Source organism: Miniopterus natalensis, chromosome 1 (assembly GCF_054644295.1).
Source record: "Miniopterus natalensis isolate mMinNat1 chromosome 1, mMinNat1.hap1, whole genome shotgun sequence".
Lineage (NCBI taxonomy): Eukaryota > Metazoa > Chordata > Mammalia > Chiroptera > Miniopteridae > Miniopterus > Miniopterus natalensis.
This window is the reverse complement of record NC_142081.1, coordinates 15,703,014-15,946,806: the sequence shown is the minus strand read 5'-3', so window position 1 is coordinate 15,946,806 and position 243,793 is coordinate 15,703,014. Positions and strand designations below refer to the sequence as shown.

Below are 243,793 nucleotides of genomic sequence, written 5' to 3'. Positions count from 1 at the left end.
GCTTCAAGGCCCTCTCCTGTCCTGCTGCAGCGAGCTGCTCTCCCGGCCCAACTCCCCTCCCAGGCTGCTTGCTTGCTTGCTTGTGACCAAATCTCTCACTGCCTCCTCTTAATCAGACCATGTTCTCTTTTGTTATTTTTGACCACTTAAATTTTTTTTTTCGGTTCCACGAGTCATTTTCAATTATGCAAATAGAATTAAGTGCTTAAGCATAGCAAAAACCATTCTAAGAGCTTCTCATGTACCTCACTTAATCCTCAAAACCATATACATTACTGACAGAAAAACTAAGGCCAAAAAGGTTTAGATCTTCAACGTAGGAGCCTGTATTAAACTGCAAAATTACAAGATTTTCTGGCAATAAAATATCTTTATTATGACTGTTTTAATGGTTAAAATTTGCATGTTTCCTAGATATAGTAGTCTGTAACAGGATAAAAAATTACAAAAAGACAAGCTTCTTAATGTTTCACTTGAATTAACTATAAAATTAAAATGCCTGCTAATTATTTAATACCATCAAATATAACACAAAATATATTCAATATGTAATATAGAGCTCAGAAATCTGATTCTATTATGCAATTATTTACAAACTGAACTAAGAGTAAAAAACTTAGCTAAACAGTGAAATTAAAAACAAGTATGCTCTCAAATAATTTTATCCTAAGTAATCTATTTTCGGAGAAGAAATACTCATTTAATACAGTATGTTAATTACATCATTTTCAAAGTTACACTTTGTTGGTGTGAATTTAGCCCAATTTAAATTCCTGTGTGCCTGGGAAGTATAACTATTCTTTGTTTAAATGATTAAGAATTTGTAACAAAGTTTAATAATTCAGACTGATACCTCACCCTACTTAAATTTAAAGGTATAGAATATGATACCTTTTTTTTGATAAATGGAACTTATTCTCATTAACAATGTAAAGCACTTTCCTTTCTAAACTGTATAATTTTATTCAGTTATCTATATAACAATATTATACACTAGTAAGCAAAGCAAGCAACATTACTTTTTTAAATAACATCTTTAATTAAAGTTTTTGCAAAGGTAAAATATTAAACTTAAAATAGGTCTTAGTACATCAAAATACTAAGTTCTCTAATTGTATTCCAAGATGGTCTTTAAAACATAATATCCCATATATCACAGAAGAGCAACCTTGATCTGCAATTGTACAGATGAATTATACAAACATAATAAATATATTTACGCCCTTACACATAACAGTATGTACAACAGCAGTTGACAATAGTAGCTCAGAACAGCAAAAAGGATTAGTCCCTCCCCCAAATTGTAGCCCTGACGCATACTGGACCGATTTAAGGAACCTCGACAGAAACAGTTACTAACTAGTAACTTACTACTAGTTAGTAGTTACTAACTCAGTGAGTTCTTCCCTTAAAAGAGAAGGGAAAGTTTCTCTTGTTCCTCAAAATAAACAAACATATTAAGTTTGGTGTGTTCTTTCTTAAACTATAAAAAATGACAAAAGATAGACTAAGGCAGGCTTAAAGGGGGAATATAAACTTCAGAATAATTTCCATAGCATAATAGATTAAAATGCAAAACTATTCAACATAAACTCATGAGGAACTATATATAGCAACTATTTTTTAACCAATGAATTCAAAATCTGAAATAGCTGACTCAGACAGGTGGAAGACAGACAAATGAAATAAAATGAAAATGTACAAAGATGGATCAATAAAATATTACATTGCACAAAATCTCAAAAAAGTTCAAGATGAAATAATCTGAAAAAAATAGCAATTTTCTAAGTGGAAGAAAATGTTAAGTTATAAAGAAAACTCCCAAGAGGAAATTATGTCTGTTTTCCTGTACAAGGCATATTTACCTTTGAAAAGAATGGTGGCATTATTGCTATAAGATAATCAAAAATTAGTCTTAGAGGAGACAACCCTTTTCATTCCTCCATAAAAAGCAGAAAAAAGTAAGAAAACCAAATCCTTGATTTTCACTATAGCAAAAGAAAACCTTTATACAAAAGCTATTATATTTTTATGTTCTTGATGTGTAAAACCAGTCTATTAGAATATGCTCTTCAAAAAACACATTTTAATTACTATACACTCCCCTCAAATCCTGATGTATTCCTAGAAGGACAACATCAAGGTAGCTTTGATTTTAAGAGGCAACAATATAAATGTGATATTAAGATGGCATTTAATTAACAGAAAGAAATGTGAACATTAAAAAAAATATAAAAGCCCAATATAAAGATCCCCCTCATATAACAGACATTTTACTCTAGAAACTAATTGCACATTAAAGAGTTGTTTTAGCCAAATGTGGCTCTCCACAGAAATTAAACGTGCTCTCAGGCATTCATGTGGTCTGATTATCCCACTGACCACCAAAAAAAAAAAAAAGAGTACATATAGTGAGAGGCACACATTTCCACACTTTATCAATTAATTTTGTGAAAATTTTCCTTTGCACTGTTGATTAAAGTCAATCTTTTCTTTAAATAAAAGGTGCCATCACCACTGTGCAAATCTAAACAATTCCTCTTCTGAAACCTTTACCTGTTTTCATAAAACCAAGTCTGAACTATTTCCCCTCTTTGAATAAACATTTTCATTTTAAAATTCTGAAGTGGGAATCCTTGCCTTTTCAAAGGAATGACATTTTTATAGAACTTAATGAAATGATTTGTTAAATACAATGTTAAAAGCATGATTAAGAATTCAAGTACAATAAAAGATAAGAAAGTGGCATTCTTATAGTAAGCCACCGTAATAAAACTAAAACATGCTATTCGATTAAAAAGGAACACAATGCAGTAATATATAAGAGCACAATTTGGTATGCAGTGTTGTTTGGACTGGCTTTCAGAATTTTCACAGGTAAATGAAAAGCATTTGCCAAGTACGCCATAATTAATATGCAATACACAGGTGCAAATACAAATAGGTATTAACCCTAGTGAATCACTCTGAAAGCAGTGGTTTCTTTCATGTTTGAAAATAACGTTATAAAAACAGGCCAGAATACAATTCTACTATGAATGCAAATGTTTGTCTACATAGAGGGCCCCAAACATGAGCTGAATATCCTTTAATAATACAAGGTTCAGTAGCGTAAGAACTACTAGACAGTCAAAAGGTTGAATCAACACTGCAGCACTGCTAAACTTCCATAGGTAGTTCAGGTCATCGACTCTTCACTGGGTAAATACCAACCTACCATCAACGATACTGAAGCACAACTGAACAAAAGGACTTCTGTGACTCACTCTCTCCCTTCTCTTCTCCCAGTCTCAATCAAAAACAGAAAAACCTGTGTGTGCTTGAGAGTAGTGGGGTAAACAAATAAATCTCCCCTCCAAAAAACTAAATTAACATAGTAAAAATAAAAACCGTATTACCAGTTATGGCATCTAATAAAATCTAACTACTAGCATGCTAGAAACCACCATTTATACCAATGTTCAGAACATAAGTTAAAGGGACCAAGTTGGTACATGGGGTGGCAAGTAGGCAGAAAAAAATTAGCCTTTTTGAGAATTTTAAAGATTTGTGTTAAAAAAAGAAAAAATATATAATAAGCTCACAGTTTTTCTTTGCAATGTACTTTAAAGTGTTTCTATGTTACTTCTGGAAACACAAAGGCAAATAAGACAAAAATGGAAGACTTTTAAAAAAATCATTATACAAAAGTAACTTAAACACATGTGAATTCTGTCAAGATAAACCATGAAAAGAATTAGCTGTAAGAACCAAGGTGAAGATCAGTGTTCCTACAGCTCTCCCGGGCAACTAGCGCACACTGAACATAGCACTGCCATGTTGTATTTTAGAGCCCCTTATAGAATACAGAGCTATGCATTCTTAATATACATATTAAGTTTCTATTATTTTTAATATAAGTCAAATTTATATGCTTTTTTCCCCGATGTGCAAACTAAAGCCCATGTTTAATATTATCAATGGCCGAGAAGGGCCACCAAATGAAAGAGGTAAATATGTACTTAGTGGCCCACCCCCCTCTATCCCCAAAATTGCCCTTCAAATTACAAAGTTGCATTTTAAAAAATTTGTTCAATTAAAATAATAGTTTTATAATTCTTTACTAGTAAACACAAGAAACTTGTATAATTACTAAATCGTTTAATAAAAATCCAGGTCCTCATCACCTGTGCAACGCTTCAATGAACAGAATGTTATATGAACGTGTGTTTGGCTTAAAGACTAAACACGTATATAAGCATACACTTCAGCCCAACAGGAAAAAAATCTGTATCCATTCATGTGTATATAATTTCAGCTTAATGGTACCTTTGTGAAATAAAACCGTATTTCTAAGGAGCCACTTTAGGGTTTCTTTTAAGGTGTGGGGCTAAAAGAAACAATTACAACTTTTCTGCAAGGAAACTGAAGTTGTCATTTGAATTCTGCTTAGATAAGACCCTAGTTTAATGAGTACGAAAACCTAATTAAAATAAGTATCAATTCCTGGGTCAAATTCTGTCTCCAAACTGTGGTCACTGATTACTCCCTTTAACTTTTAAATAGATGTTTCATAAAGCAGGGAAGGAAGAGGTATATATTACTGAGGGGAACAGCAAGTAAAAACATTTAAGACCTATTATGAGAGTTCTAATTGTTTCCTTACACAAGTGAATTAAAATTCAACACCATAATTCTTGCCCTTTTGTAAAAAGCTCACACGCAATTTTTACCAAATATAACCACATACAGTAAGGAGTTTCATTTCAATCTATGAAAAGGGAAGTTCCTTCAGTTCATTCTAACCAGTATTTTCTGATTGAACCCAAGTTGGAGGAAGGAATATAGACAAAGCTTTACATGCTAATTACCAGTGGCAGGTACCTGTATTTAAAATTGACAATTAGGGTTTTCCTACACAAAATGCCAACCACCCTTTCCCCCAACAACCCCAGGTGCTACAGTTCCATGGCTTGCCAGTTAGAAGTAGTGTCTATGTTGTCAAGATCTCTTTGTTCCAGTAGCTTTGCTTCTACTGCGCTTTTTCTGACATGCAGAAGTTAAGTTTTGGTTGGATTATGTCCCAAGTTTCAAACTGTCCACTTTAATTTTTTTTTTAAGTTTCTTTCGTTTTATTTATAAAAGAAATGAACCAACTCTTCACCATTCTGCATCTCCAATGGCTTTGGAAAATATATAATCTCTTCCATTAAGATTCATAATGCCATCCTTGAGATGAAATTTCCATTTGTTTTTACTTCTGTGTATCTAAGTAAACAAATAAAAAAGAATGTAAGAGATACAATAAAAGAGGAAACAAACACAAAAAACCCCACTCATACACCAAAAATACCTGTCTTGTACATTACTGCATTTGCAAACTTGTTTTTTTTTTAATTGATATGTAATTGACATGTGACATTCTATTAGTTTCAAACATAATGATTCATTATTTTTATATATGGAGAAATAATCACCACAGTAAGTCTAGTTAACATTCATCACCAGTTACAACTTTTTTTTCTTTTGATGAGAACTTTCAAGATTTACTCTCCTAGCAACTTTCAAATATACATCACAGTATTATTAACTACAGTCACCATGCTGTACATTATGATCCCTTGACTTATTTACTTTATAACTGGAGCTTTGCACCTTCTGACCACCTTCGCCCATTTCACCCCTCCCTTCTGGCAATCACCATTCTGTCCTCTGTAGCTATGCGTTGTTTGTTTCAGATTCTGCATATAAATGAGACCCTATGGTATTTGTCTTTCTCTGACTTACTTCAGTTAGCATGATGCCCTCCAGGTCCATTCATGTCACAAATGGCAAGATTTCATTCTCTTTTTCTGGCTGACTGTTATTCCATTTTATGCATCACCATTACATATATATATCACTATTTCTTTATTCATTCCTCCATCGATGGACACTTACGTTGTTTCCATATCTTGCATATTGCAATGAACATGAGGGTTATACATATTTTCCAGTTAGTGTTTTTGTTTCCTTTGAATAAATACCCAGAAGTGGAACAGTGGAACTACATGATAGTTCTATTTTAAATTTTTTGAGGAACATACATACTGTTTACCATAGTGGCTGTACCAATTTACATTCCCACCAACAGTGCACAAGGGTTCTCTTTTCTCCACATCCTTGCCAAAACTTGTTACTTCTTGCGGGGTTTTTGTGTTGGTTTTTGAAAATAGGATTTATTGATTTCAGAGAGAGAAAGGGAGAGGGGGAGAAAGAAACATCAATGATGAGTCGTCCTGGATCAGATGCCTCCTGCACGCCCCAACTAGGGACAGAGTCCACAACCAGGGCATGTGTCCTGACCAGGAACCGAACCACCATCTCCTGGATCCTACGTTGATGCTCAACCTCTGAGCCGTGTCTGTTGGGCTTTTTTTTTTATACATATGTAACAGCCATTCCAACAGGTAATATTAATGAGGTAATAGCTCACTGTGGTTTTGGTTTGTATTTCCCTGGTGATTAGTCATATCAGCATCTTTTCAGGTATGGATTGGCCATTTGCATTTCTTCTTTGGAAAACTATCTATTTAGATCTTCTGCCCATTTTTAAACCAGGCTGTATTTTTCCTATTGAGTTGTTTGAGCTCTTTATATATTTTGGATACCAAACTCCTTATCAGATAAGTGATTTGCAAATACTTCCTCCCATTCAGTAGGCTGCCTTTTCACTTCGTTGATAGTTTCCTTTGCTGTGAAGAAGCTTTTTAGTTTGATGTAGTCCAACTTTCTTAGTTTTGTTTTTGGTATCAAAAATCCAGACCGATGTTAAAGAGCTTACCACCTAGGCAGTTTCAGATCTTTTTTTTTTTTTAAATATAGATTGATTTCAAAGAGAGGAAGGGAGAGGGAGAGAGACAGAAACACCAATGATGAGAGAGTCGTCATTGATAGGCTGCCTCCTGCACGCCCCCGAATGGGGATCAAGCCCACAACCTGGGCATGTGCCCTGACGGGGCACCGAACTGCGATCTCCTGGATCCTAGGTCCATGCTCAACCACTGAGCCACGCCTGGCTCAGCGGCGGTTTCAGGTCTTAACAGCCAAGTCTTTCATTCATTTTTTGAATTGATTTTTGTGTACGGTGTGACAGTGGTCTAGTTTTCCCAGTACCATTTATTGAAGAGATGGTCCTTCACCCATTTTGTATTCTTGGCTATTTTGTCCTAACACATATGCATGGGTTTATTTCTGGGCTCTCTTTTCTGTTCCATTTATCTATGTGTCTGTTTTTATGCAAATACCATATTGTTTTGATTACTATAGCTGTGTAATATAGTTTGACAGGGAGTATGGTGACTGAACTTATGTTGTTCTTTCTCAAGATTGCTTTGGCTGAAGGGTCTTTTGTGGTTCATACAAATTTTAGGTTTCTTTGTTCTGTAGCTGTGAAAACTGTCATTGGAATTTGGGTGGGGACTATACTGAATCTGTAGACTGGTAGGATAGACATTTTAACACTTAATTCTTCTAATCCATGAGCACAAAATATCTTTCCATTTTTTTGTGTCTTCTTCAATTTCTTTCATCATGTCTTTATAGTTTTTGGTGTACAGGTCTTTCACCTCTTTGGTTAAATTTATTCCTGGGTATTTTATTCTTTCTGATGCAATTGTAAGTGGGATTGTTTTTCTTAATTCCTCTTTATGACAGTTCATTATTAATGTATAGAAATGCAACAGATTCTTGCATTTTGATTTTGTATCCTGAAACTTTACTGAGTTTAATAGTTCCAAGTTTTTTGGTGGGGTCTTCAGGATTTTCTATATATATCATGTCATCTGCAATAGTGACAGTTTTACTTCTTCCTTTCAAATTTAAATTTCATTTCTTTTTCTTGCCTAACTGCTCTGGCTAGGGCTTCCAATAGTATGTTAAATAAAAGTGGTGAAAGCAGGTATTCTTGTCTTGTTCCTGATCTTACCAGAAAAGCTTTCAGCTTTTCACCAATGAGTATGATATAAGTGGGGTATATATGTCCGTTATTAAGTTGAGGTTATGTTCCCTCTATACCCACTTCATTGAGTTTTTATCATAAATGGACACTGAATTTTGTCAAATGCTTTTTCTGCCTCTGTTGAGTTTATATGACTTTTCTCCTTCATTTTGTTAACGTGTTGTATTACATTTATTTACTTGAGGATGTTGAACCATCCTTGTATCCCTGGAGTAAATCCCACTTGGTCGTGGCATGTGATCCTTCTGTATTATTGAATTCAGTCTGCCAACATTTTGTTAAGGATCTGTGATCACCAGGGACGTTGGCATGTACTTTTCCTTTCCTGTGGTGTCCTTGTCTGGTTTTGGTAAAATGAGTTTTGAAGTATTCCCTTTTATTTTTTGGAAGACTTTGAGAAAAACTGGTATTAATTCCTTTTTGGATGCTTGGTAGAATTCACCAGTGAAGCTAATACTGGACTTTTGCTTGTTGGGAAGTTTCTAATTACTGATTCAATCTCCTTAAGGAGATCAATCTGTTCAGATTTTCTATTTCTTCATGATTCAGTTTCGAAAGGTTATATATTTCTAGGAATTTAATCTATTTCTTCTAGGTTGCCTAATATATCAGCATTTAATGGTTCAAAGTAGTCTCTTATGATCCTTTGTATTCTGTGGTATGAGTTGTAACATTTCATTTCTGATTTTGAGTCCTCTCTTTTCTTGGTGAGTCCAGCTAAAGGTTAATCAATGTTTTCTTTTTAAAGAACCAGCTCTTAGTTTTACTGATTTTTTCTATTGTCTTTTAATTTACAGTTCATTTACTTCCACTCTGATCTTTATTATTTCCTTCCTTCTAATTTGGGGCTTTGTTTGTTCCTTTTCTAATTCCTGGAGATGTAAAGTTAGGTTGTGTTTGAGATCTTTCTTTTTCTTAAAGAATAGCTTATTGATTTTGAGAGAGAGAGGAAGGAACAGAGAAACATTGATGTGAAAGCACAACATTGATCAGCCGCCTCCTGCATGCCCCCCGCCATGGATCAAGTCTGCAATCCGGGCATGTGCCCCAACCAGGACTCGAACCAGCAACCTTTCAATGCACAGGATGACGCCCAGTCAACTGAGCCACACCAACCAGGGCAAGATGTTTCTTATTTCTTAATGTAGGCACTTATCTTTATGAACTTCTCTCTTAGAACTGCTCTTGCTGCATCCATACATTTTAGCATGCTATACTACAATTTTCATTTGTCTCAAGGTATATATTTTAATTTCTCATTAGACTTCTTCATTGACCCATTGGGTTGTCCAGTAGCATGTTGTTTAATCTACAAATACTTGTGAATTTTCCAGTTTTCTTCTTGTAGCCAATTTCTAGTTTCATGCCATTGTGGTCAGACAAATTGGTTTTTAAATAAAGTTTAATTTAAACAAAACAAACAAACCATTGATTCACTAGATGGATTTTTAAAAAAATAAATCATAATTAGTATTTCTTACAGCTCTTAGTACTTTTCATTAAAGCAGTTAATGATATTTCTCAGCAAAACCTGTATATGCAAAACAGGTTTGCATATACATGTGTCCTTTTTTCACAGGAAATTTTATACTGGCAAACATTTAAACAGGAATAACCCTTCTTCTCCCTGGTACTTCTAGATCACACTTTTGCCTTTGCTCTAATAACTCCTTTTATATCTATACCACTTACTTAACCTTAGGGTTTTCTTCACTCCTCTTATCTACTGACCACCAGGACACTGTCTTTTCTCGATACTAGTATCATGTTTACAACCATTCTTTTCCTTTTCCTCACATGTAGTAACAACTTCCACATTGCTGACCCTTCTAATACTATAACCTTGTGGTATTAATATTCATACTAATATTAGTATATTTAAAAGATTTTTTTTATTGACTTTTAGAGAGAGAAGGGGGAAAGAAAGAAACCAACGTGAGAGCTAAACATTGACTGGCTGCCTCCTGCACACCCCCTACTGGGGATCAAGCCTTTAACCAGAGCATGTTCCCTAAACTAGGACTCGAACTAGCAACCTTTCAGGGCATGGGACGACGCCCAACCAACTGAGCCATACCAACCAGGGCTAATATTAGTAGTTTGAACCTCTATTTACATTATCTCTAATTCTACTTTAGTTGCCTTGAGGACACTTGGCAACTGTTTTCTCCCAGGCCACCAATAATCTTCTAGTTACCACATCAATAGCCTCCTGACATCTGATTTATCACAATAACCTTCTGAATTCCATGCCTTTATTCTCCTCTTCCTTCCAATCATCTTATTAACATTGCCGCCGGAAGCACAATTCTAACCAATCACCTCTACTTAACTATTTCTATTTCTAAATGACCTGACAATAACTCACCTTTCCAAGCTTATTTCTACCTCCACATTACTCAAAGACTTTATTTCAATCAAAGGAATAATCATCCCTTGTTCCTACTTTTACAAATTCAATTCTTATTTCAAGTTCCACCTCAAAACACTATCCTCCACAAAGCTTTCCCTAATCTCATCAGCTAAAAGTACTCCTTTCCTGCTGATTAATTACCAATGGCCCTCTCAAAGACATTTCTAAAGTATATGCAAGCATGGGCTACTTTCTTCTACGAAAATAAAACTTGTTATAGTTTCATTTTCTCAAGACTTAAACACATAGCAGCATTTATCAAATACATTTGAAAGAATGCTAATAATCTAGTCACTCACAGAAGATTTCAAAAACTATGTACAGCCCAGCCAGGGTGGCTCAGCAGTTGAATGTCAATCTATGATCCAAAAGATTGAGGTTTGATTTCCGGTCAGGGCACATGCCTGGGTTGCAGGCTCGATTCCCAATGGGGGATGTGCAGGAGGCAGCTGATCAATGACTCTCTCATCACTGATGTTTCCATCTCTCTCTCCCTTCCTCTCTTTGGGGAAAAAAAAAACTATGTACATCTACAGTTAAGCCAAACAGAGAAGGACAGAGTTCAAATTGGGCCAGGCCCTGGGCACTCCCATCTTTGCCATCATTTATAGTTTTTAGTTATTTGTAACGCCATGGATTTGGGGGGAAAAGGAATTGTAAAACTTAAATCAACTAAAATGACCTTTTTTCCCTCTCCTGCCAAGTCCCACTCATTATTCAATGTTCAGTTCAAGCTCCACATCCTCCTCAAAGGACCCATGGTTCTCCCTCCTCTCTAACCTAAAGGGGCCACAAATCAAGTAGTTCAGAATTTCATTTTCAAAAGAGGAAATTACAGCCTACAGAAGTTATAGGACTTGACTACATTGCTATTAAGTGACAAAGACGATTCTCGAGTCCAGGTCCAGTATACTTTCTACTCAATCAGGCTGTTTCATGTGATAATGCAGAAATGCTCATGATGTATAGATATTTTCTGAGGTCCCATTCCTAAAATTCCAGTCCAACCTCCCAGTGCAAACATCCTCCATGGCATATTCTTGGCAAACTGTTTTCACTGTCTGCATAAATTAATTAAAAGTGAGGGACAACCCGGCCCGGCCGGGCGGTTGAGGGTCGACCTAGGATCCAGGCGATTGGGGTTGGATTCCCGGTCAGGGCACATGCCAGGGTTGCGGGCTCGATCAATGACTCTCTCATCATTGATGTTTCTATCTCTCTCTCTCCCTCTCCTTTCCTCTCTCTGAAATCAATAAAGATATTAAAAAAAAAAAAATTAAAAAAAATAAAATAAAAAATAAAAGTGAGGGACAAAGAATTACAAATTATGTTATTCCTTTTTGAGATGGATCTTTTATAAGTCTTCATAATTTACCCCTTACTGAAATTTGCTTCCTCCAAATGTCTACTTATTAATCTTAGCTCTGCCTTTTGGGACTTAAAATAAAAAAAATCAAAGAACTCTTCATATATTTGAAAAGCACTCTCACGCTCTTCCTCTAGATCACTGACTTAAACTATGTACACATTTAGCATTTATTCAATTTTTCTTACCTATTAAAAACAGAACACAAAAAAGTTAAAACAGTAGTCAGGGCAGAGAGTCTTGCATTAATTGGCCTTCTAGCTCTGGTCTAAATACACTATGTAGATATTTAACTTAACATCTTAAGATGAATCATCTGAACGTCTAACAGACATTCCAAACTTAACATGTCCAAAACTGATCACTCTTGTCTCCTAAACCTTCTCCATCTGCAGACTTTCCCATCTTAGTAGATGGCATTCCCATTCTTCTTTCTGGTTACTCATCTAAAAATCTTGGGAGTCATTCTTGTTTCCTCTTTTTCTTTTCTATCACACATCTAAAAAGAGTCAGGAGCCCTACCCGGTTTTGCTCAGTGGTTAGAGCGTCAGCCCAGGTTCAATTCTGGCCAAGGGCACGTACCTCAGTTGCAAGCTCAGTCAGAGTACGTGGGGAGGCAATCAATCAATATGTCTCTCTCACACTGATGTTTCTCCCCTACCCCCCCCAAAAAGCAATGGAAAAAATATCCTTGAGTGAGGATTTAAAAAAAAGTCAGGAATTACTGTTAAGTCTTCCTTCAAAACATATCCAAGATCCAACTGCTTTTCACCTCTTCCAATACCATCACCCTAGCCTGAGTCAGCACTCTCTCTCACTTGGATCACTACAATATCCTTCTATTAGTCTCCTTGTTTCAACCACTGCTTCCTCCACACACTCTGATCTCAACAAAGAAGGAAAAGTAACACTTTTAAAATTAAAGCATGATATCACATTTATCTCTCTGAAACCTTCCAATAGTTTCCCAATCCAGACAAAATAAGAGCCCCTGTCTTCACAAAGTCTCGCACCCTCTGCCCTCACTTACCTCTGGCTTAATCTACTACTATGCTATACCCCTCCCACCCCCCCACACCCCCCAAGTCCAGCCACAGCGGCCTTCCTGCAGATCCTCACACACAACAGGCAGGCTCTGCCACCAGATGGTGACAGGGCTAACCCTCTTTAAGTCTGTTTAAATGTCATCTTCTCAAAAGATCTAACGTGACTACCCTATTTAAAACTATAACCTGTCCCCTTTCTCTTTATTTTTCCATACCAATTATCAGCTTCTAACATGCCATATTAATTCATTTATTTATGTTTTAGCATCTGTCTCCCTTGACTACAGTGAGCTTCCCAACAGCAGGGATGGTTTTTTGTTCACTAGTGTATCTCAAGCTCCTAGAACAGTGCCCAGGACATTAGAGACATTCAATAATTATTTGTTGTATGAAACTATTGTTTGAAAGGACCTCTGCCTCCTCTTTTCTTTGGCACACTGTAGAGAAAGTATTAACTATCCTAAAAATAGGTATACAAATTTATTTCCAGCATGAACCGAGTGGATGCAACCTGAAAGATAATGACATTATATAAACAAGAAAATGGTAAGGAGCCAGGAAAAAGGAATTCCACAAATAAGTAAAACAATTGATTGCCTTCTGCTGTGAGACAACTTGCAAAAGGCAAATGTAGAAACGTTTCATGGATCAAATTATAGTCTATACACTAAAAATGAAGTCCTATTGGGTAATAAATGGTATTTTTATTTGAATAAAATCACAAAATACAACTTGAAAAACAATTATTGGCCCTAAGCCCTTCATGAAGGAATGTCCTGAATGCAGAAGGGCCTCTTAAATTTCCTAATGACAAACATATTAAGTAAAGTTACCTATAAATAAGGTGGAAGCCTCGACACCTAATACCATCAGTACTCATCTACCAATACTTAAGGGAGAACTCCGCTTCATTATTGGGTTGGCTAGGACTCCGATTTGATTAGCAACACAAACTTCGTTATCCTTTCTATGATTGCTTCCAATACTGGCTCACTATTGAAATTCTGAAGTTTAAGCTTCAAAAATAAACTCCTAAATTTCAAGCTGGCTCAAAACATATCCAACCCCATTTTAATAAGTCATAGAACACCACCATTCCTTATTGTTGACTAAAATAAAAATTAAAAACATTAAAAATAAAGCCCCCAAACCCCAATCTCCAGAACTCATTTAATTCTAAAAATTAGATCTCTGCAAACTTTAAAGTTGTTTATCATTCAGCACACTATTTAAAACTATTTTCAATTTCTTAGTTTGGAACATTAAAATAATGTCCTTGGGAGCAAACCAAACCAATTTTAACATTTAAAATATTATGTGTACAATTTGCAACAAAGGAGATTACAACCATTCTCTTATAATATGACAATAGTCGGAAGCATATTCTTCAGTCAGGTAAGGTAAAGGTCTTCTCTTGCCCAATAAATCTGACATCTTGTTACCATGAAATTGTATTCTGGATAATTTGGTTGCAAGAAGTTCCCTTGAGACTTCCTGACAATAAAAGTTTATTAGTATCTCCTGTATTAACCTAAATACTTTTCTCCTATACATGAATGTAATAAGAAATTACATTTACTGTATTACTGTAATGTGACTGGTACAAGGTATTAAGATGACTCATTCAAAAGTGACAGTCTACAAGAGTGAATGTTCTCATAACTCTGAATGAGTGACCTCATGGACCTTATTCTATAATTTCACTAGTATATAAGTGGCTTCACTTTTTCTTTAGAAAATGACAAGACTCATTGTCTTGACATTTTCCCTATAGATCTGTTTGCAATCAAGCATGATAATTGATAACATTCAGTCCTATAAAAGCAACACAAACTTAAGATTTTTATCATTTATGAAGAAAATTCATGCAGGGCACAAACTTTGTATGATCATGACTACTGCTCCAGAGCCTGGCAACTTCAGATACTTAATAAATATTCATTTACTAAATGAGTAGTGCTTGCAAATAAAACCCAACTATTTCTGTTAGAGAATCCAGTATTTGGTAAAGACCTCTGCTTAAATTAAATTATAAGTGCAATATAATTTGTAGACTTATAAATTTAATTATAGTCAGAAAAAAAATTTATTCTAAATTAAATGTTTCAATAAATAACAAATATCTCAACAATAATGCCAATAACTATAACAAAAATACTTGGAAAGTAGCACTTTTTTTAAGAATTAAGAAAACAAGTCAAGAGCCAATTCTCATAGAACTTAGTTTAAAAATCCCTTAATATCAAAATACAGCAAAGCTAGTAATTTTTAAAATAATTTTCAGTAAAAATGTGTCTGTTTGTTAGTTATCAGTCTAATTACCTTAGTTCTCTTCTTAGTAATAAAAGTTGCAGAGATTCAATTAAAGCCTTTCAGTTTTGAGGTAACTGAGGCTAAAGAAAAGGTAGGGATTATCTCACTGAGTTATTACTGATGTTAGAGGACAACTCAAAAGTAGTTCTGTTTACTTTGTTAACAAGTTAGGACTTAACAACTCTCCTCATGACTTCATCATAACTTATTTTTAAAATGTAAAGATACACAAATTAATTTCTCATTCTATTAAAATAATCTACTAAACTGTAACGATGTTTTCATTCACACTGTTTATATTGAATATAAAAGACATCAATCAGCTGCCCAAATATTTGAACAAGGCAAAAAGGATGGTTTAGGGAAGAAATTACAACAGAAAAGATGTCGGAAATGTGATGATAAAACCTTACCTTATCATATTGGCATACAACAACATTTTCTGTATCAAAGAGTTCCTGTCCTTCCTCATCACTCACATCATCTTCACTATTGAGGGGCTCCTACAAATAGAAAGGGAGAGTTTATTTTTTTCATACTTCATGCATTATTGGAAAAGGGCAGTTGGCATTTTACTGGAAAGTTGAAGACGTGCACGCCTTAGGACCCAGCAATTCAGTGTTTAGATATAACACCTAGATAAACCCCTGCGTATGTGCCCCCAGATGACACACACTAGAATATTTTATAACTGTAATAGTAAACAGGTAGACACAACCCTAATGCCATCACATCAGAAAAATAAATAGATTATGGTACATTCAACAATGAAAATAATTACAGGTATATGAACCTCGGGAAAAACCCAAAAACTTCCTGACTAATAATCCTTCTTCCATTTATAAGTATGCAAAACTAAACAATATGCTCTTCAGGAATATAAAAGCATATGGTAAAATGTAAGGGAAGTTAATGATAAACGCACGGTTCATGGGCATGGTTATTACTCTGATGACAAAAGGAAGAGGACTGGGGAGAGGGGACTTTAAGTAATGGGATTTTTTTAACTGGATGTGGACACTGGGTGTTTATATTTTAAAATATTTTTAACTCATTTGTATCTATTCAATATTTAATAAAAATAGTATTTTAAAAAATATATTACTTAGTTTAGAAGAACTTTGTACTGAGATAAGCAAGAAGATTACATCTGAGGCTGAAAAAGGCAATTAACAATTAAAATTGTGCTAAGACAAATACCTTGAACACAAGTAAATAAGCTGGAACACTGAGAAAAACAAAGATTTATATGCTTCTAATGTATAACTAAAGACAAATAAGAGCCCTAGCTGTTTTTGCTCAGTGGTTAGAGCGTGCTGGCCCTCGAACTGAAGGGCCCCGGGTTCAATTGTGGCCAAGGGCACATACGTCGGTTGCAGGCTCGATCCCTGGCCCTGGTTGGGGCGCGTGCAAGAGACAACCAATCATGTGCCTCCCCCACCCTCCACTCTCAGAAAAGCAATGGAAAAAATACCCTCAGGTGAGGATTAAAAAAAAAAAGATAAAGAAGAAAGAATGTTCAACTGAGGACAGACACTAAGAGTAGATTAGGTTATCAATGGAAATGGTATGGCATATGGACCAAAAGGAGATTCTGAAAAATATCTGTCACATTTAGCTTTTTTCTCAAGTTTCATCTCTTCCCAAATGTTGCTGCCCCTTTAATTACTGAAGCAAAAGGTTAACCACATCTATCTGTTCTACCAATGTCTTATGTTTAAGCCTAATCATGACTGCATAAGCCAAAGAATTAGAATTACTTGCACTGTCTCCACCATCTTTATAAATACAACTTAATTTGGTATATACATTCATTTTTATTAACAGCTTTATGCACAATATTTTATGAAAATAAATGCAACCAGAACAATCGAATAACCTTATTAAGTTAGAACAATCTAACTCTATATTTAAAATCCTACATTGTATGGCACCCTGACAGCCTCTGAAAAAATAGGATATAATTCAAGTTTGGCACCAAGTAAAAAAAGAAATGACTAAGTAGCTTCTCATTTCAAGTCTTTTACTAGAAACTTACCTCTTCTACCTGCCCATCTTCAGCTCCATCTTTCTCTTTGTCTTCCTCCTCATCATCATCATAGTCTTCTTCTTCTTCTTCATCTTCTTCAGATGATGTATCCCCAGTTCCATCAACTTGTAACACCAACGGAGCCTGCTGCTGAGTAGGCTGGGCCTGTGGTTGCTGTTGGCCAGTTGCAGTTATCTGTGCTTGTGCTGGTGTAGGTGCCGCCACTGTTGTAGGTATAACTTGAGTCTTATTTCCTGTAAATAAGATTTGCTGAGGCTGGATAATGACACCTGTCTGTGGTGAAATCCCTCCAGGAAGAGGAGCTAGTACCTAAGGAAAAGAACGCCAAACATTAGGAGCTAGCTAAAAGGATTAAGGAGTTGTTTCATTACTTGATACACAAAAGTAGTCCCAAATGCTGAAGAAACACCCAAAATGGCCATATCCCATACACAGTTAAAACTAGAAAGCACAAAGAAATGTTTTAACTAGTGTACTGATCCACTAAATTTCCATTTTACGATTCAAATTTCTAAGAAAAGAAGATTTTTCTGAAGATAACTGCTTCACTTGTTAAGCACTTGCTATGAATATGCCAGATTCCAGACCAAAAGTTACACAAGTTAATATTTATTTTCTTGGTGAATGGAGAGGTTTAGTAACTTTCTAAGCTTATAGTCACCAAAAGACAAAATGTGAACCTAGGCTTTCTACTTCTGCTCTTATTATGATGCTACACTGCCTCTCTATGAAGAACCCTGCATGAAAATCTGAACTTCTGAGTACTTATAACTATAGTTAATAAATAAAAAGCAGCCAAGCCAGTGTGGCTCAGTGGTTGAGCATCGACCCCATGCACCAAGAGGTCACCGGGCCTGATTCCAGGTCAGAACACATGCCCAGGTTGCAGGCTCGATCCCCAGTAGGGGGCATGCAGGAGGCAGCTGATCGATGTTGATGTTTCTCTCTCTCCCTCTCCCTTCCTCTCTGAATTTAATAAAAACATATTTTTAAAAAAATAAAATAAAAAGCAGGTAACTCCTAGTGATAAATAAAAAAGCACTGAATGGCAACTACTTGCTATTAGGTTCAAAGAATGCAAAAGTAATGAGATAGTATTTCCCTTAAGAAATGTACAGATTAGTGGTGCAATAGACAAAAAATAACTAAAAAAGATAGAAGACATAACAGAAGTATGATACGGTGTTATGAGAACACCAGACAGGTTACTAAATTCAGCTTGGGGATCAAGGCATGGTCGGAGAAGCCTTCTTACTCGGTAATTCCTGAGTGTCTATTTGTGCTTTGGGAGATTAGCCAGGCTTGTCTGTTTGGTTTGTTTGGTGGGGGTAGAGGGCATTGCTAGAAGGCCAAAGGCAGCATTCTAAATAAAAGAACAACATCAAGTGAAACCCAAAAGGAACAGCAGGACAAAATTTGGAAAGCTGTAAATAGGCTGGATTAATGCTCCTCCTCTGATCTTACTGCTATCATTGTACTATTATGTTGATATTGTCTGTTTATTGTCTGTCTCTATTTTCAAAGTACCTAAATTCCTCAAGAAAATAACCACTTCTCTTTCATCTTTGTCCTCACAGTAATAACAGCAAACAAGTAGGTGATTTGTTAACTAATCTAAGCAGCAGCTGAAGCAGATAATAACTGGAAGTATGGCAAAAAATAAACCTGAAGACATCAAAAAAACAAGAGCCCCAAGAAATCTAATGAACCATGCTGAGGAGTGTGGACTTTTTCTAACAGGCAATGTTATTAAAAGATTCTCAGATTTTTTTAGAACAATGACTATAAATATAAAGTGGCATAGTCAGGTTAAGAGGACACAAAATTGGAAGCAGAGAAATTAAGAGGATATACAGTATTTTAAGTGAGAAATTATAAGAGCCTGAACTAAGAAAATAACAAGAGTCTGAGAAAATTAGTTTTAAGCATATTAAGGAACTGTAAATATGTTAAAATTGCAGTCTGAAAAGAAGGAAGTATAAAGAATTGGTAAAACTTCATGGTACTTTGGACATTGGAGGTAAGGGAAAGGGAGGATTCCACACACTTCCTTCCAGAAAATACCTAAGTATCATGAAACTAGACTCATGCCTGTCTTGTTCACCCCTAACTCTTCAGTCCCGTGCAGAAATCCTCCTATACAGCCACACAGTAAAGGCTGGTTGAATGAATGCTGAGTAACGAGCTTAGGGGCTGGACGGAGAGGGGTGAGTAGGGATTAACATCAATTTAGTCTTAAACACACCGAACATAAATTAAGCTGTGAGCTAGACAAGAATTTAGAATAACAAGGTGTATAGTACTCAAGAAGAATCTAACAATTTGTGTAAATAAAGCCATAAAAAAGGGAAGAAAACCACCCAGGGAATTCATACAGAAGAAGGAAAAAGAGTCCCACACTGATGACAACTTCAAACTCTTTTACCTGCTGAATAACAGGAGCCTGTACTCCACCAGGCTGCATCTGTGGTATCACCTGTTGCTGCAGAACCACGGACTGCTGAGGCTGAAAGATGTACTGAGCACCGTTGGCTGCTCTGACCACTTGAAGAAGCTGGCCTAAAGCAAAAAGTATATATTCCAAGTTACCATCTCAAATGAATGAATTCATAGTGAATGTCTAACCACCAAAGGCCCTAGAAATGGTCAAGTCAAAAGTCTAACAGTTTTAAGGGCTGTCATCTATACAGAGTAAACTGCAATCCTTAACTACTCTTGACTTCCATCCGTGTTCAAATACACTGCCTAAAATGTTTTATTTTCCTTATTTATCATTCTTACAAAGCTGTCTTACAACAAAGTTTTAACAACAGATTATGGGAGTTGATTAAAAGCTTACATTGTCTTTGCTAACATGTTAAGAATCATGAGAGAGCAATACGTCAGATCATACATTTCAGGGGCTGTTCATTTTTAAAGCTTTAAAAAAATAAAAGTATAATAATTGATTAATATTTTTAATCAAAGTACCATAGTACTTAGCGTCCAAATTTTTTAAAACAATAAAGGTTTGCTGAACCAATTATCACTGACACATAACATTAATTGTATGACCGGCTTATACATATAGAACTGTGTCGCGCTTATATGTTGTTTTAAACAACCCAGAATCTTGAATTAATTAAAAAGTGAACAATTATATTTTATTAAAATATGTACCAAGGTAAGCCCCTAGTTTGTTCTTCACAAATTTAGAAATTAGCAAAACAATGAGAAATTATATAATTAAAATTACAGAGAAAATACTTAAAATCCATGTAAATTTATCAAACATTAAAATGCCAAAATCCCAGTAAATTGTGTCAGTCTATACAGAGATACGATGTAAAACAGTACACAATAAACTTAATCTTAAGATACTATGAGGATTGTTGTTTGATATCACAAACTAGTTCTAATGACTCAAGTTTAACTTATTTGGCAGGTTAAATGTTTTTATCAAAAAATTAAGTATAGAAGCATTTCTAAACAATTATACTTCATTCAATAATAGAATTCTCATTCATAGATCAAAAGCTCAAGTGCAATTCTCATCTCTACTGAGTCTTCAGCAATAATTACAATTTATGTGCTATAGATAGCCCTTGAATAATCTTATTTTAATAACCTAAGCCAAATGGTAAAAGAAATATAAAGATTTTCTGTCTTCCAATGAAGACAAAACAAAGGCTAGATGGTACAATTTTCTTAGTTAGACATATACGATGGTTCCATTTTTTCTAATTACCTGAATTTGTTAATATCTGTTGAACAGGAGTCACACCTGCAGGGAGTGCCAAGGTAGCAGCTGTAGCAGCAGCACTCTGAAAAAACAAAGGGGGAAAAAATCAAAACCACCTATATGCATAACAGGACCTCAGTTTACCTCTCGTGTATTTTAACAGTATTTAAAATTTATCATTTAGTATTTATTAAAATGAAAAGTTCTAACAGTAAAACTAAATCCCATTTTATAAAATGGTACAATAAAGACAACCTAACCTAAATGCCCTACCTAATTATTTCAAGCAATTAAGTAAAATAATATAATGGTTTGTTTTTCCCCGAAAAATGTGCTCTAAAAAAATCTCATCCACACTAATAATGCCGTACAATATATGAAATATCCATTCCATTATTTCCTTTCCTACTGATTCCTTACCCCCAAAACCTTATTGCAATTTAACATACTTGAGGCAAAACAGTAAATATCTTTATTTTAGAAATTTTAATATTTTTAACTTGTACTAGAATCAACAGGTCTGCATAGAAAACCTTGTCAGAAGACTGCACTTTTGAGTATAGCTGGTAATTCTAAGATGCCATAAGGTGACAACGCCAGCATTGTATCTAGGTAAAACAAACTAATAGTTTTTATTCATATAAAAATACCTTACAATCTTAAAAAACTCACAAACCTTTTAACTTATACATTTTAAAACAGAGTTAGTATCTGACATTTAAGTTACAAAAATATACATGGGCCCTGTCCGGGTGGCTCAGTTGGTTTGGAGCGTTGTCCTATACACCAAAAGACTGCAGGTTCAATTCTTGGCCAGGGCTATACCTAGATTGCAGGTTCAGTCCCCAATTGGGGCACGTGTGCGAGGCAACCAATCAATGTTTCTCTCACATTGATGTTTCTCTCTTTCTCTCTCCGTCTTTCTCTCTTTAAAAAAAAAAAAATCCATAAAAACATATACTCTGAGTTTCCAGGATAAATCCTTGATTTACTTGCTCCTGGAGACATCTTCCCTTCCTTCAAAAGAATCACACCACAGTCTTACTGTTTTTTAATTCTATGCTCAAAGCATTTCTATGTATCTCACTATATACATAGGTAGTTTTCCCCTCCTCCCTCAATCTTTTTTAAGGTATCAAGCCTTTATATAACTCAATCTAATCTATACATTTTTCAGGAACACTTCTATTTGAATAAGCTTCAAGAAATAAACAGAACTGTGCTGAGGAGATGCTAACACGGAAGTCAACAAAATTTGGAAAATTACACTCAAATAGGTTAATGATACAACTACTATCTAGTCTAGGCTCTAGGTATAGTTTTCCAAGAAAATATGCTTGTTGTTGCCACTTGACAGGCCTAGGTAATTTTGACATCTTTTTCTTTAAATATATCTTTATTGATTTCAGAGAGAGGAAAGGAGAGGGAAAGAGAGAGACAGAAACATCAATGATGAGAGAGTCACTGATCGGCTGCCTCCTGCACGCCCCTGACTGGGGATCGAGCCCGCAACCTGGGCATGTGCCTTGACCAGGAATCGAACCCCAATCACCTGGATCCTGGAACCTCAACCGCTGAGCCATGCGCGGCTGGGCAATTTTGACATCTTAAACCTGAAATTCCCACTGGTTCCCCAGAATCCAGCAATAGCCCTCCAGGCTCTGTTTATGAAATACAGGACACCCAATTTCAAATAAATCTGGCCTGTAAAGGCAAACAAAAGGTAATCTACGTTTCAGGAGCTTAACCACTTGAGAAATATTACTTAGAAATATTAATTTCCTATAATTAATATTTTATAAGGATAATATATCTCCCTTTATGGGCAAACTGACATAGTGGTTTCTATATAGGACATGACAGAATCACCATCTGCACACACCTCTGCACATTCAAGTTGCTACTAATAAGTATCTGCTGAGTGAGGTACCATACAGATACTATCTTTTATCGATGTCTGCCAAAAATTTCTTCTTGCATTTTATGAAATAGCCCTACTACAATTAATGCATTAGAGTAATCATTTCATTAAGAAACTTACAAAACTGATTTGATATAAAGTACTATTTTCTAGTTCCTTGAAATTGGCCTCTACCTAATATCACTATCCTATATAATTATAAAAGTACATGATTTTTATTTATGTTCATTTTCAAAGCATAGAGAGCTATTAAAAAATCAAAACTGTTTTAATGGATATCTCTAAATCAGAAATAATAATGTATATAAAAACACATATGTTTTAGAACATGTGAAATACATGGAGCAAACTATGAAAACATCAAGTAAAATGCGGAAATACACATGAATACTAATACATTTTACTGATTGAAGTTTCTGACCTCTGATCTGTTAAATAAATATGCTCTTTAGAATCAAGGAGATGTAACAAATAAGTAAGAGATAGGCTACTGACTTTGCCTAGGTCTCTCTAAACACATTCTCTCCCACAACACTTAAAATTCTTCAAAACTGGATGGGCCTATACTATACTACAAGTGATTTTACCAAACTTGTTTTAAAATGACACAAGTTATTCTCTAGGAAACAGTCCCAACAGTACCAACTGCAATATGAATCCTACAGTGAGACATTTATTTTTAAGAGTGAAGGTTAAAAAGGAATGAGGAGCCTTAGATTCGAAATAAAAATTTTTGAATAATAAAACTTCTTGTGAGAAATACTAGGCATGGGTATTTGTGATTTTCATACAAAAGAACTGATTCCAGCAACTTGAACTGAAAACACAAATAGAGATCCCTGATTTTTTTGAGAATTTTAAAATTTCAATTTCTACTTCCATGTAAAATTTGCACTTCTGCCCAACTATGAATTTGTAAGGCTGGTATACATAAAGAAGTCATTTGTCTAGTAGGTGAGCCCTGCTTCTTGTCTGGCTATAAATCATGAATGAGTTCTGAGATTCACTGTTCATCACTCACCAAATATAAGTGATTTTTTAAAATATTGCTTTTTTTCTTTAAAAAACAAACTGTACCTGAAAAAAACCCTCATTGCTGGCACTAGGTTAAGAGATCTTTTTAAAAATAATGATTCTTACCTTTAAATAAAAGATTTGGCTGAAATGAAGAATAAAATGTCAGAGCTGATATACCACTAACAGTCTATAAATTTAAAATAGAACAAAGAAAAGCTATTTATGAGAAAGTGCTAGAACAAATATTATATACCCTAAGTAAAATTTGAAGACTTGACTATCTTTGAAGTTCAGTGGATATCCCTTAGAAATATCTAAAGTCTAATGTATAATAAATACAACTGGTTAAAATGCGTTTTAAATATATTTTTATTTATCTCAGGTAGAGAGGAAGGGAGAGGAAGAGAGAGATAGAAACATCAATGATTAGGGAGTCACTGATCAGCTGCCTCCTGCGCACCCCCTGCTGGGGATCGAGCCCACAATCCAGGCATGTGCCTTGACTGGGAATTGAACCTCGATCTCCTGGATCATAGGTCAATGCTCAACTGCTGAGCCGTGCCGGCTGGGCTAAAATGCATTTTAAAGTAGCAATTTATGTATTTTAATAAAACTTATTAGGCTATGCTATCATTAAATCTTGGCAAATTTTTTTAAGTGTTTGATCTTAAAAACAGTTAAACTGAAGTACTTGCACATTTTTTCAAAGTTGTTAATCCTTAGCATTCCTGACCTCTTGCAATTAATAGATCTTTTGCAAATGAACTATGCTTGGCAAAATATGTTTGGTAGGTCCCCTAAACCTCTTTTCCAAAAATAGCAGGGACTGAAATAGCTTCCACAAAGTGTCATTCTTTTTGGTATTTTCAACAGAAAATTGCATGATTTTTATGAACCTCAATGTCTTAGTATCAAGCTAAACTTTAGATTTGCTTCTAAATCCAACATTTAGGAAATCAAATAAAACAGTCATTTTGCTTAAGCCCTGAATAAACTTTGCTAATACACAATCTACCTAGCTATAATCACAATTTCAGTTAGAATAAATTGAGCCAAACACAGTGCTATGTTCTGAATCTTACCATGTTTGATGCATTCATATGCTGTATCAGCTTAGAATCAGGAACAATAACTTGGGGTGCTGCAGCTATTAAAAACAGAAGCACACATGCAAACAAGGAACCATGAGGCCAATTCATGATCGTAAAAATGCCAGACAAGGCTGAAAACTTTTTTCATGCTTGCCACACTTTCTTCATTCAATTATACTCAACCATCTGATCTTAGAATGTTATAAATTTCTATGGTGAAAAACAGCTATGAAAATACACACCTTCTACTGGGAAACATCAATTAAAAAAAAGATTTGAGTAACTATACCTAAGGACTCAAGGAAACCTGGGAACAAGAAGCAGTGAGATAGATACCTATTACCTAAACATTATATACATTTCTGTGCATTCTTAAACTGGAAATTGTCTTGCTAACTTAACATTAATAATTTTGTTGACATAATATTACTGTTGGCGTGAGTTATTAACCCATTAAAAGTGAGCTCAAAAAGTTAAAACTAGGTGTGTTTTTTAAATCTACACAGCCCTTTTCTCTCAATTTGACAGTGGCCAGACTCTTGCTTCCATCAACTTCTGAAAAATACAAATCAAAAATAATGGCAACATTACTTAAATGTAAAAGGAATTAAGTGTTTGATTCCGCAAATTTCAGAGAATAAACAGATAATCCCATTATCCTAATATTCTCTGAGTGAAGAAAATCAAATTTTAATTTATGATGACCTAAAATCCTAGTGCCAGGCCTGAAGGCAATAGGAGGAACAGTCATCAAAACAGATTAAAAGGATAACATTATTTGATGCAAGGTATAAAATAAAAACAAATATTAGAAGCCTTATTTGATATAAACAGCAAAATAACCAAAATAGACATTTCTACTGTGCATCACCAGCTATATACTCTCAAATGAGGCAAATAGGTAACTAAACAGCTACCCTTAAAATAATCTTTTCATCTACCTTCATTGCCCTCTCCAATAAGATTTACAAAACTCGAATGCCCAGGAAGTTCTGTAACTGAATACAGTAGTCCGCCCATATTTGCAGGGAGATACGATCTGGTAACCGAGAGGGCTACTACATATACAGATATACGACATGGATCACTGGACTAGGAATGATTCATGTCCAGACAGGCTGAAGCAGGACAGCTCGAGATTTCGTCATGCTTCTCAGATCGGCACACAATTTAAGACTTGTGAGCTATTTACTTCTGGAATTTTCCATTTAATATTTTCAAACCACAGCTGACCAGAGGTAACTGAAACTGCGAAAAGCAGCACTGCTTATAACGGAGGACTACTCTAGGTGTTTTGTCATGACATAAATACTTACTATATGTAACAAATCAAACTTCTTAGCCTTTTCAGGGCCCAGATATTCCTCAGCTTTGAAATGTTGTAGGAGCTACTTCATAAAGCCTTTGTAAGGCTTCAATGAAACAAAATCTATAAAACGACTTGCCGAGTACAAAGCAGTATGGACACTCTTTAAATACTTGTAATACAAATACAAGTAATGTAAATTAAGATGTGTTATATATCCACTCTTCACTTAAAAGAAATCTAATTCAATTTAGACTTACATAAATTACTAGGGAACTGCAATTTCAGATTGCCAAAGAATAGTTACAAAAATCCTCCAATGTTTAAGATATATTCATAAAGACTAAACTCAAATATGTCTTTGAAGGAACAAATCAATGTCATAAAGAAAGCAGACAGTGATTTTACTATATAAAACAATGAAACACTTACTAAATAAATCTTTATAGATCTGACTTATTTTAGGAAATCCACCATTATGTAGCCTTTTCAAAAGAAAGTATCAATACACTTATCTGAATATGTTAGGCTGTCAACTAGTGACTTACTTATTTATCATTACTATACAAACAGGATCCACATTTTATACAAATTTGTATGTTAATACAAACACATATACTCACCTTAACCAATAGAAAAAAGAAACCCAGAGTATTTCTCTTCTTTGAAAATGACAAATTTCATTTTGAAGTTGTAAGAAAACATATCCAGCCTCACCTTGCTGAGACGCAGGAATAAGGACCTGCTGAGTCTGCGCTTGCTGAGGTACCGTAGGCTGCGGCTGAGCTTGCTGGTGGTGGTGGTGATGGTGATGCTGCTGCTGCTGGGTTTGATGCTGCTGCTGAACTTGCAATAAAAGCTGCTGCTCTTCTGAATGAAATCCATCTACTGCCCTAGACTGCATTAGTTTATTCTCCCATAGCTAAGACAAAGAACATTAAAGATTTCTAAGTGAAAGTCAGGGAAGATAACTCCAGACATATGGACATAACATGATTTGTTTATTTATTAGTTTGTTTATAAAATCATTCCATCTTCAAAACTGATATAACCACAACAAGCAACCAATCTCTAATTCTTACCCAAGTGTATGCAATAATAAAAACTAATTTTTTAAGTATCTAACTTCATTTTGTTACGTTAGAGTACTAAAGAATTTTTTGTTTCATTTTGTATCTTCAATAAACTTTTACAGTAATTCCTTAGTTATTTACTATAGGCAGATTTTCATATAAGCAAATTTTTAGTAATCAAAGAAAACCCTTTTTTATACAAAATCTATTATTAACTATTTTTATGGAAATCTTTCCTTAATACAATGTTTTCTAACTTTTAAATAACATACAAAACATATACACATCCTCTCTTGATCTGATCAATGAAAAACATTACAGAGGCAATCCTCAAATTAGAAAAGCCCAAGTTTCCATCTGTCCAATCCTACGTAAGGGAAAAAACCCCAAAAATGCCTAATGCTTTTAGAGGTATTCTCAACCCTCCACACTTCAACTTCCCTCCCCCTTCCATTATGACAAGGACTGACAATCCTTTTCTGCTTAGCCACTTCTGTTTTTCTCATTGCACCCTAAGAGAATTTCTGTGACAAGGGGGAAAAATCAGAAGTGGGCAAAAGGAAGAAGGAGAAGAAAATATTTACAACTATTTCAACCTTCTCCCTAACACGTTCCTTCTCCACCAATGGGTGCTCAATCTAGGGCCTTAACCCTTATAAGAAATTGCCAAAGAAAGCCACAAACTAGCCCTGGCCAGGTAGCTCAGTTGGTCAGAGCACCGTACCAATATCCCAAGGTTGTGGGTTCAATCTCTGGTCAGGACACATACAAGAATTGACTAATGAATGCATAAATAAGTGGAACAACAAATCAATGTTTCTCTCTCTCAAATCAATAAATAAAAAAAGTCACAAACTGTTCCTTAAACATAAATAAAACTTAATTCATTTCTGTACACAAGGATCTATATATACTTTGTTTTCTCCCTCAGAATCTAATCTTGAGATTTACCTAAATCACCTGAGGCTTCTCTCAGGCCCTTCAAAAAGCTCCCTTTGCCATACTTACGGGGATGTTTATAATCTCTTGACACCTCCACCTGGTTCTAGATTTGTATCTACCTGCTACTAACAATTCCAGTATATCTCTAATGACTTAATAAAAAAGTAAACTAAAGGTCAATTTCCCAGAGCAACCATTCCCCTAGCAGGTTCAGTATTTAGCCTTGCCTGAAGACTAAATACATGAGAGGATAACACTATCTCATGAGTTGTTGTGAGGCCTAAATAAGATACCTATGTAAAACATTTATCACAGTCTAGCATAAAGTCAGTGATTAATAAATGTTAATTATTATAATTACAGTTATGGTAATATTATAGCATTACACCAGAAGTCGGGAACCCAGTTAGTTCTGGTTTGGCCACTAATTGGCTTTGTGGACAAATAATTGATCTTTCTTGGGCATTTTCCTCATCAAAAAGAGAACAAGTTGACTTAGATTATACTTCTAAACTCATTTCCAGCTAATAAATCTAAGTCTCTGCAAATCCCAGACTAAAAACAGCAAGGGTTGTTCCTAGGGTTATAAAGGACTACTTTTTGAGAGCCCATGTTGTGCCTGGTTCATCTCTGTAAAGCACACAGTACCAAACAGGCACTTAATGAGTTCCATAAAACCTAGGTTTTGTCCCACTGGTGTAGCTCAGTTGGTTCAATGTCGTCCTATGCACGGAAATGTTGCCAGTTTGATTCCTAGTCAAGGCACATGCCTCAATTGCAGGTTCAATACCTGGTCGGAGCACATACAGAAGGCAACCGATCAATGTTTCTCTCTTACACATCGATGTTTGTTTTCCTCCCCCCCGCCCCTGCTCCCCAAGCATGTCCTCAAGTGAGGATTAAAAAAAAACAACCCAAAAACAAAAAACCTGGCCTCTTGTGAGCCAAAAATTAAGGTGAAAAAAAATGTACTATTAATTGCTTTAAGAAACATTTTCTAAATTTAATGCTCAATTTTATCACCTCCAATTGGTCTACCACTGTAATATGACCCATCTCATGAAGCATCCATGGTAACGGCAAATTCTAAATGAATTACATATTATGTACTGCTAAGTGCTGGATACCACCACTCACCTGACCTTCCAAGTCAATGACCCATGAGTCAGAATCCACCCCAAACCCCCATGATTACTGTCAATTTCTCTTCCGAAGCACTGTTCCACTCTACCCCTGTAATTATGGCCCTGGTTCAAGTCCTTTCCTCCCGTGGCACTACTGCAAAGTAATGACTGAGCTCACTGAGCGCCCCACATCAAGTAACACATTCTAAAAGTTATTATTGAGTATGTCCTATATGCTAGACACTGTTAGTGGCATTGAGAACAGAGTGTGAACAAGTCTAACAAAAATCCTTGTTCTCGTGGAAATCTGTCCTTCCAATCAATCTTCTACAAATCAGTGGCCCTCAAATGCAATCCTGGGGCCAACAGCATCAGCATCACCTAAGAACTTGTTAGACATGCTAATTCTCAGGTATCACAGAGACCTACTGAATCAGCAACTCTAGGGGTGGAGTCAGTAATCTCTTTTAATAACCAGTCCAGGTTATTCTGATGCAAGCTAAAGTGAGAATCGCTGCTTTAAAATCTAAACCAATGCTTTCCAAACTGCAGATTACAACCCTTTAATGGATTATTAAAAGCGAATTTGGATATTTTTTTGCAAATGCAATCAAATAAAAATATCAGACTGTACGCTTATCAAGTCAGACTCTCTGGAACAGTAGTCCAAAAATCTGCCTATTAACTAGCACCCCAGATAATCCTTCTCGCTCTAAAGACCAAGCTTCACATGGTATATATCACCTGTCCAACGGCTACTATAACTTGCACTCTAATTCCTAATGGTGGCAAACTACTAGCAGTTCCCTGAATACAGCATACATATCACCTGTCTAAACCTTGGAAAACTACTCCTTATGATAGGCAGTCTTTCCTCATCATTCACAAAACAATGCAAATGTCAAAGCTACATAGTCTCAAAGAAATCTCTCACTGCCTCTATACCTTAGAAATATCTAATTTTTAAAAATACTGTTATACTTTTCAAGTTCTGGGCTGAGTAGCTCAGTTGGTTAGAGTGTTATCCCAATACTCCAAGGTTTCGGGTTTGATCCCCGGTGAGGGCACATACAACAATCAACCAATGAATGCATAAATAAGTGAAACAACAAATCAATGTTTCTCTCTCTCTAAAATCAATTTACAAAAAACTTCAAAAATAAAAATATTGTTATACTTTTCACACAAACTCTACCATCTCTATTAAAGAACTCCTTCAAGGCAGAGACTATGTCTTATTCAGGAGCAAAGAAAACGACCAAGAATTTACCAGACATTTAATATTAATTCAAAGTAGATAAAAGAAAATAAACTAATGTTTTCTAGAATAGTGTTTCTCTGTAAGATTCTACTGGCATTTGGGGCAGAACAATTCTTTATTGTACAGGGTGCTATCGCTGGGAAGTGTACAGAAAATGTAACATTCCTGGCTCTAACCTACTAAATGTCAAAGGTGTCCACTAGTCATTACGACAAGCAAACATGACCCCACCCACTTTCAACTGCTTTAAGGGGAGGTAACGGAAAGGGGTGTTGGAGCAGTCCACTGAGAATCGATATTTACTAAGTACCAAATACTGTTCTAAGTAATGTACAAAATACAAAAGTAGCACCATACAAATATTTAGCATTAAGCTTGTATTATCAAATAATGTAAAGTTCAAATTAGTTGAATGTTCAATTTCATTTTTTACATCATTTTATCAAAATATTCTATTCTTTAAATATTAGCTATTTAAAATAACAATGTAATACTATTTGGGTAATAGTAATCACATTAAAACTACTAAAGGCCACCAAGAATACGGAATTGTTATTTTGCTTAGAAAATAGGAAAAACCCCTTTTCCTCCTCATTTTTATAGTATTCCTTTCCCCAACACAGTAGCTATTGTTTTGGGCAGCCCTACTTCAGCAACTTTGTCAGTTCTCTGAAATTAGACATGGAGAAAATTCATTTTCCTTTACCCAAATGATTCAGATGTGCATCTGTATACCATAGTAACTAGACTAATACTAAAGTCTTACTTTGTAAATACTTTTACATACAGACTCATTTTTCAAAAAAAATCCTGTTAGATTATATTTTTACAGAAAAAAAGAACCTAAGGAACATGAAGTTATGTAACTTATCCAACATCGCCAATAGCACGCAAAACTGGAACACAATCCAGGCAGTCTGACTCCAGTGACGGCAGTCAGGGCTAGACCCTGAGAGTGAAGAAGGAAGGTCCTTTAAATTTCATATCCTGTGCATCTCACCTGTCTCACCCTAATCTGAACTTGGGTCCAAGTCTCTGATCTCTAAATTGTACTGCTGCTATCAGAACAGGTCTAGTCACAACTCCGGCACCTTCCTTTTTACTAATAAGTAATATGTATGTCATCTGGTGATAAAAGGCCCAAGTTCAAGTCTCTATCACTTGCTAAATGACCTTATCAAAACATATTCCCTCTGAGTCTATTTTCTGACCTATTAAAATGTGATTAGATCTACTGCTTCCTGGCAGTATGCTGGGCTAGAAATTCTGAAGGATTCTCCTAATTTCACAAAACATCTAGCTCCTGGATAAAATATAAGAGAACTGCATTTCTTGGCTCCGTAGAAATGACGTCTGGGAACAGAGCTTTCTGCAAAGGCAAATGAAGTGAAATAACAGATTATTCAACCTATGGTCCAAGTATTTATATATAACTAGAGTATATTTAGAATAGTAGTTCCCAATCACGGGTGGTTTTGACTCTCAGGAATATTGGGAAATGCCTGGAGACATTTCTGGTTTTCAGAACTGAGGGATGCTACTGGCATCTAGTGGGCAGAAGCCAGTTACGCTGCTAACGTCCTCCAATGAATAGGACAGCCCCCTCCAAAATAAAGAATTAACAGGTCCAAAATGTCAGCAGTGCTACGGTTTAGAAACCTGATCTAGAGGCAGATAAACTGAGTTTCAGACTTGTCTCCAAACTGAGGAAGGTCTTCTCACTTTGTTTTACTGAGAAGAAAGGCTATGTTTTATACCTCCCATAGCGCTTGCTGTTTGGATATGGGTAGGTCTGACGGTCTAGAAATCAGGATGATTTTATCATTCACTTTAAAGAGGATTTCTAGACTATCATTCTCACCTATAGTCACTCACCAATCTAAAACATAATTTACATTCAAAGATAGATTTACTGAAAATGAAGACTATGTTTTATGTCTTTTCTATCTCCCATAGTTCACACACTAAAGTAGGCTCATAGTGTTTCAAGAGATAACCTCAAGAACGAGGTTGAACTTTTTAATCACTTCTCTTCTTGCATTATCTAGATAAAATTCAAATTACATGCACTCTCACTACTCATTAATTCATAATACAATTCACCACTGAACCCTTATGAAACCATATGGAAGTTTTTGATGAGAGTTTGGTGAAATGGCCAAAAAGGAGGAAGGGGATGTGGCTAACGACAAAGTCCTTTATAAACCATAAAATATGAAATTAATGTTAGTTTTATTAGCAAGAATGTCTAAACTTGCAGGGTCCAGTAGAGTAGCCACTAACCACACATGGCAATTTAAACTGAAATCAATTATAATTAAATAAAAATTAATTTCTGTTCCACTAACCACATTTCAAGTACTTAAATAGCCACATGTGGCTAATGGCTACCGTAATGGAGAGCACAGATATAGAACATTTCCATCACCACAGTAAGTTCTATTAGAGAGTGCTGGCTGTCAAAATGTTAAAACTAGGACACATTCTGAAAATTCTAATGAGATCCTGAAGAAATCAGTGCAGAGAATTAAAATAACAAACTCATTTTAAACTAACAGGTTTATTTAATCCACTTACAACCCAGAATAGAAAAAACTATGCCCCATTTAAAATTTAAAAAAACAACAAAAATATTAAACTACTTTGTTCAGTTAGGTTCTAGAGTCACATATGTTATTAACCAGTTAAATCAAATGTTTACTGAATGCCAATCACATGCCAGGCATTATGTTAGAAGCTGGGGATTCAGAGTTGAGTAAGTCACAATTTGTGCTATTAGTAACTAACCATTAAACAAAAAAATCAATGCATAACCTATAAAACATATATAAATATATTTAAATATTCTATACTGTATATTATACATATGTGAGTGTATATATATGTGTGTGTGTGTATGTACGTATATGTGTACATACACATATATTTAAAAAGGCAAATGTAGTAAAAATGCAGGGGGAGCTATTTGGTCTCAAAGACAGCTCATTCTCTTTGGAGTGAATGCCTTGATTCCACTGGGACCAGTAGGAAAAATCAATTCTCCAGACTGTGAAAAGCAAGAGTAATTAACAAACAATCTGGATTGACCACTAGTTTTACCTGAGATAAATTTAAGTCTTTGGTATTGATTTTCTACACCTAAAAGTGTCATACCTTCTACATAAGGTCACAGAAGAAGGACAACTGAAAAAATTATAAGAGTGGAACATAAACTGTAAAATATTCACTCCTGTAACACAAAGGAATCAAATTAAGCTTATTCTCTTCTTACTCATTTCCCCGAGATACCTCATGCTGTTTGAGCAGTTTACACTGCTCTTCTTCCAACTCACGCCTCAAAGCTGGCATTCCTTCACTTGTATTTTTAGATCTCTACTCTTCAGCTTTAGTAACCATTATATTTCTCTCAAGATAAGTATCTCTATAAATTTGTTAAAATGTTCACAGAGACACCTTTGTAATTTGATCATCAGTTTTATTCTTTCGGTCAAGCATGTGCTGGAAGTATTTTTCTGGTCTTAAGTTTCTACCATTTCTATAGCTGAACTAGTTGTTATTTTGATTTATTGCACTCTTTCTTTCCCACCTAGAGCATGCTATTCCCTCACAGACTATCTAATCTCTCCATCTCCTTAATCAAAGTGTGAATGCCTACTGTGCAGAACACAAGAATGAATTTTTCACGGTCCTGTGGACGCAAAAGAAACCACCCTAGTATATAAAAACGCTGTTTCTCTTGATTCCCTTCACCCATTTTGCACCCTCCACTCTGGGTATTTCTTTTTTTTTAACTGAATTTAATGGGGTGACATTGGTTAATAAAATGGCTTCAGGTATACAATTCTATAACACATCATCCGTACATTGTATAATACTCTATTGCATATTTCAAAGTTGCTAAGAGTAAATCTTTAAAGTCCTTCATTACCACAGAAGAAAAAAATTTTGTAACTATGTGCGGTGACAAATTTCTATTTTTGTGGTGATGATTTCACAACCGCATACAAATATCAAATTACTATGTTGTACACCTGAAACTAATACAATGTTGTATGTCAATTAGTCAATTATACCTCAGTAAAAAGTAATAAAGAAAAAAAATTAATTAATAAAAAGAAGATAAATATATGCTCATTTCACTTAAACCTGCATATTTTTCCTTCCTCACAGGGGCAGATTCTTATTGAAAACTCTACAGAAGTTGCCAGAATAAATTGCCTAAACACCCTAAGATATATTTCATTACCATAATAAAGGTGAGATTTACTTTTAAGTTTCTAAATTACAGCCTCCACATTTCCATTGAATGGATAAATTAGACCACAACAAATGTTCCTTAGCATTCATTAACTGTGATTAACTTATTTGAACATAGCTCTAAATGAGCTCAGTGCCCAGTTTCTAAGCCAGAGTTTTAAAATGTTTTGGTCTCAGGATCCTATATCACTTTCAAAAATTACTGAGGACCTCAAAGAACTTTTATGAAATTATAACTAAGGTTTTTTAAAAAATGTTTACTAGCCCCAGCCTGGTGGCTCTGTTGGTTGGAGCAGGCTGCAGGTTCGATCCCCGGTCAGGGCATGTACGGGAGAAAACCAATCGGTATCTGTCTGTCTCTCTCTCTAAAAATCAATAAGTATATCCTCGGATAAGGATTTAAAAAAATTGTCTTAAATGTTTATTAATTCATTTAAAAATAATGTAACCATTACATGTTAACATAAATAACATATTTTTAATGAAAATAACTGTATGTGACATATAAAATTTAGTGAGGAATGGCTTAAAGAAAAATAGCTGGAGTCCTATATCTGCTTCTGTATTCACTTGTCTTCCCACAGCTAAGAAACAGGGAAAGGAAAAAGTATTTTAAGTGATGGTTTCTTAAAAGTTAGCTGCATTGTAAAATCTGTAGCCATATACCAATGAACCTGACATACTCTTTGATTAAAATCCATTAATTTTATCTTTCACTCTGAACCAATTCTGCAACATCATGCACTGGTCATTTGGAAACATGAGTTCAATGAATTGTGCAGATATTCCAAATGTTAACACATTTCATTATAGAATATCAAATACTTGCCATTTCTTAATATCAACACTGATCTCATCTTGACCTTAAGTAAACACCTTTTTAATATTCAACACACCAAATAAGGAACATGCATAAGTAACTTTTGCTGCATATGAAATAGTTATCTCAAGGAAAAGCACATGTGCATTTGAGTTGAGAGCTGAACTAAGCATTTTTCATGGAACACAACTTTTAACAAAAATGTGACAAACTATGATTATTTGGACTTGGGCATTTGGTCAACCTCATGGACCCCTGAAAGAGGCTGTGAGAAAACCCAAGGAGTCCACGGACCATACTTTGAGAATCACTGTCCTAAGCAATAAGGCAAAGATATTACACAATTTCACGAGTCATTACACTACCCAAAAAATACAAATGCTAAATTAAAGTATCTAAATATTTCTGCTTAAATCCAATGAAAGACAGAAAACCAACAACCAAAGTAAAATATATGATAAACCTCACATCTGACCAATATTATAAAGAATCAAACTCAAGAACATGAAATTCTTTTTTAAGCACTTACTCAGTCTCCACAATATAAGCATGTTTTGGAATACAGTACATTATAAAACCATAAAAAAAGAAAACTTTTAGATATGTCAAGTAATTAGACCATAAATATAGGTTATTAACAGCTAATGCTATTGCCAGGCACTGTGCTAAGCTTTATACGATTATTACATTTACTCCTCAAAACAAAACTGTATGATAAGTACTACTAATTCCCACCTCACATATAAGGAACTGAAATAGAAATAGTTTGCCTAAGGTAAGAAGAAGAATGATGGTAGAGTTGGGATTTAAAACCAGCACCCTTCACTTAACTATACTCCTGCAACAAAGTCAAATGTGCACCCTATGGAGAAATTATGGATTAGTCTCTGGCTAAAGAAAGTATTTTTTTTAAAAGGGGAAGAGTACAAACTCACAGTTTTTAGTTCCATCAGAACTTGTTCATCGACTCCATCATCCAAAAAGATGTCTCTCACATCATTAATAACATCTTCAATCACAGATCTGTATAATTTAGGCTTTAAAAAAAAACAAAAAAAAACAACTGTTGGAAAAGATCATTTTTCACATATTAAAATGTATAACACATTTTCGAAAATTCAATGTAACACAGTAGTACTTTTTCCAACTATCTACAACTTATTTTAGAAGATACAACTTTAAAGATATGGCAGTCCTAGAAAACGTCATTTGCCTTAAACTAGATTATTTGGTGAATGCATATTTTCATAAAAGTTTTAAGACTATTTAATACAATTCATACACAGAAAAGGTCCTTACACATACTAGGTCATACAATTTCCAGTTATAATTTTCTATGTTGTAGTCAAAACACCTAATGTGACCCAATGCTTTATGGGTTGCTATATCTAGTTCCTAATATTTTACTTCGTGTGACCCCTATTATATCTCATAACCTTGTCACTAAGTCTTAGGCTTTAGAGAACCTTATATGTACTAGAGTCATTTGCCTGGATATAATCTGAACCCAATGACTATTTAAATTTTAAAATCACCCAACTTCTGTTTTTGTTGCTCAGTCTGTACTTTTAAGGTTATCTGATTAAACTGTTCATATACCCATAATAATAGGCCTCAGAATCCCAGAGGAACAAGGCACATTGATCTCTTTCCCAAAATTTCTCTCATTCTACTACTGCGCAGTTGATGCTATGGAAGAGAATCATGAATAATCTTCAGGCTTAGTTTTTAAATTATTACTATTACTATTATTGGTATTTCTTGGGGGTGGAGGGAGAAGCTGGCTTCTGGAAGGTTGCCAGAAGGCCAGCATGAGAATACTGTGAAACACTTTCAAAAGTACAATATACAGTAGCACCCCGTATTCACAGGGATGTGGTCCCAGACCCTCAAGGAATGACTAAGCACATAGGCGATACTTACTCCTATATACACTACATTTTCTCCTATACATACATGCCTGATAAACTTCTAGTTTATAAATTAGGCACACTAAGAGATTAACAACTAATAATAAAACAATTACAACAATATACTGTAATAAAACTTATGTGATGTGGCCTCTCTCCCTTAAACTTAATTTTTGAAAAATTTCCCAAAAATTCCACACAAATTTGATGCCTTTTCCATCTTCAATAAGCAGTTATCACGCACTATGGCCATAACTTTTGTAGTTTGAGGTACAACAGCAAAACCAGCATGGATTTCTTTTTTCTTCCCCACATTTCAGGGACAGAAGATTCATTCTTATTGAAGATCTTCAGCATACAGGTGTTTTTTTTCTTTTCTTTCTCATTAAGTCAAGAACTTTCCCTTTTTCACTTAAAGGAAGCACTTGCAGATTCTCTTTGGCGTGTCCAGATTGCCAGCAGCACTACTCTTTTGCTTTGGGGCTGCTATTTAGTAAAATGAGTATTACTTGAACATAAGCACTGTGATACTGGGATAGTCAATAACGGAAGAGTAGCATAGACGACATGGATACTGGGCAAAAGGATGATTCATGTCTCCGGCAGTGCAGGGTTGGGGGAAGATTTCAAACTTATGAATTATTTCTGGAATTTTCTATTTAATATTTTCGAACCACAACTGACCACTAGTAACTGAAACTGCTGATGGGGGAGGGGAGCTGGACAGAGGAACTACTATATTTTTTTAAAAACCAAAAGTTGGACAACAGAACAATTTGCTTATATCCTAATTTTTACATGTTAGACAAAAGGAAGTCTGCATGTCAGTGATAAAACTTGAGTTGCCTCAATATAAATCCTATCCACTATCACACAAAGTTAAGGATAACAGCCCTTTGTTAATGCTTTGTCATTATTAGTGTTCTGTATCTTGCTTAAGGTAAAAGTTACTGGCTACCAATAAAACCAATGGTTTGCTCTCATAAACAAACCTGAAACAGAAATAAATGTTTCATTGGCATCACTATGAGCAACACCCTTATCACAGGGGAATCCTCTAATAATAATATGTGCCCCTGCCTAGCAAAAATACAAATAATGAGTTCCCCCATACAACTTACCTCAACCATTAGGAATTACTTGTTCCTTTATATTACAACAAGAAAAACAATTCATTTATCTGGGTTCTCGCCTTTAATGTTCCACCACAAACTTGCTTTTCTATTTTGCCAAATCTGCCTCTGTGAACTTTAACTTATTCATGTATAAACTGTGCATCTCTACAGTGCCTCATTTTAACATTCTGATTCTATATACAAGGAAGAGTACACCTATGAGTAGCACCTTACCTATAGTGATTTAACTACTAAATTACAAAAATTCATTTATAAAGTACTTACTCAAAAGGTTACCCACTAGTGGTTATCCTCAACTTGACCACTTAATGGATTCAAGAACACTATAGTTGAAGAGGAATGTGTATTCTTCATGAAGCATATGCATAAAGAATAATTCAGCAGAATTGTTCCCAAGCTGAAAAGCTCTCAAACTATGTTTTTTAAAGTATGAGAGTTTGTAGGCACTATTTGAAATAAGTAATTTCCAAATTATTTAAAATGCTAAACTTTACTTGAGCCAAAGTTTCTACCTTTTATGAAAAACAAACTAATTTAGGATGTTTGTCCTGGTTTCAATGCACAGGTATTCCAAGCACAAAGGGCCATAGTGCTTTTATCTAATGATTAATTAGAAGGTTCCTTTCCAAAGTGTTAGCCCCCTGGTGCAATATTAGAAAATAAATTGGACTAACTTCTATATTGCATATCATATTAATTTCCAATGCAATAAAAATACCACCTACTTAGAATTTTAATTTTTTTAAATCCAGTTTGCACCAAGCCACCTCCCATTCATCACTCACAATTTCCGTATACCTAAATGTATTGTGGACGTAAGATCCTACGTTGAAGCATTAGGCAGTTAATCCATTTCTCTGAAAAGCCATTTTTCTGTAATTGATATTACAGAAAAGCATAATGAAATACTAGGAGTTACATTTCTAACATATTCCCTGAATACTCAATGAACAAAATACTACAAAGTCCGGTCCTCCGCACTAACAGTTAACATAGAAGGCAGTTTTTAAAATTCCCGACAATAAGGCACCTATCTTCTCATGCAAACACCATTAGACATCTGAGCTAAAAGTCTCCTTAAAAAAAATAAAAATAAAACATAAAGGGGCAGCAATTTTATTTTCTCCTAACAAGGGCGGCAAATCCCAGCCGCAGCATCAGAACAAAAACTTGGAGCGGCGCGAGCGGCCCGGGCGGGGTGCGAGGTCCCGGCGCGGGGACAGGGTCGGGACGCGGCGAGCTCCGCACGCCCGCCGCTCGCCGGGAGCACGCACCTCCCAGCCCCGCTCGCAGCCGCTCTCACTATTTAAAGCCGGATCTGGTGTTTAAATGGAGAGGCGGTGACGTAGGCCTGAAAAGCACCTTCCCATCCTGGCAGAGTCTATATTAGAGAGCGGCAATGGCTCTATATAAACAGGGCAGCCAAAGGGAGGAGGACCACAAGGCGCGGGGACGGAAAGGCAGGGGAAGCGCCGCGGCCATGATGGATCGACCCGAGTCGCCAACGGTACGGAGTCGGGCGGCCGCGGCGTTCGGGACCGGGCGAGAGCGTGTTTGATTGTCACAAGAAAATTAAGAGTGGGGTGGACTAGTGATCGCACTGCGGTGGTGACTGAAAAGGTCATTTATGTGACTGCTTTTTGCAAACCTACGTGATCGCAAGTAACCAAAAAGGGACAAACGGGGAGAAGGAGGCAAATTTCAAGACGAAAGCGGGGGCACTTGGACCGCTGCAGGCTTTTTTTTGTTTGCTTTGGTGCTTTTGCTAGTCGGAGATACCGTGGGGGCTCTGCTTCCCCTTCGCCATTTTACCGATTCGGAAGGAACCGAGATAAGTGCTTTTCAACCTTCGTCCTCTTTTTTTTTTTTTTTTAAACATAAAATGGCCCCAGTGAAGGCTCCCTAAGCACGATCGCCAGAAACACCCAAAGGAACCCCCAGAGTAGCCATGAGCCTTGCACCGCGCTAAAGTGGACCGCGGTGGTCTCGGGAACTCGCCCAATTCCCCAGGCGCCGTTTTGGTGCCGGGGCTGCTCGCGGGGCCCTTCTCGAGCCGCGCGGCCGGGCCGGGCCGACTTCGGGGGGAAGCGGCGGCTCCCGCCCGCCCTCCCTCCCGGCGCCGGGGCCGGGGCCGCGCGTCCGCCCCTGCCCAACGGCCTCCGCGGCCCGGACCGCCCCGCGGCGGCCCCCGGTCCCGCGGGCGGGCGCCCCCCGCCTCCCGCCAGCCCTCGGCGCCCCCCCGCGCCCGCCGCCCGGCCCGCTGCGCCCGAGGCGGGAGGCGGGAAGCGGCGGCGGCCGCGCGGGCAGCCGGGGAGAGTCGAGGCCGGCAGTCGCCACCGTCCCCACCCCCGCCCGGTCCGGCCGTTGCTGCCGCCTGATCGAAGCCCCCGCCGGCCACCGAACCACGTCCTTACCACGGTGTTTGTATTTGCCGAGTTCGCCATTTCCACACACAACACAAACAAGAGGGGGGCAACCCCGAGGAAACAAGATCAAAACAAAATAAAAATTAAAAAAAAAAAAAACACAAAAAACAAAACACCGGAGGGTGACCCAAGCAAGCCACCGCAAGATTGGGGGGAAAAATTTTAAAACAAAACTGGATCCTCAAAGAGTAGAAGGGAGCGGTGAGAGGAGGAGGAGGAGGGGGGCAGTCCTCCCGGAGCTAAAATCCTCGGGAATCGCCCTTTAAAAAAAAAAAAAAAAAGCCAAGACCCTTAGGGGGTCCGGGGGGCGTTGCCCGCTCCCCACCCCGCGCCCAGGAGGGAAACCACCGCCGGTCGCCGCTCCCCACACCGCCGCTGCCGCCACCGGCTGCAGCCCCAGCCGTCCGGTCGGCCCGCGTCTTCCCTTTATATAGCGAGCCAACGAGCTGCGCGAGCCGCCGCCGCCGCCGCCGCCGAGAGACAGGGCGGAGGGGGAGGGAGGGGCGGAAAGGGCGGGGGCAGAGGTGGGCGGGGCCGGCGCGAGACACCGCGAGAGCCGCGGCCTCGCGCGCCGTGGAGGGTGCTGGGCGCGCGGACTCCGGGAACTGGAGTAGCGCAGGAGGACGGCGGCCTCCCTCGAGTCTCGCGATCACGTGGCTGTCACCGGGGCGGAAGTCGCCGGTAGCTCTTTTGGAACGAGGGGCTTGCAAAGCAGTGATGGGAAAGGCGTGAGCTCTGGTGACGCTCGAGTTCAGCGCAGCGGGGACCGCCTCCTGCCAGGCGTTTCTGCACCTTCCCCGCAACGGAGGAACTGGGACCGTGGAGGGGGTGGCGGCTGCCTCGGTAGGCATGGCGGCCGACCGCAGGTCACGTGGCGCGGCGTCCGGGCCCCCGCGCGCGCCGGCCGAGGGCGGGTTTTAAATGCGGAGTCATCGCCCGGGCGGTGAGCGAGGTTGGGCTGCGGGCTCGGGCGCTTTTGCGCCTCTCCGCCAGCTCGGGCCTTTCGCTTGCAAAACTGTGTCCATGTTCCTAACCACGATGAAAGCGGACGTGGGCCCACTTGCCAGAATGAAATACCCCGAAGTCGGCCGAGTCGTTTGTCTCCACCAGTGCAACTTAAAATCTCTCGGGGCTTAAGTGTCTCCAGGGTCTGGCCCCTACTCTTAAATGATTTCTCTGGGTGGTGGCAATGCCAAGAAAAACCAAGCACCCGCTCCCGGATCACGACAGCACGGTCACTTGCCCTCGTTTTTTAAAAATATCGCTGAAATACTGTGACTCCCCATGGCCCGCGCGTACTGACTAAGGTCTGAGATACTCGCCTCAAGCCGCGGGCTCGCGCGGCCTCCGCCGGGGAGGGCTGGCGGGAAGTGTCTATAAATTCGAGCTCATTTGACCTACTTCGCCCGAGCTACACCCGCCTTCACGTCAGCCTGTCACGCGGAACAAAGAACGCTCTGCTGAGAAGGCGCAGCTCACAGTCCCTAATTTTCGTGCCCTTAGGAATTGAGAGACGTGGAATGTAGTCTGGACAAGGGAAAGAATTCATCCTTAAAAGATAAGACAAAAAATATCAAAGCCCCGTGCTGCTGAAGCCAGATCTGAAGAAGACGGACGGACGTCCTCCTGGAGAGAGGAGCAGACGCAACCGCCAGGCCGCGAAGGACGAGGGCAGAGAGGGCAGAGCCGGAAGTAGTCAGACACGGGCAGTTGTGGACAGGTATAGAGAATATCTATTAACTTGAGATTTCTTTCAATGATCGTTCATTCAACTTTTTTTTTTGTTTCTTCTAATTGATTTCAGGGAGAGGGGGAGAGAGAAACATCGATGGGAGCCATTGCCTGGCTGCCTCCTGCACGCCCCCTGCTGGGCATGCAGCGGGCAACCCCGCGCCGCCCTGCGCCAGGATCGGAGGGAGATCTCCGGTGTCGCAGGTCAGGCGCAACCGCTGGGCCGTGCCCGGGCTCCAGTCAGCTCTTAGCACGCGTTTGCTTCTCAGTTCCCTGCAGAGCTGCCTGTTCCTGGGCACTTTTTCAAGGAGCGTTTCTACCAGCGACCTCCCCATGACAGCATCCCTCTTGCTAGGGATCTCCTTCACCCCTCTCCAGAAGAGAAAACACAAGAAGTGCCTGGTGCAGAGCCCCGATTCCTACTTCATGGATATGAAATGCCCAGGATGCTCTAAAATCGCTGCGGTCTGTAGCCCTGCACAAACGGTAGTTTTGTGTGTTGGTTGCTCCACTGTCCTCTGTCAGCCAACAAGAGGAAAGGCCAGGCTTGCAGAAGGATGCACCTTCAGAAGCAAGCAGCACTAAAAGCACCTCAATTCAAGATGAGTGGGGAACCATCCCAATAAATACATTTTGGATTTTTTTTTTTAAATGCACAGCAAATCATAGTGTTCTTAATATATAAAATTTTGATTCTGTCAACATTTGTAATTCAGTTAATATTCAGCTGACCATCAGCCTGGAAAGTTATACCATTCCTGGTCAATTTCACTGCAGTATTTTAAGAGGTCTTCATGTTACTTCCTTATATATAGGGAGGGTGTCCCCAAAAAATGTGTACACACAGTTTGAATAATTATAAAGGCAGTGTTTATTAAAATATATTTCATTTTTGAAATTGAGCTATCAGCTGTTAAAGTGCCTGTGCATTTTTGGAGGACATGGAATCCCTCACCTTCCACTTTGTTTTCTTCCCTACTGATACCATTGTAATTAGCTAGTTATTAGTAATAGGAAAGGAGCAAAGAGGGAAGGTGAGACATTATAGGCATGTCATTTGGACAGCTTCATCAGAAAGCTGCAACCTTGCACTCCTCAGGGAAACACCAGCATGTTCCCTGTTGATCTCTGGTGGAAGGGAGCCAACAAAGGGAAAACAGGCACATCCTAGTAAAGCTGGGGTAACACAGGGAAGGTACTTGTCTGTCAATCACACGTGGGAACAGAGATGGTTGGCCAGAATGGGTGTGGGCACTGCAAGCCTGCAAAAACTTGGAAATACATAATTACCTAAACAAAAGAATTCTCTCTCTTGTTGATCTTTTGCACTTGGCTTGTGACCCTTGGAACTCTTGGCTCCTTGCATTCTCCCATATCGCCCATGGCCGTGTGGACCCCACATGCGATTGGTTGTAGTGGAAAACAAGCTAAGCTGGCCCGATGCTGGACTGGACCTGGCTCCGGCTCCAACATGGAAAGGAACTCGGGACACTAGCCCTAATTTTAGCTCTCCTGAAGCCCCAGCTACACTTCTGTGACTGAAACAAGGAAAATGGGACTTTGGAAACTGGATTTTCAGTTTGTGAACTCATGCTTTGTAGCAGCCATATACTTAAACAGTAATAGTGCTCTCCTTCTTTGTGATGAATTCTTTTTTTTTAACTTAAAAATGTTTTCATTTAGCAGATTAAAAAGTTACTTTTTTCTCTTAATATTAATATTAATATTCTGCCTAAGCATGGAACAGACTGAGAGATATCAGAGGGAAGGCGGGAAGAGATTAACCAAAGAACTTATAAGCACATATGAACAGTCCATGTACACAGACAATGGACAGGCGGGGGCCTAGGGAGGGGTGGGAGATGGGTGGAGGGGGTAAGGGAGGGAAATGGGGGACATCTGTAATACTTTCAACAATAAAAAAAATACATATTCTGCCTAAACACGTGGTAACTGCCAAACAAAAGAAAAGAGAAAGTATCACTGCATAAATTTTAATATAATGTAAACAAAATAAACACCAACCCTTATATGTCCAAACATTTGAATGTTTACTGCCCAAATGACTTTAAGCAACAATGCTAAGAAAAAAGAAAATCTACCTCCAGCTATGAAGGCATTTCTCTATGTGAAGGATTAAGGTCTATTGAGGCAGCTGTGAGAATACTTTAGGATATTTTTTACCTAAAAGTTTCTCCACTTTTTTGTTTGTTTTTAATGAAAGAGGTGCTGAGTTTTGTATTTCTTTTTGAATCCCAATCCATGTTTGAGGGATAGTGTTCCCCAAGGGCTGCTTTGGAACCCTGGGTATAACCAACATTGAGGATTTGAGGGGTGTAGGGTATGAAAGAAGAGAGGATGTGGCCATCTAGTGATCCTTTTGTTACTAAATTTAACACACATACCCCCCCAAAAAAGCAAATCTAAAAACACTGCTCATGGAAATTGACTTAAACTAAAATCTCATTATACGAGTGCCCTTCAGCTTCCATATTCTTAAATAATAAATGAATGAGTAAATAAAGCTAATTATCTGGCATATTTAAGCATCTTGCAGTCTTTATATGTTCAGAAGTATTAAGCACTTTGGAAGATACAAAAGTAAAGAGGAAAGATCTTATGTCTCAAACTTACTTATCCTAGTGAAAGTTCCTATTGTAAAATGTAATGTACAATTACAACATTCATTCAAGATATTAAATACTAATGTATTTTAGTCCTACAAAAAATTACACTGCACCCAGATTTTACCTAATGTTTAGGTCTTTACCAAAAAAACCAACACAAACAAAAACAACAACCTTGACTTCCACATGCAACAATGTTTTTTGCAGTCTATAAGAAGAAATTGCTGACCACACAAATTACTTCTAAGATTTAAAAAATATATATATATTTTAATGTTCACTTCCTGCCTTCTAACATACTTTGAAATTGCTACTCCATGTCTTAAAATAGCAACAAACTTGCAGTTATTTTCTGTATGCCAAAATGTAAGCAGTTTCTGGTGGCTTAGTATATATAGAGTGCGGAGTCCTTGTGGAATAAGGCTTGACTCTACCATTACTTTGCTGTGTTACCTTCTGCAGTAACTAAACCTCTCTGTGTTGACAAGATGGAACTAAACCCACCACATATGATTGTTGGGAGGATCAAAGTTACCAGAAAGTGCTTTAATAAGTATTTGGTGGGTGTTTTTACTATTTATGGTAACCGTACAATAGCTACATCAACAACATCAAAGCAGGGGCAAGGTCTTTCAAATTCACTTTATAGAACACTACCATTACATTTTAATAATCATGCCAATGGCCAGTGATTTATTTATTCATAAGAAGTTTGGCTAAAGTTTGATACCTCTGGAACAGACTGATGAATCTCAGAGGGAAGGGGGAGGGGAGAGAGTAACATAAGAATTTCTTTGCATATATGCATAACCCATGGACACAGACAATAGTGGGGTAAAGGCCTGGGGGGATACACAACTTTTATATATAAATGTAATAATTATATGCTATCATGAGATAAGACTTCTTAAGCTGAATGCTGATTGATAGGTTGGAATTCAGCCATTTATCAAGCTGCTTAGTTACACATGTGCCCAATTATATTTAGCAAAATTCATATGAATTTGGCCATTGACCCAACAATACCAGTTTTAGGACTCTATCCAACACATATAGTGGGAAAATATGAACAGATTTATGTCCAGGACTTCATTGTGGAACTGATTGTAACACTAAAATAATAGAAATACCCTTCACATGTGCATATAAGGAGACTGGCTGAGTAAACTGTAATTCTTGCAAACAGTGGAGTACTGAGAAACTGTAACAAGGAATGAGGAATATCTATATACCACTAGTGAATGTCAATAGGATAGGACTTGCAGCAAGTTGAACCAGATCAAATATTTAAATCTATTAATTTATAATGCTGCTAAAAAACAAAACATGAAAATTCTAATTGGTCACTGTTGGAGGATGCTAAGGAAGCAACTCATTATTTTGAAGATTGGTAAATAAAAATTTAAAAAATCAAGCATTTATCCAGCCTTTCCTACATGAACTATACCACCAAGTACCAAATAGATGTGGTGAGTTGAATGATGGCCCATAAAAGATATATCCATGTCCTAATCCCCTGAACCTGTGAATATTACCTTATATGGAAAAAGGGTCTTTGATAGTGTAATTAAGTTAAGGATTTTGTGATGAGATCATCCTGGAATATACACTGGTAGGTCCTAAATCCATTGACAAGTTGTCCTTATAAGAGACACTCAGAGGTGAACAAGCAGAAGGGGAAGAGGAAATCTATCCAGAGGTAGAAATCGGAGTGATGCAGCCACAAGGAATGCCAACAGCCACCAGAAATTGAAAGAGGCAAAGAACAGATTCTCCCCTAGAGCCTCTGGAGGGAGTACAACCCTGCTGACACCTTTATTTTGGACCTCTGGCCTCCAGAACTGTGAGAGAATAAATTTCTGTTGTTTTTAAGTCCTGAAGTTTGTGGTTTTTTATTACAACAGCCTCAGAAAACTAAACAGTAGTTGAGAGGAAGTTTCTCTTTGAAAAAATATGGCAGCTAATAAGTAAATAAGGAATGAAAGAACATCACCATTTTGCAACGGCTAATGAATTAAGAGATGGAGGCGTTAAACACTGACATCTGCCAACATCACAGAAAGGGAAACAGATATTATGTGCTTCCTGATGAAGACTATGCTACCACCTATCAGCTAGTCTTACCCCCACCCCTACCACCCAAAAATATAAACCCTGAATATGATCAAACTTCTAGATCCAACTAACAACTTACAAAAAATACATAAGATGCAGGGACACGGTAAGCTACATATCAAGAATGCAATCAACAAAATCCAGACCCTGGGAAGCGGTAGGAAAAATGATCCAATTTCTTCAACAAATAAATTTAGGGAGAGAGAATCTGCAGATTAAAAGACACTTAATAGATTTATCAATCAATCACAACATGGGGAACTTATTTGGATCCTAATTCAAACAAACTATAAAACAAAGATGACAATTATGAGACAATTGGAATTTGGAATACTTACTGGATATTTGATGAAGTTAATTAAATTAATTAATAAATTCAGTAATTGAATTAAATAAAATTTTCCATTAAAACAGTTAAGAATAAACCCAATGAAGGCTTATTTTACAATCAGTATTAGTTCTTTATCCACAGAGCTTGTCTTCTAGTTGAAAGAGAGTTGGTATTCCAAGAAGGCCTGGTATTGTGTTATAAATGTAATTAATATTAAACACCGTGTTTAATTACATGGGTTTCCTCTTTCTCTGATTCTTGGCTCTCAGCCACATATGCCTTATCTTGATTCACAGTTGAACAGCTGTGATTTGGGACAGTTAAAATGGTGAAAATTAAAGTGCTGGCCCAGACTTGCTTGGGGTGTTATTAAAATATTCTTCTAGTGCTCGAATTATCTTTGATTTAACTGCCAACTTTATCTTCTTACTCATATTCCTTCAACTTGATAGAGGTTTCTGATATGACAGATAAGTCTACATAGACAACTTTCTAATAAAATACATCAGAGAAGGTCAATTATATCTGTGGTTAATCTACAAACTATATCTTAGAGAATTATTCCTGAAACTGGAACTAGATGGACCAATTTCATTTCTTTTCCAGAACCTACCTTCCTCTGGTAGTAGAAATAGTAGAGATTATACAAAGTGAGGTGGCAGAAACATTGTTATAGATTCCAGACCACAATGGAAGTAAGGAATCTGCATAAATACCAAAGGCTTGTCTTTGCTTAAACCAGGGTTTCTGTAAGAAAATCAAGGGATGCAGTTCAAATACCTTCTTGAGAAAAGGATCTGGATTAATATTGTAGGATGGTTCTTCAAAGTAATGAGAGCACCAGTAGCAAAAAGAATGGATATTTAAACAGGAAAAATGGAAATTTAAAAAAATGAGAAATTTGCCATTTTGTATTTTCCTGCCAAATTGAGAAACAACAACAGCAACAATAGATTTACAGTGGTCCCTCGGTTTTCTAATGCGATCTGTTCTGGAAGCCGTTCGAGTTCTGAAATGTTGGAAAACTGAGGGGTCCACAGCCGACAGCTGGGCCTCGGGATTTTGCCCTCAACGGAGGCCGTGTGGCATGTTCGACTCCCAAGGCCTGTTCGGAAACCGAAGCATTTCCTCCCGGGTTTAGGGCGCTCGTGAACCGAAATGTTCGTCAACGGAGACGTTTGAAAACCAAGGTGCAGCTGTGCTTTAAAGCGTTAATCACATGGCATCTCCTTTGAAGCTTGTAAAAGTCAAATGAGATAAGTAATATTATCCCCTTTGTATGAATAGAAAACTTGAGACTTAAGCAGTGACTTGCCCAAAGTCTTATTGCTATTTGTGAAATTTTAGAGTTACAAATTCAAGGGTCTTTCCATCTATCTTAGAAATAAGCTATCAATCGAAGAGAATGTGCAGGCTTTATTATTATTATTATTTTATTTTTTAAAAATATGTTTTTATTGCCCTAGGCGGTTTGGCTCGGTGGTTAGAGCATCGGCCCGTGGACTGAAGGGTCCTGGGTTTGATTTCGGTCAAGGGCACATACCCTGGTTGCAGGCTCCATCCCTGGCCCAGGTTGGCGAGTGAGCAGGAGGCACCCAATCGATGTGTCTCACATCGTTGTTTCTCTCTCTCTCTCTCTCTCTCTCCCCCTTCACTCTCTCTGAAAAGTAATGGGAAAAATTTCCTCGAGTGAGGATTTAAAAAATATATATATGTATGTTTTTATTGATGTTTAAAAAGAGACGAAGGGAGAGGGACAGAGAGATAGAAACATCAATGAGAAACATCATCGATCGGCTGCCTCCCGCACGCCCCCTCCTAGGGATCGAGCCTGCAGCCGGGGCACGTGCCCTGATCTGAACTGAACAGGTGACCTCTTGGTTCCTGGGTTGACGCTCAACCACTGAACCACACCAGATGGGCTGAAGGTTTTGAATCAAATTATGTTGTTCCTTAAGTTTGTCAAATATATATTAATTATATAAGGTGTTTAACTTCATTTGGGAGAAGAGAAGAAACTCTATAGCATGTACAAAACTGATTAAATATAACTGCCTTCATAAAAGCATCATCAAAAAGCATTTATTAAATCATTTAAGTAACTGATTTCTCTGTTTCGACATCAGTTGAAAATAATCTATTTCCCATTCCAAATAGCATTCACTCAATTATTGAATTTGGCAAGAACAGCCATTTTCTAGCAAGATTCTCTATAATCAAAACATTTCTGCCCAGCTTTATAATTATATTTCAAAAGCTTTCATAAAACAAGAAAATTAAGGATGACCATTTTTAATGGTAGAACATTGAGAAGGTACAACATTAATCTTTTTATTTTACCCAATGTGTCAGTGGCATAACTCCCGTCCTGTAAAGTGGCAGTTAGTCATATTACCTACTTTAGAGAGTTGTGTGAGAATTAAGAGATAATCCATGTACAGCCTCTTAGCACAGTGATTGACATAAAGTAGGTCCTCGGGATATAGTAGAGACAGTAACAACAATAATCACATTGATGGCCCAGAAAATGAAATGGGTTCTATTTTGTCTTTGTCTAGATCACGTGGAGCCTCGGAGTGGAACAAACATTAGGAATCAGAATGCACTTCTGAACTGAGTTCACCAATTAAGAAAACCCTCATCTGTCTTTTGGATGTGTAAGTTTTTTCCATCTGTGAAATTAGAATCAAAGGAAAGAGCAATTCCAAATTTGAGATAAAACACATACTACACTTAGATTAGTAAATTTTCCCCAATTTCTTTGAGGTTAAGTCATTTGAATAACTGATTGCTCTGTTTCTACACCAGTTGAATATCATCAGTTTCCTGAAATGATTCAGATTGTTTAAAACTAGAGGCTTTATATAAATCTCTAGTCAAGAGATAATTGTTCATTTGTCAAGTGTAGAAGGCATTACCATTCCCCGATAAATCTTAATTTAAAATGATCGATTTTCAGCCTTCAGATATGTTGTAGGGTGTGATAAAAATCTATACCATTATCTGGCCGCAGAATGGCAAAATGCCCCTGAGCCCAGAAAGAACACGGGGCTAGGAAACCACAGTCCCTAGAGTGGTGTTGGATTCCTTCTTCATCCAAGTCATACCCTCCTGAGTGATACTTACCACTAACAGTAGCTTTATTTTCAAAAGTTAGAATTCATCATATATCTGCTGCTTAATTCTAACTTTCCTGAACAATGCAATCAAATCCAATCCCTTCCTTCTAATTCGCTCCCTTCCCCCTTAATTTACCTTTCTTCCTCCCCATGCTTCTCTTCCCATTGTCTCCATTTCTTCCTTTTATTTTTCCTTCTAATACAGTATTTACAGAATACCAAACGTGGCCTCTTTTCAGTGACCTTAATGTATTTTCATCTTTTCAATACTGGCTTAAAAAACCAAATCAGAATTTCTGTCTGACTTTTTAAAAGTGCGGTTAGATAACGATTATCCAATACAGGCCGTTTTCAAAAGCTTAGTATGCTCTTAGCCCCATATTTAAGCCTGCTTAATTTTATCCTTAATTAACCATGACATTTAAAAAATATTTTATTTGGGGGACAACAAAATAAGAAAAGTTATGTTGCCAAAAGCCATCAAATAAAAATATATGAAATAAAAATGCAGCTCATGTATTCCTACTCTCCACTCACGCCTCCCAATCACACCTGTTTCTCCCACGCTTGCGACACGGCTCTAGATACATACGCAGGCAAACACAAGTATACACTGTTTTTTACAAAAATGGAATCATGCCTTAGATTTTATACACAACTTGCTCTTTTTGTAGGCCCCGTATATCACAGACCCCCTTTTAGACTAGCACATTTCCAGCTGTTTCAGGTGTTTTCAAGGGCTGCTTGGAATTTCATCGCGTTGCCAGGCAGGGACCGCCGAGCAGGGCTGCCTCAGGCGGCCTGCCGTGTGTGGGGTCTTGACCATGTAGGAAAGGTTTTGCATCACGAGTCCAGGTGGGTTTGGGAGTATGTTTATTAATGCTGGGGACAGTGAAACAGGGGAAGAAATTAGGGTAGGAGAAGCAACAGGGGAGAGCCTAGGGGGGCTCTGCATTGATCCCTAGAAATGTTATAGGAAAACAAGGAGCCGAGGCGGGGCTGCTTGAGCTCAGTGGGAAGTCAGAGAAAATGGGGCCTTGGAGCCTGGATCGGGGGTGAGCACGGGTTGAACTGCTGCTACCCACGGTTCCCCTGGCTGCAAGTCTCATGGGGACCCTTAGAAACTAGAAAGAAATCAAAAGTTCCTGTCTGGGATAGGGCAAGGGCATGCTCTAGAGTGAGCCCGTATCGAGTCTTTGTCCTGAGGGCTTTTTATCCATTTTTTCCTGTAGGTGAGAATCTTAGAGGAGGGTTTCAGTAGAATATTCATCAGCTTTTCAGGTGCATTTTTAAGATGCTGATGCATCAAATTGAGTGTAAAGGGGAGCTTTGTATAATTCTTCGGTCTGTTTTACTGTTTTACTTTTATCTTAGGTCTGTCTGGCTTTCATGGGGTTTTGTTATTTTTCCCTCAGGCTTCATCTGTCCTTGGATTTAGCTGGCACAAATGGCACTAACTGGGTCTTTGTTCTCTATTTTTCCAGGCCAGGGTGATTTAAGCTACGTATTCTCTGGTTAGGGAGGAGGGTATGAACCATTTGCTCTCAAGTGTCCTTGGTCAGAGAAGATAAGGTTTTGTGATTCACTAGCTGACTATAAGTAGCTCAAATTGTTTGGCCTTGTTTAATCACCTTGTCTCAGTTTCCCCACTCCACTTGCCCAGGGATTTTCCTAGCTTCTTACTATCCTGCCACAATAGTATGAATATACAACAGCTTATTTAACTCTTCCCCTGTAAATGCAGTTAGGCTGTTTTCTTTTTTGTTACTTTAAACATTGCTGTAACAATACCCTGTGCGTGCCCCTTTATATGCTTTTGCTGTTATCTTTGTATGATAGGTTCTTAGGAATGGAGTTGATGGGTCTTAGGAATCCCACATGTTAAATACTAATCGATAGTCACAAGCACCCAGTAGGTTGTCCGCTTTCTCTTTAACTTTAAAAAGGTCCCACATAGCTGTTCTATAAAGCTGAGATCAAGCTCCTATCTCATGCCTCCAGAAAAAGGAGTTCCTGGTCTTTTAAAACATTTCCGTATCTTTCTTCACACGACACACCTATAATGTCTTTCTCCACTCACCTTTATCTTTTCTCCCTTCCTGAAGAAATCCAGCTCTCGAACCTTTCATTCCTTCCACCATTTCCCCCGTCATCATTTCTTTATATTCTCTTTCAAACTCATTTGGAAAGTGATATAATTACTTGTGTATTTTTGTTTAAATGTACATTTTAAAGGGAAAATTAAGACAAACATTTCACCCGGCCGGCGTGGCTCAGCGGTTGAGCATCAGCCTAGGATCCAGGAGATCGAGGTTCAATTCCCCATCAGGGCACATGCCCAGGTTCTGGGCTCGATCCCCAGCAGGGGGCACGCAGGAGGCAGCCGATCAGTGACTCTCATCATTGATGTTTCTCTCCCTCTCCCTTTCCTCTCTCTAAATCAATAAAGATATATTTTAAAAAACTCAATAATGGTTGTGTGTTTTTTTAAAAAATGGACAAACATTTCACAATGTTCTTTCTCCTTGTACTTATTATTCTTTCATACCAAGAGGACTAAAACTGTCTTGAACTCCCAACGTCTTCCAAGGTCTAGAAATACTCTCTTTTCTAAATTTTGTACATATTCCCATCTTTGAAATGTGCTGTAATTATTTTTTGCATGTATGATTCCCACTAGACTTTTCTGCCATTCATTCAACAAATGTTTGTGAGGCATCAGGCTCTACTCTAGGCCGTGAGGGTAGGACACAGAAAAAAACCGACCAAATTCCATTCACTCATGAAGCTCGTGAGGCTGGCAAGACAGACAATAGACAAGATAAAAAAGTAAAATATTATGTAACGTGTTAGGCAACTGTAGAAATCCAGATGAGAGGAGTGGAGAGAGAAAGACAACAGATTCATCGTGTGTTTTGAAAAGAGTTCCGACAAGGCTTTCTTTGAATAGAACATGGGGTTTTAGAAAAAATGAGCAATCAAAGATGCCTCATAGGTTTCTTTTAAGTAACTGGGAGGGTGTCGGTGCCCTTTACCAAGGGGGGGGGGGGAATTGGGAGAAAGACAAGTCTGGGTGAGAAAAGTTACGCTTTGGTTAGGTTTAGATGTTTGTTAAACATTCAAGTGGAGACATCAAACAAACAGTTGAATACAAGGATAGAGCTCAGCATGCCGACCTGGCGATAAAGACCTGGGAGTCATTTAGTGACACAGGTATTTACAGCCGTGGAATGTATGCAGTCATGTGAGCCGTGTAGGGTCCTGTCAGCCGAGAGGGAGGTGTAAGGAGCAGGAAGCGACTGTTCAAGGTTCAGCAACAGAGAAGATATGTGTCATTGTCTTGTGAACACATCGAATGTAGTGTGTAAGATTGTTATGTAGAATCAATTGCTTTTTTGAGATTTAGGATGAGAATCATGGCCTGTGCTTCTCTCTGGTCTCAGTCAGCTACTTGTAAAAAGTCACAAAATAGGTAGGTAGTAGCATTAACTGATGTGACAAAGATCACTGTCTCCAAATATCCACATTGCCCTTTTCTTTTAGTAATAGAATGGCCCGGGTTTTAGCTGGTCTTGCCCAATAAGAGATTGCGTTTCTGAGCCTTCTTTGCAGCTGAGTGTCACCCAGTGGTTAAGTCTGACCTCATGGATGTGAGGTGTGATGTGCCCAACTCCTAGCACATCTTTCTAAAGAGAAAACCAGTGGCCTTGGACCTCAGTGAGTGGCTCTGATAACGGATGTGTCTGCAGGGGTAATGGATAGTGAAAAAAATGATAGACTTGGTGAATTGGAAGTTGTAATGGACTTTGAAAATTTTGATGTAAAGTATTTGACAAAGAGAACACTTGAAAGATAGGGATGGTGGTCAGAGAGCAGGGTGCTTGTTATTTGTAATTGTTGGGCAAGCATATGGCCATAGCAGTTGGCCTTGAAGTGAGATAAGGGGGAAAAATTGAGGAGTATAAAGAACTAAGAGGCCTCAGCACTGATTTGGTCAGACATCAAGAAAGGCACCAGGAGAGGGGATGAAGAAGGTGGACTGCCAGATGCTACAATCTTCAGTGAATGAGGGGAGACTTGGAGGTATGTGGGATAGCAATATTTGGGCTTGTGGTGTCTGATCGCGTGAACTTCAAAGGACCTAAATTTTGAAAAGGAAGAACAACTTTTGAAGCTGCAATAGGAAACAAGAAGGATGTTGCTTTTGTCTCTCATCTTCAAGTCCAAAGGTACATGGGATAGATGAAAAAGCTGCACCCTTTTGAGAGGACTGCAGGGCAGGGGAAGGGAATGTTCAGAGAGGATGTCATAAAGAGTACTATTGGTGACAGGTCGTGAGTCTCAGAGGGCTCAGGATGGGTTCAGGTTGTTATAGAGGAGTAATCTTGAGGGCCAGTTAGAGGAAGGTCAGGAATCGGCTTAGGGTAGGAAGAGTGGGCGACCCAGCACTCTTGTGGTCTGGCAGCTAAAGGGGTGAACAAAGGTGTCTTCTGAGAGTTTGGTCTGTTAGACCGTTTGATGAGAAGCTAAAGGAGCACCCAGCGGTCTCCCTGGAAGCCCCATGAACTCTGTTAACTCACATTATTTAAAGTCTCTGAGCCTCCGTTTGTCAATTAAATTATGAAATGGAGATGATGCTTAATTAATTGATAATTATGAAAATTAAATATGTAGTAGGTGGAATTAATGGCTCCAGTTCTTCCCCCGGCCCTCCGTGCACACCCTTTGCTTGCGACTTTGCAGTATGTTAGCAGGTGGAATCTGTTTTCCCGTCTCTTTAACCTGGGCCTGACCACGTGACTCGATCTGGCCAATAGAATTTGGTAGAAGTGACGGTGACCCCAAGAAGCCACATGTATTTCCATTCTTGTTCTTGTGCTGCTGCGTCTCCCTGAAAATGACATATCCAGGCAAGCCTGCTAGGCCAACAAGAGGACAAGACACACAGAATGGATCTGTCCCAGCTAAGTGGCCCCAGCCGAGCCCAGCCAGCCTAGGGCAGAGCTCCCAGCCAACACTCAGACACAGGAGAGCCCAGCCCAGGTCAGCCAGTCCTCAACAGACTCACACATGTGTGAGCTGCGATAGTAAACTATTGTTTTAAGTCACTGAGGTTTGGGGTGGTCGGTCACACAAATAGCTAAGCGATATAAAATATAAGGCATCACACACTGTACATGGAACCATGTAATCCCTCAACTAATGCCGGTGTTCCAGGTACCGGAGATATGCAACAAATTACCCCAGAAGTTACTGGCCTGAAACAATCATTTAGTGTGCTCAAGATCCTGAGGATCAGGAATTTGGACGTCGTACAGCAGGGACGGCTTATCTCTCCTCTGTGACATCTGCTGCCGCAGCTGGAAGGCTCAAAATCTGAGGGCTGGAATCACCTGAATCGTTTTGCAAGTATGTGTCTTGGTTGATTCCAGTTGTCACCTGGGACCCTAGCTGGGACTGCCGACTGGGACACCTACATGTGGCCTGGGCTCCCTCACAACGTGGTAGCCAGGGTCCAAAGGTGAGTGAACTGAGAGTCAGGTACAAACTGTATCCTTTTATGACCTAGCCTGGGCAGTCACAGACTATCACTTCCAGTGTGCTCTGTCGGTGGGAGCAGTCATAAGCCCACCATTCACACTGCACATTCTTGGGCTGCAGAAACAGATTCCACCATCTGATGGGGACTGGAAGTATCGCTATTCATTGCATTTATTTGGGGGAAACGTAGTCTGCCATAGCCATTTTTATTATTTCTACTGTTCCCATCAAACAGACTGATTGTGTCTAAATCCACCACTTACACTTTCTTCTGCCTATTTTACCTCCATAATGGTGTTCCCCCTACGTGGTACGCACTGGCCCTCCTTGTCATGCCCTGCTTTGCCTTTTGAAGTGGCACGCTTTCTTTCAAGAGCTCACTCTAAACACAGCCCTTCTCCAAATCTGTCTTCTGATTGTAATAGCTCATTGGATTTCCTGCCTCAATTTCTAAAATCCATCATGTCAGCACCACTTAGCCCTTGCTGTACATACCTTGCATTGTTCATGATCTTCCTATGTAGAATTCTTTTTTAGAGCAAGAATCACAATATTTTAAAGACTTAATGTACTTAGTAGCTAAAAAAAAACAATTATTTTTTGAATGCTAACAATTCCCTAAATAGGTCTTGTTTTGTTGTTGTTGATGATGATGATATCAGGGAGTGGGCAAGAATATTCTGGGGTCTGGGGTCTGTGGCAAATACAACTTACATGCAAGTGCGCTTGTGCTGCACAGCCTGGGTAAATGTGGCTCAGCCTCCCGAAGCCATTCTTAGGAACGTTTCTGCATGTGCATGCTTAAAATATTCATGTCACCTTTTCTTAAAGCTTCAAGATAAAGGATGTGCTCATTCTCTGTAGGCCCTTCAACCATCCCCTCTTCATTGGTTTTGGTTTTTCATTTGTTGCTCTTTTTCCCCCTTTAAATCCTTTACACATCTTTCTTTCTTTTTTAAAATTTTTATGTTGATTTTAGAGAGAGGAAGGGAGAGAGAGAGAGAGAGAGAGAGAAACCACATCAATTTATTGTTCCACTTTATGCATTCACTAGTTGCTGCTTGATGTACCCTGACCCGGATCGAACCCAAAACCTTGGCGTATGGGGACGACACCCTAACCAACTGAGCTGCCGGCCCAGAGCACACAGCTTTCTTGTTTCCTGCAGGCTCACTTCCTTTCCTACCTTTTACTGACACTGGGATTAGAATGAGATATTAAAACATTCAGTTACTACTCCTATATTTCCTTACATATGCATTTATGTTTTTGTAAATTCTAGGCTTCAAATAAGCTCATGTCTATCTTTAAACAGTGTATCTCCACAAGCTCATAATTTGGGCACCAACTATAGAACCGAGGACACACATTCTGTTGTGTAGTTTTTACACGGCATGACAGGACTCTTCTGAGAAGGCAGAGTGAAACCCAGTGTTTGATCTACTTGTGATACTCTCTACGCTCTGATGTGGGCCTTTGTCAGCCCAGAGGGCAGGGTGTCCTTTTGTGACTCAAATCAAATGGTCAAAGGCGTTGCCCTTGGCCCTGAGGGTGCATCTGCTATCAAAACCACCTTCTGAATTGAGTATTTCTGGAGGGCTAGACCACGCAATTACCTCTGCATCGTTTGAACCTAATAGAACACGGAGTGGGGGCTTCAAAATGCTTCTTGAATGACTACTATATGGATTTGCAATTATTCCTAAAGAAAATAGTTTGGTGACATGTCATTGCTGTCACCTGGAACTGAATGGACCCACTCACAACCTTCCTGTAGGTGGCAGAGTAGAACAGCATAGATAAGATCTTGGACTCTGGAGTTAGACATGTTCCACCACCTATGAGCTGTATGAATCTTGGACAGTTTAAATGGCCTCTTTGTGCTCTGCTTTCTTACCTGTAAAGTGAGGACAGTAATGAAGAGGACCAAAGTTTTGCCACCCCGAAGTTCACTTTTGGGGATACTGACTTTAAGCTGTTTATTAAGAATAAGACTCAGAATCTTTGACCCTCCTGCCTTCCCTGCCCAAGAAATTCAGACAGAAAAACCTGCTTCAGGAAGGAAACCTTAGGATGTCTGCCTTAGCCTAACTTGCATGAGGAATGGAATGTGAGAGGGTTTCGGGCGGGGGCCACACACCCGCTGCACCCCATTGCTTCTGAGCGTCTAGCGAGAATTCCCTTGTCCTGCGTGTTCCACTCTTCAGCTACTGGAAAATCGCCCACTCTCACTCCGAAATCCAACACCCTGTTCAGCCTGCCCCCTCCTTTGTGCAAAAAACGTCTTAGGCACCCAATGTTGCCTCGCTGTCTTTGGAATTTCATGCTTATGTGATTTCCCCGTGGGCATGTATTAAAAACTTGATTTCCTCCTGTCACTCTGTCTCTGCTAATTTGATCACTAGCCTAGCTAGGAAAACTTAGGCGGAAGGAAAAGTATTAAATTTCTTTTTAGACCCTCCGATATCTACTTTATAGAGTTGTTGTGAGTATTAAATGAAGAAACACATTTGAACCACATAGCAAAGTGCTAGCCATTGGTGTTACTGTTGGGTAACGCAGAGGGAAGCACACTGAGCTGGCAAAGGGATTTATAGGTTAAATGTTAAGCACGTGAAATGTACCTGGTAAGAGCCTGTGTAGTAGGAAATATGTATTTAGTTTCTTAGGTTTAGTTAGTAAAAATAAAAAGTGTTAAGAGGAGAGACCAGGTAACAGGGTCAAAAAATTGCTATGCTGATGATGTTTATTGTTCAAACAGGCCAACTTTTGGAGGAACTGTCTCCGCGTCTCCCAGGGCACATTCAAAACACTTGTAATCAGAAACAAGGACTTGAAAATAGTACCGCCAGGACCTGGAGGATGTGGGGTACATCAGTCCCCGCTGGACTTGGGTCTCTCTCCCCTGAGGTGGGATTCCGGAGAAGGGACAGGGTTGGGAAGGCGAATTGGCTTTGCCATTATTGAAGCATGAAATGGTTTATAAAGAGAAGTCTCGGAGCACGAAGAACTTAGTTCTGGGCTTGAGAGATAAGGAGCTCACTGGCTTCAAAGTTCCAGCCCCCACATGATCATGCCTTGCCAAAGGAAACACTCCCCAAACAGCAGCATTGCCTCCCTGCGAGTAGGAATCCCATCCCCGCAACTTTTGTGAGAAGGGGTCACAGACGTTGAGTGGAAACCAGGTCTATTCATTCACTTGGAAGTGAGTGTTCATGCGTGTGGACTGTTATTATGTTCTGCTCTTTTTCTTTGGTTATGCAGTTTTATTTCCTGCATATGTTTTTCTTGACAAATCACATCAACTTTCTTGTTAGCTTTTCCCCAACTGAGCCTGAACCTGATGTCTTGAGTACTCTTTAAATTCATAATTTAAAAATCTCAGGAGTATACATTGGCATTATAAGCTTGTTATTTGGTATTTTTGTAGCAAAACAAATAGCAAAAAAAATTTTTTTAACCATTGGGTTCCTGAGAGCCCACATGCAGGCCTGCAGGATAAACACCACCGGGTTCGGGATTTCTAAATTGTTGACCCTCTCTCCTTAGTCCCACCATTTAGTCTGGTTGCTGAGAGCCTGTGTCTTCCCCCTTTGCACTGAGCCTTTCTTTTTCATTGCAATTGCCACTCCTTTATTAAATGTGTATTAAGACAGTAAAAGAGGGTAGATTTTGTACAGTCTGGTGAGTCAGAATGAAATGTTCTTGAAGCATCTCTGGCAGCGATAACCTCTGAGTTGGAAGAAAAGTAGAGAGAAGATTTTCCAGGCTACAGAGGCTCAGAGGGAGAAGGGGAAATTGCAGTCAAGGGATTACAAGAACATGTCACTAAAATACAGATTGAATTTTGGTCACGTTCAATTGCACGATTTATGCTTGCTGACTCCTATTGCTTTGGGTGCACTTTTGCCACATACTGAGAAAGCCAGTTCTCTTAGTCACCTCTTGCTTTTTATGAGGACAAACCTAATAAATATAAAACACTGAAAGGCATCTCACAAGTGCTAAAGGCAGCAGGTGAGATATGCAATGGCGGTTTGTTCTAGAGTCCGACATGGGAAGAAATAATTGGAAACTGTTCAGTCTCTGAGACACGTCCCTTTCTCGGCCGCTGCCACCAGATCAGTCAAGGCTCTCAGGACCTCATGCCTGTTAGTGGAAAGACGAGAAGGGAGGCAAGGAAGACGGAGATGGAGGTGAGAGAAGAGACAAAATGTCCTAAGCCCTGGGGTTTGCTCTTGACCGGTGGAGACTAGACTTCATCCTGTTCCCTTCTGCTGACCAGACTGTTGGGAAAGTGAAGCAGAGGCATGTTGCCATCAGCTCCACCTGAAGATATTATCTGTAACTTTTGAGACCCCTAAAGAAAAACTGTGAGTTTATGCAAGTTCTTCTTGAAGATCTAAGACAGACTTCTTTTTGGTTTGGAAAGATGGGGTGAGGGCCCACGACAGGATGCAATGGAGTGGAACTAAAATTCGCTTTGCATAATCGTGTGAAGTGAAGACTCATCACGCTTCCATTCAAGTTATTTAATCTGCCCTCGCACTCAGTGGGTCCGCGAGGCAGATGAAGGATACGGTCACGCCTGGAACAGTCAGTTCACGCAGGGACAGCTCGGGAGAATCGTGGGGCGCATATGGCCACGAGCTGGAACCCATTACTCAGGTGGCTGGGATTCTGGGCGGTGATGACTCTGTCGGTATCCTCAGCGAAGAAATTGAAAAATTCATGTAGGGTCACAGGGAAACTTCTATTAAAGAAGACTTATGCCTTAGTCTACTTTATTTTATGGGCAATTTAAGTGATTTTCAAGAGTGTTGACTTTAGAACTTAATCCCCACTTAACATGGGATTTTGAGAAAAGCTTTCAGTTTCCTCTTGGCAGTCAGACAGATAGTACTTTGGGGACCTAAGGACTTGGCTCCATTACTCAGGGCAGAGCCAAGGGAGAAAGGTGCTTCATGAAGGTTCCCTCCATGGAGGATGGGGAATGAACTTTAGGAGCAAGGATGTCTGATATTCAGTTTTAGATTCTTTCCTGTTTGGGGCTGTAAATACTCCCCGATTGCTGACCCTCAGTAAACATCAGTTGTACCACCAGCCTTGAATTATTAGTGCCTTGTAGAAAAGTGAGAGGGGGCTGCCTTCATTAAATAATATAATGCATCTAAAATACTTAGAATAAGTGGTTGCCCAAAGTCGAAGCACGATATAAACTGATATTATTCTGATTTAGGGATACCTAAAGCTGCCCCGCATGGAGAAATAGAGCAGAGTTAGTGGGAGGTAATCAAGGAGAAGCTGGAGGCATTTAGAGACACTGAGGACATTTAAATTCTCATTTTCACCTCTTATCATTCTCAATTGCCCTCCCCCAGATCCTGAGGAACATTAGGGAGCAAGCTTGGCTCCCCACAGTTACTTAAGTTGTTCCACTTGGCTACCAAAGGGAAGGAGGACCTGAGAGGGCTAAAGCCTTGGGACAATGCGGGACCTAGGCAATTAGGTGTCAAAACTGTTCAAGAGGACTTTGGGCAGATAGGGATGGAAGAGTAGTGAGAAAGAGTAGACTCTTCTGCAGAATCCCCAACGTATAAAATGTTATGCTCTTATCTGGCTATCACCCTTTTTGTGCACCTGCTATCAGTCACTGATATCAGTTGATTTCATACTGACCAGACTATAAAATTGTATGTTCTGTTCAGGAGAGAGTTCTCTCCATGGCAAGGAGTCATGCAGAGAATTGGGCATGAAATAGGAATGTAATAAATATACTTGAACGGACTAAATTACATATGTGATGAACTTAACTAGGAACATTAAACAGGTCACTTGTAAATTTGTCAGCTTATGGTCACTAATCATATTAATTGGGTACGGTCCTTTTTTTAAATAAACATTTTTCATTACGCCTAACCTCATTAAATCTTGTACAGTGAAAGATGTTGCTTAAAAATTTTTATTAACAGCTCATTTTCATAGTTCAAATAAAGGTTTTACAGATGATAATCAGCAGAATACTTAAAAACAAAATCTTACCTCTACAGAGTTAGCCAGTGTGTAGACTTTATTACATAGGCACATTTTTTTTTTTAAAGTAAACCAGTTTTACATAAAATCAATCACGATAGTACAAAAAGTTTCATCAAGTAAGGATGGATGATGAATGAAGGAAAATACAAGCCTTGGATCAGCTGAGTCATTCAGTGGATCTTGGGTCCATCCATCTTGACACATTGAAATTCACTATGGACATTACAAAAATGCAGGGTGAGGAGGGTGCTCTCTTACCACTCCCTGGCTAACACACCGTCTGTTTAATTTCTGGAACACAGTGAAATTTTCTCCAGGCTCTCTTGGCAGCTGGGCACAAAGGTTGAATGAAAGCCGGCTTAGGGTCAGAGGAGTTCACAGTCTTCCGTCACCCGCACGCTTTAAAACCCTTGAACACTTTGATCCAACAGGTTGCTGTCAGAATCTGCACAAGTTTCCCCAGATCCAGGTGGGGTCGGCGATCCTGAAGCACATGGTACTGGTCACAGTGTGGCTAGATGGTGTCCCCAACTAGCACCGACAGTTTGATCAGAGGAAGAGGGGGCTGCAATTTCTTGCTCTGTCCAGTTCGAATGGAACCATTACATTTGACCAACGCTAAGTACAAGAAACTAAAATCATACTAACACATACCACAGAAGAGATGCTATTTTGTAGTTTGTACATGTTTGAAAAATTTTACAACTACATTTTTATGTTACTAAGAGACAGCGTGGACAGGGAGGACTGGCCCTTTCATCTCATTTCGCCACAACTGTGTGACGACAGTCCCAGCACGCTTACTCCCTCGATGTCTGCATCTTTTCTATAAGAGGACACACCTATGTGAACCCTTGACTGTCCTAACGTGCCTCAGTACCTTGGAGGGGCAGACCTCCTCGACTCTAAGTAGTGCCCAAATCCAACATCTGCTCTGGAGATCTCTCTGCTCTGCAAACTCACCCCCTGCTGTGCGGGGCGATTCCAGTTCAGAGCAGCATCCCAATCCACCTTCACCATCCTTTGGCTCTCCCATATTTATCTGTTTTTTTAAAGGCCACTACAAAACAAGGATTGCAGGGTTCCTGGGCAGATGTCTGAGCAGATGGTAGAGAGTTGAGACATGAAAAGGAAAAAGATGGGCCAGCTGATTTTCCCAATCTTCAAATTTTAAATTTCTTGGTTCTTAAGACTATATGAAGAGTCCTGTTGACATGAAGTATCACTGACAATGGCACCAAAGGGTATTTTGTAAAATAATCCGTAAAACTGGAAAGGACCTGAGGGAACGAGTCCAGCATCCTTACTTTCTTAGCTGAGGTTACTTAAGTCCAACTGGGAAAATCGCAAGTCACTGAACATGGTGATTGTCTCCACGACTATGTCCTTTAAGATTCACAGAAACTCCAATTTTAATCCTGCCAATGAGTTTACACCAAAATCCTCAGTGTCCTAGTGTCTGGCCGTAGCTCCCTTTAGGGGGGCTAAGCTGGCTCAGCACCTCGGCCAGGGTACACACGTGATAAATACTCGTTGAACTGAATTAATTCTACTGTTCATCCCTGCTATGCAGCCCATTAATTTTCCTAGAGCCCCTTACTTTTAAGGGCCAGCCTCCAGTTCAGGTATTTTGAGGTTTGAGGGCCAGCGCCGTATTTCTCATCTCTCTATTCCCACTCATGTTCAATAGCAGTATCTTTTCATATCGCAAGTCTGCTTTTTGGAGTCTGCTCTTTTATAGCTTTTCATTACATGCGATTGATATCTGCCTCTCTCCAGGCCCTACCAAACTTATTACTATGGATAGTTTCTTTACAGGCCAGGAATTGGAAATTCAGAGAGATCCCTTCCCCCCGCAATTGTCAAAACAAAAACCAAGGACTAGACTCTCAATCGGATTTGCTAAGGCACACCAGAAGAAATGCAAAAATTCCGCATTCCTGCTTTAGCTAATACATGGGAAAAGATTACTGACACACACAGCTATTTTCTATGTTTATGTCTGCCTTATACATCTCATTCACTTTTAATTCCTTAAACATATAAATATGAGTCACGATATCCAAAACAAGTTTTCATTTCCAAAGAGCATAATGAAGAAATGAAGGAATGGTGATATGTAGGGACTTGGCACTTAGTTCTTGCTGATGTTTAGAAAACGTCTTTCGAGCTCAGGGAAAATGCCGTGCCTGATTTATATAAAGCGCTGCCATGGTTTGGATGGGCCTTAGGAGTGAACTGTTAGAGATGATTTGTTTCCTAGAGGACAGTTGATGTGGATTTACTTTTTTTTGGGTCAGTTTCCCTTCAAGTTCCTGTTAAATTGCATTCTTCACATGTCCTAAACCCTCGGATGGTGCTAGAATTAACTTACACCATCCTTTGTAGAAGAGCTAAAGCTACCATTCCCAACAGAGAGAATTTCTAAGAGTAGGCTGGATGGCAGTGCTTCCGACTCAGATCAGTTTAATATTCCCAAGGCTGTAAGAAAACATTTCAGATCATTCTCTGCTTTCCTGCCACTAAACTTAGGATGAGACGTAAAGCAGCTCTGAAATCATGATCTCATTTCACAGGTTTCGGCCTTACTATCTCAGACCTCCACCTTACTACGGCGAAACAAATACACAGTAACCTTGGCCAGCGGCTACTGCTGGGGAAACACCTAGCACCCCACGGCTGGCTGTGTCATCTATCAGATGTCTTCTTCTCCCACTGACCATTCGGATGGGCGAGGCTCAGGCTCACAGATCTGTCTGACTCACGGGAACAAAGCTGAATCAGTAGTCTTGACCATGGGCTATATCTTTGAGCACAACAATGTTTTTTCAATATGATTAAGGTACATTGTAGTTTAAATTCAGCTGCACATTAAGTGTTTAAGTGCTGACAATGTTCATTAGCTGACAGTAGAGGCAGGAAAAGAAGGGAAGGAAAATTATTCAGTCCCCCGGGAAACAAAGCATGCTGGCTTGCTTTCATGTAAGTATTTGATAAGAGTTAAGTAGAGTCTCGGGGTCAGTGTTCATCCAGCAAACACTTTTTGAATACCTAATAACTTCCCTTTTTTCCATTAATATATGTTTGTCTCATCGGCAAGGATTTGAGGTGGCTGAAACTATTATATTTTGAGCTTTGTGCTAAGTACTGGAAACAAAGGTTAAGATACATTCCTTGGGAATGTAAATTTCTAGGGAAATAAACCCCTGCTTTCACCCACTCACTGGATTTGAGTAGAAATTACTCTCATTTCAAATAAGAAATATTTTACATAAAAAAAAATATTCTCAAGGGTTATGAGCCTGCCAATAATGCTGGAAGGTGGGGCGGGGGGAGGGGGGGGATAAAAATTATAACTGTCCAGATAACATAAGTGAAAGGCAAAATGTTGATAAGGAGTAGCTAGTACTATATTTATAAGAGTGGTGAGGGGATTAATGCCCCCCATGAAATACCTCACATTCTCTTGTCTGACATATCATGAGTACATTTCTACCCTCTTACTATAAGATCACAAAGCAACACACTAGACTCCAAAGAAAGCACAGCTCTTGGTATGTAGCATCTAATTTATGTCTAACAGTAACACTATGTATTGGTAAAATGAATTCACTTTTAATATTCTTACATTATTGATAACATAGACAGAATTATTTGGGACCACATCCACAAAATCCAGGTCCAGATGACAAATTTAGAGCCAGCATATCAAAAAGGTAATTTGCCCAACTGTGTTTTCTGTGTAGGCGATTAACAAAACACTTGGTCTGGAAATGTACAATATTATACTCCCCAACCCTCTAAATGCTACCCATCATCAGTTTCCCCCAAACAGTAGACAGAAAACAAATTTGATGAAATCAAGGTGGTAGGTTTTAAAAAATTAATAATAATTTGCTTGCTGAATCTAACTGTTAGAGGCGCCTCTCACAGACCCCAAAGAAGTGTTACTGGAGAGCCCGCCTGAGTCAGAGGGAGAGGGCTGTCCCCAACCTCGATTCCTGTCTTCTCATATAAATGGATTTAAATGAGAAAACTCCAGATGACTGCATTGTGATGAAGCCAACTTATTAAAGCAATTAAAGCCTGTGCATTTATCAAAGTGGCAAGCAAATCTAATCATCTGGCTTATGAAGCACAGACGGGCTCTCCCTAACCTGAAGAGGGAGTTGGGTGGGGGTCCGAGGCGTTATATACCTCCTGTCTATAGGGCTCAGAATTCCTCCGCCGAATATTTTGGTACAGATTAATTCTCAAGGTCCCTTTTTTACTCTGTTGTGGCCTTCCCAGAACTCATGAGAAGCACCTGGCAAGTTTATCTTGCCAAACCTTGAGACTGCCGGCCTCTCTGTTTAGGGAGTTTTCCCTTCCCCCTTCCCCCTCCGTCCCTGCATTCTCTCCCGGGGGAGGCTTTTAACCGTTTGCTCTCAAGTGTCCTTGGCTGGGGAGGACAATGGCTTGTTATTTGCAGGCGAGCTGCAAACTGCCCACAGTCTGGCCCTGCTTGAACTTTCCTGCCTCAGTTTCCCTAGTCCTCCTGCCCTGGGATTTCCTCGCTTCTTACTGTCCTGTAACATTGTGACAGCGCGGAAGGGACTTTCCCAGCCCTTGGTGCCCAGGTGAAAGCACGGAGGCGGCAATGAGAAATAACAAAGTGGGGACAAAGGCCCAGCAGGCGATACACACGCGATGCTAAGAGGGGAGGCAGAGACCTGAGAGGGTGTGTGGATGCTGGCCTTGGGCAGGGAAGGTGCCAGAATGACCTTCACTTTGCCAACTCTTCAACTCATCTGGATGTTTCCCTGGGGAGTCTCATGTGCCTTTCGTACGAAGAGGGGAAGGGAAATGCTAGGAGCCCTCGCTTGACAACGCTCTCTGGGGGACCCCACCATATTTCAGAGCATGAAAAACCACTCACCAAAGAAAAACAACTAGAGTTAGAGAGACTAAGACTACTGAGACTAAGCCTATACACAGAAGGGATCTTGGTAGTCTTCCAGCTCAAACCCAACGGAAGAGTCCCTTTCAGAGCATCTGGGATAGACCGTTATTTTAACCTTTGTTTGGGCCTTTGCAGCAACAGGAAATTTTACTACCCGAGTCCGTTTACTTTTTAAAACAACTCTTATTAGAAAACTCTACTTACATTGAAGCAAATATCTGCCATGTATAAAGTTCCCCTTTGTTCCTATGTTTGCCCTTTGAAGCTACATAAAGTAAGTCTAAGTCCACTCTCTTTTTATAGCTCAACAGAAATTTCAATGCAGCTACTATGTAATTTCCTCCTTTTCTTCACTCCCTTTCCAGCCTTCTGCTCTTCGGGGGACCTATCCCCCTGTTCCTTCTATAATCAGACCCTTCCCAGCCCTGACCACCTGCCTCTGGACACAATCCATTTATTAATGTGTCTCTTAAAATATGGTACCTAGAATTGAACCCAACCGTCCATCCAGATGTGGACCTACCAGTGAGTGCAGCATGCAGGGCTCCCTGGGCACCTGTTACCACAGGGTGAATGGCATAGCTTTGTGAATAGCTGCGATATACTCCTGATTCACAACTGAGCTCTTATTTCCATAGAAAACATTTCTACATGAACTGCTGTGAAACTAGGACTTTCCAACACCCTTCCCATCAACACACACACACACACACACACACACACACACACACACACACACACCATGCTATACTTAGAGGGCTGCATTTAAGAAAACTCAAAATATAGCTTCCCATTAATGCCTATTCAATTTCATCTTTTTAGTTTCAGTCTTATGCTCAGATATTTCAAAAAAGTATAATAGTTTCTATAGCTAGTGTCAGTACATAGTTAGAATTCAATGAGTACTCACTGAATAAATCAATCCTGAATCCGCCAGTCAGCAGACTGGACGTATGCCTATGTCTGTGTCATCTGCAAATCTGATAAGCATGCTCTCTGTCCCCCTATTCTGTTCTTCGTGGAGATGCAGAAAAGCAGACGGAAGCTGCCTTTCAATTGTCGAGCAGGTATCCCCTTTGGGATGGCTGATGTAGTTTCTTATGTGGTAAGAAAACTCCAATGTACAAATAAGAAGCAGAGGTACAGAATGTGAGCAGGGAATGGATGGAGGGAAAGAAGATTGAGTGTCCCAGATTCTTCTAATCAGGATTTAATAATTATCCCCATGTTAAAAAAATATGGCTCTCCCGCCATCTCTACCTTAGAGTCTCTGCCTGTTAGATCTATTACAATACTGTGATTATCAAACTCTGAATTTCTGGGAAAAGCTCATACAAGCTCAGTTTTGAAACAGCTTTTAAACGATTTTTTCAGCATACATTTCCTGAAAAGTCTGAGTTACAGAGACATGCGCTATGTATTGGCTACGAGGTATAAAAAGAGCTCCCAAGTGCCCCTACAAGTGCCTGAGGTATCATATATAGATCCATTTGTTTCAGGAATCAGGAATGGCCTGCATTTTTCAGTGTGAATTTGGGAATTCACAGAGCTTGAAGCTGTCTCCTGAATTGAATATAACTTTACAATGAATGTCCCTTTTCCCCAGAATGAAGAAAAATAAACTCAATTTTGCTTTCCCTTCAACAGCCACCCTCTGCAGAACGTGGGGCTAGTCACAGAATAAAGAAGTATCTGACTGTGCCTTTCTTCCCATTGTCTACGGTGACTCAGGGCGGTGAACCCTGTGACTGAAACCTTAGAGAGATGGAAAAAGCGTTTCCATCAAAACAGTCTAGAACCAGGCGGGAAACGTCTCGAAAACCTCTGTTGCATAGTGTTCATATTTAAAGAAAGGAGACACCTACAAAAGGACTGGGAAACCTAACGAGGAAATCTGTTTTGTACCTTTTCTAGGGGGACTGTCAGAGATGGGTCCTCAATGAACTAACTTCTCAATGCTGTGTTTTCCAGAAATGCAGGTAAATGACAGAAGAACATCGGAAGGAAATCATGCCGACACCCATGGGGAGGTTCTTCCCCGACTCTCCCAGTCACGACAGACCGCACCCAGGTGCCGGGAGACAAGCGGAGCCTGGAGGAGGCCCCATCCACAAGCTCCGAAAGTCAGGCGGCCCAGGTGCTTCGGGCAGTGCCAGAGCCCCTCCAAAGCCACCACCTCAGGGTTTCCCGTTCAGACATAGGCAACTACAGACAGGGGGGTCCAATCCACCTTTGCCCACAGGGAGTAGCCACAGTAGGTACTGACTTGAACTTGAGCTATTCAGGAAGATATCCTATGGGGACTCGGGTCAGGGCCCCCTCCGCAGGGCTTTATCACTGGACCCCACACTCCTTGGGGTTTTCTACTTCATCTCCTTCAAAGTCAGGCTTCAAACTCTTCTTCTGCTCAATCTCCACCTGCCAAGAATAGAAGTTGGGGAGAAATATCAGAAGAGGAAAACATCCCAAGAAATAAATCAACCAAAACAGAATATCTTCCTAGAATTAGGTTCTTTGGGATTCCTGGTAATTTTGTCACGCTTTGGGTTTCAGCCATGCCCGAGCCCCTGGCCCTGTGGTCTGGAGTTCCCTCTCCCCCACGGGGCACCTGGAAAATTCTTATTCTCTGCCTCGCACAGTTGCTCAAAGGCCATCTCTTCCGTGAAGCTATTCTTGACTCTAGGGAGCGAGGCGCTCCCCTGTGCATGCTCCCACTGTACCTGGCACATCACACCACGGGCTCCGCAGGGCTGGCCCCATTCACTGCTGTACCCCAGTAATGTAGGCATGCAGCAGGCAACCACAACGGTTTACAGATGAATGAATGCCTTTGCAACTGGCTGTTTACACTCTCATTTTATCTCTTTAAAAAAAAAAGTTTCCAAGCTGATAAACGTGCTTACAGTTCTACCCATATCGTCTGCAGAACACTGTGGCTGTAACTATCAAGGAATCGCAACTTAATCTTGCCTTGAAAGTGACACACTTTAGCTGGAGCCTTGATAAATCAGGCAGGGAATCCTTCAAGCTGGGGAGTTTCGTAGTTAAACCTGCTCCCCTCCACACCAATGTGGATTTATGACGAGGGGGGAAATTCAAGACAGAGCGGTTGACTAGAGCAGCGATGTTTCCATGGGTGAGCTGCAAGAACGTTTGCAACACCTGACTGTCTCATCAGGGGCACTGGCCTCTTTTCCCTTAGATTGTCAAATAAAATTAAAAAAGACAACAGCCACACAAAAAACACTGACTTTTGTCAGAGCAGCAAAAAATGTGTTTCCTGGTGTGCCGCAGGATTTTAGTAATTAGTTTACGTGTGCCACGAGACAAAACCAGGTTGAAAATCACTGAACGAGGGTCGTCTCAGGAAAGCGCTGTTTGTTCTCTGGCCACAAGATGGGGCTTTTGTTCTTTTTCGCAGACCACACAACTAAGGGAGCAATTACACTAAATCGCCATACACTCTAAGGATATTATTATGAATAGAGAATTATTAAGCCACTTTGCAAAACTGTCCTCCAGCAACCCCATTTCCCACCTTTGGCATTAATGCGCTGCTACGGGATCGCTGGCTCCTCGGGGTAGAATCAGACTCGTGTCAGAACACCCCCGCTTGGTTTCCCCCTGCACAACCCGGCCCCGTCACGACTCCAGAAGCCGGTGTGGCTTTTGAGTTCTGCCCCGTAACAGCCCAGTGACCAGGTCAAATAGGTCCTGACTTTACTCAGACGCGTCACCGGCTCCTGCCGCTGAGATGCACGCTTTGGGTCAGCACTTTCCTGACACTCCCAGCTCCAAACTCACTGCCCTGCGACGTAAGTTACATTATGAATGAGTGGTAACAATCCCGTTACCCCATTCTCTCCTTTATGTTGTGTATGGCGACCGAGGGACATCATTCCCCCCGTTCCCCTGCCCGGGAATAGAGGCTATTCCTTTACGCGGGCAGACTCGCGGCGAGCCGCCTCCCAGGCGGTGGGAGCACACTTCGCACCCAGGCAGGCACCGCTGCAAGGAGAGAGCGGGGAGGGCTCGGGGCTGAGCAAACGGACTTGGGGACACGGGCAGGGGCGCGCCAGGCTACCTGGTAGCTGTAGTGTGCGGAATAATTGACCCACTTCCTGACGCCGGTCTTGTCCTCCACAGAGATGGACCGCACAGCGGCTTTGGAGGCAGAAGTTGTGGGCATGCTGAACTCCACGTCCACGTGGCTGGCAAATCTGGAAGGCACTTCCCGGTCAGAGCCGAGCTCAAGGTGGCAGAAGAAGCAGTGCGGGTGACCAGAAGCTATGAAACAAAGACAGAAGAACCTACAGATCAGGCTCTCTGGGGAGGCGCTGGGAGAAGAGCCCCCTCGGGAACAAAGGAGAGCTGGAATCTTCCCGAGGGGCCAGCCTGAGCAGGGGGCTCCCTCTGCAGGAGCCACGCTGCACGTGCCTCGGACCCTTCGATACTGCACTGGTTACAGTAGCCCGGTATCCTGGCAAGGGAAACAGAGGTCACCCTGTCTGCTCAGGTCAGGGTGATATGCGAGCACAGCACAACACTAAGAAATAGGGGCTGTAGACTGGCAGAGAGGAATGAAAGGGGCCAGCGCTTAGCACCCAATAAAACATCAGTGACAGCCACCTGGAGCAAAATCATTGATTTCTTTAGAATGATACACTGAATTTTCTTAATAGCGTTCCATTTTTTTTTAAAAAATATTTTGGGCCTAGCTGGGGTGCCTCAGCGGTTGAGCATCGACCTATGTGATCCAGGAGATCACAGTTCGATTCCCAGTCAGGGCACATGCCAGGGTTTCGGGCTCGATCCCCAGCAGGGGGCATGCAGGAGGCAGCCGATCAATGACTGTCTCTCATCATTCATGTTTCTCTCTCTCTCTCTCCCTCTCCCTTCCTCTCTCCGAAATCAATAAAGACATATTTAGAAAAAAATGTTTTGGGCATGTTTTTGTGGGTGAATGGCATATGTAAATGGCGGAGTCTTTATAAGCACATTTATATTCTGGAAGCACCAGTACACACGGGAGAGCAGACAGACTAACAGTCAGCATCCCTGGGTCTGACTTCCAGCTCCCCTGCTAAGTAGCAGAGATCCTGCACCAAAGTCCTTAATTCTCTCCAGGCCTCAATTCATCTGTGAAGTGGGGGGTGGGGGGAGGGCACGCTGGACAATGCCAGGCATAGCCCCTTCCTGTTCTTCGAGTCTGTAAGTCTGTGGCTCGTTTTACTGTGCCCGGATGGCCACCTCGACCCACTGCTGAGTGCTCTGTGCCAGGGTCTGTGCTGAATGCTTTCGGTTCCACAGATTCTCTCCCCGCCTCTTTGTAACAGTCTCCGGTGGTCATACCATTACATTCTGCTACAAACTGACAGAGCTAAGGCCTGAGCCCAGCCATCTGACCCCAAATTGTTTTAACCACTTTGTCTGAGTCATAACTTCTTGGTTCCCAAACCTCAAGACCAGGTTTGCAGGGTGACAAGGTCTGCAGGGGAAGTCAGCTATAAGAACTCCCACATAGCAGCTGGCCACGGATAAACAATGTTACACAGCTTTGATTTCATTATGTAACTGAAACAGCCCTTAGTTATCTGAGTTTTCCCAAATAAACAATTCCAATTTCCTTTATTGGTCTGGGCAGGACTTTCTAATCTCAGTAAGTGAGGCCCTACACACCCTCTCTCCAAGGAAAACATTACAGAATGAAGTATTTGTTTTGCTCTGTTTCACAAGTGTGAGATGTTTCAGTGGTTATTTCTGAAGAGTAAAACTTTAGGAAATTAATTGCAAAATTTTGCACTGGTTTTAGGAAAGGAATTTACAATACATGTAAGAGTAAAAATTACATTATTTAAAAAGGAATCCATTCCATTTTTTAAAAAAACTGTGTACCACAGATGCAATTTTACAGCTATCATATATTGAGCCTTTATTACTGGCCAGAGACTGTGCTCAACACTTAAGAGCATTATCTAATTTCATTCTTAATGAGTTAGGCATTAATAACCCTATTTTATAGGTGAGGAAAATGAGATTTCTCTGAGAGGTTTAAATAAATTGCCTGAGGTCACAGCCATTAAGTTGTAATACTGGGAATAAAACTCATATCTGACCAACTCTAAATTATGCCTAAACTTCTCTCAATGCACGGCTATAGATTTAAATCACTACAAAGTATACAAAGTATACCAGCAGAGTTTCTGAATTTAATTCAATAGCAACTTGAAGAACAGTTGTATCTAATGACCCTTATTTACACATTTGGAACACTGAGAAATCATTACTTTCCACAAAACTGACCCCCTCCTATCACCCCACCAAGGTGTACGCACAGCCTACTATGAAATCGGCAGTCTGTCTTGATGCCCAGCACCAGCTGATGGGAGAGGGGCGCGGGTGGACAGAGGGCAGGGCAGTTTTGAGAGCTCGTAGAGTTTAATTTACGGTAATGAGCTAATGAGCCCACGCACCGTGTCATCTTCTTTGATGAGTTTGAGAAAACTGCACATTAAACTTCAGATTTCCATTTTCCCTAAAAGGGGAACCATACTGGAATTCTTTGCTCTTCACCGGGCCCAATGAGAACTGAGGAAGCTACCTGTGCAGGGCAGGATATTTTGCTTCCTGGCGGAGGATCGGGGGAAGCAGCAGGACTGGTGCTTTGTCCTGGTGCCTTCTAGGACTAAGAAAACCTCTTGGGATCAGGGCGGGAGGGGTCCTGGCAGAGTGCGGGGGGGCTGCACTCACGCATGGCCGGGCGGGGTGGGCCCTGCCGGCAGGAGCCGTGATGGAGTCCAATGCGGCTGGTTAGTCTTCCGATGGCTGGGATGGGACGCACCTGCTGTGGCTGCAGGCTTGGGTGCCAGCAAAGCCAGAGGGGCCGCCCTGCGGGCCCATGCCGCCCGTGGTCTGCCTGCCTTGCCTGCTGGGGACTAGGGGTGCAGGGCCACTGCAGGTGGGAAGGCACGCGGCAAGTCAGGCCTCCTTCACCGAGAATGGAACTGTGAGGATTATGGAAAATAATCTAGAAAAAGTACCTTCCCAAAGCTGTCTAAAGACCAAGACAGAAGAGCCCAAGATAGGGGACAATGACTAATAGATCATCATCCAGCCTCTGGTTTCTTGGCACCCGACGGGGAGGGCAGGGGCTGGGCACAGTAAGCACCAGCAGCGGTAGGAACCTGCTTGCTCCCTGGAATTCAGATCCTGCGCACCCCAAGGCTCCAGAAAAGGGTGCTGCCCATTTCCTGAACTGATGCAGAATTGGCCAGAAGTATTATAAGAGGCCCTTTGGGGGGGGGGGTCACTTCTAAATCTATATAACCATGCCAGCAAAAGCAGTAATTGGGGTGGGTGGGGGGAATTTAAGTGAGAAATATTCCTACATATCCTTATGCTTTCCAGTATTTCAAAAAAATCTTTCACAAATAAGGTTTCAGTCATCTGGAAATGCATATGTAATATATAAGCTGCACTTGCTTGGCCTTGAGCCTACTGAATACCACCCACTGGGAAGCATTAGGAGAGTGTTTGCTGAAGACCAGTGCTTTCCCCTGTCCTGCACCCACTCTCCTTTCTTCTGGTGCCAATCTCCCCCCGCCCTTTGGGACATAATCTTCCCCTGCACTGTGTGTCATCTTGGTGGTCACGTCAGTCAAAATGCACCGACCTCCTCGGCTCGAGCCAGGGGCACAAGGACAGAAACTGACTTGTGATTCGTCCCAGTGGCTGCAGCTGAGGAGGCATCATAGTCCCTCCTATCAAAAGCTGTCCTTCCTTCGGTTCTGAGCTGCCCATATCCTCCCATCAGCTTTCTTCAGTCAGCCTTTGCTGCTTATAACCAAACATCCCCCAGGTAATGCTTTTAAATATTTGAGAGGAAGAAGTCTGAAACGAGTGAGGTATGTGTGCACAGCCTGGGAGAACTGCACATCTCTGGCCCCACGTGGCACTTATTCCAGGTTTGGGTCTCTTTGGTGTCATCTACAAAGAGGCAGCTGTGGTACTGAAAAAAGGCCCCGGATGTGGCTTTGTGACTTCAGGTGAGTCTTGTCACCTCCCGGCCTTAATCTTTTCCTAAGTAGAAAGAATAGGTTGAAGGAAGTTATCCTCAAGGTCCCTTCCACCTTGAGAAAGCCAGTAGCTCCAAAATAAAGTTACCTGAATCCATGCTTCTCAGTACACTCGAGAGCTAGAACTCCCAATAAACATAAACCTGAAGTCTTGTTTTTCCCCCATGTCACGTGTCTAGCAAGTTGAACAGTAATTTTCTCTCTGTCACCTTGGTTTTCTTCCCAAGGCCAAAGAATCCAGGGTCCCCCCCCGCCCCGCCCTGCCAATTCAGAGGGGCCCCGTGGCTGAGGTAGAAACCACAGAGCTCTCGCCAGGAGAACACAGTGGTCCTTCAGGGGAAATGAATTAGGAGCACAGAGAGGAAGACTCTGTTTTAAAAATTCTGTCAGTTTAGAAACAGGGTGGCAAGCCCAGCCCCAGACACGGAGGTCCAACTGTCTCCCCGGTCTGCACTGCTACGCCCGGCGTCGGGCACAGGCGGCCCTGCTGGGCCCACGGCCTCGGGCGCCTGGAGAGCGGACCAGGCCGACAGCCTCTCCACACAGGACGGGGAGTGACGCTGAACACGCCGTTAGGATTCAACGGCGAGAATGGAAACAAGAATATCTGCACAGGAGAAAATGTTCCAGTCAAGAGTGTCCCCAAACCTCATTCTTCCTGCTGGGCTAGGAGAGCCACTTTTCTTAACAGACGAGCAAAGCTGATTATAAGCAAGAAGTGGTTTAACAGAGCAAAGGATCAGGGGCTTACTGCCTGCCACTGGGTCACCAGACGTATCCTAACAAATAAGGCCGTCAGAACTGGCTGGATGCTCACTAGTTCTGTTGTTTCGCTAACTCTCACGGGAACCGCGAGGAAAGTCATTGCCTTCTGGGCTCACGCAAGCACAGAACCGCCCCACTAGCTGCGAGCGGGCCAGCGAGGGCTGGCAGGCTTCAACTCTTTGTTTAAATCCAACATCCCTTCCTTAACTTTTTGTCTGATAGAATTTCAGCCCTTTTGGACCCTCCTATCCTGGCTGCATCCTCAGTCTGACCTGAGGCCATTTCTCCTCTTTTCTATCCCCAAACCCCACCCCTGAGCTCGAGATGTGATGACTGACAGGCCTTTCCCCCGGTGGCTGGGGTTGTAAACAGACTCCTCGCCTGTATTCTGTATAGGACGAGCCGTAATAAACCCACCCCTTTGCCTCCACCAGGGCACACTTACGAAGACACCTCTTCAGCCCTGGCCAGTGTGGCCCGGTTGGTTGGAGCACCATCCTGTGCACCAAAAGGTCGAGGGTTTGATTCCCGGTCAGGGCACATGCCCAGGTTTTGGGTTTGATCCCCAGCTGGGGTGGGAACCGACTGGTGTTTCTCTCTCACATGGCTGTTTCTGTCTCTCCCCCCAGCCCCCTCTAAAAAAAAAAAAATCAATAAAAAACATCCTTGGGTGAGGATTGGGAAAGAAAAAAAAAAGATCTCTCTTCAGAACCCAGAAGCCTTCTAGGATCTGGAAATGGATGGCTTCCAGCACCACAGATAATATTTTAATGAGCCAGGAAGGAATAGAAATTCATAAGCTTCCCTGGAAGGCTGCTTGGCAGCTCAGCTGAGAATAATGCACAGCGTTATGGAAGACGTGCGGCCACTCAGGAGGTGAGAGGACGGAGGGAAATGGGTCATCGTGTTTGTCGCTCACTTTGCTCAGATCTTTTTGCTTTCCTGGCCCCACTGCCCCTCCACCCCCCGCCCCGTCCCACGTCAAAGCTCAGCGCTTCGTCGGGAGACGGGGTGTGGAGCCCTGGTCCCGCCGCTCGGCAGCTGCGGTGGTTTCCACGGTCCACAAACCGCCACCTACCTGAGTTTTTGTCAGGCAGGCGGCTGATCCTCCACACGATGGAGCTGAAGGCGTGTTCGTACTTGGCAGTGCCCAGAGTCACCCTCATGACGGGCTCGGAGCCAGACGCGCTGGTGGAGCCGAAGCTGGCGCCCCGGTTCACTTTGGCTTTCAGGGACTTCTCCCCCAGCACGCTCTCCCTGCGGAAGTTCTTCACCCACTCACTGGGCACGGGGTAGCGAACCATCACGTTCTCGCAGGGAACCTGCGTGAGAGGGTCGCAGTTGGAGGAGAAGCCGGGGGACATCCTCAGCCAGCTCTGCACCTCCACCTCGGCCCCGGAGATGCTGGCCACCGTCCTGAGCGTGAAAGGCAAGGTCTTCTCGGCGAACACGGTGCGGAACCGCATCAGCTCGAAGCGGCACGCGTCCAACGGGTTGAACAGGATCACCCGGGAGCTGCTGAACACGTCCTGGTCCACGCACCCGTGGAAGCGGCACTCGTGGAGCCGGATCCACTTGGTGGTGGTGGTCGGCACGATGTCCTGCCGGGAGACGACTTCGTTCCCCTTGACCAGGACGTCGTTGAGGCCCAGGCGGCACTCCGCGAGCCCCGACAGGAAACTCAGGACGTGGACCCGAGTCAGGACGCGGTGCTGGAGGACCCGGTTGTCGCCTTTGCTCACCACGGCCGAGAACTCATCCCTGACATCCACCGTGATCTCCTCCTCCAGGTAGTTCAGGCCGACGGTGCTCAGGTCCGTGGACAGCACCGGCAGCTCCATCAGCCGGTCCTGAACGGCGCGGATGAAGCTCAGGAAGTCGTCGTAGCTGGTGGTGCCCAGCTTGATCACCTGCTCCCTCTCCGCCGTGTGGGCCACAGCAGGCTTCGGCTGGTATTTCTTCTTCTCCTTGTAGGTGACACGGTCTATCCGCAAGCTGTGGATCCTGCCATTCTCGTCGTAGTTCTGGAGCCGGGGCTCGGAAATCTCGTGGCAGATCTCCAGCTTGAGCTCGCGGAAGGGCTTCTCTAGGCCCTGCTCGTAGTACAGCTGCAGGTAACCGCTGTCTGTCAGTTTGATGTAGATGGGTCCCCAGTGCCGGGAGGACATGATGTTCTTCTTCTCAGGGATCCTCAGCATCATTGGCCACCCATCCCTGGGCTGGGACGGTGCTGAGCCGGGCGGGCGGCCATCCAGTTCGCACCAGGCTAGGGGGTCATCGTCGGGCAGGGTCGCGCTGCCCAAGTGGTCAGGGTCGTCGATCTGCAGCCCTTTGAGTTTCTCAACAGCATCAGAGTGTGACTGGGTTTTGCTCGAGTCGTCAAAACTGATGGCATCCTGGTAGATGACAATGAGGGAATCTCTTTGGCTTTTGCCTGTGGCGCTGGACGTGGAGTTGTTCTGGGAGCGCCTGGCCTGCTCCTCAAAGAAGGCGCTGAACGGGTTGATCGGGGACGGCTGTACATCCTGCAGCGTCTCATTCAGGAAAGGGTTGGTGGCCCTCCAAGGCGGGGCCTCCGCTATGGAAGGCGGGTGGTTTAAGGAGGAAACGTCCAGCTTCTGGACTTTGGAGAAGTTCATCAAAGTGCTCTTGGGACGCTCCCTCTTCTTAAATGAGCCAGTGGAGCTATGAGGTACGTCGGGGGTCACGGGCGCAACGGGTGGCGTGCTCGACTTCAGAGGAGAGGGGATGGGTGGCAAAGGGCAGCTGACTTCATTGTCATCAAAAGTGACCCAGCTGGGGAAACGAGCAGAGGTCACTGGAGTGGCTGGGTGGCCGTTCACGACGGGCCTGCTGGCCTGCTGGCCGACGGCCGCCATGTCTACCCCTTCGTCGTCCAGAAGTGAGGAGGAATTGTCTAAAATGGAAAGGAGAACACGTGAGGGCTGCTATCAGGGCGCCCGGAGGCAGGGAGCGGAGGCGTGGGAATGAGGGATGGCTAGACTTGCATCTGGAACCCAGTGGATTCCAAAGCAGCGCATCACCTGTCTCAGGCTTGGTCTGCGCGCAGATCTCAGAACTTTGTAATAAGCACTCAGAGGGGTGCATCCAACACAGCGGGAACACAAGTGAGTCTGCTGACAGAAGCCCCGGCAGGACCGAGGTCCCTTGCAACTGGATTCTTATACCTTCTCCCCTTTGCAGTACATAAATTTACAGAACAGATGTTTTCTTTGCTCTAAAGTGTGTATTCTTAATTTTTCTTTTTTGTATTCTTAATTTTTGAACATTGAAAACCACCTCCCGCATAAAATGATATGAAGCTGATCTCAAGTTATCTGCTCTACGTGATAATATGACTGCAAATAATATAATTGGAGGGATTTTTTGCCCAAATGGGATCAATAAATATTAAAGACAAAAATGTTAATATCCTTAAATATGAAAAAGTTCACACAAGTAAGTAAGAGAAGCACAAAATGTCCAATAGAAATACAGGTAAAGGACATATCCAGATAACTCAGGAAAGAGACACTAAAAATGTCTAATAAGCGTGTAAAAAATGTTCAACATCACTAGTAATAAGAAAAACACAAGTTAAAAAACCAGTGAAGATTTAAAGATTTTAGTACTGCATGAGGGTGAGGGGGCCATGACAGGAGCAGTAAACAGACCTTTAAGGAGACTGTAAGATGCTACAAACTCTCTGAAAGTGGTTTGGCAACTTGTCTGAAGGGCCTTACCAAAGTTCATAAATAATGCCTTACGGAAACAAACCCAAACTGGGACCCACGCTTTGGGTGAATGTTAGGAAATTGCGGCACACAATGAAATAATACCCAGCCATTAAAATGTTTAATAGTATGCAGTAACGTCAGAAAACGCTCACGATATCATCTCTTCTTTTTTCTCTAACATACTTTTCTATCTTAGGGTTTTATTTTAAAGGGGAGGGGGGGGGTTTACAAATAAAGCTCCTAACCCTAGCAGAGCATTCAAGGAAGGAGATACAGGACCTGAGTTTCCATGCGGGAAGGATCCAAACCTTTTCAGTAGGGTAAAAACCCTGTATGTCCACTGTGGGAAGGGGAGGGGGGGAGAAATGAGGCCTTCAGCAAGGAGGAGTGGATTCGGATGAAGGAATGACACAGAAAACAAATCTGAGTCTGGCATACAGTAGATACTCAGTTAAGGTTTGTTGACTGAATGAGTGAGAACAGAAACTCTGCCTTGGAGCCATTCTACTCTGTCTCTAGAGGAATGTGTATGGGGATCTCTGCCACTACTCCGCCCACTGTTTCTACTGCCAGGAATTGGGAATCAGAGAAAAACGGATACTCAGATGCTCAAGTCAAATAGTTTAGTCTAACTGCCTCGCCAAACCTTCATGAATATCATATCCAACCATAACAAATCAGCAATGCCACCCACGATTGCAATTGTAATTACACATGGATAGGAAGGCTGGCTTGTCATCTATCTCTCCAAGTATATTTATTCAAATAGCGATTCCCTCTACTGAAAATGTCAGTCTGAAAATGTAGGCTACAGACAAGAGCATGCATACGTGCATATCCGCAACTCACCCCCGAAATATAAAGAGCAGAAAGTATTTCCCACACCAAAAGGATTTCAAGGCATTTTAAAATTAAAGACAGCACTATCCTTCACATTAATCAGCAACCCACTTTTGTAGATGCCTATGTGACTTATTTTCTGGAAAACAGAGGGAAGGGAGTCAAGAAACAATCCAGGTTTTCGAATTTATATTTTATGTATTACTACTACTAAGGGAGCAATGTGGCCCTGAGTAAAATATAATCCCTTTCTTGGAGCTGTAACCAAGCCCCCCTAGAGAACTGGGGAAGGAGTGAACCTCGAAAGGCATCAATTTCTAATGAATCGGCTCTATGGAGTTTCTGTAATGCGGCGTTTCCACCCACCCAGTCTGGGACTGACTTACCCTTGGGCCAGGGACATCCTTTCTCCTTGCAGCTCAGCGCCACTCCCTGCTCTAAAGCAAGCGGGAGGCCTCTGGAGGCTGGCTTTCTGCCTACACTGCCGAAGGATGCCCGTCTGTTGGGAATCTTGTCCCCAAAATAGCATTTCTCATCTTGCTCTCCCAAGCCAACAAAGAAGAGGGGGAAAAGGCCTTTGTCTCCACTGAAGATACTTTTCTTACAATAAAATGTCTTTCAGTCAATAATAAATGAAGCAAAATTAAGGGCTTACAAATAGGGAAGTCAGTGTTAATAAAGGGTAATTTAAAACCAAGTTATAAACTAAGTTATTTAAAACCACACCAAGTCCTAGCTGGTTTTGAAGCATTAGACTCATAATACAATTTAAATGAAGTGTCTCTATATTTGGAGGGAAGTTTTTAAAATTAATTTCTAGACATTCTGTGTTCTCTTGGACAATCAATAAAAAAGCATCAAAAGACTGTTACAAACTGTCCCCTCCTTTGGCAGTTTCATCTCCCATGATTACAACCTGTTTCAAAAATCCGTCCTTTGGGATAGTAGTGGGTTATAGGGCAAAGCCCTGAAAATAAGAATGTTTTCCTACAAAATCCATACTTATAGAGAAAAAAATATCTTAATGAAGACACTTTATGGATAAAAAGCAAAAACAGTCCATAGTTCACATGGAAATAAAGCATTTGTTGAGGTGAACTCAAGAACTGCCAAATATTACTTTAAAAAATTACCCTTTATTAACACTGACTTCCCTATTTGTAAGCCCTTAATTTTGCTTCATTTATTATTGACTGCAAGACATTTTAAATAGCTTTTACAAAGGTTAGGCCACATTTTCTGAGCTTCTTTTTAGTAAAGGTTGTTTGGAACTTTCACCTATAAAAATAACTTACCTGTATGTGAATTTCCTGGGGGGAAATATTTGCATCGCACATGATAAGAACCTACGTCCTTAATATATAATGACGGTGTATCCTTAATAAAAGTGGATACATCCTCACAAAAAAACAGGATGAGAGCAGAAAACTCACTAATGAAGTTTTCCCATCTATAAATATAAGTTTCTAGTAACTACTTGGGAAAAAAAAAAAAGAGTTTAACCTCACAAAACAATAAATGCAGTTCTCCCCAGGTCACAAAGACAAAGACTTAGAAAAAAAGAATAACCATTATTGGTGACATGGGGAAATTTTACATTCTGATAGAAGTGTTCAGAAAAAAATCTTTCTGGAGGGCAATATGGAAATTTGTATAAAAGGCTCACAAAACATGATCTAAAATTCTGCTTAAAGGTGTTTATTCTAGGGAAAGAAAAAGACAGGCATGCGATGATGTCCAGAGTGTATGTTTATCAGAGCAATGTTTTATCACAGAAAAACTGGAAACCACCTAAATGCTCAGTAACGGGAAATTGGTCATATATAATCGTTATACCCATAAGATGGAATTCCATGAAGCCCTGAAGACGATGCCTTGATACACGTTTACTCACATGGCAGCTGACCAGGACAGACATTGTTAGTGAGTAATAAAAAGAGCCCACAATCTGGCGTCAGCTTGCCTGGGTTTCCATTCCATATCTGCAGCTTACAGCTACGTGACTTAGGGCAAGTTGTTTAATTTCTCTGTGTCTCAGTTTTCCCATCTATGAAATTAGAAAAATCCTAAATCCTACCTGACAGGGGTGTTGGGAAAATTTAATTCAGATGCCAGTAAAACTGTGCCTGGCAAATAATAAATGTTTAATAGTTGTTAGCTACCATTACTGCTACTGCTACTACTACTGCTAGAATGACTCATTTTCATGATATAAAGTATATAGGTGTTTAAAGCTTTGCAATATAATATTTCACAATGTTTAATGTGAAAAAATGTCTCATATGGGGTAAGAAGTGATTTTTAAAATTTTAAATCTGTATTCTTTCTTTCAAAAAATGTGATAATGCTTACAAAATAAGAAGGTAATAAAAAGTCAAAACATATCCTTATTACTCCTACTAATGAACTTTAGGGAAAGAACACAAACAGCTTAGCTGTGGTCCACGTGGATAAAGCAGCGGTTGGATCCTTCCTAAGACTCTAATATGACTGGTGCGGCTGATACTGGAAACAGCGTTGGGAGAGGCAAGCAAATGTCTCCAGTAAGACATCGGCAAAACCTAATCATATTCAGAACAGAATTAGCTGTCACCCACAATTCCATTTTATTAACTCATTAAAATAAAACCCAAACCAAGGCTTTAATTCCTATGTCTTCCTATTACTTTAAGTCCTATGTCTTCCACGTGCCACCTCCAAATTGTTTTTATTATGGGCTGGGCTGCTGCCAAACAAAAGCCATGGATGAAAATCAGGTTCTCCTTTTACACCTCAGGGAGACTTTCCAGGGCCTGAGAGCTCCCTGGTTGGTGTCTTTGCTGACGCAAACCAAAGAGAAATGGTGGATTCTTTTAATGTTAGACCGCACTCTATTTTCAGTTCCCAGAAGATTAAATTAAATGATTACAATGGTAATCAAAGCCACCAAACTGAAGAAAATGTAAAAACTATGGGGGGGAAATCCCGTTTCTAGGATATTTTAAACACAGCAGACACTCTGCCATCTTGTTCCCCTACTTGGGTAACATAACTTGTTAATGGAATGGCAAATGCAAAAATCTCACTGAGAGCTGTTCACTGGAATTCATTAGCAGTGGCAAGAAGAAATAATCTTAGATTATTGCCGTTTTCTCAACATGACAGCAGTCACTATTAGACAAGAGCATATACTTAAAACGGTACAACCAGCCTCAGATGCACTGAAGGCACTTAAATATTTGTGGAGTAACCTGTACAGTGAAATGCCAGCACGTGCCCTGACCGGAAATCAAACCTGTGACCTCTTGGTTCCTGAGTCGAAGCTCAACCGCTGAGCCACACCGGTCAGGCCCATTGCTCTTTATGTGGACTTTCCAGCAATAACAACAAAATAACCAAACTGTCCCAACATGCAACAAGCCACTTCTTTCCAATTGAATTTGGAGTCGGTAATTAGATTTCATTTCAGTACTTGTCCAGCTCCTGTTTAATTACCAAGACCAGAGAAGACATTCCTACAGCCTAACGGTAGATGCAATTTCATAAACTGTAAACATATTGAGTTAAAATAATCCCTTAGAAAAATAGGAAAACTAATTGCTAGCACGACAATAAATGTATTGTAGCAGGTGGAGATCTATTTGTACTCTCAAATCTCTCAAATTTTTCAGAAACCTCATAAAATAGGTAATCTACAGACAAACACAGTAAAAAGCTATTTCCAGAGGATTCATATACTCAGTACTTTTCCTGACTTGCTAGAGCATCCACAGCATCCAGCCTCTGTACACTAGTGTCTCCTGGGTGGACACAAGTCCTGTGAGGGAAAGGCTAGCTTACAAGTGGTTTGAGCTAATGCTAGATGGGATTCCTGCCCCATGCTGGTCTGTACCACCTGCTGTGTCACCATACACAGGCAGAGGGTAAAGCTTGGGCTCTGGAGTCAGGCTGACCTGGCCCGGCCATGAGAAAACTGTGAGATGTTGGGCACATCTTAACCCTCTCTAAACCTTAGTTATTTCTCAGTTTTTAAGGCAAATAGTAACAATACCCACTTCTAGGGTTGCAGTGAGGATAAATGAGATCATCAACGGACACTGAATTCAACTGGCTCACTGCTCAACAGCTATCACAAAAAAAGAGATAGGTAAATGTTATTATTTCAGAATTCTTGAGGAAGCAAAAGAGAGGAGAGAGGGGAAAAAAGGGGGAGAGAGAATGTCCTTGAAGTTATAGCGTCATCCATCCGATGGAGGGTGAAGAATGGAAGGAAGGGAAAGGAAGCTGGGGAAAGAGACAAATGTTTGTCCCAGGTTATAATTCCACGAGTCCAAATCTTTCCATAATTACTGCAGAGAGAAATCCCCAAAGGCTCAGGAATCACAAGGGATAGAGAGTCTGCACTGATAGAGAGTCTACATTCACAAAGCCACTGTGGCTATAGCAAAGCAGGACTAGATCTGTCACACAGGGGAAGAGGTAAGTCCTGAGAACACTTGGGTCAAGACAGAACCCCCAACTTTCTATTATCCCTCTGGTACTAAGAGCCGCCTTTATAATTGTTGGGCGGGTCTAAGATGTTTTAGTATTCCAGACAAGTACTTCCCGAAGTGGGGGGGGGGGGGTGCACCCAAGGAGGAATAGAGAGGTATTGCTCCTCTCTACTCTCTCTTGCTGTTTTCACTAGGAAATAGAACAGTATTCTTATTGCTTAAATAACACAAGACACATAGTCAAACTCTAGAAGTTTGGAGAGAAGAAATGCTGACTCTTATTTAAAAAACTGCCATCTTTGGCCTGGGTCACCCTGGGCATAACAGGTGGAAGTGGACAGGCCCTGCTGCACTGTCAAGCAGCCAAGAGCATGGACTGGGCCTCCAGGCTGGTTCGTATATCTGGCTACTTCTCATATTAGCTTTGTGACCTTGGGCAAGTTACTTACATGCACTAGGCCTCAGTTCCCTCAACTGTAAAATAGGTATAATAATAATAGGTATCCCTTATGTTGTGGCGAGGCCTGACTGAGCTAATGTATACAAAGCTGATATAGCAAATATTATATAAGTGTTAGGTATTACGATGATGATTCCTTAGAGTCCAGGTACCTTTGGGGAGCTCTTGGAAGGAGACATTGGGCACTGTGGAAGCTTTGCTAAAGCCCCGGAACAGAAGGTTTTATTTCTGGTCCTGGCTCTGCCACACATTTGCTGTGGCTTTGGGCAAGTCTCTTTCTGCCATTACCTCACTATGACATAGGATAACCAAAATTCCTGCTCTAGTTTGGAAGCAAACATGAAATCACACATGTGAACATGCTCCAAAACATTCAAAACTGCTCAACTGCTGTTTGGTAAGACCTGCAATTCCTTTTCAGGTTTTTAGATAGTTTAGGTCTCACATGAACACTGTAATTCCTCACGCTGTGTGAGTGGGTCCCAGGTGAGCAGTTGTTGCATTTTAGACATAGAAGAGCTTAAAAAATGCAGAAAGCTGCCTTGGAATAAAGACTTATTTACAGACATATTAAATCAACACTTGTGTGTTGAGTTACATACATTTCACATATTAGATCAAAGAGATTGTGGCCTTTTCAAAGGTTTCCCAGAGACCGTGTTTCTGAGAAAGGAAATGAAGTCAAGTAACCAGAGGGGAAAGTGTAAGGGCCTGCACACTCTCCCAGCTTTACACATCCTGAACTGACAGGTGCCACTTCACTGACCTGTTCCTTAACTATGTCTAGGACCAGGGCTGAGTGTTCACTGCCTCAGCTGGGACAACTCAGGATTTGAAGCCCACTGAACCTAATGCATTCACATGTGAATTCATTTTAAAGCACATTTAAAGTTTTACAAATGTTTCAGTCACCAAGTTGTAAAATAAATAACAATTTGTTTCTATAATGTAAAGATTAAGCTTTTTGATAATTTTTTTTTAATACTTACCCGAGGATATGTTTTTATTGATTTTGAGAGAGACGAAGGGAGAGAGAGAGGGAGAAACATCGGTGTGAGAGAGAAACATCGATCTGTTGCCTCCCGAACGTGCCCCAACTGGGGATCGAACCCACGTCCTAGGTATGTGCCCTGACCAGGAATCGAACCCATAACCTTTTGGTGTATGGGATGATACTCCAACCAACTGAACCACCTGGCCAGAGAAGACTTTTTGATAATTTTAAGGGAAAATTTGTATGTTAGAAAATTTGGAAGGTGCAGAAACACATGCAGACAATTAAAAGCACCTGAATCTTGCTGCCACCTGAAATGATTGATGTCACCATCACCGTGTGTTTCCTCCAAATGTCTCACCCTGCACATACACATTCATGAACACACTTATTTAGATAACAAAGTAGGGATTATTCTGCATATACAGTTTTGCAGCCTACATTTCTCCCCCCTAATATCCTTAGATGAGAATTTTCATGGGGCCACATTCATGGGGCAGCGTGGAAGACAGGAGGTGCCATTAGAGGCTGGCTGTGCCTGACCGAGCTGTTAGCTTGAGCTCCGTGCGTGCTAACAGCTTCTGGAGGGCAGAGCAAGAGCACACGTTCGTTTCCGTACATCTAAGCAATGTCTGGGCCCCGGTGGAGCTGTGCAGGACATGTGAAAAGCAGGAAGAGTGTGACACTGCATGAAGGACAGTCAGTGCTGATGCTGTTTCATTAAATAAATCTGACTCCTGCTGACATTCAGAGTCAGGGATTTCATTAGGCAGAGATAAGGTAATGGGATCAGAACATCTGTTTTCAAATCTCAAGTGTCTTGCTCGGCTGTGACACATCGTGAAATGTAGACAAGGCACTGTCTTCCGGTCTTTAAAGATAGTAACCTTTGCGTCCCACATCGAGGGCATTTCCTAGGGGCCAGCGTCTCCTCTGCAGCTGGACTCACGGCGCACTGGCCTGTGCGGTTACTTGTTGCTGTTAGGACCTCAGGGCGATAGAATCCTTAGTGGCCATTTGTAAGTTTCCCGCCACAGGAGAACTAAGAGCAGGAAGGACCCCGGGATGGCACCTCCGCGTTGCATCTGCGTCCCATGCCCGCGCACCCAGCCCCAAGGCCCGCTGCAAGAGCTTCCCGCAAGGACGGCTGGAAGGATGAGACCCGGGCTCCGGGGGCTGCCATCTCCGACCCAGTACCCCCTTGGCTCGGTGCTGTGCAGCCCTTCCCCTTGGCTATCCCATCCCCCATCCCCTTTCCTTAAATAAATTCCATTTTTCTTCAGCCACCGCCTGAGATGGCTATTTAGCCTGCCCTCGTGCCGCCGGGTTAACCTTCAGGTGCCTTTTCTTTGCATACATGAGAGAAGTCAAGCGAAGGACACAAAGGCGGGCTCGTGGGCCCACCTCTAAGCAAGAGCCTCAGTTACACTGCAGAGCAGCCTGCACGTGGCACACGGGTCAGCTTCCTCCCAGACTCTCGAGAGCACGCGCTGTAGGGCGCAGGAATTTCTCTCCCGTCTTCAAGAGCAGGCGGTGGCCAATCCACTGGTCAGCGTGAGTCAGATAAAGGTTGTGAGCCAATGAAGAATAAATAGTCCCAAAAACACTTCGAGAGGGAGAATGCAGCTACTCTACCTGAAACCTTAAGATTTCTGGTTCAGATTAAGAGGGGTAAGGGGAGCACAAGAGGCGACAGCCACACAGTCTTCAGAATCAGGGCAGAAAGCAGCGGGGAAAAGCTACCTGTATGGTGGTGGTGTTCTTTAAAGTCTTTAACTTGGGACTGGATTCTCTAAGCCCGCAGTGACTTCTGAAGTGTGTCTGGAGTACTCTGGTGACTTCAGGAGCAGACTTCAGGATTTAGGGCGGAAGAGGTGACTGGAGGAGGGATAACAACCCATCACCTCCTCCATCACCGCCTCCACCTCCACCTCCAAGACAACGGCCGTGGCCAGGCTGCTGCTCACCAGCCTGATCTTAGGCTGGGTGCTCCACCTAGAGCTGCTCCGAAACCATCTCATCCGATCCTGGAGATACCGACAGGCAGTATGTCCTACCATTATCCCTGTTCTATTGCTGGGGACACAGGTCAGGTGCCTTGGCCAAAGTCACAGACTAGTCAGTGGTGGAAATACAATGTGAACCCAGGGGTCACAATTCACAGCCCTCAGCTGGACCACTCTGAAATACGCGGCATTGAGACTGCAGCTCCATGTCTTTAGAACCATCTAATCTCGAGCAAATCACTCCACTTCTAAGCCTTGGTTTCCTCACTTTTGAAAAGCACAATAATATTCCGGTCTACCTACTGCAATATGGCTGTGAGGGCCAAATGAGACACGTGAATGCCATCTGTAAAATACACATGCTATCCAATTTAAATCATTTTAATTATTACTGATGAAGAGAAAAAGGGCACTTATTCATTTCGAAAGTTTGGGGTATTTTTGCTTAGCATTAAAGTTTTAATTTTTTAAAAAATTATATCTTTATTGATTTCAGAGAGAGGAAAGGAGAGGGAGAGAGAGAAATAGAAACATCAATGCTGAGAGAGTCACTGATCAGCTGCCTCCTGCACACTCCCAATTGGGGATCGAGCCCGCAAACCAAGCATTTGCCCTGACTGGGAATCAAACCCTGATGGCCTGGATCCTAGGTCAAAGCTCAACCGCTGAGCCACGCCCAGCCGAGCTAAAGTTTTAAATTTAATAGTCAACATAAGGAAATGAAAATAGCTGATATTCACTGGTAGACACATAAAGTATTGAGAGAAAGCAGAAAACTTTGCCTGCATCAGAAACCTGTGATTAGAAAGAAAAAAAAAATAGTGATTATTTTGACAAGACAGTGACTTTAAATGGCTCCTTGGGGGGCTCCATAGCTCCAGTGATAAAGCCACCTAACTGCTGGCAGGCAAGTGACACTTCCCTTTCCTGAAGTGTTAATGAACTCTCAAGGATCTGTGGCTCTCCAGATAATGACTTCCTGTTGCAGGAAAGCAAAGCACAGCAGCTGGAAATAACACCCAACCTCTGGCCCCTGTTCCACATCCTAGAGCTGCCATTCTCAGTCTAGCCTGAAGAAGGCTTCTTCAGCCATTTCAGGTGGACAAAAATGCCAGAAATTAAAAGCCAACATTAGAAAGAGTTACCTGGATTCAGACTCGGTCTATGGGAAGACATTTAACTCCCAAGCAGGGCTGAAGCCCCTCATCCATACCTCTAGCTCGGCACACACAGGAAGGATCTCTTTGTGTTTATTTTTTCACTCTGGACAGTAAGTTCCTGGAGAAGAGAAGCTATTTAAAAGCCTTTTGAACTGAACTGTGCTGGGAACTCCACTAGGAATCCAAAGTTGGGAGCGAGGGAAAAATAAGCATCTTCTGAAATTAAATAACAGGAGGATTATCAAAGAAGGGTTTAGTCAGACACCATTAAATGGTTTATGAGTGTGTTGTATTAAGACATTGCGGAAACACCCAAATTGAATCAAAGGTGACTTGGATATAATTTCAAAAAGATCTGATAGGAACGGGCCTAAAGTCTACTAATCTACAATGTGATTACTTATGTAGAAGTTAAAAACATTTTTTAACACAAGTAATACACTCACTGATGAAAATGTAGAACATATAAACAAGTGAAATAAATAATAAAAAGCACCCAAAGTCCTACCTTTGCCATCAAAACAAGAGATACCTGTGCTGTTATGAAGGTTGATGACGGAGAAACTGAAGAGAACAGTTGAAAGTATCCATGAGTTAACTGTAGGAATTCAATAGGTATCATGTGACACTAAACGGTATATGCAGTCAGGGTCTGGTAGTAACTTTAAAATACATGCCTGGACTTCTCTCTCTCAGGCAACTCCTCTGCACCTCCCAGGAATATTATGGAAGTCATCCAAATGTACAAAGCACAATGAGTTGTACAAAAATATACTGTGAGACCATCTCAATAGATGAAGAAAAGATATCTGGTAAAATCTAACACCTATCAGTGATAAAAACTCTCAGAATACTAGTGTAACCTGCCCCACCATTCTTTTGACGTTGTTTCTGTAAATGCTGACTCTAATATGTATCTTGTACATAAACAACGCAGTTTGTATAAGAATTCTAGGAACTAACTTTAAAAGATGCACACTCCACCCTTCAGGCATTCCAGCTCTGGGAAATTTGCTGACCTTCAAGCATAAAACCACAGTTGACGTAAAACCAGATGACCCACATCAGACCAGTTTCAAGGTCCTTATCAGAATAGACTGTGTTGGTCCTCACAATGCCCTCCCCTTGATCTCTTTGTTCTGCTTTCCCTCTCACTCCTTATAAAAACCTCTGCCTGCACTGAAATGTTAAGGTGGGCTTTGGGATGTGAGTCTGCCACTTTCTCAAGCTGCAGGTGCTTGAATAAACCTACTTTCCTCCCACCAGCCCCTGTCTCTTGATTATTGGCTTTCGAGAGGCAGGGAGCTAAATGTGGGTTTGGTATCACCAGGAATGGAAAAGAACTTCCTCAACCTGATAAAGGGAATGTATAAAAAAACTCAGCTAACATCACAATGGTGAAATACTGAACATTTTCCCCCAATCTGACCACTCTACTCAATATTATACTGGAGTCTTTAGGCACTGCACCAAGGTAAGGACAGAATATAAAAAGCAAAAGAAAGAGATAAAATTCTCCTTATTCACAGGGGGCATGATGGTGTACTCAACAAATCCAAACATATCAACAAAATTATAGTACCGATGAGTGAATGTGCAAGGTCTCAGGGTGCAAAGTCATTATTTGAAAACCTAGATACTTAAATGCTACTAACAAATAACTGGAAAATAAAAATATAAAAATTAGGATTTATAATAGCATAACAATATCAAATACATAGAAGTAAATTTAATAAAAATGTATAAGACTTCTGCACTGAAAACTGTACGGCACTGCTGAGAGAATTGAAGAAAGCCTAAACAATAGAGAGATTTCACATTCATGGATTTGAAAACTCAAAATGTTAAGATGAAAGATTTATGACATTGATTTGTAGAGTCAATGTAATTCCAATCAAAATTCCCAGACTTTTTGTATAAATTGATGAGTTGTCAATTTCTATCAAAGCTTGTCAATAGCCAAGACAATCTTGAAGAAGAAAAATGTTGTAGGGCATACATTGCTAAATTTCAAGATTTACTACACAGATTCAGTAATTAAGACAGAATAATAGGGGAGACAAATAGGTTAGTAGGACAGAATGGAGAGTCTAAAAGTAGACCCAAATGTGTACAGTCATTGCAGTTTTGACAAAGGTGCCATGGAATTCAATGGGAGAGGAAGTTCTTCTCAATAAAATGTGCAGGAGCAACTGGACGCACATAAAAAAGAAAAGACCTTAACCTCTTCCTCTCTCTCTTTATATACATATATATATGTGTGTGTATATATATATATATATACATATATATATGTGTGTATATATATATGTATGTGTGTGTGTATACATATATATGTGTGTGTGTGTGTGTATGAAAATTAACCTAAGAGGGATCATATGAAAGCCAAAATATAAAACTTCTAGAAGAAAACACAGAAAAATACCTTCATGATCTTGGGGTAGGCAATACTTTCTTAGGACACAAAAGGCACAATCATGATATAAAAAATATATAATAAATTGTACTTCATCCATCTATTTATCAGGACATCATTTAAAGAGTTAAAAGGCACACTACTGATAAAAGACTTGTGTCCAGGATATATAAAGAATTCCTATAAATCAATAAAAGTTAAAAAAAAGAACCCAATAAAAAAAACAAGCCATTCATAAAAGCAGCTATGTCAATGGTCATGTATCACATGAAAAGGTGCTCAATGTCATTAGACTCCAGGGAAGTGTAAATTAAGCTACAATGAGATACTACAGCCTCACTAGAAAGGCTACAATTAGAAAGCATAATAAAATATCAACTGTCACAGGATGTAGAACAACTGGAACTCTATATATTGTTGGTAAGAGTAGAAAGTGATAAAATCACTTTGATTCCCGGTCAAGGGTATGTACATTGGTTGCAGGTTCAATCCCCAGCCCTGGTCAGGGTACTCGGGGTGGAGGCAACCAATCAGTGTCTCTCTCACATCTGTTTCTCTTCCTCTCTCTCTCTCCCTTCCCCTCCCCCTCCTTCCCTTCCATTCTCTCTAAAAATCAATGGAAAAAATATTCTCTGGTGACGATTAGCAACAACAAAAAGTCACCATCTCACCATCGCTCACCCTGGTTTCATTTCATTCATTTAATTCCATACCAACCCTATAAAGTAGATGCTATTATCCTTCAATTTTAATACTGAGAAAGATTTGTAAAGAGGGAATAATACCTAAGATTGTTTTTATTCATTCATTAATTCACTCAATAGTTACTGAGCATATACTGTTTGCCGACGGGCAGCGTCCCACGTGTTGAGGATATAACGTCAGCAAAACTAGACACAAGATTCAAACCCAGTTCTTCCACCACACAACACTGCCAGGTACAGTGACAGAATCTAGCAGCAGAAACAGGCTGATAAAAGCCAACTATAATGCATAAAAGCAAAGATGATACACAGAAAGCGCTCTTGCAGGTATATACACAGTACTGTGTGAACCCCCAACACATAGCACTGTGTGAAAATTCTGGCTGAGCTGACTGAGGACAAAGTGGCAAAGGGGTTGACATCTCAGTTGGTAACGTAACAGCAGACAGGATGCCTTAAGCACTGAGGAAGAACAGAAGGCGTTCAAGATCTGAAACTAAAGACACCTGGCTGGGAGGCAGGCTCCGTACTCACATTTGTGGAATGTGAGTAATTAGCCAGCAACACGAAGGGCTGTGGTGAGAAATGGAAATAGTACCTGTAAAGACGGAAGCACATGCAGAAGAAACGCAGTTTACAGGAGCTATTAGTTTCTGAACAAATAACTGGCTTAGTCATATCGCCAACGTACATTTATTGTAAATCTGTGTCAGCCTCCAGAAACAAGAATATGACTAACTTTCTGGGGCCGGCAAGCTTAAGACTAGATCCTAAAGCCATGGTGATCTGCTGGATTTTGCCCTCCCTCCTCACTTGAACACGGCTTGAGCCCCAATATATACCATGAGACTGTGGATTAAGTAGAGTTGGCTGCCAGTCTGAGTGACTTAGAGAAGCTCAGAGGCCAGGGCCTGAAAACATTCGGACTAGTGGGAATCGCAGCCCCTCTACACTGAGCCTCCTTGTACAAAACCACAGAACGTGCACTCTCTCAGCTGCCTCCTCTGTGCCCAGCTCACAGCGTGGCTCACTTTAATCTGCATCGGATGCTCCTGGCGGTCTACACACTTCCAGAACAGAGGCTAGCAGTAAGTATTAAATTAATTCGAGAGAGACAGCCCAGTCAGGCAGGCCCAAATGGCAGAACTTTCCCGATATGCGCAGGCTCTTCCTGAGGCGCCTGCCTCCAAGATTTTAATATAGATAATGAAATAGGCTCAGTATCCCTTCTGATGGGACCAGTTACTGTGGCTAAATACCGAAGCATTTGCAAAACAAGAGCTCAGAAGCTTTGCAAGGCTGACCAGCTCTCCACTGAGATTTTCAGTCAAACTAGAATAATTATAGCAAGAGTGGCCATGGCGCCAACGTCTCCTAACCACAGAGGTTTCTACGTGCACAGTTGACTAATGAACTGATGCAGACGGGTGTTTACCTTAATGGGTGTTTACCTTATTAATCATCAGAGCAAACAGCTCTACAAGGATCACGGCACACAGAGAGGGCAGGCACGCTGCGGGTGACCTGGGCAAATGAAGGAAGCTCCCCAGGCCTCAGGCTTCCCGCCTATGAAATGGGATGATGGCCGCCTGCAGGATGTTGTGAGAGTTATACATAAGGTAGAGACAGTTGCCTGGCACGGAGCCTTGCATGTAACAGACACCTAATAAATGGTTATTTCTGTTACCGTAATTAACGTGAGGCACAGTCAGTTATAGTTTCGGGAGAGCCAAGGAGAAGATATATGCTATGAGTTGATTGCTTTTGTTGGATAGGGGCCATGATAAATGGCTTTTAGCCTGCTCACACGGAGTGGAGTTCAGTGAAGGGTGAGGGGTGGGAGAGGGAGGGAGTTAGAACGAGAATGAATATAAGAGGGTATGTGCTGGCTGAGTAGAAGATATCAGAAGAGGGAAAGGGGGGGAAGCAGATTTCAGAAAACACGCGGCCTTGTTGACTCTATGTATGCGAAGGCAAGGCCTGTGTTTTATTTTATTTTACTTCATACCCTGTTTTTAGTTGTTATTACAGGCTCCGTCAGAGTCTAACACAACACCTGGCCGGGCAGACACAGTAAACATGTCCCGAGTGCACACCTGGATCAGGCGCTGCACTCTGACTCGCAGGTGTGGCGGTGACTAAGCACAGGAAAAGGAAACCAACAGTGCTGCTGCGGGACAAGTGTCAAGCAGTGGCTCTGATAAGCAGAAGTGCCCTTTGTCCCAGGGGCTGAGTCACTGTGCCATCACACTGACTCGGTGTGACAGGTCCCATTCACACCAATCACGACGGGAGGTCACTCCCCCAACAAAGCAACCAACCCCAGATGGAGGCCCCACATCTTCACACAGGAAAGGCCTGTCCCAGTGTGTTACCTCCTGCCCCAGGGAGCATATCAGGAACATGAAGTGATTTAGTTTCTCATCCTAGACTAGTTGTTCTACATGCACGGCTCTCATTGATCCTTGTGACAATCCTATGGGAGACATCAGTTTTCTATAAATTAAGAAAATTAAATTCACAAAGGTTAAGTAACTTGCCTAAAGTCAAATATCAACCACGCTTCCAAACCAATGCCCCTTCCATCTAGCTGAAGTGTGATTCACACGCAGAGAAGCGCACATATCATAAGTGTGTAGCTCCACACATTTGCACAAACTGAGCACATTTCCCTAACCAGCACCCAGATCCGGGAACAAGTTCCCCGTGCTCCTCTCCCATCACTCCCCCGTCCGTGGGCAGCCACTATTCTGAGTTCTCACTACTCTATGGGTTTTGCCCAGGACACTCTAATCTATAGTACTCTCTCCTTCCATTGAAGTCATAGGTTTTTCTTATCTGTACCACCCATTTGGAATTTCCCAATACTCCCTTACAGGGTCAACTATTTGTGTGTGTGTTTTTTTATATCTTGTCTTTTAAATTAGGATTATAAGCTCCTCGGGGCCAAGGTTTTATAATTCTTTACATACCCCTAGTACATCAAGTATGGAGCAATTACTCTAAAACATATGTACCGAAACACTTATTTCCTACTTCCTGTGTGTCTGACACTGTTTTAAGCACTTTTCCTGGATTATCTTATTTAAACCTTCCAACAACCCAATGAGGTAGGTGCTGCTATTATCTCCCTTTACAGATAACAAAACTGAGGCACAGAGACGTTAAGTCGCTTGGCCAAGGTGACACAGTGAGGAAGGGATGGGATCAGAATTCAAAGCCAGGCATTGTTAGTCCAAGGCTTACAAGATCAGTCACACGTAAAGGCAAGAAACTCCATGTTCCTGAAACTCAGTCCTGTTCCTTTCATGATTTCAGGATAGTTTTTAAAAACTATGAGCTTCCCGACATCCCAGAGCTGGCTCTGCCTTGACACTTGTCACATTAGGAAAAACAAGGGCATTTTTAACTCATTGACTCTTAGGGGAATAAAGAAGGGGAAACCTAGCTAAAAGTGAACATTCTGCACTAAAGCAGACAATCAAAAGGTACAACAGGGCACGGGCCCCTTAACAAATTGTCAAGCGAAGGCAGCTCTGCAGCTGTGCCTAAGCGTGATAATTACTACCTTCTCCAGCTGGCAGCAAAAATAATGAGCACCCATAATTTAAATAGAGGAGTAAACAATATTTTGGCTAGAATATCATTTAAATAAGGAGTACCTCTAAAAATCAAATTTATCCTGAATAGTCAGCATGGGGGATGGGGGGGAGGTAACAATCTATAGAAACACTGAGTGTTATAACTGGAAAGGTATTTGGAGATTCATCTCAACAATCGCTCTCTCAGACTCTTCATGTTTCACAAAATATGAGCACAGGCCAACATTAACAAGGGAGACTTAAAAAACGACAATAGAAGTTACACCTCCAAAGGAGTCCAAGCTGGTGCGCCACTCATACTGCAGTGATGCGATTATGGAAAACATCAGGCATCTGGATGACACCTTTCGGAAGTGTTTTCAGAACCTGCAGTGTTGTCCTGACCCAAGTGGTGGCAAATCTTCTTTCCTTGAGGTCGACTGGGTTTGACTTTTCAAAACAGTCAAAACTCACTTGGAGTCAAAGCTGGTGAGTCAATTTCTATAAATTTATTTTCTTTTTTAAAAAAAAGGGGACAATACAACCCAGCTGTGCAGAGCAAGGACTCCGGAGTTAGAGAAATCTGGGTCCTAACTGACACAGGAGAGCAGATTTGAGCCTCATTTTCTTTATGCATAAGGAGGGACTAACAGTCCATCTGCTGGGAGTGGTTGGTAAATGTATCAGAAGCTTTCTATCTTTAGCTTTCATTACTATGACTAAGGAAGGAGAACCACTTTTGTCTGTGGAATGCAAATTGGTTCTGAAAGCACTTCCCAAACAGAAGTTTCTAAGTTTCAGGCACTGTCATAGTCATTAGTGAGTGTCACGACTTACACCACCTGGGGACTGATGCAATCCAGCTTAGAACCAGAAATTATTTTTCAAGGGACTCTCAGTACACACAACACAATCACAGAGCCCATGTACTAAGTCAGGGGGCATTTATTTACAGGTGTGCCTCTCGGTGCTGGACAAAGCCTAGCCAATTATGCTATTTGGACTCCATCCCTAGCAAGTTGTGGGAGGTGGAACGGGCCATGAAGAGGGGGTAGCTTTTGGTGTAAGGGAAAATGAAGGAACTGAAGGAGGAAAGATAAATTCTCAAGGGACCACCACATTCACCCCAAGGACATGTTCCACCCATGAATATACACCGAGGGACTGTGGCTGCTTCCATAGGCAAAATTTGGAATTTCAAAATTCAGAAGGGTGGTTTCTGGGGTAGTGCTGGCCAGGTACAACAGGCTGGGCTTCTGATAGGATAGCTTTATTTGGTTCAGCGATGGGATTAACAAACTTTCCTTGGTGTTTGCCTAAGACATGTCCTGCCCTGCTTCTGTGGGCACAGAAATGGGTCATCAAACACCCAAAAATCTGGTTATCTTGAATCCTGAGCCTCAGTGCCCTTATCAGTAAAATCAGCAAAATCACACCTGCCTCACAGTATTTATGCAAGTTAAATGAGATCTGATGAAAAGCATCTTTTATGGTGTCTGGCACACAGCAGTTGCTTGATAACTAAGTTATTATTAGTGGCTCCAGACAAAAAAAAAAAAGGAGATGCCAAATATGGGATCTGAACTATTAAGGAGGTAATTTATAGATTGAGAGAAAAATTTAGTCAAGTCTGATAATTCTAGAATTTGCTGAACCTTGAACAACTGTTATTACATCTTGTATGTATATTTTCTTGTAATACTTTCAGCATTGTTGTTTATCTACATATACCTCACAATTTTACTGCATTATGAGAATAAAAAATAATCAGTTAATCAATTATCCTTGAGGAAACCTATTCATCAATATCCAGCCACTCTGCAGACCCGACGTTTCTTGGTTGCTAGAGGATGTGGTTCCACTGTGACATATCCTTCCTATCAGTCCCTTGGACCGGGTGTCCTCAGGTTCTCCGTCTGTTTTGATCATGACTGTCTCTAAGGGCACAGAGTTAGTGGGGGGCTGCCCTGCAGAGCAGAAAAACAGGAACTGTTCACTCTGTCACCGTCGCCTCTCTCGCATAACAGACAGATGTGTATTTCCTACGGAGAGTCAGAGAGAGTGCCCAAAGGCCGGACGAGGCTGGGTCAAAGGTGTTCTCTGCTTTGAGAACCCTCCAGACAGATGACCGCCCTTACATTTCAGAACAATGACTCTCAAATTGTTTTACGACCATGGTCCCTCTGGAAGGTCAATAAACCAAAACACCACATATCCAGGGCCCTGAGCTAGGGCTGAATGACCTGTCCTTCTGCCACTTGGAGAATTCATTCAATACCCATGGGCCTCAATTTCCACATCTGGAAAGTCAGGGGTTAGATCAGATGATCTTGAATTTGTTCCGTCTTTAAAACCCTGTATTTCCTATCATTCTTCTGCTTTTTTATTCTGAAGGAAAACAATGTGACCCACCCCACTCTGACCAGAATGAAGAATATGACATCACTTTGATGGGACACAAATGAGAGAAATGGTAAAACATGAACTCATGTTAAAGATAAAGTTATGCACAGTACCATCCTGGAGTCATTCCCGGAGAGCTGCCTGCTCGTCCTGTGATGTGACTGCTTCTCATACGCGCTCTCTCTCTCACCATCTATAGCAATGATTGAAAAATATCTGTGAGCCCTCAAAATGGGTCATGTAATTCTAACTCGTGAACTGTCAAGACTAACCAGAGCTGCAGACAGACAGAGCACCTCGTCCCCACTCATCGTGGTCAACAGGTGAGCACTGGCAACATCAGGGGCAGTGCTCGAGCCTGAGTTATGGAGGACTGCCGGCCGCGGGGGCTCAGCCATTAAGGGTCCTCCATGCACCAAGAGGTCACCGGTTCGATTCCCAGTCAGGGCATATGCCTGGGTTGCAGGCTCAATCCCCCCCAGGGGAGGCAGGAGGTAACCCATCCATGTTTCTCTCTCATCAGTGGTTCTTTCTCTCTCCCTCTCCCTTCCTTTCTAAAAATCAATAAAAACATATTTGAAAAAAAATAAGTTACGTAGGACTGAGAAATCTAATTGGCCTCCAAATAGCTGAGTGTCCAGGTGCTATTCAGGAGCTAATCACAGGTAGTATTTATTGAGTACTTACTATACGCCAGGCTATAAAGCTATATGCTATGTAGACACATTGCTACATTTAATGTTCGATTATCACCCCTATTTGAAGGGTCAGGAAAGCAGGGCTACAGAAGCTCAGGGTCCTGGCCATGCTGCTCAGCCACACTGTGTTGACAGTTCTTCCACAGCGGAGATGGCCAGGAAATCTCCCGTTTCCTTCCCCTGCGCCTTCTTTCCAGGTCCAGTGATTCACATCCTTCCCTCTCAAGCCTGAAAATCCTGAGAGATTGGATGGCTCGGAAAGTTTGACACCTGACCTGCTCTTTGATTTTTTAAATGTTTTCTTCTAAGCGCTGTTATGTTTCAACCACTACCTCTGTCTCCCATGGTCAAGTTAACTGATATCCCCGGAGCCCTTGCTCTGGGTCAGGCATTAGTTAGCTCTGAGCTAGGATTTGAGCTGAACAGCAAGTGCACGCGAAGGACTTGGAGAACAGGGGAAAATGAGCCTGGAACTTCTATTTCCACCTCCTGGAAGATAGAGCTGAATGCGTACTCCCTTTGGGTAGCACCTAGTTTTGTATCCGGCCATCAACGGGTAAAGAAGTAGCATGGTGCATGGGCAAGAGGGATGGAAAAGGAGCCACAGGTCTCCATCACCTCACTCTTTCCCAACCACCTCTGCTCTGCCCTCCTCTCCTCACTGGCGGGACACTGAGAAGTACCAAATGTCGAGGGGTGTCTCAGGAGGCGGGAAGGAGACAAGAAACAGCTGAGAAACCTCCTTATTGTATTTAAAGCAACAATAACGCTTCAGTCTGTACTATGTGCCAGGCACCATGTAAAAACCTTTTCTTAGGCGATCTTGCTTCTCATAAGAATCCTACGAGCAACATGTTAGTAACTGTACGAACGGAGGGAGAAAATGAGGCACAGAGAGGTCAGATAGCAGGCCCGAGCTCGGAAGTGGTAGAGCTGAGATGTAAGAGGCTTTGCCAGTGGAAACAAAGGGATTTCCTTGGTAAAGAATTTTGTTAAAATGATATTTATTCCTGACAGGTCTAGAAAGAAGCACAGCCCTAGGAATCCAAGAGGCTGCGTAGAGGTGACTTTGGAACTAGCCAGGGGACAGGTAGGAAAGCACCATATTCCCGTATGTTATCTTTGCTGTATATCTATTTTCATAAATGAAGGAGTGACCAATTCCTATTGCCCAATGAGACACATGAGCCTTATGGCTACGCTGCTTGAAAACCCAACACAGTTCTTCCCTGGCCTTTGGCCAACATGGCATAGCATACGTCTCCGTCCGAGCAGGGGAGCGAGCAGAGTAGACGCGCGCGCGTGCGTGCGTGTGTGCGTGTGTGCGTGTGTGTGTGTGTGTGCTGGATTTGTGGCAGTGTAGACACAAAGCCCGCGGCACACCTTGCATTCCTGGCTAAAATTCCTTCCCCCTCGCGCAGAAAGGAGATTATGTGATTGTTTTAGTCATGCTCTTCCTGAAGTGGCTTTGAGTGGGATACAGTCCGGCTGGGGTTGAAGCTCCCAAACAAGACCAAGCACGAAGGCAGGCTCCTGACACCCTCTGTGTCCCCCGCCGGAGTTGGTGAGAAAGGGGAGCAGGCAACTGGCACAGCTGGCTTTTGCCGTTAAAGCTGAACTTTCTAGGGAGAGGGGTCAGAAGACAAACTTCACCTGTCTCACCTGCTCCCACCCTCTAGGCCTGTCCTCAAGATACACTGAGGCTGCGCTGGCTCCTTGAAGGTAGAGATTTCATACTTGCTACTGAAGCTGCCCCAGGCCTCTGGTACCTGGCTGATAAACACCCATCATACCTCCTACCTAAGGAATCCCTGCTGTTCCCCCCTGGTTTCTACACTGGGCTTGGTGTTTAAAATCAGATGGCCCCTCACAGTTTAAATGTGTAACACCTAGCTCAGGTCTCATGATGCATTTGCCTGTATTGATCCTACTATGCTGATTTACAGGAACCTGGCGACTGTTCTGAAAATCGGTGCTTTTCCTGCTTTTAAAGCAGAGAGGTTTCTGGAGTCCAGCCCGGCTAGCTTTCGGTGGGTATGTCATCAGTCATCCTTTGGGTGCAAGCGCTTTGTGCCATGACTCAACACGTCGGGTAAGAATGCTTTCCAAGAAACATGCCCTTGCTTGTAAAGCCTGGCAGCCAGAAAAGAAGGGCCCTTACAGGCAAATTAATTAAAAAGACAGAGCCCCATGCTTTCCCTACTGTCCTCCCCTCCCCCCTCTCTCCTGTTCTCTATTTTCTGCCCACCACTTCCATTCTGTAAACTACCTGCTGTCCTTCTATCCTTCCTGGGCCTTGCTTCAGTTCGTGGATTCTGTCACAAAAGGCTAATCCGCCCAGTCAAGGAAAATTAAGGCCTGGCTGCCCCGGCCGGTGTGGCTCGGCTGGCTGAGCGTCATCCTGTGCACCAAAAGGTCGCCGGTTCCATTCCCTGTCAAGGCACATGCCCAGCTTGCGGGTTCAGGGCATCGGGAGGCAACCGATCGATGTTTCCCTCTCACATCCACGTTTCTCTCTCTCTCTCTCCCCCTCTCCCTTCCTCTCTCTAAAGCCAATGAAAACATATATATTTTTTAAACCCGACAGAGGCCAAAGTTTTGCCACCCTGAAATATGACTTTTGGAATATTGATTTTTAAGCTAGTTATTAAGGAACCAAAGGCTCAGAAAAGACCTCTGACCCTCCCCCCTTACCTGCTGAAAGGAATTCAGATAGTAAAACCTGCTTAAAGGAAGGAAGCATCACCTTAGCATCAGAAAATAAAGTGGCAGACAGGGAGAAATCTAGCAGAGTCCCTGGGTCCCACTGTTTCTGGGTCACCCAGCAGGACTTCGTTTACCACATGTTTACTCTTTCTGGTCTCCCTGTAAATTACCTGCTCTCCCTTCGAAATCCAAGACCCCTGGCCCCCTCTCCTTTGTCCAAAATGGCACATAAACCTCAACTGCCCAATGTGTCTTCAGATCTCATATGCTTATGGCGCCCCTGTCTGTATATCTGTAGTAAATCTTGGATATTTTCTCATGTTAATTGGTCTCATGTTAATCTGATTATTAATCCAGCCAGAAGAACTTAGAAAGGTGGGAGAAAAGTTATTTTTTTGACCCCCACAAACCTAGCTAATGACCAGATCAGCCACCAGAATCCAGGGTTTTGGTTTTGTTTTCATTTCTTACAGCATATTTTGGGTGTGAGCTGGGATGGTAGAAGAAGAGAAAGGGAAAGGGAATCTTAAGATCCTTGTGAACAGATACTGTGATGTAGTCATCTCAGCCAAGGCTTACTGAGTGCCCCCTATATGTAGAATCCAAGGTGAGCAAACAGTTTGGGTGCTTGCCTCACAGAGTCTTCAGTGTCATGGGCATGAGAGAAAGTTGATTTAAGAAAACCCCAACAAACAGATAATTACAAGCTTGGATAACTGTGATGAAAGAAAGAACACACTTATCAGAAAACAGAGGCTGGGAGTCCTGATCTAGTCTAGGGGGTCACGGTAGGCTTCCTGGAGGAAGGGACACTGAAGTGAAGATCTGAAGTATGAGTAGGAGTTCAGGGAGTTACACTTATAAAACGTTCAACAAAGCAAAGTGTCTTCTGCTTGAAAACAACTGGAGTACCAATTTTTGTGTGTGTGGTAGAGGTGTAAAAGAAATCCTAGACATGTCATCCAAATCTTTCATTTTACAAGTAATGGGATTAAAATCCCCGCATGAGCTGCGCAAGGCCAATTCGGCTCCCAGCCCAGAGCTCTTGGCAGCACGCTTTGGACGACACCACAACTAGAACAGCAGTTTCTGTGGCTAAAACAGACTTAAAGGCAGTGATGACAGGACACTGGAGACATCAAGACTGAAGGGGACCAAAGTAGTATCGCCCTGAAACTGCCTTTGGGGATACTGAGTTTAAAATGGTTATTAAAAAAAAAAAAAAATGGTTATTAAGAAACAAGACTCAGAAAGAAACCTTGACCCTGCCCCCTTTCCTGCCCAAGAGATTCCGACTGAGAAACCTGCCTCAGGATGATCTTAGGATATCTGCCTTGGCCTAATGTGAATTAAGTCTGGCAAACAAGAGGGCCTGGGCAGATGCCCGGTAGCTAGATCCCCGTGTCCCACTGTTTCTGAGTTGCCTAGCAACAATTTGCCTGCATGTGTCCAGCTCTTCCTGAGCTACCTGTAAATCACCCATTCTCACTTCCGAAATCTCACAGTCTGTCCCCCACCCCCCAACCTTTCCTCCTTTGTCCAAAATGTCATATATACCCAAGGCTGCCTCACCGTCTCTCTCGTTTTCATGCATATGTGAATTCTCCATGTGCATGTATTATAATTTGATTTTCTCTTATTAACCTGTCTCTGTTAATATAACAGCCCAGTTATAAGAACTTAGAAGGTGGGAGGAAAAGTATTCATTTTTTTTTAGCCCCCACAAGATCAAGGGCTTATCCCATATGCAAATAGCATGTAGTGGGTTGGGAATAAAAGGTTTTTTAAATTAAACTTTTAATACAATGCTGCTTCTGAAGAATGGCTCAGTACGTTTAGGTATTTTTTTGACCAAAAGGTATCTGTAAACCAGGAACAAAGAGTGAACCAGGCAGATTTCCCTATCTGTGCACAAAATGAAAACACGATGGAGAATTGACAGCGCTAAGGTGGCCATGTGAAAAGTCAACCCAAAGTGACACTGAATGCCTACTGAGTTCATCCATGAGCCCAGCAAGAACTACAACGAGCCCTGAGCTCTGACCATCAGCACACCTGACACCACACCGGACAGCCCTGAGTAGTAACAGGCTGGGCATTTTTTAGGAGCCTGTGAAGCCTCCTGGGAAGTGAACACCTGAGCAACTTTCCCCAGCAGTGTCCTTCCTCATTTCCTTTCCTCTCTTTACGACACTGCTCTACCCAGTAAAAAACTAACACCCCATTGCACTCCCGGTGAGCTGTCCTTCCTTCTCAGTGAGCAACACAGGTACAGAGGTGATTAAAAGAGCTGGTGACTGCAGGGGCAAAACCTACGTCCTGCTCCATTCTGGCGTCTCCAAACTTAGAAGTGAACATGGGCAGTAATCCAGGCATCTCACTGTCACTCTATTCGTTAAGCAATGATAGTGAGAGAAAGTTTTCCAAGTGCTGCCAGGGGGAGTCTCCCAGAAGTGAGGCCTCATCAAGAAGGGAGGAAAAGATGCTATTGACCAGGGATTAAACCTCAATTCCTTCCCCACCTCACCCCACTTCAGGGGACAAAGGATTGGAAATGTCCCTCCAATCAAAACAAGATCTCTCTCTGCCTTTCCATGATTCTCAACCCCTGCTTTGTGCTGGCCTCTTTGTCTCTGCAAAGAGGCTGCTTCATTGAAACATCATAGAAAAAAGCAGTTGTCCCCCAGACAATGAAGTCGCCTGCACACAGGCATTTCCAACGTAGGCCGGCAAAATTCTCAACCTGTTGCTATAGTAGCAGAAAGAATGTGATTTGAGCGAGCAGCTCTGCGAGATCCATATCCAAATCCCTCCAGCTCCCAGAACATTAACCCTTCAGTGCCCTTTCTCAGGGGCACAAACACCTAGGGGGAAAATCCTTAATTTTGCTTAAGAGCTGGACGTTGTGGTCTTAGCATTCAGTCACTCATTCATTCATTCATCCAACAGCTATTAATTTAGACTCTGTGAGGTTCTCAGGGGTAAAGAATGCAGACCCGGCCCTTAGCATTGAGCAAGAGGCGGGGTAGGACATCAAGTAATTTCTAAAAGAACAATGCATTATGCAGCATCGGTGTTGTATGGGAGACACGTGAGGTTTTCAGCAAGGCCACCACCAGAATGGCAACAACCTATCCAAGATAACCAGCTTATACATTAAGCAGAGCAGACCCTATATATTCGGGGCCACTGCAATCATTTGCTTGTTTGCATGTGTTCATTTGACCCAAAAAAAAAAAAAATACCAATAGAAATGCCAGCTCCACTCATATCATGCCTCCTACAAAGCATTAGTTTAAACGAGTTGTTTAATCAAATCAGTTTCCCACGTAAAATAGAAATAGCACTGTTTGTCAGAGAACAGTTGCAACCCATTGCTGAATAGTCACCAGGCAACAGAAATGGCAGGTGAGGGCTCAGAAAACACTCGAAAGCAGAGTAACGAGGAGGTCTTCTAAATATCCCCATCCCCACTGATTTCTGTGGTCAAAATAGTAAACCTCAGGAAATACAACTTAGAAATTACCTTTAATCCAGCTTACTCCCCTTAACACTGTGGCGGGGTAATCTCATTATTATTGGCCACCTCCCTGCTAGCATCAGTAGTAGGAGGGCGACATTTCTTAGGGAATAAGCTCAGCTGGTAATGATATCCTCATAGGCTGTTTGTGAAACGAGGCGGCATCCATCAGACTGTGAAACACCAAGAGGACAGGCTGCTAATCTCGGTTGGCCAGTAGACGTGGTCTCAGGGAAGGTACAGAACCCTTTGTACCCCCGTTTCCTCGTAGGTACATCTGATACATCACATAGTTCAAAGGCACAGAATGATCGAGAGCAATGCTTATAAATCATGGCCTATAATAAATTTCTCCATTATTATTCTCAGTAAAATGCTGTGTAACATGGGTTTTGCCCTGGAGACTGAGAACTTCAATCATTGTTTAGAACACTGGTTTCTTATCTGAACCAGAGGCACAGGCTACAAGCCTTTCATAAAACAAATCAGGGAAAGATAGGCCAGCAGGGAGGGACATTCACCAAAATCTCTTTCAACCACAGCAACGCTGGGCTAGGGTTCTGGAAACTGTCCCAAATGTTTGGACGAGATGGAAACTGGTTTCTTTTCACCCTAGAGAGAAGTGATGATAGCAAAGGGATGTTATGTAATCTGAAGCAGAGATTATAATACTCATCCTGAAAGTGGGCAGTGGACAGCCAATGCCTTTGCATTGCAGAGGATGGGGTGAGAATGGAAACGGAGGCACTCTGTTGAGACTCCAGTGCCATCTCCATACTATCAGGTCTGAGTACTTGCAGGAATTCTTTTCCCTTTAAAATTCCGTTGGATAGACCACAGTAGCCAAGAGTCTGACACTTCTTGCACATGAGAAGGAACAGGCTGGTTCCATACGATGGACACTTTCCACCTCTTGGTTACTCTGGGATCCAGCTATGCCCTCACCAACTTTTCTGAACAGGAGAACATGAGGCTCCCTCGCATGCCCCTCTCCCGTCACGGAGGCTTACCTTCATGGTCCTGATTCTTCACCCCTCTCCATGTCCATGCCCTCTGCCCCATGACTTTATAGTTTCTCTCTGCAAATATAAATGTCCCTGCCCTTTAACAATGGACTTGGCTATGTGACTTGCTTTGACCGGAAGGATGTTAATAGATTTATGACATAACCAGAAGCTTGAAATGAACTTGCTCTTTGTGGCTTGTGCTCTTGTGTCTCTGCCACCACCTTGAGAAGAACATGCCCAGGCTGACAGCTGGCCCCAGAAAGAGCATGAGGAACATGTGGAGTAAAGCCACCCCAGCTAATCCCAGCCAAGATCAGTTGGCTCTCCCCACGCCAACGTGTAGACATGTAATGAAAGCCTATTGTTGTATTCAACTGAGATGTTGTGGTTGTTAGTAATGCAGCATTTTTGTAGCAACAACTGATACACCCACTAACAGAAAGATCTACCATAGTAAAAATTCACCTGCAGTTTAAGGGTTAAACACTGTTTGCTTTGTTTTCTTAATACATAGGTAATGGATCTCTGATTCCCCCTCATTAGACTATAAGGTCCTCAATGCTAGATCCTATTACATCCCCAATGCCCAAGATTTATTAATGGAGGCCATACCATGTTCTAACTCCCAGGGGATACAATGGTAAACCGTACACAGTGCCAGCGTCAGTCTGCACCTGTGAATTTTTTCCCATCTAGGATCAGGTCAATGTGCTTTCGCCCAAAGGTGATTACGAAGTTTATTTATGCAGCTGGAAGTGTACCAAGTCAGAAATGAACTCTGAACCCCCTGAGTGCTATCTGCCCAAGTAAAGATGAACTGGAATCATTGCAACTTTTAGTAATGGAAGGGACTGACAAGAACACTGGATTATTGGTTTTCAATCCTAGTGAATCACCAGAACTTTCTTTTTCCTTTTTAAAAAAAATGTTTTTATTGATTTTAGAGAGAGAGGAAGAGAGGAGGGGGGAGAGAGACAGAGAGAAGCATCGATCGGCTGCCTCCTGCATGCCCCTCCCTGGGGATCGGCATGTGCCCTGTCCGGGAACTGAACCAGTGACCTCTCAGCGCAAAGAATGATGCTCACCGACTGAGCCACACTGGCCAGGGACATCAGTCGCCAGAACCTCCTAAATGACAGATTCCTGGTCCCCATCTGTATTTAGTTGAATATTCTGGCACAAGGCCCAGGCCTTTCTGTGTTGTTAAGATGGCTCGAAGCACTGCTGATGACATAGGAGTTGCTCCTCCGCAGTAGAACCCCTCCGTCCCGGGGCTGAATCTCACCGAGTTGCACTAAGCATTTGTGATGACATTAACAGTCCCAAAGGTGAACACAGAGGGACCATCTCCAGGTGACCGCACGCATCCGTTAGTTATTGTTAGCATAACAAACTATTCCAAAACAAAGTAGCTTAAAGCAATAAGCACTGATTATGCTCATGGGTCTGTGGATCTGGATCAGTCTGTCTGATCTCTGCTGGGTGCACTCATGTCTGCGGTCAGGTGGCTGGTCTGGGACTGCCTCACTCACACACGTCTGGTGGAAGACAGATGTCACCTGGGGCGACAAAGGTCTCTGGGCCACAGCAAGTCCAGGAGTGTCCATGTGGTGCCTGAGCTGGATTCCAAGGGAACAAGCAGAATTGTGGGCAGCTTCTTAAGACCTAGGCCGGGGTTCAGTACAATGCGTACCTTTACTTCCACATTTTATTGGCCAAAGTAAGTTACAAGGCCAAGCTCAGGTTCCGGAGCCAGGGAAAGAGTCCACCTCTTCAGAGGAGGAGCTGCAAAGCCATCTCACAAGGGACTAGGCTCACAGAAGGGAACCACTGGGGCCATTTTGGCAGCCAGTTTATTACATACCTAATGCAATGGGAGCAAAATATCACCTGCAGCCAAACGTGATTTCTAAACACAGGCCAAAGTTTTCACCTGAATCTCAAAAACATATAAAATCCTCAGATTGACGTTTCACCAGCTAAGCCCCATTCTTTTTTTTTTTTTTTTTTTAATATGTTTTTATTGATTTCAGAGAGAGGAAAGGAGAGGGAGAGAGAGAGATAGAAACATCAATGATGAGTCATTGATCGGCTGCCTCCTACACGCCCCCTGCTGGGGATCGAGCCCGAAACCCAGGCATGTGCCCGGACCAGGAATCGAACCCCGATCTCCTGGATCCCAGGTCAATGCTCAACCGCCGAGCCATGCCCAGCCGGGAGACCGTCATTCTTAATCCTGCCTGCACACATACTCATCTTACTCAGACCTTAAGATCTCGGTCTCAAACTAAAGCAAAAGAAATCTATTTACTCTCAGTACTATTTTATATTAGCCTCCAGGGTTTTTTAAGGTGCTGATGATGACACGCCATCCTCATGAGGATCTGGTTCAGGGCAAGTGTCTCCGGGATGTCTCTTCCCGGCTTAGGATGTGCCTGCAAATGAAATGTGGCCCAATGATCATCAGGGCTACACATCCTCCAAAGGACCCCACAGCATCAGCATGAGGAGCACCAGCATGTCATAAAAAATATTACGGGGAAAATTAACACACGACACCAGCAGGAAACTGGAGCTCCCTGAAGACTGCAGGTTGAGGCTAATTATATTTTAGCCACCAGCTGCTGGCGAAGCCCTCTTCACTCCACATCCCTACTTCACTCACCCTTGGCCCAGCCAAGGACACTTGGGAAATGAATAAACCTACGGTGGCTGAATTCACGGCTATTTTCCCTGGCCCAGGCCCTATGTTGCAGCCTGGCTGTGGTGCAGCTGTAGTTACTACAGCATCCCTACAACTAAGGTGCTGCTTTCTGGGTGTTTTTTTTGTTTTTTGTTTTAAATCACCATGATCTTTTGGCTAGCTCCACTCAAATTCTCTAAACACCGACTTGTGAGGTCTGGGACAGCAGGGGGTGGTAGAGAAACGAATTCCAGAAACCAGAGAACACAGGATGGCAGAGAAGTGGCCGTGGCTGGGGAGTGCCTGACGGCTCTTTGGAAGGGATACAGAGAGTGGGAGGAGAAAGCATATGCTGCTCAGAGGCAAGGTTGTCCAAAGCACCCCGTTTGGTTCCCATTTGTAAGGCCCGTTTTCAATCTGCTTGGTAGGATCACTGCTTAAAAGACTAAACAAAAGGAGCGGATGAAAACACAATGAAATAAAAAGAAATGCTAAATTCACCATGGAGATGCCTCAGAAAAGCCAAATTGAAGAAGAAACTGCATTTAATTTAGTTTATGAAGAAACCCCAGGGAGTTCTGAGACTGTGCGGAACAGGCCATCAATAGCAGCTGTTGCCCACGTCCTCTGAACCCGATGCTGTTCCTGCCCCTATGCTGTTCCTGCCCCTATGCTGTTCCTGCGCCCAGGGTCTGGGTTTGGCAGGGACAACAATGCTTCTATACTGTTATGCATAGAAGCCAACGTGCAAACGCCTGTGAGGCCAGGCGGTTAGCAGTACTGTTACCCCCATGCGTGGCTTGGAGTGGCTTCCATTTGTTTTTCAATCATAACTGAAGAGTTTACAAATTTAAACCTAATGGCTCCCCACCCCCTTGCTCGCTTGGCAACAAGATAAGGGGTATTCTTAGATGGTCTCCTAAAGAGCTGGCGGACTGGGCTGCAGTCAATCTATGCTTTTGGTTTATTAGCCAAAGGGAAAGCTAAGCTATAAGGAAGCAGACTGCTGGTGTTGTCACCACAGGGCCATGTTAATGGCAGTGATGACGAACTGCTGATCTCAACAAGAAAACATACCGTACTTTCCTGAAGCTTAGAAGAGGGGTATGCCCCTCTAAGATGCGGATCTGCGCCCTGCCTGTGCCCTTTCATACCCTTTTCGGCACACCATTTTTTAGGGCCATTGTCTATTGCTGCTCTAAGAATCTAGATATGCTAAGTGTAGGTTGCTCCTTGTAGAGAATCCTTAAGTTGCCGGAGGTGCCAGGAAAGAAGCTGTGCTGCATTCGTAGAGATACTGGGCACAGGCCAACCTGCACATGTGTCATGGGAGTGCCTCTGGTTTGGGCAGTTTCCTGCGCCACCCTCCTGTGAAACCCCTTAGCTCAGCACCTTCACTCTCTGATGTCATCAGGACATAACTCCCCGTGTCTGTTAAAAGAACAGGGCTGTCTCAAATGGACTACGTCGTGTAGTATCGAATTAACATTACACGCAGCCTTATCTTTCCTACATTTTTCTTGCGCTCTCCCCAGGTATGAAAGTCTGGGCTCAGCCAGCAACCAGAGGCAGCAGTTGTATTCCTCCACATGCCTATGCAATCAGTAGCCTGTGTTTGGAAAAATATATACATATACTTTTTACTCCTCAATCGAGGATACTTTTTCCATTGCTTTTTAGAGAGAGTGGAAGGGGGAGAGAGAGAGAATCAATGTGAGAGAGACACATCAATTGGTTGCCTCCCACGTGAGCCCTGACTGGGGCTAGGGATCGAGCCTGCAGCCGAGGTACATGTCCTTGGCTGGAATCAAACCCAAGACCCTTCAGTCCACGGGCCAATGCTCTAACCACTGAGCCAAACTGGCCAGGGCTGGAATAAATATTGAAATCAGAAGCCTATTAACAATGCAGCGCTTGATAACTGTGAATTGCTCTCTCACCCACGGCAATTGAGGGAGAAGGTCTTGGCACCAGCACACGCAACGAACCTGCTCCCCAGCCTCTTCCATGCGCCTTCCAACCCGCCTCGCAAAGACTTCTCGGCACACTCTACAAAGATCCCTGTTTTCTCCCTTAAATACCGCACGAATCCCACACTGAGCATCTGACTGTTTTCTTCCCAGAGCACCACAGACTTAATTCAATACGTCCATGTTCATCTATATTTAATTAGACCAACTTATCTTTAAACTTTTACTCCAACCCCTCCACTGGCATCTTTTATTCAACGGGGAAATCTTTTAAACAGGGTTTTCTGTTTACTTGGCTTGTTTTGTTTTGAGACAAAAATGTCATCGTCTATTTTAAAGCGATGGCAACAATTTATGCTACTTTTCAATTAGTCATAGATGCCCAGAAAATGCCCACAATCCTCAGCACTTTTCCTTCTTCAAAGCCGATTTGATAAGCGATATAGTTTTAGATTGTTTCTCTCTACCTGCAGGGCCAAAAGGGTAAGTTGTACTAACCAGGGGCAATTAGTGCATTAAGTTTTGTTTCAAGGCCAGGCTATCAGGTTACGGGTTCTAATAAATCCTGCTGGGAAGAGACACTTCTTTGTCTTGGGGTGGCCGGGAAGGCGCCAATCAACCAAACAAAACACCTTCAATTCCATCAGAAACGCTCCCCTCTACACATAATAGAAAAGAAAGTCAACATCAAAGCACATACAGCGGGTGAGGTGGTCCCACGGCTGGCAGCCCTTACCACGGGGGAGGAGGTCCCCTCCGGACCCTCGCAGGGGCTCTGGCTCCTCCTGGAGGGGGTGAGGGTGGCGAGGGGTCCAGGGCGTGGGTACGAGTAGAGGTGTGCTCCCTGCAAGCCGGAGCAGGACTCACGGCCGCCCGCCTGCCCGCCTGCCACTCGGTCCTCTCGTCTGGGTGGGAAGGGCCAAGATGGAAAAAAAAATGTGCAGGTTACTCCCTGGCCCTCCCGGCGGGCCGGCGGCGGGCACACCCAGGAGGAGGGAGCGGCAGGCAGACGGGGAGATTCTCGGGGGCAGGCTCTGCTCCTGGGAACACTTCCTGAACTTTAAACCCGATCTGCACAGGCACGGGGACTTTGGGGAGGCAAATATCACTTGAGTAATGAGATTCCAGGGCTTACGCAAAGGTTACTTTGAAGAGGCAATGCTTTAGCACACGCACTTTAAAGTGTAACTCCCGAAATCGGTTTCCACTGTGTTTGAGCGTGAACCCGGGCCCAGGAGACAAGGGGAAGGGGCTACCTAGGTGCAGGGGCCTGGAATGGCCTGGAGCCGGCAGAGCCGGGTGTGATTCAGACAATGAATTTCTCTGTCTTTGGGGCTCTGCGTTGTAGAGAAACAGGATTCTTTGCCTTGCATAAGAGGCAGGTTCTTGAAAGAGGTATCTGGAAATCAAGATTTTAGAAATGGATTCACACCGTAGGTGCGAAGAAACCGGCTACCAGAGACAGCCTGGCCTTCGGTAAGCCCTAGGTGAAGGCTTTCACAGGTGCAGGGGTCCTTCGGTAGTTTGTTTTGGGAGGTGTGGATGCTCATAAGCAGAGGCATGGCAGCGTTACCGCAGAAAGAGATGGGCCAGTGGAGCTGAGGGCGAGACGGGGGAAACTAGCCCTATTAGTACCACTCAGGACCAGGTTCTTCTCTCATTTAACCCTGAAAATGCCCTTAGGAGGGAGGCATTATGGTTTCTCTTGCACAGGTGAGTGAGCACGCTGAGACCCAGAGGCTAGATAACCTGCCCAGGGCTCTAGGTTTGCCTGAATCTAAGACCCAGTGTGGAGGCCCTATGCTCCCAGACAAGTCTTCCAGCATTCCTGAGGAACAGTCACTTGCGTTTGGCCTAAGGCTAGGTCACCTTTTCTTAGCTATGTAAACTGTTTCCAAAACCCATATGCTAAAGAATATAATTCTACAGGATAATAGAAGACATAATAAAAGTAAGAAAAATGTACTGTACAGATTTCTTCACTGTAGCCTCTCACGATCTTTCATATGCTAATATCTTTTGTGAATTCCCCAGCTCAGGGCTTACAGAGTGGCAAGTTTCCTTCCCCAAAGCCTTTTTTGCTCAGGAGGAGGAAATCTTTTGTGTTTGGGAATCACTGTTATAAAGATGGGTTACTGTACTTTTCTCCCCCTCTGCTGTGGTCTGGGTGTTTGTGCCCTCCCAAAATTCACATGTTGGAATCCTAATACCCAATGTGATGGTGTCAAGAAGAGGGGCCTTTGGGAGGTGATTAGGTCTTGAGGGTGGAGCCCTTGTGAGTGGGATTAGTGCCCTTATAAAGAGATCCCACGGAGCTGCCTCGGTCTTTCCACCGTGTGAGGATACAGGAGTCTTCAACCAGGACCCCTACCTGACCATGCTCACACCCTGATCTCAGATTTCCGGCTTCCAGAACTATGAAAAATAAATTTCTGATGTTTATAAGCCGCTTAGGCTGTGTTATTTTTTTATATATATAGCAGCCTGAAAAAACTAAGACAGCTTCCTTTTCTGTGCTTTTTTAAAAAAAATTTTTATTTTCCGAACTTATAAGTCAAAGTCTACCTATTCTAACTACCAGTTCCATTCCCCAAAGGTAAGCACCATTAAAATTTCTTATGCATCTGCCTCAGAAATTTTTATGCATATAAAGCACATACGAATACCCTTTTAAAAATAACACAACTGGGATTGAAGCATAACCATGATTTTTAAAAAACAACACTTACTAATGTATTAGAGATTTTCCATATCAGCATATAGACTTGCCACCGGCAAATCAGAGTGAAGAAAAGTACAAGGTCAGTCTATAACAGGGGCTCGCTGCTTTGGAAAACGGGCCCTGCTTTGTGATTCTGTCAGAATGCCTGGCCTTCCTCTCCAGCTCTGTGAAACCGCCATACTGGGCACTCACGTATCGGACGGCGAGGGTCCTAAGACCTAAATCACATCACAGGTCGTTGCGAGGATCAGCAACAATGCCGATGACGACACCTCAGCACCACTTACTGAACATTTACTCTGCGCCAGGTACTTTCCTTAACACTTTATATGGACTGTTTCAATAAAGCCTTACTCTCAACAACCTTATGAAGCACCTTATTAGCGCCACTGTGAGATTAAGAGAGCCATCTCCGAGTGCAAGCCCAGCACACAGCGCACAATAAATGCTTGAAGTTGTACCAGCAAAGTAAGCAGCAAGTGGCAACCCTGACCTTTGCCACAACGTGCCCCTCACAGGGGCACTGGAACGGGTTCCATTTTCCCTTAGGAACAATGTTGCAATTGAGGGTTTTGTTTCAAAACCTCACCTGGGTTTCCCGTAAATTCCAGACATAATCAATAAGATCTTGTAAAAACAAAGATACAACAAATCTCATGATTTCACTTATATGTGGAATCTAAAAAAGTATAAAATAAAATAAAAATAACAGAAAAACCTCATCGATGCAGAGAACAGACTGGTGGTTGTCAGAGGGGAGAGGGGTTGGGGGTGGGTGAGAGGTGCAGGGATTAAGCAGCACAGATGGGCAGCGACAGGACAGTCACGGGGATGCAAAGTGCAGCACAGGGAACAGTCAATAATGCTGCGATAACTCTGCCTGGTGCCAGTTCGATGCTAGAAATATCAGGAGGACCGCTCTGTAAAGTATATGACTGTCTAACCATGACGCTGTGTGCCTGAAACTAATACAGAACAATACTGAATGTAAACTGTAATTGAAAATAATGTTTTTTCATTACTGAAAAAACACTTTTTTAGAAAAAAAAAATATCTTTATTGATTTCAGAGAGAGGAAAGGAGAGGGAGAGAGAGACAGAAACATCAATGATGAGAGAGCCATCGATGGGCCACCTCCTGCACGCCCCCGACTGGGGATCGAGCCCGCAACCCCGGCATGTGCCCTGACCTGCAATCGCACCTCGATCTCCTGGATCCTCGGTCGCTGCTCAACCGCTGAGTCACGCCGGCCGGGCAAAACACCTCTTAATTAGCTTCTTTTTTCAGAGCACTGACCAGGACCTCAAGTGCTGTGTCAAACAGTGTCAGTGACAACAAGCATCACCTAGCGCAGTGGGTTGAACCACGCCCCTCCCCCGAGTAGGCTGAAGTCCTCATGAGAACCTGGAATGTGACCTTTTGGAAACAGAGTCCTCGCAAATGTACTCGTCCTTCAGATGAGGTGACTGGATTAGGGTGGGCTCTAAATTAGGGTGAGGGTGGGCTCTACATCCAATCACTGGTGTCCTTATAAGGGACAGAGAGACGCAGACACACAGGGAAGCAGACAAACATGGGAGTTACGCTGCCGTAAGCCAAGAAATGCCAAGGATTGCCAGTCAGCGCCAGAAACTGGAAGAGGAAGGGACAGTTTCTAGCCTCCAGAGCTGCGATTCAGTTGCTCTTGTCTTAGGCCACCCGCTTTGCGGCAACTTGTTACCACAGCCCCAGGAAACTAACATATCCAGGGAACCCAGACGAAAGGTATGGACCAGCCAGCCTTCCTGTGGTTTCACTGTCCGGTGGGAAAGGGGAAAGGCGGAGGGAATCCCAGACGAGAAGCTGAATCAGTTTTCAGTTCGTCTGACATCAGCCAGGCCTGTGGCGAACTCTTCAAGCTGTGCAAGCACCAACAGGTGAGCCTGCTTTACCTGAAAAACAGGTAAGCAGAAGGCTGGGACTTGTCTGGCACGAGAACGCTTTGTGGAGTCTGGTGGGGAGGAGGCAGGAGGAGACAGGAACGTCCTCCTGCACACGTGCCAAGGGGAAACTGCCGCACACTCCGTCCTAGGCACCTGCCTCTCTGTCCTCATTGTGTCTCAGGAAGGCTCGGTGGTCTGCGGAGACAGATGCTTCTAGGCACTGCCCCAGCTGTCTAAGGGCGCTGAGCCTGCATCCCCTCCCACTGGGGGCAGTCCGTGCAGTAACGCAGGAGAGACCCTGGGGTGCAAGAGGTGCCGGTGTGGCGCCCTTTAGAAAGCGTCTGTCTGGGTATCTGTAGCAGTAACTGGTGGTGTTGGCCATTCACATCCTGGACACTGCAGAGCCTAAAAATGAGCTACACTCTTTGATAACTTAATTGTCTTAGGCATGTGGGATTAGACATGGGTTCTTTTATTTATTTTTTTCCTCTTAAAATGTCTTTTAATATTATAATGTTTTATAAGGAAATACTTAAAATTAAAATTCTGATACTTTTAAAAGATGTGGAAAAAGCTGGCACATTTATTCATTTATTTATTTCCCACTGGGTGCCTGTTTCAGTGCCTGCCACCTACGGGCAGAGGCCAGACAATGGTTCAAGGCCACAGCTTGCTCTGGCATGGGGCGCTATGAGAGACCCAGGGGGATGGCCTGCCATAGACAGAAGTTATTTTAATATAACAACATTGCTCAATCCTTCAGCAAGGCAGAGCACTAGGTACCAAGGGAGACTGTGCCGCCCTCTAATTTACCGTCACCCACACTGCACTCCAACACTGGGTCAGCACCACATGATTTAGCACTTAATTGGTGACTAATTATTTCAGGTGTGCTAGTTTTATTTTCCCAGAAATATATATAAGCTCCCCCAGGGCAGGAATTACCTCCTTCCACCCCATCTGTTAGCCCCTACCCAAAAACCCTCCCTGCCCCAAGATTGGCTGGCCTGCCAGACAGAACTATGCCATAGGCCTCTCTCTACCTTTCTGGAAAACGAGCCATAACAAGCTGCCTAATGGTTATGTTAGGGCAAGGAAGAAAGCAGGAGAGACTGCGACCAAGAGCCCTGCTCCCATTTAGGGTCTGCTTCATTGTTCCTATTGGTTCACCCTGACATGGCACCACCGAGACCGCAGGGCAAAGCATGCACGCAGGACTGAGATCCACGGGGGGCTGAGGCCCACGGGGGAGGCACCCGCGCCTGGAAACCGATGTGTGTGTGCTGTGCGCTGGCACGTGGACCCCACTTGAAGGCTGAAGCAAATGAAAGCCTCGGTCACTCCTAGAATGTTACTGTCCCTTCACGACCCCCACAGATGCTTTAAACACAATTATATTCTATAAGCAATGTATTTAGTCAGTATCATGGTTTTAGTTCAGTAAAATAAGGATGCCTTTGGTAACTTTGAACCAAAAATGATAGTAGTCTACCACAAAATGGAAGGCATTTGCAAAAGTGACACTAGGTTGGTTTGGATGGACTGCTTTGATTGTGAATAGATGCATCATTGTATGATATTTTAGACAATAAAGAGACATTAAGAGGAAAAAAGAAAACACCTGCAGGAGGCAACAAGGAGAATTCGGTCAGCCCCATCCGTCTTTGGAAACGTGGACGGACACTGTGTCAGACACTGTGCTAACTTCCTTACATCTGCTCTTCTATTTATTCCATTCAGAGGCTCTATCGGGTGGTACTAACCCTGTTTCGGTGGCTGGGAAACAGCCTCAAAAGGGCAGAGCTAGGGTGGGATCTTGTGTCTTGGTGACTCCAGCACGGAGTTTCTACATGACCACAGTTCAACACGACTGGGAAGGCAGAGAGAGAGAGCCAGCGAAACGGTTAGTTCCCAGCCATTTCTCTCCCATGCCTGCAGCCACGGCTCACCAGGTACATAAGCAATGGATTTTGATCAAAGACCCTCAAATGGCTCCCCAAAGCCGACCTCCACGCTTATGTCTAGCCTTGGACAGAAGAGAAAAGGAGAACTGCCTGGAGGCCATCAAACTAGGATTAAAAACTGCACCCTCCCTCTTCTCGGTGCAGAGCAGCTAATTGAGGTTCGAGCCCTAGAAACCAAACAAAAGGCTCCCAGGAGCCCACCTCCCAGCCTCACTGCTTCCAGACCCTGTGGGAAGGGGAAGGGAGCCCGGCCGGCCTCTGTTCCTCAACAGCTTAATGAAGATCTGGCCTGTCATCTTCCCAGGGAGCACACTCCACGGCTGTCGGAGAGATTGATTTTCCTTCTCAAACAACACAGCAGATCCCCCTTTGAAACCAAAAGTCAGCAATAAAATGGGTCATAAACATGTATACGGGGTGATAGCCCCCTTAGATTAGGCAGCGGGATTTCTCCCAGCCCACTGGCCAGTCAAAACCAAACCCCTGAGCAAGTTCCTGGTGTCACCACAAGGTGGGGGCAGGGGAGGTTGTGGTCACGCTCTCACTCTGGCTGCCACGGCGGCCCTCCTTAGGCCAGATGCTCCCAGGCCTCCAAGTTATAGGCTTATGTGCCTGATTATCATCTATTCGCAAAAGAGGATCTCCTGCTTGCTTTGCAGATTTGGGATGATTCTGAAAAAAGTTACATTCACACGCTCTAAGATGTCCGGTATATAAATGACCAAGCACAGTATTTGAAACTAGCAAAGAAAATTGAGCCATTTCCTTGTTAGACTTATTTATGCTTTTTTAAATCTCTCTTTTGGGGATAGAAATTCCAGGGAAGACATCATTATTCAGATATTAAAAATATTTTACTGTTGAGGTCTCCAAATGGGCTTGAGTTTATTAAACCGACTTCAGTGCCTTGACATTATTTTGTTGTTTTTTTGTTGTTTTTTTTTGTAGAACTAGCTGAACTGCAAACTGTTCAAGTAAAGAGTTTACAAGTAAACTCTCTTTTCGGACTGACGATGTTTAGCTCTTTTCAAACAGGCAAGAAATTGTCATATGGAAAAGAGATTAGATTTATTTTTTATGGATCCAAGACATGGTGATAATAATTATAATAATTATTATCATCTATAATATCAATCCATTTTCTAAGAGCAGTAAATATACTTTTATTCATCTTCACAACTCTATGAAATTATTACCATCTAATTTTGTAGATGAGGGTACTGAAGCTCAGGAAAGTTAAGTGTCTTGTGCAAGGTCAGACGGCTAACAAGTAGGGAAGCCACTGCTCAAACTGGGCAGCTGCCAAAGGACAGCGGGTAGAGAGTGAACTCCGCTGGCACGTGGAATGGCAGCCTCCCTAGAGGGCACCCTTCAAACTGCAGCGAGAGCCCCGGAAACATCAGGAAGGGGAAGACTTAGGGGCCACAGTCAGCAAGGCGACATGCTCGACCTGGGCAGAGGCAATGGAAGTGGACCCTGGAGGTTTGCTTAAAAACGCGGGAGGAGAGCAGCTCAACCGCGGCGTAAGAGTAACCAAGGGGAAAGGAGATTATGCCCGACTCTAAGGTTCAGGAAATCAGGGCCACAGGGAGAGGAGGAGATGGCAGACTATTTTAGGACAAGGAATTATAAGCAGCATAGCTATAGAGAAGGTGGGACTATGTTCTCGCCATCAACAAAGGTTTGAAAGATACAAGCTAGCTGGGGGCGGAGGGAGGGAGCGGGGCGAGGAGCTGTGCCCGCAGGTGGGTGGTCAGCAGCAGCAGCCGGGCTGAGGGAGACGTGGGTCGGGAGCGATGGGGCTGCATCGGTGACGGGAAAGGAGGTAGCTGTTGGAGAACATGGGGAATTTTCCCAAGGTTTCTCGTCCTAGTCCCACGGGTCTAACTGGAATATTGGTGCGAGAATGTGGAAGTCCCTGTGAGCTTGACACACTGTGCATAAAAGTATCTGATGGTGCCTGGCAGCTATAGATGCTCAGTAACCTTAGGATAAAACTGAAGTTGAGTCATGTGGACCTTGAGAAAGTTTCTCCTCACTGTTGACTTTTGTTTTTCAGCCAAATATTTACTATACACTATGGCAGGCAATGTGTTTGATGGTCTAATATAAACCAGACATTGACATGGCTTTTACCCTCAAGGCACATCCACAGATACAAAGTGTAACCTGGCGGGGAAGATTCACCGGCTCAGCAAATAATTATCGAGCATCTACTACACTATTGCCAGGCACCGAGTGATACACTAGTGACAACAGAAAGTCCCTGTGCACATGGATTTCATGTGGGCAATCAATGAACAAACACTCAGAAACAGACTGCTGTTATCACGCGGGGTTACATGCAACGGAGAAAAAGAAAGCAGGGTAGAGAGACAGAGTAAATTGGGCACGGGAGGCCCTGTGTTAGATGGGGTAATCTGGGAAGACCTCTGTGAGGAGGTGATAAATGGGCAGTCAGGGAGTGCCTTCTAGTCAGAAGGAAGAGCCCTGAGGCAAAGAACAGCAGGTAGGCTAGTTTGGTATGACCATGATAAAATAGAAAGTGGTAAGTGATACCATAGACCTGCTGTGATAAAGTTACTCCCACCTTGGGGGCGGGGAGGAGGGGGTTGGTATATTGAGTATGTGGGGAGGCATTGTGAGGAATCATGGAAGGCTTCCTGGAGGTGCTGGCATCTGAGCTGGACCTTGATAAAGGGACCGCATTTGGACCCATGGCAAATGAACACTACAAACCAAGGCCCAAAGGTATATAGGAGGAACAGAGAAGAGTTGGCTTGGATGGAGGGCACATTTGATAGCGGCAAATGGCTGAAAAGCAGGCGGGAAAGGTAAGTGAAGACCAGAATGTGGAGGGAAGGAGAAAGGCAGAAGGAAAGAAAATGTATAATCTTTGCAGAAGGATATGTTTGTTTATTTTAGAGAGAGAATGGGGGGAGGAGAAAAACATCGACAGGTTGTCTCTTATAAGCACCCCCACCAGGAATGAGCCCTGACCCGGAATCAAACCCACAACCTTTTGGTTTATGGAACAACGCTCCAGCCAACTGAGCCACACTGGCCAGGGCGAAATGTATAATATTTTAACGAACCATCCACCAGGCATTTACTTATCCACTACCTCACTTAATTATTATTTATCTCAATAAATAACCATTTCTTTCATTAAATAAACATTTCACTTAGTAACCAGTTCCCCGACACACACTGTAAACTCATGTTATAGAAGACAAGCCGAAGCTTAGACAGGTTAGGCTGCGAGTGAGTCACGGATGTCATCAGCAAAAGGAGGTCAGAGTTAAGGCAGGGGAAGCCATGGGGCTGTGCAAACACAGGAGGGACCCAGGCGGCACACAGCGTGGACTGCAGCTCCGGAGCGGGCCCAGCGGGCGATGGTGCGGAACTGGGATACTGGCTTCCAGCTGCTGCTTTTGCATTCCCCCAAGGCCACAGGGCACAATCCAGGTCTATCTCAGGTAGCCAGTGCCTGGTTAATAGTCTACCCAACTTGAAGTTCAGAAACAAGCAAAACACAGCACCTGCTCAATCTGGTCTTTCTTTTCTTGTGACCAGGGTTATGAATGAAAAACTCGGGCTGTTCTTCTTGACCTGTCTGAAGGTCGGCATTTTTAGCCTTTTCAGAACTGTAAGGCACAGTATCAAGTAAGAGTGGCTTACGGGTCCTCAAACATTGAAAAGTTGCATTTGTTTGTTTTTCTATAAAACAAAATAAAATAGCCAAGCTGGCATGGCTCAGTGGTTGAGTGTTGACCTATGAACCAGGAGGTCATGGTTCGATTCCCGGTCAGGGCACATGCCCGGGTTGCAGGCTCGATCTCCAGTAGGGGGTGTGCAGGAGGCAGCCAATCAATGACTCTCATCATTGATGTTTCTGTCTCTCTCCCTCTCTCTTCCTCCCTCTGAAATCAATAAAAACATTTAAAATAAATAAATAAAACAAATTGCTGTGTAATAATACAATGAACACTACTCATCAATAGAATGAATTATTGATACACGCAACATGGATGAGTCTGCAGATAATTATGCTGAAAGAAGCCAAATTAGAGAACCTACTATATGATTTCACTTCTACAAAATTCTTGAAAATACAAATGAATTTGTGTAGGTGGAGTAGTGGGAGCCTGGGACGTGCAGTCGGGCGGCGGGGTCAGAACAGTGAAAGTCAGCAATTACAAATGAGCACCAGGAACTGCTGGGCATGGCAGATATGTTCATTATTTTAATTATGCTGATGACTTCTCAGGTATATACACGTGTCAAAGCTCATCAGCTGTACACTTTAAATATGTGTAGCTTATTATATGCCTATTACACCTCAATAAAGCTGGGCAGGAACATAATAATCTACAGATCTTAAACAAAGCCCCTCTAATCAGGGGAGGTAAACACTGTAATTTCTATAACGTGTGTGGCACAGATTCCTGGTGTTCATGAATATGTGTGTTCTCCTCTTTTGGGGCACACAGCTAGGCCGCAGTTTTCAGCCTCTCTGGCAGTAAGGTGAGGCCAGGCCCAGGGTTCTGGCCAACGGAACGTGCACCTCCATTTCCCACCTGCCACCTGAATGGAGGACACTCTGAGGATGCAGAGTAGCTTGGGTCCCTGAACTCTGGAGCGCAGCACCCTGTCTCCACCCTGCGCTCACAGTGGTTGAATGAGAAACGAACCTGAGCTGTGCTGAGCCACTGGAATCGTGGAGCTGTTACAGCAGGAAGCCTCCCGGCTAAGGATATGACATAAATTATTCATATATAATTAACAGATATTAATATGCAATTAAAGTACATTATATGTTATATTAATCATTAATGTGTGTTATGCAATACATGTTAATATATGAATCGGTATATTAATATTCCTAATACCAACATTAATTTTGGTAGCAGAACAGAGGGCAGATCATTGAAACAAGCCTCCATTCCCTCCCCCGTGAAAAGGAAGGACATTTTTCTGCTTATGACACAAGCTATAATAAAAAATGAATAAAACTATGTAGTTGAAAGCTTTCCGAAAGCAAGTGTGTTTTTTACCTAAAATATGGTTTTCAAAACTGTATTATAAATGTCTGCATCTGATTTCCTTAGGCCAAGTTCATGGTTTTACTTCCAGTGAGGACCAGGTGACTGTTCTTTGTTCCCAATCAGAACGAAGCACCTGCATCATATTTGACATGATCTGAACAGGGAGGACCTGAAAAGCATCGGCTGGGACAGTTCTTTTTGGCGCAAGGTGGGAGATGGATAGGTGGTAGATACATTAAAACATAAATGCATAGAAAATGGATACATTGTTTAACATAAAGATGTAAGTTCTTTGTATTAAAGGCCTTTTGCTTTCCCATTTCATCTTTCTTTTCTCAAGGGGTGGCCTTGAATTCTATTTCCAGAGGGTCAAGGGACGTGAAGCCTGACGGATGTGTCAATGACCGAAGCCATCGCTACCAGAAAACGGGCCTGAAGTGTGCTGGATGCCGTCAGTGCAGGCGCGGCAACGAGAGACCGCGCGTAACAAGGCGCGGATGCGCCCACTCGCGGCTCCGGCCGGCTCCTGGGATTTCTTCCACGCTCCTCTGGGCAGCGCTAAAGCGCTCCCAGGAACAAACATTCCGCTGATACACGTCTAAAGTGGGTGAAGTCAGGATTTTCAATGAGCGGCCCTAATCTAAATAAATTCTGCCACAGTGACAGATAACCCAGCACCTCGGTAGCTGACAACGACAAAGATTTCTTTCTCCTATTATATCCACCAAGAACTAGCGGCAGCTCTGTCCGGTCACTCCAGGGCCCAGGCTGAAAGAGGGGCCCCTGTCCAGAACATCAGTCCCCAGCCTTCGTGGGCTCTGCCCTAAGCCTCCAGGTGCAGGCTCACGGAATGTATGTCTAAGTATTTAAAAGTATAGACGAAGCTGAAACTGTTAAATAAAGGCGTCCTACCCTGCTTGACCAATATCTGTTCATAACGCAGAAGGCAAGATGGAACTGCGGCCTCCTGGCTCGGCGGAGCCCTGCTCAGAAACATCACCACGCAGGGAGAAGCGGCCCGCCCGGGGCCCGCTCCCTTCCCTCTCGCCTCCCCACCCCACTCCATCCTGCGCCCTGCAGGCTGCGCTGTCCACGAGTGCCAGCCCCTGCAGGCCTCAGGGCACACGAGCAGGGTGGCTGCACGCAGGTGCCCAGGGGCCGGAGGGGCCGGAAGCAGGCCGCAGCTGTGTGCGCGGAGGGCTCTGCAGTCCTGGGTATGAGGACTGGGGACAAGTGGAGCCAGAGGAGCACGTGGACAGGGTCCAAGCGGGGGTCTGAGGGCAGCGTGGGGCCGTACGGGTGACTTTGACAAAGGGAAAAAGGAGTGCGGTGGAAACACGTGGAAACTGGTGCTGGGAATGTTCCTTCCACCTGCATTTCACCGGCCAGAAAGTGAGTCACGTGGCCAAGCCTGACGTCCAAGGGGCAGGAATGTCATCCTGCTGTCAGGGGGCCTACACCATAGGAAGGGACTGTGAAGGTTTTGACCAGTAATATAATCTTCTTTCCTTAGACACCAGTACTGAGGGTTGAAGGAGGGAGGGCAAAATCCAGGGCTGGCAAATACAGATACGAGCTCACAACTGGTGGCTTTCTAAATGCAGTAAAATGACACAGGGCCTTGCAAATAGCCGGCGCTCAGTGAAAGGAACAGGACTGAAATGTGACAACGTGGAAAATACCCCCACAGTCCCAGCATCCTCTGTGGGAAAAGGGCAGTCACCTGGCAAAGGGAGAACAGTGAGTCTCCCGGGATACATTCTGGCTCAAACTAATAATGCGTTGCTTGAGGCGACCAATTTGTCCAAGCAAACCAATCCTGGAGAGGAGGAGGGGGGAGGCGATTGTGAAAGTAAACCCAGCAGTTGCTCCCTGCCCCCACCAGCGCCCCCTCCCACCCCTTGGCAGGAAAGCTTTCTTCCTGACTCCAATTCTGCAGAAAGATACCGTAGACACAGAGGTTCCCCAAAGCGTGCTGAGTGAGCCCACCCTTGGCTCAGCGAAAACTGAAAGAATAAAAGAAACTGCCTTTCTGTAAAGGCGGTTGACAAAAACTAGCCAACGACATCAAGAACTTCTTTCGGGTTCGATGTAGCTGTTTTTCCACAACTTTAAGACATTTTCTTCCCACAGACTAAATCCTAGCTCTAAAATATGCGGCATTCTGAAAACTGTCATCCTCATGGCTACTCCTATTTACGTTCCAGCACTTCACGCATCTGGTCTCACAGAACCCTCAAAACAAACGTGCAAGCGCAGGATTACCCTTAGTATTTCCGTTCTACAGCTGAGGAAACTAAAGGGCACTGAGGTTAAATACTTTGCCGACTGTCAGAGCAGGGAGCAGCAGGGCGGGTGTCTGACCCTGGTCTGTCAAACTCAGATTACTGGAGCCTTCTGTTATAGCATACCCACTGCCTGCAAGAACGAGCAACTAGCGCTATGTGGTGCAAGGCCGAACACAAGCACGTGGGTCTTTCATGGAGAAAAGACAGCAATGCAGTTTTGAAATACTAGCCCCCTCAGCCCAAAGCAAACTGGCCAGCACCCACCCCTCAAATGGGCCAGCACCCAAGCAAACACATCTAGCATGATAGGATATTTTTTAAAAGCTCCAGTAACATTTAATTTTTTTTCTAAATAGAAATATTTTTGTTCTTACTTTTTTTCTGAGTTTCAGGGTGAGCCCATGATTACTGTAAATAATTCAGATCCTATAGAAATAAATGTGGTAAGTAATGAAAGTCCTCTATGTCAAGATGATCAATATAAGCAGTTTAGGATCTAGCCTATCAAACTTTTTTCTATATATTTAGAAACAGAAATGTATGTATATATGTCTGTCTGTTTCTTCACATGGTCTCCTTGCCTTTGTGTGTTTCTGTATCCTGATCACTTCTTCTTATAAGGACAGTCATACTGGGTTGGGCCCATCCTAATTACCTCGTTTTAACTTCCTTTTTAGAGATCCTGTCTCCAAATATAGTCACATACTGAGGCACTAGGGGTTGAGATTTCAACATGTGAATTTTGGGGGTACACAATTCGGCCCATCGCACTAGGCAAACACAACTTAGGGAGAAGTCCCTTCCTTCCCTGCACAAAATAGTCACAATGACACTGTAAACCGTCTGTATTGTCTTTCTGGAGGCATCATTAGCAGTGCCACTTGCTGTAGAAACTGGATTTTGGATCTGACACTCCACGGTGAGCCTAATTCCCACAGCTAGAGTTAGAAGAAAGGAGTTGCTCCTGCTGAATAACCCCCTTGGTCAGCCTGTTCACCTGCTTATCTGCAGAGTGGCTTGCCGGTTCACCAAGGGACTGCCTCATCCTGCCGGACTCACTGGCTCACATGACAGTTCAAAAGTCAGAAAGAAGAAATGCAAAGAAGTGATATGAAAAGGTGATTAATCCCCATATCAGCTGTGCAGGTTAAACAATTATGCATATTGGCTTAGTTACGTTTAAAGGAATTAGACTACCCGGTGTTGGGGTGGAGAGTTGGGAATTTGCATGCAAGGATGGTGGAAAGACCTTTCTGGAGGGCATTCTGGCCATCGGTGCCAGTTTAAATGTCCTTGGCTTAGACTGTTACCTTACCCCAAGGAAATAATTAGGCACATGCCTATGTGCACAATGCAGCACTGTTTATATTAGCAAAAGCAAACAAACAAAACCAAAACATCCAACTGAATATCAATTAAAATGGAACGCTATGCAGCCATGGCAAGTATCCCAGTTATACTGTGAATTGAAAAAGGTAGGTTGCAGAACAGGATGTATAATTGTTTTGCTATATTGGCTGACACACAGCACTCCACATAAGACTAAGGAAAAATCAATTGTCCATTTCACTGCAAAAGGGAGATGCCACTGGGAAGGGCTGACATCTGGTTGATGTTCACAACCTGTGTAGAGCACTGATTTGTGTTTGCAGATGAACCACAAGGTGGTAACATGAACTTGTCCTTGAGGCTCATGGTGGATGTGAATTCTACCAAAGACAGCTGCCCTTTTACAGTAATATGACCTGTTGCCTCACTTGACCCAAGGTTGTGAACTAATTCTCTCCCTTGAAACAAACATGAAAAACTAACTCCCATTTTTGAAGAAAGCTATATTAATGTAACATTAACCAGGAGCTTTTTATTTTAAGATTTTTAAAATTGATTCTTAGAGAGAGAGGAAGAGAGAGGGGGAGAGGGGGAGAGGGGGAGAGGGGGAGAGGGGGAGAGGGGGAGAGAGAGAGAGAAACATCAATGTGACATCGAAACATCAGTCGGGAATTGAACCGGCCACCTTTTGGTGCATTGAATGACATCCAACCAACTGTGGCACACTGGCCTGGGCAAGAAGCTTTTTAAAGCTCTAAGTATTTGTGCCCTGGCCGGTGTGGCTCGGTGGTTAGAGCATCAGCCCAGTCAAGTGCATGTACCTGGGTTGCAGGTTTGATCCCTGCTCCAGGTCGGGACACATGCAGGAAGCAACCAATTGATTCACAACAACAACGAAAAGCTCTAAGTATTTGAGAATGGAAGAAAGAGATCTCCTGAGGCAAAGTCAGGTGGGTGAGAACAGATCCCCAGGAAGACCGACCGCAGCTCACTGTAAAAGAGCCCCCACAGGGAATCCCAAAGAGCCAGACCTTGCCCCACAGGCTTCGGGGCCAGGAAAATAAATGTCTGATCTGAAATACATTAGCTTCGGTCAAGAGACTTTCTATGACCACATCTCATTAATGTGTCAAACTTACTATTAAGAGAAAAAAAAATGTTTTCTTGGCTCTGAAGGTTTCCATCTCCACTGGTTCCACTGCTTTTAACTTTTTCATAAATGACCTGAACCCTCAAGAAAGAGGCTCTGTTGTTTAATTTGGGGGGGACAGAGAAGGAAGGAGATGATTAAAAAGTTCAAAGAGGAATGAAATGAAAAATAACCAGTTGTGCCTGGCCAATCTCTCAGGTTTTTAAATGAGTCAGAGACTGGGAGTGGGACAAGGAATTACAAGGCATGGCTCTTTGGCTAAAACTCTCTAGGCCTCGGCTTCCTCACCTGGAAAACAGGAATCCTACTAAATAATCTCTCAAATTTATTCTAACTTTAAAGGTCTGTGATAGTTAAAGAATTCAAGCCAATCACTGTGATCCTAAACCAAAAGAGAAGGCAACTTTTTCCAGAGGCTTCAGGGACAATGACAGTAAATACTTGGGAGGGGACTCTGCCAGGCTTTATGGTGTGGGCACCTCTGTCAGTTGATATTTTGTTGAGTCAGAGTTAACAACTTATTATCGAGAAAAAGGCACAGCTCAGAATTCTTTCTGAAGTCTGAGTTTTCTGGGTGTTGAATGGTTTGCACAAGGGCTTCAGTGAGGAAACCCTAGTTTCATAGAAGCAGTGACGTTAGATAACTCACCTGGGAAGCTACTTAAAGTGGGAAACCCCACCCTTCACAGGGGAATTTGATGACCTACATTTAAAATACTCAGCAGAATAATTAAAAATTATGACCAAAGGATCTCATTTCTATATTTCTCAATTCCCTTTCCAGACGGGAGTCCTTGAGAACCAAGGTATTTTGAGGCAAGCTCTTCTTTTTTTCTGAGGTGGGAGGCAAGGGCATAATGCTGATGTAATGGGATCAGAAGAGGAAATATAAATACAAACATTTATTGGACACCTCCTCGGACCCAGGCATGGTGCTGGAGACCAGACTGTGGGGACAATGCAAACAGGAGAACCTGTTGCCCTGCAGGACTTGAGTTTGATGGGGAGATGACTTTCCTGCAAAGAACACGCCTCGCAAAGTTGGAACTGGTGGTACAGGGACCGTGACCTAGAGTAAAACTCAGGAGAGAACCTACTCAGGGGTGTAGCTGGGGAAAGAATTTTTTAAATAATTAACTTATTTTTGTCTCCCAAGCAAAATATAGTCAAAGGTAAAAATGATCATAAAATACAAATGTGCCTTAAGAACAACAAGAATCCCCTGTAACCCATCTTGCGTGTGATAACTACAGTTTACTGGGAATCTGGGCCCTGGAGTCTGGTCTAATGCTCTTGCAGCTGCTGTAGGATTATGACAGGACAGCAGATGCACATGTAACATGTGTTACACCTTGTAAAGAGGCGTGTAGCCGGCCGATACTCTCATATCATTACCCTTAACCAGCAATGACAGGGGAAACCATCTGAGCATCTAAAAAGTTCTTACAAAAATTGGGATCTCGAGTCCACAGCATAAACACTTGTTTCTGCGGGAAAAAATGAGTCCAAAACCCCTGGGCATATTCTACTGCTCTGGCAGAATTCCACTGTGACCAGTTAAATGCAAATGAATTGAGAACATCTGATCTATATTTGTTTTCAAGCCCCTGAGGGTTTAAATACAAAGAAAGTTTGGGAAAATGTAGTCTTAGTCCTGCTGAATCTAGAATTAAAAAAATAAAAGGCCAAAAGGTATAACAGAGCCTGAGACAAAGTAAGGCTAACTTTGTAAATCCAGGCGAGTGCGGCAAAATTTTTTTTTTGGTTTCCCAACACTTTAGCAATGGCCTGCCCTTCCAGGTGAACTCTGCCAATTGATGTGTGTTTGGGTTTCTGTACCAAGTGACCAGGTAGACAGTATGGGTTAAAGAAAGACTAAATTTACCTATATATGTATATATAGGTAAATTTACATATATACACATACATATATACACACATGAGTATAAATTATACATATACATACATATAATTTCAGGACTTTTCAAAGTCTTTAATAAGCTAATAGATGCTATGAATCTCCAACAGAGGGGACACACCAGGACCTAATGCACTGGCCCCAGCATCCTGGTTTCCCTTGGGCGGCTCCATAGGACACACTTGGGAAAAACGCTGGACTCTAAACCCAAACACAGATGTCTGCGATGCAGATGACTCACCACCTGCAGCTCCACTCTGCTCATTCATGGACCCATCCACCAGACACGATTACACCTGCTCTGTGCTTCACCCAGGCCTGTCGTTCCTCACCACTGCAGATACCCGAGCATTCTAGTCCCACACTGACATCTACACTCGTACTTAAAAAACCAAGCCAGAATGGAAGCTCCCACTTCACAGCAGCTTGTGCTACTGCAAACATTTCTGGGCTCTTTCCTGGCTGCAACGGGCTTCAAAGGCGGAAGGCTTGTTTCATTCCCTCGATCCTGTCTCTGTTTTTCCACTGTATGAAACTAGTGGCATTACAGAGCTACTCTGACTGTGAAGATGACAGGGAGTGCCTGTCATCTAGGGAAAGGGGACCCTGGGGAGGCAGGGGAGAGAGAGGAAGTGGGTGTTATCAGCAACCTTGCTTACTCCCAGACCTCCCGCCATTTGCTCCCAGCTCAGCCCCACATCCTGTGACTTAGCCAAGGTGCAAGGATTTGTTTGCCTTCCTCCTAATTACCCCCTTGGTGAGCAAATGAGAAAAAAGTGTGGGCTGATCACAGTCTTTCCCTCCACAATTATGCTGGGAATCGGGATGGCCGTGTGGGGCTGCCAACTCCCTGCAGATCTCCTGCCTCAATTTCAGGGAGGAGCTGCGGCTCCCAGGGCCCATGCCTTGCAATAGTGCAGAGCAAGGGCCCAAGGTAAACAGGCCGGTGCGGCCTCCGTAATCCCGCTCCGCACGGAGATGAATCTCGGGTCACCTGTCCCAGGGGCTCCCTCACACACATCACTGCCAGGGAAAGCCTGGGACAGCTGGGCTGAGGGAGCAACTCTGCACCCCCTACTTCCCTCCGCAAGGCATGGGGGTAGGGGCAGATAAATGAAAACAGTCTCCCCAAGGCAACTCCCCCATCGGCCCCCCAAGCTGTCAGCACAAAAACCAATCACACCAAAGCCCCTGCAGGCCTCTGCATTTACCTGTGGCTCTCAGCTGGGAACTGCAAAGCCCTTCTGGTACCCCATCCCACCATGTGTTTCCCTGACAGTGCTGGTTGGGGCAAAAAAGGAGTAGACAGCAACTATCTTCCTTTCCCATATCAGAGGGTAACGAAGCCCAGAGCTATTCAATTGGGAATTTTCTTTTAGTCCTACAGCACTTTGCACTGTATGAAGCACCTTCACACACTCATGTCACCCAACCTGGACAGGGACACCCAGCCCCATCTCCCAGAGGAGGAAGGGAAGCTCTGGGGAGATGATGTGCCTGGAGGAGACAGAGACAGATGAGAATCTGCTCCACAGCCCCACAGGGGTGCAGTGTACCCTGACCGAGCCCTCCCGCCTCGAAGGATGGCTCTCCCGGAGCCTGGCCACTGCCACAGGCCTGAAGCCGGGTTTCTCTGAAGCTCTCAGTACCTCAACTGAAAGCATTTATGAATCCCCTCCCCTGAGGTAGGTGAATAAATGCCAGAGGTTTAGAGGCACGAGGTCACTCTCCTAAACTGTGTTCTATCCTGGGACACAGGATGAGTTACAGGCTTTTCAAAGCCAGCGCTCCACCCTGATCGCACAGGTCAGGATGCTCAGGAAGAGCCTCACTGGGTTCCCACAGCTGGGGCTGCATCCAGACTGTCCACATGGCCCGGGAGGGCTCTCTCCGAGCCACGCACCTCATGGCCTCTCACTTTCCCAGGGCCCTGGAGCACACCACTGGCCACCCCTGGGCCTGGAAGAGCAGGCGGAAACGAGGTTCAAAGGATGACTGTTCCATCATGAGCAGATGGAGGCCTCCCTAGCACCTGGGCCCACCTGGACCCTTGCCTTACTGAAGAATTAGGGAATTTCATTCCATGACGCATGTCTAGAAACTTGTTTACATGACACAATACAGTGGGCACCGAGCAGTTATCTGTAAACACTCATATCTGATAAGGAAACATCAGCTTACTCCTCAAACTTTCCTGCTACTCATCTATTTAAAATCCCTTTGATCCTATTTAGGTTAAAAATAACCCCCAAGGCAACAACAATACACACACACACACACCCCCTCTATACCTATCTATGTGGAAGGTCTGGGAGTTAACACAGGAAACTGATAACCATGATGACTCTGGGGACACCACCAGGCTCGGGAACTTGGAGTGAAATCCAGGTTCGTCCATGTCTCAGTCGAGTTCTCTTAGGCAAGATTCTTAACCCTCCACAGACTCTCCCCACTTTGCCAAGCCTCCGGCGGCGGCTGTGTCCCTGCTACCACCGGAGCCTGTGGGGCAGCCCCTCTCCCGTGAGTCCAGCTCCCGCTGCCTCTGTGGGCCGTCCTCTCATTATGCTCTTTTCAGATAAACCCCTCGGAGGGTCCCACCTGCTTCCTGCCAGGACCCTCACTGAGACAGCAGGGAGGAGGCTTTCTCAGTGCCAACTGCAGCGCTGTTAGAAAAGAGACTAAAAGTAATGGGAGACAATTAAAGCTTTGGAGACAGAGTAACAATGTCCAGTCCAGGCTAGGGCCCTGACATTCATCACTGGCACCTCCAGGAATTAAGGCAATTTTCACCTAAGTAGAGAGGCCACTGAAAACAGAGCCTGAACCAAGACAGCCTGACTTTTCCTGCGGCGAGGAGCCCATCTGCCACCTCTCTAAAGTAGTAAGATCCCTGGGGCAGGCGGGGGAAGAAACTGCATCCTTGGTGATCACTCCAGAGCCTGCGTGCCCTTAACCAACCCATCGTCTGCGTGCTCCCCGGGAAGGCTTGGGAAGCGGGCTGAGAGCAAGGAGAGGTGAAGGAGACCAGCACAGCCTCAGCTCCTGACAGTGCCCTCCCACCCATGAAATGCCCCCCGGGTGGAGATGGGGGCGTGGGGAGCAAATTTCAGCCGCTGACAGGATCATCAGCCACAGGGATCAACCAGAATTGAGAGAGCATCTGTGAAAACAAAATGCCAGAAAGAACCGTAGCTTATGAAGACAGAGAAACTGTGATCAACTAGAACCCCCTGCAATATTATCAAATACCAAACCAAATCCTGTTTTAACACTTTCTCCTTGTAGAACCCCCACAGCACACAGCATGAGGGCGAATGATACCCAAGTCTGATAAATGATCCAGGGACAAATTCCTAAACAACATCTGAGAAGGAAAAACAAATATTATTGGACACACTGGGTAATTTCACGCACAGATAAACTACCAGTAACTCCAACACCTTCAGAGGAAAATAATCTCTTGGGCCCAACAACCAAAACACCAAGAACACAAGGCATCCTTCCAATGCCGTCCTAACCCTCACACACAGCACGGTGCTGCTGACAGGCGTGTATTCCGCCCAGAGCCAGCCGGCCGTCCACCCCACCCCTCCTGGAAATGTAATCAATGAGGCCGGGGGTGCTGCGCACTGATGCACGCAGCTCAGTTCAGGCGCCAGAGAACAAGCGCGACTGCAACGGACCCGTCTAGACACAGTGGCTGAGCCCCGATTCTCACTCTGCTTCACATGACGTGCACTTTTTCTCTACTTAAATCCACCTCCCTCTTGGGGAGGAGAGAAGATGTGTGGGTGGTCGGATGACAGAGTCAGCCTGGTGCATATAACATATAGTTGTTATCCAAGGAGAAGCGCAATTGGCAGGGAACGGTCTGTGTACCAAACCGTCAGAAAATAACACATTAAGACACAGTGTCAAATGGTTTCCCAATATTGACCATCTCCCAGCCAATCAGCCAATCTGTGTATGTTTTTTTCTTAACACAACTTTGAAGCACTCGGGAGTCTGGACAGCTAAATCTGAACTCATGCAAACAAAGCTGGCCTCAGAGATTTGAAGAGCGGCAACAGGTCACCAGGAGTGATCTGCAGAGCCCTCTGGCTTGGAGCTCCGTCTTACCCGTCGAGTCAGCCCCAGAAGCCCGGCCGCTCATCTGCTCCTCCGCGTTGATGAGCTGCAGGTCTGTGTACGAGGGGCCGCAACTAGGACTGCTGGTGTCTTCAGAGTGCGTGGTCCAGCTGCTCTCGGAGGTCAGAGGGCATCTCCCCAGCGAGTTGAAGGAAGGGCATGTCCAGCAGGGCATGGTCAATGGTAGGCCTGGGGGCAGACCACAAACCAAAAGCATACACTATAAATAGTTGTATTTTTGTTTACCTTCAGAGCTTGTCTTACTTTGACGTTGCTCAGACCCTATGAAATCTCAAGGGCAAGGAAGTATGTAGAACTACCCCTCATGATACACAACAGGGAAAAGCAGCCAACCGAGACCCCACCGTGAGTCAGCGTCAAAATCAGTACAGCTGAGGACTCATGACCCTCAAATCAAAACATAAAATCTTACTAAAGAATATTGATGACATTAGGGTCTACTTTTATTTCTAAACTTAGATTTCAGCTTCATTCAAACCCAAACTACACAAGTCTTACAGTTTCACCCTGACCCTCCATTTCCTCCACTGCTAGTGGCAGGCCAACAATCTCAAGAAAACTCACCAATTTACACTGTAAAAGTAGGTCTGCATCGGGTTAAGGGATAAGAGTGGATATGTGAATACAGATGTATTTGCACGTGCATGGGACATGCCTCTGCACACCTTGAGTTGCACCGTAACTGGAGGTGCTGCACAATGTTACATGTGCCGTTGGGCATTTACCAGGGCTGCTGACCTGTGATACAATGGAAAACATCTCTGAGGGGAAAATGCAAAGGGTTTGGCTTTAACTCCTTAACCCTGAGCACCAAATTCAGCCTTTCAAAATCACTTCAGAAAGTTTCTCTTTTTTAAGTCAAGTTTTCTAATGTTTGCAGTTTGTCCAGTTCATTGCCTTCCACAAGGTTTTTCCACGGCGCTGCATAAGAATCTTATTGCAAATTTACTGAAAACAAGTGCTGAAAAAGGAAGATTAAAAAAGAGAGAAACTAAGGTTTATCAGTAAATACCCATGAAATGTCAGATACCTTTACAAGTGTTACCTCACCCCACCCATTCATCCTGAGAGACAGGCAGTGGTCTTAGTTTACAGGGCAGGAAGGAGACTCAGAGGTGAACTCGCTGACCCAAGGAGACTGACTCAGTTCTCCTGGCTGGAGAAGGAAAACTATAGAGTTGGGTTAAGAAATAGGAAGAGAAAACTGAGATTTAAGAGGGGAGAAAGATTAAATAGTAATAGTTGTGGCACAACTATTACTCTGTAGTATAAAACTACAGAGAATTTTCATTCCATATTCTCTCGGGCATTTATAAGACACATAGGTCTTCCCTCTGTCATGGTCCAGCATCACTGTGGATGGAAAAAGGGGGTTCTATGGAAAGTAACCTCACAGGGTGTGAAATATTTTACAAGTCGTATAGCTAAATATGCTCATGACTTCAGGATAGGGAAAGATCTTCTTTACCAAGGCGCAGAAAGCACTAAGCATAAAAAATAAATAAATTTCATGTCATTGAAATTAAGAACTTCCTTTCGCCAAAAGGCACCATAAAGAGAGTGAAAAGACCATCCGCAGGGTAGAAGGTAATATCCACCATATATCAAATCCACAAGAAACTCCTAGAAATCAGCTAGAAGAAAGGGAGAGATCGCAACAAGAATAAACTTGAACAGGCATTTTATGAAAGGAAAACTCCAAATGAAAACAAAAAGAGATGCTTAACATCATTAGTAATGTAAGAAATGCAAATTAAAACCACATGAAATACCATTACTCTCTCCGTTTCCTGTTCTCCCTACCTCCACAGGACAAAGATAGAAATGGCAATTCCAAGTGTGCCGCAGCCTCTTTTATATATGTGGCTAATAAGAGAGCAAATTGGTGTTATCTGATAAAGATGAAGATAAACACATCCTACGGCACAGTAATTCCCCTCTGACTTTTTTATACAACAGAACCACTTATGCATGTTCACCAGGATTTATGTTTAGAATCTTTCCAGAAAAAAAACAAAAGGAATGCTCATAGAAGCACATTCTTAATTCCCAAAAAGTAGAAACAACTCAAATATCCATCAACAATATAATTGATAAATGAATTGTGGTATGTTAATATAATGCCATTCACAGCAATAAAAACTAAAGGAACTATCCTTACAAGTAAAAACATGGAAAAAAACCTCACAGAATGTTGTGTTAAAAGAGCAAGCCATGAAATAATACATACAGTATTATTCCATTTATATAAAGTTCAAAAACAGGTAAAATTCAGTCATATCATTCCAAATGCATGTGTAGATAGGATAGCTGTTAAGAATCTTAAGTAGTGCAATTACTATCACAAAACCCAAAAAAGTGGTGACTCCGAGGGAAGGAAGGGGATATCTGGAAGGAGTGATCAGTAGGGAAACCCAAGGGCTTCTGGGTTATGACAGAATCCTATTTATTAGGGTGGGTGATGGGTTGTGTTATTATTCTTTATAATTTAACATACATTTAAAATATGTTCCTTTTATTAAAAAATAAAAATTTTATACATTTAAAATATGTTCCTTAAAATAGTGAAGGCTTATTAAAACCACATATCAAAAGACCCCAATGACTTAGAAAGAAAGCTATTTTAATTATTTATATTTTCACATCAGCTCTTTACATTTCTTAGATAAAATTTTAATATTTCCCTTGAAAGAAAAACAAAGAATAATGCAGCTGGGAGAGGCGAAGTCCCTACATCTCACAAACTGTCTCATTTGGTCTAATATACTTTAATTACCCACTTAGAAATCTTGGATGAATCATTTTATTTAGGTTCTGAATTGAGTACCCTCAGGCCATGAAGTTAGTTGAAGCACTGAGCCTGAACCTTTCTCCCAGGGGCCAGGCCTCCGACAGCCGGGCCAGAGAGCGGCAGGTAGCCCTCATCCCAGTGCTTCCCAGCCCCATCCATCCCTCGAGGGAAAAAGTGAGGGAAGAGAGAAATCTGCCTCTGCCTCTCCTATGAGCAAGGATCCTGGATCCAGCCCTACAGCCTGGGGCAAGTTACTTAGTCCATTTGTTCTTCTGTTTTTTCACCTGTAAAATGGGGCTAAAATAGTACCCACCTCATAAGGGGATTAGGTTCATAATGACAAAAGACTTGGGAAAGTACTTGGCACAAAAGAAGTCCAAAAGAGTTAAGTGGCGGCTGTTATTATTTCCAGACGTATCCTCGTGTCCAAATCTACCTGAAATCTCCGCTTGGGCCTAACGTTACATGCCAGAAACTAAGTCCCGGCTGCCCCTCCACGCCAGCTCCTTCACCTGAGTCGTGTCACGTTTGGTGCATCACCACTTCTGCTAGTCCCACCTTCAGAAAGCGCCTGGAATCCCATCACTTCCCACCCTCCCCCAGCTACGCCCGGTGCCAGCCCACCCTCCCCTGGCTGGCTCAGCCTCCCACCCGGGCTTCCCGCTTCCCCGCTCAAGTCTGAATAGTGTTACCTGTTCAGACTTAAGTGGAACCTCAGCACAGCTCTGCTCAAAACCCTCCGGTGGTTTCCCCCCTCACCCATATCCTCACGGTGCCCTGAGTCCCCAGGACGATCCCACCCGTCTCCTTCTCGTCTCCCCAGTTCCCTGCCTCCGGTCACACCCCAGGAACACGAGGCCCCAGCGGCTGGTCACCTGCAGTGAGCTCCTTCCTCACTTGCAGGTTCTTCGGCCTGGCAGGCTCCTCCCTAGTTCCTGCAGGGTCACTCCTCCACTTCTCTAGCTTCACTCACAAGTTACAGCGCAGACTCCCTGACCCGTAAAATCTCACACTGTCCCTCGCCCTACCCCTCTTCGCGCCTCACTTTCCTCTCCTTCCCACTTACCACATCCTCTAACACACTTACATCGTGTCTCCCTCTTTACTGTGTTTCCGGAAAGGCCCCCAACAGAACGCACGCGCCATGGGCAGGACTACTCGGCCGCATGCCAGTGACTGGCGCTTAGTGGGGCTCAGAGCACCACTGGCTGAATGGAAAATAAGTGTGTAAATTGTCAGCTTACACAATTCAGCAAATACAATACTTCTCTTTCTTTTTATCCTTTGAGATCCTGGGTAGATTAACTTTTTTTTTTAAGTAACTAAGACATTTGGTTTCTTTTTTTGTTAATTTTTTTTTTTAATCATTATTGATTTTTTAGACAGAGAGGAAGGAAGAGGGAAAGAGACAGAAACATCGACTGGCTGCCTCCTGCGTGCCCCCCCTCCCCCCCCCGGGATTGAGCCTGTAGCCCCAGCATGTGCCCTGACCGGGAATCCAGTGACCTCTTGGTGCATAGGTCAATGCTCAACCACTGAGCAACACCGGCCAGGCCAGATTAACATTTTTAGTACTTACATACATTTTGATGTTGTGTCCTTTATTTACACTTTGATGTCAACTCACTAGGGCTATGTGATATATCCATGCCCATCCATGAATCCAAAAGAGATCGAATTCCGGGCTTCGTGCGTGGCTCCCCTGCGATTTCGGTCAGCAACGAGAAGCGGCTGTCCCAGGGCTGGCTCAGAGGAACTCCTTCCTCCGCACCCCAGGAGGCTTCGTGGGTAACAGCTTGCCCAACCATTAGGCAGCCTCAGCTTGGAGAGAGCAGGGACTGTGGCCAACTTTCTCATAATTGCTTTCCCAGCACCTAAATATTTGTTGCATGAATGAACTAGTTAATGAGTGCGTGCTTGGCTAGTTTACTGTGTTGTGTCCCACATGGGGGGTGAGAGGGGCCACAAGGCCCGCCTGGGTGAGCTAGCACATTCTCTGGGAAAGGATAATATTGTCATTCTAATAAAATATTATAAGGTCCCTGTTAGATAACTGTAAAAAGCCACCTTTGAGAGACTCCTTTTCCCTCATGGTGTGATGGTAGCTTCAAATGAAACAAAAATATAACGGACCGTTTTAAGTGTGTTTTTTAAGGCAGCCCCCAGGAAAATGTATGCATATGTTTGTATACCTACAGGGTGGGGCAAAAGTCGGTTTGCAGTTGTATGTGAAAGAGTTTATTCTTGTTATTATTTATTAATTACATACAAACTAACAAAGTAAACCTACTTTGCCCAACTCTCTATATATGTATATATGTGTGTACATATGTACATGTATGTTATTTTATGTGTATATGTTATGCCTGTGTATGTATCTGTGTATATGTATGTGGCATGTGATTGCATATGCATGTGTGTATATGCATTGTGTGTATAACAATGGGAAATCAAAAACTGATAATAAGCTCAGCCGGGCATGGCTCAGCGGTTGAGCATCGACCTAGGATCCAGGAGATGGCGGTTCGATTCCCAGTCAGAGCACATGCCCGGGTTGCGGGCTCGATCCCCAGTCGGGGGTGTGCAGGAGGCAGCCGATCAATGACTCTCATCATTGATGTTTGTATCTCTCTCTCTCCCTCTCCCTTCCTCTCTCTGAAATCAATAAAAATATATATTAAACAAAAACTGATGATAATAGTCAGCTGATAAGAAAAGGGCATGATGAGGAAGAGACTGGCTTGGTTTCCTTAGCTATTTTGTTAAAAAAAAAAATTCACTTTACTAAGGAAGCCATCCTTCAACCTAACAGCTCATTTGCCCCATAAACAGGAGTCACTTAGTCATTCCATAGTAGGTTTCATGTAGTACATGTTTTGACTTTTCATTCATTAATCCATCAAATGCTAAGTGAGCACCTACTAAGTTTCATGCACCATATTCTGGGATAAAGAGTGAACGAGGTAGGCAAAGTCCCTTCCCTCTACCGGGGAAGAGAGACAATAAACAAAGCAACAAATAAATACGTAACCTAATTTCAGGTAGAACATGGGGTGTACACATTTAAGGCAGGAAAAAGCTGGGAAGGAAATGCTTGAGCAGAGCTCTGAGTGAAATATGGAAGAGCTCTAGGGGCCCAGGGGACACAAGAACAGAAAAGATCTTGCTGGGAACGGCGAGAGAAGTGGCGATCAGAGCAGCGTGGAGCCCTGTGGAGACGTGCAGAGAGGCACTGGGCCCTAAGGAAGACGGGCTCTGTTAAAATTCATTCCTGCCTGGCCCGCGTGGCTCAATGGTTGAGTATCAACTTAGGATCCAGGAGATCGCGGTTCGATTCCTGGTCAGGGCACATGCCCAAGATGTGGGCTCGATCCCCAGTTGGGGGCGTGCAGGAGGCAGCCGATCAATGAAAACTCTTATCACTGATATTTCAACTCTCTCTCCCTTTCCCTCCCTCTCTCTGAAATCAATAAAGACATATTTAAAAAAAAAAAAAAATCATTCCTGAGGACATCACTGTCCAAGATGGATTCCAGAAGGGTCGTTAATTACATTTTAAAAAGCAGAAGAACAATTCAAGGTATTAAAGGAAATAAGACCTCCTCTGTTGAGGAGGGAAATACATATGCATGGCAAATGCAGTGGGCCTTGTCTACAGTCACCAAATATCTGGGATCTCATCCCACCCCCACCCACCACTCACCCCAGGAAGCCAGAATGAAAAACAGAATAGAAATTACCCTCTGGGCTGGGCTACTCTTCTTGGGGATTAAGTCTCTTGGCTGTCACCCCTGCCTCCCTCTTAAACAGCTGACATCATCTCTGGTCCTCCCCCAAACAAGTGGCTCTTTCTCTGGTCCGAGATAATTAGCTTCCCCAGACACAATGGGAAGGCCTCAGCCCAATTTTTTAGGGAAGACATTTGAAGGACAAGGGAATACGAGTGTATTGCTTGGGCTGTGGGACAAATGTTCCGGAAATAAAAGGGTTTTTTTATGTTTGTAATTATGCACATCCTGCAGTATCTGCATAATGGGTCCAATTCAGCCTTGGCCTTGCTGCCAAATGGCCATGTCCGCAGAGGAAGGTCAGTGCATAGCATGACCAGTGAACAGGAAGCCTCATGCTGATAATAATGCCTTAATTTTTTTAATTTTAAGGATGAACTTTGCTCTTCCAGTGAATTTGTCTGCATGCATTTGCAAACATATTCTAAGCGCACACACACACACTTGTAAAATGCACAAACCACAGAAATTCAGCCTTGGCTGAGAGAATCTTTGTAAAGAATGACCATGAAGCTCTTCCTAGTGCACAGTGGAGTTTTAAAGCCAGACAAGGCAAGATACTAAGCTAGGAAAACTTTTGTTTTGCAACTAAGAAAAATCTCAGAAACACTATTGCCAAAGGCCCCAATGTGAGTAAAACACTACCTGGGTTTAGGTTCATTTTCAAAATATTTTTAGAGAGCAATATAAAGATTCAATTTTGATTTGAACAGATTCACCAGAAGTTTATTTTTTTTAAATGCCTTCATTCTTCTCAGGGTTTAGCAGAATAGCTATGCATTTAGTTCAAGATTCAGCAAACGAGTTTTCAGTTAAATTTCTCCATATTTTCCACCATGTAACCAAGCAGGATCGTATGGCATCTTCAGACTGGAGATGTGCCTGATCTAAGCCTTAAGTATTTAAAACTCTAATAAAAATCTCCCTAACGATAATATTTATCAACACAGCCTGAGCCAAAGTGGCCTTGTTCAGTCAAAGAGATACAAATCTAACATTTGGCCTCCACCAAATTTCAGGAAACAGGGAACAATTTTTACCAAAGATTCAAGGGGAAAGATTTCATATGCGCTCTCACCCCAGTACCCTCAGGTTCAAGGAGTTGATGCCAGTTGTCTTTCCTATATGTGGCTACGGAAATTGCTTTTAATAATATTTTTCCTGAGGGAGATCTGCAGCTTCTTTTCCCCAGACCAACAACAATGGCACTTAATCCACTTCGAATCCTGCCCTAGTTGAAATCCAAAGGAAAGTTGTTCCCTTGATGGATTTAAGCATTTCTGGAGTTGTTTTCCCACCAGCTGTGGCTCCAGGTTACCCAATCAACCTTGATATGCTTCTGTGAACAATAAAATAAGTAGCCAGGTCACCAGGGTAGGGACTAACGACTCCCTGGCTTTCCTAAGCTCCCCAGCTCAGCTTCTGGCATTTAAATGCCACAAAAAATAAGAGATTTACCACTAATGACAGTCTCTTTGTCCCTGACTCTACCATGCCTACAGCCTCCTTGCATTCCAATTAGGGCCAATAGCACATCCCCATTCCAGGCTGAAATCCAGGGCTCCCCAGGCTTTATTCTTAGGTGGCACAGCTTAAAAGATAAATTCTTTTCCTTTTTTGCGCTTCATCTGCCTGAAAAACTGTGAACAGAGGAGGCATGGGAACTGGGGGGAGGAAGAGGAGCCCCCCAGATAAATACTGTTCCACCTGGCTACTCCTTGTGCGCGTGTGTGTGTGTGTGTGTGTGTGCGCACACGAGCTCACACACACTTTCCTAACTCCCCTTTGCAAGCCGGGACGTTAAGGCACCGAACAGCTGGCTAAGCAAGGCTCTACTTTCTGCTTCCAGAAAGTCAGACCAGGAACGGCACTAATTAGTCCCATTTCTTCTCTTTTTAGTTTCTCTTCCCACCTATTTCTCTTAGGCCACGATCACAACCTTGTCATAAAAGGATATTCACAGAGAAACTGCATGGGACGGGTCCAAGACATACATTTTCCCTTTCTCCTGACACAGTGACGTCTGATCAGAAGTGCTGGGCACTTAATACAGGCAAACAGGATACAAGGAATAAAATGGAAAGAAACTGGGAAATTGCAACTATATTATCAGAAAGGGTCAGTTTGTTCTGGTGACACTTACGTGACTGGGAAAATGGCTGAAGCCAAAAAGCAGCTCCCAGGGAGCCCTTTTTGTCTGGCTGAACTTCACTACCTGCTGTGCACAGAGGCACACCCACATACTCCACAATTCACAGCGGATTCCACAGTTTTGCATAATTAAGTACAACAGAGCAAATATGTTGCTTGCTCAATTTCATTTCATCCGTGTGTTATCCATACTAACAAAATGCTTACTTGATATACTGAATATATATATTCAATAAGAGAAGCATTTTTTTCAGAATGGATGGGAAACCACTAAACAGTTCATTTCTATATCGTCAGATTAGACTAAAAAGCACCAGAGAGTCACTCATTTTATATAAGCTGGCCACCTAATTTCCTCTAAGTGGGCACCACTATTCTAGGGCAAAACTCAGAAAGAGTTTTGGGAGAGACTTATAAGCAAATGAAGGGAGGCCTACAAAACAATGTTTTATTGCATCTAGGGCTGGGATTAGGATGAGATGTGTGTGGCAGTCATGCAAGTATTGGTGGGATCTTGTTTTTAAAATACTGATATTTTATTCAAGATTTTTTTTTGCATTATTTTCATTCTAAAAATTTAAAAATAATTTTGACTTTTTAAATTGATTTTTTTTATTAAAAAAAATTTAAATCCAATCATTTTTCTAGATAACCGTTTTTCTTCAAGACAACCATTATAGTTTGGTATGGAGCAGAAGTATTTTATGCTTATTTCCCAATCTGTCACAGAGAATATTAAAGAGATATACTGGAAAATTGAGATTTAATAAAATTCATAATTTGTACCACTTCATCAAGGATATTAAGTGAAACTGACTTTTTTTTAGCATAAAGACACAGTGCCAGAAGTTTCACTAGCCATTACTTTTGTACCATCGATGCAAACCCCAATGCAGTAAAAAAGGCAAATGACATCTTAGAGTCACTATAAAAATCATTCTGACCTCACAGACCCCTTGAAAGGGCCTTGGGAAACCCCATGGACCTATAGGACACTTTGAGAACTGCTGCCTTAAAAGATGTTTTCTTTTTAATCTTCACCTAAGGATATGTTTATTAATTTTAAAGAGAGGGGAAGAGAGAGAGAAAGAAACATTGATGTGAGGGGATAACATGGATTGGCTGCCTCCTGCATACCCCCTACTGGGGACTGAGCCCTCAACCAGGGGATCAGGCCCGCAACCCAGGCATGTGCCCTCACCGGGAATCGAACCTGGGGAGCTTTCAGGGCACAGGTCGATGCCCAACCAACTGAGCCACACTGGCCATGCCAGGGGCAATAAACTTTTAACACTGGGTCAAAACCATTATCCACAACAAGCTAGGATCCTCAGTCAATGGGAGCAACATAGTGATGGCTATCGCCAGTTAGTCTGGCAAAAATAAGTGCTGAAGAGTCGAAGCGAACTGACTCAGCTGTCATATAAATAGTTCTGAGCAATCCCTGAGGCCAAACGTAAGGTATGAGCATGATGTGAAAGAGTCTGAATGCCATGAGTAGAATCGGTGACCATTTTAGGGCAAATGAGTGGAGAAATACCACCCCACCCCTCCCTCACCTCCTGCCTCCCAGGAATGAGGGAGCAGAGGGAACTACAGCCGGGCAGAAGCATCCACGGAACATGTCCAGGCTGTTCCGAGATCCTGGGGCCGGCCTGCCTGGGGTCTCAGCTTTCCCCTGACACTTCCTGGCACAGCCTTAGGCAAACTCCCAAACCACTGCCTTATCAGTGTCCTCAGGGGTAACATGACTATAACATCCATACCTTAGTCATATGATTGCGGTAAGGGGAACCTGAGGTGATGTACAAAGCGCTGAGCAGGGTGCCCGAGAGGGTAAGCGTTCGGTAAACGTTACCTTACAAAAGAAGAAACATACTTGTGCAATGATTCACTGCCCAGCGTCCAGCGACTTTGGCCGCTCGTATAAACGCTCCTCAGCGCCCTGTCTTCCAGTGTCAGGCGTTCAGTAAAGGTTACTTCCTCCCTCCAGCTAGTCTGGGAGCCTGTCTGGACCTGTCACTGCATCCAGGCTGCTTTGAGTGCAGACACTTTCTCACCAACAAGAGAAATCTGATGCTTAAATATGAAAAAGCATACATCTGTGGGCAAATTAGCACGTAAACGTGGAAGCGTTTATTACAGGGGAGAATTATGCTTCATATCTTCCTAAAATTGTTTTTACTGACGTGAAAAACATGTTTGAAGAACAAAGGAATTGTTTTTGAAAAATTGAAACTAGCAAAATGTTTAACTCACCAACAGAAACACTTATCAACTTTGTTTTTTTTTGCTATTCTCTGTGGCAGATAAAATAATATCCCCCCCCCCCCCCCAAAGAAGTCTACAGCATAATGCCCAGAACCTGTGAACAGATAGAACACCTTATGTGGCAAAAGGGGCTTTGCAACAGTGATAAGTTAAGGACTCTGAGATGGGGAAATTATCCAGGATGATTCTGGGGAAGCCAATGTAATCACAGCGTCCTTAAAAGTGGAGAGGGGGGCCGAGGTCAGGGGAAGATGGGACCACAGAGCAAAGACACAGAGAGCTCCAGACACAGGCTGGGGCCACATGTCAAGGAACATGGGCGGCCGCTAGAAGCTGGAAAGTACAAGGAAACACATTCGCCCCTAGAGCATCCTCAAAGCAACGAAGCCCTGACCACACCTGGATTTGTAACCAAGTGACATCCACGTCGGTCTTCTGAACTACAGAATTGCAGAATAATGAAACTGTGCTGTTTCAGTCCCTAAATTGGTTGTAATTTGTTACAGCAGTGAACAGAAAACAAATACAGTCCCAAAGGTTATACAGTCGCCCCTGGTGTGCTTCCACGCATGATAAAGTAAGTAGCCAGGTCGCCAGAGGGAGGACTAGCAACTCCTCTGGCTTCGCCAACCTCTCCAACGCAGCTTTTGGCCATTTAAATCCCACAAAATAGGATACTTACCATTAAAGACAGTGCCCACCCTTAAAGATTTGGATTCCAGAGGTTTGAGACACAAGAATATCCGTATTTATCGGGTTATTGTATTAGAGATGGTTTCTATTAGCGGTGGCTGGTGGCCCACACTTTGAGAAGCATTCATTTCTACTCATAAGGAGTTGACAGTTTAAAAATATATCTTTATTGATTTCAGAGAGAGGAAAGGAGGGGGAGAGAGAGAGATAGAAACATCAATGATGAGAGAGTCATTGATCGAGCCCGCAACCCGGGCATGTGCCCTGACCAGGAATCGAACCCCGATTGCCTGGATCCTAGGTCGACACTCACCTGCTGAGCCACGCCCGGCCGGGCAGGAGTTGACAGTTTAGGTGCTGGGTAAATGTAAATTCAATCCGTAGTAGATAAATAAATATGTGTATTTCCCAGACAGGTCAACAACCAAGGACAAGGGGGAAAGGCTGGAGATGGACCAGAACACAGTAATCCTTCCATATACTTGTTTTTAACAAAAACTACTTGCAGAATTAAGCCAGATGAGATCTCTGCCCGCTCTCTCCCCTGTGGCCAGTGCTTCGGGCTCTGGAGCAGGTCAAGTAGAACCCTGGCAGCCCTGCACACCTCTCACGGAGAAGCATCCCCGATGAGCACAGACCTAAGCCAGAACCCTTCCCAGCCTCCCACCTGTCCCACCTGTTTCTCTGGGAGGTGGTGACGTGCTGGCCCAGGGCGTGTCATCTTCAAATTGAACCCAGCTGCTGATGGCCGAGGCCAGGTCAGGGGGGTGCGGCACGGGGCTCCCAGGAGGAGAGGCCGCTTCAGAGATGAGGCCCATCTTCTCAGAGGAGTCATCCTGCTCCGAGTGGGAAAGGTCCTGAGAGCCTCCATCGGCCACATGGTTCTCCCCAGAGGAGCTCTCGGACTGGTCTGAGGAAGATGACAGCCCCGGGAGGTGCTCTTCGGTGCCCCCTGAAACAGACACCAGACAGCACCATCACATCGTGTGCAGAGGGCCACTCTTCAGAACTGTCTCATGGTGGAAAAACAAAGGATGGGCAAGGCGTGATCACAGGACTCACCATTACAGCAAGTGGGGGTCAAGAAAGAGCCATGCCCATCTGCCTCTATGCCCAAGGAGTGTTTTCCTAACAGTGTGTGAAAACTAGAACCTCAGGGTGACCACAGCACTGCCCAGGCAAGGGGAGCCTGGGGTAGTCCTACTCAGCATTCTTATCCCAGCATCTACTCCAGCGCTTAGGGGTCACACACAAAAATGCCTACAGAGGCCACGCAAGAAATATAACTGAGTCAAAGGAGAAAAACAAAAGGCAATAGGGACTGGTGGAGAGTATGGCTAAACTGGAGAGCTTTTGTCTGGACTAAATTCATTTCAGTTCAGACTTCAACTCCATGTAGTCCTAATTACACACGCATGCAGGCTGCCAGGGACCAAACCTGCACCAACAATCAGCTGAATGTGGCAGAGGTGCTTCCCCTCGCTTTGTTTCACTTTATTGGTTCTGGAATATTTAACAAACTTCAAATAACTGTGTGTGTTTTTTTAAAAAAAAAAAAAAGAACTATATTCTGGTTGTGGTGGTGATTACACAAATCTATATATGGAAAGTTCATTAAAAGTGGTCCATTTTACTGTATAAAAACTTTAAAAAAAATTCAAACTAGCTAAAAAACTAATCAAAGCCTTTAGATTAGCACTGTCCAAAATATAAAAATAAAAAGGGAGCCACATGTAATTTTAAATGTTCTAGTAGACACATACAAAAAAGTAACAAGAAACAGGCAAAACTACTTTTAATAATATATATTTCAAAATATATAATTGGAAAATTTATAATTCCAACATGTAATTGATATAAAATTTGTTAATGAAATATTTAACTTTCCTAGGTCTTTGAAATTCAGTGTGGGTATCTTACACTTACAGCACAACTCAGTGCAGGATAGTCCCACTTCTAGGACTCGCACTGGAAGGACACTTGGGAACTCACACTTGCCAGGTGCTGTAAATGGAGCAGGTTGGTTTCGGTCTAGCCGAGGCAGCCGCAGTAGAACAGAACCAGTTGACATGGCTTTGCAAATATCCCCCATATCCTAGCTGGACCTTCGTCCCTCAGCACCAGTTCCCTAGAAGTCAGCTTAGCTGTCTTCATCATGATCATGGGTGACACTTACTGACCTCTTTTCAAGTGCCAGGCACATGTATTAATTCACTGACTCCTCACAACCACTATGAGGGAAGCACCGTGATGATCCCTACTGCACACACAGACAGACTGACACACAGAGATGTTCAATAAATAATCGATCCAAGGGCACATCACTCATCTCTGATGGAGCCGGGAGCTGAGCCCAAGCCATCTGGCCCTAGAGCCTGTCACTCTTAACAATTACACTTTAAAAATTGAGAAAGTCCACATTGCTGTTGGGAGTAACAACCAAAAGGGCTGAGCATTAAGTACATCGTAAATATCAAGTTGATGTTCCTTGGACAAAAGCAGCCAATACTTTTGCTGTTTCCAGGCCCTTCTTTGGGGCCCCAAGGTTCCTAAGATGCTACCTCCAGGTTTCTAAGTAGAAGAATCTGCATCTCAGGAGAATGACAGACTGGCTCTTTTTTCCATATGAAGATCCCACCCAAAGAATAATCCAGTGGAAGCAGTAACAAGCAGTGGGGTTCTTTGCCAATCTTTTTACTTAGGAAACGAGAGCCCTGCTTACCCTCAGAAGGGACAGGAAAGAGTGGATCCTCATTGAAAGAGATCCACTCTGACTGCTGGGTAGCGATCACATGGTCCAAGGTCGTCATGCTAGGAAGGTGCCAGTCATCTTCACACAGCTGGACTCAGGCAGAACCCAGAGCCATGTCTGGGGTAGGGTGAGGGGATGGCGGGGTGGACCTGGGCCTAAGGGTGGTCTTGCAGAAGGCAGCACTCAGAATGTAGACAGATTAGCTCTTCTTGCCTTTGGTTAATCTCCAACCAGAAATCTGTTTAAAAAATAATAATAATACTATTTAAAAAGGATACCATCACATAATACCCAATCCACACAGGTCTAGGGCTTTCAACACTACACAAGGAGGCCTGGGTGCTGTCCACTGCCCTTACTGTTCCGTGTCTGTCTTGTCTCCACCTTTCATAGGGAAACATTTGCCTTTAGCATCAAGACCTCTGTGTGTGCCTTCATATCAGACTTGTAAGTAATCTCATAAACTTAAGCAGTCAGATCCCCCAGTTCCCCCAGTATTATATTTTGGAAAGATATTGTTTTATATTTTAAACTATAATGTAATGTCATCACTGTAAAACAAATATAAAAACTGTCCAAAGTACCTTCCTGTTCTTTTACCAAGTGGTGAAATAAAAGCAAGCTCTTTCCTATTAAGTCAGTGCAGTTTCTTGCCTTGGGCAGGTAGCTCTTTGCAAGCCCGAGTTAAACCGCTGGCAGAAACCCAACAATCTCCAGATGGTATCTCCAACCACAGTTTGCCAATCAAGGAAAACAGAAGTAGAGTTATTTTGTTCATTTCGAGTAAGGGGGTAGGGCATATTTGCTTTAGTGACAAATGTGAGTTAAACACTTTTTTATTCTAGGCCGATGTGAATTAGTACATGAAAGTAGAGGCCTTACCTTTACTGCAATTATGTTCTATGTATGTAGAAGGATTCTTTACATATTTATAGTTTTGTTTGTAGTGTTAACGCCCTTTTACAACTTGAACCCAGCTCTTGTTCTTATAATGAATTAATAAAATCTGAATTAGTGCAAAATTAATGTGTTTCTGTAAAAGAGCTACTATCCACCTTGTACAATATTAGTTCTTACTAACTACTCACGATATTCATTTTAGTCTACAACAATTGAACTCATAGCCTTCCAACTGGTGCACAATTAAAAGAAAATGTTGAGGAAATTTTATTATAGGTTATTATCTGCAGTAAATAATCTATGCTGGTGGAAATCAGCATAGAAACATTAACAGCTTTTGTTCTTTTGTTTTTGGTAATTAAAACAATTTGTTTTGTTGTATGATGCTTCCTAAAAACAACTAATATTTTATAGAATTTATAATTTTTAGAAACATATTTTCATACCATAATTCATTTAGTGTAATAGTCATTTTAGTTGGGTAAGACAAAGATTAATATCATTCTTTTACAGATGATTTCGAAATCTAGGCCGGATGAGTGATTTATCCAACCCTTCTGTTATTTCCAGGTCCTTGTTTGGTTCCTAAGCTCCTAAGATGTTTCCTCCAGGCTTCTAAGTGAACTAATTCTCACATTCCAGCACACTGACAAATTAACTCCTTTTTTATCCCCATAGATCCCACCCGAAGAATGCTCAAGCAGAGGGCATAACAAGCAGGTCTGTTAGATGCAGCAAGCTAGGAAGTGATAGTTGCAACCCTTGAACCCAGGTCTTTTGATGCCAAAACACTCTAATCTTTAGGCCACAGCCACAAAAAAGTACTAGAGAATATATAAAAACTATCACCCAACTGAAGCACTTTACAAACATCAATTAAAATGGAACCATAATGAAATGATCTGTGAAGCTCCCCATGTGGAAACCCACCCGGGTACCCACGCTGTACAGAGAATGCAAAACCCAGAAATCTCTCTCCCAAGTCCCTCTCCTAAGATCCTTACCAGCCACAGACCAGAAATGTGCAAACCATCTGGAGAACGCGGTGCTCCAAACCAGATCTCCCAAAGAAGCACACAGAGCCCAGGCCCAAAGAGCTGATTCCACAGGCTTCTCCCAAAAAGCCTTTCTCACGCCCAAACGTTCGAGTCACTCAATGTGGTGATGGCCGCAGGCCAAGAGAAGACAGTAAAACTGAAGAGTCAGATGCCTCCCTTCCCAACAACAGCAACATGCAAACCAGGTCCAAGAACAACAAAAGGGCCACAACACATGTCCATGTGCTGACAACGCAGCGTCACAGCTCAGTGGGGAAAACATCCTGCAGATCCCGTGGCAATGAATCCACTGAAATTTGCAGGACTGGGGTGGGGGTGGGAGAGAATCTGGGGAAGAAAAGAAGGAAAAGAGTGAAGGTTATGGGGGAAATAGCTGGAAATTTTAGAGCTTGAAGGATGTAAAGACCAATAGTCCAGCTCTCAAGTTTTACAGGTGAGAAAACCGAGGCCTAAGGAAATACGGTGTAGCAATGGAGCTGGAGGGCATGGGCCCAGGACTTAGACCGTCCAGGTTTCAGTCCTCAGTTCAGCCCTGCACAGCAAGAATAACAAAACTCAGTAATTCTAAGGATTAAGTACAGTAATCTTCACTGGTGCTTAGTACTGGGAGTAACAAACCCTCGGTACCAGTGACAATGGTAACAGCAGGGGATCTCACCGAGGGCTTACTATGTGCCAGGCCCCATTCCAAGCTTTTCATTAATGTCAGCCACAGCCATCGCTGCTGTTGTTAAAGGACTCGCCCGTAGTCATTTGTGGAAGTCTTGGGACTAGAATGCAAATTTCACGAAACCACGCCATTCCTGTCATTTACACATTCTAGTTTCAGTGATTTCCCTTTTCAGGCATTTTTAGAGCATCTCTCCTAGATGCTAAGAGGAGTCAAGCATTCAGCCTCCTCTTTACAGACATAGGCGCCTGCTGGCTGAGGAACCAAGACTACAAACCAAAACGTATGAATGAAAGAAGGGCCCCAAAGATCTATCTACCCCCATACTCGTCCATCTCAGGTCCAGGCATGGGCTGGTTAGAGATGATGAGTAGTCCCAAGCCTGGTGGGACAAATTTATTATAGAAAACCCCCTATCATAACCCCTTGAAATGGATTCGGGGTATCTGCCATGAAACGGCCACATCATCCATTAAGACATCAGACGCCATACCTTGAGGAGTGCTGTGCCAGCTGCTGGCGACCACAGAGGGACCCAATAATTGTGAGGCTAGGTTCACACTGGAGTTGGTTTCTCTGTGGAAACCTCACCCCATTTTTAGAACGTGAATCACAAAGTGAGCCTTAGAAGCATCACCGCAAATGAACAGTGACTCAGTCCCAGCAGAATTGACTGAGAGACACTAAATGGTTCCCTGAAGTCTCCAGGTTGCCTTTTCAGAGAGTAGCTTCTTTCTCAGCATCCCTTACACACTAAAATTCAAGGGTGGAGAATGCAGTTGTCGGGTAGGAGTCACAGAAATAGATTGGTCTTCTGTCAATCCTGTCATAGGCATTCATGAGCCCTGCGTGTCCAGAAATGCGCCAGGCACCCTCTGAGATAGTGACCCTCAAGCAGTCTGCAATCTAGCTGGGGAGATGAAAATACACAGAAGAGCAAACACTAGAAATCCAGGAATAACTGCCTGTTGGCAGATACACCGGAAATCCTGTTGAGCCACAGAGAGATCTGCAAGGGCTGGACGCATAAGGGAGTGGGCAGGTTCCTTGGATTTGAAGGACATCCTTGGGACAGAGGATCAGCATAATTGACAATGAAGATTCAGACCTTTGCAGGGCTTGTTTCTTGTTTCTTGGTCAGTGAAAAGATCAGTCTGATGAGAGGTGAGATGTCTAGTGAGGAAATGTGGGGACAAAGGATTGATGGCCTTAATGGCCAACACAGTAGGCACTAGACACAAGTAACTACTGAAATGTGGCTAGTCCAAATTGAGTTGCTTTTTAAGTGTAAAAAAACACACCAGATTTTGAAGAGTACAAACATGTGTAAAATACCTATTTAATAATTTTTATACTGATTACATGTTGAAATTATACTTTGGATATATTAGGTTAAATAAAATATATTGTTAAAATTAATTTCATATGTTTCTTTTAACTCTTTCTTAATGAGGGCAACTCGATAGAAAATTTAAAATAATACATATGTGGCTCACACTATATTTCCATTGGACAGCATTCTTTATCTCATCCATGATGCTGAAGGATAATTTTCAATAAACAGAATTTGATGTTGACTTTTTTCCCTCCCTTAGTGTTCTGTCTTCTGGTCTCTATTGCTTCTGAAAAAAGAGTTGTTTGTAATTCTTATTTCCTCATTATTATGTTTCTTTTCTCTAACTGCATTTGAAATTTTATCTTTGGTTTTCAGCAATTAACTATGGTATGTCTATGTATGGTTTTCTTATAACTTATCCTACTTGAAGATTGTGCAGTATTTTGAATATGTCAATTTTTTTATTAAATTTGGAAAAATTTCCCCAAATGTTTTTCTCCCCCTTTCTCTCTTTTCCCATCTGTCTTGAAGAGCATTTATTCTACCTTCTATCATCTTCAGTCTGCTGTTAAGCTCATCCCATAAGTTTTCCTTCTGTTATTCAACTTTTCCATTCTAGAATTTTCTTTTCTTTTATACTCTCTATTTTTCTGTTGAAACGCCCTATATATTCACTCATTATGACAATATTTTCCTTTAGTTCTTTGAACATATTGATAATAGCTGCTTTAAAGGCTTTGTCTGCCAAGTCCAACATCTGAGCCATTTGAGAGTTAGTTTCTATTGATTCTTGTTTTTCTTTTTTACTATGAGTAATATTTCCCTATTTCTTTGTATATCTAATAATAGTTGAAGACTTTCTGCATTTGATCTTCCTCTGCAGAGACTTGGTTTTTGTCAGTAATCAGTCTGCCTGCTCACCTTGAACTTTTGTAGGCTTGGTCTTCTACTTTGTTGGATGGATTTGCGAAAAGCCAAAGATGTTTCCAAGCCCCTCTATTGCACGACTCAACTTCCAAACTCAATTTCCCCTGCAGATCTCAACGGCCGTTGGTTCTAGGCTTTGCTTTGGTGGGTTTAAAGTACGCCTTACTCTAGAGTAGGGGTTGGCAAACAAGAGCCACAATCTAAGCCTGGCCATCTGCCTTTTTTTGTAAATAAAGTTATATTGGAACAAAACTAAGCTCATGCCTTTCCATATTGTCTGCGGCTGCTTCTGCTCTACAACAGCAAGTTGTATAGTTGTAACAGATGCTCTGTGTCTCGCAGTACCTAAAATAATTATTATCTAGCCCTTTGTTTTAAAAAATTACCAAACTTGCTCAAAACACACAGACTTTCTGTGTGTTTTCTGGATGCTTGAGATGTTAATAAAGTGTTAAGGAGGTCTTCTGTTGTAGCTGGGCTAGATTCCCAGTGTCCCCCAGGACTGCTTGACCTGTGTCTCTGTCCCATTTTCAATCCTGAAGACACCAATTTTCGCAACTTTCATATGGTTTCAGTCTGTACACGGGCACTCCAGCCTAGCCAAGGATTCCCTGGGCACACCCAGACCCACTTCTGTTCCCCCTTCCCCATGTAGCTCTCTCCTTTCTAGGGCCCTGCTCTGCAGATTCCAGATGCTTCGATTGCCCCAGGCTCTGATCTCTGTTTCTTTATCTCAGCAGGAATGCTATGCTCTGAATAGACTCCAGCATACTGAGCTCTAGTCAGAAAACATCCCTGGAAGAGAGCCAAGGTTGTGACCATTGGGATCTCCTCATGAGTTTTCCTTCTCTCAGGATCAGAATAATGTGCTTTCTGTTGACCAGTACCTGGAAAGAGTTCCATCACACGTTTTATCCAGGTTTGTGATTGTTTACTGCAGAAGGACTGGTTTGTTGCCAGTTACAGCCAGAACTGCAAGTCCTCCCATGAAACATTCCTTTCTGACTTATGTTCATTTAAAGAAAAGAAAAAATCAGTTCAGATCGTCTAAATTAGGGTGATTTAATTTGAATATCCTGGAAATCTCAATGAGAAGTTTTATAGAACTTTCAGAAATTATATCATATGAGAAGGAAAGGAGGGTTTCATATAGCTATAAGAATTAATTCCATCCTTTCATAACTGGGACAAGGTTTTATTTTGTGTTATGCTACATAATACCATAACATAATTCTTGTTTGGTTAGTGATCCAAAGGGGGTTATTTAAATCTGAGAATTTAGCCATCTTTGCCTTATATCTCTTTGCCATATGTATTCAACTAGGCAGCTACTTTTAAAATTTCTGCACCCAATTATTGGGTTTTGAGGCTACTGGCAGACACTATCCAGTTGTCTGTTTGGGGTTTATGCAGAAACATCTTAAACTAGATCTAAAATTAGATCCCAGTGTCAATTCCAAACCCCAAAGCAAGGCCTCAGCTTTTTCCTGATCAAGAACAAGCATCTAAATGTCAAACGGAAAACTGGGAAGAAATGAAGAATGTTTGTAAAAAGGAGGCTGCATGGATTCTGTGTATTTCTTTGAGCTTTCTTCAAAACACGACATTCAACAAGCTTACTGAGCATCTACTATGCGCTCAGAATTGTGCATGGTACAATGACACAGAACATCAACCGTGGTTTTATATCCTGAGGCCTCTGTCACAGCAGGCTACAGAAATCATACAAGTTTAATCAGGAAGTTCAAATAACCATGTTACTTGCTTCATAAATTCTCAGAATAAACAGAAGCCTGGAAGGCGATCACCCAGGCCAAGGACCTAAGTCAGATTAAGGACTTGAAACACTGCTCCTCTACCTTCTTCTTCCAAATTATTTTCCCTTGTGAAAGAACAGCGTTCCTGTCTACAGAACCTGAACAAAGCTCACTGGAGGACAGATACACACTCACAGTGCACAAGCAGGCACATCCACCCGCGCGCGTGTGCACACACTTTAACTTACAGGGGCTTTGATGTTCCTGAAAGGGAAAAATTGAGTGGCCCTGGTTGTTTGCTTTTCCTATCTTTTTACAAATTTTTCATTTAAATATTTCTTTCTTTAAAAATAAAAAAAAGACTGACCACTCTTCTTCTACTGGAAATTGGTGAGTAGAATGAACACCTCAGCCTCAAATCAAAATATGTGATAAAGAACTACAAAAGAAACATGTGGCCCGGCCGGCAAAGCTCAGCAGCTGAGCATCACTTAGGATCCAGGAGATCGTGGTTTGATTCCCGGTCAGGGCACAGGCCCGGGTCGCGGGCTCAATCCCCAGTCGGGGGCGCGCAGGAGGCAGCCGATCAATGACTCTCATCATCGATGTTTCTATCTCTCTCTCCCTCTCCCTTCCTCTCTCTAAAATCAATAAAAACATATTTAAAAAAAGGAATGTATAGTATTTCAACTATAATCAGTATCTACCCATCATTCTCCATAAAGTAACTCTCCTATCTCTCTTTCAATCACACACAATCCCCTATCTCTAGATGTCTGTTCTTGCTCCCTCTAGTCACATCATTTGTGTGTGTACACATGCACACACATAAATACATACATGTATAAACACGCACATATATGTACATGCATACATAATATGTATATCCAAGGTTATAATTACAAATACTCTATCATGTGATTTTTCTCTTCAAAATAAACAGTTGTGATGGCTGTGCTATCCAACAACTCTACGGCTCCACATTCAGAGCCAAGGATCTGAGTCACACTTGGCTGGAAAAACAGGCTCTCTGATCTTTGGTGGATTCCTGAGGCAGTGACCCTGAATGACATCCCCAGCACCTGAACAGTGTGTCACATACAGTGAATGACCGTGGCAGGAGGTCAAGCTTTAAAATCTGCGGAACACAACACTTTCCAGTACCTTGAATTCTTAGAAGTTACCAGCTTATTCCATTTTTGCAAACCCATCTGGGCTGACTTCTGTTTCGCATCTGGAACAGGGATGCTAACCTTTTGCCTGTATGAAGGTAGAGAGTTGGTGTGGATAATTTCTTTTCATCTACATTTTAGAGTCATGAGAGTATCACTCTGAATGTTCCATCAGGAGACTGTCAGTTTCCTAGTAGATGATAGGAGGCTTATGGGTCCCAATGGTGGCCATATTTCCAGGGCATAACCCTAAGACTTTCCAAGAAGTTTAACAAAATGTTAATATTATATTTCATTCAAGTTAAAATGACATAGGTTATAAAATGCATCCAATTTCAGAGATTATAAAAAATTCAAAAATATGTATATACATACATATAATTCTTAGAATTAATGAAATACATTCTTATTTTTATACCAAATACTTAACAAAATTAAAATTAGCATATATTTCCAGAATACAAAAAAGTTCATGGATTTCAATTCATTTTTATAATAACCCTGAGATAAGTAAAGCAGACATTTCTCTCACTTGATAACTAAGGGAATTGGCTCGGAGAAGTTGCCTCACTAGACTAAGGTCACACAGCCAACCATGATAGATTTGGAACAGGATCACACGTCTCTATTCTATTATACCACATTCTGCCTTCCAGAAAACAGGTATAACAAATGTGTTAGCTGTGTCACCAACATTCATTTCCTGTCGTCATCTGGTACCAGGAGACCTATCATTATCGGTTGAGTCAGTCACCATAATTCCTATTCCTGCTTTCCCAGCCTCCGTTTTACCTCGGGGTAGGCACTTGGCAAAGTTCTGGCCAATAAGACATAAATAGAAGTACGATGAGAAATGAAGTTCTGAGAAATGTTTTTTGTCTTAGTTTTGTTTCACGCATATTGCTCATGCATCCCTAAGCCTCCTCACTTTCTCTTTTGTCCTGTCTTGAGAATGGTCATGATGGCTGGAGATACATTAATCATACTACAGCCATGAGGAAAGCCTAAGGGAATCAGAGTCGTGGGCCTTGATGTCACTGAGCCACTGAACAGGTAACAACAATCATGTATCTCTATATTTATTAAGTGAAAAAAATTTTTTGGTTAAGCTATTTTAATCAAGTTTTCTACATGCAGGTGAATGCAACTCTAATAAAATAGGAGAGAGAAATTGTGGCAAGCAGAATTCTACAATGACCCCCATGGTCTCCACACCCTGGTGTTACTACTGTGATTATATCATAATGCATGGCAAAAGGAAATCTGCAGATGCAATTAAGGTTAGTAATCAATTGACACTGCGATTACTATCCAGGCGACTATCCAGGTAAGCCTAACCTAATCAATGAGCCCTCGAAAAGCAGAGTTTTCTCCGCCTGGTAGCAGAGGAAGAAATCAGAGAAATTCAAAGTGTGAGAGGAAGGCTCTCCACTGTTGAAATGAAGGAGGCGAAAATGGAGGGCAAGGGTAGCCTCCAGGGGCTGAGAGTGGTAACCAACAGCCAGCAAGAAAAGGGGAACTACAATCCTACAACCACAAGGAACTGAATTCTGCCAACAACAGGCATAAACTTGGAGGAGACCCTGAGTTCCAGGTGAGGACACAGTGGCCAATCTTTAATTTCACCCTGTGATATTCTGGGCAGAACACTCATCCATGCTGTGCAAGGAGAGTACTATAGTTTTAAAATAATTACTCTAGAACTCAATATCTTGAGGCCTAGACACAGACTTCTTTGAATAATTTTTCCTATATATAGGACTGAATTTCAACTAAATCAACAATTACCCATAGTACTGAGTAAATTAAAAAATAATGAAAAACAGTAAAAAACACACAATTATACATGTAGCACTTTCGAACATATTGTATGTCATTCTCTCTCTGGAATTTTTTTTTTTCTGCCTCGTTTACTGCAAAATCAGCTTGCCTTTCCAGAGACATGGGGCGAGGCTGGAAGGGTGATCATTTTTAGTGCAAAAAATTGAAGAACAATTCTGGGTATCTTTCCTTTGAACACTAGGAGGCCAAAACAGTCAACCAGTTCTCTGGAGATGAATGGTGGTGATGGTTGCCCAACAATGTGAACGTATTTAATGCCACGGAACTGTGCACTTAAAAATGGTTAAGACGGTAAATTTTATATTATATGTATTTTAACACAATTTTAAAAAATCATTTTCTTAAACAACGACCATGCAAGCTGAAGTGTGCAAAGCATCTTCATAATCAAAGGGAAAAATATGACTGTTCTGTGACCTTTAAAACTTGTTGCCAAAACATTAAAAACTCTTACTGTTGATGTTATGGGTTGAGAAACAGATAAATTTTAAAAATCATAAAATATTATTTAGTACATTGTAATTTAAAATATTAGAAACATTAAAAATTAAAGTGGTTTTTTTCTTTCATCTAGAAATAAATGATAGTGTCTGGAATCAGGGTGGGGCAATGGAGACGGAGAGGAAGTGGTAGCTAAGATACATTCTGGAGGTACAATCTACAGGACTTACTGATGGGTGATGCCATATGGAGGGAGGGCAAAGGTGGGATGGTGACAACTGAGTAGACAATACTGTCACTGACTGGGGTGGAGGGAAGAGTCAACATTTAGGGGTAAAATAAGCATTTCTTTTTAACTTTTTTTTTTTTTAGCATTTCTTTTTAAATTAAAAGATGCATTTGGGATGCTTCTGAGACATCCAAGTGCGGTGTAAAGTAAACATCTGGGCATGGGAGTCTGGACTCAAGGCTGGAGATACGAATTGGGAAGTCATCATTCCACAGAATGGACCTGGTCATCTAGGGATATTGTAGCAAAAGAGGGAGTGGCCGATGCTCTCCCACAGGCGCCTGGTCCGTGCGCAGGCAGCACTCACTGAGGCGCCATTCAAGGATTCACCCCAGGACGCCAACTGGACGGGAAAGAGAAGAGATCCCCAGCTGGGGAGTGCTGCCGCGTTCCGCCCTTCAACCGAGAGGCACATGGGAGGCAGGGGTCTGAGCCAAGAAGGCCACTCTGGATCTGGCCACTTGGAAACAAGAAGAGTTTGAAATGGGGCTTTTCACCATGAGAGTCTTTGAATCCCAGTCTTGGAAAAAAATGAACACGTTGCTAAAGAACTCAGTATAAACAGGAGCAAATATCCTAGGTTATAACTGTCAGCAGGAGAGGGGAAGGTACAAGTCATGCCATAACAAGGGCAGGAATTTCCTGAAACTAGAGGCAATTTTACAATTCTGAGTAATTATTAAAGGAGAGAATGTGGTTGAGAGTGTTCTGTAGGCTGCAGAGCATCACTCAGGAAGCAAAGTCTGCACGCTGTTGTCAATCAAGTAGCAGAATGTGGAAAGGGATGGGGCCCTGAGAACAAAGTCGGGTGCTCTGGAGACTCTCCAGGGCTAGGAATCACTATCTCTGTGACTGGTCAGGGAGACAACGGCACATGAGGGGAAGCAGCTGGAGTGGCTCTTGCTTTATTAACAATGATGTCCACAGGCCTCCCTCCCTCCCGCCCCTGGCTCCCAGCCCTGTGCATGTGGAGGTGTGTTTTGTTTTTCTGTGGATGAGGCATGTCATCTCCTCTGCTCCTCCCATCAACCTTCTGAGTTAGGTGCTATTAGGAATGTCACCATTTTAAAGATTAAAAAAAGCTGAAGCCAGAGAGGTTAAGTAACTTGATCAAAGTCAGAAAACTAGTAAGTAGTAGTGCTAGGATTCCAACCAAAATTATTCTGACTTTGGAGACTGTTCTCAAACAATTCATTGACTCATTCGTTCAACCAACTAAGAGGATTAAGAGGCAACAATGGGCTAAACTCTGACTCTGCTAGATGTTAGAGACTGAGAGATAGATAATCCAGAATCCAGAAAGACCAATTAGCTTCACACTCATGAAGGATTTTAAATATTATTAAAAATGAAAGCACACATTTAGTCATAGGAATACACAAGAAGGATTGAAATATGTGCCTCTTATGAGCTTAAATTCTTGTCCCATTACCAAAGTGCTCTGCATAGAGTTCAATGAATATCATTTATAACTCCAATAGTTATCTTGTATGTAGCAAAATTACATTACATTGTGGGTTTCTATTTGTATGAGTATATGTTAAAGGTTTTGATTTGGTTAATTGCAAAGATACAAAAAAGTTCATAATATTTTTCTAATCCTGTCTTGGAAAAAAATCATATAATCATCTCAATAGATGCAGAAGAAGCATCTGACAAAATTCAACATCAATTTGTGATAAAAACCTCTCAACAAAGTGGGTATTGAGGGAATACAGCTCCATATAATAAAGGCTATCTATGACAAACCCACAGCTAATACCATACTCAATGGTGAAAAGCTGAACGCTTTCCCTTAAGGTAAAGACCAAGATAAGGACTATTTCAATTTCAATTGAAATAATTTGATCAATATAGTCTTAGTCACAGCAATCAGACAAGAAAAAGAAATAAAAGGCATCTAAACTGAAAAAAAATAAGTAAAACCATCACCATTTGCAGATGACATGATACCATATATAGAAAACCCTAAAGATTCCAGCAAAAAAAACTATTAGAACAAATGTATTCAATAAAGGTACCAGATAAAAAGTTAATATACTGAAATCCACTGCATTTCTATACACTAATAATGAATGATCAGAAGGAAATATTAAGAAAACGATCCCACTTAAAACTGCATCAAAAAGAACAAAATACCTAAGAATACATTTAACCAAGGAGGTAAGAAAAACTGTACTCTGAAAACTATAAGACATTGAAAAAAGAAATTGAACAGGACACAAATAAATGGAAAGATATACCATGCTCATGGATTGGAAGAATTAATATAATCGAAATGTCCATACTACCCAAAGCAATCTATAGATTCCATGCAATCCCTATAGAAATACCAATGTCATTCTTCTTAGAACAAATAGTCCTAAAATTTATATAAAACCACAAAAGACCCGAAATAGCCAAAGCAATCTTGAGAAAGGGTAACAAAGTTGGAGTTATCATGCTCCTTGATTTCAAACTATATTACAGAATTTCTTTAATCTTTACTATACTGGAAACCTCTGAAAAGGGAAGGAGCATCTCTCTTCACCACCTCTAAGAGGCCCTGAACTTGAATGACAACATAGGATACTATAAGGGATGACCAAAAGTCACAGGGGTGGGGTGGAGGAACCTAGGGAGGCTTCTTGGAAGAGGCTCTATATAACCTGGGTCTTAGGAAGATGAACAGCACACTGATTCAGAGCACCAATCTCTGCAGTCAGGCAGGCCAAGAGCCTCACTATTGTTAGCTATAATTATGGGAATATCTCTTAAACTCTCCAAACCTGAATGGCACCTAATAGTTTCAGAGATTCCTGTGAGAATGAGAAAAATGCTGCATGTGAGACTTTTAGCACTGTTACGAATAAGTGCTCCATTATTATTTCTAGAACTTGCTAATTTTATTCCTGTGGTCAAAGCATGCAGGAAGTGAAAGTGGAAGAAAAGGGGAGATCTCAGAAATTTGGGGGAAAAGGAAGTAGTAGTGTGAGTTTCAGTCTGAGGCAGGAAACAGCCTGGAGAGCTGGGTGCCAGCTGGCAGAGGGCTTGGAAATGCGTTGTGAGAGAAGGTACAGGAGGCAGGGACCCCATTTGTATGGTCATCTATGTGAGCAGTGTCCACTGCACAGCCAGTGCAGCTGAAGGCAGCAACCTGCCTGGCTGGGTGCTCTAAGGGTCCTTGAAGAGAGGATATAATGAAGGAGTCCGCCCGGCCAGGCGTGGCTCAGCAGTTGAGCATCGACCTGGGATCCAGGAGATTGCTGTTCGATTCCCGGTCAGGGCACATGCCCGGGTTGCGGGCTCGATCCCTAGTAGAGGGCGTGCAGGAGGCAGCCGATCAATGACGACTCTCTCATCATTGATATTTCTTTCTCTCTCTCGCTCTCCCTTCTTCTCTCTGAAATCAGTAATAAATATATATATATATATATATTTAAAAAACAAAACAGCCCAGCTGGGAGTAGCTCAGCGGTTGAGCATCGACCTAGGATCCAGGCGATCGGGGTTTGATTCCCGGTCAGGGCACATGCCCGGGTTGCAGGCTAGGCAGCCGATCAATGACTCTCTCATCATTGATGTTTCTATCTTTCTCTCTCCCTCTCCTTTCCTCTCTCTGAAATCAATAAAGATATATTTAAAAATAATAAAAAATAAATTAATTAAATAAATAAAAAACAAAACACAAAGGAGTCCCACTGCTGAGATATCCAAGTCATCTCTGCTGTTTCAGTAAAAGGTGGGCAGCAGTTATCACCAGCACTATCACGGATCCCTTTGGGCCATGTGGAAACCATATCTAAAGGACTCCAATTGTAACAAGAAAGTCTGGGACTGTCCAAATTTATCAGTACAGCTGCAGGAACATGAAAGCTCATTTTAGAAGCTCCTGCCAACACTCCCTATATCAAGAGTAGCAAGAAAAATAGAGCTCTAGGCCACAGATCTAAAGGTTGGTGGGTGGCTCTACTATAAAGTTAGCTTGATGTAGATTTGTCTAGAAAACACAGAGCTTTCTTCTCCCAGGCAGATGAGAAAGAGAAAAACTTTTCCTCCATCCTTCCTTCTTTCAAAGAAGTAAAACTTTCCTCCTGGGTTGAACCGCAGAGCTAGAAAAAGAATGTCTGTTTTGTATATGACCGAGAAGCCTGAAGTGTAATAGTTTTTGATAAAGCCCCATGCAAAACAGCTGTAACAAAATGAAATATGTTCACACAAAGACTAGTTGCTGAATAAAAGCACGTTGTGTTTTCGGAACTGTCGGTAATTCAGTTCCCCTGAAGCAATCAGCCAGAAGGGCAGTAGTAAGACAGGAGGCCGGGAAGGTTAGGAGTCAGGTCAGACCGGGCCTTGTAGACTTTGCCAGAAGGTTGAGTTTTGTCATAACGACCGCATTAAGGAGATCAATTAAACAATTTTAGATGAGGAAATAACATGTATTTTAGAAAATCATTCTGGAAGCTATGAGGAAGGGGACTGGAAGGTGGGAAGACCAGCTAGAAAATAGAGTGATCAGGCATCACAAGATGAGGGGTAAAGATGAGGGATTTTTTTTATGAGCCATTTAAGATGTAAGATCATTAAGACCGGGAATAAAGTCTAGTTGGGGCTCATTTAGATTGAGGGAGTAGCGATGTGGCGGGTGGATGAAAATGATCCTTGGAAAACAGGATAGATTTTGATGCTGTTCACCAAGATAAGGGCTTCAGTGGGGAGAATGGTGGAGGCATGGGAGGCATATAATGAGTTTGGTTTTAGACCCAGAGTGTTGGTGGGCCTAAGGGAGACTTCTATGGGGCCTGTTAGACAGGTAAAGAGCTCAGAAGAGAGACGAGTGCTGCCAATACAGATTGACAGGTTATCAGGAGCCATGAGTCTGGACTAGGTTACCCAGAGAGAATGTACAATATGAGGAGAAAGAAGAACTGAGTGTGCACACAGGCTAAACCGATGCTCAGAAGTTCAGCAGAAACGCCTGCTCTTGTCATCATCATGAGGCCTGGGCCAAACTCAGCCTTCCAGTGCAGGGAAAATCAACGGTTTGCTTGGAACCCAGAGGAAAAGCAGGTACAAGGGATACGAGGGTTCAGTTCAGCAGTGAACTCTTCAGGTAACGCAGAGTTGCAGGAGCTCTGCAGAGGCCCAAGGTCAAGGAGAGGACGGCGAATGGGAAGCGTCAGACGAAGTGCAGGGGTTGGTGCATTCCTGGGTTCCGGCACTTGCAGACATGAAACCTTCTTCATCTTTCTGCAGCATGGGATTCCCTGGGCACCCACAGATGTTTTACACAGTTACACAGACACTTCCACGGCACACAGGTCATCCATCAGGAGGCCCTCTCCTGCGAGGGCCAAGGCCAAGATACACAACTCCAACTTAAACACCTCCCCCTAGAACTGGGTCTTAATCTTATCTTAAAATGTATAAATCTCTGGATCCCTTTGAGATATAATTTAAGCCAGAGACCCTCATCTCTGGGAAAATACACATACAGGGAACATTATTTATAATCACTTGAGGTGCTCCACACATCTTTCTCAGTCTCTTCGCAAATCCCCTGGGGATCTCGGGGCTCCCTGTTGAAAGCTCCACCCTAGAACAATTTATCCAGCTCACATCACTTTCAGATCTTTCAAAACAAAACAGAATCATCCCAGAGGAGCAGAGCAGAAGGAAGCCAGGCCCTGTGACTCCTGCTGACCCTGAACTGATAATTCCTTGTTTCCGTTTTCAGGACTGTAGAGGCTATCTCCTTCCCTTTTCTAAGGATCCCTCCCCTCCCTCCTCCCCCAGCAAAACAGACACACAAGCATAAAACCAAAACAACCCAGCCAGACACTAAACCGCCACAGTGGGCCTCAGGGCTGCAGCTGTAGCAGGACCGGGCTGATCTGGACCTTATCCTCAGGAGGCAGGCCCCTCCCAAACAAGAAACATCCCAAGTTCATGTCTGCTGACCGAAGGCAGGGCGCGTGGGTGTCTCCAACTGCTAGGGACGGCGGCCAGGAACAGGGACAGACTGGGTGGGCTTGGCACAGTGTGAGAGTCGAATAAGTATGTGTTGACTGAGGGCTGGCTCTGCTTTCCTAGAACAGGGTCTTGGGTTTTGATGGGTGACAGGCGCTGTTGACACTGGGTATTTCTTTATAGATCGTAAATTTAGAGAGTAGTTATGTTAGGAAGTGTTACGACTTTAGGACAAAATAATCCTCACATTATAAAACAAAATAGTGACAATTCACCCATCTCCACACTCCTTGTATATTTCCTTCTTTTAAATTTATTTTTCTAATAGTATTTGCATATATATTTGAATTATAAAAGGTGTACGCTCTCACTAAGGAAAATTTGGAAAATATAGAACAGGACAACCACCAGTGTACTTTTGAAATGATTTGATTTCTAAAAATTCCCTTTGCCTGTACCTTTTCAGCTTCCCAGGGACACTTCTATTGTTTAAGGGTGACGTGTTCCTTTGGGGGGGCAGGCTGTCACTGCAGACAAAATGGGACAGGATCCTTTGACCTTGTGACTCCCCGGGCTCTGACCTTGTGGCTGAGTGTTATTTATTCTAGTTTTTCCCCAGTTGATGGAAATTTCCCACAGTTTGTGCCCATTCTCTTTACTTCCTCAACCTGAAAGACCAGAAAGAAAATCACTGGAAGTCCTTCCCTAGTCATTTGTCTGCTTGGGTGTATTTCTAATGTTTTCTTTCAGTCTTCCCACCTCCATCTGGAGAGGGCTGCTCCAAAAGTCTAGCAGGGATTGAGAAACCAACCGCACCGTTACACATATTTGGCCCTGCCACCACTAAGAGCAGTGTTTCTTTTGGTAGACGCCTCCCTGACAGTAACTCCTGCAAAACAGACAAGCCACAAATTCAAAGCACACGAACCATAAATGCAAACACGGCAGACATACTAATTAGAGAATTGAGACACCAGACGTCAGAATTTGAGTCTCCATATCTCTGGATTGGAGAGGGAGGCTTTTAGCTTGGAGAGGGAGACTTTTTACTAAAAGAAATAGATTCAGAAGCATATTATTTGCTGAGTGAAACCAACTCTCTTAGGTGCAGTTTCCAACCAAGTATAAAACTTGCATCTAAAGCAGTGGGGAGGATCAGTTAGTTTATTAGAAAAGTGAGGCCCCTCTGACCCGGCGCATCGTGGTGTATGTAATATGGAGACACGGTCATTGCCGGGGGTATCTGCTTTTTCTGGGTTTCAGCTTTCAGGTCTCTGAATGCTTGTCATGTCTCAACTGCCACATACACAGACCAGACTTGATCGCTGGATGTCGTGTGTCAACTGTAGAGGAAGCGTAAGTGGCTGGCGTATGTGTATGGAATTTATTACAGTACCTCCTTGACCTCTGTCCTTTATTTTTAATAAAAAGAAGGAAAATAGCAGCAGTGTGGGCTGAGTTAAAATGCGGTTTCCAGTTCAGGGAAAATCCAAAGGGCCTGAAAATGTGTGAGCTGTCACCACTCCTCGCTGCTCACACATTGGCATGAGCTGTGGGAATTTTACAGCAAGTAGATGGGGAACAGCGTCCTATGATTAACACAACTGCTCTCACCGAGCCCTCGAACCTCTGAAATGGGCATTTTTACTACCAGTTCCCATATCAAGATAAGGAAACTGAGTCTCAGAGAGTGAGTAGCTTGCCTAAGGTCACAGAGCTAGGAAGAGGTCGATTGGTATCTGACCCCAGTCTCCTGACTGAAGTCTAAACATCACAGAGCTCAAATGATCAACTATCCAAAGATCAGCACCAGCAGATCCACACTTCATTTTACATGAGAGAAGCAGAAAAAGAACAAACTAGAGCAACTTGACTTTTCCACGGGAGCTGGGATGCCCCTGGTCCAGCCCCAGGACCCCTACCCTTCTCCATCCACTCTCATGCCTTCATGGCTGTAGATCACATCTATAGGTAGAGTCACCACAAGGATGTTTCTAGCCCTGATTTCTCACCTGACTCCAAGGTTGCCCACTGAGCACCTTGTCTAACGCATCCAAACTTGACCTATAACTCTCCCTCCCCCAAGGATGACGCCACCAGAAGCCTTCCCCACCCAAGATGAGGGCAGCTCTCGTTCCAGTAGCCCTGGTCAAAAATAAAGTCATCCTAGACGTCCCTCTTCCTCGTAACTGTTTCTCTCATGTCCACTCTATAAAAGGAAATTTACAAACGTATTTCTCATATGATTCTTTAAAATGGCAAATTCCCCATATTGTAACAACTACGTGTGGTGCCAGCTGGGTACTAGACGTATTGGGGGGATTGCTTTGTAACTTATATAAATGTCTAACCACTATGCGGTACACTTGAAATATAATACTGAATGTCAACTGTAATTAGAAAATTGAAATAACTAAAATAAAATAAAATGGCAAAGTCCCCTAGTGGAGTTAGTGAGGTTGCATTTGCATGGCAGGCATCGTGAGCACCTTTACTGACGTTATGAGGAGATTCATCTGTCATAACCCTGTCTACCTAATATGAAGCTTACCCACCACTTTATTTTTACGGACTGTTTGAGGCACACCACACAGCACTTCTCCTTCCCACAATGGTCTCACAGTGCTTTACGTCTCGTTTCATTAAATACCTCACGTATCCTCATTAGATCCCTATGAACCAGGTGCTATCTTACCCCACTTATTCAGATAAAGAAACTGAGGCACAGAGAGGTTAAATAATGCCTAAGACCACACAATTCAAACCCAGGCGGTCTGGCTCCCGAGTCTGCACTCAGCCCTTTGGCAGCCTCCATCCGTGAGACAGACTTTCCCCCCGTAAGTGAATAAATGAACCGACAGTCTTATCTTCCTTTCTTATAGCCAGGACCCACTCCTGCCAAGTGCCAGCCAAGACTGGAAGCACATTCTCGGTCCTTGTCAAAGGAAAGGGGAACCAGATGACAGGTGATCGAAACCCCTGGCCCCATGAGCACTGTGCTGTGACCAAGTCACCCAGCTGAGTCTAATACGTGACAGCAAATGACTGATTCCCTGGAACTGCCTTCCCAAGGCCCGCTCAGGGACTGGGAACTGAACACCAACCAGCAGCAGAGCAGGTGAGCTCCGGGGCATGGGAGCGTGCCAGATGGCACAGCTGGACGGCACCGCTGGAGGGGCTGCTGCCGAGGGCACGGCCCCCATGTGCCAATTAGGCTGATGGTGAGTGACCGAGACATGCTGAGTTCACGCAAACAGATCCCCACTGCCCAACTCATCACTTTTTTAGATTCTTTATAACAAAAATATGAAGGAGGAAGAGACAGGGCACAGAAGAGAATGAAGTGTGAATTGACAGCCAAAACCAGGGCAGTTTCCCTCCCCCAGGGGACCCCTGTGGGTGTGGCCCGAGTGGACAGGAGCCTGTTAACTCTTCAGAGCACCTTTCCTTCTGTTCGCAGATACAGCTGCCAGAGCTGAGATTAGAAGAGGGGTTAAAGGCCCAGGTCTACTACAACCTTTGACAATTTACTTCAGTCCGGCCTCTGTAAAATGAGCCGCGGCTCTCCCTGACCTCACGGAGCGAGGTGGAAATTCAGTGAGATAATGTAGTACCTTACCCAGCAGAGGACCTGGAACACAGTAACGCTGGATGAATGGCAGCTCTGAACAGCGACTGTGATCATGTCAGTAATAAACATTTCACACCCTTCAACTCTTCAGAGTTTAAAGTCGAGGGAAATGTAGGGACAAGGAAAGATGCAAAAAAAATAATACTTTATGTTTGGCAAGAGCAGGAAAACACACAAGTGAAGCTGGCTGTTGATGGCTGCGGGCTGATCCAGTGGGCAACGTTTAAACAATCAATACGCTCGCCATCTGTGGGTCACCGCAGCCTCATTCACTTAACCGCGGCATTATAACGTTTCTCTTTTAAACGTGTAGGTCAGGAAAGACAGACAAATATATTCAGCTTCTAAAGCAGAGAAATAAAATTTTTTCATTTAAAACATCTCACTTTTTTGGAAAAGTAATTAGCTAACTTCCAAAGGAAGGCAACCAGTGGAGTGATCCTACCAAGCTGGCAGGGTCCAATGTCTCACTTCCAAGTTCAGGCAGATTGAAAGCCACCGATAGCCCTTCTGTGTTGGTCAGCATTTGGCATGAAAAGTGCTGACAATGCCATTCACTCGGATGGTTGTTTGCACAGACTCAAAGCACTAAAATGGTGCCTTCTTTCAAGGGGAGCCAGGGTTAAGCCTGAATGGGAAAGGTGTAATTATCTCACCCGCAAATTAAAAGTAAGGAGGACCTTTTGGAGTTAGAGTGGAGGGCCTTATGGAGTATGATGTCGGAGAAAAATCCTAACTGGAATTCAGGGGCCCCAGCTCTCAGCACCACCCTCCCTATGGACATCTATGAGGCAACTCAAGCTGGACACCACCAAGTGTCAGGAGAGGTGGGACTAGTGAATGCAGATGTGCCAGGGGATTCCTGCATGACTTTAAACAAGGTACTTGACCTACCTAGGTCCTTTTGCAAGTAGAAAGAGACCTACTGCCTGCCAGTTCAACAGAGCTTATGATGGGATTAGGTTTTATTTATAAAGAGGTCTGACATCCTTAGCTCCAAAGTGTGTTCCTATTAATAAAAGGCGCGTGTGAAGGTCAAATTAGAGTCCGGCATTACTCATCCACTGATGAACCCTCTGGCTTCACTGGTCAGGAGGTGATGCAAGCAGGTAGAGTATCCCAATGAGACAGTCAGATGGCAGGAAAGAAAGGAAGACTTTCAGGAGCTCAGACTTCCCTTCTCCTCTCCTACTTGACCCCTTCACTCCAGGTATCTCGTCACAGACCTGTAATAAATCTGTGATGACCACCAGAGCCGCAGGGAATTCAGGCCCATTCCCTAAAACCCTCTGCTCCACCTAAATTTTACTCTTCAACCCAGGGCAACTGCACCTCCATGAACCTTTCCAGCCCAGCACAGCCCAAGAAAGAGTCCCTGTCTGAATCCACAGCATACTGGTGTGCCCTTCGATCATCTGCCTCCTGTTGGCCATGTTGCTATTTAACTGCTACTAATTTTGCATAAACATAATGCCCGTTCTCTCTCAGATTAGAGGCTATATCAGGAGACTAAGCATCATACTTCTCTGAATTCCTCACAGCCTCTCTTCCTCAGAGCCTTGCACCCAGGTTTGCATGAAGCCACCTTCCAAAGATCTTGCTGGGCCATAGCGAGCTGCAGAGTAGCTTCACACTCCTCACTGTGACTGCAAAGAACAACGACCCTCTCTTGCCTGTTAGTGAGGCCACCTGAGAGCACAAGTCCAAGTTAATGAGGAGTCGTCAGCTGGGGCGACAGAGGTATACACAATGAACAAAAACTCCAAGGGACGTGGGGTTTCAATCCTGCCCTTCTATTATCTGTCTACACAGTTTTGGCCAACTGTTTCTAAATATAAGGAGACAGCAAGAGCACCAGAAACCTTCCTGCTGAAATGGCTAGAGATGGAAAAATATACATATGGTAACATTTAGCCAATATAAACATACTATTTATTTGGTGATTTGATATGTATATTTCTCACGTATCACATTGCTGGATAAATGCTACCCAACAGAAATTGTAATACTTTCTAATGAATACATTCAGCATTTTAAATCCCTCCTGGCTAGTGTCAGCCTTTCCCTCCCTGGCTCTCACGTCTGTCTTGGGTTTCATCTGCTGCATCTTTTAAAACTTTAGACCAAGTTTCCTGCAGATCTGAGATGGAGGGAACCATGGTAGTTCACTGCAGAACTGACCAAGAGAAGGTACCACTAAGGCCAAGCCTGCAGGAGGAGAGGAGACGTCATGCAAAATTACCCAGAGAGGGAAACAGACAGATCTGATCAACAGAGTTGGCCTCAGGCCTCCCGGACAGTGGGTATGGTTCCAAGCTTCCTCACCGACCTCTGATGGTACGCAGAATCCTAGGGAATTTTCCTTTCTCAGACAGCACACCTTTTAGGTGTCATTTTTCTGTCAAATCTCAATCAGGAAAGAGATCTTTTCAAATCTCACCGACTTCTTTTTACAGCTCGGGCCCACTAAGATATTTCTTATTTTATGCAAACTTAACATGTGTAGAATTTCTAGTATATTCTATCCGCACCCCAATGGACCAGTTTACAGTCATCCCACCTTGAAACAAATACTGTAACCCGCTAGCCAGCACTCGAAACAATGTTGACCCTGAAAGCATTTCATGCATTCACACGGTGCCCGCTGGGCAGGCATATCGCTATCTGGACCCTGGTGAAGTTCAAACTTCGGCCACATCCAGGACTGAGAAAAATACAGTAAGAAGAAAACAAACCCTCACTATGTTTTGTTTCTTGTGTCATGTACACACCAACATATTTTCTCCTTAACGTCTACTCTTGGAATGCTCTCTCATTACAGAAGTGGTGAGTCACAGTTAAGAGAATTGTTGGAACTTGCTCCACCCACTGCTGTAAGCCAAACCAAGGACGACTTGGTTTCTCTAGGGGGTGGGGGGTTGATCACAATTTGCATGATCACATGGTGCAGATGTTTATTCATGAAGGTGACCTCGAGTGAAGTGAGAAATTTCTTGGTCTGACTTTTTAAAAATTCAGTCAAATGTCCACCCAGTGGGCTAACCTGGCTCCAGATAGTAAAGCGAGGATGACCAGCAACGTGATGGGTCAGGATCGGAACACAATGACTGGCCCCAGTGAGGTCGGGAGACAGGCGAAGGGTGTGTGCTCAGTGACAGAGTGGGGAGTTGGGCAGACCGACAGAGGGAGGGGATAAAAGCAGCACTCGCCTCTTCCTGTACTCAAAGTCCACAAAGTCAAGCTCACGACTCTTCACTTTCCAGGCCCCACTGCTCGTGGGCAGAGCCAGCCTTCAGCAAATGTGCCCCATGGAGACTGCTGGGACCTTCCTGACTTTCCCCTTCCACGGGGTCCTTCTATTCAAGTCTTTCCCTCCGCCATGTCTCAATATATCCTTTCAGTTCTGTGATCTTCAAAGTGTGGCCCTGGAACCAGCAGTATGAGCATCACCTGAGCACTTTCCAGAAATGCTCGCTCCCAGGCCCACTCCAGACCTCCTGACTCAGGAACTCTGAGGGTGAGGCCCAGACACCTGTGTTTTCTCCAGGTGATTCTGATGAACACTGAAGCTTGAGAACTGCTCCTTCAGGTGATATTATCAAATAACGACTCTCAGATGAGAGAACATGTGCATTTTAGGAGAGGGCTCGTAAACCAGACGAACCACTGAAGTGCCAACCAAATCACTTTCCAGTACTGAAATCTCAAGTCATGGGGCAGACAGTGAGCGAGACTGCTGCTGGAGAGGCATATGGGGCCTTAAAATCTGATGTCAAACCCTAACTTCAAACCCTTCAGGGGCTGCTCCCTGGCCTCAGGATAGAGTCCCAACCCCTGGCACTGACCCCGGCCTTCCATCATCTGCCTCTGGGCCACTCCCATCCCCCATGTTTCCTTCTGCACTTTGCCTCCTGTGTGGCCACACCTCACTGCCTGCAGGAGGCTTATACTTTCCCAGGCCACTGACCGCAGGTTTGGCCATGTGACTTACTCTGACCAATAGCAGGAGAGATGTAGTGACATCTGCTTCTTCCGAGCAGACATGAAGTGCCCCATTTGCTGTCACGTTTTCTTTTTTCCCTTTCCCATAAGTGAAATCTGTATCGTCCCAGGAAGCTGTTTTTTAAGCCTCAGTAGGTCCCAGAATGAAAACAGACCAGCAACAGAACCACAATGATCTACACTGGACAATGCAGCATAAGAAACGAACATCAGCTGTTGTAAGCCACTGAGATTTGGGAGCTGTTATTTAGCCTCAGCTGACTACTAGAGTATTTTTGATCTCCCATATCCTCTCCGGCTGGAATATCTTTCTCTCCTTGGCTCTACCCTTCCTTCCAATCCCACCTCCCTCCTGTCTACACAAGAGATTGGCTCATGATTCTACACTCAGTTCAGGTGTTATCCCCTCAATCAAGTCTCTTTTTCTTTCCCAGGTATAAATGATCACTCCTACCTTCAGGACCTCCTCTGGATGCTACAGACCTGCAACTATGTCCCTGGACCTATGCTAGGGGCTTTCCATTCATTACAACAACCCCTCTCAAAAAAAAAAAAAAAAAAAGAGAGTCCTCATTTTACAGAATGGGAGACTTTGGCTCTTAAAAGCGAACTTGTGCAGGTATCATAGCTGTCAGCCACAGAGACACAGAGACAGAGCTCCCACCAGGTGCAGATCTGCTCTGAACTAAGCAGCCTTTCCTCTGCCCCCATCCCTCCCTCCCTCCTCCAGCAGCAAGCTTGCAGATCCGCCCACTCTAGTAGAAACAGTAAGTCTAGGCATCAACAACTGAAAGACTGTAGGATTAATTTGACACTTGAAAGATCTGCTTCTGGAAGTGGGCTTCCTACCCCCTGAGAAGATAATCACTTTCTCTAAGGGGATGTCTCCATTCCTAAGGCTCCTGGGAAAGGCCCTGGAGACCCTCCTGGGAGAACTGGGCCATTTTTGTCTGTGCCTTTCCCCAGGCTCCAAGCTATTATGGGCTCAGTGTGGTGTGACAAGACCTGAAGATTCCCACTTACATCACCCTAGGAAGCTTTGGGAAGGAAGGTCCTTTGGGTTTGTCACAGGGTAGGAAGTTAAGTAGCAGAAGGCTCAGAATTCCAATCCACTACATATTGATACTTCAGGTTTTAGAAAGAAAAATGAATGGCGCCAAATGTTTATCTGACTCTTCAGATTAAACAAGAAAAGGAAAGTGACACAGCGGCAAAGAACTGACCCAGACCACCCAGGTCAGACCTGTGAAAAACCGCCTAAAGTGGCCACGGGCCGACTGCAATTTACATTCCCAGGAGGCATTTTGTTGTGTGGTTGGGCTTTGTTTTCTCTCTCTGTCTGTGTCTCCTTTACTTGTTTGTTTAAGGGAGGAGTAGAAAGTATAAGAACCTTCTAATTTCCACCCCCCAAAATCAGCCATACTAGTGAAAGACAAGCATTAAGCAACATTGGTCTGGCTTCACGCAACAGTCATACCCATTTTTTCAAGGGTTTTCTAAGACACTAGCTGGAATCCACTTAACTCTCACCATTCCAATGGAGCAGCTTCTTACTCCCTCAAGGGATACATTACCTCTCGGTGATACCATCAGTAACATTAATAGCATGTTTCTCCCTCAAGTGCAGAAAGCTCTTCAGAGCTCCGAACGGTCGCTGGGCTAGTTTAGACACCTCTGACTTCTCTTTAAAAGACCATCCACTCCCTGCATAAACAGTAAGAGCCTGCAAGAGCTGAGCACTTAGGGCAGTGCCCAGGGTTTTTCAGGCTTTAATCCTTAAAACAAACGCTCTCGGGCGGGCGGGGGCAATCTTTACTGCACCTCTCAGATGCGGGGCGTGAGGCAGGAGAGCGTGAAGGGCCTGCGGGGGGGGGGGGGCAGGCGGGGCCAGTCAGCCGCCCCGGACCACAGTTAATGATTCACTCCCGCCCGCAGGCAGCTCCCTCCCGTGTGTGCACACGCACACACACACGCACACACACGCGCGCACACTGTACACTCGCTCGCTCGCTCACAAACACGCTCTCCTCTTCAGCTCCGCATCCCAGCCGGAGGAGGGCGGCCGGGCCATTGCTTGGCAACGCGCGGAGGAAACTCCATCCAAGCCCGGGGTCCGCCGGGTCCAGGAGGCCTCTGGGCGCTGTCCAGCGGGCAGTGCGCCTGGGAGTCCTGGCTGGGGTCCTGCCTCCGGACACCCCGAAGGCGGGGAGCGGCGCCAAAGCGGGTATTCAGAAGTGGAGGCGGGGAGCGGGGACACCTGTTGTCGCCTCCCCACTCGGGACCACGAGAGCGCCCCGGGGACCCAGACGCAGGGGCAGACCCGCGCCGGCAGGCAGGGTCAGAGCAGGACTGCAGGGTCGCCGGCGCCCTGCCCCGCACCCCGCCCTCCTCCCACGCCTGGCGGCCCGCGGCGTGTGGAACCGTCGCGCCTCCCCGGGACACCGGCTGAAGCGAGGCACCGGGCGCGAGCGGCCGGGCAGCACCCGCGGCGCTAGGACCGCGCGGCCGGCCCGCCCCCTGCCCGCTCCACCTGCGGAGCCCCTCGGTCGCCCGCTCGCTCCCCCTCCCTCGGCGGGCGCGGGCGCGGTTACCGGAGACGCCGCCCGCAGGTCCCGAGTGTCGGCGGGAAGGTGGCCGCGGCAGAGCCGGCGGGGCTGGCCCGGGGATCCCCTCGCGGCCGCACCGCTCTGGCCGAGCTCGCCCCGGATCGCGGCGCCGCGGCCGCCTCGGGAGTCCTGGCGCCGCTCCCGCCGCTCCTGATTGGCTGCGGCGCGCGCCCGAGCCGCGCCCCGATTGGGCGGCCGAGAGCCGGGGCGGAGCGACGCGCCCGCGCCGCCCGGACCTGCTCCCCGCGCGCTGGCGCCGCACCCCGGCTTCACCCCGAGCCCGGTCCAGGCGCGCAGCCCCGGCCCGGCCCCTCTGCGCCCAGGGGCCTGCGGCTCAGCCACGCGAGGCGCGGAAGGGCCGCTGCGAGTGGCCCGGGGTGGCGGGGAGCGGGGATCGCCCCGCGCCGGTGCCGGACCGTGGTCGTTGCTCCCCGCCGCGCTCCCACGCGGGGCGTTCACCTGTTCACTTGGACACCTGGACTGTGAAAAGGGCGGGGGACGCGCGGCGGCGGCTTGTCCACGGTGGGCACCACGTTGGGGCTGTGAACGCAGGTCGGACTCTTGCACACAACCTGTATGTGGTCCAACCGGGGCTCGCAAAGGGAGAGCGGCTTCTGCAAGGTCCGGACCACGTTAGCGATTTTTTTACAACGAGAAAGATGGTAATATCTTCATTTACAAGGAACTGACACCTAGCTGGGGAGATGAGGCTGAATAATAATAATGATAATAATAATAACGTTTCCATGGTGCATGAAATTTGCTGGGCACTTTTCCAAGCGCTTTCCATATATTAATTCAGAAATGCAGGAAACAGCTGTCACAAGGATGTCCACTTGTCCGGTGAAAAGTGTGGACAAGCGACCTCAGTTCTGCGTGTGGAGAGATTTTCATCTGGAAGACGCACTCCGTCACCCTGTACTGCAGTAAAGAGGTTCCGGTTAGAGTGGAGAGGGGTTATCAAGAATTAAAGTTGTTCACACCTCCCACAGTCTTCAGTCCCCCTGACATCTCCTCCCATCTGCACTGAACCTGTCTAAAGGATTAAAACAACCCCTGTAGGTGAGGGCGCCACCAGAACTCTGTCCCACCGCTCATAAAGGACCCCCACTGAACACCGAGGCAGACAGTGAGCAGTAACAAACAGCACAGTTTATATTTGACTTGGGTTGCACTCATGTCTTGAAAGCAAGTATGTAACCACTTTCCTATAGGTATTCCCCCCTAGTTTTAAAATTCTTGTGGTGCCCTGGCCAGGTGGCCCAGTTAGTTATGTCCCCATAGGCCAAGGCTGTGAGTTCCATCCCGGGTCAGGGCACATACAAGAAGCAAGCGATGAATGCATAAATAAGTGGAACAACAATCGATGTTTAGCTTGGTAAATAAGACCCCAGTGAAAACCAGCTTGACCCACTCTGAACCAACTGATGATTGCCCTAGGGCAGCGATTTTCAACCACTGTGCCTCAAGAGTTTTTAAAACACATAGTACCCAACTATTTAGTCAGGGGCACTGACTTCATTTCCCTTAGGCTGTCAAATAAAAAAAAACGACAACAGCCAACACAACAATAGCCATCGGTGTGAATGAATCCAAATTACACCTTTTTTTTGTCAGAGTGGCGAAATATACTTTTTGCTGTGCTGCAGAATTTTAGTAATTAGTTTATGTGTGCTGTGAGATGAAAAGGGTTGAAAATTGCTGCCCTAGAGCAAGCTTAAAGTCATTTATTTTGAGAAGCCCAAGACCCTAAAAGGAAATTACCTCAGTTTCCCCCAGTGTAAATCAATGGACAAGCAATCGATTTATTTCTTATTGAAAAGATGGACTGGGCGTAGGTGGAGCCTGACCTGGTGGGAACACCAGAGCACACAGGCTGTGTGAGGATGGTTCTTCCACTAGCATTCCTCTCCAAGCCTCAGAAGCACATGGAGACATCAGCCCCTCATTCCAGTTGCTCACCTTCCATAGCTGTGGCTTTTGCCAATACAGAAGTTCCATTAAGGCTGGTCACACCATCACTCCAAAGAAGAAAGGCTGTTTCAGCCAGAGAACTAGGTTGACCCAAGGTGATTTAAATTGCTCAGCCCTGGTCACATCACACTAAATTCAGCCCTCTGGAAGGGTGAGGAGTGAAAGAAGAACCTGGACCCCATAGCATCCACTCTGGAACCTTCCTGCAGGTGGGAACTGTTAACATATCCGTCTGCCTCCTCACCAGCAAGGCTTTGCTTCCTTCTGCCTCCTGAATCACATTTCCTCTCCGGCAACTCCTACTTATCACTCAAGACTCAACTAAAGTATCCCTTCCTCCACGAGGCCTTCACTAACTCTCCCAGGCAAAGGTAGTGATCCCCTTTCCCACATAGCACCCTCATTACGGCACTAACAACAGCATTCTAATGACCGGTTTACATGGCTGTCCCTCCGACTAATTCTCCCCCATGCCTGGCCTACTCATTGAAACACAGTAGGTACTCAGTTAAACTCAAAAGGATTGACTGAAATCCCTAACAGGCTAACAGGGTGCATTAAGCAGAGTGGGGCCAAACTCCTGTCCTGGTCAGCAGGGTATCCTGCAGTTCCAGGCTGGATGAATGTTTGCTGTCTGTCAAAGTGATTATCCGTCCTATCCAACAGTGAAGAAGTTGTTTCCATATGTCCGGCTCTGCCAGGTAAAGAGAAAATAAGCTCTGGTTAGAAGCTGTGTTATTCTACCTTGATAAGCTCTCTCTTAAGTACACACGAGATGAAATTGTGCAGCTGATTTAGAAAAGTTTGGCAGTTTCTCAAACAGTTAAACATGGAGATACCATATGACGCAATAATTCCTCTCTCAGGCATATGTTGAGCAGAATTAAAAACTTTTGCGTACACAAAAACTTATACGTGAATGTTCATAGCAGCATTATTCAGAATCGCTGAAAAATGCAAACAATCCAAAGGTCCATCCACTGATGGATAAATAAAATGTGGTTTGGCCATACGATGGAATATTATTCAGCCATAAAAAGGAGTGGATACTGATACATGCTACAACATGGATGAACCTTGGAAACATTGTGCTAAGTGAGAGAAACCAGACACAAAGGCCACGTACAGTAATTCCATCTAGATGAAATATCCAGAGCAGCTAAGTGCATAAAGACAGGAAGCAGACTGGTGGTTGCCAGGGGCTGGGCGAGGGGGAAACAGGCAGCGACTGGTTTAATGGATATGGGGTTTCCTTTTGGGGTGATGAAAATGTTCTGGAATTAGATTGCGGTTATGGTTACACAACTTTGTGAACTGTTAAAAAAACAAACCACTGACTCGTTTTTAAGAAATGCACACAGCCTGCACTCTGAGAGTGTGGAAACCTTCATTGAAGGACACGTCAGTTAAATCCTGAGCAGTAGCTAAAAGTATGAAAGTGTAGAGGGACAGAGAAACCTACAAAAAACAGTCGAAAGTTGCCTTGTCCCTCTCATGCTCCCACCTTCAGCAACCTAGAGGGGATGTGCTCCTTAGATGTGCACTGTCCCATTGAAGAGTCTATGGTGATGGGAATATTCTTTATCTGAGCTATTCAGTGTGGAAGCCCCTAGGCACCTGTGGCTATTACACACTCGAAATGCAATTAGTGCAACTGAAGAACTGAATTTTAAATTGTATTTAAATTTAAATAGTCACGTGTAGCTCTTGCTGGTTTAGAGGACTGGAGCCATCTTAACTGGCAGCTTGAAAAAAATACTGGAGGGCATGGGAATGGGACAGTCTCTGTCTTTGTGCCCCACAGCCCAGCTCAAACCTAAATCCACTAGAAATCCTTCAGTAAGACCTCACTGCTCCCACCCCTCTCCTTTCTATGAACTCTTTAAAAAAAAAGTATGTATATATATATATATATATATATATATATATATATATATATCTCATTATTGATTTCAGAGAGAGGAAGGGAGCGAGAGAGACAGAAGCATCAATGATGAGAGAGTCATTGATCAGCTGCCTCCTGCACGCCCCCGACTGGGGACCGAGCCCACAACCCGGCCTGTGCCCTGCCCGGGAATCGAACCCCGATCTCCTGGATCCTAGGTCGATGCTCAACTGCTGAGCCACGCCGGCCGCGCTCTCTGAACTCTTAATGAACTTTAGTCAACAGTACAGTGTTTGCTTTTGTCCTTATGGCGAGGTGCTCCCATTCCACACATATCTGTGCACCAAGCGCTCGGTGGAATTCTGGAAAGAGCCAGGATCGCAGACAGTGTCAGCCAAATTCCACAGGCCGGTCCTGACGAGGCTGGAAAGAGGGGAGAGGAATTCCTCGGGAGGACCTGGCCCCTTCCCTTGTCCCCCGCAGCACCCCTCGCACACATCGCATACGCTTCCAAGCGGGAAATTGCTGTTCAGATGCTGAAGTGATACTGAAGAATCTTTATTTAGATTTCCTGTTTCCAGCTCAGGCCTCTTCGCGTCCTTAACTCCTTCGGGACACCTTCCCGTTCATGTTGCCCCTTCCCTCCCGTGACCTTCCTTCGAGCTTGAAGTTGGTAGGCTGCAATGACTTTCTAAGTGTTCTCCTGTGATGGGGTGTCCCCAGAGCAAGATTCATTGGTTGTCTAGTGACTACTTTGTGCCAGGACATCGTGTGGGTAGAAACAAAAGCAGGGCCACAGAGCAGCTCAGAGCCTCGTGAGGAGGCTCAGGAATTGCTCCACGAGCGAGCCTTCGATGTGGAGAGGGCTCGGGGACAGCACAGAGCAAGGAGCCGCTGAGTGTACCGGGCGAGACCCTCTGCTCTGTGCAGTCACCCCAGCCCCCGTGGGGTGGTCACACCCGTGAACTCCCAGGGCTTCCCAGCCCTTCGCCGACGCGCTCTCCCGGGCCAGGCGTCAGCTGTGTAGACGAGGGATGGACACCCCTGTGTGAATGAGGCCCCTCTTCCCCTCCCTCCGGCCCTCCCCTCTGGTGGCGGAGTGTGGCAGGTGGGGTGCGGCATCGAGAGAGGCCACATTCTGGGGGTGCAGTGACGACAGCCCAGAGACGACCTGGTGGTAGGATGTGTTATTTTACCTTGACCAGGTTGCTGTGAGATTCCAATGAGATCATACGCCTGAGAATCCTTTGTAATCTACAGTTATACACAGAAATTGGTTATTTTTATTGGTCCCTTTTGACAGATAAGAAAACTAAAGAAGAGGAAAGTCAAAGGACATCCCAAGATGAAGAGGCCCCGTTGGAGTGTTAGTGGGAGGAGGGCTCTGACTCAGAGGGCCTGGGGCGACCCCCAGCTCTGCCAGCTCCGGCGGTGTGACCCTGGGTGGGCGGCTGAGCCCCTGGTCCATATTTATACACCTGGGGCTAATAATACACCCACCTCAGGGGCTTTGGTGAGCAATGAGTGAGGAGATGTCTGTGAAGAGCTTAGCGCTGCGCCTGGCACGCAGCAGGTACTTGATAACTAATATTCTCTATTGTTATTACTTTACTGCACATACATTAGTTTACAGGCCTCCTGGGTCTCAGCTATCTGTGCACTAGAAACAAGTGAGAAGACAACGTTTCAAAGTGAGGCTGCCGGAGGCTGCAGTGATGTTAGAGTTTCCGGCACTTCACAGGTGACGTAGCAGGTGGGTAAGAGCACAGACTCGGGAGCCGGGAGGCCTGGGTTTGAAGCCTGGTCCAGTCACTTAATTGTTGTAAGACCCTTGGCAAGTTACTTAGCCTCTCTGTGCCTCAGTTTCTTCCTCTCTAAAATGGGCTCACGTGGGGAGGGAATGAGTCCATGAACATCAGTGTGCAGGACAGTGCCTGGAGCAGTGTTAGGAATTGTTAAGTGCTATTGATGTGATTATTTTGGATTCATTTAAAATTAAAAAGAACGTTTTTCTTAAAAATCCCACTTGACTTTTATTTCAAGGGGCCTGCATCTTAGAGATTGGAAGAAAAAAGGGCATAGAGATACACGGCTTTGTGCTCTCGTCTGTGACGGTCCCTTCGCCTGAAATCCCTCTTTTTGACCCATAAAGCCGCCACTTGTTCTCCACTGCAGCTCCCGTCCTGCAAACAGGACTCTCGGCCCTTTACTATCGGCATATTCCCTGACGTCCTCAGTAGATGTGCCTTCCATGGAAAGGTGACAGAGAGTGACAGGGATGGTTTTAAACCCTCGTAGTTTGCAGACAAGTAGAGAACTATAGTTTCCCGTGGGACTGATGGTGGAGGATTTCGGAAGATGGGGCCCCTCAACACTAGGAGGGAAGAAACACCAAGAATAACAATCCATCTTTAACTAGAAAGAGCTGCAGCCCCATGGCCACATCCCCCGGGTTCGGAGAAGCGATGAGAGTGGGTTTGGACCCGGGACAGCCTCTGCCTGAATCCCAATTCCGTCATTCAACAGCTGCTTGGCCTTCGAACCAAATAACTGAGCCTATTTCATCACCTACAAAGGGAGAGTAATACCAGCGTCAAGGGGTGGTTTTGATGATTAAATGAGATAATAGTACAATGCCTGGCACTTAGAAAATGCTTACTGTTTAAGCGAATGAAAAGGGCTTTAAAAAACAACACAGTACCATTGTTGGAGGCGGCTGTGGATCCTTGAAAGCACAGCATTGCTTCAAGCTGTTGTCCATGGCTTGTCATTAGGCTCGTCCCATCCCCCGAACCCTCACGGAGGCCTTCCCTGGGCTCCCAGGCTCGCAGCCTGAGGCTCCTCACGACCCCGCCCCGCAGGCGGGTGGGGATCTGGCCCAGCCCTTCCCAAGCCCTTCTCTCTCCAGCTGGCACACACTCCACAGCGGCCGCTTCCCCGGCCATCACGAGAACCTACTCCCTTGTATTGTTTTTCCTTTCCTAACCATGGAGCAATCACATGGTTCCCACAGGAAAAACAACTCTGGAGTCGGAGACCGTCTGGACTGAGCCAGGACTCTCTGGTCCCCATGCCTGAGCCCCTGGAGAGAAAAGACATTCGATGCTGGCGGCTGGGGATGAGCGGGACGCGGAGCATGGCCAGCGTGGGCTGGTCCCAGGCTGGCCCCCAGGCGGGCTGTGTTTCAGGATCAAAGATGGGGCGAAGCTAACAGATCAGGAGCTCACGTTCGAGGACAAGGCACTTCAGGGTAATCATCACCGCAGCCTAAGAGGGGGTTTACCATCTTCATTATGTATATCGGTGAGGATGCTGAGACTCAGAGAGGTTCAGGGGTCTCTTGGGAGCACACAGCAGTTGGGGCTTTGCTAGCATTGCACCCCCTTTGCAAGCCCCCAGAGCCCCTGTGTTTATCTCCCAGCCCCTGGTACAGCCATGCTTCCAAACCCCGGGATCCTGTAGAAATGCAGATTCTGATTCCCTGGGCCTGGGGTGGGTCCTGACGCTGCATTTTTAACAAACTTCTAGGGGATGGTGCAGGTCCAGGGGCTTCAGTTGTAAGGGTGAGACCGGTGGTCTTGGCCTTGCCTGCACATTGGAATCCCCTGGAGGCTTTTAAAATGCTGACACCTGAGCCCCACCTAGAGAGTCCGATTTCGTGGATCTGGTTTGCGGCCCCCACCCTGTTCCTCTGCAGGAGCTTCTAAAGCTCCTGGGGACAGGGTGACTGAGTGACAGAGTGTGCCACCAGGGCTGAGGCCGCCTTCTGAAAGGAGGCAATGTCTGCAGGCTTCTGAGGACACAGGTCACCCTGCACTCCCCTTTCCCAACCACAGAGGCTTAGATGGCTGGGCTCTGAGGTCGCCCTGGACAGGCCAGAGCCACCACCTGTTTCCTTGAAATAGTTCGCAGCTGTGCCGGGTGACCTCACCGCTCTGGCTCTGCAGGGGCCAAGCTGCCATCATGAAAGTCCTCCTCCCAGGTCATTTAGTCACATGGGCGTCGGGCACCCTCGTGTGTCCTGTCCAGGCAGCGGAGGGAGAGCCGGGCTCAGCAGGGCCAGGGCAGAGCCCGCTGGGCTCCTGGGAAGGACCTGGTCCCACCCACAGGAACCCCATGGGCTAAGAGCAGCTGACGGCCCTTCAGTCCTTGCCTCCCTCTCTACACTTGGGAGCTGATGGAATCAGAAGTTCTCCTGCTCTTCCCTTTAAATGGTGTATGAACAAGCAGCCTTCGCACTGGCCCGTTGCTCCGTTGGTTGGGCCCCACCCCATGTACCATAGGCACTGCTGGTTTGATTCCCGGTCAGGGCACAGGCCCGGGCTGGGGGCTCGATCCCCAGTTGGGGGTGGATGGATGTTTTCCTCTCTCTCTTTAAAAATCAGTAAACTATTCTAAAGAATAGTTTATTCTTTAGAGACCTAAAGGTCTCTCCTCTTCCCTTACACTTCCCAGAGGCAACCAGAGCTAGCAGCTGGGCTCATATCATAGCCTTACAAGTCTTTTTCTATACATAACATGTATATTTATATTTGCTTTATAAACAAACATCATCACGTAATATTATTCTGAACACTATCTTGAGTACCTTTTCTATGTACTAGTTACACACACTTACACATTATTTGAGTGGGTCTCAACCTTGGCTGGAAATCAGAATCTCTTGGGGGCACTTTTTACACGTACTCACCCCAGACCTGACGAATCAGAATTTCTCAGAGAGAGGCCTGGGAAGATTTTATCAATTTGTATTTTTAATAACTCTCTCAGGTGGCTTTTACAAATTCTTTCTAATTAAAAAAATCTTGAGACAATTGATGTATTACATTGTGTTCCTTTTATGTGTTCAACAACTCATCCTAAATCTAAATTGTGCGCCCTTCCGTAGGCTCCTGGGTAAAAACATGCTCGCTAGTGTCCCCTGGCGGACAGCGAAGTTATTGCAAGCCGCTGGTGAATGCATCTGGGGCCTGCCTAGTTCATATACTCATTAACTGAGTATACAAAAATATGGCAACTATTACACAGAGGTCCTTGAAATTAAAAATAAAAAATTATTCCTCCTACTGAGAAAAGTTGTAAATTGCTGCAGTAGATTTTTCCATCTTTGACTATCAGAGGGACAGTCACAAACAGATCCTAGTGGCAGGTTCTGTTCTGTATCTGATATGTCTTTTTTTTTTTTAAATTGAGCTATAATTGACATATAACATTATACTAGTTTCGGGTGTACAATGCTGCAATGATCTGATATTTGTATATATTTCAAAACGATCATCACAATATGACTAGTTAACATCTGTCATCATATATAACTACAAAATTATTTTTTTCTTGTAATGAGAACTTTTAAGATTTATTCTATTAGCAACTTTCAAATGTGCAATACAGTTTTATTTTTTGTAATATATATTTTTTAATTATATGTATTTTTTTTATTGATTTCAGAGAGAGGAAGGGAAACGGAGAGGGAGGTAGAAACATCAATGGCAAGTCATTGATCAGCTGCCTCCTGCATGCCCGCTGCTGGAGATCAAGCCGGCAACCTGGGCGTGTGCCCTGACTGGGAATTGAACTGTGACCACCTGGTTTGTAGGCCAGTGCTCAACCATTGAGCCATGCCGGCTGGGCTGCAATACAGTTTTATTAACTATAGTCACCATGCTGTACATTATATCTCTCTGACTGATTTACATTATAACCAAAAACTTTTACCTTTTGACTCTTCACCCATTTCATTCCTACCCCCAACCCCTCACCTCTGGCAACCACCAATCTGTTTGTATCTATGAGCTCAGTTTTTTCATTTTTTGGTTTGTTTGTTTGTTTGTTTGTTTTAGACTCCACATATAAGTAAGAGCATGTTACAAGTTATTGCAAGCCGCTGGTAAATGCATTTGGGGCCTTCCTAGTTCATATACTCATTAATTGAGTATATAAAAATATGGCAACTATTACATAGAAGTCCTCTGGCTGACTTATTTCACTTAGGATAATGCCCTCAAGGTCTATCCAATGTTGTCACCAATGGCAAGATTTTATTCTTTTTTATGGCTGAATAATATTCCTCCGTGTGTGTGTGTGTGTGTGTGTGTGTGTGTGACATCTTCTTTATCTATTCATCCATCAATGGACACTTAGGGTATTTCCATGTCTTGACTATTGTAAATAATGCTGCAATGAATATCTCTTTTTTTCAGCATGTATAATTGTACTTGGTTATATCTCAGTTTCTAAGTTTACTTGTGGGTGTGTTAGTGCGTCTGTTGGGTTGTCAGCTGCTCCAGAAGGAAAGACTCGAACCCCTAAGTGAACCCCAGTATTTAACACACTGGGCCCTTGAATGAGTATTGCTGACTGCCTGGGGAAAAAAGTGGTTTAAGAGCATAAAATGAATATTGTGTTTGTAATGAAATCTATTGAGTTTGCCTGCTCAGAATCCTTTCTTTCTCCCCCAGCCCACACGGTTTTATGAGGCTGTTAACCAAGTCCGTGTCCCCCGCTCCCCCCCACCCCCCCGGCCGGCCTAGAGATCTGAATCTTTATGGAGTGACCGAAGCGCTACTTCTCTCCAGAAGCTGGGCTAACGATTCTAATTAGCTAGACTATTAGAGCTGTGTGGTTCTGAGACCAACCCCACACCCTAATGATAAATTCCTTTTTCATTATTTCCAGAATAAATCTAAAATATAAGGCATTACCTTTACACTGAATTCTGCTTCAATTTGTAAGTTTGATCAAGTTTTCTTAAGCATCAAAGGAACGGAAGACTTCCAATTGCTAAACGTAAAACTAGCTCCTTCTGCCCTGGCCGGTGTGGCTCTGTTGGGCATCATCTGGTGCACAAAACAGATGCAGGTTTGACTGCTGGTCAGGGCACATGCCCAGGTTGCGGGCTCTCCCTGGTGGGGCCCTTGCAGGCGGGTGGATGTTCCTCTCTCTCCCTCTCTGTCTAAAAGTCATTTTTTAAAAAATCTTAAAAACAAAACAAAAAAACTAGCTCCTTCTCTCTAGAGCAGAAAATGACAACCAACAGCTAATTTGATAAAAACTCTTTTAAAACTGTTATACTACAATTTGGTCATCTCGAAGGGTTTTGGGCACCAGCAAGAGTTGTTAGGCAAGGGCACAGAGAGGCCCTTTGTAAAGAAAGTGAACCGGCTTCCAAGTCTGCAGTCCTGGTGTGTGTTGGGGGGCACGCTCCCTCCAGAGGCTCTGGGGGATTCCTTCCTGCCCCGCAGGCCTTCGTTGGCTGTGGCTGAGTCACTCCAAGCCTGCCTCCGTCTTCACTGGGACTGGGACTCTCCCCCTCTTCTGTCTGTGTCAAATCTCCCTCTGCTTCAAAAAACATAAAAATGTCTTGTTGGGGCCACCGCTGCACCCAACCCACTACAAGGACTAAAATATTTCGGGTGGCAGAGGACATGTCACTTGTGTGACACAGGCAAGAAAGCCTGTGTACATCTCACGGCTCCGGGCCGGCCCAGTGCACTTAGGAAGCTCTGCGCTGCTTCCAGCCGCTGCAGCTGTGGGACGCCCTGAGGGGACCCCCCCCCCCCCCCCCCCCCGACCTTCCCGCCTGTGCAGCCCTTTGGTGCCATCTAGTGGAACTTACGGTGACACACAGTCCTAATTTTCAGAGGAAACCATTGAAATGTTTGGCTGTGTGACAGGGCAGGAGATAAACCAACAGCAAAAGGAGCTCGGAGCATCTCTGTTACCAACCAGTACAACTCACGGTCCACCCTCGAGAGAAGCAGTGCTGCTCAGAGTAAAAGGGGACCGCCTGGGAGCGAAAGGGGACCCCCTGGATGTAAAAGGGGACCCCCTGGGAGCGAAAGGGGACCGCCTGGGAGTGAAAGGGGACCCCCTGGGAGCGAAAGGGGACCGCCTGGGAGCGAAAGGGGACCCCCTGGGAGCGAAAGGGGACCCCCTGGGAGCGAAAGGGGACCACCTGGGTGTAAAAGGGGACCCCCTGGGTGTAAGAGGGGACCCCCTGGGAGTGAAAGGGGACCCCCTGGGAGTGAAAGGGGACCCCCTGGGAGCGAAAGGGGACCACCTGGGTGTAAAAGGGGACCCCCTGGGAGTGAAAGGGGACCACCTGGGTGTAAAAGGGGACCCCCTGGGTGTAAGAGGGGACCCCCTGGGAGTGAAAGGGGACCCCCTGGGAGTGAAAGGGGACCCCCTGGATGTAAAAGGGGATCCCCTGGGAGCGAAAGGGGACCCCCGGGAGTGAAAGGGGACCGCCTGGGAGCGAAAGGGGACCGCCTGGGTGTAAAAGGGGACCCCCTGGGAGTGAAAGGGGACCCCCTGGGTGTAAAAGGGGACCCCCTGGGTGTAAGAGGGGACCCCCTGGGTATGGATTTGCATTCTCCTCTGTGCTGCCCTCACCTTTAGAAAAACAAAACTAGTCCAGGGAGACCACCTGGGGGAGGGAAATGGAATAAAATAGTCACATGTCTCCCTGTCACAAAGTCCCAAGAAAGCAAGAGATGCTGAAAACGCCTCAGTTGTCCGCTTTGAATGGCAGCATTTACTAGGTAAGACCTTTGGGAAAACCTAAGCGAAGTCCCTGACTCTTCCTGGACGGTTTCTCATCACTGCTCCCACGACAGCTCAATCTACTGGATGAACAAAGACATGCGTGGGAAGGCCCATCTCAGGCAACTGCATACTCGCCGAGACGTCCAGCAGCCCTTCCAGGCCCATCTGCGCCCGGGAACCGCCACCTCCCTCAGTCCCCCCTTTCCTGGCACAGGGTCTCTCACGTAACAAGCCTCCAGGCACTAGAGCGGAGCTGCCGTGCAGAGGTTGTCTTGGTTACTTTTCAGCGGTGGCTCATGTACTAGTGTTTCCCGCTTTTTGGTTTGCAAAGGGCTTTGTCACTTCAAGGGGCCCCTCTTTCTGGGTTTCAGCCGTCCCTCTGTGGGGCGAGTCTTCATTCCTGAGCTCTCCATTGGCCATGAAAGCAGCTGCCGGCAGCACTCACTGGCCTCGCCCTCCCCTAAGAGCTGTTTTCTCACAGGGATTTCTCCTGGGGGGGAGGGTGATATCTTACCCTAGGTGGGAAGTCACACAATAGTAAACCCTGCCAGTATATCTGCATTTAAGCAGGATTTCTCAAGAGCTGACTCTGTGTCTTAACTGCCTTTTATAAATTTCTAAGTCCACCCGCGAATTCAAACATTAATCGAATTGATTTGTGTGTTGGGCCTCATGCCTAGCTCTGGGCACACACTGGTGACTAGCACAGAAATGTCTGTCCTCAAAGGATGTACCACCAGGGAGACCACGATGAAACAAATGTTGTGAATAATCAATGATAAGTGCTATCAAGGAAAAGTACACATAACACATGGACCTGCTCTGATGTGGGAGGGAGAGTGAGACTGGCCAAAGGGTGGGGTGGAGGTGGGGGACCCAGCGGGTTATAATTGACTCTGCATCTGCACAGATGCCTCCTGGAGCTCTACTAGCCTTTTCCACTACTTCAGCTACTTCAGGAAAACGGACATGGGATGTCTCGTGCTACATTTGTGGACAGGTTGGGTTGCTCGCATTTGGAGTTAAATGAGGAGCTCCTACACACTGAAACCAGGAAGAGCTCCTGGAGGCCACTGCTAACGGGAATCCTCGCGGCCGGGCTGGCGCTGGCTCGCGGGCACCCTCCTGGCCCACACTGAGCAGCAGGAGCTGTGCACAGTGAGAAGCCATCTAGAAGCAAAGCAAAGACTGAGGATGTCCACAACTAACATCCTTCAAAGGTGGACCCACTTCAAAGGCGGCTGACGCTGCGCGGATAAGCGAATCTGTGAGAGTGGCAGCCCGCGTCCCAGACAGTCACCATCAATTCCTTCCCTCCTGGTGGCCAGCGGATCCTCCTCTGGGAGGTGGGGTCCATTCCTCCACCAGCACCCCTGGAACCTGGGCTGGCCTAAGTGATGTCCTGCCCAGCCAGAGGCAGCGGGAATGATGTTTGGGGCGGCCAGGGCCAGGGCCCAAGGAGCCTGGCTGGAGCGCTCGCTGCGAGGGCTTGTGGCAGCCGCTGAGGCCTCCGCACCCGCAGAGGGCGCTGCTGGCCAGGCAGCTGGCGCCGGGGAGGGAGCGACTGCACGTTCGGAGCCTGGAAGGTGCCCGGCAGGCAAATGTCCAGGCTCCAGCCACCCAGCAGAGGCCCCAGGCGGGGTGGAGCAGGGAAGGGCCACCCTCGGTGTGCTCTGGTGCCTTTCCGGCCTCTGAAGTTGCAAAGCAGCAGCAGATGCCTGCGAGCACTGGTTTAGCGGCTCGTGCTGAAAACAGAACAGGGGTCAGGGGGCCAGAACAAGGTGGGCAGACGTGTACACCGGGCACGCGGTGCATTTTGTCGTCACTCTTTCCTGTTCCCCCACAGCACTGCGCTCACCCCTCCGTTATAAACCTCACTTCTGGCAATATACCCAAAGAAACCCAAAACACGACTTGTAAAGAATGTATGCATCCCTAGGTTCATTGCAGCATGATGGACAGTAGCCAAGGTTGGAAGCAACCCAAGCGTCCACCAACAGCCGAGTGAATAAAAAAGTGGTACATATAGAGGGTGTCCCCCAAAATGTATACACACACTTTGAATAATTATAAAGGCAGTGTTTATTAACATACATATCATTTTCAAAATTGAGCTATCAGCTGTTAAAGTGTGCATACATTTTTGGGGACCATATATATGTTATATATATAATATATATCTAATATCTATATTAGAATATTACTCAGGCATAAAAAAGAATGAACTCTTATCTTTTGTGACAGCATGCTAAGTGAATAAGTCAGAGAAAGACAAATACCATATGATTTCACTTATATGTGGAATCTAAAGAACAAAATAAACAAAACAGAAACAGACTCATAGATACAGAGAACAAACCGATGGTTGCCAGTGGGGAGGGGAAAGGAGGGTTGGTGAAAAATGTCAAAGGGGTTGAGAGGTACAAATTGGTAGTTACAGAACAGTCACAGGGATATAAAGTACAGCATAGGAAATATAGTCAATAATATTGTAATAACTAGGTGTGGGGCCAGGTGGGTACTTGAAATATTGAGGGGACCACTCTGTAAAGTACATGATTGTCTACTATGCTGTACACCTGAAACTAATACAGAATAATACTGAATGTCAACTGTGATTGAAAAATTTTAAAAATAAAAATAAACCTCACCATGTTGCATTAAGGAGACAGCATAGCATATTACTCAAGAACCTGGTTTTTACAGTCAAACAGTCTTTTATTTGAATTACAGTTTTATAACTTCTACTAGCTGAGTGACAGTGAGCAGGTTGCTTAGCCTCTCTAAGCCTTGGCCTGTTAAGTGAGAATAACATAAATAGTACGAACATCATGAAGCATTTAAGATTAAATTCATAATGCATGTAAAGCACTTAGTGCTTGTGGTCACATATTCACGTTGTGGTCAGTCAATCAAATGGTAATGATGAGCCCTGGAGGACAAGCACCTGATCTTACACATCTTTAAATTTATTGTACATTTCAGTGCCTGGAGCACAGTAGGTGATTAATAAAGGCTGTTGAGTGAATGACACAGTGGAACTCTGTTATAAACTTTAAAACGGACCTTTTTAACACAAAGGGCTGCTTTACCAGTAACTTATTTGGAGACAAGCATTTTAGGACAGTGGAGCGTGTCATCACCAGGAAGTCCTAAGTGAGAATAGCGTGTCAGTGAGAGAAAAAAAATCAATTCAATTGCTTTTGGCATTGAAGACCTCCAAGGGCTGCCCCACCGGTACAGCCAGTCTTGACACATGTGCAAAGTGACTTGCCCAAGGCCGTCCACTCACCTGAGGACCAGAGCCCCGTCCAGAACTCTTTACCCCCTTACTATGGCATCCTTCCCTTCTTCCTTTGCGTTTCAGGGTCAGTCAGTAGGGTCAGGACTGATCACTATTCTCGTACACAAAGGGATTGGGCAGCTCAGGAGAGGCAGTGGGAGAACCTGTGAAAATGCAAGACCCACCTGTAGGCCGCGGAGGTTGTGTGTAGACCTTTCCCTTAAGCACCTATCCCACGTGCCATCATGACTCTTGCACTGGGATGGTCACCCAGCTAAAAAGCCCCTTTCATTAGTGGTTTTAGGTCTAATATAACCTTTGCAATTTCACTTTTCTGTAGTTCAGGTTCATGGTTTTATCCCAGTTCACAGGCCTTTCTTGTTTCACTGGTCTACGGCATAAACGTGTCCTGTTCCTAACTAACTTGACTGTGTTGGGTGAGAAATAGTAGTTTCTTCTTTGGTTTAGTGAACATGGGGTACACAATGTCTCAATTAAGTAAGTTATGCAGTTTTAATTATTTTTAAGTCTCAAATGAGTGATGAAATATAGATACCAATCAAGCAAACTTCAGGCTTCTTCAATTCCTTCTTTTGTTTCCTTCGAAATAGTAAAGGCTGCCGTTCACAGCTCCAGTGTGGACAGTTCCACTTAGCAGCATTTCTCTCTTCTAGAATCAAAACAGGGTCCGCAGGAAAATAGTGCGTGGCTCTCACCTCTCTGTCCTGGCAGTACATTTCCATGCATTGCGTAAGATGTCATCAGCCAAAGAACGTCGTCCAAATAATATGCAAAAGACGACAGATGTGCAGGCTGGAAAAATTCAAGTACATTCTTTACTGGTGATAAGGGGAACAAGGCCAGCTGGGGCCTTCCCTCTTCCTCCCCCTCCTCCCTGTACAACCAGGACTCGTTTCTACTCATTTCAAAAGATTTCATTTAGAGCCAAAAAAGTCAATTCATCAAACTTCCCTAAGAAAAAACAAATGACAGGCAAGGGGGTGGGGGAGATTGGGGAAACCCAGATGTGCAAATTCTGAAACTCGCAGCTGTGCGTCCACACCTGGGTACAGCTGTTTCCAAGAATGGCGGTTTCTGTTGTTCATCTTTAAATCTGGAACCACGAAAAACTGTGACTCGGTCTTTATCTTCGAAGTTAGAATCCTTGCTTAGGATACCTGAATCTCATACCCAGTACTTACAAGATTTAGGAGAAATTCTTTTGAATCCTGACAGGCTAGTTAATGGAGTTCTATGGGAGGTAGAGAGAAGGTAGGAGGACACTGGATTGAGCAACAACTGAAAATATTTATATGAATTTCTGAGGTCAATGAACTCACCACATTCTACTCAACTTACATGAGAAAATAATTATGTGGGATTTAATACACAACTCAAGATTAACACTAGGTCATGTTAAAAAGAAGTTAATCCAGGCAAAAAGTATTTGGCCACCAGGAAAAGTCAGTTTTGCTCAGAATGTGATACTAACAAAACAAAACAAAAATTACAAGGCTGGTAGGACTTTTAGGATCCAGTCATAAGGTTGTTTAACCTGATGGCTTCCACAGTAGCGGCATAAATGATATGGGAGGAAACATACAAGACCCATCACAGCTGCACTTCCTGTTGAACTGGAAGATTCTAAAGCTTGTTTTATTTTTACTTGACTATTCAAGTATTTGGAAAATGTCCAGAAAGCAAAAAAATCTTTTTTCCTGTTCCCCCCCCACACCAGTTTCTACTACAGAAATTACTTCTAATTTTTTACTTGCATTTATCCATGTATTTGCTATAACATAGTATAAGCAAATTTCAAGGCTAGTAAAACCAATCAAAATTAGTGTCATAAAGGGTTTAAGGAGAGAGGCTGTTTCTCATCAAGTCACGTCCAATGAAGACAGAGGACTCATTTTAACGACTTGTCAGAAAGGGGCTCAGTGGTAAACAGGCATCACACGCAACGGCAGGTTGAAGAGCAAACTGCTGATGTGAAGGATCTGACTTCCCCACAGCTTTTATTTTAGTCAAGGTCAGTCGAGGACATCTGGGGTGTCCGGTTGTGCTCCCAGAAGTAAAATTTGAGATCTAATTTCTCGCTTGCCACAATCTGCATCATCAGACTTTATATCTAACAATCCGATGTTTCTAAGCTGGAACATTTTAGCTCAATTTCCTCTTGAGTTAGCTGCTGGGAAGTCAGGGCCAGATTTGCAAGCCTACTTCTAACATGCATTTTGTGTACAGAGTGCACTCCTGTTTTAATATTTTTTTGTTTCCCCTTTATTTAGACCACATGGCTTATTCTACATAAATTTTACCTTTGCATTACATGTGGCTCTGTAAACCCTCTTAAAACTTTCTGGGTCAAGGTAATGCATAAACCAACCTGAGATACATTTTGCTGTTATCGGGATTAAAGTGGATCACGCCTACTATGTACCATAGGCTGCTTCAAGTCAAAGATCTGAGATTTAAAAAATGGGAACATTTCTTAGCAAATTCATATTCTCCCTAGGGTAAGACTCAACTTACAGAAACCTGAACTGCAAGAATTAAAAGGAAAGATGGGTTCAAAGTTCCCCAAAAAAATGTTTCCAGAGGCTTCTGAAATTCCCAAGAGGTTCATTAAAAACAGAACCACTCATGTTTAGAGCACAGTCTGACTTGGCCGTGGTACAGTACAGCACACAGGGTAACCAGAGGTGGAGTCTTTATTTCACAAGGTTCAAGATACAGTACAAAACGAATCTGTACATCTCTCTATTAACAGGGTTTGTTTACACAATTATATTACACTTCACCAGCCTTTATACTGTATTTAATTAAATACAAAATAAATTTACAAAAAAGTCTACCATGGTGTTCCTCCCAATGTCAGCTTATGGTCTTTCAAAACTTTTCCTGAATATTGATAGTGGTTACACCTTGATCATATCGACACTGATTTCTTTGAATCAAAGAGAACAGTGCCAGCTTGCTCGTCGATCCAAGTAGGAAAACAGCACATGTGAGATGTCTCCTTGCACGTAATAACCAAGACGCCCTTCTCATGCAAACAACATCAGATTTTTACTTGTGCAAATAGTCACTTTAAAATACAAATCATTTTTATTTGGGACATTTTAAATTTTCTTGAAATATCAAGTGGAAGGAGAAATTTAGTTTCTTTTTGATGACTGCTACACATTAAAAATTAGGTAGTGCCTCAGATCACATGGTATTCAGAAATTTTTTATTTTCATTTATATTTGAGAGCAATGGCTGATAAAAAACATCTTCATGAAAATAGAAGTTTCTTTTGCTTTATTTCTTGCACACCTCTAGTCATAATATTGTGCAACATGTATTAAGTTCACTTTCAAAACAAATACGAGATGTCATTGGGGCAAATGTAGTCCACGTTGCCCTTCCTGGCAGGTAAAGGGTCTGCTCTACTGGAAGCATTTTATTTTCAAATGTGGATGTGAAATGTCAGTCCAAACCTCTGTACAGGAAGTGTTTTGCAGATGTAGCCAGACAATGATACACATGCTACACACAGAGGAGTTGTGGTCTTCATTTACAGGCCTGCATGCACACCTCCAACACACTGGCCCGAAGAACAAACATGAGGACCCAAGGAAGAAAAAAACAAAGCAAGGAAAAAATCCTGTACAGAATACTTGTTTCCTGGAGGTAACGGCAGCCCTTTAATTAAATAAAGCATCAGATCACTGCCAGATCACACATGAAAGCTTTTACAACTTCCCAATGGTACGGAGATAAAACAGCTCAGCAGTAAAACTCTCACAAATTAACCTTATGTGCACAAGGGTAACACACCGTCAAGAGTATTAAGATTAATACATGTTAATCTCATTTAAGTGTTAATAACAAACTTTGAAAAAGGAGTTTTGAATTACTTCTTCTGTGCCTTTGAATAATAACCAAGAATAAGATACACCTCACTCAGAAATTAGAAATGAAAACTTCAAACACAAAAAGAAAAAAGCAAACCCAAACACCAATGCTACCTTCGCACCACAAAATGGAAGCAAAACGGAGTCTCAAGACTCTGAAACAGTCGAGTGAACCACCACCAAACGCACGAGCGAGTGCGAGCTAAGCGGACAGACTAGAAACGGGACGGGAGAGAGGGGCTACCGCGGAGAAATGAAGCCTCGCTCCGTCTGCTAACTCTAAATGCTACCATTAGAACTCCTGAATCCTGGAGTTAGTTTCATGTCACTGACATTAACTAGCTTTAGTTACTGTCATTTTATTCAAATGGATGCCATTTGATTAGGTTAAAGATTGAGTATTATTTTAGGAGAAACACCAAACCAGTTCCTATTGGCTTGGGTACGGGGAGAAGGGAGCAGAGTATTCTGAGATAGTCATAAGGACTGATGACACGAAGCCATAGGAACTAAGTTCTTTTAAATACACTGTTCGAATTTCCAGCAGCAAAAGAGGGTAAAACAGGAAGTGGAAAAAAGTTAAGAAAGGGATATTTGAAATATTAATAATAAAAGGACAGGGCAAGTGGTAAACTGACTGCCCTTTCCCATCTAGCTTTCGGGACTAGTTAGTGCACACTGTTGTATGACATGCTTTTTCAAAGGATTGATGGAGGTAAGTAAAGATAGAGAGAAAAATGCTGCTCAAGGAGAAATTAGGTGGATGGCAGAGGGGAAAAAATGGAAGTTTGGTCGTCTCAGAGGTTTTTAAACTTTAAATCAATGAAAACCGTTCCTTTGAAAGGAAGTGTGGGTCATACTGACTCTGCAGAGTGGGGGAGGCAGCAGAGGAGCCCACAGATCCCATCCACCGCACTCGAATCTCTAAGTGTAAGAGATCCAACAAGCCGCGATATTCACAAGAGCTGCCCAAAATGGCACTATACTTCTTGAGGGTAACATTTCCCACCTTTCAGATATGCTTTTAGACACAGGGTTCTCGCTGTGACCACCTCTTCAAAGTTGAAGGCGATTATCTGGGAGGAAAGATTGCTTACCAGCTTTCTCCTAATACTCTAAACAAAAAAAGCACACAGCTTCACATTTAAAGCCCTCATGTTCATTACAGACTAAATCTGTTCTAAATACAATCCCAACTTCAAGAAGCAAAGTCTTACCACTCTACAGGTAATAAACTCTTCAGGTTTTCTGGCAGATGAGAGGTTGTGGAAAGAGAGTATAAAGGTTAAGATAAACAGACTGAGGTCAGTGGGCCTAGAAAGTTTGCTTAGGTATAAACGTAGCCTCAGATATAGGCTGGTGAACACCACCATGTGACAATGGGAAGAAATACAAATTTCCATTTAATTTTTTCATTTGTAGGCTATGTGAAGTTCTCAAGTTTTCTTCGTTGGAGTTTTCCATACAATTTAACCAGACAATTCTCAAGTGGAATAGCCTTGATTTTCCTCGTGTCCACAGTGGGAGGGTGGGGAATAGGAGAGCTAAGCAAGAAAGAGGCTCTTTCTATTGGAACGTACAACTGCAGAAGTGAAAATCTACCTGAGCAGTGCGAACAGGCTTTGGCTTTCCTCAACCACTGAGTCTCATGCGTCCTAGATTCCCTGTCTCAGTTTTAGTATTATCATGGTAGTCACTGTATGCCACATCCGGCAACAACATTTCATACTTAAACAATTCAGGAGGATGATCTGTTCCTTTGCAATAAGAAATGCAAACTAAATAAACCCTGGGAGCAAATGCGTCAACTTTGGGGGAAGAATCTCTATGACCCTGGTACCCCAAGCAGAGTCCTATAATATTGCTTTCTAATTTCTCCCATTTAGTCCATCCTCTGGCTTCCAGATCAAAGCTCTGTATACTCAAAACAAACAAGCAAATTACATTAAGTGGGTGGGGCAAATGCACGTGTTAGCTCAAGGACTCGGTTGACAATGTTTTATAGACATTCCATTCCAAAGAAATGCAGCTCACACACAACTCTAACAAGGCCTTTCGGTCTTTGAAGGAGAGAAGTGTGGTATAAAGTATGACAATCACCAGCATTCAGAAACCTCCCTTCCTTCCCTTTTAAAATAACAAGTGTGCTAAAAATGTATACTTGCATGTGGATTGGTGAAAGTTTCTCCTATGGCCGTTCCGAAACACATTGAAGACTTGTTTTGTTTTGATTTTTACCTAAAAAGCAAGTTCTATTTCCAGACTTTCAAACATTTTAAGGTTAAACTTGCGATTAACTGGGTTTTCCTTTTCACAGAGATCAGTTTTTAGTGTCAATGCACAAGACCTTAAAGATGGTTGATTGGAGAACTGATGCACACTGAGAATGACTGGAAGGACCCAAGAAAGATTGGATACAGTAGACATTACTTAGAGTGTCTCACATATGTTTCCAGAACAAACAAAAAAAGGAAAGCCACTGAGAGTTGTTATTCCAAACGGCACTGAAATTAACTCAGTTTAGGTAAGAGTCACTTATCCCTGAAAATAAAGGCATCAGATTCTAAGCAGCTTTAGGAATTCAACCTTCCTTGTGCCTCTTCCAGGAGGTGGCCACTGAGCCAAAGTCCCAAATCAGACGCCGGTGTTGACTGCAAATGATTCCCTTGGTTGTCACTGATCGAGGCTGGCCACGGTGCTGTTACTGTGGCGGTGGCTGCTCCGGGGGCACGTCCTGTGGCGGCGGTGCTGGCCGTGGCCCCGGCGGCCTGGGCGCAGGCATGTCCTGGTGCTGCCTCTGCCTGTAAGCTATCACTGTTCCCAGCAGCAATGCAATGATAGTCATGAGGTAAAGGTCCCATTCGGGTCCCAAAAGCTGGTCCATATCAAGCTGGGTGAATATATCTCGAATCTTAATGGAATAATATAAAAATCATTATGATCACTAAAGTGTCAGAGAAGGAATCAGGAAAATTACATCACAAGTTAGAGATAAATACAGAACTGATTAAAATAATGGGCTTTAGGGACATTTTACAATGTGTTTTTTGTTTTTAAAAGGTTTTAAGAGCTTTGAACTGAAACTCAAAAAATAATGTGTCTTAGGAACTGAGCTATTATTTTATAACAGTTGATTATAGGAAGCATCTTTCCATCAGCAATCTAATGCACTCATTCCCAACCATTTTTCATAGGAAATACCTGAAAGGAACACTGGGGACAATGGAGGCTCAAGGAGAAAAAGTCAGTGTCTTGGCACACCTGTAACCTATGTGTAGTAATGCACATCAGCTAAAGCTCTGTGCTAATGACAGAGAGGCTACTTTATCACTTCTCTCATGTACCTGAAGATGGCAGAGCTCAAATGTTTAATAGAGGAATGAATAATACTTTTTAGTTAGGATTTAACTAAATATCTAACACCTCTATGATATTTTAATGGTTATAGTGTCACTTAAGTGATTCTGTTACTTTCTGACTGCCATTTATTCACAAAGTAAACATGGGGTATAATGCTTGTATTTAAATAAAACTATATTTAAAAGGTCCCCATAATACACACACACACACACACATATGTATATATATATATGTAGGTAGGTACAGCACTACATTTTTCTGGAAAGAAATTATAAGAAACTATTAACTGTGTTTCCTGGGCAGGGAACAGTGATGGCAGATTTCATGTTTCTCTGACTATTTGACTTTCTTGCCATCAACACTTACTACTTCTTTTTAAGTTAGAATATCTACATGGTAGGATTATGGGGCACTTTATTGTCTTTATATTTCTGTCTTAATAAAAACAATAAAGATATAATGTCCTTGTTTTGCATGACCAACTCCTAGACTGTCAATAGTCCATCAGTCTTAAACGTTGTGAGACAGGATCTGGAGCAGCACTGACAGAGAAAGAGCATGTTGCCACACTGGGAGCTCTTAATTGGAGGAACGAAGATCCTTTCAATTAGCAGGGGGTACAGCATGCCCTGGCTCATGCTATCACACAATTATAAACTTGCCATTACTAATGCATAAGCTATCGGGAGGACAGAGCCCAACGTCTCCAGTCCTCTGGAGCCCTGTATGCGGAGGCCCCCAGCCGCACAGGCTAGGGCTGCGAGACGGGGAAGTCAGCTTTCGCTTTACAGACGCAGGAGCGGCATGGACTGCATTTACATCTGCGTAGCCTAGGAGGGAATGCGTTCTGGAATCCGGTGCTGAGAGAGGGTACATGGGTCCTGAAAGCTGTTAACTAAAGGTTGCAACATCTCCTTCTCTCGTCCGGAGTGAATTCGAGTTAAATAGCCCTTGTTTCCGCATACATTTTAAGACTTTCAGAGTCAAATGCTGCACTAGTTAATCCAGTAAGAGGAGCTATAGGTATTGGAAACAAAATGTACAGCTGGAGAACCCAAGAGCACCTACATCTAAGTACTGTTAACTAGTCGGTAGTTCTGAAGAGAATGGCTAACCCATCTCCTACCTAGGTTCTACCTTTAGCTTATTTAAATAGCTCAAGGTATTTTTAGGGAATGAAATACTGGTGGCAGTTTCACCATGTTTCGCCCTCACAAGAATGTGAAGCACAACAGCTTGGGCAGGTTCTCAGGTTCTACTACTTTTCTAAACTCCCTTTTTAAGGGAGGTCTGAGGCACTGCGAGGCAGAGTTTCAGATTGCCACGAGGTAGTTTCAGTCTTCCCCAAACCACAAAACATTTGCATCAATGCAAGATACTTTGGCACTAGGAACCACTGGTCAAATGCCACCTGAGAACTGTTAACTGCTTTGTGGCTATGTTCACCCCTGGCCTGAGAAGGTCTGCAGATGCTTCACCTGGGGAAAGAAGGGAAGAGCCCTGGCACTTGCAGGACACTCCTCCCCTCTCCCACAACATTTAAAATGCAAGCTTCCGAATGAGCTTACATCATTTGTATTTAACTGAAAGAGGCATAGGCCACTTACATTTGTTTCTCGTATGTACTGCAAGAAATAGACGACACCCAATTTGCAGAGTGCTAGGAAGACTGGTACTTGTGCATCTGGGCTGGCCTCGGCTGCCATGTCATAAAAACGTTTTGCAAGGTGAATATCCTATAAGATAGGAGATAAACCAAAATTCATTTCTTGTTAAAATAAGAATAACTGCTTTTCAGTTTATACATTGGAAAAATTTATTTTGCCTTTCAAGTTTCATTTTAAAATTTCCCTCACCTAAAGAAGAAAACCCATGTTTTAACTGGGTAATAGTTCTTTAATAACCTAACTGCTTAGTTTGGAAAAATTTAACTGAAAAATGTTAAGTCTTCACTCATGCTCCCCCAATCTGACATCCACTTGCTGTATAGACTTTCTGAGTTAAATGCTACACAGTCTTACATCTACACATAACTCTGTTAACCTGGGCCATTCCCAGGGGTGATCTGTAAGTCGCAAGTAAATTTTTTCCTACTTAAAACCAGTCAATTCTGGGTTTCAGTTTGTAGCAATGACCTTCAAACTGGAGTAGACATACTCAAAATTACCCAATGGACACTGTTAAGAGATTTGAATCCTGTGTTTCCCTGTCTGAAACATATTTCTGTGAAGGGAGCAGAGCGGGGGACTGGGTGAAAAAGGTGAAAGGATTAAGAAGTACAGATTGGCAGTTATAAAATAGTCATGGGGATGTAAAGTACAGCATAGGAAATATAGCCAATAATACTGTAATAACATGTGTGGTGCCAGGTGGGTACTGGAAATACCCAGGAAAACAGCTTGTAAACTATGTGATTGTCTAACCACTATGCTGTACACCTGAAACTAATACAAAATAATATTGAATGTAAACTATAAGTGACAAAAAAAAGTTAAAAAAGAATCAGAAATAAGTTTATCAATAGCAATCATCTTGATTCATTTCAAAGTAATTTAGAAACAAGAGACTTTGTCCCATTGTCAGTGGACAGTTTCTCAAACGAGGAGTTACCAACAGAGGCTGCAGTGCATTTCTGTTTTCATGAATGTGTTTTTGGCTTAATATCCTTAATATAACAGCATGGAAATCAATATGTATGTGTGCTGGAAGATGAGAGAATGCGAGGGCAGTCTTTTGAAATATTACAAAACTGTCTCATAACTTAGTATCTAAAATCTAAAATCTGAGTACATTCCAAAGGAAGCCTATTTTCTATAAAAATGGAACAAACCACAACTTATGTTATTCAACCATTTACTCTGAAGCCACGCTCACCTGTTTAATGCCCAGTCCTTTCTCATGCATATATCCCAGATTAAACATAGCTTGTGCACTGTGTTGCTGCTCAGACGCGAGGCGATAATGAATAAATGCAGTCTCGTAATCTACGTCGGTGCCGAAGCCATAGAAATGGTAGTCTCCAAGCTTGATTCTAGCCACCGTGTACCCTTAAACAAGAGTTAAGTGCAAAAGTGCCAATAAGTAAAGTGTTTAAAACAGGCCACACTGTTCTTTCTCTTCCTGTTAACATGCTTACATAAAACAGAATTTTAATTTATAGTAAACAAACTTTACAAGTCCTTCAGCCAAGCTATAAATTCAGTAAAAATTTAACTAGAAGTACTGCTCTTCTGAAGAAGGCTCTGTAATAGGGAGAGGTAAAACAAGGTAGGTGGTACCCCCTAGGTCTCCAGTAATACTCTTTAAATGATCATGCTCTATTCTGTGATGTCATTTACATCCTAAAGTAGTTTAACTGGGCCACTGCTTATGCTTGGAGAAGGGGTGATAGGCACACAATTGGAAAGTAGTGTGCGTGAGGAAGAAATAAACACAAAACGGTGGAGAAAGGGTATAATCTTTAGGGTTTTAGACTAATATTCGATTCTATATTCTATTTAATTCTCATTTACACGATATACTGGGCTCAAATGAAAATCCAGACAGTGAACCGTAGCATGACATAAATGTCCAGTACAAGCACCTTGCAATTCAGTTTAGAAACCCTGGGACTAGAACTTCCAGTATAAGAATAAATACTAATCACGATGCAGACAAGTTAAGCAATAATCTCTCTGCTTAATTTTAAGGCAATGAATGACAGGATTTAATTTTTATGGGAGATTAAATAAAACCCAGAAAATAAAGAGAGGTCCCCAGTTGAACGCTTATCCTTTAATATGAACCACTCACCTTGAGAGGCGGCCCTGTTCCAGTGCAGCAAAGCTCTGGGGTACGTTTCATTCTCACCTACAATGGTTGCTTCTCCTACAGGGAAAGGGGTAATACAAACCAAGCACTGAAGGAAAGGCACTAGACTTTTAGGTCTCATTTGGAAACTAGGGTGAATATGTGGAGTAGAATTTAAATAAGAATTGGGATATAACAAATATTAAATGGAACAAATATTGTATTAAAATCAAATATTAGAATAAAATACTGAGTTCAAAGGAATCACTGCATTTAGGACAACACTGTGCCCTGAAACATGTTTTATCCACAGCACCAATAATGAGACTGACTACTGAACCACTCTGGGATCTACATCCTGCTGGAGAAACAATGTTTTGTATCTAGTGTATTGTGAAAACGTATTTGCTGAAAGCACTCAATTTTATGATGGATCTCAAGTCGATTTCTACTGTCAACTCTATAAAACTAACTTGGATGGCTTAGAGATCTGAGGGAAAATAATTTCAGCATGGGTGGCAAGTTCTGTTTACAGCAACAAAGAGGTTTCTTTGTGGTTTTTCTTTTTAAACAGGTAACCTGATGCGAACTCTTGCATTCTGAACCTGAGGCAGGACTTGGGTGAAACTTACTCTGGTCGAGAATGAAGGCTGCGTTACTCTGTGCCACTTCATAGCCTTGTTCGGCCAGCAGGAGGTACTGGATCACTGCGGCGTTGTAATCGCCATCTTTATAGCTGTTATAGGCAGTCATAAGCCTCTCGGACCAACGGCCCCGTTCACATACATTCTTAAACAACTGTGAGAACAGAAAAGAAAAAAAATCAATAAAAGAGTAAGAAAGATATGCCAGAAAGTCACTTTTCACATTGGCCACAAGTGAGTGTTAAGCGTGCTCTTTGAAAGTCTGGAAATTTTATTAAATATTTATAAAAGTCTGGGATATATATTTGAAGCTCTCACTTAATCTTTAGAATAGGTTTATACAAATAACAGCAAACAATTATACGCCATTTACACTGGCCAGATGGCCAGTCACTGTTCTCGTGATTTATATATAGTACATATGTTAATTCACTTAACCCTCCCATGAAGTCCACGAGGGAGCACTCTAGCAGGTGAGTCCTATTAACAGCCCCATTTTACAAGTGAGGAAACTGAAGCATAGAGAGGTTTAGAAACTTTGTAAGCATGTATCAGTGTCACTCTAAAGTGCCAGTTATTAGAGCACTAAGGACGAAAAGTTCCAATTAGGCAATATTAGCGCTCCTCTTCGCAACATTCATTTAGCATCCAAGCCTACATTTTTTTGACATTATGTCTCAGATAGCGTCTTATGCGCTAGAGAGACAGCAGACATAGTATCTGCCCTTATTAATAATGATTCTAGTTGGGAGGGACAAATGAAATAAATGTGATGGTCACACACAGACCCCCAGAGACTTCCCTCAGTACACCAATGCTAGTAGGCTGAGTCTGTTTCTACTATAGAAGAAACTGCACACAGAAAACCAGATTAAAATGGCAGACTTTCCTACTCGGCGAACAAAATTTCCTGCACAGAAGTTGGTAGAACAGCCCTTACCTCCACTGCATTGTGGCACGATCGCATCACACCGGTGCCACTGGCGTGCATCTGTGCCAGGTTATAGAAAGCCAAGATATGGCCTCCCTGAGAAGCCAAGTTAAAATACTTCAAGGCCTGTTTATAATCCCTCTTGACTCCAATGCCATCTGTAAGGAAAATCACACGAAAGGTCAAAAATAGTCTCAAATAAGATTTAGCTGAAGCATCAGAGAAGTAAAGGAGTAAAAGAAAAGAAAATTCAGAATTCTTACTTAGGAAAAATGTAAATCCTATTAATACAGATCTGTACATTAATACATATTAATATAATTCACAATAAAAAGCAAGATGCACAAATCATTGAACTGGGAGAACATTAATCAGCCAGTATTCCATAGTTCTCATTTCCCCATCACAGTGACGTGAAGTGGAAATGAGTAATTTAGATCTTGGTGTATTCATCATTAATCCCACAGTTACTTACTATAATACATAGAGCCAAGCTGGAGTTGCCCATCCACCCAACCTTGCTCAGCAGCTTTCTGGAAGTACTTCAGTGCCAGATCATAATTCTGTAAAAAAAAAGATTATCTCATCACATGTTCACATGAAGAGAAAGCTCAAAAGGCTGAAGTACTCAAAAGTCAGGAGATTCATTCATTAAAAAGAATTAATAGCCTGGCTGGGCATGGCTCAGCGGTTGAGCATCAACCTAGGATCCAGGCCATCAGGGTTCGATTCCTGGTCAGGGCACATGCCGGGGTGCGGGCTCGATCCCCAGTCGGGGGCATGCGGGGGCAGCCTATCAATGACTCTCTCGTCATTGATGTTTCTATCTCTCTCTCCCTCTCCTTTCCTCTCTCTGAAATCAATATATATATATATGAATTAATAAAGCACACAATATAATTCTCGAAGAGCCATTAAAAGAAACACCTTTTATTTTTATAACAGATAATAACATACTTGAAGTCATAGGGGGATTAATATTTATGACTGAAGAACAGGAAATCGAGTTTTTGTGGAACAATTTGCATGTTCGCTCTCAGAAAGCACAACCACCACCAATGGAACACAAGGACGGTGTACGCAACAGTCATATATTTTCTATTAATCAACCAGTCCCTCTGAAACCCCAACTCTCCCATTAGTAAACAAGAGTAATTATTTGCTCCTTATGTGTTTCTTCCCTGCGTTATAGTGAACACTACAGGATTATTAAATTTCAAATATCATCTGTAAATGCAGAGAAAAGTTGAAACAAGGATCACTACTGAATTTTAGTATCCTAAATGACTAGAAGGAATCAAAATGAGACATTACTGACTCTTGTGCTGGGGAATGCCTAGAGAATCCCAAGCCTAGCTCTTAGTTTCAGGCCCAAATGAAAAGAACATATTGCTTAGAGATACCCTACAGAAAAGAGAGGAAAGCAAGGAGAATTCAGGGCATCCATGTGAGGAAGCAGCACAGATGAATGAGAACAACGGTCCACGGAAACCAAGAGAGCCTGCAGAACTCCAGGGAAGAGAGCATTCGAGCAACATAAAACCAAACAATGTCAGCCGGAGCTGACACTCAGGAGGTTTCTGGTTACCTATGCAGAGCAGTTACATGAGGCAGAAGCCTGACTGCTTCAGCTCGAGTGAGGGCAGCAGCTCGTATAGCTGATTTTTTGGAGGAACTTGGCTGTGCAGTGAAGGGCCGCAGAGAAGAGAGGTGGCAGGTAGAAGGGCAAAGGGTAGACCAGGAAAAGGGAAGACCAGAAAGCTTTCCTGTTCCTAAATGGGAGTGACCTGAGCATTTTCTTGGACTTGAGAGAAGTACAAGAGAGATGTTTCAGTCTTGGAGAGACGGAAGAGTGGGCAGGGTAGAGAGCATCGGTGGAAGGATGAGAAACAGCTTCACACTTTCAGGAGAAGGTGCCAGAGACAGAGCCATCCTAACAAGGCGGTTGGTATGGCGAGTACAGGGTGAGGGGTGGTAGGGAACCAGGCTCAGGACAACAGGAAAAAGTTCAGGTTTGGTTATAATGAAATGGCCTGCCTAGGCTGACGGGAAGCTGGTTAAGGACTACTTCCCTACCTCATCAGCTGCCTACTTGTTAAACTCAGAATGTCAGATGGGAAACTTACAACTTGAACTCCTCTCCCATAGAGGTAAGCCATTCCGAGCCCACTCTGTCCAACTGGGTTGCCCTGCAAACCAGAGACAAAAGAGTGAAAGAATTCATTACAAAGTAGGCAAGACTAAATGCCTGCGAAGAAATAATTTACAAGCATATTCAAAACATGCCTTAGCACTTTTCAATTCAAAACAAAATTTTCTCCTTCCTAGCGGGCTAAACATAACACTGACTTTTAGATATTTGGGGGCTTTCAATAATTTGCTGAAAAGAGTAAATAATAAATTCATTTAGAATTAAATTTTGGTGACTTACCTTATGACCATCTGTTCCATGCATTTATGATATAAAACATAACTAACGTTATCTCATCTTTTAAGGACTAAAGAGCAGGTCACTTTTCGGTAGTCTTTTTATTAATACCCTCCCTTCCCAATAAAAAAGGAAGATGCCATGGGGCAGAGTCAACCACCATGTAATAACAGCAATACTGAGGTCAGGAGACAAGGATATGCTTAAGATTATTGGAGTGTCGCAAACCAAAGATGATTGTTTTGAGACTTAAAAGAGAAAAACCTAGAATTCACCTAAAGTCAGGGGAACAGAAGACATCTTCAAAAAAGTGGCACAGCATTCCTTTGGGAAATACTCAACTGACATTTAGAACTACAGTAAGAGGTAGTTGGCAAAGAGATAAGTGTACACACTGGAGGCGTATAGGGTCTTACGTATTCATAGGTCTATTTCTTTGCACCAGAGAAAGCCTAAAATATGTGCTGTGATTATCAAAAGTACCCAACTGTGTAAGTATTAAACCTCAAGTTGCAACACAGACAAGGTAAATTATGTAACTATCAATTCCATTACTAAAATCACATTTCCCTGATCAGGAAATTTCTCAATAAAATTTTGAGAGACTTAATATACAATAATCTGATCCCTAAAAAAAAACCTGTTTATTGGGAAGATTTCTCCTAGTCAATTCATTCACATGAATCCTGCTTACATAACTGCTTTCAGTAATCTATGGCACGATGGTGATATTAGCCCTTTAACATATATATTTACTATTCAGAATAATGGTAACACAGCACACATTGAATGCACTGAGCCCCAGGTCTTACCATGTCAGCCGCTTTCTTAAAGTAGTGAAGCGCTGTCTCATTGCTCTGGGGCACAGTATCACTTCCCTCTGAGTACATCTGGAAGGCAGACACCAATATTAAGAGCAGTAACCCTTTCTCCAAGTTCAGTTTTCTCCTTTCTTGTCTCATTCTGGTTTATTAGACCTCAAGAAATCTTTCAACAAAATTAAAAATTCCCCATAGGATATTTTAGAATTAAAAGCAAAACCTTAAAAGTAGACATTTTTTTACATTAGTACACATTCTATGACATATCAAATGTATGACTTACCTATAAACATAAATGTATAAAATCGGTTTATAGATCAATCTCAGGAGAAGAAATCTTTAACCCCCAGAGGAATCTTTTTTCTCACTCTATCCCAGGGCAGTTAAATGGGTGGGCAAGTTGCTTGGGATCAGTGATTAAACGAGGAAAGGAGAGTTGTCAGCAATATGTTTTCCTTCCCCGTCTACCACTACTTTCCCTGGGCTGAGATCAAGGGTAGTCAAAGTTCAGGAAAAGAAATAACTAAATGGTTATTTTAAAAGGTTTCAAGGACCAAATGGTTAAGTCTCAGGTATAGAACATGATGAAGGGCAAAGAGAAAGAACAGAACGACTGATACTGTTTTTATCCATGTACGCATTAACGACAAAGGACATCATTTTTGAGATAAGGCTAGTTAGTAATTAGAGCAAAAATGGAAAAAGCTCAAATGAAAAGTTCTTAAATGCTTAACAAGAGTAGTGAGGAACACCACCACTGTCTCAGGTCCCAATTAACTAATTGTGATCACGTAGCAAATACTGATTAGATTTTTCTATTTGGAAAAACCTTTGAGGTATGTTCTATCTGAGCCTAACCTTAGGATTTGGTTATAGATGAAAATACTGATTGGCTTACACTAGAAGAGCTTTCACAGTAATGAAAATGGAAGTTATGAGACTGCACCATGACATATGGAATCTATTCATTAAGTCTCTAGGCTTAAATGTTCTCTTGAGAAAAGGACCGCACTGGCAGGTGGGTGATGGCTCTCCCGTTTACGACAATGAAAAGGCCTGCAGACAAATTCCAGCTAAATCTAATTGCCTCTACTCAGCATGGAAGTTAAGAGGCAATTATGACAGACTAGCAAGAAACTGCACAAGGTGAATTCCTCATTATTATGTGTAACACATGAAAAGCAGGAGCTTGGATAGTGGAAGCTCATTTCAGTGGAGAATATACTGATGAGCAAATGCTATGTTACCTTTAAGTCACCTAGGAAACTGCCTCAGAATGGCAATGCCTTAAGACAAGAGACAGTAACCTGGCACTGGAGATTTTATTTCCAGTTTGTTTTTGGTAAACTGTAGATCTTGGGGATACAATATGTACTCACTCTGCAAACACCTCTTGCTATTATGCAATGTACAGTACCTTTCCCAAGAAGGCCATAGCATGTGAGTTGCCAGCATTAGCTGCTAGACTGAAGTAGTCAAACGCTCTCTGTGAGGAAAGAATTTATTAAAATAATTAGTTTTTAACAGAATCTGCCCTTGGCTTTTAACCAAAATAATTATTTCAGAACATTAAAAAATCTTGTTATGTGGCCGAATCTCAGCCTAAGTCAATGGCAACATGATATCTATTGGTTGCTCTCAGATACCGTCTCCCCCCCGTTCCCTCTCATATCCAATTCATCACTAAGTCCTGTCACCACCAACTACATCCTGAATCCACCTATTATCCTCCGTGACTGTAATTCTGGTCTACGTTACGTCATCTCTCACCTGAACTTCTAAAACACTCTCCGCCCTGCCATCTCTCTGCCTTTTATTCTGGGGTTACCCAAAGCGGCTGTTCTTAAATCTCAGCATGCTGGTCCTCAGAGCGCCTGAAATGCCGCAGGGAACATACTGCCGCAGTCAGACAATGAGTATCTCAGTACTGCTTCCCCTTGCTCTCTGCACTCTGGGCACACCAGCCTTCTTCCTTCCTGCTTCAGGACCTGTGCGAATACTGTTCTTTTCTGCCTGAAATAATTTTACCTCCAGGCTGAACTTGAGTGTCATCCATCTCTCCTCAGAGACAACTGCCACCCCCCTCTCATGAATCTGTTATTGGACCCTCTACTTCTCCTTAGTAACAATAATCACAATTTACTACGTGTTTTTGGTGTGATCATTTTAAATACATCAAATGCTTCTATTAAACCTTAAAGCTCTGTAAGGACTCAAGGACCAAAGCTATTCTGTCCAGCATTGTATCTGGAATGCCTAGCAATGAATGGCACACAGGAGGTGCTCAATTATTTTTTTAATTAGTACAGGCATGTGCTGGGAACTCCTTTCCTCCCTCTCTGAAGGTTGTGGAATTAATCACTGTGCAGCTTCTCCCCAGGTAGGCAGCACACACCACCAAGAGTAGTTCAAACCTTATTGTGCAAAAGTTATGCAGCAAAATTACCTAGAACTCTGTCCTCTCCTGACAGTTTAATTAACCAGCTTAGCTGATGCTTCACTGGCCTAATGACATATAGTTCAATGACTTGAGGCAATAAAAGCCATCAGAATGCCATATGAATTTTTTAAAAGCATAGATATCTGGCATAGTTTTGTTGATAAGTGTATTTGGTTAAGATCTAATTCTTAGAGTTGACGGGATATGGTATATGAAATAACCCTCATTAGAATAGTTAACTGGCATGGTAGAAAAACAGCTTTATGAGCCTGACAAGCATTCACAGAGAAGTTGCTATGTGCTAGGCACTGCCAGGTGCTGGGGAAAAGTGGCAAACAAGGCAGACACAGCCCATGCTCTTTTGGACCTTATGTTCTAGCAGAGGAATCAATTTAATTAACTAATTTACACAGTTAACTAATTTACAGTGGAAAAGGGTCATAAGGAATACAGATTTTTCAGAAATCCTAACAGAAAATGACCGATTCCTGGAGCGGGGTTGCGTCAGAAGAGATATTAGAAGAAAATATATTGCAGGTGAGTTCTGGAGGATGACCAGGAATTAACAAGGTGAAGAAGGGGTTGGGGCAATATTTACATTAGACAGACAGGCTAGCATTCCAGAAGCCCTGAGACAGAGAGGTTCCTGATATTTTCAAAGACCTGAGAAAAGGTCCGCGAGCCTGTGACTGAGATAGCAAGGGCCTGGTGAGATAAACAGAGATGGATACAGAGCCTTGCAGGTCATGTTAAAGGTTTGGTCTTTAAGCTACTAGAAATTGTGGACCACTCAAGAGTTTTAAGCAAGGGAACCAGAGATCAGATGTATAGTTTACAAAGACAGGCTACTGTTTAGGAAATTCAAGCAGCAGATAATTCACATGAGTGATGGGTGAAGTGATGGAAAAAAGGGAAGATATGGTGACATTTAGGAAATAAAGCAGACAAAAGTTGATGACAGGATATAGACCTGACCACTATAGTTGTATACTCCTAATTTCTCATAAACTCAACAATGAATTTTCCTCAGTTCTATGAAATACTTTCTAATGGAAGTTTTAAGACATACTTCAATCACATATCTATAGAAAATAAAGACATTGTTTATATATTTTTGGTAGTACTGAGACCTAGGTTTTAGAATTAATAAAATCTTTGCCACCCCATACGAGGTATAATCAGCTTCCTCGGGTTGATAGATCTCTAAAGTTCTTTCTGATAGCTGTCTTAATAACAACAGCTTGATACTGTCATTGACTTAGCAAGAAATATATTTGGAGAATTATTTCTACTATAACAGGTAGTGTAAAGCCCTAGGAACAGGAAAGTTACCTGATGATTCTGTTCCACTCCACGCCCTCCATGCAGGTGCAGTTGTCCCAGACCGACCTGAAAATGAACAAAAATGAGGCAAAAGTTAATGGCAGCATCCGGCATGTGATTACATTAGACCCACAAGAAACTACTTGGTCATAAAGAGGTTTCTGTTTATAACTCAAAAAATAAAAGATTTAGCCTTAACTCCTGAAGATATTACACTACTTTAATCTACATTTTTTTCAACTGAAAATGTCTGCTTTTAATATAAGGTATCTTACTGAAATGGAGGAGAAATAAAGGCATTTTCAGATAAACCAAAACTGAATCTGCCACCAATGAATCTACTCTAGAGGATGTTAATCAGGAAAAAGGAGAATTACCCCGGGAAGCCTGAAGATGCAGCAAGAAATAAAGAGCAGCGAAAAGGCACATTGGTGAGTCTAAATTATATGGATTACATAAAATAACAGAATGTTGTGGGGTTCAAAAATATGTAGAATTAACACACACACACTCAAACCAAAAGAAGGTAAGAAAGAAGAGAAAGCCTGGCCGGGCGTGGCTCAGTGACTGAGCATTGACCTAGGATCCAGGAGATCACAGTTCGATTCCCAGTCAGGGCACATGCCCGGGTTGTGGGCTTGATCCCCAGCAGGGAGCATGCAGGAGGCAGCCGATCAATGACTCTCTCATCATTGATGTTTCTCTCTCTCTCCCTCTTCCTTCTTCTCTCTGAAATCAATAAAGATATATTAAAAAAGAAAGGAGAAAAAAAAAAAAACATGGAAAAGTAAAATAAAAGATAGCAGTAAGATAGGAAATTTAAACCTAAATATATCATTAATTACTCCAATTAAGACTGTTGGAATGGATTAAAAAAAACAAAAACTAGTCATATGATGCTTACAAAAGACATACCTTAAACATAAGAAGGCTGAAAGTACAAGACAGAAAAGGTATTCCATGTAAGTAACTAACCAAAAACAATAGTGTCTCTATGCTAGTAAAGCATTTCCAGAAATAAGAGGACATTTCAGATAGAAAAGTCAGTTCAACAGAAAGATAACAATAGTAAGTCCATATGCTCTCAACATGGCCTAAAGTACAGGCTGGGGCAAAAATAGATTTATAGTTGTTCATATAGAAAATAAAGCAATAGCTAATAAATGATAATACAAGAATAAACTCTGTGCTTCAAGTACTCACTACTGTAAACCTACTTTTGCCCCACCCTGTATACAAATCAAGATTGACAGAACTAAGAGTAGAAAGAGACAAACCCACATTCAGAGTGGGAAATCTAAACAATACTGTCTCAGTACTGGACAGAAAAAGGAGACCAATTCAGTAGGAACTCAAAAGATTTGAACGACAGGATTAGGAAACATAACTCAGTTGACACACATAGAACACTGTAAACAATGACTGTAAAATTCATATTCTTGCCTGGTCAGTGTGGCTCAGCGATTGAGCATCGCCCTATGATTCTGGAGATCTCTATTTGATTCTAGGTCAGGGCACATGCCCGGGTTGAAGGCTCAATCCCCAATGTGGGGCGTGCAAGAGGCAGCCGATCAATAACTCTCTTATCATTGATGTTTCTATCTCTCTCCCTCTCTCTTTCTCTCTCTGAAACCAATAAAGATATATTAAAAAAAAAAAAAGTATCTATTGCTAATCTCTGTATTCCTGAATCAGAAAGAACTGTAAACTTAATAGAAAAAAAAGATGTTGAAGTTCTCCTTTTTATTATGTCATCAAAATATCCCACGAAACAACAAATTATATGATACTTTGATGGATATCTACATTTACAATAAACACACCTATTTCTTTCTGTTCTTTTTTTAAAATATATCTTTATTGATTTCAGAGAGAGGAAAGGAGAGGGAGTGAGAGAGAATCATCAATGATGAGAGAGTCACTGATCGAGCCCGCAACCCGGGCATGTGCCCCTACTGGGAATCGAACCCCAGTCGCCTGGATCCTAGGTTGACGCTCAACCACTGAGCCACGCCCGGCTGGGCTTCTTTCTGTTCTTGACTTTGAGAAAATTATGATCTAAGATAAGCAAAAGAAACATGAACAGCAAGTAGTTCTGAAGAGCATCTGAAACTCCAGATGTTCCAGAGACTTTTTGTTTAGAGAAAGTGACAGTTTCTGTCCTTAGGACTCCATGAAGAGCCTTCATCATCATTGTAATGCTGCTCCCATCAAGCAGCGGTTTTCAACTGTGGTGCACAGCAGAGACACCTGCTGGGTTTTAGGAACCATGAATGCCTAGTCCGCATCCCAGAAGAATCCAAATAGAGTATCTTGAGAGTGTGGGACTAGTGTGTAGCTAATAATAATGTTCCGAGTAACTGCTGAGAGCAATAGAAGTGTTACTTACAGATGTAGTGCTTGCCCCGGGACCGTCATACAATGCATTAAGCACATACCTGTGCTTGCACATCCCCCTTTTCAGCCAGGAACTGGTAATACTGAATCAAATCTTCCTCTAGCATCCCACTGTTCATCCCTGGGTTTTCCACCTCGTCTGGCAGCCGTATTCTCTGTACTACGGAGCCTCCTGTCAGCGAGATGTCACTAGCAACTGAAACAGAGGGACAAGGGAATGATGTGGACGAAAGTGAGGACTATCCCACAGAGAAGTACAGTTCCAGCTGCCAGGTGTTGACAGACATCATGGTACAGGAAACCGTTCCTACAGCTGTCTACAGAATACAAAACAGTAATCTAGAGTAAACTTAGCTTTTTCCACAAAATATTTAAGTAGAGCCCATAGCAAAATTTAAAGAAAGGTACGTACTTCTTAGTCAAGTAGTGTAAAGATGATTCCACTTGAAAGAGCCATTTATTTCAAGTAGTACAATAAAAGTAGATGCACTTAAAATTAATTGGTTTTTTTTGGTTTTGTTTTTTGTTTTGCAAGATGAAAGGCAAAAAGATAGATACCATGATTGGCGACAAGACGGTAATGAGTCAGTGCGGATTCACAACTCTGCAGGACTCCAATGCCGGCCCAGTAGCGGTAACCCTGTAACACAGCCTCAGTAAGAAGAAGGCAGTTTCACATGCTTCAGTGCATCCTGGCTGGAACAAACACAGCTAACCATCCTCACAACGCAATTCTGCTGTCCTCCCATCCAAGGACACTATAGGACACTATCACCTCATTTGTCCTGAGTTTTAGGTCATGAGGCAATTTATTTAGCCACTTCAACAATCAGACTACAGCTAAGAACTAGGAAATAAAAAATAAACTTCCCAGAGTAATCAAAATAGATGCAATGAACTTTATGTGTGCAGTGTACGCATTTACCTATAGAAGAAATTACAGACTTTATTCTTAGTTTAGACACAATTTTAACAAAAAAGGGTTAATCTTCCAAACTAGCAAAGAAGCAACAAATCAGCAAAACAGTGAGGTCAAGGGACTACTAGAAGGAGCCCAGCAATAAGTGACCTCAGAATAAGGGGAAAGATGGCTAATTATAAAGAGCAAGGAACAGAAAGTAGAGCTCTCTAAAGTCATTTAGCACAGACTCAAAATAACTTTACAAACTTTAACAATCCTTAGGGAATTACTATATAACAGCATGTATGATATTTAATGTTCTTATTCCGTAGCCACTGCTGAAGACTGGTAAGTAACTAGAACAAACTCTTATATTTCACTTATTTAAACTCCCTCAGCGATTGAGCCTTGTAAACAGGACCAAGTCCATGTAAACAGGATAAAGTCCATACTGCTTGGCATGATGCACAGCTGCTTATGTGATTCCTGTCTACCTACCCTGCTCACAAACTACCTGGCATTCTACTCTCCAGCCACTTAAGTGCTTGTGTTTTCTTGCAAACACCACGTCCTTCCTGTTGCTGTCCCTCTGCATACTATATTGCTCATGCTGGCCTGGACACCCTCTCCTTCTTCACTGACTCACTCACCACAATTTATCCCGTAAGAACCAGTTTCTTTCCTCAGAAGAACCTCCTTAAATCCTTCTCCTTCCAATGCCAGTGCGGGTTAGACGACTTTCTAGGTGATTCCCTGACATTCTCATGCTATACTACAATGGGCTCCTTACTTATGCCTTCCTGTCTCAAGTTTGTTGAGAGCCAGAACTATATCTTATTCCTCTTTGGAATCCCAACAACATGTACTCAATAAATATTTTTGGAATATACAGGTAAAACTAGTTAGGATCCACCCAGCTGGCTAGAGAAGTAGATTTTCCTTCTTTTTAAGTCTCATGTCTCATCAATGACCAAGCCTATAGACCCATTTCCAGATTTTGGACTGGTTTTCCTGCTTTCGGTCTTATTTCTGCTCAATCTACCCTTTATATTCCTGTAAGAATGAACTGACATATTCATTTGAAACATAGTAATGTGGGCTAGAGGTCATGTGACTTAGCCACAGTCAGTTTAAAGTACAAGGCACATTAAACACCCCAGCAGTAAAAATTTCAGTGGAAAGATTCTCCATGTTACCACTAAGCCACTTAAGTGATCAATTTATCAGATGACACATAAAAGATACTCTGTAATGAACTTTATAGGACCACTAGTTCTTTATAGTAAGTCCTCCATCAATTTCAATGTAAAATCTATAACAACCAATCTAAAAAAATGACTCTAATAAACAGTTCCAACTTACAAAAAATAATTTAAAAAAAGAGTGGTTTATCAGATATTTATTTCAAGGGCAATCAGCCAAACTAGTCATTTTCACGAAAAATTGTGAACTCTTACCAATTTTCATCCACAGATAGATTCAATTATTGTATTTATTAATAAGAAGAATGTTCAATTGAGTATTTGGTCATAGTGAATATAAGTTAACCTCAATCATGAAAGTCAGAAAAGCCATGGCCATTTGTTAACCAAAACTTCTTCTGCTACTCAATATTACTATCCTTCCATTTAAGTCTTACTTACCAAAATCATGTGGGCTATTAAGTTGCCTCCAAGAGCTCCAAAAGTATAATATACAAGGGCCTGTGAATGAACAAAAGATGCTTAACTGAACATAGGAACATATATTTACTCAATTCAAAATGTCATGTATAATGAAGTTTTAATAATATTACCTTTGCCTGACTTGAATTAACACCAAGTCCGGAGGCATAGAGAAAGCCAAGGGCCTGAAATAAAATGATAAAAGAATTCTTCTTTGATGAAGGTTTATCCAAGACAGGCATAGTTTTATGAATTATGAGAAGAGAAAAGGATCTTTAAATGCTAAACAATTTGAGCTGTTCCAAGTATGTACAGCTTGGATTAAAGAGCCTCAGAAATGCATTCAAGGTTTTACAAATTACACAATCACAATGAAATATAACTAAATAAGTCATACTGTTTAGCTTGAAGATTAAAGATAGTTTAATAAATTATTAACTAGGAAGACAAGGCTGAACACAAGCATGGCTTTTACTTGATCTTGATGAACAGCTGTTATGAGAACAGAACAATTCCTATATCATTACATCAATGCAAAGGGGCACACACAATGAAAATGGGTAAGAGATTGCCAAGAGGCACTATCCCAGGAACACAAATAGGCAGCCAGGGGTTAAGTTGAAGCAGTAAGGAAGAAAGGTCACTTTACAATGCTAGAGCACACAATTTTCTAAAAAAAGTCAACCAACCAAACAATGCACTAGTCAAGTCCTACTCTGCTCTCTGAGGGTCTTCCTCAGTGACATCAAACTATAAGCAAAAGTTATAAAGGCAGGGACTAGTCTCATCAAAACACGAGCTCTCTTGCATTTCCTGGCCTCCCTTGTAGTTATGTAGGGTTATGTGCCTGGGATGTGGCCAGAAGGGATGTAAGCCATTTTTAGACCTGGCTTTTAAAAACATCCCAGGAAAGCCTCCAGCCCTCTCTTCATGGCCTAGAAGCCCCATGATCCAGAGGGTGTAGTGATATGCAGGAAGCAGCCCTTGACCCTCGGTCACCATTTAGAAGAGAGGGATGCAGGCAGGAGAGCTGCATGGAAGCTGGCATAAGAAGAAACACCTGTAGTGTTAAGACACTGTGATTCTGGTGCTTTGTTCCATCAGCTAGAATTAATTACTGCAGAGAGAGTGTTTTGCAATATATAAAGCACTGTGGCATTGTAAGGGTCTATTATTAGAGGGAAAAGATGCCTTAAAAGTATTAAACTATTCTCCAGACCAGAATGTGTCTGAAGATAAAGAATATATATGTGAATATTATATAAACTGATTTATACAAAGAAGAGAAAAATGCTTTGAAAAAAAAAGCAGCATTTAAGACATAACCTGTTTATAAACTAAAACCAAGACTACCTAAGAGTTGCGGTCTGTTTAGGTGTTCAGTCCTACAGAAAACAATGGTCACAATTCCTGTTAATGTTGAAATAGCCTGAAAACAGGCTTCTTCTAGCTGTGACGAGAAATTTTATCTTTAAGCTAATCCAAGACCGTCAATAAACCTGAATTACTGAAGGCATTTTGCATAAATGAGGTGGCCTCCTAAATCCAGGTGTCAACCTTACCATTGCTAATGGGGAATCAAACAGACATTATCAAATGGTGTGACGTAATATGGAAGAGGAACATCCCCATAATGCAGTCTAGCCAGAAATATTTTACTTGAGTTACAGCCTTTAGCTGTGACATCCAGTTTATAGGAAATATAGATGACGAAAAACAAACTAAAGGACACCATGAAGAAGTAAATAGATAAACTGAGGTAGGACACTCTACAGAAAAACTGGCCCTTTATAACACAGAAAAAAAGAGAAAGGAAGTGGTTATGCTAGAAATAACAACCAAATATAAAGGAAAGTCCTGGACTGGATACTGGTTTGGACAAAACAGGTATAAAGGAAATGTTTTATTCAACAGTGTCTGAATATGGTATGAGTATATGATGTAAAAAATTACTAGGATGAAAAGGTGAATGTTGATGATTGAAAAGGGCACATAATGGAACAGTAGGGCACGTAAGGGCACGTAATTTAATTTATTAATTAAAATAAATTCCTTATTTTAATAAAGAATTTGTATGTATCTACACACAAAGAGAAAGGTCTGGAAGGGTGTGCATGTACTAACATATTACCAATGCTCATGTCTAGCTGGTACATATGTGATGTTTACTTTCTTAGCATTTTTAGTTTTCTAGTTTTTATAATGGACAGGTACTGCTTCTATAATAGGTATTTTTTTTAAACACCAAATTAGTAAGAGCTGGAGCATCTGAACTTTGGAAAGAAATGCAATGGTGAGTAATTTCAGGTAAAAGCCAATTACCTTCATGTTTCATTCTCTACAGATCTAATTTGGAAAACTACAAACATAATTGTGGCAAGATGCAACAGCAAAACGTGTTAAGTGACCATAAATGTTCTCAGACAAAGGAAAAAGATTGTCTAAGAAGATTGGTAAAATCATCTGCCACAAAATTAATATTTAAAGGTATTTTACCTGCCATTCTTATTTGTCAAAAGAAGTCAGGGCATAAAGAGTAAACTGCAGTTAAATAAACAAGTGCTGTGTGTGAAGAGATTCTCCAATGAAAGTACACTTACAGTCTGTCCCTTGGGAGAGCCTTCCTCAGTCAACTTCTCAAACATCTGTTTAGCTGCCTGGATGTTCTGTGTCAGGTAATCACCAAACAAAAGAGCATATGACACTCTCTCCAGGGCCTTGGTATGGTTCATGCTTGCTGCCTTTTGAAGATACCGATATGCTCTTTAAATGTAAACAATTAAAAAACACATTAGCAATACTTTGGAACCTTCTTCATTAAATTTTTTAAAGATCTACTGAAATGCAACATAAATGATTTCCTTATTCTATAGTCATATTAGTTGTGTATATAGACAACATTCTGGCTACTTTGTTTTTACATAAAGTACCAGTACTGTCATCCTAATATCCTACAATAATCTAATTACACTAATAGTAATTCTCAAAACTATTAAAAACATTAACTACATGTGCAATGAAAGAAGTGTAATAATGTGGTGTCCAGTAAATAATCCAATGATAACCATTGCAATTTTCTTTTTAAATATTTGTACAGACTGTAACAGAAGTCGGCTGAAATTGAAGGGACATAAAATATTAGGAGATAGTCACTTGTTTTACGTTCTTTCCAAGTGTAAATTCCTAAATTCTAGTCTTTGTCTCCAAGAAAATTACAAAGCAAATACAAAAAACTAAACACCTGGCAATTCCTTAGTTTTATTTTATGTCATTTTAAATTCTGAATAGCGTATATATTCTTGGTTCTTAGGAACTACAACGTTAGTCAGTTATCTCCATTTTGCTCACTGTTCATTGTTGTGATCAGTATTTACCACCTTTTTCTCCCAACAAGCTAAAATCTGGTCAAAGCAATGCCACTGAGGTCCATATATGGTATTCAATTTTTTGTACTGCAACTTAAGAAATCCTGTTTTGGCAAAACGCTTTTTAAAAAGTACATAGTTTTTTCTCTCTGTGACAGCCTATCTGAGGGGAGGCATGGACTCGGCAGTGCTACCTACTCTCTTTTTTGGCTTTTCTTATTGCTTCCATTGAGGATTTTCATCCCAGTCTGGTACATCATTTCTGCTTCCTGCATTTGCCGTCTTTTAGTAGCCTCTTCTTCAGCTAAAAACAAAATGTCAGATGCACTTAAATGGATTTTAATTCTACACCAATTATTTATCACACACCAACATGTATTCTGCCTTTTGGGTAGTCATACAAACACAATTACTGATCTTTCACTCTTTACAAAGCTGACTCCAAAGACACATGACAAAAGATAACTTAAAAAACACACAACTCATTTAAACCACTTTCAGAGGAAGCAATATCAACCTGCTATTGGGGGTACTTTTTTGCTAGCAATTCTAAAACTTTTAATGTAATTTAACCAAAATTTCAGTAGTAGCTTATGATTATATGCCAAGGTCAGCTAAAATGAGGACAGAAGGATACTGATAAATAGAAAAATACCATTTTAGTCAAAGGACACTTTAGCCTCACCTGAAATGCTATATATCTTTGTAAGGAGAAAGTATTTAATGAATTACATAATAAAAAATTTGCAAAAAATTGACTTTTATTAAATATATTTCTTGACTAATGTTCTCTTATTTTTTTCTATGCATTGATACAATACTGAAAATCACAGTGTTGTTACAGATTTCTCAAAAATTACTTTGCTACTGTAATATAGTACTGTACCAGAAATCTAGAACTCATTAAAAGACATCTGAATATTTCATTAGGATCAATATTTCTAGAAACAGAAGTGAGTTCTTGTATATTAAAAAATCTGATTGTATTACACCAAGTACCTAATCATACTGGCCTACCTCCAAGGATGGGCTATATCTGATGTTATCTTCTAGGAACGCCTAATTATCTATCGGAGCCATTATTTTGAAAGTGTTATTTGGAATCAAGGGAGATATGCTCAAGACTTTCTGTTGTTTTTTAATAGTTATAAAGCTGTTCCTGAAAAAATACCTTTAGAGGTCAGCCCTTTCATACTGACATTAATATGCTGGAAAGTTAAATATACATAATTTGTCAAATGTTACCTAAGCACAGCATATCTTACTCAAAGTGTTTTTTAAAGATTTTTTAAAAACTGGTTTTAGAGCCTGGCTGGGTGTGGCTCAGCGGTTGAGCATCAGCCTAGGATCCAGGAGATCACAGTTTGATTCCTGGTCAGGGAACATGCCTATGTTGTGGGCTCGGTCTCCAATGGGGGCGTGCAGGAGGCAGCCGATCAATGATTAATCATTGATGTTTCTATCTCTCTCTCCCCCTCTCCCTTCCTCTCTCTGAAATCAATAAAGATATATTTTTTTAAAAAAAAAATTGATTTGAGAGAGAGAGAGGAAGGGAAAGAGAGAAACATTGATGTGAGTATGGAACATCAATGGGCTGCCTCCTGCATGCTCCCTACTGGGGAATCAAGCGTGCAACCCTCGAAAGTGCCCTATTACTTTAACAGGAAACCTCTTGGTACACAGGACAGCGCCCAACCAACTGAGCCACACTGGCCAGGCCTCAAAGCGTTTTTTAAAAGGTATTATTTTTCTTCTAACCACTCTTAACCTTCCATAATGCTGTTTACTTTACTGTTAAAAAATGTTTTACATTTAACAATTTAGCAGCCTGCCTGAGGGTTTGCAGAACAACTTGTGCATGTAACAGAAAACCATCTCTAAATAAGACACAGTGTGATAAGCTGCCCGAGTGACAGGCTGGAAATAAGTAAGTACACTACATGCTTCCTGTGCTGAAGTCCATTCTTTAAGGCTGTAACCACATTATCAACGCTGACCATGTCTGTCAAGGGTGGGAAACAGATGGCTAGAGAAGGCCTTAAAGATGCTGTCCAAGGCATCAGCAATGTGGACATGCCTCCTACGGATCAATACTTACTTTCACAAAAGCCCCACTTTTCATCTGCCTTGTAGTCATAGGTTGTAGCACACCACAGCCTGCCATCTTCCCTCCCATCTGAGGTACACTCGTCATATTCCTTATCCAGGAAAAGAAAAGGGAAGTGGCAGGGTGCCCCATGTGCTGTGCCTTCAATGGCTGTCAAAGCTGGAAAAATAAAAAGAAATCTAAACATGAACAGCATCTGTGGTATTCTTGTTTAACACTGTCAATTTTAACTACTAGAATTTAAAGACGAAGATACATGATTTGGAATGGGGAACATAAAAAGCCCAGCACCAAGTCCATTCGGGGATGACTTGAAGGTGAGTCAACTTAGCCGACTACCCAGCTCTGTATCTAGCTTAGGATTTCTGATGGCCTTGAGATACAACAACTTTAGAAGGCTGTCTACCGTACAACTTCTGCCTAACTAGTGGGCAAAAGGTAAGGCAAATGCGAATGAATCAATTCCACTGCTCGGCACAACTCTCCTCTTTTCGATTTGACTGCCGTAAGTCAATTTCTTCAATAATATAAAGTTATACGGGAAAATGATCCCCCAGGCAAAGTTAATCACTCATGTACTCCTCTGTGATCCCAAGGCATTTTATCAGAGCACTTACCATACATACTGAGGTTCTTTCTTTACCATACACAGCTCCCACTAGACTTTGGGCTTGTTAAGGTTGGAGACCATGTCTCCAATTTGTTCCCTAAGTTCTGAGTATCTCCTAGATGCTGGGAATGAGGTGGAGCAGAGGTCTCTGCTCTACAGAACTTACTGTCTACCAAGGAAAAGAGACATTAAACAAAAGTGTGACCCATGTGATGGAAAGGAAAGCCTCCTGTCAGGAACTGAAGTTTACACTGAACCTCACGGATGTATAGAAGCACGAAGTGGTTGAAAGGCTGCAGGGTGGGGCAGGGAGAAGTATTATAGGCAGAGGGAACACGTGTGTTAAGAATCAAAAGAAAATAAGCATGGTACATTAGACAAAATAAATAGTTCATTGTTAGGATGGTTTACCTATGGCCTGTTTTACTCAATAAGCTTTATTTAACATTTTCGTCCAAGCATGTTTTTTCTCCATAGTTTGGGGCCACTGACACAAGCAAGCCCATCTGCAAGCAAAGACAGGACCTGACCATTCTGCTTGACCAAGGCTACACCCGCAAAACATCCTGTTATCCTCCAAGACATCCTGTTACTCTGACAATTCTTCACGGCCGGCGCCTGCAACACTGGCCCTGCACTGTACCCCATCTTAAGCCCCCATACACGAAAGCCTGACTCCACTTGCGGGGCTGACACCGTATTGTTGGTCTCAGCCCACTGTGAGAGGGTGCTTCAATAAAACCTTCGAAAACCTCTCAGTGCTTCTCGGCCTGGTTCCTCTCGGCACTGACCTAATATTCAGGAGGCCGGAACATGCAGCATGAGTGCCACAGCGGAAGAGAGGAGAGGCTAAAGAAGCATGAAGAAGCCTGATTAGGGAGGTCCTGGCAAATCTTATTAAAGAGTTTGGACTTTACCTGAGAACAATGGAACTCACTTAACAGTTTTAAGTAGAAGTGACACGCTCATACTTGCATTTTATTAAGACAGCGGACAATGTAAAGGAGGCAAACAAGGCTGGATGCAAGGTGACTGTCTAAAGCTGTGACAGTAATCTAATGAGAGGTAATGAAGCATAAAGGGGATCGGGGAATGAAAGAAGGGGAAACACTAGTGATCCTGAGGAAGTAGAAACGGTACTATTTACTGACCAACCAGATGTGCAGATGAGAGGAGAGAGGCGGCAAGGAAGGCTCCCAGGTACTAGGTTTCAGGAAGCAAGTAGAAGGTCGTCCTCACTGAGATAGAAGCACCACCCTAACTGATAGAAGTGACTCACTGTACCTAAACAGTTTGGAAAAATAATGTGGTTTATGCTCAACATCTGTTTTCCTTCTCAAGTCTGTAATTTTGGTACATGTTAGACAGAGAGTGATTACGAGATTAGCCACCATTAAAAACTTAAAGTGCTGGGTCTCTAATGAGCTTCCCTGGAAGGTAGCATTTCACGTGTTGTCACATGTGCTACGGGATTTAAGTGCGTCCTGCGTGGCTCCCCTTGGAAACTTGCACCTGGATTCCTTTGAACCTTGCCCCATGCTGATTTTGCTTTGTGTTCTTTCACTATAATAAATCACAGCTGTGAGTACAACTATATGCTGAGTCCTCCCAGCAAATCACTGAACCTAGGCACGGTTTTGGAGACCCCCAACATTAGCTGGCATCAGATGTGGCGTTTGCTAGAATGAATGACCCTAACTCACTAAAATATGGTGGAAGCGTTTAAGAAAGGAAGGACAGGGGCAGGATAGGATGGATCTCTGGTGCCCGGTGAGTCACCGTGGTTACGGAGTCACCGTGGTATGCAGCAGCAGCTGAGCCGCTGTGTTGTGAGAGGTAAAAGTTACTTGCGGAATTTAAGGACAGATCCAACTCCAGGAGAGCAGGCTCGCTGGATTCCTCAGCTGCTTTGGGCCATGCTGGCTAAAGTGATAGTGCCTTTGGGTATGTCCTCTCCTCCAGATGAAGGAGGAAGGACTCCCAAATTCCCGAAGGTGAATGGGTCAAAATGTTAAAAACAGTGGGCTGGGGGCAGTGGTGAGGGGAAGGGAGTTAAATCAGGTCCCAGGGCTGGAGGCAAATTGTAGATAAACCAGAAAAAAAGGGAGGAAGGTAACATTCCAGCAGTTTTTTCCCAGCCTAGCTGCTGCTGCAGTAGCCTCCCCCTTCCTCCTCTGCATTCCAGCTGGATCCCTGGCAGCTGTGAAGTTAACAATGCAAATACTAAAGTCATTGCAAGGAGCTGAAGTAAATTTGCAGTGGGGGTGGGGGAAGGAAATGACAGTGGCTCTGTACTTTGTGGCTATCACATCTGAATGTATGGTAAAAATTGATATAAAGTGTTAAATGCTTGTAATTCCATATATGCCAGGGGAATCATCCTGATATCAGGGAAGCTGCACTAAAAGAAATGTATCAGGGGGACACATCTCCCATGCTTTTTGCCACTGGTGGGCGCGGTGGAAGTTAAAGTCTTTGTGTACTGGAAACAGATCAAGTTTCTGTAACTGATGGGTTTTGCTATTGAGGAGGAGCAGAGTTTGCCAGCCAAAAATATGCCTTTTTGAGATATCATTTATTTTAAGCTGGTTATTTTTTAAAAACAAAAGGCTCAAGAAGAGCCTTTTACCTGCCCCTCCCCCCTCACCTGCCTAAAAGAATTCAGATTTTAAAAACACCTGTTCCAGGAAGGGAGATTACCTTAGGGTAGTATGAATTAAGTGTGGCAGACTGAAAAACCAGACTCCTGGTGTCCACTGTTTCTGGGTGGCCCTGCAAGAATTTGTTCACCAAATATTTTTTCCTCCCCACCTACCTATGAATTGCCTATCTTCCCTTTGAAGCCCAAACCACTATCCCAGGCTCCCTTCTCCTTAGCTCAAAATGGCATTAAGTCTCAACTGCCCGTTTGTCCATCCATCCCACAGTCTTCCGGAACCCCATATGTGCATATGTAATAAACTTGGTTACTTTCACCTGTTAATCTGTCTCATGTCTATTTTATTATTAGACCAGCCAGAAGAACAATGAGGAAAAAGGGGAAATTTCCACTCCCTCACACTATGGATGATAAAGAACTTTTGCTTATTGAAGCCTCTGGCAAGAGGGAGACATAAAGAAAGAGAGGTGATACACAGATGGAGATAGACTTTTGAAGTTCTAAGAAACAGATTTTGGTTTGCTAACAAGTGCCTGTGAAAGCAGAGGTCTGACCCTTAGAGACTGACGTGCATGTCTGTAACTGGTTCCATTTGGACTCAAAGGCAGACAAGACAAAGGGGTGGAGGAAAGGGTTGGCTGCCACCTGGACTTCCTGGCACTGCAGCATCTTGTCTTTGCTGCTGCCATAGAAATGTCTCTGGCTTTTCAAAAATCTTGAATTTACAAATCCTAATTGCCTGGGCTTGATTCTAAGCTACAAGCTGATACTGTCTGGTACAGGCTCCAGGCTCCGCATGAGCTGTGCTGAAGTGAAAGCAGGCCTGGGCTCGATAAACAGAACTCACACACTGTGACCTCTGCACATGAGGTTACCTCTCTGTGGGCTACACTGTGAGGAAATCATGAATGTTGGGCTAACCTGTCTGAGTCACAGACAAATGCCCACAGGAAAGGGCTTGTTCTTTGCTGGGACCATCTGGAATCACACTGCTGGCTAGCTGTATCTCCTGACAGAGACTCACTGAACCTGTGACTATTGCCCAAAGCTACAAGTTGGGAGAGGATACCTCACAGGGACTGTGACCCTCCACTCACTGCTGACAGATGGAGAAGGTTCCTGACCCCCTCTGGAACATGTCTCCCTGCGGCTCAATCCTTGTGCCTGGCTCTCCTGATTAGCTGCTGTTTGCAACAATCGACTGATGTCCTGACTGCTTCCCTCACCTTTCTCCTAGCTTACTCACCGCAGTGCAATCTGATTATTCATTGCAGTGCTCCTCAGAAAGGGCTTGACCTTTCCTAGGCTGCTCACTGGCCATGCGGAAGGAGGTTATGTAAACTGATTTTGAAATTTTTTGAAAATTCAGGATTTTGTCCTGATCAGTTCCTCAACATGATGTCTTTCTAGTTACGTTGTACAAAAATGTTTTTCTGTGAAGATGTTTCGCTCCTCTGGCATACAACCCCTCCAGACGAAAGGTCTGGATGAGAGTAGGGGATGATTGAAAAAATATAAAATTATGATTAGTGGATGGAAACACTGATTTTGCAACCACCAAGGAAAATAAACCCAAACCCCTGCACCTAGAGAGGCACAAGAGAGGGCGAACAGTTATGATCTTTGTTTTTCAAAACTTTTTCCAGGAACTTCGCCCTTTTCCTAAAGGAAAGCTCTCTGCACCTTTCTAAGCTGTTTAGAGTACTCTGAGTTCCAACCGCTGAGCCCATGATCACACCTGACAGGGCTGACTCAGGAGGTGGCTCAGCCCCTGCACTTTCCAAGCCAAAATCTCCAGATGTTGTCCACATTGGTGAGGTGGATGAACTGCTGTCATGGACAACAAAACCGTTTGGAACTGATTGGCAGTCTCTCTGAAACCAAGAACCAAACTAAATTATTTGAACTGGAAACCCTAGGATAAGACACCCATGGTGGGAGGCCACAGCCTACTGCTTAACATGTGTCCTGCTTGGGATGTCCCAACGATTGCGAACTCTCAGTTTCCAGTGTTTCCACACATGCCCTCACTATCATGACACCACCTCAGCCCTTGAAGGCTTTCTGGTCAACTAAAACTTCCTGGCCAGAGTTGTGCTAGGCCTGAACTGATGCTTAGGGCTAGATAAAAAAAGTTAACACAGAAACTTAAGGAGGAAGCCACCTTTATGATCAATGGGATTTGTTAACTGGCTAAAAGTCCAAGACCTGTGAAGGGCATAACTGAAATTAATACTGCAGGTTGGCCTTGCTCTACTGTCTTGTCCCAACAATACAAACAATGCAGTTTATGCTGAACATCTGCTTTCCTCCTGGAAGTCTGGCAACTGGTAGACATGGAGTGCCTATGTGACCAGCCCCCAATAACAACTCCAGGGACTTCGTCTCTAACAAGCTTTCCCACTAGACAACATTTCACACGTGTTGTCACTTGTTGCTGGGGAAATTAAGCACGTACTGTGTGACTCCCCTGGTGGAAGCTTGCATCTGGTTTCCCCAGACTTCACTCCATGTACCCTTTCCCTTTGCTGATTTCACTTGTATTCTTTTGCTGCAATAAATCACAGCTATAAATATGACTATATGCTGAGTCTCTCTAGAGAATCACTGACCCTGGTGGTGCAGTCTTGGGGATTCCCCCACACAACTGGAATAAGCATAAAATGTTGAAGACACAGCAAGAAGGCAAGTGTGGCTGGAGTCATGTGAGTAAAGAGGGGTGGTAGAAGATGAAGTCGGAGAGGCAGGTGGGGCTTGATCATGGAAGGCCTCATTAGTACAGGTAAGGAGTTAGATTTTATTCTGCATATGGTAGGAAGCCACTAGAGGCTTCTGAACAGGAAGAAAGATCAGACAATGGGGCATGGGCATAGGGAAGTTGAAAGCAGGGACACCAGAGAGGAAGCCGACTTCTTTAGGAGAAGCAATATGGCAGCGACACGGTTGGGAGGCTGACAAAGGAAGCAAGTCTAGAAGCAAATGTCACATAACCCAGTTCTAATGTAGCTGGAACTGCACTCACAAAAAGCCATGCATATGCAATTTATGTTACATGAGCCTTTTCATGAACTAATAATAAATTAAAAACAAGTCCAAATAAAAAGGAAACAATAAAGCAGTTATTTAAAAACTAAGACAAATCAAACAAGTGAATCTAAATTTGTATAAAGTTGTTGGTATAACCACACAAAATTATTCAAGTGACTTAAAAATACCATATTACTAATATCTAGTAAAATATATGCTAAAAACAAAAAGAACCACAAAGAAATCTTAAACTACATTCAGAGATCCTATTGTTATTGGTAAGGTGGCCACTGTTATAAACTGTATATACATAATTATGGATACATATATATCAGGATAAAGCAATATAAACATTAATGTCATTAGGTACCAAGATTTTCAGCATCAGGGAAAGGAGACACAAGGAAAGGAAGAAACAAAAACCCTGATGGGTAGAAAGGGCTAGCAGCAGACCTGCAATCCATTCTCTCATTTTACTGCCCAGGAAACAGAGACACAGAGAGGTGGCATAATCATATCATCTTAGAAACTTGATAACAAGAGACCTCTGGCAAACATGCTAGAGGTATTTACTACCAGGAGAGTCCTTACTTATGGAATGCTTTAGGCAGGATGGTCTTGGTCTGTCTAGACTGCTCACTGTACATGAACCTGAGATATATGTATTTATGAGGCATGAATACTTTGAAAATTTCACACAAGCCATGCAGTTATTACAGAATAAACTGGAGATGTTTCATAACTGAAATAGCTCCCTTTGGCAGAAGTCACACTCCATACACATCACTTAGGAGGCTCACTTGTTGAAATCTGGGCCAGAGTGCACCTTAATTGAGGCAAGACAGGACCTGGGAGTAGTTCTGGCAGTTACAGACTTCTGGACATTTGCCTGTGTGTTTTGATCACTGTATCTTTGCAAATATTAGTAAAGTTTGATAGTGCTATGATGACTCCTGTGAGTCCAATTTGTCAACAGAATGAAGCATAAGAATAGAAAACCCATGGATTTGTAACGATGCTTGAAAGCAAAACAAACACACAAAAACACACTCACTGGTCTCCTTTGGATGTTGCTAGGATACCAAATTATTATTTGAAAATACTTCAAGGAAAAGAATCAAGCATTTACCCTGCTTTCCCTGTATGGACTGTTTCAGAGGAACCAAATAGTTGATGAGGGAAAGTTCTTTATAAAACAATCCTGGGTAACAAACGGAGAAATGATAAATTAGAAAATCATCACTTTGCAACTCCTAATGAAGTAATGGATCTAGACAACAAAACAGTTGCCAAAACCTCTAGGTGAAAACTCAGTGAGGAACTTCTGAATGGCTGGATCAGGTTGACACCACCCAACCTCACTGATCAATCTCCAGAAGTGGGGCAATCAGACCCTATATGCCTCCCAATGTAAGGCGACAGGAAATACAAACCACTGTCTATGAAATAGTCTCAATAAAAAAATAGAACTGGCCCAGCTGGCGTGGCTCAGTGGTTGAGCGCTGACCCATGAACCAGGAGGTCATGATTCGATTCTCAGTCAAGGCACATGCCTGGGTTTCGGGCTTGATCCCCAGTAGGGGGCATGCAGGAGGCAGCCGACCAATAATCTCTCTCATTATTGATGCTTCTCTCTCTCCCTCTCCCCTCCTCTCTCTGAAATCAATAAAAACATATTTTAAAAGTTAAAAAAAAACCAACTAAATCTACCCAGGCTTCTAGAGCTAATTTCTAGTTTACAGACTAGACAATAGAGTGGAACAAGTTAAATGATATGACATGGATATGACCAGCTAGATCCAGAATGTGAGAAACTGATAGCATGAAAGTCATTGTTTCTTTAACAAATAAAATGACACTTAAAAACAAGGGAGGGAGAATTATTACAGATTAAGAGAAACCTAAGATCTAAGCATGGATACTGATTCAAACAAACCAATTCTAAAATGACATTTGAAACGATTGGGAAAACTGAACAGAATCTGGGTATTGGGAGATAAAGAAACAATAGCTAATTATGTGGGTGTTAAAATACTCCTGCAGTTTTGCTGGAAAAACTTATTTTTAGATATACACACTTAGGTAAAATAATACGTGGAATTTGTTTTAAAATACTCTAGGAAAGAAAAAAAGAGTAAATGTGTGGGGTGGTAAAGATGAAAGGAGAACAAGAGTGCTGAAGCTGGGTGATGGTGGGGACAATGGGGGTCATTACACCCTCACTTTTAAGCATGTTTGGAAATCTCCCTGATAAAAAATAAAAAAGGAATAGCTTCTGGGACAACTTCAAGTGTACCAACATTCACATCATGGAGGTGCCAGAAGAAGAGAGCGAGCAAGAAGCTGAAAAGCTATGTAAAAACATGACAGAAAACTTCCCTAACCTGGTGCAGGAAATAGACATACAAGTCCAAAAAGCAGAGAATCCCAAACAAGATGAATCCAAAGAGGTCCACACCAAGACATATCATAATTAAAATGATAAAAGTTAAAGACAAAGAGAAAATCTTAAAAGCAGCAAGAGAAAAGCAGTTACCTCCATGGAAGCTCCCATAAGACTGTGAGCCAATTTCTCAACAGAAACTTTGTAGGCCAGAAGGGATTGGCAAGAAATATTCAAAGTGATGAAAAGCAAGGACCTACAATCAAGATTACTCTACCCAGCGAAGCTATCTAGACTCGAAGGATATATAAAGAGCTTCCCAGATAAGAAAAAGCTAGGGGAGTTCACCACCACCAAACTGGTATTACACGAAATGTTAAAGGGTCGTCTTTAGGAGGAAGAAGAAGAAAAATAAAGATAAAAATATAAACATTAAATGGCAATAAATATGTATCTATCAACAATTGAATCTAAAAAACCAAAACAAACAAACTGAACAGAAACAGACTCATAGATACAAAGAACATTTTGACGGTTGCCAGATGGGAGGGGGGTTGGAAGGATTGGTGAAAAAGGTGAGGGGATTAAGAAGAACAAATTGGTAGTTACAGAATAGTCAAGGGGATGTAAAGTATAACATAGGGAATATAGTCAATAACATTCTAATAACTATGTATGGTGTCAAATGAGTACGAGATTTATAAGGATGATCACTTAGTACAGCAAAAACTTTTTTCATCTCATGGCACACATAAACTAATTACTAAAATTCTGCAGCCCACCAAAAAATATATTTTTTGCCAATCTGACCAAAAAAATAGGTATAATTTTGATTCACTCACACTGAATGGCTATTGTTGTGTTGGCTGTTGTCATTTTTTTATTTGACAATCTAAGGGAAAAGAGGTCAGTGCCCCTGACTAAATAGGTGTTGCATGTTTTAAAAATTCTTGTGGCACACTGGTTGAAAATGGCCACTGAGTTGTATACCTAAAACTAATATAATATTGTATGTCAACTGTAATTGAAAAATAAAAAATTATTTAAATGAAAAATAAAAAGGAATGAATTAAACTATAACACTTGGCCCAAATTTAAAAACGATAATACACATTTGGCCGAGGTACAGGAATAAAAGGTAGTTTCAAAGGAAGTAAAAGGACTTGCTTTTCTGAAGAACAATTTAGTAATATGTATCAAATGTCTTTTAAAAATTTACATTTAGTCCAGCAAATTCTCAGGAAATTTTAAAAACCAATTCTCAGGAAATTTTCATAGATGTGGACAAAGATACAACTAAAATGATCTCCCAGCAATAATAATAATAATAATAATAATAATAATAATAATAATAATAATAATAATAAATAATCTATTTCAAAGTTATACATGTAAAAAATTTTCAAGTCTTAACCATCAAATTGTAAAAGAACACTAAATTACATGGGAAAATGGTTAAGATAAACTGTTAAGTGCAAAATGCAAGCAATAAAATAGTATAAACATTCTGACCCAATTTAGTCTTAAAACCATACATCTAGAAAAAAGCCCGAGAGAGTAATTACCCAGGATGTTAACAGCTATGATTCCCTGTTGATGGGATTAAAGTACTTTTAATTTTTTTAAACTGGTTTTTGTATTCATGAGTATGGAATATTTGTAATAAACAATTTTATTTTTAAAAGGTAAAATCTCGATCAAGTCCTGAAAGTGGCTAACAATGGAATAATAAGTGGGTATAGCAGTGATCTTTGAACTAAATGACAGAAGGGTGGTGGGACAGGGCAGAATGGACACATTAATAATTTATTTTTTAAAGGATGGGTATTTAACACACTCTATTGTGAGAAATAATGTTTTAAATTTAAAAATAGAGGGTGTCAAGGTGAAAGTCAAAAGAGGATTAAAGTTTACATAAGTTTCAATTGGAAGGATAAACACCTAACTCAAATTACCTAGGATGATCAAAAAGGTTACTGCAGTAAAAATCCTAATGCAATTCAGAAAATAACCAAAGTAGCATGGTAGACAATCCTTACTGAGCTTCTATTATGCATACTTTTCTGATGGATTATTACATACTGGGGTCCAAAAAGAAATGTTAGAATATTAACATAATACAAATGCAATTTTGACTATTAAATTTGGCTTATGTAAATGGGTAAAATTTGTTAAGCGAATAACTTTGATATATTAAAATCTAGAAAATCTATAAAACTACATTCTATACATTGCATGTAGTTAATAATCAGTAAAACCAGACTTGTGCATCTTTTTACACTAGCTTTAAAATTTCAGTTGTCTCCTTTCTTAAATCAGGCAAAAGCAAAGAAAATGTCCAGACTACCTGGTTTCTGTACTTTCGTTGGCTCTTCATAATCCTTGTTTTCTGGATTTAAAGATTCTAGAAAACTGATTTCTTCTGTGCCACTTTCCCCTTCTTGGCTCCTGGGGCTGTCTTCCTCCTCCTGAACAGGTGATTCCAATTCTGCTTCTTCTGAATCAAGAAATATCTGACCAGCGACTACTCTGCCTGCTGTGCTGTGGTCCTTTACCGACTCATCTGATGGCAGAGAAGTCTGAGAACAGAAAGTATTTCAGTTACTAAGAGTACCAAAACTTGCTTTACTCTAATTGACCATTACTTTTACAATTGAGATCTCTCTCAGCTCCCTGAGTGTGCCACACTTGCTCATCTCTACAGGCTTTCGTACATGTTCGTCACACTGTCTTCATCACCTGCCTAACCCTGACTTTCTTCAAATTTCACCTTAGATGTTACTTCCCCCAGGAAGCCTTTCTTTTTTTTTAAAAAAAAAGTTTTTATTGATTTTTTTTCTTTTTTTAGAGAGGGAGGGAGAGGGTAAGAGATATAGAAACATTGATTGGCTGCATCCTGCATGCCCCCTACTGGGATCAAACCTGAAGCCAGGCATGTGCCCTGACTAGTGACTTCTTGGTACATGGGTCAACACTCAACCACTGAGACACACTGGCCAGGCAGAAAGTTTTATCCACTCAATCAACCAGCCTCACATTAGAGATGAGTTAATTAAATGTTTGACAAAATATAGCAGGCTAATTTTTAAGTTGATAATTTTGTATGGCCTGCAAATGTTATAAATATCCAAATGGCCCTTTACAGAAAAAAGGCTCCCTACCCTTGCTTTAGGCTCTTACACACACACACACACACACACACACACACACACACACACACAACATTCAAGGTGAAATTAAACTGAATAACCAACACTCTTAATTGGATATATTTACTATTTTCTCTCCCGTAGGTCAGTGATTTTTTTTCCTACAGAAGAACTAGAACTAATATTGATACCAGCTATCTTTTCTTTTTCTTTTTTAAAATTCCAATTCTGCTGCTCAAAAGATGTAGGCTCCATATCCTTTGTTTTAAATCAGGCATCAACTATGAGTCAGTGCAAATTTTAGTACACACCTTGGAATCTAAGGATTCATCCTGGCTGCCTTCTTCATCTGTAAAAAAATTTTAAGACAATTTAGTCATCTTTCTTGTTGGGAAATCGCAGGTATTATTTTTAAAAAGCATTTGATAAGTACAACAAGTAATAATCAGACACTGGATAACTAAATCTAGAATTATCTAAAACTGTCTGTAGTCAGCAACTGTTCAGAAAAGATGAAGCTAAAGGAGAAAAGGGGGTTGGGCTGGTAGTGTTTCCTCTTATTCCAGGAAAGACAGTAGCTTCATCTGTTAACAGACAGGAAGGCCAGCTTCCACACCACAACCAGATACCTCGGATACCATCCAATTCTTCTGCACATATTTAGTCTACTACTGAGAATGAGTTACAAAATTTATAAAAATAAATTTCTGATTTTGTGGTTCAGGATTCTACCTATTTTTCCCTCTGCTCAAAATGTGGAGTTACACTAACTTATGTTAGTGCTGATTAGCACTTTATAATTCACTAAGACTACTAAAGATGGACACTAAGAATTATTATTATTATTGGACAGCAGAGTTGCTAGAACTGAGATATTTAAGATGTGTTCTATTGTACCGAAGAGATAACCAGATACAGGTAAAAAGTAGCATCATACTGTCATGTATTCATTCACAGAAGATATAGTTATTAAGAAATCAATAGCTATATTAAATAGATGATGAAGCCAGCCACTAATTACACCTTTCTTCCAAATTCACACCTGCTGCTTTTCTTTGTCCGATTACATTAATTTTATCTCTATTATTCTTTCTGTGTTTTCCTCCTATTACTTCTATTCTGGCTGCTTGTTATCCTTTTTACTTTTCTTATATAAGCACATTTGATAATCCAATGTCCATATGCAAATGTTTAGTCTTTGTGTTTCTGGCCAGTTAACAAATACTCAGATGATCTCTAAGTTTCCTTCTTACTCTTAAAATTACCTAATTTTAGCTAGGAGTGAGCTTCAGTTTTGCTGTTCTATAAGTTATATGAGAAATTAACCAGTAGACAAAATGTTATAAGACCATGTGATTTTTACTAGAAAATTTGGGGTTATGGTAGCCATTTATCTTTACTTCTCATATGGTCAGATCCTGGATATTATTTAACTTGTAACTCCCTACAGTATAACAAAAACATGTTTTGGATTTGTATTATCACTGCACTAAGCTAACTTTTAAGAAGTATAACCAACTCAAAATTATGTACAAAACACACAACTCTATTTCACAGTATTGGTTTCTTTTGAATATTGGAAAAAAAGTCTACTAGTGAGGTTTTACCATATACAAAAGTGCTGTCAATTCAAAGAAACTTAAATTATAGCTTCTTTCATATTCACTGCTTTTAGATTATCTTCCAAATATGTTTTAGTTCTGGTGGGTGAGGAGGAGGAGGGTATAGCATGTATTAATCCATAGTACCCATATATTTAGGCAGTGATGTCAATTAATTAATAATCCTCTTCATGGTAACTGCTTCACAAGTATCACCCAAAGCCCAAGTTTTGACATATGGTTCAAACTCCATTCTCAACAAATCTTTGGATAAAGGGAAAAAATTAATCTCTATTATATATTGAAGTTATATTTAATGAATCACAAACATTAACTAGTTAATATATCATGAGCCGACATAAATAAGCAGATGTATATGGTATATCCCAAAATAATGAAACTTTAGATTATTTGGAACTCTTTAATCACTAAATTTAGTACCCTGCCACAACAGATCACATAGGCAGTTATTTGGTAAATAATGTAGATGCCTATAAATAAATTTTAAGACATGTACATTTGAGACACTACAAGCTGTTAGGTATTAATGTGTTTCTGAACTCCAAGAGACATGGGAACCTGTGACATCAGGCTTATTTCATGTGAATTGCATCATGCTTCTCTCTCTTTCTCTTTTCTCTTCACAAACTAGGAACAGATACTAAGGTTACTGGTAAATAAGAGAATTCTTTCTCATTTACCAAAGTAGGAGAAGCTACCCCAGATGGTAGTCTTAAAGCATAAGCTATTTTCTCTTTCAAATTGATATATCCATTCATACAACACATTTAAAGAAGTTGCTTACAACTTGAAACTTCTGATATGTAGAAATCAGGTAAGGATTAAAGGCACTGAAATTATGCATAAACAAACAGAAAATAGCAATGCCTTTATCAGGACACAGACATCAAGCAACAAGAAAAATGCAAATGGATTTAATGAGGAGTTACGGATTTCTCACTCAACAGTATCACATCCAAAATATTATAGTTTGCATTACTTTAGCAATCGTACACCTTCCTTTGAAAAAGATCAATTTTCATTTTTATTTTATCAGCTAACAAAACTGCAAAGTACCAGGGATATTCTTTCAGGGAAAAGTAATTATGACAAATTCATTTTCCAACTCGCCATGTAAATTACACTGATACACCTTCAAACACAGAATCCTTAAGAGTTTGATGCAAAGAGAAATCCTGTCTTCTGCTTTGCCCCTGAATCTGTGCAGACCCTAGGATACTCTAATTCTTAATTACTCCAAATCTGAGGCCTGGAGAGCTGGGTTCAAAACCTGGCTTCATTATATATTAATTTTATATATGTGGTTCAATATGGCAAACTTACTCAGCCTTCTTTTTCCTCAATGTATCAAAAAGGAGTAATACCATCTGCCCTGTTGGCTCAATGTTTTTTAAGGAACAAAAGAACAATGAAATTAAACATCCTCCACAATCTGAAATCTACTCTTTGAATATATAATATCAACATAACTATTACTTGAAATACCTACCAGTGGACCTAATTTAAAAGATTTTGTAACAGTGTTTGGCATAAAGAGAGAAAAGTAAACCATAAGAAAACATGTATTTCTAAGTGAGAAAAGTTACAGTATTTTCACTATTATCTTGAGAAAATGAAGGAGAAATATCTTTTTAATCTCCTCCTTTAAATTTATTTATTAACAGAGAAAATAAATCATTTCCAACAAAAGTATCATTTTTATACATGCCTCTAAAACAAGATATTAGAGAAGAGTAACAGTGATATAATCAAAACTCTCTTTGATCATATTATTCCTGCTATAAATGCAACTTGCTCTAGTTAACAATTAACATTCGAACTTTAAATCAACACAAATTATTACCAAAACCCAGGTTTTAAATAGGAGCAAATCTTTAAATCTATACTAAAAATGAGACTGACATTCCATATAAATAAGCAATTTAATGAACAAAAAAGTCAACTGGAAATCCACGTTCTCAATTTATAAACCCTATTTCACGTGTTTTATGATATTTGCACTTCATGCCAGCATAGTACTGCCTTTATCACCTGTCAGTGTGCAAACCTATACTCTTTAGTTCTCTGCCTCTCCCAGAGAAATGTTTTGGCACAAGTTAACTATGATGCAAATCACAGCAGACATTTCTTGAACCTAGTGCTCTGCTTACATCAACACAACCCAAAGGTTTAACACTTCAGTATTAATAGTCTTCTATTATAACATACTGAGAATCCCAACTGTTGATTAAATGACTTCACAGGTCATCTCCATGGACAAGAAGCTCTAAGTATATAATATTTAGTCAAAGGAAGATGCAGAAAAATGTTTGTATGCTTTAATTTTCTTTATATTCTGCAAATTGACATCACAGGGATATATCATGTTCTTTAACTAGTAGCTCTCACAGTTTAGTGCAAAGAATCACTTGTGAAGCTTGTTAAACTACAGACACCCTGACCTGTTCCAGACATAAACCTGCATTTTTAACAAACCTCTAAGAGCAATTCTGATGCAGGTGGTCCATGGTCCATCAAGTACTCCACCTCTACACTCAGCAGTTTCTTTTCATACGTCCTTTGATCAAATAACTGCTAGCAGTGCTTCAAGAGATATGCCAAGTTTTAAAGATTTGGTCATGAACACAAACTATGACTAAAAGGGGAGGAGGGGGAGTCAGACCTCAAAGCATGATGTTGGCTGTAGAGTAACTAGCACATGCTTGTTACTTTTGAAATGGTATCTCAAACCACATTATGGAGAGAATTTTAGGTTTAGACCTCTTATTTTAGAAGCAGAATGACGTTACGGCATTGACTTATAACTAGGGCAGATAATTTGGGGAGTCAAATAACCATCTGGGAAATTTTCTGTTAAAAAAAGAGAGTTGACATTTATACGCTGCCTTGTTCTAAAAAAATTTAAAGCCACAGAACAGTTGTCTTGTTAACGAAAACTGATTAAAATTCAAAAGCTTTACTGTACTAATTGTTTCTTTACCAACGATTAGAAACACTAAGTGCTCCTTTTCCAACACTCTCAATACAGAAGCTGTCAGCTGTAAGGAGACTAAAGTATTAAAAAAAAAAAAAAAGTAATTATTTTTAGAACCAGAGTATAAGTCATTTAATCGTAAAATCAATTCAAAAGCACAGGAATTTCTATATATACATAATAGTTAAAACTAGGCCCTGGCCGGGTGGCTCAGTTGCTTGGAGCCTCGTCCCATACCCCAAAAGGTTGCAGGTTCGATTCCCAGTCGAATCCCAATCAGAGCGCCTAAGGGGGACAACCAATGGTTCGCTCGCTCTCTTCTCCCCCTTCCTTCCTCTCTCTCCAAAATCAATAAAAACATATCTTCATGTGAGGATAAAAAAAAAAAAAAAAGTTAAAACTAGTTACTATCCTTTTAAAATCTATAGGACCACGATTTTCTCACAAATCATAAAATTACCGTCAACAAACACGGGGCAACTCAGAAACACTGTGATAGAGGTAAAAACCACTTGCTTAGAAATACTTCTTAAAAGGGGGGAAGGGCATGAACACAATTATATCAAAGGTTTTCCTTATTAATCAGACGAAGAGACTGGGGACCATCTCAGGTGTCAAGCAAACCCCTGTCGCTGTGGACATCCTGGTTTTGATTGACCTGGCTCCGCCTGGTGACAGCCCCAGGTGTGTCAATCGCCTCACTTACAAATCCCAAACCCAGAGTTTCAGACCCGATGCAGCACAAAACCCACATGAGCGCCGGGGAAGGTCCCGGGGCTCCTGGGTCCCTGGGTCCGAGGCAGCTGTGGAACTCACTCCCAAGGAGTCCATTCCTCCTCCGTGGGAAGGAGCCCAGTAAAGTTTGTGAAGTGAGAGGGGTGTGGGCACGGTGACCGCTTCTTCTTTTCCTCCCCTCTCTAGTCCCCTAACCACCCTCTCCGGCTCAGGCCAACCGAAGCCCAAGAAATGACAGCGAGCGACAGGTGGGTGCGAGATGTGACCAGAGAGTGGAGCCTCCAGCTTGAGCCCCCGAGGCCCTGCCCCTGGATGGAGGCCGGGGGGCGGTGGCTCCCGGCCTCCAGTCCGAAGGCGCGGATACTGACCCGAAGACGCCGAGGCCGTGCCCAGCAGCACCGCGCAGAGCAGCAGCGTCAGCCCGACCCGGACCCGCATCCTGCGCCCGGGGCCGCTGCCACCCCCGAGAGCTGTCGCTTGCGCCTCTGCCCCTATGGACTCAGCCGCCGCCGCCTAGCCGCTGCTCTTCCTGCTCTGTCCTCCTTCCTCCGCCCCTTCCCAGGCCTCTCTGCCCCAGAGCGCAGCCAATCCCCGCCTGCCGCCGGCGCCTCCTCGCCCAATCGCCGTGGTTTTCCCGCCCTCCTCACAGCCCCGCCCACGGGGTCATGCATTAGCCAATCCTTATGCGATGCTTCCACACCGGCTTTCCCGGTTGGACCACGGCGTCACCGACATGGCCCCAGTTAATTGGTAGCTCCGGAGTTCCACCATCCCGGAATCAGAGCGTGATTCCAGGGCTGGGAAGCCACCCGAGACTACAAGTACCACAATGCACTTCGCGGCCTCCTCTCGGCGCGCGTTCTCGGGGCGCGTAGTCCACCGCGGGGTGCGCTTTAAAAGTGCCGGCGGCGGCTGCAGTGAGAGCTCAGCTGACACCTGGGCCGGACGCGAAACTGCTCTACGGCCTTGAACCCTGCGCTGGTTTTTCTATTTGTTTTGTTTTTGAGCCAAAATAAATACCAAGAAACAAGCAGTGTAAAGTTAAGAGTTTGTAATGTGTTAAGCTCTTTCTCTTTGTTTCATTTAGAAAAATTTGAATTGGAATATATTAGCCCTGTGCAAAAAACACAAGTAGGCTGAATTCGAGGTATTTTTTTAAAAAATTTAGATAAAACAGTACCATATCTATGGAAACTAGGATGGACTCACTCCCCGTCCTCGTTTCCCCAACGAAGGAAAATAAACCCCACCCCGTGCAGACCATTTCAGCGCTGGTTTTCACTTTTACCAGGGCCCGGGGTAGCAATCATCTAGGAAGAGGTGCCAACAGCCTTTGCAAAACCCTTTCTTTTTGTAAGGTGCGTTGTTTGCGTCTGCATTGACTAGGCTCGGGAGCCCAGGCTGATGATTTTGGAGATAAAGGGGCAGCGAGTGCCCTGGAGGAGCAGGAGCCTTGTGTGTTAAGCGCCAGCTCCAGGCCGGGCAGCGAGGCCCTGGCTCCGTGGTCCTGCCCCTCATCAGACTGTGTCGTGGGCTTTCTCTAGGGCCCATGCACAGCCCTTAGGCCTGGAGCCCAGACAGCCTGAGGTCAGGGTTTTGGAAAGGCCACGCCACATGTTTTGATACCTCTGGGGGCCTGACCCATTTCCTTCGATAGAGCCCTCTGTTCCACACTCACATTGGAGGGGGTGAAGAAAAATATTGTCCCGTGAGAAAGAGTTCTCTTTCCTACTGCTACTTCCTTGACACGCACCTCTTGTTTGCTTGTTTGTTTTAGATTTTATTTTCAAAAAGATCCTTCATTTCAGTTTGTCTAAAAGATTTACATAATCAAGGGGTTTTAAAAAAAGTGTTAAACAAAGGAATCCCACTTTCACCTGCAAATGGTAGTCTATGCTTTTAGATACAGCCAAGATTATAACAATACAAATGTCAGTAAGTCTACTGGATCTTGAGAATTATCCACCGGCACTCACAAGAAAACGACAGACATTGGTGATTACGCCCTTACAAATGTATTTTCACACAATTTGTGCCAAGTCAGCGAGGAGTCAGCAGGCTTGGTGTCGGCAGGTAAAAACACATCCCTGCACACCTGTTGCTGTTCGTGGTGACATTTGGAGGTCCCAAACGGCAACCCCAAAGGCTCTTCCCTTTGCATCCATACAGTATACATACACCTATGAAGGGTATTCCCACTGATATTTAAAACAAGCTCACTTAATACTGCAAATCACATGTAGCATAGAATGATCAGATGTTCAGTCTTAAACTGTGTGTGACAAAGCCAAAATAACCCACCGTTCAAATAAAAAAAGAAGGGGAATACCTTTAACACACCATTAATTTACGCGGTTAAGTTTTTCTAGTGAAAGACAACAAGCCCATACAAAATTTGGGGACAGAAGAAAACTCAGATTTCAGCCACTGGTACCTTTCCAAAGACAAATCTGGTGTTTCTATACCCTACCATCTGGAAAGCTGACCTCCTGCTCTGCCAAACACCTTCTAGTTGAGCATATAACGGTCATTCCAATCATTGTGCACTCAGAATCCCATTGCCCGACTGACAGCCCACACCTGAAACATCTGTCATGCCTACATGGCAACACGGGCCACGAAGGAAGAGGGTATGGAAGCGTTCCCTGTGAGAGGTTATTGAAAAAACAAAACAAAAAACCCTTGCACCAATCCCCCCAAAAGTACTTCTCCTACATACTATTCAACTGCATCCAAGGAACAAGAGGGGAAATAACTAAGAATTGCAGAGAATCCAGTCAAGCTGTTCCTGCAAAGAGCTGCGGAGAAGCATGTAACCCAGCTCACATCCTATGTGCTTCACGCTTAGACCCCTTCCCTCAAATGGGCCTTCTCTGCCAACAGGACTGGTTTTCAAGTTTCTGAGTCTCTCTTTTATCCAGGTTGCTCAAGCTACTTTTAATCTTTCCCAACAGGATCTAGTCATAGATCTAATACAAAGCTTTTGGAACACGGCAGCAAAGGAAATAAGAAATACACAGAAACAGGGAGGCTGGGAGAAGCCCTCCTGCTATTGATTTAGAGAGAAAGGTCCCAGGCTGCTGCCAGCCACGGGGTCACCAGCAGAACTGTTTTCCCTGATGCACTCGTCCCATCCATTTTGTTACACCGGTCCTCCGGCAGCAGTTGGACAATAGCTCCATCTTCCTTAAGGCTTTCGAAACGTAGTTGAAATTGCAATGATCAGACCTCCACCACTGGTAATACGATTGTGTCTTGGCTTTGACAGAGAGACACCCATCAAAATGATGTGAACAGCTGGAGGTGGCAGTGCAGCTACCGCCTGGGTTAAGACAAGGTTAGCACTTAGGCCATCACCCGAATGGCAGAGGACAGGCAGGGTGAGCAGGAGCCCGAGCAGGGTGAGCCCTCCTTTGCTTCCCTCTGTGACCACAGAATCTGACTTTGCCCAGGGTCCCGCTTGCAATGCCACCCCCTCATCTGTATTTCTGTCACTAACAATGTTTCCTTTGAGTTCCTCTGATTTTAAATCATAGAGAAAAATCTGGTCTATCTCCCTCCCTTCTTCATTTAATCGATCATTGAGTTCTATAAATTGAACTGTACCGGCTGGGGCAGAAGGAGGTTTACAGTTGTGAGTGCATGAGACACAGTTTATTCTTGTATCACTAGCTATTGATTATTGTATTATTTTCCACACAAACAACTGTACACCTCCTTTTGCCCCACCCTGAACAAGTATTCTTTTATGTAACCATTTTTCTTTCTCACTGAAGATCTTTCCTACTGGCCCTCACTTTCCCTTGCGCGCCTGATGCACCTGAGTCCTGGCGTGTTCACCAAACGTGTTCCCTTTCCACAGTAACCGAAGCCACACACTGGCCAGATTGATATTCCTTTAACATGCTTTCATATTCCTATTCAAAGTTTTTCCGTGGCTGCCTTTGTCATAAAGTAAAAAAATATTAGAACTTCTGGCAAAATAGGAATTTATGCCGGCAATTTTACTTTCTTGGGGGAAGTATTGGGGAAGAAACGTCTGCCTGCTCCAGCAGAAGCAGGGGTGACCTGATTGATGAGACTGGGGACAGTTCACCTCTTAGTTAAGATGCAACTTCTTTCTTCATTCTTTTCTCTACTGAGCACTTCTTGTGTTTAAGGCCCCGTGCTAGATGCTGCCTGGACAAATGAACCACTCCTGTTTCACTGTTTTCTAGTGTAGGAGAGGCAAAATAATTTTTTCACGTTCTAAGTCTTTTTCTTTGGCTGGCCTAATAATCTAACATGAACTAGATGAATAGGAGAAAATAACTTAATTTATTACATATGCACACATGGGAGGCCCCTAAGAACATGGGACCCCAGGAAACATTGGGCAGATGAGTCTATGTGCCCATTCAGGACTACGGGGGGTGGGGGGTGGTCTGGGATTTCCAAGGGAAAGTATGCAATTCACAGGTAGATGAGAAACAGCAAGAATAAGGTAAAGAAGCTCTTGCTGGCCACCCAAAACCAACGGGACACAGAGGGGAATCTAACACACACTTTTCTTGGCTTCTCCCTGTCTGCCACACTTAGGTCATAGGATGCTAAGGTGATCACTCCCTTCCTTTAAGCAGTTTTTTTCTGAGCGTCTTTAGGCAAGTAAAGGAGGAGGTTCCAAGGTCCTTCCTGAGTCCTTTTGTTTTTTAAGAACAACCAGCTTAAAATAATCAACATCTTTAAGAAGGCAAACTCTGCTTCCCCTCCCCAGATTTCCACATTAACAAGCCCTCACCTTCTTGTGGGCTCCCCTACCCTCTCCCCACTGCTCTTTCTTCATCTCCGTCACAACGTTGGCACTTTCCCAGTTTCACTTGCATTTAGTCTTGGCCGGGCCTTCTCCAACCAGGCCAGTCCTCATTAATCTTCATTGTCCTAAGTGCCTACAGAACATTCACAAACTTGCTTTATAAATGCGTTGTAAGCTCGCTGAACCCAGAGACAATGATGTAATTCTGTGTATAAGTACACAGCATTGGAGAAGTGGACAGCACATGTAGGTACACAGCATCGCCACCTACTAGGACTAGATAATTATTTATTGATTGGCATATATGCCTTACCTGTAAAGTGTTTTAATAATAAGATTTTCAAAGTACTTGTTACCTACTGTAAGTTTAATCTTACAATATCTCATAGGAAAATATTAAGGAGCATTTGTATCCCAATCACACAGAAAATTTACTTCATGCACCTGCACCTCATCTATAAAATGGGTATATTAATGAAACCCGCTTCACCAGGTCTGTTGTGAGGTTCGAAAGACATATGCAGAAAAAAAAAGTTCTTTCTTCACTATAGAACATTCTACAAGTAGTACGCCTTAGTGATTGCTTGGTTGAAGCAGAGGAGCAGAGCAAACCGAAACGTTAGTTTTAGTAAGACTAACCATGTTAGTTTCATCCCCTTCGTTTCAAAAGCATTTGGCACTGCTGGAGCTACTGCTTTTACCCAGCAATGAGTAATGCACATGTTCTGAGAATGCTCATAGGACCTTGACTTTTGCAG

The 243,793-nt window shown here is 42.7% G+C and overlaps 3 protein-coding genes, 2 non-coding genes and 1 pseudogene across 5 annotated transcripts; 1 reads left to right on the top strand and 5 right to left on the bottom strand.

The window, feature by feature from the left end:
* Positions 1–1,462: 1,462 nt before the first annotated feature.
* On the bottom strand, positions 1,463–41,522 carry GTF2A1 (general transcription factor IIA subunit 1). Its single transcript, XM_016220073.2, has 9 exons — positions 41,160–41,522; positions 36,635–36,736; positions 26,940–27,144; positions 24,908–24,972; positions 20,894–20,969; positions 19,592–19,725; positions 17,155–17,475; positions 15,530–15,619; positions 1,463–5,247 (listed from the first exon to the last, which is right to left on the bottom strand). Exons 1-9 carry the CDS (start codon positions 41,187–41,189, stop codon positions 5,140–5,142), a joined length of 1,131 nt encoding a protein of 376 aa, XP_016075559.1. The 5' UTR covers positions 41,190–41,522; the 3' UTR covers positions 1,463–5,139.
* On the bottom strand, positions 25,526–25,669 carry LOC148094023 (small nucleolar RNA SNORA79). The gene has a single exon (XR_015716527.1). It is a non-coding gene; the product is annotated as a small nucleolar RNA SNORA79 (small nucleolar RNA).
* Positions 41,523–42,177: 655 nt separating the features above from the next.
* On the top strand, positions 42,178–44,535 carry LOC148094022 (small ribosomal subunit protein eS27 pseudogene; annotated as a pseudogene).
* Positions 44,536–62,579: 18,044 nt separating this feature from the next.
* On the bottom strand, positions 62,580–175,384 carry STON2 (stonin 2). The gene is made up of 7 exons (XM_087818754.1): positions 175,312–175,384; positions 148,717–148,984; positions 146,671–146,946; positions 134,271–134,468; positions 77,532–79,370; positions 71,698–71,900; positions 62,580–70,031 (listed from the first exon to the last, which is right to left on the bottom strand). The coding sequence occupies exons 2-7, from the start codon at positions 148,802–148,804 to the stop codon at positions 69,948–69,950; spliced, it is 2,688 nt and encodes an 895-aa protein (XP_087674880.1). The 5' UTR covers positions 148,805–148,984; positions 175,312–175,384; the 3' UTR covers positions 62,580–69,947.
* LOC148094021 (small nucleolar RNA SNORA42/SNORA80 family) lies at positions 117,058–117,189 on the bottom strand. The gene has a single exon (XR_015716508.1). It is a non-coding gene; the product is annotated as a small nucleolar RNA SNORA42/SNORA80 family (small nucleolar RNA).
* Positions 175,385–193,708: 18,324 nt separating the features above from the next.
* SEL1L (SEL1L adaptor subunit of SYVN1 ubiquitin ligase) lies at positions 193,709–238,720 on the bottom strand. Its single transcript, XM_016220037.2, has 21 exons — positions 238,612–238,720; positions 233,224–233,261; positions 232,111–232,342; positions 221,076–221,243; positions 219,176–219,281; positions 218,213–218,375; positions 215,744–215,797; positions 215,592–215,651; positions 213,606–213,687; positions 213,089–213,243; positions 210,660–210,716; positions 208,305–208,373; positions 206,879–206,956; positions 205,765–205,827; positions 204,114–204,201; positions 203,648–203,796; positions 202,696–202,861; positions 202,067–202,141; positions 201,149–201,321; positions 199,882–200,010; positions 193,709–197,825 (listed from the first exon to the last, which is right to left on the bottom strand). Exons 1-21 carry the CDS (start codon positions 238,679–238,681, stop codon positions 197,616–197,618), a joined length of 2,385 nt encoding a protein of 794 aa, XP_016075523.1. The 5' UTR covers positions 238,682–238,720; the 3' UTR covers positions 193,709–197,615.
* Between the last annotated feature and the right edge of the window lie 5,073 nt (positions 238,721–243,793).

Bases quoted from the DNA above. Each gene is read 5' to 3' on its own strand.
- SEL1L (XM_016220037.2), bottom strand. From the start codon at position 238,681: ATGCGGGTCCGGGTCGGGCTGACGCTGCTGCTCTGCGCGGTGCTGCTG. The intron at 232,343-233,223 runs GTGTGTACTAAA...TTCTGTTCTCAG, and splicing joins ATGAATCCTTAGATTCCAAG to ACTTCTCTGCCATCAGATGA. The intron at 221,244-232,110 runs GTAGTCTGGACA...TTATTTTTCCAG, and splicing joins AACGAAAGTACAGAAACCAG to CTTTGACAGCCATTGAAGGC.
- STON2 (XM_087818754.1), bottom strand. From the start codon at position 148,804: ATGACGACCTTGGACCATGTGATCGCTACCCAGCAGTCAGAGTGGATC. The intron at 134,469-146,670 runs GTGGGACAGGTG...GTCTGCCCCCAG, and splicing joins ACCACCTCCCAGAGAAACAG to GCCTACCATTGACCATGCCC. The intron at 70,032-71,697 runs GTAGCCTGGCGC...TATTCTTGGCAG, and splicing joins CCGCACACTACAGCTACCAG to GTGGAGATTGAGCAGAAGAA.
- GTF2A1 (XM_016220073.2), bottom strand. From the start codon at position 41,189: ATGGCGAACTCGGCAAATACAAACACCGTG. The intron at 27,145-36,634 runs GTGAGTTTGTAC...TCTTTGTCTTAG, and splicing joins TTCTGATGGAACTAAAAACT to CTATGGGAGAATAAACTAAT. The intron at 19,726-20,893 runs GTAATTAGAAAA...TTTTTGCTTTAG, and splicing joins ACAGATATTAACAAATTCAG to GCCAGCTTCTTCAAGTGGTC.